The following is a 267,174-nucleotide window of genomic DNA, read 5'->3' on the forward strand; positions in this document are numbered from 1 at the left end:
GTTGTAAAGTATTTTCTATAACAGATTTATTATCATTAGTTGTAAATATTATGGTGTCATCAGCATATAAATGTACTTGACAAACAGAGCAAATGTTTGGAAGGTCATTAATAAAAATGGAGAAGAGGAGTGGTCCTAAGGATGAGCCTTGAGGTACTCCCTTCGAGACAATTGAATAGTCAGAGTGATTTCCATTAAAATTGACACACTGTCGTCTGTTATGAAGGTATGAGTTGAACCAAAATAAACACCAATGGAAGACAGTTTATCAAGAAGTAGATAATGGTCAACAATGTCAGAAGCCTTAGTTAAATCAAGAAATATTGCACCGGTAAGTTTGCCGTTTTCAGAGGCAGTAAATACATCATTGGTGAACTTTAACAGAGCTGTAGTTGTTGAGAAACTGGGTCTGAAACCAGATTGGCATGGAGATAAAATATTATGGTCCGTAATATAGTGTGATAATTGATTAAAAATGAATTTCTCAAAAATGTTAGCTATAGAATTGATGATAGAAATTGGACGGTAGTTATTGACATCATGTGGGTCTCCTCCCTTATGGAGTGGAGTAACAGTGGCACATTTCCAGGCAGAAGGGAGGGCAGATCAGAGGGGGTTGAGGGCAGATCAGAGGGGGTTGAGGGCAGATCAGAGGGGGTTGAGGGCAGATCAGAGGGGGTACATCAGAATATTTGCTGCTAGCTTGATAAATGTAATCTCAATGCCTTCTGGTCCAGGTCCACAGTCAACCTTTAGTTCATTAATTACACGTTGAACTTCAACAGGTGATATTTCATCAAAGGAAAAAGAACTATTACTGGAAGAGTTACTAGAGGGAACACATGTAATAGATGGGTCAAACACATGGGAGCTACCTACAGTTGTAAAGTGCTGGTTAAAAATGTTTGAAATAACTAATGGGTCCTGAATAATGTTATTATTGAAACGAAGCTGGGTACTGGTGCTTTGGTTTGACTTGTTGAGGATATTATTCATATTTTTCCAGAACTCTTTTGGTTTATGCATATTTTCAGATAATTGATTTTTATAGAAGTCTGATTTGGCATTACGTGTTTTTGTCTTACATAAATTCCGTAGTAATCTATATTTTTCCCAGTCAGCAGCATCCTTAGCTTCTCTGTAGCTCCTCCAGGCTTTGTTTAAAAAGGTTAATCAGATCAGAACTGATCCAGGGTAAATGTTGACCTTTGACCTTAATTTCTCTCCATGGGGCTTTTATTAAAAGTAATGCAAATGTGGACATCCAATGTTTTATTGATACTTATGCATGTGTTGTGTACATAATAATTTTCAGCATACTGGTATATAGACAAACAGCAGACAGATGTGAAGGACACCATGTGTTACCCGACTGCCTGGTATGTCCATTTATATTGAGGAGAGATCAGTTTTTGTACATTTAATGGAAACACTGCTATCATTAAGAGAGATTAATATGATCATTATAATAATAATAAAGCTGCAAATATCATTGATTTGATGAACACGTCTTTATTTTCATGAAACATTAAAATCAAAAAGCAAGAAACATCATTACTGCAACATTTAAAGATACAGAGGGAGAAAAAAGCAGAGTAGCAGAGATCAGAGTGAGAGCAGTAGCAGAGTAAAACCAGTAGCAGAGTCCCAGTGAGTCAGGTCAGGACTGAGAACACTGGTCTCTCCTCAGTGTCTCTGAGAGTGGAGTCTGGGAGCCCTGGGTGGCCTCACAGGTCACAGAGCCCACCTTCCCCCACTGGTCTGCAGTGAGCCTCAGGGTGCTGCTCCAGCTGTAGCGGCCATCCTCCTGCAGCACCCCGGGGCTCCTGCTCTGCTCCCAGCTGCTGCTGCTGCTGCTGCCGTCCACCTTCCAGGCCAGACTCCAGTCTGAGGGGAAGCCCTTGTTGGCCAGACATGTGAGCGTGGCCTTCCCTTGCTGCAGCTCCTGGCTGGAGGGGGGCAGCACCGTCAGGGTGGGACGGACATCACCTAGGAGACACCAATCACATTAGAGGACAGGGACCACACAGCTGTCAAACACCAACCACTTGGACACCTTTACTGTGTGAGAGTGGATTTTCCCCTTTAAGGAGTTTGTGTCAGATGGTTTTTCTGCTCCACCAGTCACTCACTCACACATTGTTTCACTTCCCTTTAAGAAACCTCTCATGCAGATCAGCACAGAAAGAATCATCGTACAGTTTGACCTGAAATATATCAAACTACACTGCAAATAAAACTACAAGATTTCATCACTTTCTCATCAAAATCATCACAAATGTTAACAAAGCATTACATTACAACACTCAGTGGAAACAACCAAACACAGAAGATGAACTGACCACCAGCTGATTTCAAACATCACTTAGCAAACTGTTCAAATGACTTCAAACTACATTTGAAACAATACAGAGATCAGAAATTTGGCACATTTTCAAACACCCATTGTTATCATCACTCTGCTTCATTTCATTTCAACAAATTATATTCCAATCAATGGTAAAAAACTGAATCTTAAAATGTAAAATGATTGTTAGAAAATCACTTTAAAATGCATCTAAATCTTCATCTTTTCTACATGTCAAGTTATTAAATGTCAGTATGACAGGAATGTGTAAAGGAAAGTTTAGTGAAGCTGCTCTGAGTTATCCTCCATGGTAAAGAAGGAGAAATACAACATCAATACTAAAAGTGGTCTTAATAAAAATGACATTTTTATCTACTGTAAGCATTCAAAAGCTTCATTCAAAACACTATTTTACAATATTGTATTTATCATTTGAGCAGAAACTTACTTCCAACATCCAGTCTGGTTCCTCCACCGAACGTGTACTACAGTGATACAAACTCATTGAGCCGTCGTACAAAAACCTCTCACTGTAGAGAGACACGGCTCTCTGACTTTGAACACTGAACTAAAACTACAAGCTCTAAAAATGTAACTTTACTGTTAAAGTTGTTAAATTAATGATTTATCGTCTAAATTAATGTTTTATTTTCTTTACAGCAAGTTTCTGAGTTTTAAATGTAAAAGTGGTCTTTGTCTCTAAGTGCAAATTATGTATAAAAAACAGTTTGACATGAAAGTGGACTCAAACAAACTGTCTAATATAAAGGAAAACAATAAAATAATCTGTTGAAATGATAAATATTTTAAATATTAGACTTACTTCCAACATCCAGTCTGGTTCCTCCACCGAACGTGTACCACAGTGATACAAACTCATTGAGCCATCGTACAAAAACCTCTCACTGTAGAGAGACACGGCTCTCTGACTTTGACACAAACAAACTCACTAAAATTAGACTCTTGTTTGGAACATTTTTAACGTAATTTCACAACTGACAACAACACAGTGATACGCATTTCATATATATGTCATTTTATTTAAAATATGTTCATTTTTATTGAATTCATATCAAGTGTTTGTGGTAATACATTTAAATAGAACAAATTACATTCTGCTGTCAATACACATGAATCCCAAACCACCTTAAAATGATCAGTGACACATTATGAATCAATACTGTGATAAGTTGATTGATCCATTGATTAAACAGCATCATCAGAGTAATCCAAGTCCCTGTTGGAGTCAGTCAGAGCATTTCCATAGAGAGCCACTTTGCATCAGCAGCACCATGCTCCAGTGCTCTGGGAGAGTTTATAGTCCTGAGAGTTGAACACTGGATGACTGACAGCTGTCCTTCATGACAACAGAAGCCACAGAAATCCTCCTCATCAAAAACATGACTTTGATCTCCGTCCTCATCTGGACTCTCCTCTGCTGCTGCTTCACAGGTAAAGTCCAGAGAATCAAACTCCTCTCCTCTATGAACATCCGTCCCTCTGAAATGAAGCCCACAAAACCATGATGCTGCTTTATGTTTTTGTCTCTGTATCTTCAGAGTCCAGAGGCCAGTGCACAGCAACTCAGCCTGTAGCAGTGAGAGTTGAACTGAGAGGATCTGCAACCATCAGCTGTAAGACCAGTCAGGATGTTTATGTTCATGACAGCAAGCAACGTTTAGCCTGGTACCAACAGAGAAATGGAGAAATTCCGAAACTCCTCATTTACGTTGCTACCACTCGAGTATCAGGGATTCCAGATCGTTTTTCAGGCAGTGGATCAAACTCTGACTTCACTCTGACCATCAGTGGAGTTCAGGCTGAAGATGCAGCAGTTTATTACTGTCAGAGTGAATTCCTTTTCAGTACTGGATGTTCATTCACACAGTGAAAAAGCGTCGTACAAAAACCTCCCTCAGTCAGACTGAACAGAAACTGAACTGACTGCTGCAGCTGGAAGCTACTGCAGAGACTGACACAGTTCACTGACCACACGCACACACACACACACACACACACACACACACACACACACACACAGATGATTTATGAATCTGAATGTGTTACTGAATGAGCTCCTGATAATTTCCAGTGTTTTATGGAGGGGATGGCTCGTATTGTCCTGGATCTTTTGAATTTTTTTTTAAATTCTGTCCTCAGTCACCTCCTCAAGAGTGCTTAGTTTCAGACCAACCACAGACTGGACCTTCTTTATTAGTTTGTTCAGCCTATTGGCATCTTTTTTCTTAATACCCGCCCCCCAGCACACCACAGCAAAGAAGAGAGTGCTAGCCACAAAAGTCTGATAAAACATGTTGAGCATCTTGCTGCAAACATTGAAGGACCGAAGCCTCCTCAGGAAATGCAGCCGGCTTAGGCCTCTGTGTTTGATGACCACTCTAGATTATGTTCAGTAGAACGCCCAGATACTTGTACTGTTCCACAATGTCTCCAGCGCTCCCATTGATGCAGACAGGAGAAGGTGGGGACTTGTTCCTCCTGTGGTTCACCACAATCTCCTTTGTTTTTTCCACATTCAGCTGCAGACAATTTACATAAAGTTTTGTTGGCAGATGATAATAATTTATTGTTATCACACAAGAACATACATGATCTGCAAAAGAATCTCAATGATGATGATCAAGGTGGATACATGGTTAAAATGCAATAAATTATCATTAATTATAAACAGGACAAATTTTATAATTTTTCGTTCAAACAGAAATCGAAGCAACCTTGAACTTATTGATATTAAAACAAAGGACAATCCTATTGAAAGAGTGAAGTCCACCAGTTTCCTGAGAGTTCATGTGGACAAGTTCATACATTTCAGGGGCCATATTGATGTATTTACTTAAAAACTATCAAAATATGTTGGATTATTTTTTAAACTGAGTCATTTTTCACCTGTTGAAGCTCTTGTAACGTTATACTGGTCACTATTTGAGCCTCATCTTAATTATTGTAATATTATTTGGTGCAATACATTTCCCAGTCACCTAGGGAAATTGATAATTCTGCAGAAGAAAATTATTCGTGCGATGTCTCGGGCTAAATTTGACGCTCCTTCTTGACCCTTTGTTTCATCGTTATGGCCTTCTGAAAATTACTGAACTTACTACTTTTCATAATGCTTGTATTATGTTTTGTGTTGTTAATAATATCTCTGTTATATAGATAAACTCTGTCTAGACTTCTCAATGCCTCTTTAGCACTAACACTCCCGTCCTTTGATGCTTCTCTTTGGGCATTAGCGAGCAACAATCCCATCTCCCTTTCTGCCTTCGACATGTAAGAAATTATGTACACAACACACGCATAAGTATCAGAAACAAACTGGACGTAAACATTTGCTTTCCAATTTTTTAATAGTGTCTTGCTGTATTGATTTAAACAAACTTCATTGACCTGAGATATTAGCTGTCAGATAGTATAGAAAAATGACTCAACACACAACACACACCTTTTAGAGCTGAGGAACAATCCCAGTTTAGTTCCGATAACTGATAAACATGGAAGACCAAACACTAGAGTGAGTGTAATGAGAACTTCACATTCAGGCTTTATGTTAATCTACATGAGGATGATGTAAATGTTGAGTTGTCCCAGCAGTGAGGAGGAAACAGCATGATATGTTGAGGACAGCTACAGTTGACTGACTCTGTGTGTTTGCATATCTGTCCTGCCTCTCTGCTCCCAGCCGTTAAGAGGCCAGTGTTGATCAGTGGCTGTCCAGACCTTTCAGAGCCACTGACACGCCGCCAGCACAATGATGATGTCACTGACTCTACTGCTGAGCACCCTGGGGCTCCTTGTTCAGGGTGAGACTCTCTGCTGAAAACTTGGCTTCAGGATGCAACCAGGTTCACCACCATGATGTTCTGCTGTGATGGAGAAACACTGAAACAAACAGCATTGACCTTCTTCCATCTATTCTCCATGTTAAAGAAATGATACTCTTCTGTTTTCATGTTGATCATCTTTCTCCAAGCTGGATTCGTCTCAATGAGCCTTCTCCTCTTTTTCATGTTTTCCAGGTTCATCAGGACAAACTCTGACTCAGTCTCCTGGATCTCAGTCTGTTGCTCCAGGACAGACTGTCACCATCAAATGTAAAGCCAGTTTAGATGTTTATAGTTATTATTTTAATGCCAGCATGCTCTACTGGTACCTTCAGAAACCTGGAGAAGCTCCTAAACTCCTGATTTATAATGCTACAAACCGTCAGTCTGGAGTTTCAGATCGTTTTTGTGGGAGTGGATCAAACACTGACTTCACTCTGACCATCAGTGGAGTTCAGGCTGAAGATGCAGCAGTTTATTTCTGTAAGAGTGTTCATTGGATCAATAGTCAGGATGTGTTCACACAGTGAAAAAGCGTCGTACAAAAACCTCCCTCAGTCAGACTGAACAGAAACTGAACTGACTGCTGCAGCTGGAAGCTACTGCAGAGACTGATACAGTTCACTGAACACACACACACACACACACACACACACACACACGTTAAGTTTATTTAATGAAGCAGCTTTCACATATCAAGGTGACAAAGTGCTTCACAGGTGTAAAACTGTTAAAGAAATCAGACCATGAAAATAGTAGAATATCAGATATAATGAAATAAACAACAATAAAACATAAGCAACAACATTCCTTAAAAACACACAAAATACAAACAGTAGACAGCACAAGGTGAGACAAAGGCCAGTTTGAATAAATGAGTCTTCAGCTGCTTTTTAAAGGCATCAACAGAGACCACAGATGGTTTGTCTATAGGAAGAGCATTTCACCACTTCAAAGACACCATCACCTTTGTTTTCAGTTGAGCGCCAGGGTCAACCAGTAAGCCCTGCTCAGAAGACCTAAGTGACATACTGCTGATATAAGGATGGAGCAGCTCACAGATGTACACAGGTGTCTGACCATGCAGGGCTCTATATGTGAAAACAACAACCTTCAAATGAATCCTAAACTTGATGGGAAGCCAATGTAAAGATGATAAGATGGATGTGATGTGAGTCGTAGAGAGGTACAACCAACAAATCCTGATCCTAACACCTCACTGCCCCCCCAGTGATAATGGTGTGTTTAAGCTCAGTGATAAAGGAGGGTGTCTGACCATGTAGAGCTCTAAAAGTCATCACATGTGTGTTTAACTGATTATGACATTAATTGAGGGTCTTTTAAAGAAACCAAGACAGGTGGGACATGAGAACTTTTGAAGGATCTGCTCAAAGGCCAGACAATGACACTGTGGACCACTTGTTAGTGATCCAGGGATGTGAAACACTAATGAAAATGAAGTTCTAACAGTTTACATGGAAGAAATAAATGTGTGAATGATCATCTTCATCTTAGCTTGAGGTACATGGGTCTAAGTTTAATAAGAAGTCTCAAATGGAAAGAAACAGAAGTGAATCAAACACTTGACATGTTGGTAAAGAGTAATGCCTGTTCAGAAGGGACACCTACATTTCTGATGGTAGATTTAAGAGATGATTCAATAGAAACATCTGAAAACTTTAATAAGAAGGAAGAAAATGCATCAGCACCTCAGACATCTGCTCAGACTGACACCTCCATAAAATTAGCTCCATGATATCTGATTATACATCAGTCAATCAATCAATCTTTATTTGTATAGCGCCAAATCACAACAAAGTCATCTCAAGCCTCTTTCCACAAAGAGCAGGTCTAAACCGAACTCTTCAGGATTAATTTAAAGAGACCCAACATTCCCACATGGTCCTGGCCTCTTGCGAGCTGGTCCTGGCCTCCCTTGGGCTGGTCCTGACTTTTCGCGAGCTGGTCCTGGCCTCTGGCGGGTTGGTGCTGGCATCTTGCGGGCTGGCTCTGGGGCTGGCTGCTGAAGGGCTGGTCCTGAGGGGGCAGAGGTGGGTCATCGAAAATGTTTTCTGATTCATTTCTGATTTCTGAATCTTAATTTGAAAAAAATATTATTTGGATAATTTTTATTAAGCTAAAAACTGAAAACGAGTCCCACAGACCTGAATACCTTATAAGGGTTAAGATATGATGAAGCCTGATCATTAAGAGCTTTGAAAGTGAGGAGAAGGATTTTAAATTATATTCTCGATTGAAGATTGTAAACCTTCACCCTCCCTTCTTTCAGTCCTTACTGTGATAAAGCAGCTTTAACATCGACACTCTCTCCTATCTTAAGTGTATAAAGTTAAAGTAAAATTAAGTTTTTACACAGTTTAAATGAAAATATATCCCTCTGATGAACTACATTTAAGGAAATCTGGAGAAACAAGGAATTCAATTTAAAAACCTTCATTCAATATAGATTTCCTAAAAGTGTTGCTGACATGCACATTTTGGGACATTTTTAAGAGCATATTACATTCATACTCCATTATGTCTCCAATGATTTAAACAGTCAAAGCTTTTGGGAGGAAACAGCATGATATGTTGAGGACAGCTACAGTTGACTGACTCTGTGTGTTTGCATATCTGTCCTGCCTCTCTGCTCCCAGCCGTTAAGAGGCCAGTGTTGATCAGTGGCTGTCCAGACCTTTCAGAGCCACTGACACGCCGCCAGCACAATGATGATGTCACTGACTCTACTGCTGGGCACCCTGGGGCTCCTTGTTCAGGGTGAGACTCTCTGCTGAAAACTTGGCTTCAGGATGCAACCAGGTTCACCACAATGATGTTCTGCTGTGATGGAGAAACACTGAAACAAGCAGCATTGACCTTCTTCCATCTATTCTCCATGTTAAAGAAATGATACTCTTCTGTTTTCATGTTGATCATCTTTCTCCAAGCTGGATTCGTCTCAATAAGCCTACTCCTCTTTTTCATGTTTTCCAGGTTCATCAGGACAAATTACCCTGACTCAGTCTCCCGGATCTCAGTCTGCTGCTCCAGGAGAGACTGTCACCATCAGATGTAAAACCAGTTCATATGTTTATACCAACCTCCACTGGTACCTTCAGAAATCTGGAGAAGCTCCTAAACTCCTGATTTATTCAGCTACAAACCGTCAGTCTGGAGTTTCAAATCGTTTTAGTGGAAGTGGGGGTTCGCCATGGACTGACTTCACTCTGACCATCAGTGGAGTTCAGGCTGAAGATTCAGGAGTTTACTACTGTCAGCAGAGTTACAACACACCGTTCACACAGTGATACAACGTCGTACAAAAACCTCCCTCAGCTGGAGAGGAACTGATCTGACTCAACAGCTGCACTCAGACCAAAACAACAGAGGTTTGACATAAAAGACATCACTTATTACAGCAATAACTCTATAATTATACTTTTAGTTATTTAAAGTAAGTATAATTTTGAAGGTTAATTAGTTGATACAGTGTCAGAACAGGATCACTGTGTTCTTGAGTCTTACTCAGAGTCAGAATCAAACACAGCTGAAGAATTTAATGTTTAATCTTCATGAAAAAGGTAGTGTAATAAAAGTTAATGATATATAAGACAGCATTTTCAGGTTTAATCAGCCATGTTTCGAAGACGGTAAAAACAGGATTGCACAAACTTTGTGGTGTGCTGCTCAAAGTTTAAATTGGTATCAAACCACACACCAAGATTTTCTGCAACAGTCTTGATGTTGTTTGAAAGGTCACCAGCAGATGGCAGGATTTGTTCTCTCACATGCTGGGACCCGATGACAATGATCTGTCTTATCTGAGTTCAGTTGTAGGAAATAGTTTGCCATCCAAATGTTTCAGGTGATTAAGGCAGTCAATAAGAGAAGTCAGAGTTCCAGGCTCTGTGGGTTTCACAGGTAGGTACAACTGTGTATCATCAGCATAACAATGAAAAGAAACACCATGCTTCTCAATGATCTGTCCAAGAGGGAGCATGTATAATGAGAATAACATTGTCATAATATTAATGTCACCATGTTGTAGTTTATGATGAATGAAAAGATTTAAAGCTCCAGGTTTAATGTGACATCTATAAAGTATAAGCATTGTAGAAATCATGAAGATGAAAAGAAACACACAGGACAAATTATTGTTTTCAACATGCAGAGGCCCCTCAAAGACTAATATCAGTAGACAAAGGTTAAGGCTGGCCCTGGTCAAATCAGAGACTCTTACTACACTTCTCCTGCTCTCTGTCAGGTTTTACATCCAGGCCCACCACACCTCAGCATCCTGTACATGTGTTCAAGTCCTCCAGGTTTGACAGTGAAACAGGGACATGTAAAGGGTGTCCTTTGTCACCAATTTAATGTGTGTTCAAGATTTGAGTCCCCTCTAAAAAAAGTATGCTGATGTGTCAATATTTCACAGGTCACAACCAAAGATCACATTCATTTTATGTGATTGTATGCTGATGATATTATGCTTTTTATTTCTAAAGCTGCAACAGTTTAACAAGTTCAGATATATTCAGAAGGTTTTACTTTTCTCACAATGTCAAAACAACAAATTAAATAAAAACATGTTAAAACTGATTTAGAATTAGAATATTTAGAAGAAGCAGATCACCCTCATGTCACTTTAGAAATCTGTAATATGAACTGAAACACGCTCAAGTCTGACAGATGTGTTTTATTGTTTAATGTTCAGCATACTGGTATATAGACAAAAAGCAGACAGATGTGAAGGACACCATGTGTTACCCGACTGCCTGGTATGTCCATTTATATTGAGGAGAGATCAGTTTTTGTACATTTAATGGAAACACTGCTATCATTAAGAGAGATTAATATGATCATTATAATAATAATAAAGCTACAAATATCATTGATTTGATGAACACGTCTTTATTTTGTTTAAAATATTGAAATCAAAAAGCAAGAAACATCATTACTGCAACATTTAAAGAGACAGAGGGAGAAAAAAGCAGAGTAGCAGAGATCAGAGTGAGAGCAGTAGCAGAGTAAAACCAGTAGCAGAGTCCCAGTGAGTCAGGTCAGGACTGGGAACACTGGTCTCTCCTCAGTGTCTCTGAGAGTGGAGTCTGGGAGCCCTGGGTGGCCTCACAGGTCACAGAGCCCACCTTCCCCCACTGGTCTGCAGTGAGCCTCAGGGTGCTGCTCCAGCTGTAGTGGCCGTCCGCCTGCAGCACCCCGGGGCTCCTGCTCTGCTCCCAGCTGCTGCTGCTGCTGCTGCTGCCGTCCACCTTCCAGGCCAGACTCCAGTCTGAGGGGAAGCCCTTGTTGGCCAGACACGTGAGCGTGGCCTTCCCCTGCTGCAGCTCCTGGCTGGAGGGGGGCAGCACCGTCAGGGTGGGGGCGACTCGACCCACTGGAGGAGGAGGCAGAGAGACAACATGAAGAAAGTTCATACAAAGAGAAAATAAACTCCACCCTGTTGGTTGCAGCAGAGGAGGCTGCTGGTTCTGTTGCTCTTTCTCACATTGGATCAAACTGGTCTTGGCTGTTTCACTTCCCTCTCTGAGCTCAGTAACCATGGCAACAGACAGGCATCACTGATGAACCATGGCAACAGACAGGTTTCAGTACTAAAGATAAAAAGTTTCAAACTGAAAACTCCTACTTTAGTTTCAGTAACACACTTAAACATCAGTGTTAAACCATTTCATGTTATGTATTACAGAAAGAATGAAACACTTTTACTTGAGCATGTGTGAGTTTGAAATGAGTTTTTTCTCCTCATTTACACATTTATCAATACTGAACCATCAACACAGACACACTGCACTACTGACTCATATTTGAAGTGCTGGAAAATGAATCCTTCTAAATAAGCATGTGTTTAAATGACCTCAAGAGATATTATGGTATTCATTGTCTATAGTGAGAATAATAATGATCATTAAATTCATGAATCTGAGAGGAAGACTGAGTAAAACACATGAAATGTTTCCAGATAATAAGGACACAATTATGAGTCAAGTTATTGTCTTCAATAAGCAGCTGTACTTTTAAAGAACAATATAAATAATAAGAATGTAGAAACTGTCTGAATTATCATTTCTGTGTAACTAAAGACTTTTTTCATCTGATGTATTTTTATCTGTATTACAGTGAAGCCTGTAGTGATCACTGCACAAATATTACATTTATAAAACTACAATCCAACATATTGAAGTAAAGCCTGAATTTATTGACTGAAAACACAATAAATGATGAATCTGAGATGATTTAGAAGTTAAATGTACTTACAGTTAACTTCCAGTCTGGTTCCTCCACCGAACGTGTACCACAGTGATACAAACTCATTGAGCCGTCGTACAAAAACCTCTCACTGTAGAGAGACACGGCTCTCTGACTTTGACACAAACAAACTCTACTAAAACAGTTCCTGCTTTAAAAAAACTATTCATTTTATATGATATCCAATTAAAAAGTGACACAACTTTTAACCGTTAATCACATGTTTACATATATATTGTTAAATTTGTCTGAAAGTAAAATTGATCCTTTAAATATTAAATTAAATCAGACAGAAGATGTACTGAAAGAAAATGTGTCTGCTGTCATCAAAGCAAATCTACATAAAATGATCAGTGACACATTATGAATCAATACTGTGATAAGTTGATTGATCCATTGATTAAACAGCATCATCAGAGTAATCCAAGTCCCTGTTGGAGTCAGTCAGAGCATTTCCATAGAGAGCCACTTTGCATCAGCAGCACCATGCTCCAGTGCTCTGGGAGAGTTTATAGTCCTGAGAGTTGAACACTGGATGACTGACAGCTGTCCTTCATGACAACAGAAGCCACAGAAATCCTCCTCATCAAAAACATGACTTTGATCTCCGTCCTCATCTGGACTCTCCTCTGCTGCTGCTTCACAGGTAAAGTCCAGAGAATCAAACTCCTCTCCTCTATGAACATCTGTCCCTCTGAAATGAAGCCCACAAAACCATGATGCTGCTTTATGTTTTTGTCTCTGTATCCTCAGAGTCCAGAGGCCAGATCACAGTGACTCAGCCTGCAGCAGTGAGAGCTGATCTGAGAGGATCTGCAACCATCAGCTGTAAGACCAGCCAGGATGTTCATAATGGGTTCTATTTAGCTTGGTACCAACAGAGAGGTGGAGAAGCTCCTAAACTTCTCATTTACTTTGCTGATGATAGAGCATCAGGGATTCCAGATCGTTTTTCAGGCAGTGGAAGAGACACTGACTTCACTCTGACCATCAGTGGAGTTCAGGCTGAAGATGCAGCAGTTTATTACTGTCAGAGTTATCATGTTATCAACAGTCAGAATGTGTTCACACAGTGAAAAAGCGTCGTACAAAAACCTCCCTCAGTCAGACTGAACAGAAACTGAACTGACTGCTGCATCTGGAAGCTACTGCAGAGACTGATACAGTTCACTGAACACACACACACACACACACACACACACACACGCACACACACACACACACACACACACACACACACACACACAGATGATAACATGATGAAATTATTTAATTACAGTAAACTGAATGAAAAACAGTGAAAACATATATTTCATCATTAATTATATTTCAATCATATAAAATGTGATGTGAAGTTTTATATTCATAACATCAGGTTCTTTAAATCTTGAATGAAACTTGTGCATCAAAGTGTCTCCACAGCTCAGCAGGTGATTAACAGTTCTGTGTAGACTCTACCTGTTAGCTGTTCTAGCTGTGTTCACTTTCTCTCATATTCACTTTGTTATACAGAGCAGTAACAACGCTGCTGAAGACAAAGTTTGGACTGGCAGTAGTGGATCTGTTAGAGGAGGATAATATCATTGTTGCAGCATTAATGAAAAGAAAAAGATCCAGTGGAAGAGCAGATATTCAGTGAGCCCACTGAACATGAGGAAGCAGCTGCACACTGATCAAAGCTCTTGTGGCGTCTCCAGTTTGTGAATCGCAGCTACATGAAGATTATTGTTTGAAAGAATTGCACATTAGCGACTTTATGATCCTCTGAGCTCCAACAGATGTAAATACAGACTCTCAGACACAGAGGTATAAATCAGCCTTTTATTATTCATCAACACATCAATACAGCATTACACCAGTCAATCCCACAATCTGTCTACTAGCTTCCTGTCTCTGCTCCTCCATCCACATACTGTAATACAGAACAATACAGTACAGAGCAGGACAGAGAGGACACATGTGAAGAGCACACACTCACTGCTTCTGTTCAAATGTTCTCACTTCATCTTTCACTTTAACTTTTCCATCTTTAAACATCATGAAAAAGTCCAGAGTGCCAAACATTTAACACATTTATTAACAAAATAACCAACAACTTCTAACAAAAACTGGACAAAAAGAAGGGAGGACACCCAGACCAGTCCACAAAGGGATGAAGGATCTGGGCTGTCCTCTAATCTACTCATAGAAACTAAATGGACTACCAGACCCACCAAACACACAGAAAACTAACAAAGATAAGTAGAAGAGAGTGTGAGCCAAATGTCTCTCCCTCTATATCGGTCCTCCCTCAATCAGACTGGATCAGGACCTGGGAGAAAACTTACAACATCATGAATGGACATTCATGCTATACAAATCCCATCCAGCAGGGGGCAGTATGTAATAGTGATATGAAATGATAAAATCCCTCTGAACTTCTCTACAGATAAATTCAGTGTGTGAAGACTCATTTAACACAGTAACATGTGACAGCAGATATTAATAAAACAATATGTTTGGACACATTATTTGATGAATATATCTTTATCGTTTACAGCAAGCAACAAAAATAACAGTTGAAAATGTGATGATTCTGTTAATCAGTCAGAGCATTTCCATAGAGAGCCACTTTGCATCAGCAGCACCATGCTCCAGTGCTCTGGGAGAGTTTATAGTCCTGAGAGTTGAACACTGGATGACTGACAGCTGTCCTTCATGACAACAGAAGCCACAGAAATCCTCCTCATCAAAAACATGACTTTGATCTCCGTCCTCATCTGGACTCTCCTCTGCTGCTGCTTCACAGGTAAAGTCCAGAGAATCAAACTCCTCTCCTCTATGAACATCCGTCCCTCTGAAAAGAAGCACACAAAACCATGATGCTGCTTTATGTTTTTGTGTCTGTATCCTCAGAGTCCAGAGGCCAGGTCACAGTGACTCAACCTGCAGCAGTGACAGCTGATCTGAGAGGATCTGCAACCATCAGCTGTAGGACCAGTCAGAGAGTTTATGGTGGGTACTATTTAGCCTGGTACCAACAGAGAGATGGAGAAGCTCCTAAACCTCTCATTTATGGTGCTACCTATCGAGCATCAGGGATTCCAGGTCGTTTTTCAGGCAGTGGATCAAACTCTGACTTCACTCTGACCATCAGTGGAGTTCAGGCTGAAGATGCAGCAGTTTATTACTGTCAGAGTTATCACAGTGGACCAGTGTTCACACAGTGAAAAAGCGTCGTACAAAAACCTCCCTCAGTCAGACTGAACAGAAACTGAACTGACTGCTGCAGCTGGAAGCTACTGCAGAGACTGATACAGTTCACTGAACACACACACACACACACACACACACATATGATAACATGATGAAATTATTTAGTTACATTGAATTAAATATGAAATCAGTGAAAACACGTATTTCATCATCAATCACATGTCAATCATATAAAATGTGACATAAAGTTTTATATTTTTAACATCAGGTTCTTTAAATCTTGAATGAAACTTGTGCATCAAAGCGTCTCCACAGCTCAGCAGGTGATTGACAGTTCTGTGTAGACTCTACCTGTTAGCTGTTCTAGCTGTGTTCACTTTCTCTCATATTCACTTTGTTATACAGAGCAGTAACAACGCTGCTGAAGACAAAGTTTGGACTGGCAGTAGTGGATCTGTTAGAGGAGGATAATATCATTGATGCAGCATTAATGAAAAGAAAAAGATCCAGTGGAAGAGCAGATATTCAGTGAGACCACTGAACATGAGGAAGCAGCTGCACACTGATCAAAGCTCTTGTGGCGTCTCCAGTTTGTGAATCGCAGCTACATGAAGATTATTGTTTGAAAGAATTGCACATTAGTGACTTTATGATCCTCTGAGCTCCAACAGGTGTAAGTACAGACTCTCAGACACAGAGGTATAAATCAGCCTTTTATTATTCATCAACACATCAATACAGCATTACACCAGTCAATCCCACAATCTGTCTACTAGCTTCCTGTCTCTGCTCCTCCATCCACATGCTGTAATACAGAACAATACAGTACAGAGCAGGACAGAGAGGACACATGTGAAGAACACACACTCACTGCTTCTGTTCAAATGTTCTCACTTCATCTTTCACTTTAACTTTTCCATCTTTAAACATCATGAAAAAGTCCAGAGTGCCAAACATTTAACACATTTATTAACAAAATAACCAACAGCTTCTAACAAAAACTGGACAAAAAGAAGGGAAGACACCCAGACCAGTCCACAAAGGGATGGAGGATCTGGGCTGTCCTCTAATCTACTCATAGAAACCAAATGGAGTACCAGACCCACCAAACACACAGAAAACTAACAAAGATAAGTAGAAGAGAATGTGAGCCAAATGTCTCTCCCTCTATATCGGTCCTCCCTCAATCAGACTGGATCAGGACCTGGGAGAAAACACAACATTATAAATGGAAATTCATGTTATACAAATCCCATCCAGCAGGGGGCAGTATGTAATAGTGATATGAAATGATAAAATCCCTCTGAACTTCTCTACAGATAAATTCAGTGTGTGAAGACTCATTTAACACAGTAACATGTGACAGCAGATATTAGTAAAACAATATGTTTGGACACATTATTTGATGAATAGATGTTTATCGTTTACAGCAAGCAACAAAAAATAACACTTGAAAATGTGATGATTCTGTTAATCAGTCAGAGCATTTCCATAGAGAGCCACTTTGCATCAGCAGCACCATGCTCCAGTGCTCTGGGAGAGTTTATAGTCCTGAGAGTTGAACACTGGATGACTGACGGCTGTCCTTCATGACAACAGAAGCCACAGAAATCCTCCTCATCAAAAACATGACTTTGATCTCCGTCCTCATCTGGACTCTCCTCTGCGTCACTCAGGGTGAGGGAAATCATTTTTCTGTCCTGTGAAAATCATTTGGTGTGTAGCTGAGTTTCACCTCATCATCTCATGTCCAATGTTTCTTCTCTCTCCTCAGGGTCTGTTGGACAAAATGTTGTTGTGACTCAGCCAGCAGCCAAATCAGTGCAGCTCGGTCAAACTGCCTCTATTGACTGTAAAGTTAATAGACAAGTTTATCAGTACTCTGGTCCACGATACTATCTGGCCTGGTACCAACAGAAAACTGGAGAAGCTCCTAAACTTCTGATCTACCAAACATCAGACAGATTTTCAGGAATCTCCTCCAAATTCACTGGAAGTGGAGCAGGGAATGGAGTTGGCTTCACTCTGACCATCAGTAGAGTTCAGGCTGAAGATACAGCAGTTTATTACTGTCAGAGTTATCACAGTGGAGGTGTGTTCACACAGTGAAAAAGCGTCGTACAAAAACCTCCCTCAGTCAGACTGAACAGAAACTGAACTGACTGCTGCAGCTGGAAGCTACTGCAGAGACTGATACAGTTCACTGAACACACACACACACACACACACACACACACACACAAAGTTCATTTAATAAAGAAGCTTTCACATATAAAGGTGACAAAGTGCTTCACAGGAGTAAAACTGTTAAAGAAATCAGACCATGAAAATAGTAGAATATCAGATATAATGAAATAAACAACAATAAAACATAAGCAACAACATTCCTTAAAAACACACAAAATACAAACAGTCGACAGCACAAGGTGAGACAAAGGCCAGTTTGAATAAATGAGTCTTCAGCTGCTTTTTAAAGGCATCAACAGAGACCACAGATGGTTTGTCTATAGGAAGAGCATTTCACCACTTCAAAGACACCATCACCTTTGTTTTCAGTTGAGTGCCAGGGTCAACCAGTAAGCCCTGCTCAGAAGACCTAAGTGAGCTACTGCTGATATAAGGATGGAGCAGCTCACAGATGTACACAGGTGTCTGACCATGCAGGACTCTATATGTGAAAACAACAACCTTCAAATGAATCCTAAACTTGATGGGAAGCCAATGTAAAGATGATAAGATGGGTGTGATGTGAGTCGTAGAGAGGTACAACCAACAAATCCTGATCCCAACACCTCACTGCCCCCCCCAGTGATAAAGATGTGTATAAGCTCAGTGATAAAGGAAGGCGTCTGACCTCGTAGAGCTCTAAAAGTGAATGATCATCTTCATCTTAGCTTGAGGTACATGGGTCTAAGTTTAATAAGAAGTCTCAAATGGAAAGAAACAGAAGTGAATCAAACACTTCACATGTTGGTAAAGAGTAATGCCTGTTCAGAAGGGACACCTACATTTCTGTCAGACACACCCACCTCATCAGTCTATTCTGTTCACCTGGGCACTCAGGCACTCCACATCAGCTATCAAGACATTATTTAAGCCTCTCCTGCTCACTCACTCATTGCCAGGTTGACTCTCCAGAAGTCTTTCTTGACCTATGTGTATTAAAAATGTCATTTCAGCTTTCAGTTGCATAGCAGATGTATCCCATATTGTAGTTGTAAACCTATTCCCATTCAAAATCCTACTTCTCACTTTCAAAGTCCTCCATAACTTGGCTCTCCTCTATCTTAGTGAACTCCTCACTCCCTACTCTCCCAATCAGTCTCTCAGGTCCTCCAACTGCAACCTCCTCACTGTCCCACGCACCAAACTGTCCCCCTTGGAAGGCCGGTCCTTCAGTGCCATGGCCCACAAGCTCTAGAAGTCTCTCCCTCAATCTCTCTGTGACTGCCCTCTACATTCACATCTGACTTCAAAACTGTCTTGACTCTGTTAAAGGTGCTGTATAAATAAAACATTATTATAATTATGAAGAAGGATTTCCCTGAATGATTCTCTCACAAATGTTTTATTGAGAGCACCTACGATGTCTTCATCAGGTAATACTCAGCATTTGACCAAGAAGCTCCGTATATAAACTCCACCTGATTCAACACAGGTGTGAGTCCCAAAACAAACCATCAATAACATCAGCATGTCTACATTATTTATAGTCATGTAAAAATCTGAGGTATCGGCTACAAATGACAGTGAGTTGTCCCAGCAGTGAGGAGGAAACAGCATGATATGTTGAGGACAGCTACAGTTGACTGACTCTGTGTGTTTGCATATCTGTCCTGCCTCTCTGCTCCCAGCCGTTAAGAGGCCAGTGTTGATCAGTGGCTGTCCAGACCTTTCAGAGCCACTGACACGCCGCCAGCACAATGATGATGTCACTGACTCTACTGCTGGGCACCCTGGGGCTCCTTGTTCAGGGTGAGACTCTCTGCTGAAAACTTGGCTTCAGGATGCAACCAGGTTCACCACAATGATGTTCTGCTGTGAAGGAGACACACTGAAACAAGCAGCATTGACCTTCTTCCATCTATTCTCCATGTTAAAGAAATGATACTCTTCTGTTTTCATGTTGATCATCTTTCTCCAAGCTGGATTTGTCTCAATAAGCCTTCTCCTCTTTTTCATGTTTTCCAGGTTCATCAGGACAAACCCTGACTCAATCTCCTGGATCTCAGTCTGTTGCTCCAGGACAAATTGTCAACATCAGATGTAAAGCCAGTTTAGATGTTTATAGTTATTATTTTAATGCCAGCATGCTCTACTGGTACCTTCAGAAACCTGGAGAAGCTCCTAAACTCCTGATTTATAATGCTACAAACCGGCAGTCTGGAGTTTCAGATCGTTTTTGTGGGAGTGGATCAAACACTGACTTCACTCTGACCATCAGTAGAGTTCAGGCTGAAGATGCAGCAGTTTATTTCTGTAAGAGTGTTCATTGGATCAATAGTCAGGATGTGTTCACACAGTGAAAAAGCGTCGTACAAAAACCTCCCTCAGTCAGACTGAACAGAAACTGAACTGACTGCTGCAGCTGGAAGCTACTGCAGAGACTGATACAGTTCACTGAACACACACACACACACACACACACGTTAAGTTTATTTAATGAAGCAGCTTTCACATATCAAGGTGACAAAGTGCTTCACAGGTGTAAAACTGTTAAAGAAATCAGACCATGAAAATAGTAGAATATCAGATATAATGAAATAAACAACAATAAAACATAAGCAACAACATTCCTTAAAAACACACAAAATACAAACAGTAGACAGCACAAGGTGAGACAAAGGCCAGTTTTAATAAATGAGTCTTCAGCTGCTTTTTAAAGGCATCAACAGAGACCACAGATGGTTTGTCTATAGGAAGAGCATTTCACCACTTCAAAGACACCATCACCTTTGTTTTCAGTTGAGCGCCAGGGTCAACCAGTAAGCCCTGCTCAGAAGACCTAAGTGACCTACTGCTGATATAAGGATGGAGCAGCTCACAGATGTACACAGGTGTGTGACCATGCAGGGCTCTATATGTGAAAACAACAACCTTCAAATGAATCCTAAACTTGATGGGAAGCCAATGTAAAGATGATAAGATGGGTGTGATGTGAGTCGTAGAGAGGTACAACCAACAAATCCTGATCCTAACACCTCACCGCCCCCCTTCCCCAGTGATAAAGGTGTGTATAAGCTCAGTGATAAAGGAGGGTGTCTGACCATGTAGAGCTCTAAAAGTCATCACATGTGTGTTTCACTGATTATGACATTAATTGAGGGTCTGTTAAAGAAACCAAGACAGGTGGGACATGAGAACTTTTGAAGGATCTGCTCAAAAGCCAGACAATGACACTGTGGACCACTTGTTAGTGATCCAGGGATGTGAAACACTAATGAAAATGAAGTTCTAACAGTTTACATGGAAGAAATAAATGTGTGAATGATCCTCTTCCTCTTAGCTTGAGGTAAATGGGTCTAAGTTTAATAAGAAGTCTCAAATGGAAAGAAACAGAAGTGAATCAAACACTTCACATGTTGGTAAAGAGTAATGCCTGTTCAGAAGGGACACCTACGTTTCTGATGGTAGATTTAAGAGACGATTCAATAGAAACATCTGAAAACTTTAATAAGAAGGAAGAAAATGCATCAGCACCTCAGACATCTGCTCAGACTGACACCTCCATGAAATTAGCTCCATGATATCTGATTATACATCAGTCAATCAATCAATCAATCAATCTTTATTTGTATAGCGCCAAATCACAACAGAGTCATGTGAAGGCTCTTTCCACATAGAGCAGGTCTAAACCGAACTCTTCAGGTTCCATTTAAAGAGACCCAACATTCCCACATGAGCAGAACTTGTGACAGTGGAGAGAAAAAAACTCCCTTTTAAGAGGAAGAACCCTCAGAACCAGAATCAGAGTGGGAGAACATCTGCCTGGACCGATTGGATTAGAGAGACAGAGGAAGGAGAGGAGAGAGAGGAAGGAGAGGAGAGAGAAGCACATTGAAGGTCCGGGACTGGAATCTGTCATCCGGACGTCTCCAGGCCCAGATTACCTGTGAGACCAGAAAGCACAGACAACTCCGGGGAAGAAGTTTAGCTTATTGAATGCATTAATAGAACATGAATGTTAATGGATATAGATGGATGGATAGAGAGAGAGAGGGAGGAGGAGAGAGGAGCCCAGTGCATCATGGGAGTCCCCCGGCAGTCTAAGCCTATAGCAGCATAAACTAGGAGCTGGAACCGGCCCAACTATAAGCTTTATTACAAAGGAACGTTTGAAGCCTACTCTTAAATGTAGAGAGGGTTCTGCCCCCCGGAACCAATCTAGGACATGGTTCCACAGGAGAGGAACCTGACAACTGAAGGCTCTGTCGCCCATTATGAAGCTAGCGAAAGTTCAGACAGGAAGTCCAACTTTTTGTTTGCTCACGTTTTATTTCTCATTCTTCAGTCATCCTGATCCTTCTCACAGCTCATACTGATTTCTGTGAAAGCTCATATCTTACTTCCTGTTAGTTCTGGAGCATTAATTGACACATCTCGCTGTTCACATCACGTGGTCAAGCCAAACCAATAGCACGGTGACACACCTTCATTGTCAGCCTGTCATAGTGCAGCTGTCTTTTTAAATGTTTTCCCTCTTTGCCCAGATGCTTTCTTGATGCTGTTTCATGCGACCCACCAGCTCCCCATCACCACCCAGTCTTCAGATTCCTCAATGCATCACTTCAACTTGATCAGCCCAAGCAGTTTCATTTTCAGCCTCAAGATGACTGTAGTGATTTGGACGGAGATTGATTGATTGATGTCACCAGCTGATGCTCAGGACTTATGTCCTATGATTAAAAAATTCTCCCTGCAGAGTCCAAGCGCCAAAGACTGACAATACCTAATCATTAATGTCATCTGCATAATAAACATTATTTTACTTCATTCTCTGGACTCTCCTGATTGAACTACTTTTAGAGATACCAGGAACCACAAGTAGGCCTGCATGCTGGGAGCGCAGTGTTCTAGTAGGTTCATAAGGTTCTTTAAGCTCTTTAAGATATGATGGAGCCTGATCATTAAGAGCTTTGAAAGTGAGGAGAAGGATTTTAAATTAAATTCTAGATTGAAGATACTAAACCTTCATCCTCCCTTCTTTCATTCCTTACTGTGATGAAGCAACTTTAACATCGACACTCTCTCCTATCTTATGTGTAGAAAGAAGTTAATTGAAGATTTTATGAAATTAAAGTAAAATCTGGAGAAACAGTCCTACAGTCTAAATAAACATTCTGATTAAATGTATTTACTGGTATGAACTCCTTTATCCCACTCTCTCTCTCTCAACAGGAATTCAATTGAAAAACCTTCATTCAATATAGATTTCCTAAAAGTGTTGCTGACATGCTCATTTTGGGACATTTTTAAGATCATATTTGATTCATACTCCATTATGTCTCCAATGATTTAAACAGTCATGCTTTTGGGAGGAAACAGCATGATATGTTGAGGACAGCTACAGTTGACTGACTCTGTGTGTTTGCATATCTGTCCTGCCTCTCTGCTCCCAGCCGTTAAGAGGCCAGTGTTGATCAGTGGCTGTCCAGACCTTTCAGAGCCACTGACACGCCGCCAGCACAATGATGATGTCACTGACTCTACTGCTGGGCACCCTGGGGCTCCTTGTTCAGGGTGAGACTCTCTGCTGAAAACTTCGCTTCAGGATGCAACCAGGTTCACCACAATGATGTTCTGCTGTGAAGGAGAAACACTGAAACAAGCAGCATTTACCTTCTTCCATCTATTCTCCATGTTAAAGAAATGATACTCTTCTGTTTTCATGTTGATCATCTTTCTCCAAGCTGGATTTGTCTCAATAAGCCTTCTCCTCTGTTTCATGTTTTCCAGGTTCATCAGGACAAATCAGCCTGACTCAGTCTCCTGAATCTCAGTCTGTTGCTCCAGGAGAGACTGTCACCATCAGATGTAAAACCAGTTCAGATGTTTATAACAACCTCCAGTGGTACCTTCAGAAATCTGGAGAAGCTCCTAAACTCCTGATTTATTCATCTACAAGCCGTCAGTATAGAGTTTCAGATCGTTTTACTGGAAGTGGATACAACTATGACTTCACTCTGACCATCAGTGGAGTTCAGGCTGAAGATTCAGGAGTTTACTACTGTCTGCAGGATTGGGAGACACCGTTCACACAGTGATACAACGTCGTACAAAAACCTCCCTCAGCTGGAGAGGAACTGATCTGACTCAACAGCTGCACTCAGACCAAAACAACAGAGGTTTGACATCAAAGACATCACTTATTACAGCAATAACTCTATAATTATACTTTTAATTATTTAAAGTAAGTATCATTTTAAGATTATTTTGTTAATTTCAAAATTTTATGAATGGATAACCACCATATCATACCATTATTATCCACAGTACATTAACAGTAATAATAATGTACTATGAATAATAACAATAATAACAATAATAATAATAATAATAATAATAATAATAATAATAATAATGATCATCATCACACATACATTATGCATAAATACATACAATAGCAATGTTAGTAATAGGGGTGGAGAGGACATTACCATTAAAAGCAATTGCATGATTTTTTTGAGAAAATAAAATAGTGAATTCTTGAAAATGCAAAATGAGTTGATAATTCGTATATTGTTGGGTAAAATGTTCCAGTCCGATGGAGCTTTAAATTTAAAAGCCTGTCTACTGAGTTCTTTATTTGTTTTAGGAACAAAGAAAAATGGTTGCTGGGTGTGTCTGAGAGGATATGGGGATGTGAATGGGATTAAATATTGGTTTAAATAATGGGGACAGTTGAAATGAATACATTTAAAGATAAATTGATGCCAATGGTAATGTCTTCTTGAGTTGAGTGGTAACCAGTTCAAAGATTCATACATGGAGCAGTGATGTGTTCGATATGGGCACCTTAAGATAAATCTGCAGAGACTATTGGAGGTAGAATTGAGGGGTTGAAGATGTGTTTCAAAAGTGTTCTGATCAACAATGTCAGCATAGTCCAGAATAGTTTAAAAGAAAGCAATGGGTCAATCCAGAGGCCAAGATATTTAAAGGAGGTAACTTGATCAAGTGGTGAGCCATCAATGAAAGAAATGATCAGATCTGAGACATCACTAAGCCCTGACCTGGTGCCAAACTACATGCTACATGATTTCTTTTTATTCAGGATTAGTTTATTTGATGAGAACCATTTCTGAACTGAGGCAAACTGGAGTTGTAAAGTATTTTCTATAACAGATTTATTATCACTAGTTGTAAATATTATGGTGTCGTCAGCATATAAATGTATTTGACAAACAGAGCACATTTTTGGAAGGTCATTAATAAAAATGGAGAAGAGGAGTGGTCCTAAGGATGAGCCTTGAGGTACTCCCTTCGAGACAATTGAATAGTCAGAGTGATTTCCATTAAAATTTACACACTGTCGTCTGTTATGAAGGTATGAGTTGAACCAAAATAAACACCAATGGAATACAGTTTATCAAGAAGTAGATAATGGTCAACAATGTCAAAAGCCTTAGTTAAATCAAGAAATATTGCACCGGTAAGTTTGCTGTTTTCAGAGGCAGTAAATACATCATTGGTGAACTTTAACAGAGCTGTAGTTGTTGAGAAACTGGGTGTGAAACCAGATTGGCATGGAGATAAAATATTAAGGTCCGTAATATAGTGTGATAATTGATTAAAGATTAATTTCTAGAAAATGTTAGCTATAGAATTGATGATAGAAATTGGACGGTAGTTATTGACATCATGTGGGTCTCCTCCCTTATGGAGTGGAGTAACAGTGGCACATTTCCATGCAGAAGGGAGGACAGATCAGAGGGGGTTGAGGGCAGATCAGAGGGGGTACGTGAGTATATTTGCTGCTAGCTTGATGAATGTAATCTCAATGCCTTCTGGTCCAGGTCCACAGTCAACCTTTAGTTCATTAATTACACGTTGAACTTCAACAGGTGATATTTCATGAAAGGAAAAATAACTATTACTGGAAGAGTTACTAGAGGGAACACATGTAATAGATGGGTCAAACACATGGGAGCTACCTACAGTTGTAAAGTGCTGGTTAAAAATGTTTGAAATAACTAATGGGTCCTGAATAATGTTGTTATTGAAACAAAGCTGGGTACTGGTGCTTTGGTTTGACTTGTTGAGGATGTTATTCATATTTTTCCAGAACTGTTTTGGTTTATGCATATTTTCAGATAATTGATTTTTATAGAAGTCTGATTTGGCATTACGTGTTTTTGTCTTACATACATTCCTTAATAATCTATATTTTTCCCAGTCAGCAGCATCCTTAGCTTCTCTGTAGCTCCTCCAGGCTTTATCCCTTTGTTTAAAAAGGTTAATCAGATCAGAACTGATCCAGGGTAAATGTTGACCTTTGACCTTAATTTCTCTCCATGGGGCATTTATTAAAGGTAATGCAAATGTGGACATCCAATGTTTAATTGATACTTATGCGTGTGTTGTGTACATAATAATTTTCAGCATACTGGTATATAGACAAACAGCAGACAGATGTGAAGGACACCATGTGTTACCCGACTGCCTGGTATGTCCATTTATATTGAGGAGAGATCAGTTTTTATACATTTAATGGAAACACTGCTATCATTAAGAGAGATTAATATGATCATTATAATAATAATAATAAAGCTGCAAATATCATTGATTTGATGAACACGTCTTTATTTTCTTGAAATATTAAAATCAAAAAGCAAGAAACATCATTACTGCAACATTTAAAGAGACAGAGGGAGAAAAAAGCAGAGTAGCAGAGATCAGAGTGAGAGCAGTAGCAGAGTAAAACCAGTAGTAGCGTCCCAGTGAGTCAGGTCAGGACTGGGAACACTGGTCTCTCCTCAGTGTCTCTGAGAGTGGAGTCTGGGAGCCCTGGGTGGCCTCACAGGTCACAGAGCCCACCTTCCCCCACTGGTCTGCAGTGAGCCTCAGGGTGCTGCTCCACCTGTAGTGGCCGTCCTCCTGCAGCACCCCGGGGCTCCTGCTCTGCTCCCAGCTGCTGCTGCTGCCGCCGTCCACCTTCCAGGCCAGACTCCAGTCTGAGGGGAAGCCCTTGTTGGCCAGACACGTGAGCGTGGCCTTCCCCTGCTGCAGCTCCTGGCTGGAGGGGGGCAGCACCGTCAGGGTGGGGGCGACTCGACCCACTAGAGGAGGAGACAGAGAGACAACATGAAGAAAGTTCATACAAAGAGAAAATAAACTCCACCCTGTTGGTTGCAGCAGAGGAGGCTGCTGGTTCTGTTGCTCTTTCTCACATTGGATCAAACTGGTCTTGGCTGTTTCACTTCCCTCTCTGAGCTCAGTAACCATGGCAACAGACAGGCATCACTGATGAACCATGGCAACAGACAGGTTTCAGTACTAAAGATAAAAAGTTTCAAACTGAAAACTCCTACTTTAGTTTCAGTAACACACTTAAACATCAGTGTTAAACCATTTCATGTTATGTATTACAGAAAGAATGAAACACTTTTTCTTGAGCATGTGTGAGTTTGAAATGAGTTTTTTCTCCTCATTTACACATTTATCAATACTGAACCATCAACACAGACAGACTGCACTACTGACTCATATTTGAAGTGCTGGAAAATGAATCCTTCTAAATAAGCATGTGTTTAAATGACCTCAAGAGATATTATGGTATTCATTGTCTATAGTGAGAATAATAATGATCATTAAATTCATGAATCTGAGAGGAAGACTGAGTAAAACACATGAAATGTTTCCAGATAATAAGGACACAATTATGAGTCAAGTTATTGTCTTCAATAAGCAGCTGTACTTTTAAAGAACAATATAAATAATAAGAATGTAGAAACTGTCTGAATTATCATTTCTGTGTAACTAAAGACTTTTTTCATCTGATGTATTTTTATCTGTATTACAGTGAAGCCTGTAGTGATCACTGCACAAATATTACATTTATAAAACTACAATCCAAAATATTGAAGTAAAGCCTGAATTTATTGACTGAAAACATAATAAATGATGAATCTGAGATGATTTAGAAGTTAAATGTACTTACAGTTAACTTCCAGTCTGGTTCCTCCACCGAACGTGTACCACAGTGATACAAACTCATTGAGCCGTCGTACAAAAACCTCTCACTGTAGAGAGACACGGCTCTCTGACTTTGACACAAACAAACTCTACTAAAACAGTTCCTGCTTTTAAAAAAACTATTTATTTTATATGATATCCAATTAAAATGTTTTAACAGGTAATCACATGTTTACATATATATTGTTAAATTTGTCAGAAAGTAAAATTGATTCTTTAAATATTAAATTAAATCAGACAGAAGATGTACTGAAAGAAAATGTGTCTGCTGTCATCAAAGCAAATCTACTTAAAATGATCAGTGACACATTATGAATCAATACTGTGATAAGTTGATTGATCCATTGATTAAACAGCATCATCAGAGTAATCCAAGTCCCTGTTGGAGTCAGTCAGAGCATTTCCATAGAGAGCCACTTTGCATCAGCAGCACCATGCTCCAGTGCTCTGGGAGAGTTTATAGTCCTGAGAGTTGAACATTGGATGACTGACAGCTGTCCTTCATGACAACAGAAGCCACAGAAATCCTCCTCATCAAAAACATGACTTTGATCTCCGTCCTCATCTGGACTCTCCTCTGCTGCTGCTTCAAAGGTAAAGTCCAGAGAATCAAACTCCTCTCCTCTATGAACATCCGCCCCTCTGAAATGAAGCCCACAAAACCATGATGCTGCTTTATGTTTTTGTCTCTGTATCCTCAGAGTCCAGAGGCCAGTACACAGTGACTCAGCCTGCAACAGTGACAGCTGATCTGAGAGGATCTGCAACCATCAGCTGTAAGACCAGTCAGAGAGTTCATGGTGGGGACGAATTAGCCTGGTACCAACAGAAAACTGGAGAAACTCCTAAACTTCTCATTTATCTTGCTGACCAGTTAGAATCAGGGATTCCAGGTCGTTTTTCAGGCAGTGGATCAAACTCTGACTTCACTCTGACCATCAGTGAAGTTCAGGCTGAAGATGCAGCAGTTTATTACTGTCAGAGTTTCCACTATCCAAACAGTCAGGATGTGTTCACACAGTGAAAAAGCGTCGTACAAAAACCTCCCTCAGTCAGACTGAACAGAAACTGAACTGACTGCTGCAGCTGGAAGCTACTGCAGAGACTGATACAGTTCACTGAACACACACACACACACACACACACACACACACACACACACACACACACACACACACACACACACACACACACACACACACACACTTAAAGATTATTTAATAAAGCAGCTTTCACATATCAAGGTGAAAAAGTGCTTCACAGGAGTAAAACTGTTAAAGAAATCAGACCATGAAAATAGTAGAATATCAGATATAATGAAATAAACAACAATAAAACATCAGCAACAACATTCCTTAAAAACACACAAAATACAAACAGTAGACAGCACAAGGTGAGACAAAGGCCAGTTTGAATAAATGAGTCTTCAGCTGCTTTTTAAAGGCATCACCAGAGACCACAGATGGTTTGTCTATAGGAAGAGCATTTCACCACTTCAAAGACACCATCACCTTTGTTTTCAGTTGAGCGCCAGGGTCAACCAGTAAGCCCTGCTCAGAAGACCTAAGTGACCTACTGCTGATATAAGGATGGAGCAGCTCACAGATGTACACAGGTGTCTGACCATGCAGGGCTCTATATGTGAAAACAACAACCTTCAAATGAATCCTAAACTTGATGGGAAGCCAATGTAAAGATGATAAGATGGGTGTGATGTGAGTCGTAGAGAGGTACAACCAACAAATCCTGATCCTAACACCTCACTGTCCAGACCTTTCAGAGCCACTGACACGCCGCCAGCACAATGATGATGTCACTGACTCTACTGCTGGGCACCCTGGGGCTCCTTGTTCAGGGTGAGACTCTCTGCTGAAAACTTGGCTTCAGGATGCAACCAGGTTCACCACAATGACGTTCTGCTGTGATGGAGAAACACTGAAACAAGCAGCATTGACCTTCTTCCATCTATTCTCCATGTTAAAGAAATGATACTCTTCTGTTTTCATGTTGATCATCTTTCTCCAAGCTGGATTTGTCTCAATAAGCCTTCTCCTCTTTTTCATGTTTTCCAGGTTCATCAGGACAAAACATCCTGACTCAGTCTCCTGGATCTCAGTCTGTTGCTCCAGGAGAGACTGTCACCATCAGATGTAAAACCAGTTCAGGTACTAGCAACCTCCACTGGTACCTTCAGAAATCTGGAGAAGCTCCTAAACTCCTGATTTATTTGGCTACAAACCGTCAGTCTGGAGTTCCAGATCGTTTTAGTGGAAGTGTGATTACACGTTGGACTGACTTCACTCTGACCATCAGTGGAGTTCAGGCTGAAGATTCAGGAGTTTACTACTGTCAGCAGCGTTACAGCTTCCCGTTCACACAGTGATACAACGTCGTACAAAAACCTCCCTCAGCTGGAGAGGAACTGATCTGACTCAACAGCTGCACTCAGACCAAAACAACAGAGGTTTGACATAAAAGACATCACTTATTACAGCAATAACTCTATAATTATACTTTTAGTTATTTAAAGTAAGTATAATTTTAAATATTATTTTGTTAATTTCAAATTTTTATTAATGGATAACCATCATATCATACCATTATTATCCACAGTAACAGTAATAATAATGTACTATGAATAATAATAATAATAATAATAATAATAATAATAATAATGATCATCATTACACATACATTATGCATAAAAACATACAATAGCAATGTTAGTAATAGGGGTGAAGAGGACATTACCATGAAAAGCAATTGCATGATTTTTTTAGAAAATAAAATAGTGAATTCTTGAAAATGCAAAATGAGTTGATAATTCGTATATTGTTGGGTAAAATGTTCCAGTCCGATGGAGCTTTAAATTTAAAAGCCCTTCTACTGAGTTCTTTATTTGTTTTAGGAACAAAGAAAAATGGTTGCTGGGTGTGTCTGAGAGGATATGGGGATGTGAATGGGATTAAATATTGTTTTAAATAAGGGGGGCAGTTGAAATGAATACATTTAAAGATAAATTGATGCCAATGGTAATGTCTTCTTGAGTTGAGTGGAAACCAGTTCAAAGATTCATACATGGAGCAGTGATGTGTTCGATATGGGCACCTTAAGATAAATCTGCAGAGACTATGGGAGATAGAATTGAGGGGTTGAAGATGTGTTTCAAAAGTGTTCTGATCAACAATGTCAGCATAGTCCAGAATAGTTTAAAAGAAAGCAATGGGTCAATCCAGAGGCCAAGATATTTAAAGGAGGTAACTTGATCAAGTGGTGAGCCATCAATGAAAGAAATGATCAGATCTGAGACATCACTAAGCCCTGATCTGGTGCCAAACAACATGCTACATGATTTCGTTTTATTCAGGATTAGTTTATTTGATGAGAACCATTTCTGAACTGAGGCAAGCTGGTGTTGTAAAGTATTTTCTATAACAGATTTATTATCACTGGTTGTAAATATCATGGTGTCATCAGCATATAAATGTACTTGACAAACAGAGCTAATTTTTGGAAGGTCATTAATAAAAATGGAGAAGAGGAGTGGTCCTAAGGATGAGCCTTGAGGTACTCCCTTCGAGACAATTGAATAGTCAGAGTGATTTCCATTCAAATTTACACACTGTCGTCTGTTATGAAGGTATGAGTTGAACCAAAATAAACACCAATGGAATACAGTTTATCAAGAAGTAGATAATGGTCAACAATGTCAAAAGCCTTAGTTAAATCAAGAAATATTGCATCGGTAAGTTTGCTGTTTTCAGAGGCAGTAAATACATCACTGGTGAACTTTAACAGAGCTGTAGTTGTTGAGAAACTGGGTCTGAAACCAGATTGGCATGGAGATAAAATATTATGGTCTGTAATATAGTGTGATAATTGATTAAAGTTTAATTTCTCGAAAATGTTAGCTATAGAATTGATGATAGAAATTGGATGGTAGTTATTGACATCATGTGGGTCTTCTCCCTTATGGAGTGGAGTAACAGTGGCACATTTCCAGGCAGAAGGGAGGGCAGATCAGAGGGGGTTGAGGGCAGATCAGAGGGGGTTGAGGGCAGATCAGAGGGGGTTGAGGGCAGATCAGAGTGGGTTGAGGGCAGATCAGAGGGGGTACATAAGAATATTTGCTGCTAGCTTGATAAATTTAATCTCAATGCCTTCTGGTCCAGGTCCACAGTCAACCTTTAGTTCATTAATTACACGCTGAACTTCAACAGGTGATATTTCATGAAAGGAAAAAGAACTATTACTGGAAGAGTTACTAGAGGGAACACATGTAATAGATGGGTCAAACACATGGGAGCTACCTACAGTTGTAAAGTGCTGGTTAAAAATGTTTGAAATAACTAATGGGTCCTGAATAATGTTATTATTGAAACGAAGCTGGGTACTGGTGCTTTGGTTTCACTTGTTGAGGATATTATTCATATTTTTCCAGAACTGTTTTGGTTTATGTATATTTTCAGATAATTGATTTTTATAGAAGTCTGATTTGGCATTACGTGTTTTTGTCTTACATAAATTCCTTAGTCATCTATATTTTTCCCAGTCAGCAGCATCCTGAGCTTCTCTGTAGCTCCTCCAGGCTTTATCCCTTTGTTTAAAAACGTTAATCAGATCAGAACTGATCCAGGGTAAATGTTGACCTTTGACCTTAATTTCTCTCCATGGGGCATTTATTAAAAGTAATGCAAATGTGGACATCCAATGTTTTATTGATACTTATGCGTGTGTTGTGTACATAATAATTTTCAGCATACTGGTATATAGACAAACAGCAGACAGATGTGAAGGATACCATGTGTTACCCGACTGCCTGGTATGTCCATTTATATTGAGGAGAGATCAGTTTTTGTACATTTAATGGAAACACTGCTATCATTAAGAGAGATTAATATGATCATTATAATAATAATAAAGCTGCAAATATCATTGATTTGATGAACACATCTTTATTTTCATGAAACATTAAAATCAAAAAGCAAGAAACATCATTACTGCAACATTTAAAGAGACAGAGGGAGAAAAAAGCAGAGTAGCAGAGATCAGAGTGAGAGCAGTAGCAGAGTAAAACCAGTAGCAGAGTCCCAATGAGTCAGGTCAGGACTGGGAACACTGGTCTCTCCTCAGTGTCTCTGAGAGTGGAGTCTGGGAGCCCTGGGTGGCCTCACAGGTCACAGAGCCCACCTTCCCCCACTGGTCTGCAGTGAGCCTCAGGGTGCTGATCCAGCTGTAGTGGCCGTCTGCCTGCAGCACCCCGGGGCTCCTGCTCTGCTCCCAGCTGCTGCTGCTGCTGCCGTCCACCTTCCAGGCCAGACTCCAGTCTGAGGGGAAGCCCTTGTTGGCCAGACACGTGAGCGTGGCCTTCCCCTGCTGCAGCTCCTGGCTGGAGGGGGGCAGCACCGTCAGGGTGGGACGGACATCACCTAGGAGACACCAATCACATTAGAGGACAGGGACCACACTGCTGTCAAACACCAGACACTTGGACACCTTTACTGTGTGAGAGTGGATTTTCCCCTTTAAGGAGTTTGTGTCAGATGGTTTTTCTGCTCCACCAGTCACTCACTCACACATTGTTTCACTTCCCTTTAAGAAACCTCTCATGCAGATCAGCAGAGAAAGAATCATCGTACAGTTTGACCTGAAATATATCAAACTACACTGCAAATAAAACAACAAGATTTCATAACTTTCTCATCAAAATCATCACAAATGTTAACAAAGCATTACATTACAACACTCAGTGGAAACATAACCAAACACAGAAGATGAACTGACCACCAGCTGATTTCAAACATCACTTAGCAAACTGTTCAAATGACTTCAAACTACATTTGAAACAATACAGAGATCAGAAATTTGGCACATTTTCAAACACCCATTGTTATCATCACTCTGCTTCATTTCATTTCAACAAATTATATTCCAATCAATGCTAAAAAACTGAATCTTAAAATGTAAAATGATTGTTAGAAAATCACTTTAAAATGCATCTAAATCTTCATCTTTTCTACATGTCAAGTTATTAAATGTCAGTATGACAGGAATGTGTAAAGCAAAGTTTAGTGAAGCTGCTCTGAGTTATCCTCCATGGTAAAGAAGGAGAAATACAACATCAATACTAAAAGTGCTCTTAATAAAAATGATATTTTTATCTACAGTAAGCATTCAAAAGCTTCATTCAAAACACTATTTTACAATATTGTATTTATCATTTGAGCAGAAACTTACTTCCAACATCCAGTCTGGTTCCTCCACCGAACGTGTACCACAGTGATACAAACTCATTGAGCCGTCGTACAAAAACCTCTCACTGTAGAGAGACACGGCTCTCTGACTTTGAACACTGAACTAAAACTACAAGCTCTAAAAATGTAACTTTACTGTTAAAGTTTTTAAATTAATGATTTATCGTCTAAATTAATGTTTTATTGTCTTTACAGCAAGTTTCTGAGTTTTAAATGTAAAAGTGGTCTTTGTCTCTAAGTGCAAATTATGTATAAAAAACAGTTTGACATGAAAGTGGACGCAAACAAACTGTCTAATATAAAGGAAAAAAATAAAATAATCTGTTGAAATGATAAATATTTTAAATATTAGACTTACTTCCAACATCCAGTCTGGTTCCTCCACCGAACGTGTACCACAGTGATACAAACTCATTGAGCCGTCGTACAAAAACCTCTCGCTGTAGAGAGACACGGCTCTCTGACTTTGACACAAATAAACTCACTAAAATTAGACTCTTGTTTGGAACATTTTTAACGTCATTTGACAACTGACAACAACACAGTGATACACATTTCATATATATGTCATTTTATTTAAAATATGTTCATTTTTATTGAATTCATATCAAGTGTTTGTGGTAATACATTTAAATAGAACAAATTACATTCTGCTGTCGATACACATGAATCCCAAACCACCTTAAAATGATCAGTGACACATTATGAATCAATACTGTGATAAGTTGATTGATCCATTGATTAAACAGCATCATCAGAGTAATCCAAGTCCCTGTTGGAGTCAGTCAGAGCATTTCCATAGAGAGCCACTTTGCATCAGCAGCACCATGCTCCAGTGCTCTGGGAGAGTTTATAGTCCTGAGAGTTGAACACTGGATGACTGACAGCTGTCCTTCATGACAACAGAAGCCACAGAAATCCTCCTCATCAAAAACATGACTTTGATCTCCGTCCTCATCTGGACTCTCCTCTGCTGCTGCTTCACAGGTAAAGTCCAGAGAATCAAACTCCTCTCCTCTATGAACATCCGTCCCTCTGAAATGAAGCCCACAAAAGCATGATGCTGATTTATGTTTTTGTCTCTGTATCCTCAGAGTCCAGAGGCCAGATCACAGTGACTCAGCCTGCAGCAGTGAGATCTGATCTGAGAGGATCTGCAACCATCAGCTGTAGCACTAGTCAGGATGTTTATTATGATAGCGGTGGCCACTATTTAGCCTGGTACCAACAGAGAGCTGGAGAAGCTCCTAAACTTCTCATTTACACTGCTACCAGTCGAGCATCAGGGATTCCAGATCGTTTTTCAGGCAGTGGATCAAACTCTGACTTCACTCTGACCATCAGTGGAGTTCAGGCTGAAGATGCAGCAGTTTATTACTGTCAGAGTCTCCACTATCCCAACAGTCAGTGGGTGTTCACACAGTGAAAAAGCGTCGTACAAAAACCTCCCTCAGTCAGACTGCACAGAAACTGAACTGACTGCTGCAGCTGGAAGCTACTGCAGAGACTGATACAGTTCACTGAACACACACACACACACACACACACAGATGATAACATGATGAAATTATTCAGTTACACTGAATTAATCATAAAATCAGTGAAAACATTTATTTCATTAATCATATTTCAATCATATGAAATGTGATATGAAGTTTTACATTTTTAACATCAGGTTCTTTAAATCTTGAATGAAACTTGTGTATCAAAGCGTCTCCACAGCTCAGCAGGTGATTGACAGTTCTGTGTAGACTCTACCTGTTAGCTGTTCTAGCTGTGTTCACTTTCTCTCATATTCACTTTGTTATACAGAGCAGTAACAACGCTGCTGAAGACAAAGTTTGGACTGGCAGTAGTGGATCTGTTAGAGGAGGATAATATCATTGTTGCAGCATTAATGAAAAGAAAAAGATCCAGTGGAAGAGCAGATATTCAGTGAGACCACTGAACATGAGGAAGCAGCTGCACACTGATCAAAGCTCTTGTGGCGTTTCCAGTTTGTGAATCGCAGCTACATGAAGATTATTGTTTGAAAGAATTGCACATTAGTGACTTTATGATCCTCTGAGCTCCAACAGATGTAAATACAGACTCTCAGACACAGAGGTATAAATCAACCTTTTATTATTCATCAACACATCAATACAGCATTACACCAGTCAATCCCACAATCTGTCTACTAGCTTCCTGTCTCTGCTCCTCCATCCACGTGCTGTAATACAGGACAATACAGTACAGAGCAGGACAGAGAGGACACATGTGAAGAGCACACACTCACTGCTTCTGTTCAAATGTTCTCACTTCATCTTTCACTTTAACTTTTCCATCTTTAAACATCATGAAAAAGTCCAGAGAGCCAAACATTTAACACATTTATTAACAAAATAACCAACAACTTCTAACAAAAACTGGACAAAAAGAAGGGAAGACACCCCAGACCAGTCCACAAAGGGATGAAGGATCTGAGCTGTCCTCTAATCTACTCATAGAAACTAAATGGACTACCAGACCCACCAAACACACAGAAAACTAACAAAGATAAGTAGAAGAGAGTGTGAGCCAAATGTCTCTCCCTCTATATCGGTCCTCCCTCAATCAGACTGGATCAGGACCTGGGAGAAAACACACAACATTATAAATGGAAATTCATGCTATACAAATCCCATCCAGCAGGGGGCAGTATGTAATAGTGATATGAAATGATAAAATTCATCTGAACTTCTCTACAGATAAATTCAGTGTGTGAAGACTCATTTAACACAGTAACATGTGACAGCAGATATTAGTAAAACAATATGTTTGGACACATTATTTGATGAATAGATCTTTATCGTTTACAGCAAGCAACAAAAAATAACACTTGAAAATGTGATGATTCTGTTAATCAGTCAGAGCATTTCCATAGAGAGCCACTTTGCATCAGCAGCACCATGCTCCAGTGATCTGGGAGAGTTTATAGTCCTGAGAGTTGAACACTGGATGACTGACAGCTGTCCTTCATGACAACAGAAGCCACAGAAATCCTCCTCATCAAAAACATGACTTTGATCTCCGTCCTCATCTGGACTCTCCTCTGCTGCTGCTTCACAGGTAAAGTCCAGAGAATCAAACTCCTCTCCTCTATGAACATCCGTCCCTCTGAAATGAAGCCCACAAAACCATGATGCTGCTTTATGTTTTTGTCTCTGTATCCTCAGAGTCCAGAGGCCAGTACACAGTGACTCAGCCTGCAGTAGTGAGATCTGATCTGAGAGGATCTGCAACCATCAGCTGTAAGACCAGTCAGGATGGAATTGATGATGGTTGTGGTTCCCCGAGTTACCCCTGTCTATTCTGGTACCAAAAAAGAAACAGCGAAGCTCCTAAACTACTCATTTATGGAATTAATCGTCGAGCATCAGGGATTCCAGGTCGTTTTTCAGGCAGTGGATCAAACTCTGACTTCACTCTGACCATCAGTGGAGTTCAGGCTGAAGATGCAGCAGTTTATTACTGTCAGAGTATCAAAACTCTTCAAAGTCAAATGTTCACACAGTGAAAAAGCGTCGTACAAAAACCTCCCTCAGTCAGACCGAACAGAAACTGAACTGACTGCTGCAGCTGGAAGCTACTGCAGAGACTGATACAGTTCACTGAACACACACACACACACACACACACACACACACACACACACACACACACACACACACACATATATCAGAATCAGCTCCACTGATGTCCACACATACACCTAACTCACTATATATGAAACATGAATGTCAGCATATGAACAGTATGTGAGGGTTAAATAACAGAGTAATGAGAGTCTACATACAGTTAGGTGTGAGTGCACATATTCCATGTGATATACTGGCAGATATTGTCAACCTTTCTTTTCATGGATTGAAACCTGAAGTCCTAATTCTATTCTTTTGACATTCCATAAAGTTGTGTTTCTACTGTATGTTTAAATATTACATCAGGTGCTCTAACATCAACGCTCTACGTCAGCTCACATTAACCCACAGATTTCCCTTCCTGTATGCTAACTGACCGTCTATCTGATTTAAAACGCTGGACGCACGAAAACTTCCTCAAACTAAACTATGACAAAACAGAAGTACTTCTCATTGGCTGCAATTCCTCACTTCCCAAACTCTCCACTCTAACCACTGACAGTGTATCACTCAGCCCTGCACCAGTAGTTAGGAATCTTGGCCTACCCTTTGACCCAGGTCTCACCTTTGATGCACATATTAAATCCCTCACCAAGACATCTTTCTTTCACCTCTGTAACATTGCACTCCTCCGCCAATTCCTATCCAACTCTGATGCTCAAACTCTGGTTCACACCTTCATCATGTCCCGTATTGATTATTGTAACTCCCTCTTCATTGTTCATCTTTAGCACTAACACTCCCGTCCTTTGATGCTTCTCTTTGGGCATTAGCGAGCAACAATCCCATCTCCCTTTCTGCCTTCGACATGTAAGAAATTATATAAACGATGCATGCATAAGCGCCAATAATGAACTGGATGTCCAAATTTGCATTCCATTATTTTTAATAGTGGCTTGACTGATTTAACCAAACTTGATTAACCTGCCTTTATAACACTATGGGCCTGATTCACTAAGATTCCAAATAAAGAGTATTAAATTGTGTTTGTAGTGTAACTGATTGCACATTTGGTTAGTGTGCATTTTGTAGGTGATCTACTAAGAATAAACGCACAAATGACAACAGGTGCAGACAGCAGTATTTAAATGAGGGTTTTGTGTCTTAATGGAGAGTTTGGATCAAAATGAAATTTGATTCCATGGAATTAGAGGTTCTAGTGGAGGTTAGCAGACATATTGAGTTACAGCAAAGAAACATTACCATAAAAATAAAAATGCTGTATGGAAGAATATTTGTGAAGTAAATGCTGTTAGCACAACCAAAAATATTAACATGGGTGGAAACATCTGTTCTCTATGTAGTCTGTCATTGTGCAACACCACTCATCTGTACGCAGCATGCAACCGGTTAATGCCTGTCCTTCAAACATATTATTTACTGACACAGTTACCATCACCAAAATGACCCTCGGGTGTGGTAAATCACAATGTGTGTTAAATTAACATATTTGCATTTTCTTCTCCATGTATTTTGCAGACGAGGGTAAAACACCCAAATTGCATATTCATTATGGCAAACTACTAAATGGACAGCATGTATTATCTTACTAATTTATCTTACTAATTATCTAGATAAGTCTAGTGACCCATCAGGTAAATATAATGATAATGAATGGACAGAATATCTCATCCCACTAGACAATTTTAAACTTTAAACCTCTAGTGTTGTTCCACAGAGGTGCTAGCACTGCTGCAGACTTAGTTTTGTTAATCGTTTATTGGATGATTAATTTCTTTATGAATTTTGGCTGCAATTATTGAGACAGAAGTTCAGATAAACAAGGAGAATATGTCACACTTGTCTCATGAAAGGTGATGTAAACCACTGAGCCATGTAACATATATTCACATCACTTCTCTTATCAACATAAAGTATGAAGTCTTCATCAGTAAGATCTGATAATTTAATATAATAACAACTGATTCTTTTAATAATATGCACAGAAACAACTGATTGGATGAAAAAACCTTTATTGTTTCAATAAACCGTGAATTTCAGCGTTTCACTGTAAGCAATAAGAATAAATGTATTCTTGAAACATTAAAATCAACAAGCAAGAAACATCATTACTGCAACATTTAAAGAGACAGAGGGAGAAAAAAGCAGAGTAGCAGAGATCAGAGTGAGAGCAGTAGCAGAGTAAAACCAGTAGCAGAGTCCCAGTGAGTCAGGTCAGGACTGGGAACACTGGTCTCTCCTCAGTGTCTCTGAGAGTGGAGTCTGGGAGCCCTGGGTGGCCTCACAGGTCACAGAGCCCACCTTCCCCCACTGGTCTGCAGTGAGCCTCAGGGTGCTGCTCCAGCTGTAGCGGCCATCCTCCTGCAGCACCCCGGGGCTCCTGCTCTGCTCCCAGCTGCTGCTGCTGCTGCTGCTGCTGCTGTCCACCTTCCAGGCCAGACTCCAGTCTGAGGGGAAGCCCTTGTTGGCCAGACACGTGAGCGTGGCCTTACCCTGCTGCAGCTCCTGGCTGGAGGGGGGCAGCACCGTCAGGGTGGGACGGACATCACCTAGGAGACACCAATCACATTAGAGGACAGGGACCACACAACTGTCAAACACCAGACACTTGGACACCTTTACTGTGTGAGAGAGGATTTTCCCCTTTAAGGAGTTTGTGTCAGATGGTTTTTCTGCTCCACCAGTCACTCACTCACACATTGTTTCACTTCCCTTTAAGAAACCTCTCATGCAGATCAGCACAGAAAGAATCATCGTACAGTTTGACCTGAAATATATCAAACTACACTGCAAATAAAACTACAAGATTTCATAACTTTCTCATTAAAATCATCACAAATGTTAACAAAGCATTACATTACAACACTCACTGGAAACATAACCAAACACAGAAGATGAACTGACCACCAGCTGATTTCAAACATCACTTAGCAAACTGTTCAAATGACTTCAAACTACATTTGAAACAATACAGAGATCAGAAATTTGGCACATTTTCAAACACCCATTGTTATCATCACTCTGCTTCATTTCATTTCAACAAATTATATTCCAATCAATGGTAAAAAACTGAATGTTAAAATGTAAAATGATTGTTAGAAAATTACTTTAAAATGCATCTAAATCTTCATCTTTTCTACATGTCAAGTTATTAAATGTCAGTATGACAGGAATGTGTAAAGAAAAGTTTAGTGAAGCTGCTCTGAGTTATCCTCCATGGTAAAGAAGGAGAAATACAACATCAATACTAAAAGTGCTCTTAATAAAAATGATATTTTTATCTACAGTAAGCATTCAAAAGCTTCATTCAAAACACTATTTTACAATATTGTATTTATCATTTGAGCAGAAACTTACTTCCAACATCCAGTCTGGTTCCTCCACCGAACGTGTACCACAGTGATACAAACTCATTGAGCCGTCGTACAAAAACCTCTCACTGTAGAGAGACACGGCTCTCTGACTTTGAACACTGAACTAAAACTACAAGCTCTAAAAATGTAACTTTACTGATAAAGTTGTTAAATTAATGATTTATCATCTAAATTAATGTTTTATTGTCTTTACAGCAAGTTTCTGAGTTTTAAATGTAAAAGTGGTCTTTGTCTCTACGTGCAAATTATGTATAAAAAACAGTTTGACATGAAAGTGGACGCAAACAAACTGTCTAATATAAAGAAAAATATAAAATAATCTGTTGAAATGATAAATATTATAAATATTAGACTTACTTCCAACATCCAGTCTGGTTCCTCCACCGAACGTGTACCACAGTGATACAAACTCATTGAGCCGTCGTACAAAAACCTCTCACTGTAGAGAGACACGGCTCTCTGACTTTGACACAAACAAACTCACTAAAATTAGACTCTTGTTTGGAACATTTTTAACGTCATTTCACAACTGACAACAACACAGTGATACGCATTTCATATATATGTCATTTTATTTAAAATATGTTCATTTATATTGAATTCATATCAAGTGTTGTGGTAATACATTTAAATAGAACAAATTACATTCTGCTGTCAATACACATGAATCCCAAACCACCTTAAAATGATCAGTGACACATTATGAATCAATACTGTGATAAGTTGATTGATCCATTGATTAAACAGCATCATCAGAGTAATCCAAGTCCCTGTTGGAGTCAGTCAGAGCATTTCCATAGAGAGCCACTTTGCATCAGCAGCACCATGCTCCAGTGCTCTGGGAGAGTTTATAGTCCTGAGAGTTGAACACTGGATGACTGACGGCTGTCCTTCATGACAACAGAAGCCACAGAAATCCTCCTCATCAAAAACATGACTTTGATCTCCGTCCTCATCTGGACTCTCCTCTGCTGCTGCTTCACAGGTAAAGTCCAGAGAATCAAACTCCTCTCCTCTATGAACATCCGTCCCTCTGAAATGAAGCCCACAAAACCATGATGCTGCTTTATGTTTTTGTCTCTGTATCCTCAGAGTCCAGAGGCCAGATCACAGTGACTCAGCCTGCAACAGTGAGATCTGAACTGAGAGGATCTGCAACCATCAGCTGTAAGACCAGTCAGAGAGTTTCTGCTGGGGTCGCCTTAGCTTGGTACCAACAGAAAACTGGAGAAGCTCCTAAACTTCTCATTAAGCTTGCTACCAATCGAGCATCAGGGATTCCAGACCGTTTTTCAGGCAGTGGAAGAACCTCTGACTTCACTCTGACCATCAGTGGAGTTCAGGCTGAAGATGCAGCAGTTTATTCCTGTCAGAGTTATCATAGTATTAACAGTCAGCATGTGTTCACACAGTGAAAAAGCGTCATACAAAAACCTCCCTCAGTCAGACTGAACAGAAACTGAACTGACTGCTGCAGCTAAAAGCTACTGCAGAGACTGATACAGTTCACTGAACACACACACACACACACATGGACATTAAATGTCTCAACCATAAAGGAACTGTTAAAGAAATCAGACGATGAAAATAGTAGAATATCAGATATAATGAAATAAACAACAATAAAACATAAGCAACAACATTCCTTAAAAACACACAAAATACAAACAGTAGACAGCACAAGGTGAGACAAAGGCCAGTTTGAATAAATGAGTCTTCAGCTGCTTTTTAAAGGCATCAACAGAGACCACAGATGGTTTGTCTATAGGAAGAGCATTTCACCACTTCAAAGACACCATCACCTTTGTTTTCAGTTGAGCGCCAGGGTCAACCAGTAAGCCCTGCTCAGAAGACCTCAGTGACCTACTGCTGATATAAGGATGGAGCAGCTCACAGATGTACACAGGTGTCTGACCATGCAGGGCTCTATATGTGAAAACAACAACCTTCAAATGAATCCTAAATTTGATGGGAAGCCAATGTAAAGATGATAAGATGGGTGTGATGTGAGTCGTAGAGAGGTACAACCAACAAATCCTGATCCTAACACCTCACTGCCCCCCCCCCAGTGATAAAGGTGTGTATAAGCTCAGTGATAAAGGAGGGTGTCTGACCACGTAGAGCTCTAAAAGTCATCACATGTGTGTTTAACTGATTATCACCTTAATTGAGGGTCTGTTAAAGAAACCAAGGCAGGTGGGACATGAGAACTTTTGAAGGATCTGCTCAAAGGCCAGACAATGACACTGTGGACCACTTGTTAGTGATCCAGGGATGTGAAACACTAATGAAAATGAAGTTATAACAGTTTACATGGAAGAAATAAATGTGTGAATGATCATCTTCATCTTAGCTTGAGGAACATGGGTCTAAGTTTAATAAGAAGTCTCAAATGGAAAGAAACAGAAGTGAATCAAACACTTCACATGTTGGTAAAGAGTAATGCCTGTTCAGAAGGGACACCTACATTTCTGATGGTAGATTTAAGAGATGATTCAATAGAAACATCTGAAAACTTTAATAAGAAGGAAGAAAATGCATCAGTACCTCAGACATCTGCTCAGACTGACACCTCCATAAAATTAGCTCCATGATATCTGATTATACATCAATCAATCAATCAATCAATCAATCAATCAATCAATCTTTTTTTTGTATAGCGCCAAATCACAACAAAGTCATCTCAAGGCTCTTTTCACATAGAGCAGGTCTAAACCGAACTCTTCAGGTTTAATTTAAAGAGACCCAACATTCCCACATGAGCAACAGTTGGTGACAGTGGAGAGAAAAAACTCCCTTTAACAGGAAGAACCCTTAGAACCAGACTCAGAGTGGGAGAACATCTGCATGGACCGGTCGGAGTAGAGAGGAGAGAGAGGAAGGAGAGGAGAGAGAGAGGCGAGAGGAAGGAGAGGAGAGAGAGAGAAAGGAGAGGAGAGAGGAGCTCAGTACATCATGGGAGTCCCCCGGCAATCTAAGCCTATGGCAGCATAACCCAACATCCATTTGCCTACAAAGCCAACAGATCCACAGACAATGCCATTGCACTAACACACCTGGAAAATCCTAATACCTATGTGAGGATGCTGTTCATTGACTTTAGCTCAGCCTTTAATTGCATCAGCCGTCACAAACTGCTTAACAAACTGCAAACGCTTGGCAAACGACCCTCTCTTTGTATGTGGATCCTGGACTTTTTGACCAACAGGCTCCAGCATGTCAGACTGGGCCATCACATCTCCTCCACTGTCACCCTCAGCACCGATGTCCCCCAGGGCTGCGTTCTCAGTCCAGTTCTTTACTCCCTCTTCAGTAGTGACTGCTCCTCCACCCACAACTCCAACCTAATGGTCAAGTTGGCAGACAACACAACCATTGTGGGTCTTATTAGCGACAACAACGAGGCAGCGTACAGGGAGGAGGTCCGGACATTGTCTGTCTGGTGTAAGGAAAATGACTTTAACCTCAATACAAAGTAAACCAAAGAAATAATCATAGACTTTAGGAAAAACAAGAACACACTTCATACTGAGCTGTGCATTGACGGGGAGAAAGTTGACAGGGTCTCCAGCTTCTCACTTGGAGCCTTAACACCTCACACCTGATCAAGAAGGCCCAGAAGCGTCTCTTCCACCTGAGGACGCTGAAGCGCAACAAACTTCCACAGAAGCTGCTCATTAACTTTTACAACTGTACCACTGAAAGTGTACTAACTTATGGGTGCACAGTCTGGTACTCCAGCTGTACCATCTTCAGCTAGTGGTTAAAACAGCTCAGTGGATTGTCGGCTCTCCACTCCCACAACTGAGCCACATCTACTCAAGCCACCTCCACAAGCGGGCCTCAAACATCCTTAAGGACCACTCACACCCGGGACACTTCCTGTTCAGCACCTTTCCATCAGGCAGGCTGAGAACCATCCGAGCCAGAACCAACAGACTCAAAAACATTTTCTTTCCAAGAGCTGTGGATTCTCTCCTCAAACATAAACACACACACACTACTCTCATAAACACACACATACACTCACCTGATGAACAGTACAAGTGCCAGAGTTACATAGACAAATGCAAATTACCTGAACATTATTATTATCCTTATTAGTTTTATTTTTATTATTTATTTATTATTGTGTTACTTATTTGTGCCTTATCTATTACCTTAACCTTTATTTATGCCCCCCTTTTATGCTGATTTTTTGGTGCTACAAATGAAATTTCATTGTGTTTTATATGCAATGACAATGAATAAATATTTAAATATCTAAATTCTACTTTTAGAGATACCAGGAACCACAAGTAGGCCTGCATACTGGGAGCGTAGTGTTCTAATAGGTTCATGAGGTTCTTTAAGCTCTTTAAGATATGATGGAGCCTGATCATTGAGAGATTTGAAAGTGAGGACAAGGATTTTAAATTCTATTCTAGATTGAATATTCTGAACCTTCATCCTACGTTCTTTCAGTCCTTACTGTGATGAAGCAACTTTACCATCGATACTCTCTCCTATCTTATGTGTAGAAGGAAGTAAAATGAAGATTTTATGAAATTAAAATAAAATCTGGAGAAACAGATTGTCCTACAGTCCAAATAAACATCCTGATTAAATGTATTTACTGGTATGAACTCCTTTATTCCACTCTCTCTCTCTCTCAACAGGAATTCAATTTAAAAACCTTCATTCAATATAGATTTCCTAAAAGTGTTGCTGACATGCTCATTTTGGGACGGTTTTAAGGTCATAGTTCATTCATACTCCATTATGTCTCCAATGATTTAAACAGTCAAAGCTTTTGGGAGGAAACAGCATGATATGTTGAGGACAGCTACAGTTGACTGACTCTGTGTGTTTGCATATCTGTCCTGCCTCTCTGCTCCCAGCCGTTAAGAGGCCAGTGTTGATCAGTGGCTGTCCAGACCTTTCAGAGCCACTGACACGCCGCCAGCACAATGATGATGTCACTGACTCTACTGCTGGGCACCCTGGGGCTCCTTGTTCAGGGTGCGACTCTCTACTGAAAACTTGGCTTCAGGATGCAACCAGGTTCACCACAATGATGTTCTGCTGTGATGGAGAAACACTGAAACAAGCAGCATTGACCTTCTTCCATCTATTCTCCATGTTAAAGAAATGATACTCTTCTGTTTTCATGTTGATCATCTTTCTCCAAGCTGTATTTGTCTCAATAAGCTTTCTCCTCTTTTTCATGTTTTCCAGGTTCATCAGGACAAATCATCCTGACTCAGTCTCCTGGATCTCAGTCTGCTGCTCCAGGACAGACTGTCACCATCAGATGTAAAGCCAGTTCAAGTGTTGGTAACAACCTCCACTGGTACCTTCAGAAATCTGGAGAAGCTCCTAAACTCCTGATTTATTATGTAACAAACCGCCAGTCTGAAGTTTCAAATCGTTTCAGTGGAAGTAGATCGAGCAATGACTTCACTCTGACCATCAGTAGAGTTCAGGCTGAAGATTCAGGAGTTTACTACTGTCAGCAGAGCGGCAGCTGGCCATTCACACAGTGATACAACGTCGTACAAAAACCTCCCTCAGCTGGAGAGGAACTGATCTGACTCAACAGCTGCACTCAGACCAAAACAACAGGGGTTTGACATTAAAGACATCACTTATTACAGCAATAACTCTATAATTATACTTTTAGTTATTTAAAGTAAGTATAATTTTGAAGATTAGTTAGTTGATACAGTGTCAGAACAGGATCACTGTGTTAGAGTGAGTCTTACTCAGAGTCAGAATCAAACACAGCTGAAGAATTTTATGTTTAAACTTCATGAAAAAGGAAGTGTAATAAAAGTTAAACCATGATTTGTGAGACAGCTTTTTCGGGTTTAATCAGCGATGTTTCTTAAATGGTAGAAACAGGATTGCACAAGCTTTGTGGTGTGCTGCTCAAAGTTTAAATTGGTATCAAACCACACACTAAGATTTTCTGCAACAGTCTTGATGTTGTTTGAAAGGTCACCAGCAGATGGCAGGATTTGTTCTCTCACATGCTGGGACCCGATGACAATGATCTCTGTCTTATCTGAGTTCAGTTTTAGGAAATAGTTTGCCATCCAAATGTTTCAGGTGATGAAGGCAGTCAATAAGAGAAGTCAGAGTTCCAGGCTCAGTGGGTTTCACAGGTAGGTACAACTGTGTATCATCAGCATAACAATGAAAAGAAACACCATGCTTCTCAATGATCTGTCCAAGAGGGAGCATGTATAATGAGAATAACATTGTCATAATAATAATGTCACCATGTTGTAGTTTATGATGAATGAAAAGCTTTAAAGCTCCAGGTTTAATGTGACATCTATAAAGTATCAGCATTGTAGAAACAACTAGAAAATTCCTGGGAAATGTTGAGAGCCACGGGGCTGCTGCCGGGATGAGTACACAATTTATTTCCAGTGTTCAAAAGTCACCCTGATCATATTCTGGTTTAGACTATTAAGTACATTTTACTAGTCAGTGTCATGTGTAATGAACTTTATTCTCAACTTAACATCCCTGAAAATATTAAGTAAATGTTAATCACATTTAAGAATGAATAATATTTATTTAAACTAATTAACCTCCTGTGACCCTGCGTCCTCATATGGGGACATTACATTTTGGGTTTGGGCTGGACCTTACACTTCATTCTGCTTAACTTTGACCTGTGGACCTCATTCTTAAACACTTTTTTGTGCCACCTAGTGGTAGCAAAAGCTCATTACAGTGTAAAAATCGGTTTAAAAAACGAGATGGCAGGCATCTTGGACGAGTCAATCAACAGCTGATCCCCAGATAAAAGTATTTATGGTTGAAACTTGTTAATTTATGCTTATATGAGGACTTTTTCCCCCCTTCAATAACCTGAACCTCCTGTTAAAAGACGATGTTTAGTTTTTGTACTTATCAGGTCCTAATCCCAAATATCAAGGAGAAATTCAAAATGCATACGAAACAAAAGCTCAGGTCTCAGGAGGTTAATTAAGTCTACTTAATTTTATCACAGACAGGAACATCACTGTTATGAAATTATTAATTAAATCTTATCATTAAGAGAGTAGATTTTATTATGCTTTTTTATTTTAAATGGCTTAGTTGTATGAAATTGTATTACTCGTTATAATTATGTACATTTTGTTCATCTTCTAATAATAAATGTTGAATCTTTTTATACACCACAAATCATACAACTACAATACAAAACAATAAAACTATTTATTTTGTCCTCAGTAAACATGAATTAATCTCCATTCAAATGAATTAGCTCAGTTAACTGGCAAATCAGACAGACAGGAATTAGTCAATCACAAAAAAGTAGGTCAGTTTCTGCCCAGCGACAGGTTGCTATGGCCCTACGGTTGCTAGGGCCCTACGGTTGCTAAGGGCAGCTAAGGCCCTGCAGTTGCTATGGCGATATGAGAATCTGCTTGGAAATTCTAAAAATGGCCCCAGAATTTGGCTTCTGACAAGGTCCTGAACAATTTCAAACTGTGAGAAAACCGTAATTCCTGTCCAAAAACCGAAAACACTGTGAGAGACACAGAAGCCGGCAGATTATGACAGTGTTTACTTTATTCAGATATTATTTAAAATCAGCGAGTAAGCTCAGTGTGAACACAGAGCGAGATTCTTTTGAAAAAAAAAAACCGATTACATTAAGGTCAATGGGGAGCAAGACAGGTATTGCTGCTGGTCTCGGCCCCCCCGTTTAAATTTTGTGCAGACCCCGCCTGTCAACGTCACATTTTATGAATCCCAACACCTATGTCTACATTTAGACAAAAAATGATTTGTCTCCTTTTTACGGTTTGGCCGTGAGCTCGAGTTAAAAATAAAAATGAAGGTTATTTTTTACTGCTTCTCACACTCTAGCTAACTGCCGCTTCCACTCTAACTTTGAAGAAAAAGTGATTTCCACTCCTCGTTTGACTGCTCATAGTTTGAAAAGTTCAGATATATTCAGAAGGTTTTACTTTTCTCACAATGTCAAAACAACAAATTAAATAAAAACGTGTTAAAACTGATTTAGAATTAGAATATGTAGAAGAAGCAGATCACCCTCATGTCACTTTAGAAATTTGTAATGTGAACTGAAACACGCTCAAGTCTGACAGATGTGTTTTATTGTTTAATTTTCAGCATACTGGTATATAGACAAACAGCAGACAGATGTGAAGGACACCATGTGTTACCCGACTGCCTGGTATGTCCATTTATATTGAGGAGAGATCAGTTTTTGTACATTTAATGGAAACACTGCTATCATTAAGAGAGATTAATATGATCATTATAATAATAATAATAAAGCTGCAAATATCATTGATTTGATGAACACGTCTTTATTTTGTTTGAAACATTAAAATCAAAAAGCAAGAAACATCATTACTGCAACATTTAAAGAGACAGAGGGAGAAAAAAGCAGAGTAGCAGAGATCAGAGTGAGAGCAGTAGCAGAGTAAAACCAGTAGCAGAGTCCCAGTGAGTCAGGTCAGGACTGGGAACACTGGTCTCTCCTCAGTGTCTCTGAGAGTGGAGTCTGGGAGCCCTGGGTGGCCTCACAGGTCACAGAGCCCACCTTCCCCCACTGGTCTGCAGTGAGCCTCAGGGTGCTGCTCCACCTGTAGTGGCCATCCGCCTGCAGCACCCCGGGGCTCCTGCTCTGCTCCCAGCTGCTGCTGCTGCCGTCCACCTTCCAGGCCAGACTCCAGTCTGAGGGGAAGCCCTTGTTGGCCAGACACGTGAGCGTGGCCTTCCCCAGCTGCAGCTCCTGGCTGGAGGGGGGCAGCACCGTCAGGGTGGGGGCGACTCGACCCACTGGAGGAGGAGACAGAGAGACAACATGAAGAAAGTTCATACAAAGAGAAAATAAACTCCACCCTGTTGGTTGCAGCAGAGGAGGCTGCTGGTTCTGTTGCTCTTTCTCACATTGGATCAAACTGGTCTTGGCTGTTTCACTTCCCTCTCTGAGCTCAGTAACCATGGCAACAGACAGGCATCACTGATGAACCATGGCAACAGACAGGTTTCAGTACTAAAGATAAAAAGTTTCAAACTGAAAACTCCTACTTTAGTTTCAGTAACACACTTAAACATCAGTGTTAAACCATTTCATGTTATGTATTACAGAAAGAATGAAACACCTTTACTTGAGCATGTGTGAGTTTGAAATGAGTTTTTTCTCCTCATTTACACATTTATCAATACTGAACCATCAACACAGACAGACTGCACTACTGACTCATATTTGAAGTGCTGGAAAATGAATCCTTCTAAATAAGCATGTGTTTAAATGACCTCAAGAGATATTATGGTATTCATTGTCTATAGTGAGAATAATAATGATCATTAAATTCATGAATCTGAGAGGAAGACTGAGTAAAACACATGAAATGTTTCCAGATAATAAGGACACAATTATGAGTCAAGTTATTGTCTTCAATAAGCAGCTGTACTTTTAAAGAACAATATAAATAATAAGAATGTAGAAACTGTCTGAATTATCATTTCTGTGTAACTAAAGACTTTTTTCATCTGATGTATTTTTATCTGTATTACAGTGAAGCCTGTAGTGATCACTGCACAAATATTACATTTATAAAACTACAATCCAAAATATTGAAGTAAAGCCTGAATTTATTGACTGAAAACATAATAAATGATGAATCTGAGATGATTTAGAAGTTAAATGTACTTACAGTTAACTTCCAGTCTGGTTCCTCCACCGAACGTGTACCACAGTGATACAAACTCATTGAGCCGTCGTACAAAAACCTCTCACTGTAGAGAGACACGGCTCTCTGACTTTGACACAAACAAACTCTACTAAAACAGTTCCTGCTTTAAAAAAACTATTTATCTTATATGATATCCAATTAAAAAGTGACACAACTTTTAACAGTTAATCACATGTTTACATATATATTGTTAAATTTGTCAGAAAGTAAAATTGATCCTTTAAATATTAAATTAAATCAGACAGAAGATGTACTGAAAGAAAATGTGTCTGCTGTCATCAAAGCACATCTACATAAAATGATCAGTGACACATTATGAATCAATACTGTGATAAGTTGATTGATCCATTGATTAAACAGCATCATCAGAGTAATCCAAGTCCCTGTTGGAGTCAGTCAGAGCATTTCCATAGAGAGCCACTTTGCATCAGCAGCACCATGCTCCAGTGCTCTGGGAGAGTTTATAGTCCTGAGAGTTGAACACTGGATGACTGACAGCTGTCCTTCATGACAACAGAAGCCACAGAAATCCTCCTCATCAAAAACATGACTTTGATCTCCGTCCTCATCTGGACTCTCCTCTGCTTCACTCAGGGTGAGGAAAATCATGTTTCTGTCCTGTGAAAATCATTTGGAGTGTAGCTGAGTTTCACCTCATCATCTCATGTCCAGTGTTTCTTCTCTCTCCTCAGGGTCTGTTGGACAAAATGTTGTTGTGACTCAGCCAGCAGCCAAATCAGTGCAGCTCGGTCAAACTGCCTCCATTGACTGTAAAGTTAATAGACAAGTTGCTCACTACACTGGTTCACGATACTTTCTGGCCTGGTACCAACAGAAAACTGGAGAAGCTCCTAAACTTCTGATCTACCTAACATCAGACAGATTTTCAGGAATCTCCTCCAAATTCACTGGAAGTGGAGCAGGGAATGGAGTTGGCTTCACTCTGACCATCAGTGGAGTTCAGGCTGAAGATGCAGCAGTTTATTACTGTCAGAGTCTTCACAGTGGACCAGTGTTCACACAGTGAAAAAGCGTCGTACAAAAACCTCCCTCAGTCAGACTGAACAGAAACTGAACTGACTGCTGCAGCTGGAAGCTACTGCAGAGACTGATACAGTTCACTGAACACACACACACACACACACACACACACACACACACACACACACACACACACACACACACACACACACACACCTATCAGAGTCAGCTCCACTGATGTCCACACACACAACTAACTCACTATATATGAAACATGAATGTCAGAATATGAACAGTATGTGAGGGTTAAATAACAGAGTAATGAGAGTCTACATACAGTTAGGTGTGAGTGCACATATTCCATGTGATACACTGGCACATATTGTAAACCTTTCTTTTCATAGATTGAAACCTGAAGTCCAAATTCTATTCTTTTGATATTCCATAAAGTTGTGTTTCTACTGTATGTTTAAATATTACATCAGGTGCTTTAACATCAAGTCTCTACGTCAGCTCACATTCCCCCACAGATTTCCCTTCCTGTATTCTAACTGGCTGTCTATCTGATTTAAAACGCTGGATGCACGAAAACTTCCTCAAACTAAACTCTGACAAAACAGAAGTACTTCTCATTGGCTGCAATTCCTCATTCCCAAACTCTCCACTCTAACCACTGACAGTGTATCACTCATCACTGCACCAGTAGTTAGGAATCTTGGCCTACTCTTTGACCCAGCACTCACCTTTGATGCACATATTAAATCCCTCACCAAGACATCTTTCTTTCAACTCTGTAACATCTCACTCCTCCGTCAATTCCAATCCAACTCTGATGCTCAAACTCTGGTTCACACCTTCATCATGTCTCGTATTGATTATTGTAACTCCCTCTTCAATGTTCATCTTTAGCACTAACACTCCCGTCCTTTGATGTTTCTCTTTGGGCATTAGCGAGCAACACTCCCATCTCCCTTTCTGCCTTCAACATGTAAGAAATTATATAAACGACGCATGCATAAGCGCCAATAACAAACTGGATGTCCAAATTTGCATTCCATCATTTTTAATAGTGGCTTGACTGATTTAACCAAACTTGATTAACCTGCCTTTATAACACTATGGGCCTGATTCACTAAGATCCCAAATAAAGAGTACTAAATTGTGTTTGTAGTGTAACTGATTGCACATTTGGTTAGTGTGCATTTTGTAGGTGATCTACTAAGAATAAACGCACAAATGACAACAGGTGCAGACAGCAGTACTTAAATGTAATTTTGTGTCTTATGGAGAGTTTGGATCAAAATGAAATTTGATTCCATGGAATTAGAGGTTCTAGTGGAGGTTAGCAGACATATTGAATTACAGCAAAGAAACATTACCATAAAAATAAAAATGCCGTATGGAAGAATATTTGTGAAGTAAATGCTGTTAGCACAACCAAAAACTTTAACATGGGTGGAAACATCTGTTCTCTGTGTAGTCTGTCATTGTGCAACACCAGTCATCTGTAAGCAGCATGCAACTGGTTAATGCCTGTCCTTCAAACATATTATTTACTGACACAGTTACCATCACCAAAATGACCCTCGGGTCTGGTAAATCACAATGCGTCTGCTAAATTAACATATTTGCATTTTCTTATACATGTATTTTACAGACGAGGGTAAAACACCCAAATTGCATATTCATTATGGCAAACTACTAAATGGACAGCATGTATTATCTTACTAGTTAATTATGTAGTTAAGTCTAGTGACCCATCATGTAAATATAATGATAATGAATGGACAGAATATCTCATCCCACTAGACAATTTTAAACTTTTAACCTCTAGTGTTGTTCCACAGATATGCTAGCACTGCTGCAGACTCTTAGTTTTGTTAATCGTTTATTGGATGATTCATTTCTTTCTACATTTTGGCTGCAATTATTGAGACAGAAGTTCAGATAAACAAGGAGAAGATGTCACACTTGTGTAATGAAAGGTGATGTAAACCACTGAGACATGTAACATATATTCACATCACTTCTCTTATCAACATGAAGTATAAAGGCTTCGTCAGTAAGATCTGATCATGTAATATAATAACAACTGATTCTTGAAATAATATGCACAGAAACAACTGATTGGATGAAAAAACCTTTATTGTTTCAATAAACCGTGAATTTCAGCATTTCACTGCAAGCAATAAAAATAAATGTATTCTTGAAACATTAAAATCAAAAAGCAAGAAACATCATTACTGCAACATTTAAAGAGACAGAGGGAGAAAAAAGCAGAGTAGCAGAGATCAGAGTGAGAGCAGTAGCAGAGTAAAACCAGTAGCAGAGTCCCAGTGAGTCAGGTCAGGACTGGGAACACTGGTCTCTCCTCAGTGTCTCTGAGAGTGGAGTCTGGGAGCCCTGGGTGGCCTCACAGGTCACAGAGCCCACCTTCCCCCACTGGTCTGCAGTGAGCCTCAGGGTGCTGCTCCAGCTGTAGTGGCCGTCCGCCTGCAGCACCCCGGGGCTCCTGCTCTGCTCCCAGCTGCTGCTGCTGCTGCTGCTGCCGTCCACCTTCCAGGTGAGACTCCAGTCTGAGGGGAAGCCCTTGTTGGCCAGACACGTGAGCGTGGCCTTCCCCTGCTGCAGCTCCTGGCTGGAGGGGGGCAGCACCGTCAGGGTGGGGGCGACTCGACCCACTGGAGGAGGAGACAGAGAGACAACATGAAGAAAGTTCATACAAAGAGAAAATAAACTCCACCCTGTTGGTTGCAGCAGAGGAGGCTGCTGGTTCTGTTGCTCTTTCTCACATTGGATCAAACTGGTCTTGGCTGTTTCACTTCCCTCTCTGAGCTCAGTAACCATGGCAACAGACAGGCATCACTGATGAACCATGGCAACAGACAGGTTTCAGTACTAAAGATAAAAAGTTTCAAACTGAAAACTCCTACTTTAGTTTCAGTAACACACTTAAACATCAGTGTTAAACCATTTCATGTTATGTATTACAGAAAGAATGAAACACTTTTACTTGAGCATGTGTGAGTTTGAAATGAGTTTTTTCTCCTCATTTACACATTTATCAATACTGAACCATCAACACAGACAGACTGCACTACTGACTCATATTTGAAGTGCTGGAAAATGAGTCCTTCTAAATAAGCATGTGTTTAAATGAGCTCAAGAGATATTATGGTATTCATTGTCTATAGTGAGAATAATAATGATCATTAAATTCATGAATCTGAGAGGAAGACTGAGTAAAACACATGAAATGTTTCCAGATAATAAGGACACAATTATGAGTCAAGTTATTGTCTTCAATAAGCAGCTGTACTTTTAAAGAACAATATAAATAATAAGAATGTAGAAACTGTCTGAATTATCATTTCTGTGTAACTAAAGACTTTTTTCATCTGATGTATTTTTATCTGTATTACAGTGAAGCCTGTAGTGATCACTGCACAAATATTACATTTATAAAACTACAATCCAAAATATTGAAGTAAAGCCTGAATTTATTGACTGAAAACATAATAAATGATGAATCTGAGATGATTTAGAAGTTAAATGTACTTACAGTTAACTTCCAGTCTGGTTCCTCCACCGAACGTGAGCCACAGTGATACAAACTCATTGAGCCGTCGTACAAAAACCTCTCACTGTAGAGAGACACGGCTCTCTGACTTTGACACAAACAAACTCTACTAAAACAGTTCCTGCTTTAAAAAAAACTATTTATTTTATATGATATCCAATTAAAAAGTGACACAACTTTTAACAGTTAATCACATGTTTACATATATATTGTTAAATTTGTCTGAAAGTAAAATTGATCCTTTAAATATTAAATTAATTCAGACAGAAGATGTACTGAAAGAAAATGTGTCTGCTGTCATCAAAGCAAATCTACATAAAATGATCAGTGACACATTATGAATCAATACTGTGATAAGTTGATTGATCCATTGATTAAACAGCATCATCAGAGTAATCCAAGTCCCTGTTGGAGTCAGTCAGAGCATTTCCATAGAGAGCCACTTTGCATCAGCAGCACCATGCTCCAGTGCTCTGGGAGAGTTTATAGTCCTGAGAGTTGAACACTGGATGACTGACAGCTGTCCTTCATGACAACAGAAGCCACAGAAATCCTCCTCATCAAAAACATGACTTTGATCTCCGTCCTCATCTGGACTCTCCTCTGCTGCTGCTTCACAGGTAAAGTCCAGAGAATCAAACTCCTCTCCTCTATGAACATCCGTCCCTCTGAAATGAAGCCCACAAAACCATGATGCTGCTTTATGTTTTTGTCTCTGTATCCTCAGAGTCCAGAGGCCAGATCACAGTGACTCAGCCTGCAGCAGTGAGAGCTGATCTGAGAGGATCTGCAACCATCAGCTGTAAGACCAGTCAGGATGTTTATAGTGTGTACGCCTTAGCCTGGTACCAACAGAGAGCTGGACAAGCTCCTAAGTTATTAATTAAGTTAGCTGACGAGCGACTGTCAGGGATTCCAGATCGTTTTTCAGGCAGTGGAAGAAACTCTGACTTCACTCTGACTATCAGTGGAGTTCAGGCTGAAGATGCAGCAGTTTATTACTGTCAGAGTGTTCATGAAATCAACAGTCAGTGGGTGTTCACACAGTGAAAAAGCGTCGTACAAAAACCTCCCTCAGTCAGACTGAACAGAAACTGAACTGACTGCTGCAGCTGGAAGCTACTGCAGAGACTGATACAGTTCACTGAACATACACACACACACACACACACACACACACACACACACACACACACACACACACACACAGATGATAACATGATGAAATTATTTAGTCACATTGAATTAATCATAAAAACAGTTTAAACATGTATTTCATCATCATTCATATTTCAATCATATGAAATGTGATATGAAGTTTTATATTTTTAACATCAGGTTCTTTAAATCTTGAATGAAACTTGTGCATCAAAGCATCTCCACAGCTCAGCAGGTGATTGACAGTTCTGTGTAGACTCTACCTGTTAGCTGTTCTAGCTGTGTTCACTTTCTCTCATATTCACTTTGTTATACAGAGCAGTAACAACGCTGCTGAAGACAAAGTTTGGACTGGCAGTAGTGGATCTGTTAGAGGAGGATAATATCATTGTTGCAGCATTAATGAAAAGAAAAAGATCCAGTGGAAGAGCAGATATTCAGTGAGACCACTGAACATGAGGAAGCAGCTGCACACTGATCAAAGCTCTTGTGGCGTCTCCAGTTTGTGAATCGCAGCTACATGAAGATTATTGTTTGAAAGAATTGCACATTAGTGACTTTATGATCCTCTGAGCTCCAACAGATGTAAATACAGACTCTCAGACACAGAGGTATAAATCAACCTTTTATTATTCATCAACACATCAATACAGCATTACACCAGTCAATCCCACAATCTGTCTACTAGCTTCCTGTCTCTGCTCCTCCATCCACATGCTGTAATACAGAACAATACAGTACAGAGCAGGACAGAGAGGACACATGTGAAGAGCACACACTCACTGCTTCTGTTCAAATGTCCTCACTTCATCTTTCACTTTAACTTTTCCATCTTTAAACATCATGAAAAAGTCCAGAGTGCCAAACATTTAACACATTTATTAACAAAATAACCAACAACTTCTAACAAAAACTGAACAAAAAGAAGGGAAGACACCCAGACCAGTCCACAAAGGGATGAAGGATCTGGGCTGTCCTCTAATCTACTCATAGAAACCAAATGGACTACCAGACCCACCAAAGACACAGAAAACTAACAACGATAAGTAGAAGAGAGTGTTAGCCAAATGTCTCTCCCTCTATATCGGTCCTCCCTCAATCAGACTGGATCAGGACCTGGGAGAAAACACACAACATTATAAATGGAAATTCATGTTATACAAATCCCATCCAGCAGGGGGCAGTATGTAATAGTGATATGAAATGATAAAATACCTTTGAACTTCTCTACAGATAAATTAAGTGTGTGAAGACTCATTTAACACAATAACATGTGACATCAGATATTAGTAAAACAACATGTTTGGACACATTATTTGATGAATAGACCTTTGTCGTTTACAGCAAGCAACAAAAATAACACTTGAAAATGTGATGATTCTGTTAATCAGTCAGAGCATTTCCATAGAGAGCCACTTTGCATCAGCAGCACCATGCTCCAGTGCTCTGGGAGAGTTTATAGTCCTGAGAGTTGAACCCTGGATGACTGACAGCTGTCCTTCATGACAACAGAAGCCACAGAAATCCTCCTCATCAAAAACATGACTTTGATCTCCGTCCTCATCTGGACTCTCCTCTGCTTCACTCAGGGTGAGGAAAATCATTTTTCTGTCCTGTGAAAATAATTTGGAGTGTAGCTGAGTTTCACCTCCTCACCATCTCATGTCCAGTGTTTCTTCTCTCTCCTCAGGGTCTGTTGGACAAAATGTTGTTGTGACTCAGCCAGCAGCCAAATCAGTGCAGCTCGGTCAAACTGCCTCCATTGACTGTAAAGTTAATAGACAAGTTGCTCGCTACTCTCGTTCACAATACTATCTGGCCTGGTACCAACAAAAAACTGGAGAAGCTCCTAAACTTCTGATCTACCTAACATCAGACAGATTTTCAGGAATCTCCTCCAAATTCACTGGAAGTGGAGCAGGGAATGGAGTTGGCTTCACTCTGACCATCAGTAGAGTTCAGGCTGAAGATGCAGCAGTTTATTACTGTCAGAGTCATCATAGCATCAACAGTCAGGCTGTGTTCACACAGTGAAAAAGCGTCGTACAAAAACCTCCCTCAGTCAGACTGAACAGAAACTGAACTGACTGCTGCAGCTGGAAGCTACTGCAGAGACTGATACAGTTCACTGAACACACACACACACACACACACACACACACACACACACACACACACACCTATCAGAGTCAGCTTCACTGATGTCCACACACACAACTAACTCACTATATATGAAACATGAATGTCAGAATATGAACAGTATGTGAGGGTTAAATAACAGAGTAATGAGAGTCTACATACAGTTAGGTGTGAGTGCACATATTCCATGTGATATACTGGCAGATATTGTCAACCTTTCTTTTCATGGATTGAACCCTGAAGTCCTAATTCTATTCTTTTGACATTCCATAAAGTTGTGTTTCTACTGTATGTTTAAATATTACATCAGGTGCTCTAACATCAACGCTCTACGTCAGCTCACATTCCCCCACAGATTTCCCCTCCTGTATGCTAACTGTCTATCTGATTTAAAACGCTGGATGCATGAAAACTTCCTCAAACTAAACTATGACAAAACAGAAGTACTTCTCATTGGCTGCAATTCCTCACTTGCCAAACTCTCCACTCTAACCACTGACAGTGTATCACTCAGCCTCGCACAGGTAGTTAGGAATCTTGGCCTACTCTTTGACCCAGCTCTCACCTTTGATGCACATATTAAATCCCTCACCAAGACATCTTTCTTTCACCTCTGTAACATTGCACTCCTCCGCCAATTCCTATCCAACTCTGATGCTCAAACTCTGGTAAACACCTTCATCATGTCTCGTATTGATTATTGTAACTCCCTCTTCATTGTTCATCTTTAACACGAACACTCCCGTCCTTTGATGCATCTCTTTGGGCATTAGCGAGCAACAATCCCATCTCCCTTTCTGCCTTCGACATGTAAGAAATTATATAAACGATGCATGCATAAGCGCCAATAACAAACTGGATATCCAAATTTGCATTCCATTATTTTTAATAGTGGCTTGACTGATTTAACCAAACTTGATTAACCTGCCTTTATAACACTATGGGCCTAATTTACTAAGATCCCAAATAAAGAGTACTAAATTGTGTGTGTAGTGTAACTGATTACACATTTGGTTAGTGTGCATTTTGGAGGTGATCTACTAAGAATAAACGCACAGATGACAACAGGTGCAGACAGCAGTACTTAAATGAGGGTTTTGTGTCTTAATGGAGAGTTTGGATCAAAATGTAATTTGATTCCATGGAATTAGAGGTTCTAGTGGAGGTTAGCAGACATATTGAATTACAGCAAAGAAACATTACCATAAAAATAAAAATGCTATATGGAAGAATATTAGTGACAAAGTAAATGCTGTTAGCACAACCAAAAACATTAACATGGGTGGAAACATCCTTTCTCTGTGTAGTCTGTCATTGTGCAACACCAGTCATCTGTACGCAGCATGCAACCGGTTAATGCCTGTCCTTCAAACATATTATTTACTGACACAGTTACCATCACCAAAATGACCCTCGGGTGTGGTAAATCACAATGTGTGTTAAATTAACATATTTGCATTTTCTTCTCCATGTATTTTGCAGACGAGGGTAAAACACCCAAATTGCATATTCATTATGGCAAACTACTAAATGGACAGCATGTATTATCTTACTAGTTAATTATGTAGTTAAGTCTAGTTACCCATCATGTAAATATAATGATAATGAATGGACAGAATATCTCATCCCACTAGACAATTTTAAACTTTAAACCTCTAGTGTTGTTCCACAGAGGTGCTAGCACTGCTGCAGACTTAGTTTTGTTAATCGTTTATTGGATGATTAATTTCTTTATGAATTTTGGCTGCAATTATTGAGACAGAAGTTCAGATAAACAAGGAGAATATGTCACACTTGTCTCATGAAAGGTGATGTAAACCACTGAGCCATGTAACATATATTCACATCACTTCTCTTATCAACATAAAGTATGAAGTCTTCATCAGTAAGATCTGATAATTTAATATAATAACAACTGATTCTTGTAATAATATGCACAGAAACAACTGACTGGATGAAAAAACCTTTATTGTTTCAATAAACCGTGAATTTCAGCGTTTCACTGTAAGCAATAAGAATAAATGTATTCTTGAAACATTAAAATCAACAAGCAAGAAACATTACTGCAACATTTAAAGAGACAGAGGGAAAAAAAAGTAGCAGAGTAGCAGAGATCAGAGTGAGAGCAGTAGCAGAGTAAAACCAGTAGCAGAGTCCCAGTGAGTCAGGTCAGGACTGGGAACACTGGTCTCTCCTCAGTGTCTCTGAGAGTGGAGTCTGGGAGCCCTGGGTGGCCTCACAGGTCACAGAGCCCACCTTCCCCCACTGGTCTGCAGTGAGCCTCAGGGTGCTGATCCACCTGTAGTGGCCGTCCTCCTGCAGCACCCCAGGGCTCCTGCTCTGCTCCCAGCTGCTGCTGCTGCTGCTGCCGTCCACCTTCCAGGCCAGACTCCAGTCTGAGGGGAAGCCCTTGTTGGCCAGACACGTGAGCGTGGCCTTCCCCTGCTGCAGCTCCTGGCTGGAGGGGGGCAGCACCGTCAGGGTGGGGGCGACTCGACCCACTGGAGGAGGAGACAGAGAGACAACATGAAGAAAGTTCATACAAAGAGAAAATAAACTCCACCCTGTTGGTTGCAGCAGAGGAGGCTGCTGGTTCTGTTGCTCTTTCTCACATTGGATCAAACTGGTCTTGGCTGTTTCACTTCCCTCTCTGAGCTCAGTAACCATGGCAACAGACAGGCATCACTGATGAACCATGGCAACAGACAGGTTTCAGTACTAAAGATAAAAAGTTTCAAACTGAAAACTCCTACTTTAGTTTCAGTAACACACTTAAACATCAGTGTTAAACCATTTCATGTTATGTATTACAGAAAGAATGAAACACTTTTACTTGAGCATGTGTGAGTTTGAAATGAGTTTTTTCTCCTCATTTACACATTTATCAATACTGAACCATCAACACAGACAGACTGCACTACTGACTCATATTTGAAGTGCTGGAAAATGAATCCTTCTAAATAAGCATGTGTTTAAATGACCTCAAGAGATATTATGGTATTCATTGTCTATAGTGAGAATAATAATGATCATTGAATTCATGAATCTGAGAGGAAGACTGAGTAAAACACATGAAATGTTTCCAGATAATAAGGACACAATTATGAGTCAAGTTATTGTCTTCAATAAGCAGCTGTACTTTTAAAGAACAATATAAATAATAAGAATGTAGAAACTGTCTGAATGATCATTTCTGTGTAACTAAAGACTTTTTTCATCTGATGTATTTTTATCTGTATTACAGTGAAGCCTGTAGTGATCACTGCACAAATATTACATTTATAAAACTACAATCCAAAATATTGAAGTAAAGCCTGAATTTATTGACTGAAAACATAATAAATGATGAATCTGAAATGATTTAGAAGTTAAATGTACTTACAGTTAACTTCCAGTCTGGTTCCTCCACCGAACGTGTACCACAGTGATACAAACTCATTGAGCCGTCGTACAAAAACCTCTCACTGTAGAGAGACACGGCTCTCTGACTTTGACACAAACAAACTCTACTAAAACAGTTCCTGCTTTAAAAAAAACTATTTATTTTATATGATATCCAATTAAAAAGTGACACAACTTTTAACAGTTAATCACATGTTTACATATATATTGTTAAATTTGTCAGAAAGTGAAATTGTTCCTTTAAATATTAAATTAAATCAGACAGAAGATGTACTGAAAGAAAATGTGTCTGCTGTCATCAAAGTAAATCTACATAAAATGATCAGTGACACATTATGAATCAATACTGTGATAAGTTGATTGATCCATTGATTAAACAGCATCATCAGAGTAATCCAAGTCCCTGTTGGAGTCAGTCAGAGCATTTCCATAGAGAGCCACTTTGCATCAGCAGCACCATGCTCCAGTGCTCTGGGAGAGTTTATAGTCCTGAGAGTTGAACACTGGATGACTGACAGCTGTCCTTCATGACAACAGAAGCCACAGAAATCCTCCTCATCAAAAACATGACTTTGATCTCCGTCCTCATCTGGACTCTCCTCTGCTGCTGCTTCACAGGTAAAGTCCAGAGAATCAAACTCCTCTCCTCTATGAACATCCGTCCCTCTGAAATGAAGCCCACAAAACCATGATGCTGCTTTATGTTTTTGTCTCTGTATCCTCAGAGTCCAGAGGCCAGATCACAGTGACTCAGCCTGCAGCAGTGAGATCTGATCTGGGAGGAACTGCAACCATCAGCTGTAAGACCAGAGTGTTTATAATGGGTTCCGCTTAGCTTGGTACCAACAGAGAGATGGAGAAGCTCCTAAACTTCTCATTTACTTTGCTGATGATCGAGAATCAGGGATTCCAGATCGTTTTTCAGGCAGTGGAAGAAACACTGACTTCACTCTGACCATCAGTGGAGTTCAGGCTGAAGATGCAGCAGTTTATTACTGTCAGAGTCATCATGAAATCAACAGTCAGGATGTGTTCACACAGTGAAAAAGCGTCGTACAAAAACCTCCCTCAGTCAGACTGAACAGAAACTGAATTGACTGCTGCAGCTGGAAGCTACTGCAGAGACTGATACAGTTCACTGAACACACACACACACACACACACACACACACACACACACACACACACACACACACACACACACACAGTTTACATCGAAGAAATAAATGTGTGAATGATCATCTTCGTCTTAGCTTGAGGTACATGGGTCTAAGTTTAATAAGAAGTCTCAAATGGAAAGAAACAGAAGTGAATCAAACACTTCACATGTTGGTAAAGAGTAATGCCTGTTCAGAAGGGACACCTACATTTCTGATGGTAGATTTAAGAGACGATTCAATAGAAACATCTGAAAACTTTAATAAGAAGGAAGAAAATGCATCAGCACCTCAGACATCTGCTCAGACTGACACCTCCTTAAAATAGCTCCATGATATCTGATTATACATCAGTCAATCAATCAATCTTTATTTGTATAGCACCAAATCACAACAAAGTCATCTCAAGGCTCTTTCCACATAGAGCAGGTCTAAACCGAACTCTTCACGTTTAATTTAAAGAGACCCAACATTCCCACATGAGCAGCACTTGGTGACAGTGGAGAGAAAAAACTCCCTTTAACAGGAAGAACCCTCAGAACCAGACTCAGAGTGGGAGAACATCTTTTAACAGGAAGAACCCTCAGAACCAGACTCAGAGTGGGAGAACATCTTTTAACAGGAAGAACCCTCAGAACCAGACTCAGAGTGGGAGAACATCTTTTAACAGGAAGAACCCTCAGAACCAGACTCAGAGTGGGAGAACATCTTTTAACAGGAAGAACCCTCAGAACCAGACTCAGAGTGGGAGAACATCTGCCTGGACCGGCTGGAGTAGAGAGGAGAGAGACGAAGAGGAGAGAGAGGAAGGAGAGGAGAGAGAAGCACATTGAAGGTCCAGAACTGGAATCTGTCATCCGGACGTCTACAGGCCCAGATTACCTGTGAGACCAGAAAGCACAGACAACTCCGGGGAAGAAGTTTAGCTTATTGAATGCATTAATAGAACATGAATGTTAATGGATATAGATGGATGGATAGAGAGAGAGAGGGAGGAGGAGAGAGGAGCCCAGTGCATCATGGGAGTCCCCCGGCAGACTAAGCCTATAGCAGCATAAACTAGAAGCTGGAACTGGCCCCAACTATAAGCTTTATTACAAAGGAACGTTTGAAGCCTACTCTTAAATGTAGAGAGGGTTCTGCCCCCCGGAACCAATCTAGGACATGGTTCCACAGGAGAGGAACCTGAGAACTGAAGGCTCTGCCGCCCATTATGAAGGTAGCGAAAGTTCAGACAGGAAGTCCAACTTTTTGTTTGCTCACGTTTTATTTCTCATTGTTCAGTCATCCTGAGCCTTTTCACAGCTCATACTGATTTCTGTGAAAGCTCATATCTTACTTCCTGTTAGTTCTGGAGCATTAACTGACACATCAGCTGTTCACATCACCTGGTCAAGCCAAACCAATAGCACGGTGACACACCTTCATTGTCAGCCTGTCATAGTGCAGCTGTCTTTTTAAATGTTTTCCCTCTTTGCCCAGATGCTTTCTTGATGCTGTTTCATGCGACCCACCAGCTCCCCATCACCACCCAGTCTTCAGATTCCTCAATGCATCACTTCAACTTGATCAGCCCAAGCAGTTTCAGTTTCAGCCTCAAGATGACCGTAGTGATTTGGACCGAGATTGATTGATTGATGTCACCAGCTGATGCTCAGGACTTATGTCCTTCGATTCAAAAATTCTCCCTGCAGAGTCCAAGCGCCAAAGACTGACAATACCTAATCATTAATGTCATCTGCATAATAAACATTATTTTACTTCATTCTCTGGACTCTCCTGATTGAACTACTTTTAGAGATACCAGGAACCACAAGTAGGCCTGCATGCTGGGAGCGCAGTGTTCTAGTAGATTCATAAGGTTCTTTAAGCTCTTTAAGATATGATGGAACCTGATCATTAAGAGCTTTGAAAGTGAGGAGAAGGATTTTAAATTAAATTCTAGATTGAAGATACTAAACCTTCATCCTCCCTTCTTTCATTCCTTACTGTGATGAAGCAATTTTAACATCGACACTCTCTCCCATCTTATGTGTAGAAAGAAGTTAATTGAAGATTTTATGAAATTAAAGTAAAATCTGGAGAAACAGTCCTACAGTCTAAATAAACATCCTGATTAAATGTATTTACTGGTATGAACTCCTTTATCCCACTCTCTCTCTCTCAACAGGAATTCAATTGAAAAACCTTCATTCAATATAGATTTCCTAAAAGTGTGCTGACATGCTCATTTTGGGACATTTTTAAGATCATATTTGATTCATACTCCATTATGTCTCCAATGATTTAAACAGTCATGCTTTTGGGAGGAAACAGCATGATATGTTGAGGACAGCTACAGTTGACTGACTCTGTGTGTTTGCATATCTGTCCTGCCTCTCTGCTCCCAGCCGTTAAGAGGCCAGTGTTGATCAGTGGCTGTCCAGACCTTTCAGAGCCACTGACACGCCGCCAGCACAATGATGATGTCACTGACTCTACTGCTGGGCACCCTGGGGCTCCTTGTTCAGGGTGAGACTCTCTGCTGAAAACTTGGCTTCAGGATGCAACCAGGTTCACCACAATGATGTTCTGCTGTGATGGAGAAACACTGAAACAAGCAGCATTTACCTTCTTCCATCTATTCTCCATGTTAAAGAAATGATACTCTTCTGATTTCATGTTGATCATCTTTCTCCAAGCTGGATTTGTCTCAATAAGCCTTCTCCTCTGTTTCATGTTTTCCAGGTTCATCAGGAGAAATCAGTGTGACTCAGTCTCCTGGATCTCAGTCTGTTGCTCCAGGAGAGACTGTCACCATCAAATGTAAAGCCAGTTCAGATGTTGATAACAACCTCCAGTGGTACCTTCAGAAATCTGGAGAAGCTCCTAAACTCCTGATTTATTCATCTACAAGCCGTCAGTATAGAGTTTCAGATCGTTTTACTGGAAGTGGATACAACTATGACTTCACTCTGACCATCAGTGGAGTTCAGGCTGAAGATTCAGGAGTTTACTACTGTCTGCAGGATTGGGAGACACCGTTCACACAGTGATACAACGTCGTACAAAAACCTCCCTCAGCTGGAGAGGAACTGATCTGACTCAACAGCTGCACTCAGACCAAAACAACAGAGGTTTGACATCAAAGACATCACTTATTACAGCAATAACTCTATAATTATACTTTTATTTAAAGTAAGTATCATTTTAAGATTATTTTGTTAGTTTCAAAATTTTATGAATGGATAACCACCATATCATGCCATTATTATCCACAGTACATTAACAGTAATAATAATGTACTATGAATAATAACAATAATAACAATAATAATAATAATAATAATAATAATAATGATCATCATCACACATACATTATGCATAAATACATACAATAGCAATGTTAGTAATATGGGTGGAGAGGACATTACCATTAAAAGCAATTGCATGTTTTTTTCAGAAAATGAAATAGTGAATTCTTGAAAATGCAAAATGAGTTGATAATTCGTATATTGTTGGGTAAAATGTTCCAGTCCGATGGAGCTTTAAATTTAAAAGCCCATCTACTGAGTTCTTTATTTGTTTTAGGAAAAAAGAAAAATGGTTGCTGGGTGTGTCTGAGAGGATATGGGGATGTGAATGGGATTAAATATTGTTTTAAATAGGGGGGACATTTGAAATGAATACATTTAAAGATAAATTGAAGCCAATGGTAATGTCTTCTTGAGTTGAGTGGTACCCAGTTCAAAGATTCATACATGGAGCAGTGATGTGTTCGATATGGGCACCTTAAGATAAATCTGCAGAGACTATTGTAGATAGAATTGAGGGGTTGAAGATGTGTTTCAAAAGTGTTCTGATAAACAATGTCAGCATAGTCCAGAATAGTTTAAAAGAAAGCAATGGGTCAATCCAGAGGTCAAGATATTTAAAGGAGGTAACTTGATCAAGTGGTGAGCCATCAATGAAAGAAATGATCAGATCTGAGTCATCACTAAGCCCTGACCTGGTGCCAAACAACATGCTACATGATTTCTTTTTATTCTGGATTAGTTTATTTGATGAGAAACATTTATGAACTGAGGCAAACTGGTGTTGTAAAGTATTTTCTATAACAGATTTATTATCACTAGTTGTAAATATCATGGTGTCATCAGCGTATAAATGTACTCGACAAACAGAGCAAATTTTTGGAAGGTCATTAATAAAAATGGAGAAGAGGAGTGGTCCTAAGGATGAGCCTTGAGGTACTCCCTTCGAGACAATTGAATAGTCAGAGTGATTTCCATTAAAATTTACACACTGTCGTCTGTTATGAAGGTATGAGTTGAACCAAAATAAACACCAATGGAATACAGTTTATCAAGAAGTAGATAATGGTCAACAATGTCAAAAGCCTTAGTTAAATCAAGAAATATTGCACCGGTAAGTTTGCCGTTTTCAGAGGCAGTAAATACATCATTGGTGAACTTTAACAGAGCTGTAGTTGTTGAGAAACTGGGTCTGAAACCAGATTGGCATGGAGATAAAATATTATGGTCTGTAATATAGTGTGATAATTGATTAAAGATTAATTTCTCGAAAATGTTAGCTATAGAATTGATGATAGAAATTGGATGGTAGTTATTGACATCATGAGGGTCTCCTCCCTTATGGAGTGGAGTAACAGTGGCACATTTCCAGGCAGAAGGGAGGGCTGATCAGAGGGGGTTGAGGGCGGATCAGAGTGGGTTGAGGGCAGATCAGAAGGGGGTTGAGGGCAGATCAGAAGGGGGTTGAGGGCAGATCAGAGGGGGTTGAGGGCAGATCAGAGGGGGTTGAGGGCAGATCAGAGGGGGTTGAGGGCTGATCAGAGGGGGTACATCAGAATATTTGCTGCTAGCTTGATAAATTTAATCTCAATGCCTTCTGGTCCAGGTCCACAGTCAACCTTTAGTTCATTAATTACACGTTGAACTTCAACAGGTGATATTTTACGAAAGTAAAAAGAACTATTACTGGAAGAGTTACTCGAGGGAACACATTTAATAGATGGGTCAAACACATGGGAGCTACCTACAGTTGTAAAGTGCTGGTTAAAAATGTTTGAAATAACTAATGGGTCCTGAATAATGTTATTATTGAAACGAAGCTGGGTACTGGCGCTTTGGTTTGACTTGTTGAGGATATTATTCATATTTTTCCAGAACTGTTTTGGTTTATGCATATTTTCAGATAATTGATTTTTATAGAAGTCTGATTTGGCATTACGTGTTTTTGTCTTACATAAATTCCTTAATAATCTATATTTTCCCCAGTCAGCAGCATCATTAGCTTCTCTGTAGCTCCTCCAGGCTTTATCCCTTTGTTTAAAAAGGTTAATCAGATCAGAACTGATCCAGGGTAAATGTTGACCTTTGACCTTAATTTCTCTCCATGGGGTGTTTATTAAAAGTAACGCAAATGTGGACATCCAATGTTTTATTGATACTTATGCGTGTGTTGTGTACATAATAATTTTCAGCATAGGGGTATATAGACAAACAGCAGACAGATGTGAAGGACACCATGTGTTACCCGACTGCCTGGTATGTCCATTTATATTGAGGAGAGATCAGTTTTTGTACATTTAATGGAAACACTGCTATCATTAAGAGAGATTAATATGATCATTATAATAATAATAATAATAAAGCTGCAAATATCATTGATTTGATGAACACGTCTTTATTTTCTTGAAATTTTAAAATCAACAAGCAAGAAACATCATTACTGCAACATTTAAAGAGACAGAGGGAGAAAAAAGCAGAGTAGCAGAGATCAGAGTGAGAGCAGTAGCAGAGTAAAACCAGTAGCAGAGTCCCAGTGAGTCAGGTCAGGACTGGGAACACTGGTCTCTCCTCAGTGTCTCTGAGAGTGGAGTCTGGGAGCCCTGGGTGGCCTCACAGGTCACAGAGCCCACCTTCCCCCACTGGTCTGCAGTGAGCCTCAGGGTGCTGCTCCACCTGTAGTGGCCGTCCTCCTGCAGCACCCCGGGGCTCCTGCTCTGCTCCCAGCTGCTGCTGCTGCCGCCGTCCACCTTCCAGGCCAGACTCCAGTCTGAGGGGAAGCCCTTGTTGGCCAGACACGTGAGCGTGGCCTTCCCCTGCTGCAGCTCCTGGCTGGAGGGGGGCAGCACCGTCAGGGTGGGGGCGACTCGACCCACTGGAGGAGGAGACAGAGAGACAACATGAAGAAAGTTCATACAAAGAGAAAATAAACTCCACCCTGTTGGTTGCAGCAGAGGAGGCTGCTGGTTCTGTTGCTCTTTCTCACATTGGATCAAACTGGTCTTGGCTGTTTCACTTCCCTCTCTGAGCTCAGTAACCATGGCAACAGACAGGCATCACTGATGAACCATGGCAACAGACAGGTTTCAGTACTAAAGATAAAACGTTTCAAACTGAAAACTCCTACTTTAGTTTCAGTAACACACTTAAACATCAGTGTTAAACCATTTCATGTTATGTATTACAGAAAGAATGAAACACTTTTACTTGAGCATGTGTGAGTTTGAAATGAGTTTTTTCTCCTCATTTACACATTTATCAATACTGAACCATCAACACAGACAGACTGCACTACTGACTCATATTTGAAGTGCTGGAAAATGAATCCTTCTAAATAAGCATGTGTTTAAATGACCTCAAGAGATATTATGGTATTCATTGTCTATAGTGAGAATAATAATGATCATTAAATTCATGAATCTGAGAGGAAGACTGAGTAAAACACATGAAATGTTTCCAGATAATAAGGACACAATTATGAGTCAAGTTATTGTCTTCAATAAGCAGCTGTACTTTTAAAGAACAATATAAATAATAAGAATGTAGAAACTGTCTGAATTATCATTTCTGTGTAACTAAAGACTTTTGTCATCTGATGTATTTTTATCTGTATTACAGTGAAGCCTGTAGTGATCACTGCACAAATATTACATTTATAAAACTACAATCCAAAATATTGAAGTAAAGCCTGAATTTATTGACTGAAAACATAATAAATGATGAATCTGAGATGTTTTAGAAGTTAAATGTACTTACAGTTAACTTCCAGTCTGGTTCCTCCACCGAACGTGTACCACAGTGATACAAACTCATTGAGCCGTCGTACAAAAACCTCTCACTGTAGAGAGACACGGCTCTCTGACTTTGACACAAACAAACTCTACTAAAACAGTTCCTGCTTTAAAAAAACTATTTATTTTATATGATATCCAATTAAAAAGTGACACAACCTTTAACAGTTAATCACATGTTTACATATATATTGTTAAATTTGTCAGAAAGTAAAATTGATCCTTTAAATATTAAATTAAATCAGACAGAAGATGTACTGAAAGAAAATGTGTCTGTTGTCATCAAAGCAAATCTACATAAAATGATCAGTGACACATTATGAATCAATACTGTGATAAGTTGATTGATCCATTGATTAAACAGCATCATCAGAGTAATCCAAGTCCCTGTTGGAGTCAGTCAGAGCATTTCCATAGAGAGCCACTTTGCATCAGCAGCACCATGCTCCAGTGCTCTGGGAGAGTTTATAGTCCTGAGAGTTGAACACTGGATGACTGACGGCTGTCCTTCATGACAACAGAAGCCACAGAAATCCTCCTCATCAAAAACATGACTTTGATCTCCGTCCTCATCTGGACTCTCCTCTGCTGCTGCTTCACAGGTAAAGTCCAGAGAATCAAACTCCTCTCCTCTATGAACATCCGTCCCTCTGAAATGAAGCCCACAAAACCATGATGCTGCTTTATGTTTTTGTCTCTGTATCCTCAGAGTCCAGAGGCCAGATCACAGTGACTCAGCCTGCAACAGTGAGATCTGAACTGAGAGGATCTGCAACCATCAGCTGTAAGACCAGTCAGAGAGTTTCTGCTGGGGTCGCCTTAGCTTGGTACCAACAGAAAACTGGAGAAGCTCCTAAACTTCTCATTAAGCTTGCTACCAATCGAGCATCAGGGATTCCAGACCGTTTTTCAGGCAGTGGAAGAACCTCTGACTTCACTCTGACCATCAGTGGAGTTCAGGCTGAAGATGCAGCAGTTTATTCCTGTCAGAGTTATCATAGTATTAACAGTCAGCATGTGTTCACACAGTGAAAAAGCGTCATACAAAAACCTCCCTCAGTCAGACTGAACAGAAACTGAACTGACTGCTGCAGCTAAAAGCTACTGCAGAGACTGATACAGTTCACTGAACACACACACACACACACATGGACATTAAATGTCTCAACCATAAAGGAACTGTTAAAGAAATCAGACGATGAAAATAGTAGAATATCAGATATAATGAAATAAACAACAATAAAACATAAGCAACAACATTCCTTAAAAACACACAAAATACAAACAGTAGACAGCACAAGGTGAGACAAAGGCCAGTTTGAATAAATGAGTCTTCAGCTGCTTTTTAAAGGCATCAACAGAGACCACAGATGGTTTGTCTATAGGAAGAGCATTTCACCACTTCAAAGACACCATCACCTTTGTTTTCAGTTGAGCGCCAGGGTCAACCAGTAAGCCCTGCTCAGAAGACCTCAGTGACCTACTGCTGATATAAGGATGGAGCAGCTCACAGATGTACACAGGTGTCTGACCATGCAGGGCTCTATATGTGAAAACAACAACCTTCAAATGAATCCTAAATTTGATGGGAAGCCAATGTAAAGATGATAAGATGGGTGTGATGTGAGTCGTAGAGAGGTACAACCAACAAATCCTGATCCTAACACCTCACTGCCCCCCCCCCAGTGATAAAGGTGTGTATAAGCTCAGTGATAAAGGAGGGTGTCTGACCACGTAGAGCTCTAAAAGTCATCACATGTGTGTTTAACTGATTATCACCTTAATTGAGGGTCTGTTAAAGAAACCAAGGCAGGTGGGACATGAGAACTTTTGAAGGATCTGCTCAAAGGCCAGACAATGACACTGTGGACCACTTGTTAGTGATCCAGGGATGTGAAACACTAATGAAAATGAAGTTATAACAGTTTACATGGAAGAAATAAATGTGTGAATGATCATCTTCATCTTAGCTTGAGGAACATGGGTCTAAGTTTAATAAGAAGTCTCAAATGGAAAGAAACAGAAGTGAATCAAACACTTCACATGTTGGTAAAGAGTAATGCCTGTTCAGAAGGGACACCTACATTTCTGATGGTAGATTTAAGAGATGATTCAATAGAAACATCTGAAAACTTTAATAAGAAGGAAGAAAATGCATCAGTACCTCAGACATCTGCTCAGACTGACACCTCCATAAAATTAGCTCCATGATATCTGATTATACATCAATCAATCAATCAATCAATCAATCAATCAATCAATCTTTTTTTTGTATAGCGCCAAATCACAACAAAGTCATCTCAAGGCTCTTTTCACATAGAGCAGGTCTAAACCGAACTCTTCAGGTTTAATTTAAAGAGACCCAACATTCCCACATGAGCAACAGTTGGTGACAGTGGAGAGAAAAAACTCCCTTTAACAGGAAGAACCCTTAGAACCAGACTCAGAGTGGGAGAACATCTGCATGGACCGGTCGGAGTAGAGAGGAGAGAGAGGAAGGAGAGGAGAGAGAGAGGCGAGAGGAAGGAGAGGAGAGAGAGAGAAAGGAGAGGAGAGAGGAGCTCAGTACATCATGGGAGTCCCCCGGCAATCTAAGCCTATGGCAGCATAACCCAACATCCATTTGCCTACAAAGCCAACAGATCCACAGACAATGCCATTGCACTAACACACCTGGAAAATCCTAATACCTATGTGAGGATGCTGTTCATTGACTTTAGCTCAGCCTTTAATTGCATCAGCCGTCACAAACTGCTTAACAAACTGCAAACGCTTGGCAAACGACCCTCTCTTTGTATGTGGATCCTGGACTTTTTGACCAACAGGCTCCAGCATGTCAGACTGGGCCATCACATCTCCTCCACTGTCACCCTCAGCACCGATGTCCCCCAGGGCTGCGTTCTCAGTCCAGTTCTTTACTCCCTCTTCAGTAGTGACTGCTCCTCCACCCACAACTCCAACCTAATGGTCAAGTTGGCAGACAACACAACCATTGTGGGTCTTATTAGCGACAACAACGAGGCAGCGTACAGGGAGGAGGTCCGGACATTGTCTGTCTGGTGTAAGGAAAATGACTTTAACCTCAATACAAAGTAAACCAAAGAAATAATCATAGACTTTAGGAAAAACAAGAACACACTTCATACTGAGCTGTGCATTGACGGGGAGAAAGTTGACAGGGTCTCCAGCTTCTCACTTGGAGCCTTAACACCTCACACCTGATCAAGAAGGCCCAGAAGCGTCTCTTCCACCTGAGGACGCTGAAGCGCAACAAACTTCCACAGAAGCTGCTCATTAACTTTTACAACTGTACCACTGAAAGTGTACTAACTTATGGGTGCACAGTCTGGTACTCCAGCTGTACCATCTTCAGCTAGTGGTTAAAACAGCTCAGTGGATTGTCGGCTCTCCACTCCCACAACTGAGCCACATCTACTCAAGCCACCTCCACAAGCGGGCCTCAAACATCCTTAAGGACCACTCACACCCGGGACACTTCCTGTTCAGCACCTTTCCATCAGGCAGGCTGAGAACCATCCGAGCCAGAACCAACAGACTCAAAAACATTTTCTTTCCAAGAGCTGTGGATTCTCTCCTCAAACATAAACACACACACACTACTCTCATAAACACACACATACACTCACCTGATGAACAGTACAAGTGCCAGAGTTACATAGACAAATGCAAATTACCTGAACATTATTATTATCCTTATTAGTTTTATTTTTATTATTTATTTATTATTGTGTTACTTATTTGTGCCTTATCTATTACCTTAACCTTTATTTATGCCCCCCTTTTATGCTGATTTTTTGGTGCTACAAATGAAATTTCATTGTGTTTTATATGCAATGACAATGAATAAATATTTAAATATCTAAATTCTACTTTTAGAGATACCAGGAACCACAAGTAGGCCTGCATACTGGGAGCGTAGTGTTCTAATAGGTTCATGAGGTTCTTTAAGCTCTTTAAGATATGATGGAGCCTGATCATTGAGAGATTTGAAAGTGAGGACAAGGATTTTAAATTCTATTCTAGATTGAATATTCTGAACCTTCATCCTACGTTCTTTCAGTCCTTACTGTGATGAAGCAACTTTACCATCGATACTCTCTCCTATCTTATGTGTAGAAGGAAGTAAAATGAAGATTTTATGAAATTAAAATAAAATCTGGAGAAACAGATTGTCCTACAGTCCAAATAAACATCCTGATTAAATGTATTTACTGGTATGAACTCCTTTATTCCACTCTCTCTCTCTCTCAACAGGAATTCAATTTAAAAACCTTCATTCAATATAGATTTCCTAAAAGTGTTGCTGACATGCTCATTTTGGGACGGTTTTAAGGTCATAGTTCATTCATACTCCATTATGTCTCCAATGATTTAAACAGTCAAAGCTTTTGGGAGGAAACAGCATGATATGTTGAGGACAGCTACAGTTGACTGACTCTGTGTGTTTGCATATCTGTCCTGCCTCTCTGCTCCCAGCCGTTAAGAGGCCAGTGTTGATCAGTGGCTGTCCAGACCTTTCAGAGCCACTGACACGCCGCCAGCACAATGATGATGTCACTGACTCTACTGCTGGGCACCCTGGGGCTCCTTGTTCAGGGTGCGACTCTCTACTGAAAACTTGGCTTCAGGATGCAACCAGGTTCACCACAATGATGTTCTGCTGTGATGGAGAAACACTGAAACAAGCAGCATTGACCTTCTTCCATCTATTCTCCATGTTAAAGAAATGATACTCTTCTGTTTTCATGTTGATCATCTTTCTCCAAGCTGTATTTGTCTCAATAAGCTTTCTCCTCTTTTTCATGTTTTCCAGGTTCATCAGGACAAATCATCCTGACTCAGTCTCCTGGATCTCAGTCTGCTGCTCCAGGACAGACTGTCACCATCAGATGTAAAGCCAGTTCAAGTGTTGGTAACAACCTCCACTGGTACCTTCAGAAATCTGGAGAAGCTCCTAAACTCCTGATTTATTATGTAACAAACCGCCAGTCTGGAGTTTCAAATCGTTTCAGTGGAAGTAGATCGAGCAATGACTTCACTCTGACCATCAGTAGAGTTCAGGCTGAAGATTCAGGAGTTTACTACTGTCAGCAGAGCGGCAGCTGGCCATTCACACAGTGATACAACGTCGTACAAAAACCTCCCTCAGCTGGAGAGGAACTGATCTGACTCAACAGCTGCACTCAGACCAAAACAACAGAGGTTTGACATTAAAGACATCACTTATTACAGCAATAACTCTATAATTATACTTTTAGTTATTTAAAGTAAGTATAATTTTGAAGATTAGTTAGTTGATACAGTGTCAGAACAGGATCACTGTGTTAGAGTGAGTCTTACTCAGAGTCAGAATCAAACACAGCTGAAGAATTTTATGTTTAAACTTCATGAAAAAGGAAGTGTAATAAAAGTTAAACCATGATTTGTGAGACAGCTTTTTCGGGTTTAATCAGCGATGTTTCTTAAATGGTAGAAACAGGATTGCACAAGCTTTGTGGTGTGCTGCTCAAAGTTTAAATTGGTATCAAACCACACACTAAGATTTTCTGCAACAGTCTTGATGTTGTTTGAAAGGTCACCAGCAGATGGCAGGATTTGTTCTCTCACATGCTGGGACCCGATGACAATGATCTCTGTCTTATCTGAGTTCAGTTTTAGGAAATAGTTTGCCATCCAAATGTTTCAGGTGATGAAGGCAGTCAATAAGAGAAGTCAGAGTTCCAGGCTCAGTGGGTTTCACAGGTAGGTACAACTGTGTATCATCAGCATAACAATGAAAAGAAACACCATGCTTCTCAATGATCTGTCCAAGAGGGAGCATGTATAATGAGAATAACATTGTCATAATAATAATGTCACCATGTTGTAGTTTATGATGAATGAAAAGCTTTAAAGCTCCAGGTTTAATGTGACATCTATAAAGTATCAGCATTGTAGAAACAACTAGAAAATTCCTGGGAAATGTTGAGAGCCACGGGGCTGCTGCCGGGATGAGTACACAATTTATTTCCAGTGTTCAAAAGTCACCCTGATCATATTCTGGTTTAGACTATTAAGTACATTTTACTAGTCAGTGTCATGTGTAATGAACTTTATTCTCAACTTAACATCCCTGAAAATATTAAGTAAATGTTAATCACATTTAAGAATGAATAATATTTATTTAAACTAATTAACCTCCTGTGACCCTGCGTCCTCATATGGGGACATTACATTTTGGGTTTGGGCTGGACCTTACACTTCATTCTGCTTAACTTTGACCTGTGGACCTCATTCTTAAACACTTTTTTGTGCCACCTAGTGGTAGCAAAAGCTCATTACAGTGTAAAAATCGGTTTAAAAAACGAGATGGCAGGCATCTTGGACGAGTCAATCAACAGCTGATCCCCAGATAAAAGTATTTATGGTTGAAACTTGTTAATTTATGCTTATATGAGGACTTTTTCCCCCCTTCAATAACCTGAACCTCCTGTTAAAAGACGATGTTTAGTTTTTGTACTTATCAGGTCCTAATCCCAAATATCAAGGAGAAATTCAAAATGCATACGAAACAAAAGCTCAGGTCTCAGGAGGTTAATTAAGTCTACTTAATTTTATCACAGACAGGAACATCACTGTTATGAAATTATTAATTAAATCTTATCATTAAGAGAGTAGATTTTATTATGCTTTTTTATTTTAAATGGCTTAGTTGTATGAAATTGTATTACTCGTTATAATTATGTACATTTTGTTCATCTTCTAATAATAAATGTTGAATCTTTTTATACACCACAAATCATACAACTACAATACAAAACAATAAAACTATTTATTTTGTCCTCAGTAAACATGAATTAATCTCCATTCAAATGAATTAGCTCAGTTAACTGGCAAATCAGACAGACAGGAATTAGTCAATCACAAAAAAGTAGGTCAGTTTCTGCCCAGCGACAGGTTGCTATGGCCCTACGGTTGCTAGGGCCCTACGGTTGCTAAGGGCAGCTAAGGCCCTGCAGTTGCTATGGCGATATGAGAATCTGCTTGGAAATTCTAAAAATGGCCCCAGAATTTGGCTTCTGACAAGGTCCTGAACAATTTCAAACTGTGAGAAAACCGTAATTCCTGTCCAAAAACCGAAAACACTGTGAGAGACACAGAAGCCGGCAGATTATGACAGTGTTTACTTTATTCAGATATTATTTAAAATCAGCGAGTAAGCTCAGTGTGAACACAGAGCGAGATTCTTTTGAAAAAAAAAAACCGATTACATTAAGGTCAATGGGGAGCAAGACAGGTATTGCTGCTGGTCTCGGCCCCCCCGTTTAAATTTTGTGCAGACCCCGCCTGTCAACGTCACATTTTATGAATCCCAACACCTATGTCTACATTTAGACAAAAAATGATTTGTCTCCTTTTTACGGTTTGGCCGTGAGCTCGAGTTAAAAATAAAAATGAAGGTTATTTTTTACTGCTTCTCACACTCTAGCTAACTGCCGCTTCCACTCTAACTTTGAAGAAAAAGTGATTTCCACTCCTCGTTTGACTGCTCATAGTTTGAAAAGTTCAGATATATTCAGAAGGTTTTACTTTTCTCACAATGTCAAAACAACAAATTAAATAAAAACGTGTTAAAACTGATTTAGAATTAGAATATGTAGAAGAAGCAGATCACCCTCATGTCACTTTAGAAATTTGTAATGTGAACTGAAACACGCTCAAGTCTGACAGATGTGTTTTATTGTTTAATTTTCAGCATACTGGTATATAGACAAACAGCAGACAGATGTGAAGGACACCATGTGTTACCCGACTGCCTGGTATGTCCATTTATATTGAGGAGAGATCAGTTTTTGTACATTTAATGGAAACACTGCTATCATTAAGAGAGATTAATATGATCATTATAATAATAATAATAAAGCTGCAAATATCATTGATTTGATGAACACGTCTTTATTTTGTTTGAAACATTAAAATCAAAAAGCAAGAAACATCATTACTGCAACATTTAAAGAGACAGAGGGAGAAAAAAGCAGAGTAGCAGAGATCAGAGTGAGAGCAGTAGCAGAGTAAAACCAGTAGCAGAGTCCCAGTGAGTCAGGTCAGGACTGGGAACACTGGTCTCTCCTCAGTGTCTCTGAGAGTGGAGTCTGGGAGCCCTGGGTGGCCTCACAGGTCACAGAGCCCACCTTCCCCCACTGGTCTGCAGTGAGCCTCAGGGTGCTGCTCCACCTGTAGTGGCCATCCGCCTGCAGCACCCCGGGGCTCCTGCTCTGCTCCCAGCTGCTGCTGCTGCCGTCCACCTTCCAGGCCAGACTCCAGTCTGAGGGGAAGCCCTTGTTGGCCAGACACGTGAGCGTGGCCTTCCCCAGCTGCAGCTCCTGGCTGGAGGGGGGCAGCACCGTCAGGGTGGGGGCGACTCGACCCACTGGAGGAGGAGACAGAGAGACAACATGAAGAAAGTTCATACAAAGAGAAAATAAACTCCACCCTGTTGGTTGCAGCAGAGGAGGCTGCTGGTTCTGTTGCTCTTTCTCACATTGGATCAAACTGGTCTTGGCTGTTTCACTTCCCTCTCTGAGCTCAGTAACCATGGCAACAGACAGGCATCACTGATGAACCATGGCAACAGACAGGTTTCAGTACTAAAGATAAAAAGTTTCAAACTGAAAACTCCTACTTTAGTTTCAGTAACACACTTAAACATCAGTGTTAAACCATTTCATGTTATGTATTACAGAAAGAATGAAACACCTTTACTTGAGCATGTGTGAGTTTGAAATGAGTTTTTTCTCCTCATTTACACATTTATCAATACTGAACCATCAACACAGACAGACTGCACTACTGACTCATATTTGAAGTGCTGGAAAATGAATCCTTCTAAATAAGCATGTGTTTAAATGACCTCAAGAGATATTATGGTATTCATTGTCTATAGTGAGAATAATAATGATCATTAAATTCATGAATCTGAGAGGAAGACTGAGTAAAACACATGAAATGTTTCCAGATAATAAGGACACAATTATGAGTCAAGTTATTGTCTTCAATAAGCAGCTGTACTTTTAAAGAACAATATAAATAATAAGAATGTAGAAACTGTCTGAATTATCATTTCTGTGTAACTAAAGACTTTTTTCATCTGATGTATTTTTATCTGTATTACAGTGAAGCCTGTAGTGATCACTGCACAAATATTACATTTATAAAACTACAATCCAAAATATTGAAGTAAAGCCTGAATTTATTGACTGAAAACATAATAAATGATGAATCTGAGATGATTTAGAAGTTAAATGTACTTACAGTTAACTTCCAGTCTGGTTCCTCCACCGAACGTGTACCACAGTGATACAAACTCATTGAGCCGTCGTACAAAAACCTCTCACTGTAGAGAGACACGGCTCTCTGACTTTGACACAAACAAACTCTACTAAAACAGTTCCTGCTTTAAAAAAACTATTTATCTTATATGATATCCAATTAAAAAGTGACACAACTTTTAACAGTTAATCACATGTTTACATATATATTGTTAAATTTGTCAGAAAGTAAAATTGATCCTTTAAATATTAAATTAAATCAGACAGAAGATGTACTGAAAGAAAATGTGTCTGCTGTCATCAAAGCACATCTACATAAAATGATCAGTGACACATTATGAATCAATACTGTGATAAGTTGATTGATCCATTGATTAAACAGCATCATCAGAGTAATCCAAGTCCCTGTTGGAGTCAGTCAGAGCATTTCCATAGAGAGCCACTTTGCATCAGCAGCACCATGCTCCAGTGCTCTGGGAGAGTTTATAGTCCTGAGAGTTGAACACTGGATGACTGACAGCTGTCCTTCATGACAACAGAAGCCACAGAAATCCTCCTCATCAAAAACATGACTTTGATCTCCGTCCTCATCTGGACTCTCCTCTGCTGCTGCTTCACAGGTAAAGTCCAGAGAATCAAACTCCTCTCCTCTATGAACATCCGTCCCTCTGAAATGAAGCCCACAAAACCATGATGCTGCTTTATGTTTTTGTCTCTGTATCCTCAGAGTCCAGAGGCCAGATCACAGTGACTCAGCCTGCAGCAGTGAGAGCTGATCTGAGAGGATCTGCAACCATCAGCTGTAGGACCAGTCAGAGAGTTGCTAATGGGTGGCGTTTAGCTTGGTACCAACACAAAGCTGGAGAAGCTCCTAAACTTCTCATTTACAATGCTGATGATCGAGCATCAGGGATTCCAGATCGTTTTTCAGGCAGTGGATCAAACTCTGACTTCACTCTGACCATCAGTGGAGTTCAGGCTGAAGATGCAGCAGTTTATTACTGTCAGAGTTTTCATGTTATCAACAGTCAGCTTGTGTTCACACAGTGAAAAAGCGTCGTACAAAAACCTCCCTCAGTCAGACTGAACAGAAACTGAACTGACTGCTGCAGCTGGAAGCTACTGCAGAGACTGATACAGTTCACTGAACACACACACACACACACACACACACACACACACACACACACACACACACACACACAGTCATCTATGGACATTAACATCTACATACTGAAGCAAAAAGAGTCATGAATCAGACGTCACCATGATCAGTCACAGGGAGAAACAAGGCAGATAAAACGTTTCTACTATAGTTGAAGATTTAATTTGTGGCCTGTTTATTTCACACCAACAAAGGAAATATTTGTGGTTTCCATCTGGCAGCATGTGTTAGAAAATAAAACACTTTGACAACATTTTAGAACAATTTCCCTCTAAAAGCAGCCTGGATATAATTGTTGACCTGTTAAAGTTTTAGTCAATGAGGAAGCTTCAGAATATAAACCTTATCATCTGCTCAAAGACAAACCTTTTATTTATCATCAGCTGAAACACACTGACATCTATTTAATTTATTTTATTACATATCACAGTTCAAAGTTTTCTGTGGCCAAAGACCTTCAACATTAAACCTGGTGTTGAAGGCAGAGGTGAAATCTAAGAACAGCAGCCTCACATAGGAGTTCTTCTTCTCCAGGTGTGTTACGGCAGCGATGGCATCAGCTGCAGAGCGGTTTGGCCTACTGGTGGGAGTCAGTTGTAATATTGATGGACTTTTTAATGCTTGCCATAACCAGCCTCTCATAACACTTCAGCTTTGCGGGGGTTAATGTTATTCAGCATCTTCCTTACCTCAGCTGATGTTATACTGTGAGGGGAGTCATTCAGGTGAGATTTTGAACCTGGTGATGGTGCTGGAGTTTGATGCCTCAAAACGGCCATAAAAGATGTTGAGAGCATCAAGTAGTGATAGGTCAGGAGGGCATTCTGGACTCTTCCTATTGTAGTCCGTGATGCTTTTAATGCCCCTCCAAATGCTGTGTGGGTCATTAGATGAGAAATGACCCTGTATTTTTGGAGCATAGGTTGACTTTGTTCTCTTGACTCCCACTGTAATGCTCCGTCGAGCGGCTCTGAGTACCTCTGCATCCCCTGCTTTAAATGCAGCATCCCTTACTTTCAGGAGATGGTGCACTTCAGCATTAAGCCATGGCTTCTGCTTAGGAGACATGGTGATGGTTTTGGTAGTAGTGACTTCCTCCACACACTTCGCAATGTAGGCCAGGACTGATTCTGTATATTCCTCCAAGTTTACTGCATGGCCCTCTGTAGCTGCCTCTTTAAACATCTGCCAGTCTGTGGTTCCAGAGCCGTCCTGGAGCATTTAGACAGCTTCAGCAGGCCACACAGTGATAGTTTACTGTGTGGCTGATTATACATCTCTAAGTGTTCCAATTAAAATATATCCCCTTGATGAAATAAATGAAAGGAAATCTGAAGAAACAGATTGTCCTACAGTCTAAATAAACATCCTGATTAAATGTATTTACTGGTATGAACTCCTTTATCCCACTCTCTCTCTCTCTCAACAGGAATTCAATTTAAAAACCTTGATTCAATATACACTTCCTAAAAATGTTGCTGACATGCTCATTTTGGGACATTTTTAAGATCATATTACATTCATACTCCATTATGTCTCCAATGATTTAAACAGTCAAAGTTTTTGGGAGGAAACAGCATGATATGTTGAGGACAGCTACAGTTGACTGACTCTGTGTGTTTGCATATCTGTCCTGCCTCTCTGCTCCCAGCCGTTAAGAGGCCAGTGTTGATCAGTGGCTGTCCAGACCTTTCAGAGCCACTGACACGCCGCCAGCACAATGATGATGTCACTGACTCTACTGCTGGGCACCCTGGGGCTCCTTGTTCAGGGTGAGACTCTCTGCTGAAAACTTGGCTTCAGGATGCAACCAGGTTCACCACAATGATGTTCTGCTGTGATGGAGAAACACTGAAACAAGCAGCATTGACCTTCTTCCATCTATTCTCCATGTTAAAGAAATGATACTCTTCTGTTTTCATGTTGATCATCTTTCTCCAAGCTGGATTTGTCTCAATAAGCCTTCTCCTCTTTTTCATGTTTTTCCAGGTTCATCAGGACAAACCATCCTGACTCAGTCTCCTGGATTTCAGTCTGTTGCTCCAGGAGAGACTGTCAACATCAGATGTAAAGCCAGTTCAGGTGTTGATTACAGCCTCCACTGGTACCTTCAGAAATCTGGAGAAGCTCCTAAACTCCTAATTTATAAAGCTACAAACCGTCAGTCTGGAGTTTCAGATCGTTTTAGTGGAAGTGGATCAGAAAATGACTTCACTCTGACCATCAGTGGAGTTCAGGCTGAAGATTTAGGAGTTTATTTCTGTCAGCAGGGTTACATACCGTTCACACAGTGATACAACGTCGTACAAAAACCTCCCTCAGCTGGAGAGGAACTGATCTGACTCAACAGCTGCACTCAGACCAAAACAACAGAGGTTTGACATAAAAGACATCACTTATTACAGCAATAACTCTACAATTATACTTTATTTAAAGTAAGTATAGTTTTGAAGATTATATAACACAGCTGAAGAATTTAATGTTTAATCTTCATGAAAAATAAAGTAATTTATACTCAAGTTAAAAGTAAAGTTATTTCTTCTGTACCTAATTAACATAGTAACATTTGTAATTGTTGTCAGTATATTTGTTTTATTTTGATTACTCTTATAGTTTTGAAAAGAAAAACTTAAATTATCAAAAGGTAGAATTCACTGAAGCTGAGATTTTTCATCATATATGTGGATTCTCTCCAAATAAGGGAGGCTGTCATTTCAAGTTAAAACAGGTTATTTCTTCTGGACTAAATTAACTTCTGCCCCCCACCCTCCCACACCCCACACTAATAATAAAAACAAAGTACACTGCTGAAGTGAGAGTTTGTACAGGCAGTAGACCTTATTAGATGAGGAAAAGAGAAGTTTTAAAAGCATTATTGACAACAAAAGAAAAAGCATATGAAGAGCAGATAGTCTGATACCAGTGAACATGTAGAAAGAGGACGAGGAGCAAAACAGCAGTGGAGATATACAGCATGAAACTGGAAGAAGACTGATCAGAAATCATTTTGTAGCTGTTAGTTGAAATGTAAATAGTTTTTATGCTTTCAGCTCTAAATCGAAACAGTTTCTTGGAGAGTTTTACCTCCATGTTTCTTGTATGTTACCTCATATTGTCACATCTAAATTTTACCGGTCTAGTCACTCTGCTACTTCGTACTTTTCCACTCATCCCACCTCTGCTTCCCTCTGCCAGTCAGACACACCCACCTCATCAGTCTACTCTGTTCACCTGGGCACTCAGACACTCCACATCAGCAATCAAGCCATTATTTAAGCCTCTCCTGCTCACTCACTCATTGCCAGATTGACTCTCCAGCACTCTCCCTTAGACTGATCTCCTGTTGCCGATCCTGCCAGCCTCTGCCCTTCCTGTCTCGTCGTTCTCCCCCTAAACGCCTCAGCCTTCTGTCCTCGACTATGAGTTCTGCCTCAGTACTTCCTGGTTTCTGTCTGCCTGTCCCCTGCTATGACTTCACAGTGCAAGTTTCCCGGTCTTCTCACATGTGGATTCCTGTGTGTTAGAGACTCTTACCTGGTTGACACCTCGTTCAACTAACCAACTGGTCGGTTCAGCTTCCTCAGTCCGGACCCTCTGACCCCTCCAAAGCTCACAGAGACTCTTTACCTGAACAATGAATTTTAATGTGTTGCTGCTCACCTGTTTCCCTCTGTACCTGCTGAAGCTGACATTCAAATAACCACCAACTATTCCTTTGATCTGGTGGACTGCATATGGGTCCAACACACACCTGTTACATCCATGAGAAATCAGAGCAGAGATGATGATGATGATGATGATGATGATAAGGGTTAGGGTTAATGTATTTTTACAACTTAAACAAATAGAATACACAGTGTCTGCTCTCTGACAGCTTCATTCAGGATTAATCAAACATACATCAATGAATAACGAGGGATTTATGAATGTGAACTGGTGTAGAGGAGTAGGAATATGAACAGTATGTGAGGGTTAAATAACAAAGCAATGACAAAACTTCCTCAAACTAAACTCTGACAAAACAGAAGTACTTCTCTTTAGCTCCAGTTCAGATTCATCTCAAGTGAAAAGCTCCAAGAGTGGTGAGCAAAGTCCTGAAACTAACAGTTCCACTTGTTCAAAGAGGATAACAGACGCTGGTCAGTAATAGTAACAGTGAGACTCGTGTCTGTTTACAGCAGCATGGAAGTAGTTAAGAAAAATCCATTTGTGGAAGTTTCATTTAGTTTTTATTGTTCATAATATAGAAATTGCATTTTGTGTAGCTTATACCTGCTGCTGAAAGAGCAGATCTGCTGCCTGGCAGTAGTTTTTCATATTGCACTATAACTCATTGTTGTTAATGTTGAGCATCCTTAATTGTGAGGCAGGTGTTATAAAAGTGTACCGTACTGTCACTTTGAGAAAGACAGAGAACACTTGTAGAGTTCTTAGAAACAAGACCCGTTTGTGAAAGGTAATGCAAATGTGGACATCCAATGTTTTATTGATACTTATGCGTGTGTTGTGTACATAATAATGTTCAGCATACTGGTATATAGACAAACAGCAGACAGATGTGAAGGACACCATGTGTTACCCGACTGCCTGGTATGTCCATTTATATTGAGGAGAGATCAGTTTTTATACATTTAATGGAAACACTGCTATCATTGAGAGAGATTAATATGGTCATTATAATAATAATAAAGCTGCAAATATCATTGATTTGATGAACACGTCTTTATTTTTTTTGAAACATTAAAATCAAAAAGCAAGAAACATCATTACTGCAACATTTAAAGAGACAGAGGGAGAAAAAAGCAGAGTAGCAGAGATCAGAGTGAGAGCAGTAGCAGAGTAAAACCAGTAGCAGAGTCCCAGTGAGTCAGGTCAGGACTGGGAACACTGGTCTCTCCTCAGTGTCTCTGAGAGTGGAGTCTGGGAGCCCTGGGTGGCCTCACAGGTCACAGAGCCCACCTTCCCCCACTGGTCTGCAGTGAGCCTCAGGGTGCTGCTCCAGCTGTAGCGGCCATCCTCCTGCAGCACCCCGGGGCTCCTGCTCTGCTCCCAGCTGCTGCTGCTGCTGCTGCCGTCCACCTTCCAGGCCAGACTCCAGTCTGAGGGGAAGCCCTTGTTGGCCAGACACGTGAGCGTGGCCTTCCCCTGCTGCAGCTCCTGGCTGGAGGGGGGCAGCACCGTCAGGGTGGGACGGACATCACCTAGGAGACACCAATCACATTAGAGGACAGGGACCACACAGCTGTCAAACACCAGACACTTGGACACCTTTACTGTGTGAGAGTGGATTTTCCCCTTTTAGGAGTTTGTGTCAGATGGTTTTTCTGCTCCACCAGTCACTCACTCACACATTGTTTCACTTCCCTTTAAGAAACCTCTCATGCAGATCAGCACAGAAAGAATCATCGTACAGTTTGACCTGAAATATATCAAACTACACTGCAAATAAAACTACAAGATTTCATCACTTTCTTATCAAAATAATCACAAATGTTAACAAAGCATTACATTACAACACTCACTGGAAACATAACCAAACACAGAAGATGAACTGACCACCAGCTGATTTCAAACATCACTTAGCAAACTGTTCAAATGACTTCAAACTACATTTGAAACAATACAGAGATCAGAAATTTGGCACATTTTCAAACACCCATTGTTATCATCACTCTGCTTCATTTCATTTCAACAAATTATATTCCAATCAATGGTAAAAAACTGAATGTTAAAATGTAAAATGATTGTTAGAAAATCACTTTAAAATGCATCTAAATCTTCATCTTTTCTACATGTCAAGTTATTAAATGTCAGTATGACAGGAATGTGTAAAGAAAAGTTTAGTGAAGCTGCTCTGAGTTATCCTCCATGGTAAAGAAGGAGAAATACAACATCAATACTAAAAGTGCTCTTAATAAAAATGATATTTTTATCTACTGTAAGCATTCAAAAGCTTCATTCAAAACACTATTTTACAATATTGTATTTATCATTTGAGCAGAAACTTACTTCCAACATCCAGTCTGGTTCCTCCACCGAACGTGTACCACAGTGATACAAACTCATTGAGCCGTCGTACAAAAACCTCTCACTGTAGAGAGACACGGCTCTCTGACTTTGACACAAACAAACTCACTAAACTAAACTCACTCACTTGTTTGGAACATTTTTAACATCATTTGACAACTGACAACAACACAGTGATACGCATTTCATATATATGTCATTTTATTTAAAATATGTTCATTTTTATTGAATTCATATCAAGTGTTTGTGGTAATACCTTTAAATAGAACAAATTACATTCTGCTGTCAATACACATGAATCCCAAACCACCTTAAAATGATCAGTGACACATTATGAATCAATACTGTGATAAGTTGATTGATCCATTGATTAAACAGCATCATCAGAGTAATCCAAGTCCCTGTTGGAGTCAGTCAGAGCATTTCCATAGAGAGCCACTTTGCATCAGCAGCACCATGCTCCAGTGCTCTGGGAGAGTTTATAGTCCTGAGAGTTGAACACTGGATGACTGACAGCTATCCTTCATGACAACAGAAGCCACAGAAATCCTCCTCATCAAAAACATGACTTTGATCTCCGTCCTCATCTGGACTCTCCTCTGCTGCTGCTTCACAGGTAAAGTCCAGAGAATCAAACTCCTCTCCTCTATGAACATCCGTCCCTCTGAAATGAAGCCCACAAAACCATGATGTTGCTTTATGTTTTTGTCTCTGTATCCTCAGAGTCCAGAGGCCAGATCACAGTGACTCAGCCTGCAGCAGTGAGATCTGATCTGAGAGGATCGGCAACCATCAGCTGTAGGACCAGTCAGAGAGTTGCTAATGGGTGGCGTTTAGCTTGGTACCAACACAAAGCTGGAGAAGCTCCTAAACTTCTCATTTACAATGCTGATGATCGAGCATCAGGGATTCCAGATCGTTTTTCAGGCAGTGGAAGAAACTCTGACTTCACTCTGACCATCAGTGGAGTTCAGGCTGAAGATGCAGCAGTTTATTACTGTCAGAGTTATCACAGTGGACCAGTGTTCACACAGTGAAAAAGCGTCGTACAAAAACCTCCCTCAGTCAGACTGAACAGAAACTGAACTGACTGCTGCAGCTGGAAGCTACTGCAGAGACTGATACAGTTCACTGAACACACACACACACACACACACACACACACACACACACACACGCACACAGTCATCTATGGACATTAACATCTACATACTGAAGCAAAAAGAGTCATGAATCAGACGTCACCATGATCAGTCACAGGGAGAAACAAGGCAGATAAAACGTTTCTACTATAGTAGATATAGTAGATCAGTCACACCAACAAAGGAAATATTTGTGGTTTCCATCTGGCAGCATGTGTTAGAAAATAAAACACTTTGACAACATTTTAGAACAATTTCCCTCTAAAAGCAGCCTGGATATAATTGTTGACCTGTTAAAGTTTTAGTCAATGAGGAAGCTTCCGAATATAAACCTGTATCATCTGCTCAAAGACAAACCTTTTATTTATCATCAGCTGAAACACACTGACATCTATTTAATTTATTTTATTACATATCACAGTACAAAGGTCTCTGTGGCCAAAGACCTTCAACATTAAACCTGGTGTTGAAGGCAGAGGTGAAATCTAAGAACAGCAGCCTCACATAGGAGTTCTTCTTCTCCAGGTGTGTTACGGCAGCGATGGCATCAGCTGCAGAGCGGTTTGGCCTACTGGTGGGAGTCAGTTGTAATATTGATGGACTTTTTAATGCTTGCCATAACCAGCCTCCCATAACACTTCAGCTTTGTGGGGGTTAATGTTATGCAGCATCTTCCTTACCTCAGCTGATGTTATACTGGGAGGGGAGTCATCAGGTGAGATTTTGAACCTGGGGATGGTGCTGCAGTTTGATGCCTCAAAACGGCCATAAAAGATGTTGAGAGCATCAGGTAGTGATAGGTCAGGAGGGCATTCTGGACTCTTCCTATTGTAGTCCGTGATGCTTTTAATGCCCCTCCACATGCTGTGTGGGTCATTAGATGAGAAATGACCCTGTATTTTTGGAGCATATGTTGACTTTGTTCTCTTGAGTCCCACTCCACTGCTAACCCTAACCCTCCCACTGTAATGCTCCGTCAAGCGGCTCTGAGTACCTCTGCATCCCCTGCTGTAAATGCAGCATCCCTTACTTTCAGGAGATAGTGCACTTTAGCATTAAGCCATGGCTTCTGCTTAGGAGACATGGTGATGGTTTTGGTAGTAGTGACTTCCTCCACACACTTCGCAATGTAGGCCAGGACTGATTCTGTATATTCCTCCAAGTTTACTTCATGGCCCTCTGTAGCTGCCTCTTTAAACATCTGCCAGTCTGTGGTTCCAAAGCAGTCCTGGAGCATTTAGACAGCTTCAGCAGGCCACACAGTGATAGTTTACTGTGTGGCTGATTATACATCTCTAAGTGTTCCAATTAAAATATATCCCCTTGATGGAATAAATGAAAGGAAATCTGGAGAAACAGATTGTCCTACAATCTAAATAAACATAAATAATCCTGATTAAATGTATTTACTGGTATGAACTCCTTTATCCCACTCTCTCTCTCTCTCAACAGGAATTCAATTTAAAAACTTTGATTCAATATAGATTTCCTAAAAGTGTTGCTGACATGCTGTCTCCAATGATTTAAACAGTCAAAGCTTTTGGGAGGAAACAGCATGATATGTTGAGGACAGCTACAGTTGACTGACTCTGTGTGTTTGCATATCTGTCCTGCCTCTCTGCTCCCAGCCGTTAAGAGGCCAGTGTTGATCAGTGGCTGTCCAGACCTTTCAGAGCCACTGACACGCCGCCAGCACAATGATGATGTCACTGACTCTACTGCTGGGCACTCTGGGGCTCCTTGTTCAGGGTGAGACTCTCTGCTGAAAACTTGGCTTCAGGATGCAACCAGGTTCACCACAATGATGTTCTGCTGTGATGGAGAAACACTGAAACAAGCAGCATTGACCTTCTTCCATCTCTTCTCCATGTTAAAGAAATGATACTCTTCTGTTTTCATGTTGATCATCTTTCTCCAAGCTGGATTTGTCTCAATAAGCCTTCTCCTCTTTTTCATGTTTTCCAGGTTCATCAGGACAAATCACGCTGAATCAGTCTCCTGGATCTCAGTCTGTTGCTCCAGGACAGACTGTCTCCATCAGATGTAAAGCAAGTTCAAGTGTTGCTAAAGCGCTCCACTGGTACCTTCAGAAATCTGGAGAACCTCCTAAACTCCTGATTTATAATGCTCAATCCCGTCAGTCTGGAGTTTCAGATCGTTTTAGTGGACGTGTGATTACAGAATACACTGACTACACTCTGACCATCAGTGGAGTTCAGGCTGAAGATTCAGGAGTTTACTACTGTCAGCAGACTCGCAGCATACCGTTCACACAGTGATACAACGTGGTACAAAAACCTCCCTCAGCTGGAGAGGAACTGATCTGACTCAACAGCTGCACTCAGACCAAAACAACAGAGGTTTGACATAAAAGACATCACTTATTACAGCAATAACTCCATAATTATACTTTTAGTTATTTAAAGTAAGTCTAATTTTCAAGATTATTTAGTTGATACAGTGTCAGAACATGATCACTGTGTTAGAGTGAGTCTTACTCAGAGTCAGAGACTAATATCAGTAGACAAAGTTTAAGGCTGGCCCTGGTCAAAACAGAGACTCTTACTACACTTCTACTCTCTGTCAGGTTTGACATCCAGGCCCACCACACCTCAGCTTCCTGTACATGTGTTCAAGTCCTCCAGGTTTTACAGTGAAACAGGGACATGTAAAGGGTGTCCTTTGTCACCAATTGAATGTGTATTAAACATTTGAGCCCCCTCTAAAAACAGTATGCTGATGTGTCAATATTTCACAGGCCACAACCAAAAATCACATTCATTGGAGGATAGCGTTTGCTACAGTAGATCATAAAGTGTTACTTAAACTTCAGAACAGGCGATCATGTGAATACAATCATATCTAACAAACAGGAAACAGTGTGTTGCTATTGAGGGGGTCAGGTCTTCCATTTTTACTTGGTCTGTGGGGGTCCCGCAAGGTTTGATCCTAGGGCCAGTACTTTTTTCACTGTGCTTGTGAGGAGTGGAGTATGAAAATATTGATAAAGGTAATAATTATTGACTGTTTACAGATTCTGAGATATCGGGTGAGAGCACACTGTTGGTGATGATTAAAAACAGAGCGGAAACAATGGATGCCAGTGCATACAGTAATTTATTTTTAGAGCTTGATCTTAAAATCAAAGTAAAATCAACTGATTAAAACCCTCTAAAATGGTTTCAACCAGGTTAAAAGCCAGCAGAGTCAATGTCCATTATAACGAGAAGTCTCTGTTTAAAAGGAAAGCAACCAGACCAGGATAGGTGACACACGAGGTTCTGAAGAGGATTCTTGTTGCAGCGTCGTAGCTTATTTCTGGTGGCTTGTCTCTCCCAACATGGAGGCCACCTGCAACACACAAAATCACTGCCAGTATCGTCGTTCAAACACCATCCACCCTCTCATGTGGATGTCCACACCAGAACGTTACTAACAGCCCAAAGGGATACTCACACACCAGCCAGAGCGTTGAGGCCCTGCTGCTGCGAGTGTGACGCGTCGTAACGTTCTGGATTTTCCGTCTCTCTCTGTCTCCGTCTTCCTCTCTGTCCAAGGTTCCTGGTCTCTCGCTGTCCTCTCTGGCTAAGCTCTGTCTCCTGCCACCGTGTCTGAACGGTCTTTTGTCCCACTTCTCTTTCCAGTCGGGACCCTCCTCCTCCGCTTTTGATTGGACCTGTGAGGGAGAACAGGAGAACCTCGCAGGTGCAGCGCATTCAATCATAAGGTGCATTCACTGGCAGTTGGGCAAACTAACACATGCAATAAAAACTAAAAACACACTAGTAAGAATAAAACACTAAAATAATACGACAAAAAAACAATAAAACCAGTCCCAACTGCCGTGTGACAGGCTTTAATGATTTTCCAACTGCTTGCAAAAACACATATACAAATGTATGCAGACGATGCAGTTATATCTACATCAGCAAACAACACTGAAGAGGCTGGTCGTATACTTACAACAGAAATGACTCACATCCACGAATGAAAGAAGTCATGTCTGCTATTGAATACACAAAAGACTGTATGTATGTACTTCTCAAAACAAACAACAAAGGACCTCACACACTCCAGCGTCTTTATGGGAGGAGAGGAGCTTGAACTTGTGGATGAGTTCAAGTATCTAGCGGTCACCCTAGATTCCTCCCTCACCTTCAAGAGCCACATTACAAAGATTAAGAAAACAATACATTTTAAATCTATTAGGCCATCCCTAGCAACAGTCACACATAGAGTATGGGTTTACTAACTGGTCACTTACTGCTGCACTCAGTCAGATTGAAGCACTTTACAAGAGTGAAAAAACATTCTCCATAAAAAAACTATCATTTCATCATTGCCACACACTACTGAAACATAGCCTTCTCAGCTTTGACAATTTCAGAAAGTTTAAGTATGCCTGCTCAATATATAAAATCTTGAAAGGCCTAGCACTGCCCCCACTGTCTGATTATGTCAAACAGAAAGACAAGAACTACACCAGTAGGGCCACTACAAGAGGGGCCTGTATAATCCCACTCAGGCGTACCGCATGTGGACAGTCAGTACTCTCCGTTGCAGGTATTCACATCTGGAACAGTTTACCCTTCATGATACGGGACTGTAACACGTATGACACATTCAAATTACATCTAAAGAAGTGGCTTAAAAATAACCAAATCTGTAATCACTGTTAACATGCAATGTCTGTTTTGCTCGTTTGTTTCTTTTTTAATCTTACTTATTTATTATTATTATTATTATTACTATTATTATTATTATTGCTCATTTTCTTCTTTTTCTGTTTGTTCTTCTTCTCCCATTTACTTATTCATGCCTTTCTGTCACTCGATCTTTTTCATTGTGTACTTTACTATGTCACTGACAGCACCTGGAAATCAGCACTATAGCAATTCAACACCTTAAATGTATTATTATATTTATGATAATAATAATAAAGCTGCAAATATCATTGATTTGATGAACACGTCTTTATTTTCTTGAAATATTAAAATCAACAAGCAAGAAACATCATTACTGCAACATTTAAAGAGACAGAGGGAGAAAAAAGCAGAGTAGCAGAGATCAGAGTGAGAGCAGTAGCAGAGTAAAACCAGTAGCAGAGTCCCAGTGAGTCAGGTCAGGACTGGGAACACTGGTCTCTCCTCAGTGTCTCTGAGAGTGGAGTCTGGGAGCCCTGGGTGGCCTCACAGGTCACAGAGCCCACCTTCCCCCACTGGTCTGCAGTGAGCCTCAGGGTGCTGCTCCACCTGTAGTGGCCGTCCTCCTGCAGCACCCCGGGGCTCCTGCTCTGCTCCCAGCTGCTGCTGCTGCTGCTGCTGCCGTCCACCTTCCAGGCCAGACTCCAGTCTGAGGGGTAGCCCTTGTTGGCCAGACACGTGAGCGTGGCCTTCCCCTGCTGCAGCTCCTGGCTGGAGGGGGGCAGCACCGTCAGGGTGGGGGCGACTCGACCCACTAGAGGATGAGACAGAGAGACAACATGAAGAAAGTTCATACAAGGAGAAAATAAACTCCACCCTGTTGGTTGCAGCAGAGGAGGCTGCTGGTTCTGTTGCTCTTTCTCACATTGGATCAAACTGGTCTTGGCTGTTTCACTTCCCTCTCTGAGCTCAGTAACCATGGCAACAGACAGGCATCACTGATGAACCATGGCAACAGACAGGTTTCAGTACTAAAGATAAAAAGTTTCAAACTGAAAACTCCTACTTTAGTTTCAGTAACACACTTAAACATCAGTGTTAAACCATTTCATGTTATGTATTACAGAAAGAATGAAACACTTTTACTTGAGCATGTGTGAGTTTGAAATGAGTTTTTTCTCCTCATTTACACATTTATCAATACTGAACCATCAACACAGACAGACTGCACTACTGACTCATATTTGAAGTGCTGGAAAATGAATCCTTCTAAATAAGCATGTGTTTAAATGACCTCAAGAGATATTATGGTATTCATTGTCTATAGTGAGAATAATAATGATCATTAAATTCATGAATCTGAGAGGAAGACTGAGTAAAACACATGAAATGTTTCCAGATAATAAGGACACAATTATGAGTCAAGTTATTGTCTTCAATAAGCAGCTGTACTTTTAAAGAACAATATAAATAATAAGAATGTAGAAACTGTCTGAATTATCATTTCTGTGTAACTAAAGACTTTTTTCATCTGATGTATTTTTATCTGTATTACAGTGAAGCCTGTAGTGATCACTGCACAAATATTACATTTATAAAACTACAATCCAAAATATTGAAGTAAAGCCTGAATTTATTGACTGAAAACATAATAAATGATGAATCTGAGATGATTTAGAAGTTAAATGTACTTACAGTTAACTTCCAGTCTGGTTCCTCCACCGAACGTCCACCACAGTGATACAAACTCATTGAGCCGTCGTACAAAAACCTCTCACTGTAGAGAGACACGGCTCTCTGACTTTGACACAAACAAACTCTACTAAAACAGTTCCTGCTTCAAAAAAACTATTTATTTTATATGATATCCAATTAAAAAGTGCCACATTTTTTCACAGTTAATCACATCTTTACATATATATTGTTAAATTTGTCAGAAAGTGAAATTGTTCCTTTAAATATTAAATTAAATCAGACAGAAGATGTACTGAAAGAAAATGTGTCTGCTGTCATCAAAGCAAATCTACATAAAATGATCAGTGACACATTATGAATCAATACTGTGATAAGTTGATTGATCCATTGATTAAACAGCATCATCAGAGTAATCCAAGTCCCTGTTGGAGTCAGTCAGAGCATTTCCATAGAGAGCCACTTTGCATCAGCAGCACCATGCTCCAGTGCTCTGGGAGAGTTTATAGTGCTGAGAGTTGAACACTGGATGACTGACGGCTGTCCTTCATGACAACAGAAGCCACAGAAATCCTCCTCATCAAAAACATGAATTTGATCTCCATCCTCATCTGGACTCTCCTCTGCTGCTGCTTCACAGGTAAAGTCCAGAGAATCAAACTCCTCTCCTCTATGAACATCCGTCCCTCTGAAATGAAGCCCACAAAACCATGATGCTGCTTTATGTTTTTGTCTCTGTATCCTCAGGGTCCAGAGGCCAGTACACAGTGACTCAGCCTGCAGCAGTGAGAGCTAATCTGAGAGGATCTGCAACCATCAACTGTAGGGTCAGTCAGAAAGTTGATAGCTGTAGCAGTGCTAACTGTTTAGCCTGGTACCAACAGAGAGATGGAGAAGCTCCAAAACTCCTCATTTACTATGCTACCACTCGAGTATCAGGGATTCCAGATCGTTTTTCAGGCAGTGGATCAAACTCTGACTTCACTCTGACCATCAGTGAAGTTCAGGCTGAAGATGCAGCAGTTTATTACTGTAAGAGTCGTCATTGGCCCGGCAGTGATCTTGTGTTCACACAGTGAAAAAGCGTCGTACAAAAACCTCCCTCAGTCAGACTGAACAGAAACTGAACTGACTGCTGCAGCTGGAAGCTACTGCAGAGACTGATACAGTTCACTGAACACACACACACACACACACACACATACACACATTAAAAGTCTCAACCATAAAGGGACGTAACAAAGTTTATTTAATAAAGCAGCTTTCACATATCAAGGTGACAAAGTGCTTCACAGGAGTAAAACTGTTCAAGAAATCAGACCATGAAATAGTAGAATATCAGATATTATGAAATAAACAACAATAAAACATAAGCAACAACATTCCTTAAAAACACACAAAATACAAACAGTAGACAGCACAAGGTGAGACAAAGGCCAGTTTGAATAAATGAGTCTTCAGCTGCTTTTTAAAGGCATCACCAGAGACCACAGATGGTTTGTCTATAGGAAGAGCTTTTCACCACTTCAAAGACACCATCACCTTTGTTTTCAGTTGAGCGCCAGGGTCAACCAGTAAGCCCTGCTCAGAAGACCTAAGTGATCTACTGCTGATATAAGGATGGAGCATAAGATGGGTGTGATGTGAGTCGTAGAGAGGTACAACCAACAAATCCTGATCCTAACACCTCACTGCCCCCCCAGTGATAAAGATGTGTATAAGCTCAGTGATAAAGGAGGGTGTCTGACTACGTAGAGCTCTAAAAGTCATCACTGTGTGTTTCACTGATTATGACATTAATTGAGGGTCCGTTAAAGAAACCAGGACAGGTGGGACATGAGAACTTTTGAAGGATCTGCTCAAAGGCCAGACAATGACACTGTGGACCAGGGATGTGAAACACTAATGAAAATGAAGTTCTAACAGTTTACATGGAAGAAATAAATGTGTGAATGATCATCTTCATCTTAGCTTGAGGTACATGGGTCTAAGTTTAATAAGAAGTCTCAAATGGAAAGAAACAGAAGTGAATCAAACACTTCACATGTTGGTAAAGAGTAATGCCTGTTCAGAAGGGACACCTACATTTCTGATGGTAGATTTAAGAGATGATTCAATAGAAACATCTGAAAACTTTAATAAGAAGGAAGAAAATGCATCAGTACCTCAGACATCTGCTCAGACTGACACCTCCATAAAACTAGCTCCATGATATCTGATTATACATCAGTCAATCAATCAATCTTTATTTGTATAGCGCCAAATCACAACAAAGTCATCTCAAGGCTCTTTCCACATAGAGCAGGTCTAAACCGAACTCTTCAGGTTCCATTTAAAGAGACGCAACATTCCCACATGAGCAACAGTTGGTGACAGTGGAGAGAAAAAACTCCCTTTAACAGGAAGAACCCTCAGAACCAGACTCAGAGTGGGAGAACATCTTTTAACAGGAAGAACCCTCAGAACCAGACTCAGAGTGGGAGAACATCTTTTAACAGGAAGAACCCTCAGAACCAGACTCAGAGTGGGAGAACATCTTTTAACAGGAAGAACCCTCAGAACCAGACTCAGAGTGGGAGAACATCTTTTAACAGGAAGAACCCTCAGAACCAGACTCAGAGTGGGAGAACATCTTTTAACAGGAAGAACCCTCAGAACCAGACTCAGAGTGGGAGAACATCTGCCTGGACCGGTTGGAGTAGAGAGGAGAGAGAGGAAGGAGAGGAGGAGAGTGGAAGGAGAGGAGAGAGAGGAAGGAGAGGAGAGAGAAGTACATTGAAGGTCCGGGACTGGAATCTGTTATCGGACGTCTCCAGGCCCAGATTACCTGTGAGACCAGAAAGCACAGACAACTCCGGGGAAGAAGTTTAGCTTATTGAATGCATTAATAGAACATGAATGTTAATGGATATAGATGGATGGATAGAGAGAGAGAGGGAGGAGGAGAGAGGAGCCCAGTGCATCATGGGAGTCCCACGGCAGTCTAAGCCTATAGCAGCATAAACTCTGCCTCCTGTCCTAGTTTTAGAGATACTAGGAACCACAAGTAGTCCTGCATGCTGGGAGTGCAGTGTGCTAGTAGGTACATAAGGTTCTATAAGCTATTTAATCCTTATATTGTCTTCTTTTTTTGTTACACAGGGAGTCCTGCTGGGTCTGGTGGACCCATTGCATTTTGAGGCTTTTAATTCAACGTAATCAAACCTTTTTTTGTTAAAATACTCAGCAGATATTTACTTCATCCCAATTACAAGTAATATAAAGAACACATATGTTAAATTTGTTCCCTTTACCTTTGTTCAATCACATTAATGAATAGAAATGTCACTTGTTTTTTGATTATGTTTTTAATTAAAATCAGCAAAACAAGAAAAAGTTGGTTGAAAATGTTTTCTGATTCATGTTCCTCAAAGAAAATGAGCAAAGGCCAATAAATCTTAATTTGAAAAAAATATTATTTGTGTCACTTTTCTTAAGCTAAAAACTGAAAAGGAGTCCCACAGACCTGAATACCTTATAAGGGTTAAGATATGATGGAGACTGATCATTAAGACCTTTGAAAGTGAGGAGAAGGATTTTAAATTAAATTCTAGATTGAAGATTCTGAACCTTCATCCTCCCTTCTTTCAGTCCTTACTGTGATGAAGCAACTTTAACATCGACATCGACTTTTGAGAGGAAACAGCATGATATGTTGAGGACAGCTACAGTTGACTGACTCTGTGTGTTTGCATATCTGTCCTGCCTCTCTGCTCCCAGCCGTTAAGAGGCCAGTGTTGATCAGTGGCTGTCCAGACCTTTCAGAGCCACTGACACGCCGCCAGCACAATGATGATGTCACTGACTCTACTGCTGGGCACCCTGGGGCTCCTTGTTCAGGGTGAGACTCTCTGCTGAAAACTTGGCTTCAGGATGCAACCAGGTTCACCACAATGATGTTCTGCTGTGATGGAGAAACACTGAAACAAGCAGCATTGACCTTCTTCCATCTATTCTCCATGTTAAAGAAATGATACTCTTCTGTTTTCATGTTGATCATCTTTCTCCAAGCTGGATTTGTCTCAATAAGCCTTCTCCTCTTTTTCATGTTTTCCAGGTTCATCAGGACAATACATCCTGACTCAGTCTCCTGGATCTCAGTCTGCTGCTCCAGGACAGACTGTCACCATCAGATGTAAAACCAGTTCAAGTGTTAGTAACTACCTCCACTGGTACCTTCAGAAATCTGGAGAAGCTCCTAAACTCCTGATTTATAGAGCTACAACCCGTCAGTCTGGAGTCTCAAATCGTTTTAGTGGAAGTGGATCAGGCACTGACTTCACTCTGACCATCAGAGGAGTTCAGGCTGAAGATTCAGGAGTTTACTACTGTCAGCAGAGTTGGAAGACACCGTTCACACAGTGATACAACGTCGTACAAAAACCTCCCTCAGCTGGAGAGGAACTGATCTGACTCAACAGCTGCACTCAGACCAAAACAACAGAGGTTTGACATAAAAGACATCACTTATTACAACAATAACTCTATAATTATACTTTTAGTTATTTAAAGTAAGTATCATTTTGAAGATTATTTTGTTAATTTCAAATTTCTATTAATGGATAACCATCATATCATACCATTATTATCCACAGTACAGTAACAGTAATAATAATGTACTATGAATAATAATAATAATAACGATGATCATCATTACACATACATTATGCATAAAAACATACAATAGCAATCTTAATAATAGGGGTGAAGAGGACATTACCATTAAAAGCAATTGCATGATTTTTTTGAGAAAATAAAATAGTGAATTCTTGAAAATGCAAAATGAGTTGATAATTCGTATAGTGTTGGGTAAAATGTTCCAGTCCGATGGAGCTTTAAATTTAAAAGCCTGTCTACTGAGTTCTTTATTTGTTTTAGGAAAAAAGAAAAATGGTTGCTGGGTGTGTCTGAGAGGATATGGGGATGTGAATGGGATTAAATATTGTTTTAAATAAGGGGGACAGTTGAAATGAATACATTTAAAGATGAATTGAAGCCAATGGTAATGTCTTCTTGAGTTGAGTGGTAACCAGTTCAAAGATTCATACATGGAGCAGTGATGTGTTTGATATGGGCACCTTAAGATAAATCTGCAGAGACTATTGGAGATAGAATTGAGGGGTTGAAGATGTGTTTCAAAAGTGTTCTGATAAACAATGTCAGCATAGTCCAGAAACGTTTAAAAGAAAGCAATGGGTCAATCCAGAGGCCAAGATATTTAAAGGAGGTAACTTGATCAAGTGGTGAGCCATCAATGAAAGAAATGATCAGATCTGAGACATCACTGAGCCCTGACCTGGTGCCAAACAACATGCTACATGATTTCTTTTTATTCAGGATTAGTTTATTTGATGAGAACCATTTCTGAACTGAGGCAAACTGGAGTTGTAAAGTATTTTCTATAACAGATTTATTATCACCAGTTGTATATATTATGGTGTCATCGGCATATAAATGTACTTGATAAACAGAGCACATTTTTGGAAGGTCATTAATAAAAATGGAGAAGAGGAGTGGTCCTAAGGATGAGCCTTGAGGTACTCCCTTCGAGACAATTGAATAGTCAGAGTGATTTTCATTAAAATTTACACACTGTCGTCTGTTATGAAGGTATGAGTTGAACCAAAATAAACACCAATGGAATACAGTTTATCAAGAAGTAGATAATGGTCAACAATGTCAAAAGCCTTAGTTAAATCAAGAAATATTGCACCGGTAAGTTTGCCGTTTTCAGAGGCAGTAAATACATCATTGGTGAACTTTAACAGAGCTGTAGTTGTTGAGGAACTGGGTCTGAAACCAGATTGGCATGGAGATAAAATATTATGGTCTGTAATATAGTGTGATAATTGATTAAAAATTAATTTCTCGAAAATGTGAGCTATAGAATTGATGATAGAAATTGGACGGTAGTTATTGACATCATGTAAGTCTCCTCCCTTATGGAGTGGAGTAACAGTGGCACATTTCCAGGCAGAAGGGAGGGCAGATCAGAGGGGGTTGAGGGCAGATCAGAGGGGGTTGAGGGCAGATCAGAGGGGGTTGAGGGTAGATCAGAGGGGGTTGAGGGCAGATCAGAGGTGGTTGAGGGCAGATCAGAGGGGGTATATCAGAATATTTGCTGCTAAATTGATAAATGTAATCTCAATGCCTTCTGGTCCAGGTCCACAGTCAACCTTTAGTTCATTAATTACACGTTGAACTTCAACAGGTGATATTTCATGAAAGGAAAAAGAACTATTACTGGAAGAGTTACTAGAGGGAACACATGTAATAGATGGGTCAAACACATGGGAGCTACCTACAGTTGTAAAGTGCTGGTTAAAAATGTTTGAAATAACTAATGGGTCCTGAATAATGTTATTATTGAAACGAAGCTGGGTACTGGTGCTTTGGTTTGACTTGTTGAGGATATTATTCATATTTTTCCAGAAATGTTTTGGTTTATGCATATTTTCAGATAATTGATTTTTATAGAAGTCTGATTTGGCATTACGTGTTTTTGTCTTACATGAATTCCTTAGTAATCTATATTTTTCCCAGTCAGCAGCATCCTTAGCTTCTCTGTAGCTCCTCCAGGCTTTATCCCTTTGTTTAAAAAGGTTAATCAGATCAGAACTGATCCAGTGTAAATGACCTTAATTTCTCTCCATGGGGCTTTTATTAAAAGTAATGCAAATGTGGACATCCACTGTTTTATTGATATTTATGCGTGTGTTGTGTACATAATAATTTTCAGCATACTGGTATATAGACAAACAGCAGACAGATGTGAAGGACACCATGCGTTACCCGACTGCCTGGTATGTCCATTTATATTGAGGAGAGATCAGTTTTTGTACATTTAATGGAAACACTGCTATCATTAAGAGAGATTAATATGATCATTATAATAATAATAAACCTGCAAATATCATTGATTTGATGAACACGTCTTTATTTTCTTTGAAACATTAAAATCAAAAAGCAAGAAACATCATTACTGCAACATTTAAAGACACAGAGGGAGAAAAAAGAAGAGTAGCAGAGATCAGAGTGAGAGCAGTAGCAGAGTAAAACCAGTAGCAGAGTCCCAGTGAGTCAGGTCAGGACTGGGAACACTGGTCTCTCCTCAGTGTCTCTGAGAGTGGAGTCTGGGAGCCCTGGGTGGCCTCACAGGTCACAGAGCCCACCTTCCCCCACTGGTCTGCAGTGAGCCTCAGGGTGCTGCTCCAGCTGTAGCGGCCGTCCTCCTGCAGCACCCCGGGGCTCCTGCTCTGCTCCCAGCTGCTGCTGCTGCCGTCCACCTTCCAGGCCAGACTCCAGTCTGAGGGGAAGCCCTTGTTGGCCAGACATGTGAGCGTGGCCTTCCCCTGCTGCAGCTCCTGGCTGGAGGGGGGCAGCACTGTCAGGGTGGGACGGACATCACCTAGGAGACACCAATCACATTAGAGGACAGGGACCACACAGCTGTCAAACACCAGACACTTGGACACCTTTACTGTGTGAGAGTGGATTTTCCCCTTTAAGGAGTTTGTGTCAGATGGTTTTTCTGCTCCACCAGTCACTCACTCACACATTGTTTCACTTCCCTTTAAGAAACCTCTCATGCAGATCAGCACAGAAAGAATCATCGTACAGTTTGACCTGAAATATATCAAACTGCACTGCAAATAAAACTACAAGATTTCATAACTTTCTCATCAAAATCATCACAAATGTTAACAAAGCATTACATTACAACACTCACTGGAAACATAACCAAACACAGAAGATGAACTGACCACCAGCTGATTTCAAACATCACTTAGCAAACTGTTCAAATGACTTCAAACTACATTTGAAACAATACAGAGATCAGAAATTTGGCACATTTTCAAACACCCATTGTTATCATCACTCTGCTTCATTTCATTTCAACAAGTTATATTCCAATCAATGGTAAAAAACTGAATCTTAAAATGTAAAATGATTGTTAGAAAATCACTTTAAAATGCATCTAAATCTTCATCTTTTCTACATGTCAAGTTGTTAAATGTCAGTATGACAGGAATGTGTAAAGAAAAGTTTAGTGAAGCTGCTCTGAGTTATCCTCCATGGTAAAGAAGGAGAAATACAACATCAATACTAAAAGTGCTCTTAATAAAAATGACATTTTTATCTACTGTAAGCATTCAAAAGCTTCATTCAAAACACTATTTTACAATATTGTATTTATCATTTGAGCAGAAACTTACTTCCAACATCCAGTCTGGTTCCTCCACCGAACGTGTACCACAGTGATACAAACTCATTGAGCCGTCGTACAAAAACCTCTCACTGTAGAGAGACACAGCTCTCTGACTTTGACACAAACAAACTCACTAAAATTAGACTCTTGTTTGGAACATTTTTAACGTCATTTGACAACTGACAACAACACAGTGATACGCATTTCATATATATGTCATTTTATTTAAAATATGTTCATTTTTATTGAATTCATATCAAGTGTTTGTGGTAATACATTTAAATAGAACAAATTACATTCTGCTGTCAATACACATGAATCCCAAACCACCTTAAAATGATCAGTGACACATTATGAATCAATACTGTGATAAGTTGATTGATCCATTGATTAAACAGCATCATCAGAGTAATCCAAGTCCCTGTTGGAGTCAGTCAGAGCATTTCCATAGAGAGCCACTTTGCATCAGCAGCACCATGCTCCAGTGCTCTGGGAGAGTTTATAGTCCTGAGAGTTGAACACTGGATGACTGACAGCTGTCTATCATGACAACAGAAGCCACAGAAATCCTCCTCATCAAAAACATGACTTTGATCTCCGTCCTCATCTGGACTCTCCTCTGCTGCTGCTTCACAGGTAAAGTCCAGAGAATCCAGACTCCTCTCCTCTATGAACATCTGTCCCTCTGAAATGAAGCCCACAAAACCATGATGCTGCTTTATGTTTTTGTCTCTGTATCCTCAGAGTCCAGAGGCCAGTACACAGTGACTCAGCCTGCAGCAGTGACAGCTGATCTGAGAGGATCTGCAACCATCAGCTGTAAGATCAGTCAGGATGTTTATGTTGCTGGCTTCTTCCACACTTTATCCTGGTACCAACACAGAGCTGGAGAAGCTCCTAAACTTCTCATTTACTGGGCTACCTATCGTGACACAGGGATTCCAGGTCGTTTTTCAGGCAGTGGATCAAACTCTGACTTCACTCTGACCATCAGTGGAGTTCAGGCTGAAGATGCAGCAGTTTATTACTGTCAGAGTCGTCATGTTATCAACAGTCAGGCTGTGTTCACACAGTGAAAAAGCGTCGTACAAAAACCTCCCTCAGTCAGACTGAACAGAAACTGAACTGACTGCTGCAGCTGGAAGCTACTGCAAAGACTGATACAGTTCACTGAACACACACACACACACACACACACACACACACACACACACACACACACACACACACACACATAAAGTTTATTTATTAAAGCAGCTTTCACATATCAAGGTGACAAAGTGCTTCACAGGTGTAAAACTGTTAAAGAAATCAGACCATGAAAATAGTAGAATATCAGATATAATGAAATAAACAACAATAAAACATAAGCAACAACATTCCTTAAAAACACACAAAATACAAACAGTAGACAGCACAAGGGGAGACAAAGGCCAGTTTGAATAAATGAGTCTTCAGCTGCTTTTTAAAGGCATCAACAGAGACCACAGATGGTTTGTCTATAGGAAGAGCATTTCACCACTTCAAAGACACCATCACCTTTGTTTTCAGTTGAGCGCCAGGGTCAACCAGTAAGCCCTGCTCAGAAGACCTAAGTGACCTACTGCTGATATAAGGATGGAGCAGCTCACAGATGTACACAGGTGTCTGACCATGCAGGGCTCTATATGTGAAAACAACAACCTTCAAATGAATCCTAAACTTGATGGGAAGCCAATGTAAAGATGATAAGATGGGTGTGATGTGAGTCGTAGAGAGGTACAGATGAAGCCATTTCAAAGTTCCCGTGTTTCGTAGAGCTCTAAAAGTGAATGATCTTCTTCATCTTAGCTTGAGGTACATGGGTCTAAGAAGAAGTCTCAAATGGAAAGAAACAGAAGTGAATCAAACACTTCACATGTAGGTAAAGAGTAATGCCTGTTCAGAAGGGACACCTACATTTCTGTCAGACACACCCACCTCATCAGTCTACTCTGTTCACCTGGGCACTCAGGCACTCCACATCAGCTATCAAGACATTATTTAAGCCTCTCCTGCTCACTCACTCATTGCCAGGTTCACTCTCCAGAAGTCTTTCTTGATCTATGTGTATTAAAAATGTCATTTCAGCTTTCAGTTGCATAGCAGTTGTATCCCATATTGTAGTTGTAAACCTATTCCCATTCAAAATCCTACTTCTCACTTTCAAAGTCCTCCATAACCTGGCTCCCCTCTATCTTAGTGAACTCCTCACTCCCTACTCTCCCAATCAGTCTCTCAGGTCCTCCAACTGCAACCTCCTCACTGTCCCACGCACCAAACTGTCCCCCTTGGAAGGCCGGTCCTTCAGTGCCATGGCCCACAAGCTCTAGAAGTCTCTCCCTCAATCTCTCTGTGACTGCCCTCTACATTCAAATCTGACTTCAAAACTGTCTTGACTCTGTGAAAGGTGCTGTATAAATGAAACATTATTATAATTATGAAGAAGAATTTCCCTGAATGATTCTCTCACAAATGTTTTATTGAGAGCACCTACGATGTCTTCATCAGGTAATACTCAGCATTTGACCAAGAAGCTCCGTATATAAACTCCACCTGATTCAACACAGGTGTGAGTCCCAAAACAAACCTTCAATAACATCAGCATGTCTACATTATTTATAGTCATGTAAAAATCTGAGGTATCTGCTACAAATGACAGTGAGTTGTCCCAGCAGTGAGGAGGAAACAGCATGATATGTTGAGGACAGCTACAGTTGACTGACTCTGTGTGTTTGCATATCTGTCCTGCCTCTCTGCTCCCAGCCGTTAAGAGGCCAGTGTTGATCAGTGGCTGTCCAGACCTTTCAGAGCCACTGACACACCGCCAGCACAATGATGATGTCACTGACTCTACTGCTGGGCACCCTGGGGCTCCTTGTTCAGGGTGAGACTCTCTGCTGAAAACTTGGCTTCAGGATGCAACCAGGTTCACCACAATGATGTTCTGCTGTGATGGAGAAACAGTGAAACAAGCAGCATTGACCTTCTTCCATCTATTCTCCATGTTTAAGAAATGATACTCTTCTGTTTTCATGTTGATCATCTTTCTCCAAGCTGGATTTGTCTCAATAAGCCTTCTCCTGTTTTTCATGTTTTCCAGGTTCATCAGGACAATACATCCTGACTCAGTCTCCTGGATCTCAGTCTGCTGCTCCAGGACAGACTGTCACCATCAGATGTAAAGCCAGCTCAGGTGTTGGTAGTAACCTCCACTGGTACCTTCAGAAATTTGGAGAAGCTCCTAAACTCCTGATTTATAATGCTCTATCTCGTCAGTCTGGATTTTCAAATCGTTTCAGTGGATTTAGATCGAGCAATGATTACACTCTGACCATCAGTGGAGTTCAGGCTGAAGATTCAGGAGTTTACTACTGTCAGCAGGGTTACAGCAGACCGTTCACACAGTGATACAACGTCGTACAAAAACCTCCCTCAGCTGGAGAGGAACTGATCTGACTCAACAGCTGCACTCAGACCAAAACAACAGAGGTTTGACATCAAAGACATCACTTATTACAGCAATCACTCTATAATTATACTTTTAGTTATTTAAAGTAAGTATAATTTTGAAGATTATTTTGTAAATTTCAAATTTTCATTAATGGATAACCACCATATCATTATTATCCACAGTACAGTACCAGTAATAATAATGTACTATGAATAATAAAAATAATAATAATAATCATCATTACACATACATTATGCATAAAAACATACAATAGCAATGTTAGTACTAGGGGTGAAGAGGACATTACCATTAAAAGCAATAGCATGATTTTTTGAGAAAATAAAATAGTGAATTCTAGAAAATGCAAAATGAGTTGATAATTAATATATTGTTGGGTAAAATGTTCCAGTCCGATGGAGCTTTAAATTTAAAAGCCTGTCTACTGAGTTCTTTATCTGTTTTAGGAAAAAAGAAAAATTGTTGCTGGGTGTGTCTGAGAGGATATGGGGATGTGAATGGGATTAAATATTGTTTTAAATAAGGGGGACAGTTGAAATGAATACATTTAAAGATAAATTGAAGCCAATGGTAATGTCTTCTTGAGTTGAGTGGTAACCAGTTCAAAGATTCATACATGGAGCAGTGATGTGTTCGATATGGGCACCTTAAGATAAATCTGCAGAGACTATTGGAGATAGAATTGAGGGGTTGAAGATGTGTTTCAAAAGTGTTCTGATAAACAATGTCAGCATAGTCCAGAATAGTTTAAAAGAAAGCAATGGGTCAATCCAGAGGCCAAGATATTTAAAGGAGGTAACTTGATCAAGTGGTGAGCCATCAATGAAAAAAATGATCAGATCTGAGACATCACTGAGCCCTGATCTGGTGCCAAACAACATGCTACATGATTTCTTTTTATTCAGGATTAGTTTATTTGATGAGAACCATTTCTGAACTGAGGCAAACTGGAGTTGTAAAGTATTTTCTATAACAGATTTATTATCACTAGTTGTACATATCATGGTGTCATCAGCATATAAATGTACTTGACAAACAGAGCAAATTTTTGGAAGGTCATTAATAAAAATGGAGAAGAGGAGTGGTCCTAAGGATGAGCCTTGAGGTACTCCCTTCAATTGAATAGTCAGAGTGATTTCCATTCAAATTTACACACTGTCTTCTGTTATGAAGGTATGAGTTGAACCAAAATAAACACCAATGGAATACAGTTTATCAAGAAGTAGATAATGGTCAACAATGTCAAAAGCCTTAGTTAAATCAAGAAATATTGCACCGGTAAGTTTGCCGTTTTCAGAGGCAGTAAATACATCACTGGTGAACTTTAACAGAGCTGTAGTTGTTGAGGAACTGGGTCTGAAAACAGATTGGCATGGAGATAAAATATTATGGTCCGCAATATAGTGTGATAATTGATTAAAGATTCATTTCTAGAAAATGTTAGCTATAGAATTGATGATAGAAATTGGACGTTAGTTATTGACATCATGAGGGTCTCCTCCCTTATGGAGTGGAGTAACAGTGGCACATTTCCAGGCAGAAGGGAGGGCAGATCAGAGGGGGTTGAGGGCAGATCAGAGGGGGTTAAGGGCAGATCAGAGTGGGTTGAGGGCAGATCAGAGGGGGTTGAGGGCAGATCAGAGGGGGTTCGAGGGTTAAACAGATCACAGAGTGGGTACATCAGAATATTTGCTGCTAGCTTGATAAAGTTAATCTCAATGCCTTCTGGTCCACGTCCACAGTCAACCTTTAGTTCATTAATTACACGTTGAACTTCAACAGGTGATATTTCATGAAAGGAAAAAGAACTAATACTGGAAGAGTTACTAGAGGGAACACATGTAATAGATGGGTCAAACACATGGGAGCTACCTACAGTTGTAAAGTGCTGGTTAAAAATGTTTGAAATAACTAATGGGTCCTGATTAATGTTATTATTGAAACGAAGCTGGGTACTGGTGCTTTGGTTTGACTTGTTGAGGATATTATTCATATTTTTCCAGAACTGTTTTGGTTTATGCATATTTTCAGATAATTGATTTTTATAGAAGTCTGATTTGGCATTACGTGTTTTTGTCTTACATAAATTCCTTAGTAATCTATATTTTTCCCAGTCAGCAGCATCCTTAGCTTCTCTGTAGCTCCTCCAGGCTTTATCCTGTTGTTTAAAAAGGTTAATCAGATCAGAACTGATCCAGGGTAAATGTTGACCTTTGACCTTAATTTCTCTCCATGGGGCATTTATTAAAAGTAATGCAAATGTGGACATCCAATGTTTTATTGATACTTATGCGTGTGTTGTGTATATAATAATGTTCAGCATACTGGTATATAGACAAACAGCAGACAGATGTGAAGGACACCATGTGTTACCCGTCTGCCTGGTATGTCCATTTATATTGAGGAGAGATCAGTTTTTGTATATTTAATGGAAACACTTCTATTATTAAGAGAGATTAATATGATCATTATAATAATAATAATAAAGCTGCAAATATCATTGATTTGATGAACACGTCTTTATTTTGTTTGAAACATTAAAATCAACAAGCAAGAAACATCATTACTGCAACATTTAAAGAGACAGAGGGAGAAAAAAGCAGAGTAGCAGAGATCAGAGTGAGAGCAGTAGCAGAGTAAAACCAGTAGCAGAGTCCCAGTGAGTCAGGTCAGGACTGGGAACACTGGTCTCTCCTCAGTGTCTCTGAGAGTGGAGTCTGGGAGCCCTGGGTGGCCTCACAGGTCACAGAGCCCACCTTCCCCCACTGGTCTGCAGTGAGCCTCAGGGTGCTGCTCCAGCTGTAGCGGCCGTCCTCCTGCAGCACCCCGGGGCTCCTGCTCTGCTCCCAGCTGCTGCTGCTGCCGTCCACCTTCCAGGCCAGACTCCAGTCTGAGGGGAAGCCCTTGTTGGCCAGACACGTGAGCGTGGCCTTCCCCTGCTGCAGCTCCTGGCTGGAGGGGGGCAGCACCGTCAGGGTGGGACGGGCATCACCTAGGAGACACCAATCACATTAGAGGACAGGGACCACACAGCTGTCAAACACCAGACACTTGGACACCTTTACTGTGTGAGAGTGGATTTTCCCCTTTAAGGAGTTTGTGTCAGATGTTTTTTCTGCTCCACCAGTCACTCACTCACACATTGTTTCACTTCCCTTTAAGAAACCTCTCATGCAGATCAGCACAGAAAGAATCATCGTACAGTTTGACCTGAAATATATCAAACTACACTGCAAATAAAACTACAAGATTTCATAACTTTCTCATCAAAATCATCACGAATGTTAACAAAGCATTACATTACAACACTCACTGGAAACATAACCAAACACAGAAGATGAACTGACCACCAGCTGATTTCAAACATCACTTAGCAAACTGTTCAAATGACTTCAAACTACATTTGAAACAATACAGAGATCAGAAATTTGGCACATTTTCAAACACCCATTGTTATCATCACTCTGCTTCATTTCATTTCAACAAATTATATTCCAATCAATGGTAAAAAACTGAATCTTAAAATGAAAAATGATTGTTAGAAAATCACTTTAAAATGCATCTAAATCTTCATCTTTTCTACATGTCAAGTTATTAAATGTCAGTATGACAGGAATGTGTAAAGAAACGTTTAGTGAAGCTGCTCTGAGTTATCCTCCATGGTAAAGAAGGAGAAATACAACATCAATACTAAAAGTGCTCTTAATAAAAATGATATTTTTATCTACTGTAAGCATTCAAAAGCTTCATTCAAAACACTATTTTACAATATTGTATTTATCATTTGAGCAGAAACTTACTTCCAACATCCAGTCTGGTTCCTCCACCGAACGTGTACCACAGTGATACAAACTCATTGAGCCGTCGTACAAAAACCTCTCACTGTAGAGAGACACGGCTCTCTGACTTTGACACAAACAAACTCACTAAAATTAGGCTTGTTTGGAACATTTTTAACGTCATTTCACAACTGACAACAACACAGTGATACGCATTTCATATATATGTCATTTTATTTAAAATATGTTCATTTTTATTGAATTCATATCAAGTGTTTGTGGTAATACATTTAAATAGAACAAATTACATTCTGCTGTCAATACACATGAATCCCAAACCACCTTAAAATGATCAGTGACACATTATGAATCAATACTGTGATAAGTTGATTGATCCATTGATTAAACAGCATCATCAGAGTAATCCAAGTCCCTGTTGGAGTCAGTCAGAGCATTTCCATAGAGAGCCACTTTGCATCAGCAGCACCATGCTCCAGTGCTCTGGGAGAGTTTATAGTCCTGAGAGTTGAACACTGGATGACTGACAGCTGTCCTTCATGACAACAGAAGCCACAGAAATCCTCCTCATCAAAAACATGACTTTGATCTCCGTCCTCATCTGGACTCTCCTCTGCTGCTGCTTCACAGGTAAAGTCCAGAGAATCAAACTCCTCTCCTCTATGAACATCCGTCCCTCTGAAATGAAGCCCACAAAACCATGATGCTGCTTTATGTTTTTGTCTCTGTATCCTCAGAGTCCAGAGGCCAGATCACAGTGACTCAGCCTGCAGCAGTGAGAGCTGATCTGAGAGGATCTGCAACCATCAGCTGTTGGACAAGTCAGGATGTTTATTATAGTTACCCCTACTACCGTTTAGCCTGGTACCAACAGAGAGGTGGAGAAGCTCCTAAACTCCTCATTTACTTTGCTACCAGTCGAGAATCAGGGATTCCAGGTCGTTTTTCAGGCAGTGGATCAAACTCTGACTTCACTCTGACCATCAGTGAAGTTCAGGCTGAAGATGCAGCAGTTTATTACTGTCAGAGTTATCATAACATCAACAGTCAGGCTGTGTTCACACAGTGAAAAAGCGTCGTACAAAAACCACCCTCAGTCAGACTGAACAGAAACTGAACTGACTGCTGCAGCTGGAAGCTACTGCAGAGACTGATACAGTTCACTGAACACACACACACACACACACACACACTCACACTCACACACACACAAACACACGATAACATGATGAAATTATTTAGTTACACTGAATTAATCATAAAAACAGTGAAAACATGTATTTCATTAATTATATTTCAATCATATGAAATGTGATATGAAGTTTTATATTTTTAACATCAGGTTCTTTAAATGTTGAATGAAACTTGTGTATCAAAGTGTCTCCACAGCTCAGCAGGTGATTGACAGTTCTGTGTAGACTCTATCTGTTAGCTGTTCTAGCTGTGTTCACTTTCTCTCATATTCACTTTGTTATACAGAGCAGTAACAACGCTGCTGAAGACAAAGTTTGGACTGGCAGTAGTGGATCTGTTAGAGGAGGATAATATCATTGTTGCAGCATTAATGAAAAGAAAAGGATCCAGTGGAAGAGCAGATATTCAGTGAGACCACTGAACATGAGGAAGCAGCTGATCAAAGCTCTTGTGGCGTCTCCAGTTTGTGAATCGCAGCTACATGAAGATTATTGTTTGAAAGAATTGCACATTAGTGACTTTATGATCCTCTGAACTCCAACAGATGTAAATACAGACTCTCAGACACAGAGGTATAAATCAGCCTTTTATTATTAATCAACACATCAATACAGCATTACACCAGTCAATCCCACAATCTGTCTACTAGCTTCCTGTCTCTGCTCCTCCATCCACATGCTGTAATACAGAACACTACAGTACAGAGCAGGACAGAGAGGACACATGTGAAGAGCACACACTCACTGCTTCTGTTCAAATGTTCTCACTTCATCTTTCACTTTAACTTTTCCATCTTTAAACATCATGAAAAAGTCCAGAGTGCCAAACATTTAACACATTTATTAACAAAATAACCAACTTCTAACAAAAACTGGACAAAAAGAAGGGAGGACACCCAGACCAATCCACAAAGGGATGAAGGATCTGGGCTGTCCTCTAATCTACTCATAGAAACTAAATGGACTACCAGACCCACCAAACACACAGAAAACTAACAAAGATAAGTAGAAGAGAGTGTGAGTCAAATGTCTCTCTCTCTATATCGGTCCTCCCTCAATCAGACTGGATCAGGACCTGGGAGAAAACACACAAACATTATAAATGGAAATTCATGCTATACAAATTCTATCCAGCAGGGGGCAGTATGTAATAGTGATATGTAATGATAAAATCCCTCTGAACTTCTCTACAGATAAATTCAGTGTGTGAAGACTCATTTAACACAGTAACATGTGACAGCAGATATTAGTAAAACAATATGTTTGGACACATTATTTGATGAATAGATCTTTATCGTTTACAGTAAGCAACAAAAATAACACTTGAAAATGTGATGATTCTGTTAATCAGTCAGAGCATTTCCATAGAGAGCCACTTTGCATCAGCAGCACCATGCTCCAGTGCTCTGGGAGAGTTTATAGTCCTGAGAGTTGAACACTGGATGACTGACAGCTGTCCTTCATGACAACAGAAGCCACAGAAATCCTCCTCATCAAAAAAACATGACTTTGATCTCCGTCCTCATCTGGACTCTCCTCTGCTGCTGCTTCACAGGTAAAGTCCAGAGAATCAAACTCCTCTCCTCTATGAACATCCGTTCCTCTGAAATGAAGTCCACAAAACCATGATGCTGCTTTATGTTTTTGTCTCTGTATCCTCAGAGTCCAGAGGCCAGATCACAGTGACTCAGCCTGCAGCAGTGAGAGCTGATCTGAGAGGATCTGCAACCATCAGCTGTAAGACCAGTCAGAATGTTGCTGGAGACTGTGACGGTTCCAGCCCTTGTTTAGCCTGGTACCAACAGATAGTTGGAGAAGCTCCTAAACTTCTCATTTACACTGCTGACCAGTTAGAATCAGGGATTCCAGATCGTTTTTCAGGCAGTGGATCAAACTCTGACTTCACTCTGACCATCAGTGGAGTTCAGGCTGAAGATGCAGCAGTTTATTACTGTCAGAGTATTCATGAAATCAACAGTCAGGATGTGTTCACACAGTGAAAAAGCGTCGTACAAAAACCTCCTTCAGTCAGACTGAACAGAAACTGAACTGACTGCTGCAGCTGGAAGCTACTGCAGAGACTGACACAGTTCACTGAACACACACACACACACACACACACACACACACACACACACTTAAAACACTATATATTATGTGATAACAAATATGAATCTATAATCAGAATAAATAAATAAATTGTATTACATATAATAATCACAATATTTTTGGTCTCACAGTGGAACAAACACAGTCACAACTTTGTTCTGATGACCTGAAAGAAACTGAAGGAAACTGTTTAGTTGCATTGAATTAATTTAAAAAGACTGACCTGAGTGAGTCATGAGTCGTATTTCTGTGGAGACCGACAAAAACCCCCAAAACATACAAACAAGAAAAGAAAGAAACACAACCTGATTGCTCATATGGAAAATCCAGCCATGATTGTGTCTCAGTCTCTTACAGATTATTTTGCACAATGTTTAATGTATGAAAGGTTTAAATATGACCACAGTATGTATTCATTGTTTCTTTCAGAGAATAGTTTTCTGTTCAGGATGAAAAACCTGTGAAGCAGCATTTTACATGAAGGAGGCTCCTCACAGTTTAACTTGCTCCTCTCAGCCTTCACAAGTGCATCAATATTAGGAGTCAAATCCTGAGCAGCTGCCACTTTCAGAAAGTCATTCAAGTGTTTGTTTTATATGAATCACAAGTCATTTATCTGATGTTGGACGTTCACAGGCAGATCACAAACCTTGACTGTGAAAATAAACGAGTACAGTTGTGTTTTATTGAAAAATTGGAAAAATTGAAAAATTATTCCTCTGCAATTTTCATACTTTGCAAAGTTATCCAGTGGGCTAATTTGGACTCCCTGTTTGACCCTCCTGCTCTTAAGAGTCTGTCTTTATGTTCCTTAGTAACTATTGTCCACCAGATGCCTTCAGACTTTATTTGTGAAGACTGGAACTGTGAGGGAGAAGCGAATGTGTACATCCAGTTTGTTTTTGATAGTTATGCGTGTGTTGTGTACATAATTTCCTACAAGTCGAAGGCAGAAAGGGAGATGGGATTGTTGCTCGCTAATGCCCAAAGAGAAGCATCAAAGGACGGGAGTGTTAGTGTTAAAGAGGCATTGAGAAGTCTGGACAGAGTTTATCTACATAACAGAGATGTGTGAGCTCAAATGCTTTTTTGTTTTACTTTTTTTTATTTTTAAGCAGAAAACATTTTCAGTCTCTCCCTAACAATTTCAAACAGAAGGACATGTTAACTGTTTTTATATTAAAAATACAGTCATATAAAAGTCAGGATTCATCAATCAATTTAACTTCTTTGAGGCCTTTTAGTTGAACTGTGTTAAAATGTATGATCCAAATGTTTTGTTTTGTAATTTTTTGTTGATTATTTATTAAATTGGAGGTTTACAGCAGTGAAAATGATCAAATCCATCAAATAACTTGATTTCACTGCCACCAAGACAGATTCATCTTGTAGCTGTTAGTTGAAATGTAAATATTTTTTTTTTTTTAGCTCTAAATTGAAACATTTATTTGGAGAGTTTTACCTCCATGTTTCTTGTATGTTACCTCATATTGTCACATCTAAATTTTGCCGGCCTAGTCACTCTGCTACTCCGTACTTTTCCACTCAGCCCACCTCTGCTTCCCTCTGCCAGTCAGACACACCCACCTCATCAGTCTACTCTGTTCACCTGGGCACTCAGACACTCCACATCAGCAATCAAGCCATTATTTAAGCCTCTCCTGCTCACTCACTCATTGTCAGGTTGACTCTCCAAAAGTCTTTCTTGATCTATGTGTATTAAAAATGTCATTTCAGCTTTCAGTTGCAAAGCAGTTGTATCCCATATTGTAGTTGTAGACCTATTCCCATTCAAAATCCTATTTCTCACTTTCAAAGTCCTCCATAACCTGGCCCCCCTCTATCTTAGTGAACTCCTCACCCCCTACTCTCCCAATCAGTCTCTCAGGTCCTCCAACTGCAACCTCCTCACTGTCCCACGCACCAAACTGTCCCCCTTGGGAGGCCGGTCCTTCAGTGCCATGGCCCACAAGCTCTAGAAGTCTCTCCCTCAATCTCTCTGTGACTGCCCTCTACATTCACATCTGACTTCAAAACTGTCCTTGAGTGTATGTCTATATAGTCTATATAAACTCCACCTGATTCAACACAGGTGTGAGTCCCAAAACAAACCTTCAATAACATCAGCATATCTACATTATTTATAGTCATGTAAAAATCTGAGATATCGGCTACAAATGACAGTGAGTTGTCCCAGCAGTGAGGAGGAAACAGCATGATATGTTGAGGACAGCTACAGTTGACTGACTCTGTGTGTTTGCATATCTGTCCTGCCTCTCTGCTCCCAGCCGTTAAGAGGCCAGTGTTGATCAGTGGCTGTCCAGACCTTTCAGAGCCACTGACACGCCGCCAGCACAATGATGATGTCACTGACTCTACTGCTGGGCACCCTGGGGCTCCTTGTTCAGGGTGAGACTCTCTGCTGAAAACTTGGCTTCAGGATGCAACCAGGTTCACCACCATGATGTTCTGCTGTGATGGAGAAACACTGAAACAAGCAGCATTGACCTTCTTCCATCTATTCTCCATGTTAAAGAAATGATACTCTTCTGTTTTCATGTTGATCATCTTTCTCCAAGCTGGATTTGTCTCAATAAGCCTTCTCCTCTTTTTCATGTTTTCAGGTTCATCAGGACAAATCATCCTGACTCAGTCTCCTGGATCTCAGACTGTTACTCCAGGACAGACTGTCACCATCAGATGTAAAACCAGTTCAAGTGTTTATGGCTATCTCCACTGGTACCTTCAGAAATCTGGAGAAGCTCCTAAACTCCTGATTTATAATGCCCAATCCCGTCAGTCTGGAGTTTCAGATCGTTTTAGTGGAAGTGGATCAAGCACTGACTACACTCTGACCATCAGAGGAGTTCAGGCTGAAGATTCAGGAGTTTACTACTGTCAGCATGGTTGGGAGACACCGTTCACACAGTGATACAACGTCGTACAAAAACCTCCCTCAGCTGGAGAGGAACTGATCTGACTCAACAGCTGCACTCAGACCAAAACAACAGAGGTTTGACATAAAAGACATCACTTATTACAGCAATAACTCTATCATTATACTTTTAGTTATTTAAAGTAAGTATCATTTTGAATATTATTTTGTTAATTTCAAATTTTTATGAATGGATAACCACCATATCACACCATTATTATCCACAGTACAGTAACAGTAATAATAATGTACTATTCATAATAATAATGATCATCATTACACATACATTATGCATAAAAACATACAATAGCAGTGTTAATAATAGGGGTGGAGAGGACATTACCATTAAAAGCATGATTTTTTAGAAAATAAAATAGTGAATTCTTGAAAATGCAAAATGAGTTGATAATTCGTATATTGTTGGGTAAAATGTTCCAGTCCGATGGAGCTTTAAATTTAAAAGCCCGTCTACTGAGTTCTTTATTTGTTTTAGGAACAAAGAAAAATGGTTGCTGGGTGTGTCTGAGAGGATATGGGAATGTGAATGGGATTAAATATTGTTTTAAATAAGGGGGACAGTTGAAATGAACACATTTAAAGATAGATTGAAGCCAATGGTAATGTCTGCTTGAGTTGAGTGGTAACCAGTTCAAAGATTCATACATGGAGCAGTGATGTGTTCGATATGGGCACCTTAAGATCTGCAGAGACTATTGGAGATAGAATTGAGGGGTTGAAGATGTGTTTCAAAAGTGTTCTGATAAACAATGTCAGCATAGTCCAGAATAGTTTAAAAGAAAGCAATGGGTCAATCCAGAGGCCAAGATATTTAAAGGAGGTAACTTGATCAAGTGGTGAGCCATCAATGAAAGAAATGATCAGATCTGAGACATCACTAAGCCCTGACCTGGTGCCAAACTACATGCGACATGATTTCTTTTTATTCAGGTTTAGTTTATTTGATGAGAACCATTTCTGAACTGAGGCAAACTGGTGTTGTAAAGTATTTTCTATAACAGATTTATTATCACTAGTTGTAAATATTATGGTGTCATCAGCATATAAATGTACTTGACAAACAGAGCAAATTTTTGGGAGGCCATGAATAAAAATGGAGAAGAGGAGTGGTCCTAAGGATGAGCCTTGAGGTACTCCCTTCAAGACAATTGAATAGTCAGAGTGATTTCCATTAAAATTTACACACTGTCGTCTGTTATGAAGGTATGAGTTGAACCAAAATAAACACCAATGGAAGACAGTTTATCAAGAAGTAGATGATGGTCAACAATGTCAGAAGCCTTAGTTAAATCAAGAAATATTGCACCGGTAAGTTTGCTGTTTTCAGAGGCAGTAAATACATCATTGGTGAACTTTAACAGAGCTGTAGTTGTTGAGAAACTGGGTCTGAAACCAGATTGGCATGGAGATAAAATATTATGGTCCGTAATATAGTGTGATAATTGATTAAAGTTTAATTTCTCGAAAATTTTAGCTATAGAATTGATGAATAGAATTGGATGGTAGTTATTGACATCATGTGGGTCTCCTCCCTTATGGAGTGGAGTAACAGTGGCACATTTCCAGGCAGAAGGGAGGGCAGATCAGAGTGGGTTGAGGGCAGATCAGAGGGGGTTGAGGGCAGATCAGAGGGGGTTGAGGGCAGATCAGAGGGGGTACATACGAATATTTGCTGCTAGCTTGATAAATTAATCTCAATGCCTTCTGGTCCAGGTCCACAGTCAACCTTCAGTTCATTAATTACACGTTGAACTTCAACAGGTGATATTTCATGAAAGGAAAAAGAACTATTCCTGGAAGAGTTACTAGAGGGAACACATGTAATAGATGGGTCAAACACATGGGAGCTACCTACAGTTGTAAAGTGCTGGTTAAAAATGTTTGAAATAACTAATGGGTCCTGAATAATGTTATTATTGAAACGAAGCTGGGTACTGGTGCTTTGGTTTGACTTGTTGAGGATATTATTCATATTTTTCCAGAACTGTTTTGGTTTATGCATATTTTCAGATAATTGATTTTTATAGAAGTCTGATTTGGCATTACGTGTTTTTGTCTTACATAAATTCCTTAATAATCTATATTTTTCCCAGTCAGCAGCATCCTTAGCTTCTCTGTAGCTCCTCCAGGCTCTATCCCTTTGTTTAAAAAGGTTAATCAGATCAGAACTGATCCAGGGTAAATGTTGACCTTTGACCTTAATTTCTCTCCATGGGGCATTTATTAAAGGTAATGCAAATGTGGACATCCAATGTTTTATTGATACTTATGCATGTGTTGTGTACATAATAATTTTCAGCATACTGGTATATAGACAAACAGCAGACAGATGTGAAGGACACCATGTGTTACCCGACTGCCTGGTATGTCCATTTATATTGAGGAGAGATCAGTTTTTGTACATTTAATGGAAACACTGCTATCATTAAGAGAGATTAATATGATCATTATAATAATAATAAAGCTGCAAATATCATTGATTTGATGAACACGTCTTTATTTTTTTTGAAACATTAAAATCAACAAGCAAGAAACATCATTACTGCAACATTTAAAGAGACAGAGGGAAAAAAAAGCAGAGTAGCAGAGATCAGAGTGAGAGCAGTAACATGTCCTTCTGTTTGAAATTGTTAGGGAGAGACTAAAAATGATTTCTGCTTAAAAGTGAAAAAAGTAAAACAAGTATTTGAGCTCACACATCTCTGTTATGTAGATAAACTCTGTCTAGACTTCTCAATGTCTCTTGAGCACTAACACTCCCGTCCTTTGATGCTTCTCTTTGGGCATTAGCGAGCAACAATCCCATTTCCCTTTCTGCCTTTGACATATAAGAAATTATATAAACGATGCATGCATAAGCGCCAATAACAAACTGGATGTCCAAATTTGTATTCCATTATTTCCATTTATTCCAATAGTGGCTTGACTGATTTAACCAAACTTGATTGACCTGCCTTTATAACACTATGGGCCTGATTTACTAAGATCCCAAATAAAGAGTACTAAATTGTGTTTGTAGTGTAACTGATTACACATTTGGTTAGTGTGCATTTTGCAGGTGATCTACTAAGAATAAACACACAAATGACAACAGGTGCAGACAGCAGTATTTAAATGAGGGTTTTGTGTCTTAATGGGGAGTTTGGATCAAAATGAAATTTGATTCCATGGAATTAGAGGTTCTAGTGGAGGTTAGCAGACATATTGAGTTACAGCAAAGAAACATTACCAAAAAAAATAAAAATGTTGTATGGAAGAATATTTGTGACAAAGTAAATGCTGTTAGCACAACCAAAAACTTTAACATGGGTGGAAACATCTGTTCTCTGTGTAGTCTGTCATTGTGCAACACCAGTCATCTGTACGCAGCATGCAACCGGTTCATGCCTGTCCTTCAAACATATTATTTACTGACACAGTTACCATCACCAAAATGACCCTCGGGTGTGGTAAATCACAATGCTTGTGCGAAATTAACATATTTGCATTTTCTCCCCCATGTATTTTGTAGATGAGGGAAACACCCAAATTGCATATTCATTATGGCAAACTACTAAATGGACAGCATGTATTATCTTACTAGTTAATAATAATTAAGTCTAGTTACCCATCATGTAAATATAATGATAATGAATGGACAGAATATCTCATCCCACTAGACAATTTTAAACTTTTAACCTCTAGTGTTGTTCCACAGAGGTACTAGCACTGCTGCAGACTCTTAGTTTTGTTAATCATTTATTGGATGATTAATTTCTTTATGAATTTTGGCTCCAATTATTGAGACAGAAGTTCAGATAAACAAGGAGAATATGTCACACTTGTCTCATGAAAGGTGATGTAAACCACTGAGCCATGTAACATATATTCACATCACTTCTCTTATCAATATGAAGTATGAAATCTTCATCAGTAAGATCTGATCATGTAATATAATAACAACTGATTCTTAAAATAATATGCACAGAAACAACTGATTGGATGAAAAAACCTTTATTGTTTCAATAAACCGTGAATTTCAGCATTTCACTGCAAGCAATAAAAATAAATGTGTTCTTGAAATATGAAAATCAAAAAGCAAGAAACATCATTACTGCAACATTTAAAGAGACAGAGGGAGAAAAAAGCAGAGTGGCAGAGATCAGAGTGAGAGCAGTAGCAGAGTAAAACCAGTAGCAGAGTCCCCGTGAGTCAGGTCAGGACTGGGAACACTGGTCTCTCCTCAGTGTCTCTGAGAGTGGAGTCTGGGAGCCCTGGGTGGCCTCACAGGTCACAGAGCCCACCTTCCCCCACTGGTCTGCAGTGAGCCTCAGGGTGCTGATCCACCTGTAGTGGCCGTCCTCCTGCAGCACCCCGGGGCTCCTGCTCTGCTCCCAGCTGCTGCTGCTGCTGCCGTCCACCTTCCAGGCCAGACTCCAGTCTGAGGGGTAGCCCTTGTTGGCCAGACACGTGAGCGTGGCCTTCCCCTGCTGCAGCTCCTGGCTGGAGGGGGGCAGCACCGTCAGGGTGGGGGCGACTCGACCCACTGGAGGAGGAGACAGAGAGACAACATGAAGAAAGTTCATACAAAGAGAAAATAAACTCCACCCTGTTGGTTGCAGCAGAGGAGGCTGCTGGTTCTGTTGCTCTTTCTCACATTGGATCAAACTGGTCTTGGCTGTTTCACTTCCCTCTCTGAGCTCAGTAACCATGGCAACAGACAGGCATCACTGATGAACCATGGCAACAGACAGGTTTCAGTACTAAAGATAAATAGTTTCAAACTGAAAACTCCTACTTTAGTTTCAGTAACACACTTAAACATCAGTGTTAAACCATTTCATGTTATGTATTACAGAAAGAATGAAACACTTTTACTTGAGCATGTGTGAGTTTGAAATGAGTTTTTTCTCCTCATTTCCACATTTATCAATACTGAACCATCAACACAGACAGACTGCACTACTGACTCATATTTGAAGTGCTGGAAAATGAATCCTTCTAAATAAGCATGTGTTTAAATGAGCTCAAGAGATATTATGGTATTCATTGTCTATAGTGAGAATAATAATGATCATTAAATTCATGAATCTGAGAGGAAGACTGAGTAAAACACATGAAATGTTTCCAGATAATAAGGACACAATTATGAGTCAAGTTATTGTCTTCAATAAGCAGCTGTACTTTTAAAGAACAATATAAATAATAAGAATGTAGAAACTGTCTGAATTATCATTTCTGTGTAACTAAAGACTTTTTTCATCTGATGTATTTTTATCTGTATTACAGTGAAGCCTGTAGTGATCACTGCACAAATATTACATTTATAAAACTACAATCCAAAATATTGAAGTAAAGCCTGAATTTATTGACTGAAAACATAATAAATGATGAATCTGAGATGATTTAGAAGTTAAATGTACTTACAGTTAACTTCCAGTCTGGTTCCTCCACCGAACGTGTACCACAGTGATACAAACTCATTGAGCCGTCGTACAAAAACCTCTCACTGTAGAGAGACACGGCTCTCTGACTTTGACACAAACAAACTCTACTAAAACAGTTCCTGCTTTAAAAAAACTATTTATTTTATATGATATCCAATTAAAAAGTGACACAACCTTTAACAGTTAATCACATGTTTACATATATATTGTTAAATTTGTCAGAAAGTAAAATTGATCCTTTAAATATTAAATTAAATCAGACAGAAGATGTACTGAAAGAAAATGTGTCTGCTGTCATCAAAGTAAATCTACATAAAATGATCAGTGACACATTATGAATCAATACTGTGATAAGTTGATTGATCCATTGATTAAACAGCATCATCAGAGTAATCCAAGTCCCTGTTGGAGTCAGTCAGAGCATTTCCATAGAGAGCCACTTTGCATCAGCAGCACCATGCTCCAGTGCTCTGGGAGAGTTTATAGTCCTGAGAGTTGAACACTGGATGACTGACGGCTGTCCTTCATGACAACAGAAGCCACAGAAATCCTCCTCATCAAAAACATGACTTTGATCTCCGTCCTCATCTGGACTCTCCTCTGCTGCTGCTTCACAGGTAAAGTCCAGAGAATCAAACTCCTCTCCTCTATGAACATCCGTCCCTCTGAAATGAAGCCCACAAAACCATGATGCTGCTTTATGTTTTTGTCTCTGTATCCTCAGAGTCCAGAGGCCAGATCACAGTGACTCAGACTGCAGCAGTGAGAGCTGATCTGAACGGATCTGCAACCATCAGCTGTAGGACCAGTCAGGATGCTTATTTTGCTGGCAGGACCCACTCTTTAGCCTGGTACCAACAGAAAGATGGAGAAACTCCTAAACTTCTCATTAAGTTTACTGACGAGCGACTATCAGGAATTTCAGATCGTTTTTCAGGCAATGGATCAAAATCTGACTTCACTCTGACCATCAGTGAAGTTAAGGCTGAAGATGCAGCAGTTTATTACTGTCAGAGTTATCATGAAATCAACAGTCAGACTGTGTTCACACAGTGAAAAAGCGTCGTACAAAAACATCCCTCAGTCAGACTGAACAGAAACTGAACTGACTGCTGCAGCTGGAAGCTACTGCAGAGACTGATACAGTTCACTGAACACACACACACACACACACACACACACACACACACACACACACACACACACACACACACGATAACATGATAGAAGTTGAATGAAATTTAGTTACATTGAATTAATCATAAAAACAGTGAAAACATGTATTTCATCATCAATTATATTTCAGTCATATGAAATGTGATGTGAAGTTTTACATTTTTAACATCAGGTTCTTTAAATCTTGAATGAAACTTGTGTATCAAAGTGTCTCCACAGCTCAGCAGGTGATTAACAGTTCTGTGTAGACTCTACCTGTTAGCTGTTCTAGCTGTGTTCACTTTCTCTCATATTCACTTTGTTATACAGAGCAGTAACAACGCTGCTGAAGACAAAGTTTGGACTGGCAGTAGTGGATCTGTTAGAGGAGGATAATATCATTGTTGCAGCATTAATGAAAAGTAAAAGATCCAGTGGAAGAGCAGATATTCAGTGAGACCACTGAACATGAGGAAGCAGCTGCACACTGATCAAAGCTCTTGTGGCGTCTCCAGTTTGTGAATCGCAGCTACATGAAGATTGTTGTTTGAAAGAATTGCACATTAGTGACTTTATGATCCTCTGAGCTCCAACAGGTGTAAATACAGACTCTCATACACAGAGGTATAAATCAGCCTTTTATTATTCATCAACACATCAATACAGCATTACACCAGTCAATCCCACAATCTGTCTTCTAGCTTCCTGTCTCTGCTCCTCCATCCACATGCTGTAATACAGAACAATACAGTACAGAGCAGGACAGAGAGGACACATGTGAAGAGCACACACTCACTGCTTCTGTTCAAATGTTCTCACTTCATCTTTCACTTTAACTTTTACATCTTTAAACATCATGAAAAAGTCCAGAGTGCCAAACATTTAACACATTTATTGACAAAATAACCAACAACTTCTAACAAAGACTGGACAAAAAGAAGGGAAGACACCCATACCAGTCCACAAAGGGATGGAGGATCTGGGCTGTCCTCTAATCTACTCATAGAAACTAAATGGACTACCAGACCCACCAAACACACAGAAAACTAACAAAGATAAGTAGAAGAGAGTGTGAGCCAAATGTCTCTCCCTCTATATCGGTCCTCCCTCAATCAGACTGGATCAGGACCTGGGAGAAAACACACAACATTATAAATGGAAATTCATGTTATACAAATCCCATCCAGCAGTGGGCAGTATGTAATAGTGACATGAAATTATAAAATCCCTCTGAACTTCTCTACGGATAAATTCAGTGTTTGAAGACTCATTTAACACAGTAACATGTGACAGCAGATATTAGTAAAACAATATGTTTGGACACATTATTTGATGAATAGATCTTTATCGTTTACAGCAAGCAACAAAAATAACACTTGAAAATGTGATGATTCTGTTAATCAGTCAGAGCATTTCCATAGAGAGCCACTTTGCATCAGCAGCACCATGCTCCAGTGCTCTGGGAGAGTTTATAGTCCTGAGAGTTGAACACTGGATGACTGACAGCTGTCCTTCATAACAACAGAAGCCACAGAAATCCTCCTCATCAAAAACATGACTTTGATCTCCGTCCTCATCTGGACTCTCCTCTGCTTCACTCAGGGTGAGGAAAATAATTTTTCTGTCCTGTGAAAATCATTTGGTGTGTAGCTGAGTTTCACCTCACCATCTTATGTCCCGTGTTTCTTCTCTCTCCTCAGGGTCTGTTGGACAAAATGTTGTTGTGACTCAGCCAGCAGCCAAATCAGTGCAGCTCGGTCAAACTGCCTCTATTGACTGTAAAGTTAATAGACAAGTTGCTCAGTACTCTGGTCCACAATACTATCTGGCCTGGTACCAACAGAAAACTGGAGAAGCTCCTAAACTTCTGATCTACCGAACATCAGACAGATTTTCAGGAATCTCCTCCAAATTCACTGGAAGTGGAGCAGGGAATGGAGTTGGCTTCACTCTGACCATCAGTAGAGTTCAGGCTGAAGATGCAGCAGTTTATTACTGTCAGAGTTATCACAGTGGCCCAGTGTTCACACAGTGAAAAAGCGTCGTACAAAAACCTCCCTCAGTCAGACTGAACAGAAACTGAACTGACTGCTGCAGCTGGAAGCTACTGCAGAGACTGATACAGTTCACTGAACACACACACACATCTATCAGAGTCAGCTCCACTGATGTCCACACACACAACTAACTCACTATATATGAAACATGAATGTCAGAATATGAACAGTATGTGAGGGTTAAATAACAGAGTAATGAGAGTCTACATACAGTTAGGTGTGAGTGCACATATTCCATGTGATATACTGGCAGATATTGTCAACCTTTCTTTTCATGGATTGAACCCTGAAGTCCTAATTCTATTCTTTTGATATTCCATAAAGTTGTGTTTCTACTGTATGTTTAAATATGACATCAGGTGCTTTAACATCAACGCTCTACGTCAGCTCACATTCCCCCACAGATTTCCCTTCCTGTATGCTAACTGGCTGTCTATCTGATTTAAAACGCTGGACGCACGAAAACTTCCTCAAACTAAACTATAACAAAACAGAAGTACTTCTCATTGGCTGCAATTCCTCACTTCCCAAACTCTCCACTCTAACCACTGACAGTGTATCACTGAGCCTCGCACCAGTAGTTAGGAATCTTGGCCTACTCTTTGACCCAGCTCTCACCTTTGATACACATATTAAATCCCTCACCAAGACATCTTTCTTTCACCTCTGTAACATTGCACTCCTCCGCCAATTCCTATCCAACTCTGATGCTCAAACTCTGGTTCACACCTTCATCATGTCCCGTATTGATTATTGTAACTCCCTCTTCATTGTTCATCTTTAGCACTAACACTCCCGTCCTTTGATGCTTCTCTTTGGGCATTAGCGAGCAACAATCCCATCTCCCTTTCTGCCTTCGACATGTAAGAAATTATATAAACGATGCATGCATAAGCGCCAATAACAAACTGGATATCCAAATTTGCATTCCATTATTTTTAATAGTGGCTTGACTGATTTAACCAAACTTGATTAACCTGCCTTTATAACACTATGGGCCTGATTTACTAAGATCCCAAATAAAGAGTACTAAATTGTGTTTGTAGTGTATCTGATTGCACATTTAGTTAGTGTGCATTTTGGAGGTGATCTACTAAGAATAAACGCACAAATGACAACAGGTGCAGACAGCAGTATTTAAATGTAATTTTGTGTCTTAATGGAGAGTTTGGATCAAAATGAAATTTGATTCCATGGAATTAGAGGTTCTAGTGGAGGTTAGCAGACATATTGAGTTACAGCAAAGAAACATTACCATAAAAATAAAAATGCTGTATGGAAGAATATTTGTGAAGTAAATGCTGTTAGCACAACCAAAAATATTAACATGGGTGGAAACATCTGTTCTCTGTGTAGTCTGTCATTGAGCAACACCAGTCATCTGTACGCAGCATGCAACCGGTTAATGCCTGTCCTTCAAACATATTATTTACTGACACAGATACCATCACCAAAATGACCCTCGGGTGTGGTAAATCACAATGCGTCTGCTAAATTAACATATTTGCATTTTCTTCTCCTTGTATTTTACAGGCGAGGGTAAAACAACCAAATTGCATATTCATTATGGCAAACTACTAAATGGACAGCATGTATTATCTTACTAGTTTATTATCTAGTTAAGTCTAGTGACCCATCAGGTAAATATAATGATAATGAATGGACAGAATATCTCATCCCACTAGACAATTTTAAACTTTTAACCTCTAGTGTTGTTCCACAGAGGTGCTAGCACTGCTGCAGACTCTTAGTTTTGTTAATCGTTTATTGGATGATTCATTTCTTTATACATTTTGGCTCCAATTATTGAGACAGAAGTTCAGATAAACAAGGAGAAGATGTCACACTTGTGTAATGAAAGGTGAAACCACTGAGCCATGTAACATATATTCACATCACTTCTCTTATCAACATAAATTACAAAGGCTTCGTCAGTAAGATCTGATAATTTAATATAATAACTGATTCTTGAAATAATATGCACAGAAACAACTGATTGGATGAAAAAACCTTTATTGTTTCAATAAACCGTGAATTTCAGCATTTCACTGCAAGCAATAAAAATAAATGTATTCTTGAAAAATCAAAAAGCAAGAAACATCATTACTGCAACATTTAAAGAGACAGAGGGAGAAAAAAGCAGAGTAGCAGAGATCAGAGTGAGAGCAGTAGCAGAGTAAAACCAGTAGCAGAGTCCCAGTGAGTCAGGTCAGGACTGGGAACACTGGTCTCTCCTCAGTGTCTCTGAGAGTGGAGTCTGGGAGCCCTGGGTGGCCTCACAGGTCACAGAGCCCACCTTCCCCCACTGGTCTGCAGTGAGCCTCAGGGTGCTGCTCCAGCTGTAGTGGCCATCCGCCTGCAGCACCCCGGGGCTCCTGCTCTGCTCCCAGCTGCTGCTGCTGCTGCTGCTGCCGTCCACCTTCCAGGCCAGACTCCAGTCTGAGGGGAAGCCCTTGTTGGCCAGACACGTGAGCGTGACCTTCCCCTGCTGCAGCTCCTGGCTGGAGGGGGGAAGCACCGTCAGGGTGGGGGCGACTCGACCCACTGGAGGAGGAGACAGAGAGACAACATGAAGAAAGTTCATACAAAGAGAAAATAAACTCCACCCTGTTGGTTGCAGCAGAGGAGGCTGCTGGTTCTGTTGCTCTTTCTCACATTGGATCAAACTGGTCTTGGCTGTTTCACTTCCCTCTCTGAGCTCAGTAACCATGGCAACAGACAGGCATCACTGATGAACCATGGCAACAGACAGGTTTCAGTACTAAAGATAAAAAGTTTCAAACTGAAAACTCCTACTTTAGTTTCAGTAACACACTTAAACATCAGTGTTAAACCATTTCATGTTATGTATTACAGAAAGAATGAAACACTTTTACTTGAGCATGTGTGAGTTTGAAATGAGTTTTTTCTCCTCATTTACACATTTATCAATACTGAACCATCAACACAGACAGACTGCACTACTGACTCATATTTGAAGTGCTGGAAAATTAATCCTTCTAAATAAGCATGTGTTTAAATGACCTCAAGAGATATTATGGTATTCATTGTCTATAGTGAGAATAATAATGATCATTAAATTCATGAATCTGAGAGGAAGACTGAGTAAAACACATGAAATGTTTCCAGATAATAAGGACACAATTATGAGTCAAGTTATTGTCTTCAATAAGCAGCTGTACTTTTAAAGAACAATATAAATAATAAGAATGTAGAAACTGTCTGAATTATCATTTCTGTGTAACTAAAGACTTTTTTCATCTGATGTATTTTTATCTGTATTACAGTGAAGCCTGTAGTGATCACTGCACAAATATTACATTTATAAAACTACAATCCAAAATATTGAAGTAACGCCTGAATTTATTGACTGAAAACATAATAAATGATGAATCTGAGATGATTTAGAAGTTAAATGTACTTACAGTTAACTTCCAGTCTGGTTCCTCCACCGAACGTGTACCACAGTGATACAAACTCATTGAGCCGTCGTACAAAAACCTCTCACTGTAGAGAGACACGGCTCTCTGACTTTGACACAAACAAACTCTACTAAAACAGTTCCTGCTTTAAAAAAACTATTTATTTTATATGATATCCAATTAAAAAGTGCCACAATTTTTTAACAATTAATCACATGTTTACATATATATTGTTAAATTTGTCAGAAAGTAAAATTGATCCTTTAAATATTAAATTAAATCAGACAGAAGATGTACTGAAAGAAAATGTGTCTGCTGTCATCAAAGCAAATCTACATAAAATGATCAGTGACACATTATGAATCAATACTGTGATAAGTTGATTGATCCATTGATTAAACAGCATCATCAGAGTAATCCAAGTCCCTGTTGGAGTCAGTCAGAGCATTTCCATAGAGAGCCACTTTGCATCAGCAGCACCATGCTCCAGTGCTCTGGGAGAGTTTATAGTCCTGAGAGTTGAACACTGGATGACTGACAGCTGTCCTTCATGACAACAGAAGCCACAGAAATCCTCCTCATCAAAAACATGACTTTGATCTCCGTCCTCATCTGGACTCTCCTCTGCTGCTGCTTCACAGGTAAAGTCCAGAGAATCAAACTCCTCTCCTCTATGAACATCCGTCCCTCTGAAATGAAGCCCACAAAACCATGATGCTGCTTTATGTTTTTGTCTCTGTATCCTCAGAGTCCAGAGGCCAGATCACAGTGACTCAGCCTGCAGCAGTGACAGCTGATCTGAGAGGATCTGCAACCATCAACTGTAAGACCAGTCAGGATGTTTATAATGGATATTGGTCTAATAACAATCCCAGTTTAGCCTGGTACCAACAGAGAGATGGAGAAGCTCCTAAACTTCTCATTTACTATGCTACCACTCGAGAATCAGGGATTCCAGATCGTTTTTCAGGCAGTGGATCAAACTCTGACTTCACTCTGACCATCAGTGGAGTTCAGGCTGAAGATGCAGCAGTTTATTACTGTCAGAGTTATCATTATATCAACAGTCAGCGTGTGTTCACACAGTGAAAAAGCGTCGTACAAAAACCTCCCTCAGTCAGACTGAACAGAAACTGAACTGACTGCTGCAGCTGAAAGCTACTGCAGAGACTGATACAGTTCACTGAACACACACACACACACACACACACACACACACACACACACACACACACACACACACACACACACACACAGTTTATTTAATGAAGCAGCTTTCACATATCAAGGTGACAAAGTGCTTCACAGGAGTAAAACTGTTAAAGAAATCAGACCATGAAAATAGTAGAATATCAGATATAATGAAATAAACAACAATAAAACATAAGCAACAACATTCCTTAAAAACACACAAAATACAAACAGTAGAAAGCACAAGGTGAGACAAAGGCCAGTTTGAATAAATGAGTCTTCAGCTGCTTTTTAAAGGCATCAACAGAGACCACAGATGGTTTGTCTATAGGAAGAGCATTTCATCACTTCAAAGAGAGAGGAGAGAGAGGAAGAGGAGGAGAGAGAGGAGGAGGAGTAGAGAGGAAGAGAGAGAGGAAGAGGAGAGAGAGGAAGGAGAGGAGAGAGAAGCACATTGAAGGTCCGGGACTGGAATCTGTCATCCGGACGTCTACAGGCCCAGATTACCTGTGAGACCAGAAAGCACAGACAACTCCGGGGAAGAAGTTTAGCTTATTGATGCATTAATAGAACATGAATGTTAATGGATATAGATGGATGGATAGAGAGAGAGAGAGGGAGGAGGAGAGAGGAGCCCAGTGCATTATGGGAGTCCCCCGGCAGTCTAAGCCTATAGCAGCATAAACTAGGAGCTGGAACCGGCCCCAACTATAAGCTTTATCACAAAGGAAAGTTTTAAGTCTACTCTTAAATGTAGAGAGGGTGTCTTCCCCCCTGGAACCAATCTAGGAGATGGTTGCACAGGAGAGGAACCTGATAGCTGAAGACTCTGCCTCCTGTTCTACTTTTAGAGATACTAGGAACAACAAGTAGGACTGCATGCTGGGAGCGCAGGTTCTATGAGATCTTTAACCCTTAAATGGTCTTCGTTTTTTTGTTACAAATGTCTGGTGGACCCATTGCATTTTGGGGCTTTTAATTCAACATAATCAAACCTGTTTTTGTTAAAATACTCAGCAGATCTTTTTTTTTTAAAGTATTTTTTTGGGGCTTTTTTGCCTTTAATGTACAGGACAGTGGAGATAGACAGGGAACAGGAGGCAGAGAGAGGGGGAATGACACGCAGGATAAGACCGCTCGGCTCGGGATTCGAACCTGGGTCACCTGCAACGAGGACTGTAGCCTGAACACATGGGGTGGGTGCGCTACCCGCTGAGCTATGCTCAACCCCAGCAGATCTTTACTTCATCCCAATTACAAGTAATATAAAGAACGCATATGTTAAATTTGTTCCCTTTACCTCTGGCAGGCTGGCTGCTCGTGGGCTGGTCCTGGCTTCTCGTGGGCTGGTCCTGGCCTCTTGCGGGCTGGCTCTGGGGCTGGCTGCTGAAGGGCTGGTCCTGAGGGGGGGTCATCAAAAATGTTTTCTGATTCATTTCTGATTTCTGAATCTTAATTTGAAAAAAAAATATTATTTGTATAATTTTTCTTAAGCTAAAAACTGAAAACGAGTCCCACAGACCTGAGTACCTTATAAGGGTTAAGATATGATGGAGCCTGATCATTAAGAGCTTTGAAAGTGAGGAGAAGGATTTTAAATTATATTCCAGATTGAAGATTTTGAACCTTCATCCTCCCTTCTTTCAGTCCTTACTATGATGAAGCAGCTTTAACATCGACACTCTCTCCTATCTTATGTGTGGAAAGAAGTTAATTGAAGATTTTATGAAATTAAAGTAAAATCTGGAGAAACAGATTGTCCTACAATCTAAATAAACAAATAATCCTGATTAAATGTATTTACTGGTATGAACTCCTTTATCCCACTTTCTCTCTCTCTCAACAGGAATTCAATTTAAAAACCTTCATTCAATATAGATTTCCTAAAAGTGTTGCTGACATGCTCATTTAGGGACATTTTTAAGATCATATATCATTCATACTCCATTATGTCTCCAATGATTTAAACAGTCAAAGCTTTTGGGAGGAAACAGCATGATATGTTGAGGACAGCTACAGTTGACTGACTCTGTGTGTTTGCATATCTGTCCTGCCTCTCTGCTCCCAGCCGTTAAGAGGCCAGTGTTGATCAGTGGCTGTCCAGACCTTTCAGAGCCACTGACACGCCGCCAGCACAATGATGATGTCACTGACTCTACTGCTGGGCACCCTGGGGCTCCTTGTTCAGGGTGAGACTCTCTGCTGAAAACTTGGCTTCAGGATGCAACCAGGTTCACCACCATGATGTTCTGCTGTGATGGAGAAACACTGAAACAAGCAGCATTGACCTTCTTCCATCTATTCTCCATGTTAACGAAATGATGCTCTTCTGTTTTCATGTTGATCATCTTTCTCCAAGCTGGATTTGTCTCAATAAGCCTTCTCCTCTTTTTCATGTTTTCCAGGTTCATCAGGACAAAAAATCCTGACTCAGTCTCCTGGATCTCAGTCTGCTGCTCCAGGAGAGACTGTCACCATCAGATGTAAAACCAGTTCAAGTGTTGGTAACAACCTCCACTGGTACCTTCAGAAAACTGGAGAAGCTCCTAAACTCCTGATTTATGTAGCTACATCCCGTCAGTCTGGAGTTTCAGATCGTTTTAGTGGAAGTGGATACAACTATGACTTCACTCTGACCATCAGTAGAGTTCAGGCTGAAGATTCAGGAGTTTACTACTGTCAGCAGGGTAACAGCTTCCCGTTCACACAGTGATACAACGTCGTACAAAAACCTCCCTCAGCTGGAGAGGAACTGATCTCACTCAACAGCTGCACTCAGACCAAAACAACAGAGGTTTGACATAAAAGACATCACTTATTACAGCAATAACTCTATAATTATACTTTTAGTTATTAAAGTAAGTATAATTTTAAGATTATTTTGTTAATTTCAAATTTGTATGAATGGATAACCACCATATCATACCATTATTATCCACAGTACAGTAACAGTAATAATAATGTACTATGAATAATAATAATAATAATAATGATCATCATTACACATACATTATGCATAAAAACATACAATAGCAATGTTAGTAATAGGGGTGAAGAGGACATTACCATTAAAAGCAATTGCATGATTTTTTGAGAAAATGAAATAGTGAATTCTTGAAAATGCAAAATGAGTTGATAATTCGTATATTGTTGGGTAAAATGTTCCAGTCCGATGGAGCTTTAAATTTAAAAGCCCATCTACTGAGTTCTTTATTTGTTTTAAGAACAAAGAAAAATGGTTGCTGGGTGTGTCTGAGAGGATATGGGGATGTGAATGAGATTAAATATTGGTTTAAATAAGGGGGACAGTTGAAATGAATACATTTAAAGATAAATTGAAGCCAATGGTAATGTCTTCTTGAGATGAGTGGTAACCAGTTCAAAGATTCATACATGGAGCAGTGATGTGTTCGATATGGGCACCTTAAGATAAATCTGCAGAGACTATTGGAGATAGAATTGAGGGGTTGAAGATGTGTTTCAAAAGTGTTCTGATAAACAATGTCAGCATAGTCCAGAATAGTTTAAAAGAAAGCAATGAGTCAATCCAGAGGCCAAGATATTTAAAGGAGGTAACTTGATCAAGTGGTGAGCCATCAATGAAAGAAATGATCAGATCTGAGACATCACTAAGCCCTGACCTGGTGCCAAACAACATGCTACATGATTTCTTTTTATTCAGGATTAGTTTATTTGATGAGAACCATTTCTGAACTGAGGCAAACTGGTGTTGTAAAGTATTTTCTGTAACAGATTTATTATCACTAGTTGTAAATATCATGGTGTCATCAGCTTATAAATGTACTTGACAAACAGAGCACATTTTTGGAAGGTCATTAATATAAATGGAGAAGAGGAGTGGTCCTAAGGATGAGCCTTGAGGTACTCCCTTCAATTGAATAGTCAGAGTGATTTCCATTCAAATTTACACACTGTCATCTGTTATGAAGGTATGAGTTGAACCAAAATAAACACCAATGGAATACAGTTTATCAAGAAGTAGATAATGGTCAACAATGTCAAAAGCCTTAGTTAAATCAAGAAATATTGCACCGGTAAGTTTGCTGTTTTCAGAGGCAGTAAATACATCATTGGTGAACTTTAGCTGTAGTTGTTGAGAAACTGGGTCTGAAACCAGATTGGCATGGAGATAAAATATTATGGTCCGTAATATAGTGTGATAATTGATTAAAGATTAATTTCTCGAAAATGTTAGCTATAGAATTGATGATAGAAATTGGATGGTAGTTATTGACATCATGTGGGTCTCCTCCCTTATGGAGTGGAGTAACAGTGGCACATTTCCAGGCAGAAGGGAGGGCAGATCAGGGGGGGTTGAGGGCAGATCAGAGGGGGTTGAGGGCAGATCAGAGTGGGTTGAGGGCAGATCAGAGGGGGTTGAGGGCAGATCAGTGGGGGTTGAGGGCAGATCAGAGGGGGTTGAGGGCAGATCAGAGGGGGTTGAGGGCAGATCAGAGTGGGTTGAGGGCAGATCAGAGGGGGTTGAGGGCAGATCAGAGTGGGTTGAGGGCAGATCAGAGTGGGTTGAGGGCAGATCAGAGGGGGTACATAAGAATAATTGCTGCTAGCTTGATAAATTTAATCTCAATGCCTTCTGGTCCAGGTCCACAGTCAACCTTTAGTTCATTAATTACACGTTGAACTTCAACAGGTGATATTTCACGAGAGGAAAAAGAACTATTACTGGAAGAGTTACTAGAGGGAACACATGTAATAGATGGGTCAAACACATGGGAGCTACCTACAGTTGTAAAGTGCTGGTTAAAAATGTTTGAAATAACTAATGGGTCCTGAATAATGTTATTATTGAAACGAAGCTGGGTACTGGTGCTTTGGTTTGACTTGTTGAGGATATCATTCATATTTTTCCAGAACTGTTTTGGTTTATGTATATTTTCAGATAATTGATTTTTATAGAAGTCTGATTTGGCATTACGTGTTTTTGTCTTACATAAATTCCTTAGTAATCTATATTTTTCCCAGTCAGCAGTATCCTTAGCTTCTCTGTAGCTCCTGCAGGCTTTATCCCGTTGTTTAAAAAAGTTAATCACATCAGAACTGATCCAGGGTAAATGTTGACCTTTGACCTTAATTTCTTTCCATGGGGCATTTATTAAAAGTAATGCAAATGTGGACATCCAATGTTTTATTGATACTTATGCGTGTGTTGTGTACATAATTATTTTCAGCATACTGGTATATAGACAAACAGCAGACAGATGTGAAGGACACCATGTGTTACCCGACTGCCTGGTATGTCCATTTATATTGAGGAGAGATCAGTTTTTGTACATTTAATGGAAACACTGCCATCATTAAGAGAGATTAATATGATCATTATAATAATAATAAAGCTGCAAATATCATTGATTTGATGAACACGTCTTTATTTTGTTTGAAACATTAAAATCAACAAGCAAGAAACATCATTACTGCAACATTTAAAGAGACAGAGGGAGAAAAAAGCAGAGTAGCAGAGATCAGAGTGAGAGCAGTAGCAGAGTAAAACCAGTAGCAGAGTCCCAGTGAGTCAGGTCAGGACTGGGAACACTGGTCTCTCCTCAGTGTCTCTGAGAGTGGAGTCTGGGAGCCCTGGGTGGCCTCACAGGTCACAGAGCCCACCTTCCCCCACTGGTCTGCAGTGAGCCTCAGGGTGCTGCTCCAGCTGTAGCGGCCGTCCTCCTGCAGCACCCCGGGGCTCCTGCTCTGCTCCCAGCTGCTGCTGCTGCTGCTGCCGTCCACCTTCCAGGCCAGACTCCAGTCTGAGGGGAAGCCCTTGTTGGCCAGACACGTGAGCGTGGCCTTCCCCTGCTGCAGCTCCTGGCTGGAGGGGGGCAGCACCGTCAGGGTGGGACGGACATCACCTAGGAGACACCAATCACATTAGAGGACAGGGACCACACAGCTGTCAAACACCAGACACTTGGACACCTTTACTGTGTGAGAGTGGATTTTCCCCTTTAAGGAGTTTGTGTCAGATGTTTTTTCTGCTCCACCAGTCACTCACTCACACATTGTTTCACTTCCCTTTAAGAAACCTCTCATGCAGATCAGCACAGAAAGAATCATCGTACAGTTTGACCTGAAATATATCAAACTACACTGCAAATAAAACAACAAGATTTCATAACTTTCTCATCAAAATCATCACAAATGTTAACAAAGCATTACATTACAACACTCACTGGAAACATAACCAAACACAGAAGATGAACTGACCACCAGCTGATTTCAAACATCACTTAGCAAACTGTTCAAATGACTTCAAACTACATTTGAAACAATACAGAGATCAGAAATTTGGCACATTTTCAAACACCCATTGTTATCATCACTCTGCTTCATTTCATTTCAACAAATTATATTCCAATCAATGGTAAAAAACTGAATGTTAAAATGTAAAATGATTGTTAGAAAATCACTTTAAAATGCATCTAAATCTTCATCTTTTCTACATGTCAAGTTATTAAATGTCAGTATGACAGGAATGTGTAAAGAAAAGTTTAGTGAAGCTGCTCTGAGTTATCCTCCATGGTAAAGAAGGAGAAATACAACATCAATACTAAAAGTGCCTTTAATAAAAATGATATTTTTATCTACTGTAAGCATTCAAAAGCTTCATTCAAAACACTATTTTACAATATTGTATTTATCATTTGAGCAGAAACTTACTTCCAACATCCAGTCTGGTTCCTCCACCGAACGTGTACCACAGTGATACAAACTCATTGAGCCGTCGTACAAAAACCTCTCACTGTAGAGAGACACGGCTCTCTGACTTTGAACACTGAACTAAAACTACAAGCTCTAAAAATGTAACTTTACTGTTAAAGTTGTTAAATTAATGATTTATCGTCTAAATTAATGTTTTATTGTCTTTACAGCAAGTTTCTGAGTTTTAAATGTAAAAGTGGTCTTTGTCTCTAAGTGCAAATTATGTATAAAAAACAGTTTGACATGAAAGTGGACGCAAACAAACTGTCTAATATAAAGGAAAAAATAAAATAATCTGTTGAAATGATGAATATTTTAAACATTAGACTTACTTCCAACATCCAGTCTGGTTCCTCCACCAAAAGTCCACCACAGTGATACAAACTCATTGAGTCGTCGTACAAAAACCTCTCACTGTAGAGAGACACGGCTCTCTGACTTTGACACAAACAAACTCACTAAAATTAGACTCTTGTTTGGAACATTTTTAACATCATTTGACAACTGACAACAACACAGTGATACGCATTTCATATATATGTCATTTTATTTAAAATATGTTCATTTATATTGAATTCATATCAAGTGTTTGTGGTAATACATTTAAATAGAACAAATTACATTCTGCTGTCAATACACATGAATCCCAAACCACCTTAAAATGATCAGTGACACATTATGAATCAATACTGTGATAAGTTGATTGATCCATTGATTAAACAGCATCATCAGAGTAATCCAAGTCCCTGTTGGAGTCAGTCAGAGCATTTCCATAGAGAGCCACTTTGCATCAGCAGCACCATGCTCCAGTGCTCTGGGAGAGTTTATAGTCCTGAGAGTTGAACACTGGATGACTGACAGCTGTCCTTCATGACAACAGAAGCCACAGAAATCCTCCTCATCAAAAACATGACTTTGATCTCCGTCCTCATCTGGACTCTCCTCTGCTGCTGCTTCACAGGTAAAGTCCAGAGAATCAAACTCCTCTCCTCTATGAACATCCGTCCCTCTGAAATGAAGCCCACAAAACCATGATGCTGCTTTATGTTTTTGTCTCTGTATCCTCAGAGTCCAGAGGCCAGATCACAGTGACTCAGCCTGCAGCAGTGAGAGCTGATCTGAGAGGATCTGCAACCATCAGCTGTAAGACCAGTCAGGATGTTTATGTACTTTTTGGCTCCCACTATTTAGCCTGGTACCAACAGATAGATGGTGAAGCTCCTAAACTTCTCATTTATCGTGCTAACCGTCGAGCATCAGGGATTCCAGATCGTTTTTCAGGCAGTGGATCAAACTCTGACTTCACTCTGACCATCAGTGGAGTTCAGGCTGAAGATGCAGCAGTTTATTACTGTCAGAGTCTCCACTATCCCAACAGTCAGGATGTGTTCACACAGTGAAAAAGCGTCGTACAAAAACCTCCCTCAGTTAGACTGAACAGAAACTGAACTGACTGCTGCAGCTGGGAGCTACTGCAGAGACTGATACAGTTCACTGAACACACACACACACACACACACACACACACACACACACACACACACACACACACACACACACACACACACACACACACACAGATGATAACATGATGCAATGATTTAGTTACATTGAATTAATCATAAAATCAGTGAAAACATGTATTTCATCATTAATTATATTTCAATCATATGAAATGTGATGTGAAGTTTTACATTTTTAACATCAGGTTCTTTAAATCCTGAATGAAACTTGTGCATCAAAGTGTCTCCACAGCTCAGCAGATGATTGACAGTTCTGTGTAGACTCTACCTGTTAGCTGTTCTAGCTGTGTTCACTTTCTCTCATATTCACTTTGTTATACAGAGCAGTAACAACGCTGCTGAAGACAAAGTTTGGACTGGCAGTAGTGGATCTGTTAAAGGAGGATAATATCATTGTTGCAGCATTAATGAAAAGAAAAAGATCCAGTGGAAGAGCAGATATTCAGTGAGACCACTGAACATGAGGAAGCAGCTGCACACTGATCAAAGCTCTTGTGGCGTCTCCAGTTTGTGAATCGCAGCTACATGAAGATTATTGTTTGAAAGAATTGCACATTAGTGACTTTATGATCCTCTGAGCTCCAACAGATGTAAATACAGACTCTCAGACACAGAGGTATAAATCAGCCTTTTATTATTCATCAACACATCAATACAGCATTACACCAGTCAATCCCACAATCTGTCTACTAGCTTCCTGTCTCTGCTCCTCCTTCCACATGCTGTAATACAGAACAATACAGTACAGAGCAGGACAGAGAGGACACATGTGAAGAGCACACACTCACTGCTTCTGTTCAAATGTTCTCACTTCATCTTTCACTTTAACTTTTCCATCTTTAAATATCATGAAAAAGTCCAGAGTGCCAAACATTTAACACATTTATTAACAAAATAACCAACAACTTCTAACAAAAACTGGACAAAAAGAAGGGAAGACACCCAGACCAGTCCACAAAGGGATGGAGGATCTGGGCTGTCCTCTAATCTACTCATAGAAACTAAATGGACTACCAGACCCACCAAACACACAGAAAACTAACAAAGATAAGTAGAAGAGAGTGTGAGCCAAATGTCTCTCCCTCTATATCGGTCCTCCCTCAATCAGACTGGATCAGGACCTGGGAGAAAACACACAACATTATAAATGGAAATTCATGTTATACAAATCCCATCCAGCAGTGGGCAGTATGTAATAGTGATATGAAATTATAAAATCCCTCTGAACTTCTCTACGGATAAATTCAGTGTGTGAAGACTCATTTAACACAGTAACATGTGACAGCAGATATTAGTAAAACAATATGTTTGGACACATTATTTGATGAATAGATCTTTATCGTTTACAGCAAGCAACAAAAATAACACTTGAAAATGTGATGATTCTGTTAATCAGTCAGAGCATTTCCATAGAGAGCCACTTTGCATCAGCAGCACCATGCTCCAGTGCTCTGGGAGAGTTTATAGTCCTGAGAGTTGAACACTGGATGACTGACAGCTGTCCTTCATGACAACAGAAGCCACAGAAATCCTCCTCATCAAAAACATGACTTTGATCTCCGTCCTCATCTGGACTCTCCTCTGCTTCACTCAGGGTGAGGAAAATCATGTTTCTGTTCTGTGAAAATAATTTGGTGTGTAGCTGAGTTTCACCTCACCATCTTATGTCCCGTGTTTCTTCTCTCTCCTCAGGGTCTGTTGGACAAAATGTTGTTGTGACTCAGCCAGCAGCCAAATCAGTGCAGCTCGGTCAAACTGCCTCTATTGACTGTAAAGTTAATAGACAAGTTGATACATGCTGTTTGCCCACAAAATATATTCTGGCCTGGTACCAACAGAGAGATGGAGAAGCTCCTAAACTTCTCATTTATCATGCTACCTATCGAGAATCAGGGATTCCAGGTCGTTTTTCAGGCAGTGGATCAAACTCTGACTTCACTCTGACCATCAGTGGAGTTCAGGCTGAAGATGCAGCAGTTTATTACTGTCAGAGTTATCATTGGATCAACAGTCAGGCTGTGTTCACACAGTGAAAAAGCGTCGTACAAAAACCTCCCTCAGTCAGACTGAACAGAAACTGAACTGACTGCTGCAGCTGGAAGCTACTGCAGAGACTGATACAGTTCACTGAACACACACACACATCTATCAGAGTCAGCTCCACTGATGTCCACACACACAACTAACTCACTATATATGAAACATGAATGTCAGAATATGAACAGTATGTGAGGGTTAAATAACAGAGTAATGAGAGTCTACATACAGTTAGGTGTGAGTGCACATATTCCATGTGATATACTGGCAGATATTGTCAACCTTTCTTTTCATAGATTGAAACCTGAAGTCCTAATTCTATTCTTTTGATATTCCATAAAGTTGTGTTTCTACTGTATGTTTAAATATGACATCAGGTGCTTTAACATCAACGCTCTACGTCAGCTCACATTCCCCCACAGATTTCCCTTCCTGTATGCTAACTGGCTGTCTATCTGATTTAAAACGCTGGACGCACGAAAACTTCCTCAAACTAAACTATAACAAAACAGAAGTACTTCTCATTGGCTGCAATTCCTCACTTCCCAAACTCTCCACTCTAACCACTGACAGTGTATCACTGAGCCTTGCACCAGTAGTTGGGAATCTTGGCCTACTCTTTGACCCAGCTCTCACCTTTGATACACGTATTAAATCCCTCACCAAGACATCTTTCTTTCACCTCTGTAACATCCACTCCTCCGCCAATTCCTATCCAACTCTGATGCTCAAACTCTGGTTCACACCTTCATCATGTCCCGTATTGATTATTGTAACTCCCTCTTCATTGTTCATCTTTAGCACTAACACTCCCGTCCTTTGATGCTTCTCTTTGGGCATTAGCAAGCAACAATCCCATCTCCCGTTCTGCCTTCGACGTGTAAGAAATTATATAAACGATGCATGCATAAGCGCCAATAACAAACTGAATGTCCAAATTTGCATTCCATTATTTTTAATAGTGGCTTGACTGATTTAACCAAACTTGATTAACCTGCCTTTATAACACTATGGGCCTGATTTACTAAGATCCCAAATAAAGAGTACTAAATTGTGTTTGTAGTGTATCTGATTGCACATTTAGTTAGTGTGCATTTTGGAGGTGATCTACTAAGAATAAACGCACAAATGACAACAGGTGCAGACAGCAGTATTTAAATGTAATTTTGTGTCTTAATGGAGAGTTTGGATCAAAATGAAATTTGATTCCATGGAATTAGAGGTTCTAGTGGAGGTTAGCAGACATATTGAGTTACAGCAAAGAAACATTACCATAAAAATAAAAATGCTATATGGAAGAATATTAGTGACAAAGTAAATGCTGTTAGCACAACCAAAAATATTAACATGGGTGGAAACATCCGTTCGCTGTGTAGTCTGTCATTGTGCAACACCAGTCATCTGTACGCAGCATGCAATCAGTTAATGCCTGTCCTTCAAACATATTATTTACTGACACAGTTACCATCACCAAAATGACCCTCGGGTGTGGTAAATCACAATGCGTCTGCTAAATTAACATATTTGCATTTTCTTCTCCATGTATTTTGCAGACGAGGGTAAAACACCCAAATTGCATATTCATTATGGCAAACTACTAAATGGACAATATGTATTATCTTACTAGTTAATTATCTAGATAAGTCTAGTTACCCATCAGGTAAATATAATGATAATGAATGGACAGAATATCTCATCCCACTAGACAGTTTTAAACTTTTAACCTCTAGTGTTGTTCCACAGAGGTGCTAGCACTGCTGCAGACTCTTAATTTTGTTAATCTTTTATTGGATGATTAATTTCTTTGTACATTTTGGCTCCAATTATTGAGACAGAAGTTCAGATAAACAAGGAGAAGATGTCACACTTGTCTCATGAAAGGTGATGTAAACCACTGAGCCATGTAACATATATTCACATCACTTCTCTTATCAACATAAAGTATGAAGTCTTCATCAGTAAGATCTGATAATTTAATATAATAACTGATTGTTGAAATAATATGTACAGAAACAACTGATTGGATGAAAAAACCTTTATTGTTTCAATAAACCGTGAATTTCAGCATTTCACTGCAAGCAATAAAAATAAATGTATTCTTGAAATATGAAAATCAACAAGCAAGAAACATCATTACTGCAACATTTAAAGAGACAGAGGGAGAAAAAAGCAGAGTAGCAGAGATCAGAGTGAGAGCAGTAGCAGAGTAAAACCAGTAGCAGAGTCCCCGTGAGTCAGGTCAGGACTGGGAACACTGGTCTCTCCTCAGTGTCTCTGAGAGTGGAGTCTGGGAGCCCTGGGTGGCCTCACAGGTCACAGAGCCCACCTTCCCCCACTGGTCTACAGTGAGCCTCAGGGTGCTGTTCCAGCTGTAGTGGCCGTCCGCCTGCAGCACCCCGGGGCTCCTGCTCTGCTCCCAGCTGCTGCTGCTGCTGCTGCTGCCGTCCACCTTCCAGGCCAGACTCCAGTCTGAGGGGAAGCCCTTGTTGGCCAGACACGTGAGCGTGGCCTTCCCCTGCTGCAGCTCCTGGCTGGAGGGGGGCAGCACCGTCAGGGTGGGGGCGACTCGACCCACTGGAGGAGGAGACAGAGAGACAACATGAAGAAAGTTCATACAAAGAGAAAATAAACTCCACCCTGTTGGTTGCAGCAGAGGAGGCTGCTGGTTCTGTTGCTCTTTCTCACATTGGATCAAACTGGTCTTGGCTGTTTCACTTCCCTCTCTGAGCTCAGTAACCATGGCAACAGACAGTCATCACTGATGAACCATGGCAACAGACAGGTTTCAGTACTAAAGATAAAACGTTTCAAACTGAAAACTCCTACTTTAGTTTCAGTAACACACTTAAACATCAGTGTTAAACCATTTCATGTTATGTATTACAGAAAGAATGAAACACTTTTACTTGAGCATGTGTGAGTTTGAAATGAGTTTTTTCTCCTCATTTACACATTTATCAATACTGAACCATCAACACACACAGACTGCACTACTGACTCATATTTGAAGTGCTGGAAAATGAATCCTTCTAAATAAGCATGTGGTTAAATGAGCTCAAGAGATATTATGGTATTCATTGTCTATAGTGAGAATAATAATGATCATTAAATTCATGAATCTGAGAGGAAGACTGAGTAAAACACATGAAATGTTTCCAGATAATAAGGACACAATTATGAGTCAAGTTATTGTCTTCAATAAGCAGCTGTACTTTTAAAGAACAATATAAATAATAAGAATGTAGAAACTGTCTGAATTATCATTTCTGTGTAACTAAAGACTTTTTTCATCTGATGTATTTTTATCTGTATTACAGTGAAGCCTGTAGTGATCACTGCACAAATATTACATTTATAAAACTACAATCCAACATATTGAAGTAAAGCCTGAATTTATTGACTGAAAACATAATAAATGATGAATCTGAGATGATTTAGAAGTTAAATGTACTTACAGTTAACTTCCAGTCTGGTTCCTCCACCGAACGTGTACCACAGTGATACAAACTCATTGAGCCGTCGTACAAAAACCTCTCACTGTAGAGAGACACGGCTCTCTGACTTTGACACAAACAAACTCTACTAAAACAGTTCCTGCTTTAAAAAAAACTATTTATTTTATATGATATCCAATTTAAAAGTGACACAACCTTTAACAGTTAATCACATGTTTACATATATATTGTTAAATTTGTCAGAAAGTAAAATTGATTCTTTAAATATTAAATTAAATCAGACAGAAGATGTACTGAAAGAAAATGTGTCTGCTGTCATCAAAGTAAATCTACATAAAATGATCAGTGACACATTATGAATCAATACTGTGATAAGTTGATTGATCCATTGATTAAACAGCATCATCAGAGTAATCCAAGTCCCTGTTGGAGTCAGTCAGAGCATTTCCATAGAGAGCCACTTTGCATCAGCAGCACCACGTTCCAGTGCTCTGGGAGAGTTTATAGTCCTGAGAGTTGAACACTGGATGACTGACGGCTGTCCTTCATGACAACAGAAGCCACAGAAATCCTCCTCATCAAAAACATGACTTTGATCTCCGTCCTCATCTGGACTCTCCTCTGCTGCTGCTTCACAGGTAAAGTCCAGAGAATCAAACTCCTCTCCTCTATGAACATCCGTCCCTCTGAAATGAAGCCCACAAAACCATGATGCTGCTTTATGTTTTTGTCTCTGTATCCTCAGAGTCCAGAGGCCAGATCACAGTGACTCAGCCTGCAGCAGTGAGAGTTGATCTGAACGGATCTGCAACCATCAGCTGTAAGACCAGTCAGAGAGTTCACGTTGAGAGTTTTGATTTTTTTATCAGCTTCCCCGGTTTAGCCTGGTACCAACAGAGAGATGGAGAAACTCCTAAACGTCTCATTTACTGGGCTCACACTCGAGACACAGGGATTCCAGATCGTTTTTCAGGCACTGGATCAGGCTCTGACTTCACTCTGACCATCAGTGAAGTTCAGGCTGAAGATGCAGCAGTTTATTACTGTCAGAGTCATCATAAGATCAACAGTCAGAGTGTGTTCACACAGTGAAAAAGTGTCGTACAAAAACCTCCCTCAGTCAGACTGAACAGAAACTGAACTGACTGCTGCAGCTGGAAGCTACTGCAGAGACTGATACAGTTCACTGAACACACACACACACACACACACACACACACACACACACACACACACACACACACACACACACACACACACAGTCATCTATGGACATTAACATCTACATATTGAAGCAAAAAGAGTCATGAATCAGACGTCACCATGGATGTTGACCTGTTAAAGTTTTAGTCAATGAGGAAGCTTCAGAATATAAACCTTATCATCTGCTCAAAGACAAACCTTTTATTTATCATCAGCTGAAACACTCTGACATCTATTTAATTTATTTTATTACATATCACAGTTCAAAGTTTTCTGTGGCCAAAGACCTTCAACATTAAACCTGGTGTTGAAGGCAGAGGTGAAATCTAAGAACAGCAGCCTCACATAGGAGTTCTTCTTCTCCAGGTTAGTTACGGCAGCGATGGCATCAGCTGCAGAGCGGTTTGGCCTACTGGTGGGAGTCAGTTGTAATATTGATGGACTTTTTAATGCTTGCCATAACCAGCCTCTCATAACACTTCAGCTTTGCGGGTGTTAATGTTATTCAGCATCTTCCTTACCTCAGCTGATGTTATACTGTGAGGGGAGTCATCAGGTGAGATTTTGAACCTGGGGATGGTGCTGGAGTTTGATGCCTCAAAACGGCCATAAAAGATGTTGAGAGCATCAGGTAGTGATAGGTCAGGAGGACATTCTGGACTCTTCCTATTGTAGTCCGTGATGCTTTTAATGCCCCTCCACATGCTGCGTGGGTCATTAGATGAGAAATGACCCTGTATTTTTGGAGCATATGTTGACTTTGTTCTCTTGACTCCCACTGTAATGCTCCGTCAAGCGGCTCTGAGTACCTCTGCATCCCCTGCTGTAAATGCAGCATCCCTTACTTTCAGGAGATAGTGCACTTTAGCATTAAGCCATGGCTTCTGCTTAGGAGACATGGTGATGGTTTTGGTAGTAGTGACTTCCTCCACACACTTCACAATGTAGGCCAGGACTGATTCTGTATATTCCTCCAAGTTTACTGCATGGCCCTCTGTAGCTGCATCTTTAAGCATCTGCCAGTCTGTGGTTCCAAAGCAGTCCTGGAGCATTTAGACAGCTTCAGCAGGCCACACAGTGATAGTTTACTGTGTGGCTGATTATACATCTCTAAGTGTTCCAATTAAAATATATCCCCTTGATGAAATAAATGAAAGGAAATCTGGAGAAACAGATTGTCCTACAGTCTAAATAAACATCCTGATTAAATGTATTTACTGGTATGAACTCCTTTATCCCACTCTCTCTCTCTCTCAACAGGAATTCAATTTAAAAACCTTGATTCAATATAGATTTCCTAAAAGTGTTGCTGACATGCTCATTTTGGGACATTTTTAAGATCATATTACATTCATACTCCATTATGTCTCCAATGATTTAAACAGTCAAAGCTTTTGGGAGGAAACAGCATGATATGTTGAGGACAGCTACAGTTGACTGACTCTGTGTGTTTGCATATTTGTCCTGCCTCTCTGCTCCCAGCCGTTAAGAGGCCAGTGTTGATCAGTGGCTGTCCAGACCTTCAGCGCCACTGACACGCCGCCAGCACAATGATGATGTCACTGACTCTACTGCTGGGCACCCTGGGGCTCCTTGTTCAGGGTGAGACTCTCTGCTGAAAACTTGGCTTCAGGATGCAACCAGATTCACCACAGTGATGTTCTGCTGTGATGGAGAAACACTGAAACAAGCAGCATTTACCTTCTTCCATCTATTCTCCATGTTAAAGAAATGATACTCTTCTGTTTTCATGTTGATCATCTTTCTCCAAGCTGGATTTGTCTCAATAAGCCTTCTCCTCTTTTTCATGTTTTCCAGGTTCATCAGGACAAATCATCTTGACTCAGTCTCCTGGACCTCAGTCTGCTGCTCCAGGACAGACCGTCACCATCACATGTAAATCCAGTTCAAGTACTAGCTACCTCCACTGGTACCTTCATAAATCTGGAGAAGCTCCTAAACTCCTGATTTATCAAGTTACAACCCGTCAGTCTGGAGTTTCAGATCGTTTTAGTGGAAGTGGATACAACTATGACTTCACTCTGACCATCAGTAGAGTTCAGGCTGAAGATTCAGGAGTTTACTACTGTCAGCAGGGTAACAGCTTCCCGTTCACACAGTGATACAACGTCGTACAAAAACCTCCCTCAGCTGGAGAGGAACTGATCTGACTCAACAGCTGCACTCAGACCAAAACAACAGAGGTTTGACATTAAAGACATCACTTATTACAGCAATAACTCTATAATTATACTTTTAGTTATTTAAAGTAAGTATAATTTTGAAGATTATTTTGTTAATTTCTAATTTTTATTAATGGATAACCACCATATCATACCATTATTATCCACAGTACAGTAACAGTAATAATAATGTACTATGAATAATAATAATAATAATAATAATAATAATAATAATAATAATGATCATCATTACACATATATTATGCATAAAAACATACAATAGCAATGTTAGTAATAGGGGTGGAGAGGACATTACCATTAAAAGCAATTGCATTTTTTGAGAAAATAAAATAGTGAATTCTTGAAAATGCAAAATGAGTTGATAATTCATATTATTGGGTAAAATGTTCCAGTCCGATGGAGCTTTAAATTTAAAAGCCCATCTACTGAGTTCTTTATTTGTTTTAGGAACAAAGAAAAATGGTTGCTGGGTGTGTCTGAGAGGATATGGGGATGTGAATGGGATTAAATATTGTTTTAAATAAGGGGGACAGTTGAAATGAATACATTTAAAGATATATAGAAGCCAATGGTAATGTCTTCTTGAGTTGAGTGGTAACCAGTTCAAAGATTCATACATGGAGCAGTGATGTGTTCGATATGGGCGTTCGATAAATCTGCAGAGACTATTGGAGATAGAATTGAGGGGTTGAAGAAGTGTTTCAAAAGAGTTCTGATAAACAATGTCAGCATAGTCCAGAATAGTTTAAAAGAAAGCAATGGGTCAATCCAGAGGCCAAGATATTTAAAGGAGGTAACTTGATCAAGTGGTGAGCCATCAATGAAAGAAATGATCAGATCTGAGTCATCACTAAGCCCTGACCTGGTTCCAAACAACATGCTACATGATTTATTTTTATTCTGGATTAGTTTATTTGATGAGAAACATTTATGAACTGAGGCAAACTGGTGTTGTAAAGTATTTTCTATAACAGATTTATTATCACTAGTTGTAAATATTATGGTGTCATCAGCGTATAAATGTACTCAACAAACAGAGCAAATTTTTGGAAGGTCATTAATAAAAATGGAGAAGAGGAGTGGTCCTAAGGATGAGCCTTGAGGTACTCCCTTCGAGACAATTGAATAGTCAGAGTGATTTCCATTCAAATTTACACACTGTCATCTGTTATGAAGGTATGAGTTGAACCAAAATAAACACCAATGGAAGACAGTTTATCAAGAAGTAGATAATGGTCAACAATGTGAAAAGCCTTAGTTAAATCAAGAAATATTGCACCGGTAAGTTTGCCGTTTTCAGAGGCAGTAAATACATCATTGGTGAACTTTAACAGAGCTGTAGTTGTTGAGAAACTGGGTCTGAAACCAGATTGGCATGGAGATAAAACATCGTAATCTGGTCCGTAATGTAGTGAGATACTTGATTAAAGATTAATGTCTCGAAAATGTTAGCTATAGAATTGATGATAGAAATTGGACGGTAGTTATTGACATCATGTGGGTCTCCTCCCTTATGGAGTGGAGTAACAGTGGCACATTTCCATGCAGAAGGGAGGACAGATCAGAGGAGGTTGAGGGCAGATCAGAGGGGGTACATCAGAATATTTGCTGCTAGCTTGATAAATGTAATCTCGATGCCTTCTGGTCCACGTCCACAGTCAACCTTTAGTTCATTAATTACACGTTGAACTTCAACAGGTGATATTTCATGAAAGGAAAAAGAACTATTACTGGAAGAGTTACTAGAGGGAACACATGTAATAGATGGGTCAAACACATGGGAGCTACCTACAGTTGTAAAGTGCTGGTTAAAAATGTTTGAAATAGCTAATGGGTCCTGAATAATGTTATTATTGAAACAAAGCTGGGTACTGGTGCTTTGGTTTGACTTGTTGAGGATATTATGCATATTTTTCCAGAACTGTTTTGGTTTATGCATATTTTCAGATAATTGATTTTTATAGAAGTCGGATTTGGCATTACGTGTTTTTGTCTTACATAAATTCCTTAATAATCTATATTTTTCCCAGTCAGCAGCATCCTTAGCTTCTCTGTAGCTCCTCCAGGCTTTATCCCTTTGTTTAAAAAGGTTAATCAGATCAGAACTGATCCAGGGTAAATGTTGACCTTTGACCTTAATTTCTCTCCATGGGGCATTTATTAAAAGTAATGCAAATGTGGACATCCAATGTTTTATTGATACTTATGCGTGTGTTGTGTACATAATCATTTTCAGCATACTGGTATATAGACAAGAAGCAGACAGATGTGAAGGACACCATGTGTTACCCGACTGCCTGGTATGTCCATTTATATTGAGGAGAGATCAGTTTTTATACATTTAATGGAAACACTGCTATCATTAAGAGACATTAATATGATCATTATAATAATAATAAAGCTGCAAATATCATTGATTTGATGAACACGTCTTTATTTTCTTGAAACATTAAAATCAAAAAGCAAGAAACATCATTACTGCAACATTTAAAGAGACAGAGGGAGAAAAAAGCAGAGTAGCAGAGATCAGAGTGAGAGCAGTAGCAGAGTAAAACCAGTAGCAGAGTCCCAGTGAGTCAGGTCAGGACTGGGAACACTGGTCTCTCCTCAGTGTCTCTGAGAGTGGAGTCTGGGAGCCCTGGGTGGCCTCACAGGTCACAGAGCCCACCTTCCCCCACTGGTCTGCAGTGAGCCTCAGGGTGCTGCTCCAGCTGTAGCGGCCGTCCTCCTGCAGCACCCCGGGGCTCCTGCTCTGCTCCCAGCTGCTGCTGCTGCTGCCGTCCACCTTCCAGGCCAGACTCCAGTCTGAGGGGAAGCCCTTGTTGGCCAGACACGTGAGCGTGGCCTTCCCCTGCTGCAGCTCCTGGCTGGAGGGGGGCAGCACCGTCAGGGTGGGACGGACATCACCTAGGAGACACCAATCACATTAGAGGACAGGGACCACACAGCTGTCAAACACCAGACACTTGGACACCTTTACTGTGTGAGAGTGGATTTTCCCCTTTAAGGAGTTTGTGTCAGATGGTTTTTCTGCTCCACCAGTCACTCACTCACACATTGTTTCACTTCCCTTTAAGAAACCTCTCATGCAGATCAGCACAGAAAGAATCATCGTACAGTTTGACCTGAAATATATCAAACTACACTGCAAATAAAACTACAAGATTTCATAACTTTCTCATCAAAATCATCACAAATGTTAACAAAGCATTACATTACAACACTCACTGGAAACATAACCAAACACAGAAGATGAACTGACCACCAGCTGATTTCAAACATCACTTAGCAAACTGTTCAAATGACTTCAAACTACATTTGAAACAATACAGAGATCCTAAATTTGGCACATTTTCAAACACCCATTGTTATCATCACTCTGCTTCATTTCATTTCAACAAATTATATTCCAATCAATGGTAAAAAACTGAATCTTAAAATGTAAAATGATTGTTAGAAAATCACTTTAAAATACATCTAAATCTTCATCTTTTCTACATGTCAAGTTATTAAATGTCAGTATGACAGGAATGTGTAAAGAAAAGTTTAGTGAAGCTGCTCTGAGTTATCCTCCATGGTAAAGAAGGAGAAATACAACATCAATACTAAAAGTGCTCTTAATAAAAATTATGTTGTTATCTACTGTAAGCATTCAAAAGCTTCATTCAAAACACTATTTTACAATATTGTATTTATCATTTGAGCAGAAACTTACTTCCAACATCCAGTCTGGTTCCTCCACCGAACGTGTACCACAGTGATACAAACTCATTGAGCCGTCGTACAAAAACCTCTCACTGTAGAGAGACACGGCTCTCTGACTTTGAACACTGAACTAAAACTACAAGCTCTACAAATGTAACTTTACTGTTAAAGTTGTTAAATTAATGATTTATCGTCTAAATTAATGTTTTATTGTCTTTACAGCAAGTTTCTGAGTTTTAAATGTAAAAGTGTTCTTTGTCTCTAAGTGCAAATTATGTATAAAAAACAGTTTGACATGAAAGTGGACGCAAACAAACTGTCTAATATAAAGGAAAACAATAAAATAATCTGTTGAAATGATAAATATTTTAAATATTAGACTTACTTCCAACATCCAGTCTGGTTCCTCCACCGAACGTGAGCCACAGTGATACAAACTCATTGAGCCGTCGTACAAAAACCTCTCACTGTAGAGAGACACGGCTCTCTGACTTTGACACAAACAAACTCACTAAAATTAGACTCTTGTTTGGAACATTTTTAACATCATTTGACAACTGACAACAACACAGTGATACGCATTTCATATATATGTCATTTTATTTAAAATATGTTCATTTTTATTGAATTCATATCAAGTGTTTGTGGTAATACATTTAAATAGAACAAATTACATTCTGCTGTCAATACACATGAATCCCAAACCACCTTAAAATGATCAGTGACACATTATGAATCAATACTGTGATAAGTTGATTGATCCATTGATTAAACAGCATCATCAGAGTAATCCAAGTCCCTGTTGGAGTCAGTCAGAGCATTTCCATAGAGAGCCACTTTGCATCAGCAGCACCATGCTCCAGTGCTCTGGGAGAGTTTATAGTCCTGAGAGTTGAACACTGGATGACTGACGGCTGTCCTTCATGACAACAGAAGCCACAGAAATCCTCCTCATCAAAAACATGACTTTGATCTCCGTCCTCATCTGGACTCTCCTCTGCTTCACTCAGGGTGAGGAAAATCATTTTTCTGTTCTGTGAAAATCATTTGGTGTGTATCTGAGTTTCATCTCACCATCTCACGTCCAGTGTTTCTTCTCTCTCCTCAGGGTGTGTTGGACAAAATGTTGTTGTGACTCAGCCAGCAGCCAAATCAGTGCAGCTCGGTCAAACTGCCTCTATTGATTGTAAAGTTAATAGACAAGTTACTCACTACACTGGTTCACAATACTTTCTGGCCTGGTACCAACAGAAAACTGGAGAAGCTCCTAAACTTCTGATCTATGTAACGTCAACCAGATTGTCAGGAATCTCCTCCAAATTCACTGGAAGTGGAGCAGGGAATGGAGTTGGCTTCACTCTGACCATCAGTGGAGTTCAGGCTGAAGATGCAGCAGTTTATTACTGTCAGAGTCATCATAATATCAACAGTCAGGGTGTGTTCACACAGTGAAAAAGCGTCGTACAAAAACCTCCCTCAGTCAGACTGAACAGAAACTGAATTGACTGCTGCAGCTGGAAGCTACTGCAGAGACTGATACAGTTCACTGAGCACACACACACACACACACATACACACTTAGAACACAATATACTATGTGATAACAAATATGAATCTATTATCAGAATAAATAAATAAATTGTATAACAGATAATAATCACAATATTTTGGTCTCACGGTGGAACAAACACAGTCACAACTTTGTTCTGATGATTTGAAAGAAACTGAAAGAAACTATTTAGTTGCATTGAATTAATTTAAAATGTCTGACCTGAGTGAGTCATGAGTCGTATTTCTGTGGAGACCGACAAAAAACCACAAAACATACAAACAAGAAAAGAAACACAACCAGATTGCTCATATGGAAAATCCAGCCATGATTGTGTCTCAGTCTCTTACAGATCATTTTGCACAATGTTTAATGTATGAAAGGTTTAAATATGACCACAGTATGTATTCATTGTTTCTTTCAGAGAATAGTTTTCTGTTCAGGATGAAAAACCTGTGAAGCAGCATTTTACATGAAGGAGGCTCCTCACAGTTTAACTTGCTCCTCTCAGCCTTCACAAGTGCATCAATATTAGGAGTCAAATCCTGAGCAGCTGCCACTTTCAGAAAGTCATTCAAGTCTTTGTTTTATATGAATCACAAGTCAGTTATCTGATGTTGGACGTTCACAGGCAGATCACAAACCTTGACTGTGAAAATAAACGAGTACAGTTGTGTTTTATTGAAAAATTATTCCTCAGCAGTTATCCAGTGGGCTGATTTGGACTCCCTGTTTGACCCTCCTGCTCTTAAGAGTCTGTCTTTATGTTCCTTAGTAACTATTGTCCACCAGATGCCTTCAGACTGTATTTGTGAAGACTGGACCTGTGAGGGAGAAGGCTTATTTTCTTTTGTTGAAAGACTGAATTATGACTTTGGTTGCCTTTTATTAGTTGGTCTGTTCTCTTTCGTCATGCTGTTTTATTCTCTGCCTTCCAGTCTGTCTTTGTGTTGTATGTGTGTCTGACTCTATTCAGCTTTTCCCTCCACACTTTCCCTGCACATCTGCCCTGCATCATGTTGGTCAGCCCTGCTCTGCTCCCAGTGTCTTTCCCAGCCAATCACTCCCAGCATGCACCTGTGTCTAGTCACCTGTTCCCCATTCCCCCATTATTTCACTCAGTATTTAAGTCTTGCTTTGAAGTTCAGTCTTTGTTGGATCATTTGTTCTGGGTCTGCTCTGTGTATTGTTTTGAAAATGAAGAGCTCACACACAGCTGGTGTAGATAACATTTGCAGTAAAATTCTTAAAGCTATTATAAGTGAAATTGTGGAGCCACTGGTCGACTCTATCAATCTCTCCCTACTTTGTGGAGTTGTGCCTGATGTGTCAAAAAATTGCAAGAATCGTATCAATGTTTAAGTCGGGGGATAAAAATGACTTACATAATTATAGACCTATATCTATTTTAACTGTTTTCTCCTGTTTTTAGTAGACTGAGTGACTTTTTAGAAAAAAAAATTAAATTCTATCTCCACAACAGTATGGCTCTAGGAAAGAGAGTTTCACCTGTGTGGCGATTTTGAATATCTTGGAAAAAATTTATGATTGTATAGATAAAGGCGAGTTAGGCATTGGAGTCTTCCTTGATTTGTCAAAGGCTTTTGACACAATTGATTTTGAAATTCTTTTAAATAAAGTTCAATATGATGGTGTCAGAGGTACTGCTCTAAGTTGGTTTGGTAGCTCCATGTATGGGAGGAAACAATATGTCGCTATATTAAATCATAAATCTGAATGTAGAACAGTAGAATATTGTGTCACCCAGGGATCTATCCTGGGACCGCTCCTCTTTATTTTATACTTAAATGATTTTAAACATTGTTCTCACATTCTACATAAAGTTTTGTTGGCAGATGATACTAATTTATTCTTATCACACAAGAACATACATGATCTGCAAAAGAATCTCAATGATGAATGATCAAGGTGGATACATGGTTAAAATGCAATAAATTATCATTAAATATAAACAAGACACAATTTTATAATTTTTCGTTCAAACAGAAATCGAAGCAACCTTGAACTTATTGATATTAAAATAAAGGACAATCCTATTGAAAGAGTGAAGTCCATCAGTTTCCTGGGAGTTCATGTGGACAAGATCATAAATTTCAGGGGTCATATTGATGTATTTACTAAAAAACTGTCAAAATATGTCGGATTATTTTTTAAACTGAGTCATTTTTTACCTGGTGAAGCACTTGTAACGTTATACTGGTCACTATATGAGCCTCATATTAATTATTGTAATATTAATTGGTGTAATACATTTCCCAGTCACCTAGGGAAATTGATAATTCTGCAGAAGAAAATTATTCGAGCTATGTCTTGGGCTAAATTTGAGGCTCCTTCTGACCCTTTGTTTCATCGTTATGGCCTTCTGAAAATTACTGAACTTACTACTTTTCATAATGCTTGTATTATGTTTTGTGTGGTTAATAATATCTCTGTTATGTAGATAAACTCTGTCTAGACTTCTCAATGCCTCTTTAGCACTAACACTCCCGTCCTTTGATGCTTCTCTTTGGGCATTAGCAAGCAACAATCCCATCTCCCTTTCTGCCTTCGATATGTAAGAAATTATGTACACAACACACGCATAAGTATCAAAAACAAACTGGATGTACACATTCGCTTTCCAATTTTTTTAATAGTGTCTTGCTGTACTGATTTAAACAAACTTCATTGACCTGAGATATTAGCTGTCAGATAGTATAGAAAAATGACTAAACACACAACACACTCCTTTTAGAGCTGAGGAACAATCCCAGTTTAGTTCTGATAACTGATAAACATGGAAGACCAAACACGAGAGTGAGTGTAATGAGAACTTCACATTCAGGCTTTATGTTAATCTACATGAGGATGATGTAAATGTTGAGTTGTCCCAGCAGTGAGGAGGAAACAGCATGATATGTTGAGGACAGCTACAGTTGACTGACTCTGTGTGTTTGCATATCTGTCCTGCCTCTCTGCTCCCAGCCGTTAAGAGGCCAGTGTTGATCAGTGGCTGTCCAGACCTTTCAGAGCCACTGACACGCCGCCAGCACAATGATGATGTCACTGACTCTACTGCTGGGCACCCTGGGGCTCCTTGTTCAGGGTGAGACTCTGCTGAAAACTTGGCTTCAGGACGCAACCAGGTTCACCACAGTGATGTTCTGCTGTGATGGAGAAACACTGAAACAAGCAGCATTGACCTTCTTCCATCTATTCTCCATGTTAAAGAAATGATACTCTTCTGTTTTCATGTTGATCATCTTTCTCCAAGCTGGATTTGTCTCAATAAGCCTTCTCCTCTTGTTCATGTTTTCCAGGTTCATCAGGACAAATCATCCTGACTCAGTCTCCTGGATCTCAGTCTGCTGCTCCAGGACAGACTGTAAACATCAGATGTAAAACCAGTTCAAGTACTAGCTACCTCAACTGGTACCTTCAGAAATCTGGAGAAGCTCCTAAACTCCTGATTTATCAAGTTACAAACCGCCAGTCTGGAGTTTCAAATCGTTTCAGTGGAAGTAGATCGAGCAACGATTACACTCTGACCATCAGTGGAGTTCAGGCTGTAGATTCAGGAGTTTACTACTGTCAGCAGAGGGGCAGCTTGCCATTCACACAGTGATACAACGTCGTACAAAAACCTCCCTCAGCTGGAGAGGAACTGATCTGACTCAACAGCTGCACTCAGACCAAAACAACAGAGGTTTGACATCAAAGACATCACTTATTACAGCAATAACTATAATTATACTTTTACTTATTTAAAGTAAGTATGATTTTGAAGATTATTTTGTAAATTTCAAATTTTCATTAATGGATAACCACCATATCATACCATTATTATCCACAGTACAGTAACAGTAATAATAATGTACTATGAATGATTATAACAATAATAATAATAACAACAATAATAATAATGATCATTACAAATACATTATGCATAAATACATACAATAGCAATGTTAATAATAGGGGTGAAGAGGACATTACCATTAAAAGCAATTGCATGTTTTTTTTGAGAAAATAAAATAGTGAATTATTGAAAATGCAAAATGAGTTGATAATTCGTATATTGTTGGGTAAAATGTTCCAGTCCGATGGAGCTTTAAATTTAAAAGCCCGTCTACTGAGTTCTTTATTTGTTTTAGGAACAAAGAAAAATGGTTGCTGGGTGTGTCTGAGAGGATATGGGGATGTGAATGGTTTTAAATAGTGTTTTAAATAAGGAGGACAGTTGAAATGAACACATTTAAAGATAAATTGAAGCCAATGGTAATGTCTTCTTGAGTTGAGTGGTAACCAGTTCAAAGATTCATACATGGAGCAGTGATGTGTTCGATATGGGCACATTAAGATAAATCTGCAGAGACTATTGGAGATAGAATTGAGGGGTTGAAGATGTGTTTCAAAAGTGTTCTGATCAACAATGTCAGCATAGTCCAGAATAGTTTAAAAGAAAGCAATGGGTCAATCCAGAGGCCAAGATATTTAAAGGAGGTAACTTGATCAAGTGGTGAGCCATCAATGAAAGAAATGATCAGATCTGAGACATCACTGAGCCCTGACCTGGTGCCAAACAACATGCTACATGATTTCTTTTTATTCAGGATTAGTTTATTTGATGAGAACCATTTCTGAACTGAGGCAAACTGGAGTTGTAAAGTATTTTCTATAACAGATTTATTATCACCAGTTGTAAATATTATGGTGTCGTCAGCATATAAATGTATTTGACAAACAGAGCAAATTTTTGGAAGGTCATTAATAAAAATGGAGAAGAGGAGTGGTCCTAAGGATGAGCCTTGAGGTACTCCCTTCGAGACAATTGAATAGTCAGAGTGATTTCCATTAAAATTGTCACACTGTCGTCTGTTATGAAGGTATGAGTTGAACCAAAATAAACACCAATGGAAGACAGTTTATCAAGAAGTAGATAATGGTCAACAATGTCAGAAGCCTTAGTTAAATCAAGAAATATTGCACCGGTAAGTTTGCCGTTTTCAGAGGCAGTAAATACATCATTGGTGAACTTTAACAGAGCTGTAGTTGTTGAGAAACTGGGTCTGAAACCAGATTGGCATGAAGATAAAATATTATGGTCTGTAATATAGTGTGATAATTGATTAAAGATTAATTTCTCGAAAATGTTAGCTATAGAATTGATGATAGAAATTGGACGGTAGTTATTGATATCATGTGGGTCTCCTCCCTTATGGAGTAGAGTAACAGTGGCACATTTCCAGGCAGAAGGGAGGGCAGATCAGAGGGGGTTGAGGGCAGATCAGAGGGGGTTGAGGGCAGATCAGAGGGGGTTGAGGGTTAAACAGATTACAGAGTGGGTACATCAGAATATTCGCTGCTAGCTTGATAAATGTAATCTCAATGCCTTCTGGTCCAGGTCCACAGTCAACCTTTAGTTCATTAATTACACGTTGAACTTCAACAGGTGATATTTCATGAAAGGAAACTATTACTGGAAGAGTTACTAGAGGGAACACATGTAATAGATGGGTCAAACACATGGGAGCTACCTACAGTTGTAAAGTGCTGGTTAAAAATGTTTGAAATAACTAATGGGTCCTGAATAATGTTATTATTGAAACGAAGCTGGGTACTGGTGCTTTGGTTTGACTTGTTGAGGATATTATTCATAGTTTTCCAGAACTGTTTTGGTTTATGCATATTTTCAGATAATTGATTTTTATAGAAGTCTGATTTGGCATTACGTGTTTTTGTCTCACATAAATTCCTTAGTAATCTATATTTTTCCCAGTCAGCAGCATCCTTAGCTTCTCTGTAGCTCCTCCAGGCTTTATCTCTTTGTTTAAAAAGGTTAATCAGATCAGAACTGATCCAGGGTAAATGTTGACCTTTGACCTTAATTTCTTTCCATGGGGCATTTATTAAAAGTAATGCAAATGTGGACATCCAATGTTTTAATGTTAAAACTGATTTAGAATTAGAATATTTAGAAGAAGCAGATCACCCTCATGTCACTTTAGAAATCTGTAATATGAACTGAAACACGCTCAAGTCTGACAGATGTGTTTTATTGTTTAATGTTCAGCATACTGGTATATAGACAAACAGCAGACAGATGTGAAGGACACCATGTGTTACCCGACTGCCTGGTATGTCCATTTATATTGAGGAGAGATCAGTTTTTGTACATTTAATGGAAACACTGCTATCATTAAGAGAGATTAATATGATCATTATAATAATAATAAAGCTGCAAATATCATTGATTTGATGAACACGTCTTTATTTTGTTGAAACATTAAAATCAAAAAGCAAGAAACATCATTACTGCAACATTTAAAGAGACAGAGGGAGAAAAAAGCAGAGTAGCAGAGATCAGAGTGAGAGCAGTAGCAGAGTAAAACCAGTAGTAGCGTCCCAGTGAGTCAGGTCAGGACTGGGAACACTGGTCTCTCCTCAGTGTCTCTGAGAGTGGAGTCTGGGAGCCCTGGGTGGCCTCACAGGTCACAGAGCCCACCTTCCCCCACTGGTCTGCAGTGAGCCTCAGGGTGCTGCTCCACCTGTAGTGGCCGTCCTCCTGCAGCACCCCGGGGCTCCTGCTCTGCTCCCAGCTGCTGCTGCTGCTGCTGCTGCCGTCCACCTTCCAGGCCAGACTCCAGTCTGAGGGGAAGCCCTTGTTGGCCAGACACGTGAGCGTGGCCTTCCCCTGCTGCAGCTCCTGGCTGGAGGGGGGCAGCACCGTCAGGGTGGGGGCGACTCGACCCACTAGAGGAGGAGACAGAGAGACAACATGAAGAAAGTTCATACAAAGAGAAAATAAACTCCACCCTGTTGGTTGCAGCAGAGGAGGCTGCTGGTTCTGTTGCTCTTTCTCACATTGGATCAAACTGGTCTTGGCTGTTTCACTTCCCTCTCTGAGCTCAGTAACCATGGCAACAGACAGGCATCACTGATGAACCATGGCAACAGACAGGTTTCAGTACTAAAGATAAAAAGTTTCAAACTGAAAACTCCTACTTTAGTTTCAGTAACACACTTAAACATCAGTGTTAAACCATTTCATGTTATGTATTACAGAAAGAATGAAACACTTTTTCTTGAGCATGTGTGAGTTTGAAATGAGTTTTTTCTCCTCATTTACACATTTATCAATACTGAACCATCAACACAGACAGACTGCACTACTGACTCATATTTGAAGTGCTGGAAAATGAATCCTTCTAAATAAGCATGTGTTTAAATGACCTCAAGAGATATTATGGTATTCATTGTCTATAGTGAGAATAATAATGATCATTAAATTCATGAATCTGAGAGGAAGACTGAGTAAAACACATGAAATGTTTCCAGATAATAAGAACACAATTATGAGTCAAGTTATTGTCTTCAATAAGCAGCTGTACTTTTAAAGAACAATATAAATAATAAGAATGTAGAAACTGTCTGAATTATCATTTCTGTGTAACTAAAGACTTTTTTCATCTGATGTATTTTTATCTGTATTACAGTGAAGCCTGTAGTGATCACTGCACAAATATTACATTTATAAAACTACAATCCAAAATATTGAAGTAAAGCCTGAATTTATTGACTGAAAACATAATAAATGATGAATCTGAGATGATTTAGAAGTTAAATGTACTTACAGTTAACTTCCAGTCTGGTTCCTCCACCGAACGTGTACCACAGTGATACAAACTCATTGAGCCGTCGTACAAAAACCTCTCACTGTAGAGAGACACGGCTCTCTGACTTTGACACAAACAAACTTACTAAAACAGTTCCTGCTTTAAAAAAACTATTTATTTTATATGATATCCAATTAAAAAGTGCCACATTTTTTAACATTTACATATATATTGTTAAATTTGTCAGAAAGTAAAATTGATCCTTTAAATATTAAATTAAATCAGACAGAAGATGTACTGAAAGAAAATGTGTCTGCTGTCATCAAAGCAAATCTACATAAAATGATCAGTGACACATTATGAATCAATACTGTGATAAGTTGATTGATCCATTGATTAAACAGCATCATCAGAGTAATCCAAGTCCCTGTTGGAGTCAGTCAGAGCATTTCCATAGAGAGCCACTTTGCATCAGCAGCACCATGCTCCAGTGCTCTGGGAGAGTTTATAGTCCTGAGAGTTGAACACTGGATGACTGACGGGTGTCCTTCATGACAACAGAAGCCACAGAAATCCTCCTCATCAAAAACATGACTTTGATCTCCGTCCTCATCTGGACTCTCCTCTGCTGCTGCTTCACAGGTAAAGTCCAGAGAATCAAACTCCTCTCCTCTATGAACATCCGTCTCTTTGAAATGAAGCCCACAAAACCATGATGCTGCTTTATGTTTTTGTCTCTGTATCCTCAGAGTCCAGAGGCCAGTGCACAGCAACTCAGCCTGCAGCAGTGAGAGTTGATCTGAGAGGATCTGCAACCATCAGCTGTAAGACCAGTCGGGATGTTGGTGGCTGTGGCAGTGCTAAGTGTTTACAGTGGTACCAACAGAGAAATGGAGAAATTCCTAAACTCCTCATTTACACTGCTACCAATCGAGCATCAGGGATTCCAGATCGTTTTTCAGGCAGTGGATCAAACTCTGACTTCACTCTGACCATCAGTGGAGTTCAGGCTGAAGATGCAGCAGTTTATTACTGTCAGAGTGAATTCCTTTTCAGTACTGGATGTTCATTCACACAGTGAAAAAGCGTCGTACAAAAACCTCCCTCAGTCAGACTGCACAGAAACTGAACTGACTGCTGCAGCTGGAAGCTACTGCAGAGACTGATACAGTTCACTGACCACACACACACACACACACACACAGATGATTTATGAATCTGAATGTGTTACTGAATGAGCTCCTGATAATTTCCAGTGTTTTATGGAGGGGATGGCTCGTATTGTCCTGGATCTTGAGAATTTTTTTTTAATTCTGTCCTTAGTCACCTCCTCAAGAGTGCTTAGTTTCAGACCAACCACAGACTGGACCTTCTTTATTAGTTTGTTCAGCCTATTGGCATCTTTTTTCTTAATACCTGCCCCCCAGCACACCACAGCAAAGAAGAGAGTGCTAGCCACAAAAGTCTGATAAAACATGTTGAGCATCTTGCTGCAAACATTGAAGGACCGAAGCCTCCTCAGGAAATACAGCCGGCTTAGGCCTCTGTGTTTGATGACCACTCCAGATTATGTTCAGTAGAACGCCCAGATACTTGTACTGTTCCACAATGTCTCCAGCGCTCCCATTGATGCAGACAGGAGAAGGTGGGGACTTGTTCCTCCTGTGGTTCACCACAATCTCCTTTGTTTTTTCCACATTCAGCTGCAGACAATTTACATAAAGTTTTGTTGGCAGATGATAATAATTTATTCTTATCACACAAGAACATACATGATCTGCAAAACAATCTCAATGATGATGATCAAGGTTGATACATGGTTAAAATGCAATAAATTATCATTAAATATAAACAGGACAAATTTTATAATTTTTCATTCAAACAGAAATCGAAGCAACCTTGAACTTATTGATATTAAAATAAATGACAGTCCTATTGAAAGAGTGAAGTCCACCAGTTTCCCGAGAGTTCATATGGACTAGTTGGTAAATTTCAGGGGCCATATTGATGTATTTACTAAAAAACTATCAAAATATGTTGGATTATTTTTTAAACTGAGTCATTTTTCACCTGGTGAAGCACTTGTAACATTATGCTGGTCACTATTTCGGCCTCATCTTAATTATTGTAATATTAATTGGTGTAATACATTTCCCAGTCACCTAGGGAAATGATAATTCTGCAGAAGAAAATTATTCGTGCTATGTCTCGGGCTAAATTTGACACTCCTTCTGACCCTTTGTTTCATCGTTATGGCCTTCTGAAAATTAATGAACTAATTACTTTTCATAATGCTTGTATTATGTTTTGTGTTGTTAATAATATCTCTGTTATGTAGATAAACTCTGTCTAGACTTCTCAATGCCTCTTTAGCACTAACACTCCCGTCCTTTGATGCTTCTCTTTGGGCATTAGCGAGCAACAATCCCATCTCCCTTTCTGCCTTCGACATTTAAGAAATTATGTACACAACACACGCATAAGTATCAAAAACAAACTGGATGTACACATTTGCTTTTCCAATGTTTAAATAGTGTCTTGCTGTACTGATTTAAACAAACGTCATTGACCTGAGATATTAGCTGTCAGACAGTTTAGAAGAATGACTCAACACACAACACACTCCTTTTAGAGCTGAGGAACAATCCCAGTTTAGTTCCGATAACTGATAAACATGGAAGACCAAACACAAGAGTGAGTGTAATGAGAACTTCACATTCAGGCTTTATGTTAATCTACATGAGGATGATGTAAATGTTGAGTTGTCCCAGCAGTGAGGAGGAAACAGCATGATATGTTGAGGACAGCTACAGTTGACTGACTCTGTGTGTTTGCATATCTGTCCTGCCTCTCTGCTCCCAGCCGTTAAGAGGCCAGTGTTGATCAGTGGCTGTCCAGACCTTTCAGAGCCACTGACACGCCGCCAGCACAATGATGATGTCACTGACTCTACTGCTGGGCACCCTGGGGCTCCTTGTTCAGGGTGAGACTCTCTGCTGAAAACTTGGCTTCAGGATGCAACCAGGTTCACCACAATGATGTTCTGCTGTGATGGAGAAACACTGAAACAAGCAGCATTGACCTTCTTCCATCTATTCTCCATGTTAAAGAAATGATACTCTTCTGTTTTCATGTTGATCATCTTTCTCCAAGCTGGATTTGTCTCAATAAGCCTTCTCTTCTTTTTCATGTTTTCCAGGTTCATCAGGACAAATCATCCTGACTCAGTCTCCTGGATCTCAGTCTGTTGCTCCAGGAGAGACTGTCACCATCGGATGTAAAGTCAGTCCAGGTACTAGTGGTAGCTGCTTCAGATGGTACCTTCAAAAACCTGGAGAACAACCTAAACCCCTGATAACTTGTGATTACCACCGTTACTCTGGGATATCAGATCGTTACATTGGTTCTCGCTCTGGCTCTGGTTTTACTGATTACACTCTGACCATCAGTGGCGCTCAGACTGAAGATGGAGGAGTTTATTACTGTCAGAGTGAACACACTATCAACAGCCAGAAAGTGTTCACACAGTGAAAAAGCGTCGTACAAAAACCTCCCTCAGTCAGACTGAACAGAAACTGAAGTGACTGCAGAGACTGATACAGTTCACTGAGCGCGCACACACACACACACACACACACACACACACACACACACACACACACACACACACACTCACTCCGTGACTTACAATAAACTGTCTTGTATCTCCACTACACCAACATCTCACTCATCTGTAACGTTACACAACCATAAAATCATCTTGTATGCTGATGATGTTCTATTATACATTACACCAACATCATCGTCCCTTTTTCACTCCATGTGTTCAGTCATTGAATCAAGATGACTCACCACTGTCAGCTAACTGAAATGAAACAGTCAAACTCAACTTTATCACTTCGCACACATAAATAAAAGAGAGTTTTCAGAGATTGATATCATTTATTTCTAAATCCAGGACCGAACAGCAGAACTGACTATATTAACACTGTGATAATAGTATGTAATAATATGGAGACGTGAGTTGATAAATGAGTATAATTATAATTTCGGCATTATTGCAATCAATAAAAATTTCATTTAAAAAAAGTGATGGTTCTAGAGACACAGCGCACTGTGACATTTAAATATGTGGTTAAAATGTATACCACTATCATATTCAACCACTTAATGTTAAAAATCAAAAACATTGTTTTGTTGTCTTTATTTTATAAACAGTGTTAGATTGATTCCAACATTTGGCATCACTTGTGGTCGCAGATTGAACCCTTACAACATGTCTCCTTATCAAAAGCAGACTTCACTGGTAAGGTAGTTAGATAATTGTTTCCACGGTCATAAAAGAAAAGAAATATGTGAAACACATTGCAAGAAATTACACCACAGTCACCTTTATAAAATAATGACGATAGGAACTGCTGATTTAATGAAATATTTATTCTTTTAAAATGTTGAAACCATCAACAACAGAACGTAAGTAAGAACATAATAATGATTGAAGCATGTAATGAGTCAGAGAGAGAAAGAGAGAGAAAGAGATAGATCAGAGTAAAACCAGCAGCAGAGTCCCAGTGAGTCAGGTCAGGACTGGGAACACTGGTCTCTCCTCAGTGTCTCTGAGAGTGGAGTCTGGGAGCCCTGGGTGGCCTCACAGGTCACAGAGCCCACCTTCCCCCACTGGTCTGCAGTGAGCCTCAGGGTGCTGCTCCAGCTGTAGCGGCCGTCCTCCTGCAGCACCCCGGGGCTCCTGCTCTGCTCCCAGCTGCTGCTGCTGCCGTCCACCTTCCAGGCCAGACTCCAGTCTGAGGGGAAGCCCTTGTTGGCCAGACACGTGAGCGTGGCCTTCCCCTGCTGCAGCTCCTGGCTGGAGGGGGGCAGCACCGTCAGGGTGGGACGGACATCACCTAGGAGACACCAATCACATTAGAGGACAGGGACCACACAGCTGTCAAACACCAGACACTTGGACACCTTTACTGTGTGAGAGAGGATTTTCCCCTTGAAGGAGTTTGTGTCAGATGGTTTTTCTGCTCCACCAGTCACTCACTCACACATTGTTTCACTTCCCTTTAAGAAACCTCTCATGCAGATCAGCACAGAAAGAATCATCGTACAGTTTGACCTGAAATATATCAAACTACACTGCAAATAAAACTACAAGATTTCATAACTTTCTCATCAAAATCATCACAAATGTTAACAAAGCATTACATTACAACACTCACTGGAAACATAACCAAACACAGAAGATGAACTGACCACCAGCTGATTTCAAACATCACTTAGCAAACTGTTCAAATGACTTCAAACTACATTTGAAACAATACAGAGATCAGAAATTTGGCACATTTTCAAACACCCATTGTTATCATCACTCTGCTTCATTTCATTTCAACAAATTATATTCCAATCAATGGTAAAAAACTGAATCTGAAAATGTAAAATGATTGTTAGAAAATCACTTTAAAATGCATCTAAATCTTCATCTTTTCTACATGTCAAGTTATTAAATGTCAGTATGACAGGAATGTGTAAAGAAAAGTTTAGTGAAGCTGCTCTGAGTTATCCTCCATGGTAAAGAAGGAGAAATACAACATCAATACTAAAAGTGCTCTTAATAAAAATGATATTTTTATCTACTGTAAGCATTCAAAAGCTTCATTCAAAACACTATTTTACAATATTGTATTTATCATTTGAGCAGAAACTTACTTCCAACATCCAGTCTGGTTCCTCCACCGAACGTGTACCACAGTGATACAAACTCATTGAGCCGTCGTACAAAAACCTCTCACTGTAGAGAGACACGGCTCTCTGACTTTGAACACTGAACTAAAACTACAAGCTCTAAAAATGTAACTTTACTGTTAAAGTTGTTAAATTAATGATTTATCGTCTAAATTAATGTTTTATTTTCTTTACAGCAAGTTTCTGAGCTTTAAATGTAAAAGTGGTCTTTGCCTCTTAGTGCAAATTATGTATAAAAAACAGTTTGACATGAAAGTGGACGCAAACAAACTGTCTAATATAAAGGAAAACAATAAAATAATCTGTTGAAATGATAAATATTTTAAATATTAGACTTACTTCCAACATCCAGTCTGGTTCCTCCACCGAACGTGTACCACAGTGATACAAACTCATTGAGCCGTCGTACAAAAACCTCTCACTGTAGAGAGACACGGCTCTCTGACTTTGACACAAACAAACTCACTAAAATTAGACTCTTGTTTGGAACATTTTTAACGTCATTTGACAACTGACAACAACACTGTGATACACATTTCATATATATGTCATTTTATTTAAAATATGTTCATTTTTATTGAATTCCTATCAAGTGTTTGTGGTAATACATTTAAATAGAACGAATTACATTCTGCTGTCAATACACATGAATCCCAAACCACCTTAAAATGATCAGTGACACATTATGAATCAATACTGTGATAAGTTGATTGATCCATTGATTAAACAGCATCATCAGAGTAATCCAAGTCCCTGTTGGAGTCAGTCAGAGCATTTCCATGGAGAGCCACTTTGCATCAGCAGCACCATGCTCCAGTGCTCTGGGAGAGTTTATAGTCCTGAGAGTTGAACACTGGATGACTGACAGCTGTCCTTCATGACAACAGAAGCCACAGAAATCCTCCTCATCAAAAACATGACTATGATCTCCGTCCTCATCTGGACTCTCCTCTGCTGCTGCTTCACAGGTAAAGTCCAGAGAATCAAACTCCTCTCCTCTATGAACATCCGTCCCTCTGAAATGAAGCCCACAAAACCATGATGCTGCTTTATGTTTTGTCTCTGTATCCTCAGAGTCCAGAGGCCAGATCACAGTGACTCAGCCTGCAGCAGTGAGAGCTGATCTGAGAGGATCTGCAACCATCAGCTGTAAGACCAGTCAGGATGCTTATTTTGCTGGCAGGACCCACTCTTTAGCCTGGTACCAACAGAAAGATGGAGAAACTCCTAAACTTCTCATTAAGTTTACTGACGAGCGACTATCAGGAATTTCAGATCGTTTTTCAGGCAGTGGATCAAAATCTGACTTCACTCTGACCATCAGTGAAGTTAAGGCTGAAGATGCAGCAGTTTATTACTGTCAGAGTTATCATGAAATCAACAGTCAGGATGTGTTCACACAGTGAAAAAGCGTCGTACAAAAACCTCCCTCAGTCAGACTGAACAGAAACTGAACTGACTGCTGCAGCTGGGAGCTACTGCAGAGACTGATACAGTTCACTGAACACACACACACACACACACACACACACACACACACACACACAGACAGACGATAACATGATGAAATTATTTAGTCACATTGAATTAATCTTAAAATCAGTGAAAACATGTATTTCATAATTAATTATATTTCAATCATATGAAATGTGATATGAAGTTTTACACTTTTTAACATCAGGTTCTTTAAATCTTGAATGAAACTTGTGAATCAAAGCGTCTCCACAGCTCAGCAGGTGATTGACAGTTCTGTGTAGACTCTACCTGTTAACTGTTCTAGCTGTGTTCACTTTCTCTCATATTCACTTTGTTATACAGAGCAGTAACAACGCTGCTGAAGACAAAGTTTGGACTGGCAGTAGTGGATCTGTTAGATGAGGATAATATCATTGTTGCAGCATTAATGAAAAGAAAAAGATCCAGTGCAAGAGCAGATATTCAGTGAGACCACTGAACATGAGGAAGCAGCTGCACACTGATCAAAGCTCTTGTGGCGTCTCCAGTTTGTGAATCGCAGCTACATGAAGATTATTGTTTGAAAGAATTGCACATTAGTGACTTTATGATCCTCTGAGCTCCAACAGATGTAAATACAGACTCTCAGACACAGAGGTATAAATCAGCCTTTTATTATTAATCAACACATCAATACAGCATTACACCAGTCAATCCCACAATCTGTCTACTAGCTTCCTGTCTCTGCTCCTCCATCCACATGCTGTAATACAGAACAATACAGTACAGAGCAGGACAGAGAGGACACATGTGAAGAGCACACACTCACTGCTTCTGTTCAAATGTTCTCACTTCATCTTTCACTTTAACTTTTCCATCTTTAAACATCATGAAAAAGTCCAGAGTGCCAAACATTTAACACATTTATTAACAAAATAACCAACAACTTCTAACAAAAACTGGACAAAAAGAAGGGAGGACACCCAGACCAGTCCACAAAGGGATGAAGGATCTGGGCTGTCCTTTTAATCTAATCATAGAAACCAAATGGACTACCAGACCCACCAAACACACAGAAAACTAACAAAGATAAAGAAATAAAACATGACAAAAACAACAAAAACTGCTGCTGATGCTGTGAAGTAGAAGACAGTGTGAGCCAAATGTCTCTCCCTCTATATCGGTCCTCCCTCAATCAGACTGGATCAGGACCTGGGAGAAAACACACAACATTATAAATGGAAATTCATGCTATACAAATCCTATCCAGCAGGGGGCAGTATGTAATAGTGATATGAAGTGATAAAATCCCTCTGAACTTCTCTACAGATAAATTCAGTGTGTGAAGACTCATTTAACACAGTAACATGTGACAGCAGATATTAGTAAAACAATATGTTTGGACACATTATTTGATGAAAAGATCTTTATTGTTTACAGCAAGCAACAAAAATAACAGTTGAAAATGTGATGATTCTGTTAATCAGTCAGAGCATTTCCATAGAGAGCCACTTTGCATCAGCAGCACCATGCTCCAGTGCTCTGGGAGAGTTTATAGTCCTGAGAGTTGAACACTGGATGACTGACGGCTGTCCTTCATGACAACAGAAGCCACAGAAATCCTCCTCATCAAAAACATGACTTTGCTCTCCGTCCTCATCTGGACTCTCCTCTGCTGCTGCTTCACAGGTAAAGTCCAGAGAATCAAACTCCTCTCCTCTATGAACATCCGTCCCTCTGAAATGAAGCCCACAAAACCATGATGCTGCTTTATGTTTTTGTCTCTGTATCCTCAGAGTCCAGAGGCCAGATCACAGTGACTCAGCCTGCAGCAGTGACAGCTGATCTGAGAGGATCTGCAACCATCAGCTGTAAGAGCAGTCATAAAGTTGATGGAGACTGTGGTGGTTCCAACCCTTGTTTATCCTGGTACCAACACAGAGATGGAGAAACTCCTAAACTTCTCATTAAGCTTGCTACCAGTCGAGTATCAGGGATTCCAGATCGTTTTTCAGGCAGTGGATCAAACTCTGACTTCACTCTGACCATCAGTGGAGTTCAGGCTGAAGATGCAGCAGTTTATTACTGTAAGGGAGGCACTACTATCAACAGTCAGTATGTGTTCACACAGTGAAAAAGCGTCGTACAAAAACCTCCCTCAGTCAGACTGAACAGAAACTGAACTGACTGCTGCAGCTGGAAGCTACTGCAGAGACTGATACAGTTCACTGAACACACACACAGACACACACAGACACACACAGATGATTTATAATGTTCATAGTGTCTCTATCAGTTTTCCTCCCACCTCAACAACCTGAACGTTCCCTCAGATAAAGAGAACAGTTCCAGTGAAGAATCCCAGTCAGACCATTAAAACCACAGCAACATCTATCAGAGTCAGCTCCACTGATGTCTACACACACAACAAACTCACTATATATGAAACATTAATGTTCACAGATTGAACTGAAATCTCAGGACACTGAAGCTTCATATCTGTAATGTTTTATGTCCATTCAAGATGTGATGAACAAACAGTTTTTGTGCAGAAGGTCATATTCAGGTTTGAACTCAAACTCAACAAGAAGTAAAGTTAGTGAAATGCTTTAATGATGAATGGATATGAACAGATAGAGAGTGGAGGAGGAGAGAGGAGCATCATGGGAAAAATAAAGGCAAAACAACAAGCAACAAAAATCCCTCAGAGACCAAGTACAAAGTTATACAATAAATACCTGCAGACTAGAGGTTGAGGGCAGGAAAAGCCTGTCTGTACAAATGTGCTTCAAGAAGAGACTTGGAGGTTGAAACTGAGCTGGTGCTCCTGAGTTCCTCTGCTGAGGCGTTTCAGAGTCGGGGGCCTTAACAGCAAAGTCTCAGTCAGCCCTAGTTACCAAAGTTGATCTGGGAAAGCCAAGAGGTCCTTACCAAAGGATCTCACATGGTGATTTGGTTCATAAGGGGTGAGCAGCTCAGACATGTATTCTGGAGTAAGACCCTGTTTAGCCTTGAATGTCATCTGCTAGTCTTAAATACTGTGCATATGAATTGGCTCCTGTTTTAACTGATATATACAACTGCTCTCTAACTCTGCAAAATGGTCCAACATGTTTTATATCTGCTGTGACTGTACCTGTGCCTAAGAAACCCAATCCAAGCTGTCTGAATGATTATAGACCTGTGGCTTTAACATTTGTCATAATGAAAATATTCCAACGCTTGGTTTGTAACCATCTGTCCAGTATTACTCTAGATCCACATCAGTTTGCATACCGAGCTAACAGGTCTGTTGATGATGCTGTTTCTCTGTGTATACATTGTATTCTGCAACATCTAGAGGGTCCTGGTAACTATGCAAGACTTCTTTTTATCGATTACAGTTCAGCTTCTAATACGATTCTGCCATCTAGACTGCCTGATAAGCTCCTTCATATGGGTGTTGATCAGTCATTGTGCCGGTGGATATTGGACTTTTTAACAGGGAGAGTGCAGGTGGTTAAGTGCAACAACAAAACATAAAAACCCCTGACTGTCAGCACTGGGGCCCCCAGGGGTGCGTTCTGTCCCCTCTCCTGTTCTCTGTACACTAAAAACTTTGGGCATTAGTGAGCAACAATTCCACCTCCCTTCCTGACTTGATGAACATGAAAGAAATTATGTACATAACACACGCATAAGTATCAAAAACAAACTGGATGTACACATTGGCTTCCCAATTTTAATAGTGTCTTACCGTACTGATTTAAACAAACTGAGATGTTAGCTGTCAGATAGTATAGAAAAATGACTCAACACACAACACACACCTTTTAGAGCTGAGGAACAATCCCAGTTTAGTTCTGATAACTGATAAACATGGAAGACCAAACACAAGAGTGAGTGTAATGAGAACTTCACATTCAGGCTTTATGTTAATCTACATGAGGATGATGTAAATATTGAGTTGTCCCAGCAGTGAGGAGGAAACAGCATGATATGTTGAGGACAGCTACAGTTGACTGACTCTGTGTGTTTGCATATCTGTCCTGCCTCTCTGCTCCCAGCCGTTAAGAGGCCAGTGTTGATCAGTGGCTGTCCAGACCTTTCAGAGCCACTGACACGCCGCCAGCACAATGATGATGTCACTGACTCTACTGCTGGGCACCCTGGGGCTCCTTGTTCAGGGTGAGACTCTCTGCTGAAAACTTGGCTTCAGGATGCAACCAGGTTCACCACCATGATGTTCTGCTGTGATGGAGAAACACTGAAACAAGCAGCATTTACCTTCTTCCATCTATTCTCCATGTTAAAGAAATGATACTCTTCTGTTTTCATGTTGATCATCTTTCTCCAAACTGGGTTTGTCTCAATAAGCCTTCTCCTCTTTTTCATGTTTTCCAGGTTCATCAGGACAAATCATCCTGGCTCAGTCTCCTGGATCTCAGTCTGTTGCTCCAGGACAGACTGTCACCATCAGATGTAAAACCAGTTCAAATGTTTATAACAATCTCCAGTGGTACCTTCAGAAATCTGGAGAAGCTCCTAAACTCCTGATTTATTCAGCTACATCCCGTCAGTCTGGAATTTCAGATCGTTTTAGTGGACGTGTGATTACAGAATACACTGATTACACTCTGACCATCAGTGGAGTTCAGGCTGAAGATTCAGGAGTTTACTACTGTCAGCAGGATTACAGCAGACCGTTCACACAGTGATACAACGTCGTACAAAAACCTCCCTCAGCTGGAGAGGAACTGATCTGACTCAACAGCTGCACTCAGACCAAAACAACAGAGGTTTGATGTAAGACATAAATTAAGTCAAGCAGCATTATTTATATAGCGCATTTCATACCCAATGGCAACTTAATGTGCTTTACATAAAACAAACATTTAACAGTAAGAATTGGAAAGGTTTTACTTTTCTGACAATGTCAAAACAACAAATTAAATAAAAACATGTTAAAACTGATTTAGAATTAGAATATTTAGAAGAAGCAGATCACCCTCATGTCACTTTAGAAATCTGTAATATGAACTGAAACACGCTCAAGTCTGACAGATGTGTTTTATTGTTTAATGTTCAGCATACTGGTAAATAGACAAACAGCAGACAGATGTGAAGGACACCATGTGTTACCTGACTGCCTGGTATGTCCATTTATATTGAGGAGAGATCAGTTTTTATACATTTAATGGAAACACTGCTATCATTAAGAGAGATTAATATGATCATTATAATAATAATAAAGCTGCAAATATCATTGATTTGATGAACACGTCTTTATTTTGTTTGAAACATTAAAATCAAAAAGCAAGAAACATCATTACTGCAACATTTAAAGAGACAGAGGGAGAAAAAAGCAGAGTAGCAGAGATCAGAGTGAGAGCAGTAGCAGAGTAAAACCAGTAGCAGAGTCCCCGTGAGTCAGGTCAGGACTGGGAACACTGGTCTCTCCTCAGTGTCTCTGAGAGTGGAGTCTGGGAGCCCTGGGTGGCCTCACAGGTCACAGAGCCCACCTTCCCCCACTGGTCTACAGTGAGCCTCAGGGTGCTGCTCCACCTGTAGTGGCCGTCCTCCTGCAGCACCCCGGGGCTCCTGCTCTGCTCCCAGCTGCTGCTGCTGCTGCTGCCGTCCACCTTCCAGGCCAGACTCCAGTCTGAGGGGAAGCCCTTGTTGGCCAGACACGTGAGCGTGGCCTTCCCCTGCTGCAGCTCCTGGCTGGAGGGGGGCAGCACCGTCAGGGTGGGGGCGACTCGACCCACTGGAGGAGGAGACAGAGAGACAACATGAAGAAAGTTCATACAAAGAGAAAATAAACTCCACCCTGTTGGTTGCAGCAGAGGAGGCTGCTGGTTCTGTTGCTCTTTCTCACATTGGATCAAACTGGTCTTGGCTGTTTCACTTCCCTCTCTGAGCTCAGTAACCATGGCAACAGACAGTCATCACTGATGAACCATGGCAACAGACAGGTTTCAGTACTAAAGATAAAACGTTTCAAACTGAAAACTCCTACTTTAGTTTCAGTAACACACTTAAACATCAGTGTTAAACCATTTCATGTTATGTATTACAGAAAGAATGAAACACTTTTACTTGAGCATGTGTGAGTTTGAAATGAGTTTTTTCTCCTCATTTACACATTTATCAATACTGAACCATCAACACAGACAGACTGCACTACTGACTCATATTTGAAGTGCTGGAAAATGAATCCTTCTAAATAAGCATGTGTTTAAATGACCTCAAGAGATATTATGGTATTCATTGTCTATAGTGAGAATAATAATGATCATTAAATTCATGAATCTGAGAGGAAGACTGAGTAAAACACATGAAATGTTTCCAGATAATAAGGACACAATTATGAGTCAAGTTATTGTCTTCAATAAGCAGCTGTACTTTTAAAGAACAATATAAATAATAAGAATGTAGAAACTGTCTGAATTATCATTTCTGTGTAACTAAAGACTTTTTTCATCTGATGTATTTTTATCTGTATTACAGTGAAGCCTGTAGTGATCACTGCACAAATATTACATTTATAAAACTACAATCCAAAATATTGAAGTAAAGCCTGAATTTATTGACTGAAAACATAATAAATGATGAATCTGAGATGATTTAGAAGTTAAATGTACTTACAGTTAACTTCCAGTCTGGTTCCTCCACCGAACGTGTACCACAGTGATACAAACTCATTGAGCCGTCGTACAAAAACCTCTCACTGTAGAGAGACACGGCTCTCTGACTTTGACACAAACAAGCTCTACTAAAACAGTTCCTGCTTTAAAAAAACTATTTATTTTATATGATATCCAATTAAAAAGTGACACAACCTTTAACAGTTAATCACATGTTTACATATATATTGTTAAATTTGTCAGAAAGTAAAATTGATCCTTTAAATATTAAATTAAATCAGACAGAAGATGTACTGAAAGAAAATGTGTCTGCTGTCATCAAAGTAAATCTACATAAAATGATCAGTGACACATTATGAATCAATACTGTGATAAGTTGATTGATCCATTGATTAAACAGCATCATCAGAGTAATCCAAGTCCCTGTTGGAGTCAGTCAGAGCATTTCCATAGAGAGCCACTTTGCATCAGCAGCACCATGCTCCAGTGCTCTGGGAGAGTTTATAGTCCTGAGAGTTGAACACTGGATGACTGACGGCTGTCCTTCATGACAACAGAAGCCACAGAAATCCTCCTCATCAAAAACATGACTTTGATCTCCGTCCTCATCTGGACTCTCCTCTGCTGCTGCTTCACAGGTAAAGTCCAGAGAATCAAACTCCTCTCCTCTATGAACATCCGTCCCTCTGAAATGAAGCCCACAAAACCATGATGCTGCTTTATGTTTTTGTCTCTGTATCCTCAGAGTCCAGAGGCCAGATCACAGTGACTCAGCCTGCAGCAGTGAGAGCTGATCTGAGAGGATCTGCAACCATCAGCTGTAAGACCAGTCAGGATGTTTATACTTTCAGCATCTTACACTATTTATCCTGGTACCAACAGAGAGATGGAGAAGCTCCTAAACTTCTCATTTATCGTGCTACCAGTCGAGCATCAGGGATTCCAGGTCGTTTTTCAGGCAGTGGATCAAACTCTGACTTCACTCTGACCATCAGTGGAGTTCAGGCTGAAGATGCAGCAGTTTATTACTGTCAGAGTGTTCATGAAATCAACAGTCAGCTTGTGTTCACACAGTGAAAAAGCGTCGTACAAAAACCTCCCTCAGTCAGACTGAACAGAAACTGAACTGACTGCTGCAGCTGGAAGCTACTGCAGAGACTGATACAGTTCACTGAACACACACACACACACACACACACACACACACACACACACACACACACACACACACACACACACAGACGATAACATGATGAAATTATTTAGTCACATTGAATTAATCATAAAATCAGTGAAAACATGTATTTCATCATTAATTATATTTCAATCATATGAAATGTGATATGAAGTTTTACATTTTTAACATCAGGTTCTTTAAATCTTGAATGAAACTTGTGTATCAAAGCGTCTCCACAGCTCAGCAGGTGATTGACAGTTCTGTGTAGACTCTACCTGTTAGCTGTTCTAGCTGTGTTCACTTTCTCTCATATTCACTTTGTTATACAGAGCAGTAACAACGCTGCTGAAGACAAAGTTTGGACTGGCAGTAGTGGATCTGTTAGAGGAGGATAATATCATTGCTGCAGCATTAATGAAAAGAAAAAGATCCAGTGCAAGAGCAGATATTCAGTGAGACCAGTGAACATGAGGAAGCAGCTGCACACTGATCAAAGCTCTTGTGGCGTCTCCAGTTTGTGAATCGCAGCTACATGAAGATTATCGTTTGAAAGAAATGCACATTAGTGACTTTATGATCCTCTGAGCTCCAACAGGTGTAAATACAGACTCTCAGACACAGAGGTATAAATCAGCCTTTTATTATTCATCAACACATCAGTACAGCATTACACCAGTCAATCCCACAATCTGTCTACTAGCTTCCTGTCTCTGCTCCTCCATCCACATGCTGTAATACAGAACAATACAGTACAGAGCAGGACAGAGAGGACACACATGAAGAGCACACACTCACTGCTTCTGTTCAAATGTTCTCACTTCATCTTTCACTTTAACTTTTCCATCTTTAAACATCATGAAAAAGTCCAGAGTGCCAAACATTCAACACATTTATTAATAAAATAACCAACAACTTCTAACAAAAACTGGACAAAAAGAAGGGAAGACACCCAGACCAGTCCACAAAGGGATGGAGGATCTGGGCTGTCCTTTAATCTACTCATAGAAACTAAATGGACTACCAGACCCACCAAACACACAGAAAACTAACAAAGATAAGTAGAAGGGAGTGTGAGCCAAATGTCTCTCCCTCTATATCGGTCCTCCCTCAATCAGACGGGATCAGGACCTGGGAGAAAACACACAACATCATGAATGGACATTCATGCTATACAAATCCCATCCAGCAGGGGGCAGTATGTAATAGTGATATGAAATGATAAAATCCCTCTGAACTTCTCTACAGATAAATTCAGTTTGTGAAGACTCATTTAACACAATAACATGTGACAGCAGATATTAACAAAACAATATGTTTGGACACATTATTTGATGAATAGATCTTTATCGTTTACAGCAAGCAACAAAAATAACACTTGAAAATGTGATGATTCTGTTAATCAGTCAGAGCATTTCCATAGAGAGCCACTTTGCATCAGCAGCACCATGCTCCAGTGCTCTGGGAGAGTTTATAGTCCTGAGAGTTGAACACTGGATGACTGACAGCTGTCCTTCATGACAACAGAAGCCACAGAAATCCTCCTCATCAAAAACATGACTTTGATCTCCGTCCTCATCTGGACTCTCCTCTGCTGCTGCTTCACAGGTAAAGTCCAGAGAATCAAACTCCTCTCCTCTATGAACATCCGTGCCTCTAAAAATGAAGCCCACAAAACCATGATGCTGCTTTATGTTTTTGTCTCTGTATCCTCAGAGTCCAGAGGCCAGTACACAGTGACTCAGCCTGCAGCAGTGAGATCTGATCTGAGAGGATCTGCAACCATCAGCTGTAGGACCAGTCAGGACGTTGCTATTGCAACATGGCATTCTAATAAACCCCCCTGTTTAGCCTGGTACCAACAGAGAGATGGAGAAGCTCCTAAACTTCTCATTTACTATGCTACCACTCGAGCATCAGGGATTCCAGGTCGTTTTACAGGCAGTGGATCAAACTCTGACTTCACTCTGACCATCAGTGGAGTTCAGGCTGAAGATGCAGCAGTTTATTACTGTCTGAGTGATCACTGGATCAACAGTCAGGAAGTGTTCACACAGTGAAAAAGCGTCGTACAAAAACCTCCCTCAGTCAGACTGAACAGAAACTGAACTGACTGCTGCAGCTGGAAGCTACTGCAGAGACTGATACAGTTCACTGAACACACACACGCACACACACACACACACACACACACACACCACACACCACACACACACACACACACACACACACACACACACAAACTTAGAACACTATATATATGTGATAACAATATGATTTATATCTTTAATCAGAATAAATAAATAAATTGTATTACAGATAATAGTAATAATATTTTTGGTCTCACAGTGGAACAAACACAGTCACAACTTTGTTCTGATGACCTGAAAGAAACTGAAGGAAACTATTTAGTTGCATTGTGTAGCGGACACAGCATCAGTACGGCTCAGAACATCATCTGATCAGTCACCTTTGACCCTCAGGTGAGTAAATTGGACCAGGTTTGATATAGAGACTGACAGGGTCTCTCTCTTGGACAAACAAAGATCCATTAACACTCCATGGAGCAACCAAGAGTGACAAGAACTACATAAAAGTAACGAAAGACAGATTTTGGTGTCTCCTTCGTACGTCATAACTCATCGGAGAGACTTCTTCCATCAGATTAGAGTCACACAGACTACGGTCATAAACTAAAAGACACATTCCTGACTTTACCCCCCCCCCCCTCTGTGTCTCCTGAAACCACACAGAGCATGAAAGTGAGAAAATTAGTGTTAAAAACTGTTAGTATGTATTTTCTCTTAACATACCCCACTCAGCAGGGCACCATAAAGTCTGAAGAAACATGTCAAAGAATGATTGATATAGTCCAGAATAATTTAAGGTGCCTCACAAAGGATATCACATTCTACTCAAACTGTCTACTGAAGATATTTGACCCACTCTGTGACTGTATAAGACTCCTGTGTTCTGGAGTGAATCTTTGTCAGTGTCTCAGGCATGCAGACAGGTTTCAGTACTAAAGATAAAAAGTTTCGAGCCAAAAACTCCTACTCAGTGTTATGCATTATGATCTTATTTGATTGAAAACTTTAAGCTCAAACTAATACAAACACACGAAAAGACATTATCTGTCAGATAACATACACAGTTCTTCCAACTGATAAACATGGAAGACCAAAGAGTGAGTTTAATGATAATTTCAGATTCAGACGGAAGACACCCAGACTAGTCCACAAAGGAATGAAGGATCTGAGCTGTCCTCTACTCATAGAAACTAAATGGACTACCAGACCCACCAAACACACGGACAACTAACAAAGATAAAGAAATAAAACAAGACAAAAACAACACAAACTGCTGCTGATGCTGTGAAGTAGAAGAGAGTGTGAGTCAAATGTCTCTCCCTCTATATCAGTCCTCCCTCAATCAGACTGGATCAGGACCTGGGAGAAAACACACAACATTATAAATGGAAATTCATGCTATACAAATCCTATCCAGCAGGGGGCAGTATGTAATAGTGATATGAAATGATAAAATCCCTCTGAACTTCTCTACAGATAAATTCCGTGTGTGAAGACTCATTTAACACAGTAACATGTGACAGCAGATATTAATAAAACAATATGTTTAGACACATTATTTGATGAAAGGATCTTTATTGTTTACAGCAAGAAACAAAAAATAACACTTGAAAATGTGATGATTCTGTTAATCAGTCAGAGCATTTCCATAGAGAGCCACTTTGCATCAGCAGCACCATGCTCCAGTGCTCTGGGAGAGTTTATAGTCCTGAGAGTTGAACACTGGATGACTGACAGCTGTCCTTCATGACAACAGAAGCCACAGAAATCCTCCTCATCAAAAACATGACTTTGATCTCCGTCCTCATCTGGACTCTCCTCTGCTTCACTCAGGGTGAGGAAAATCATGTTTCTGTTCTGTGTAAATCATTTGGTGTGTAGCTGAGTTTCACCTCACCATCTCATGCCCAGTGTTTCTTCTCTCTCCTCAGGGTCTGTTGGACAAAATGTTGTTGTGACTCAGCCTGCAGCCAAATCAGTGCAGCTCGGTCAAACTGCCTCTATTGACTGTAAAGTTAATAGACAAGTTACTCACTTATATGGTTCAAAATACTATCTGGCCTGGTACCAACAGAAAACTGGAGAAGCTCCTAAACTTCTCATTTACTATGCTACCACTCTAGAATCAGGGATTCCAGATCGTTTTTCAGGTAGTGGATCAAACTCTGACTTCACTCTGACCATCAGTGGAGTTCAGGCTGAAGATGCAGCAGTTTATTACTGTCAGAGTACACACAGTGGAGGTGTGTTCACACAGTGAAAAAGCGTCGTACAAAAACCTCCCTCAGTCAGACTGAACAGAAACTGAACTGACTGCTGCAGCTGGAAGCTACTGCAGAGACTGATACAGTTCACTGAACACACACACACACACACACACACACACACACACACACACACACACACACACACACACACACACTTAGAACACTATATACATGTGATAACAATATGATTTATATCTTTAATCAGAATAAATAAATAAATTGTATTACAGATAATAGTAATAATGTTTTTGGTCTCACAGTGGAACAAACACAGTCACAACTTTGTTCTGATGACCTGAAAGAAACTGAAGGAAACTATTTAGTTGCATTGTGTAGCGGACACAGCATCAGTACGGCTCAGAACATCATCTGGTCAGAGTCACCTTTGACCCTCAGATGAGTAAATTGGACCAGGTTTGATATAGAGACTGACAGGGTCTCTCTCTTGGACAAACAAAGATCCATTAACACTCCATGGAGCAACCAAGAGTGACAAGAACTACATAAAAGTAACGATAGACAGATTTTGGTGTTTCCTTTGGACGTCATAATTTATCGGAGAGACTTCTTCCATCAGATTAGAGTCACACAGACCACGATCATAAACTAAAAGACACATTCCTGACCCCCCCCCCCCCCTCCCCTCCTCTGTGTCTCCTGAAACCACACAGAGCATGAAAGTGAGAAAATTAGTGTTAAAACTTAAACAAGAACATCTTAGTAAATAGTATAGTATAAACACAATACCAATTACTTATATCAGTATCAATTACCTAAAGAAACCTCCACTGTAACAACTATTACAGCGATCACAGATAAATGTGTATGTGAAGAACTGTCATTATAATTTCTCCTTTCATAAACACAAATGTTGGTATGAGAAGGTTTACTTAATGTGAGAAAGTGTTACACTGATGTTATGCTTACATTATGGTGATAATCAATTATCTACCATGGAATAAATAGAATAACAATGTGTTATGTTTGATCATATTAAGTGTTAATAGGTTATAGTATGCTTTTTATAATCAGGATTAAATATTGAATGAATGATGATGATGAAAAGTTTCATGGTAAAAAGCTGGAAATGAGATCCTCAGAGTAGCTGTGATGAATCTGATTGGCTGACACACGAGCCCTCCCCAGGACAAAACCCAGATGCACCGAAACCGGCTTTGCTTTGCTTCAGGTTTGGCTCTACTCATCTTCTCTTTTCTTCACCCCACACATTCTTACTTTAGTCACCTCATCTTATTCTCTTAATAATTCACTCTGCTGATGAAATGGTTTGTGTTTTTCTGAGGTGATCAGCTGACTCCATCAACCTGATCGGGAGCAGCTGGGCCCGGTGTTCCAGCTGGATGAAGGTGCCAGTGGCCGCACCTCTTTGGTTTCTTTGGCGTTTCATTCATTTCTACTTGACAACACTCCACCATATATGTTACGACCCCGATTATGTCTAGGAGTGGGGAAGTAACAAGCAAAACAACTCAACCAAAAATATACTAATAAAACACCAGAGATCAAATCAAAACTCAATTTATTAACGGTCAAACTAAGAACGAGCTTCCAAAATAAGGGAAACCGGTTGATGAAGATGACGATGAGGCAGTCAAACCACGCCGCTGAACAGAAACACTAGACTCTGACACTGGACACACGCACACAGCTCCGATCAGCACACTGCCGGAAGGCCAACTGCCCCGGCACCAGCTTCCCAGGGGTTTTAACTGGCAGGCCTGATGTGCCACAGCTGTGCTAATCAGTGGGGGGAGGAGGGCGGTACCTAAAGAAAAGGAAAAGAAACAAGGAAACCACACGGCACGTAACAATATATGATCAATACACTCACACTGACATGACTGATACCACTGACATACACACCTCATACCCAGGTTACTTTAGTTTGTGTTACTTTATTTAAATAAATATATTTTTCTATCGGCCATGCACTGCGTCTCTCCTGTTATGTCATCTCCTTCGGGCCGGGTCATGACAATCTTTAGTTATTCTTTATCTAAGTTTTCTTAAGTTTTTGTAATCTTGTAACTTTCACCAGCAACGTACAGAGAAAAGACCCTTTAAGTAAACACGTCATTAAGTTTTGCATTCAGCCTGTTTTTAACATTTTTGATGATTTTGACGTGTGGCCAACGCTGAGATCTCTCCAGAAAGTTATTAAACAGTGAACTAGTTAAATTGGACTTTTCCTCCATCTTTCATCAACCTGAGAGAGATAAACGTCTGTCAACCCTACGACTCATCATAACCGACAGGAACAAAGTCTGCAGGCAGAAACCAGCGGACCAGGCAGTCTAACCCGGACCATCCTCACCCAGCCTGGACCTGCGACGCTCTCTGAGATCTTCCACTTGGTTGTTCGTAAGCGTGGTTCTGAAGGACGGACAGCTGAGACCCTCCATCGATGAAAGTAGGATCCAAATATTGCTTTAATCCAGGGTTGATGTCAGATCGAGTAATTCAAATTTTCTTTGAAGGTAAAACTTACAAGTTTCCTGAGTTTCCACATAATTACATATTCTTCATTTAAATTCATCATTCACCATCATCTTTCATTCATGTCACTATATCGAGTCACAATCTGTTGAATTCATGTTTATTCTTTGAAGTGATACAGAGGATCTATTGAACCGTAGAGCCATGAACTTAAGAAATCTGGCTGATTCAGAAATGTATTGATTTATTAATTGGTTAATCCATTTATATTGAGGAGAGATCAGTTTTTATACATTTAATGGAAACACTTCTATCATTAAGAGAGATTAATATGATCATTATAATAATAATAATAATAAAGCTGCAAATATCATTGATTTGATGAACACGTCTTTATTTTCTTTGAAACATTAAAATCAACAAGCAAGAAACATCATTACTGCAACATTTAAAGAGACAGAGGGAGAAAAAAGCAGAGTAGCAGAGATCAGAGTGAGAGCAGTAGCAGAGTCCCAGTGAGTCAGGTCAGGACTGGGAACACTGGTCTCTCCTCAGTGTCTCTGAGAGTGGAGTCTGGGAGCCCTGGGTGGCCTCACAGGTCACAGAGCCCACCTTCCCCCACTGGTCTGCAGTGAGCCTCAGAGTGCTGCTCCACGTGTAGTGGCCGTCCTCCTGCAGCACCCCGGGGCTCCTGCTCTGCTCCCAGCTGCTGCTGCTGCTGCTGCTGCTGCCGTCCACCTTCCAGGCCAGACTCCAGTCTGAGGGGAAGCCCTTGTTGGCCAGACACGTGAGCGTGGCCGTCCCCTGCTGCAGCTCCTGGCTGGAGGGGGGCAGCACCGTCAGGGTGGGGGCGACTCGACCCACTGGAGGAGGAGACAGAGAGACAGCATGCAGAAAGTTCATACAAAGAGAAAATAAACTCCACCCTGTTGGTTGCAGCAGAGGAGGCTGCTGGTTCTGTTGCTCTTTCTCACATTGGATCAAACTGGTCTTGGCTGTTTCACTTCCCTCTCTGAGCTCAGTAACCATGGCAACAGACAGGCATCACTGATGAACCATGGCAACAGACAGGTTTCAGTACTAAAGATAAAAAGTTTCAAACTGAAAACTCCTACTTTAGTTTCAGTAACACACTTAAACATCAGTGTTAAACCATTTCATGTTATGTATTACAGAAAGAATGAAACACTTTTACTTGAGCATGTGTGAGTTTGAAATGAGTTTTTTCTCCTCATTTACACATTTATCAATACTGAACCATCAACACAGACACACTGCACTACTGACTCATATTTGAAGTGCTGGAAAATGAATCCTTCTAAATAAGCATGTGTTTAAATGACCTCAAGAGATATTATGGTATTCATTGTCTATAGTGAGAATAATAATGATCATTAAATTCATGAATCTGAGAGGAAGACTGAGTAAAACACATGAAATGTTTCCAGATAATAAGGACACAATTATGAGTCAAGTTATTGTCTTCAATAAGCAGCTGTACTTTTAAAGAACAATATAAATAATAAGAATGTAGAAACTGTCTGAATTATCATTTCTGTGTAACTAAAGACTTTTTTCATCTGATGTATTTTTATCTGTATTACAGTGAAGCCTGTAGTGATCACTGCACAAATATTACATTTATAAAACTACAATCCAAAATATTGAAGTAAAGCCTGAATTTATTGACTGAAAACATAATAAATGATGAATCTGAGATGATTTAGAAGTTAAATGTACTTACAGTTAACTTCCAGTCTGGTTCCTCCACCGAACGTGTACCACAGTGATACAAACTCATTGAGCCGTCGTACAAAAACCTCTCACTGTAGAGAGACACGGCTCTCTGACTTTGACACAAACAAACTCTACTAAAACAGTTCCTGCTTTAAAAAACTATTCATTTTATATGATATCCAATTAAAAAGTGACACAACTTTTAACAGTTAATCACATGTTTACATATATATTGTTAAATTTGTCTGAAAGTAAAATTGATCCTTTAATATTAAATTAAATCAGACAGAAGATGTACTGAAAGAAAATGTGTCTGCTGTCATCAAAGCAAATCTACATAAAATGATCAGTGACACATTATGAATCAATACTGTGATAAGTTGATTGATCCATTGATTAAACAGCATCATCAGAGTAATCCAAGTCCCTGTTGGAGTCAGTCAGAGCATTTCCATAGAGAGCCACTTTGCATCAGCAGCACCACGTTCCAGTGCTCTGGGAGAGTTTATAGTCCTGAGAGTTGAACACTGGATGACTGACGGCTGTCCTTCATGACAACAGAAGCCACAGAAATCCTCCTCATCAAAAACATGACTTTGATCTCCGTCCTCATCTGGACTCTCCTCTGCTGCTGCTTCACAGGTAAAGTCCAGAGAATCAAACTCCTCTCCTATGAACATCCGTCCCTCTGAAATGAAGCCCACAAAACCATGATGCTGCTTTATGTTTTTGTCTCTGTATCCTCAGAGTCCAGAGGCCAGATCACAGTGACTCAGCCTGCAGCAGTGACAGCTGATCTGAACGGATCTGCAACCATCAGCTGTAAGACCAGTCAGGATGTTTATACTTTCAGCATCTTACACTATTTATCCTGGTACCAACAGAGAGATGGAGAAGCTCCTAAACTTCTCATTATTGCTGCTACCTATCAAGAATCAGGGATTCCAGATCGTTTTTCAGGCAGTGGATCATTCTCTGACTTCACTCTGACCATCAGTGGAGTTCAGGCTGAAGATGCAGCAGTTTATTACTGTCAGAGTTATCATGAAATCAACAGTCAGGATGTGTTCACACAGTGAAAAAGCGTCGTACAAAAACCTCCCTCAGTCAGACTGAACAGAAACTGAACTGACTGCTGCAGCTGGAAGCTACTGCAGAGACTGATACAGTTCACTGAACACACACACACACACACACACACACACACACACAGGTAGCGGACACAGCATCAGTACGGATCAGAACATCATCTGGTCAGAGTCACCTTTGACCCTCAGGTGAGTAAATTGGACCAGGTTTGATTGAGACTGACAGGGTCTCTCTCTTGGACAAACAAAGATCCATTAACATTCCATGGAGCAACCAAGAGTGACAAGAACTACATAAAAGTAACGAAAGACAGATTTTGGTGTCTCCTTTGGACGTCATAACTCATCGGAGATCCTTTCATGAACACAAATGTTGGTATGAGAAGGTTTACTTAATGTGAGAAAGTGTTACACTGATGTTATGCTTACATTATGGTGATAATCAATTATCTATCATGGAATGAGTAGAATAACAATGTGTTATGCTTGATCATATTAAGTGTTAATAGGTTATAGTATGCTTTTTATAATCAGGATCAAATACTGAATGAATGATGATGAAAAGTTTTGCAGTAAAAAGCTGGAAATGAGATCCTCAGAGTAGCTGTGATGAATCTGATTGGCTGACACACGAGCCCTCCCCAGGACAAAAACCAGATGTACTGAAACCGGCTTTGCTTTGCTTCAGGTTTGGCTCTACTCATCTTCTCTTTTCTTCACCCCACACATTCTTACTTTAGTCGCCTCATCTTATTCTCTTAATAATTCACTCTGCTGATGAAATGGTTTGTGTTTTTCTGAGGTGATCAGCTGACTCCATCAACCTGATCGGGAGCAGCTGGGCCCGGTGTTCCAGCTGGATGAAGGTGCCAGTGGCCGCACCTCTTTGGTTTCTTTGGCGTTTCATTCATTTCTACTTGACAACACTCCACCATATATGTTACGACCCCGATTATGTCTAGGAGTGGGGAAGTAACAAGCAAAACAACTCAACCAAAAATATACTAATAAAACACCAGAGATCAAATCAAAACTCAATTTGTTAACGGTCAAACTAAGAACGAGCTTCCAAAATAAGGGAAACCGGTTGATGAAGATGATGAGGCAGTCAAACCACGCCGCTGAACAGAAACACTAGACTCTGACACTGGACACACGCACACAGCTCCGATCAGCACACTGCCGGAAGGCCAACTGCCCCGGCACCAGCTTCCCAGGGGTTTTAACTGGCAGGCCTGATGTGCCACAGCTGTGCTAAACAGTGGGGGGAGGAGGGCGGTACCTAAAGAAAAGGAAAAGAAACAAGGAAACCACACGGCACGTAACAATATATGATCAATACACTCACACTGACATGACTGACACCACTGACATACACACCTCATACCCAGGTTACTTTAGTTTGTGTTACTTTATTTAAATAAATATATTTTTCTATCGGCCATGCACTGCGTCTCTCCTGTTATGTCATCTCCTTTGGGCCGGGTCATGACAATCTTTAGTTATTCTTTATCTAAGTTTTCTTAAGTTTTTGTAATCTTGTAACTTTCACCAGCAACGTACAGAGAAAAGACCCTTTAAGTAAACACGTCATTAAGTTTTGCATTCAGCCTGTTTTTAACATTTTTGAGGATTTTGACGTGTGGCCAACGCTGAGATCTCTCCAGAAAGTTATTAAACAGTGAACTAGTTAAATTGGACTTTTCCTCCATCTTTCATCAACCTGAGAGAACTTTTTGGGCAGATAAACGTCTGTCAACCCCACGACTCGTCATAACTGAGAGGAACAAAGTCTGCAGGCAGAAACCAGCGGACCAGGCAGTCTGACAGAAGGCCAGCCGACCCGAACCATCTTCACCCAGCCCGGACCTCCGACGCTCTCTGAGATCTTCCACTTGGTTGGTCGTATGCGTGGTTCTGAAGGACGGACAGCTGAGACCCTCCATCGATGAAAGTAGGATCCAAATATTGCTTTAATCCAGGGTTGATGTCAGATCGAGTAATTCAAATTTTCTTTGAAGGTAAAACTTACAAGTTTCCTGAGTTTCCACATAATTACATATCCTTCATTTAAATTCATCATTCACCATCATCTTTCATTCATGTCGCTATATCGAGTAACAATCTGTTGAATTCATGTTTATTCTTTGAAGTGATACAGAGGATCTATTGAACCGTAGAGCCATGAACTTAAGAAATCTGGCTGATTCAGAAATGTATTGATTTATTAATTGTTTAATCCATTTATATTGAGGAGAGATCAGTTTTTATACATTTAATGGAAACACTGCTATCATTAAGAGAGATTAATATGATCATTATAATAATAATAAAGCTGCAAATATCATTGATTTGATGAACACGTCTTTATTTTGTTTGAAACATTAAAATCAACAAGCAAGAAACATCATTACTGCAACATTTAAAGAGACAGAGGGAGAAAAAAGCAGAGTAGCAGAGATCAGAGTGAGAGCAGTAGCAGAGTCCCAGTGAGTCAGGTCAGGACTGGGAACACTGGTCTCTCCTCAGTGTCTCTGAGAGTGGAGTCTGGGAGCCCTGGGTGGCCTCACAGGTCACAGAGCCCACCTTCCCCCACTGGTCTGCAGTGAGCCTCAGGGTGCTGCTCCACCTGTAGTGGCCGTCCTTCTGCAGCACCCCGGGGCTCCTGCTCTGCTCCCAGCTGCTGCTGCTGCTGCTGCTGCTGCTGCCGTCCACCTTCCAGGCCAGACTCCAGTCTGAGGGGAAGCCCTTGTTGGCCAGACACGTGAGCGTGGCCTTCCCCTGCTGCAGCTCCTGGCTGGAGGGGGGCAGCACCGTCAGGGTGGGGGCGACTCGACCCACTGGAGGAGGAGACAGAGAGACAACATGAAGAAAGTTCATACAAAGAGAAAATAAACTCCACCCTGTTGGTTGCAGCAGAGGAGGCTGCTGGTTCTGTTGCTCTTTCTCACATTGGATCAAACTGGTCTTGGCTGTTTCACTTCCCTCTCTGAGCTCAGTAACCATGGCAACAGACAGGCATCACTGATGAACCATGGCAACAGACAGGTTTCAGTACTAAAGATAAAAAGTTTCACACTGAAAACTCCTACTTTAGTTTCAGTAACACACTTAAACATCAGTGTTAAACCATTTCATGTTATGTATTACAGAAAGAATGAAACACTTTTACTTGAGCATGTGTGAGTTTGAAATGAGTTTTTTCTCCTCATTTACACATTTATCAATACTGAACCATCAACACAGACAGACTGCACTACTGACTCATATTTGAAGTGCTGGAAAATGAATCCTTCTAAATAAGCATGTGTTTAAATGAGCTCAAGAGATATTATGGTATTCATTGTCTATAGTGAGAATAATAATGATCATTAAATTCATGAATCTGAGAGGAAGACTGAGTAAAACACATGAAATGTTTCCAGATAATAAGGACACCATTATGAGTCAAGTTATTGTCTTCAATAAGCAGCTGTACTTTTAAAGAACAATATAAATAATAAGAATGTAGAAACTGTCTGAATTATCATTTCTGTGTAACTAAAGACTTTTTTCATCTGATGTATTTTTATCTGTATTACAGTGAAGCCTGTAGTGATCACTGCACAAATATTACATTTATAAAACTACAATCCAACATATTGAAGTAAAGCCTGAATTTATTGACTGAAAACATAATAAATGATGAATCTGAGATGATTTAGAAGTTAAATGTACTTACAGTTAACTTCCAGTCTGGTTCCTCCACCGAACGTGTACCACAGTGATACAAACTCATTGAGCCGTCGTACAAAAACCTCTCACTGTAGAGAGACACGGCTCTCTGACTTTGACACAAACAAACTCTACTAAAACAGTTCCTGCTTTAAAAAAAACTATTTATTTTATATGACATCCAATTAAAAAGTGCCACCATTTATAACAGTTAATCACATGTTTACATATATATTGTTAAATTTGTCAGAAAGTAAAATTGATCCTTTAAATATTAAATTAAATCAGACAGAAGATGTACTGAAAGAAAATGTGTCTGCTGTCATCAAAGCAAATCTACATAAAATGATCAGTGACACATTATGAATCAATACTGTGATAAGTTGATTGATCCATTGATTAAACAGCATCATCAGAGTAATCCAAGTCCCTGTTGGAGTCAGTCAGAGCATTTCCATAGAGAGCCACTTTGCATCAGCAGCACCATGCTCCAGTGCTCTGGGAGAGTTTATAGTCCTGAGAGTTGAACACTGGATGACTGACAGCTGTCCTTCATGACAACAGAAGCCACAGAAATCCTCCTCATCAAAAACATGACTTTGATCTCCGTCCTCATCTGGACTCTCCTCTGCTGCTGCTTCACAGGTAAAGTCCAGAGAATCAAACTCCTCTCCTCTATGAACATCCGTCCCTCTGAAATGAAGCCCACAAAACCATGATGCTGCTTTATGTTTTTGTCTCTGTATCCTCAGAGTCCAGAGGCCAGGTCACAGTGACTCAGCCTGCAGCAGTGAGAGCTGATCTGAGAGGATCTGCAACCATCAGCTGTAGGGTCAGTCCAAAAGTGAGTGTTGAACGTAGCAGTGGTAAAGAAATGTTAAACTGGTACCATCAGAAAGACGGAGAAGCTCCTAAACTCCTCATTAGCTACGATAGTGGTCGTGCATCCGGGATTCCAGATCGTTTTTCAAGCAGTGGCTCACAAACTGACTTCACTCTGACCATCAGTAGAGTTCAGGTTGAAGATGCAGCAGTTTATTATTGTCAGAGTCGTCACAGTGGACCAGTGTTCACACAGTGAAAAAGCCTCGTACAAAAACCTCCCTCAGTCAGACTGAACAGAAACTGAACTGACTGCTGCAGCTGGAAGCTACTGCAGAGACTGATACAGTTCACTGAACACACACACACACACACACACACACACACACACACACACACACACACACACACACACAGATGATATATAATGTTCATAGTGTCTATCAGTTTTCCTCCCACCTCAACAACCTGAAAGTTTCCTCAGATAAAGAGAACAGTTCCAGTGTAGAATCCCAGTCAGACCATTAAAACCACAGCAACATCTATCAGAGTCAGCTCCACTGATGTCCACACACACAACTAACTCACTATATATGAAACATGAATGTCCACAGATTGAACTGAAATCTCAGGACACTGAAGATGTGATGAACAAACTGTTTTTGTGCAGAAGGACATATTCAGGTTTGAACTCAAACTCAACAAGAAGTAATGTTAGTGAAATGCTTTAATGATGAATGGATATGAACAGACAGAGAGTGGAGGAGGAGAGAGGAGCATCATGGGGAAAATAAAGGCAAAACAACAAGCAACAAAAAGCCCTCAGAGACCAAGTACAAAGTTATAAAATCAATACCTGCAGACTAGAGGTTGAGGGCAGGAAAAGCCTGTCTGTACAAATGTGCTTTAATAAGAGACTTGGATGTTGCAACTGAGCTGGTGCTCCTGAGTTCCTCTGCTGAGGCGTTTCAGAGTCGGGGGCCTTAACAGCAAGGTCTCAGTCAGCCCTAGTTACCAAACTTGATCTGGGAAAGCCAGGAGGTCCTTACCAGAGGATCTCACATGGTGATTTGGTTCATAAGGGGCGAGCAGTTCAGACATGTATTCTGGAGCAAGACCCTGTTTAGCCTTGAATGTCATCTGCTAGTCTTAAATAATGTGCATATGAATTGGCTCCTGTTTTAACTGATATTTACAACTGCTCTCTAACTCAGCAAAAGGTTCCAACATGTTTTATATCTGCTGTGATTGTACCTGTGCCTATGAAACCCAATCCAAGCTGTCTGAATGATTATAGACCTGTGGCTTTAACATCTGTCATAATGAAAATATTCCAACGCTTGGTTTGTAACCATCTGTCCAGTATTACTCTAGATCCACATCAGTTTGCATACCGAGCTAACAGGTCTGTTGATGATGCTGCTTCTCTGTGTTTACATTGTATTCTGCAACATCTAGAGGGTCCTGGTAACTATGCAAGACTTCTTTTTATCGATTACAGTTGAGCTTTTAATACGATTGTGACATCTAGACTGCATGATAAGCTCCTTCATATGGGTGTTGATCAGTCATTGTGCCGCTGGATATTGGACTTTTTAACAGGGAGAGTGCAGGTGGTTAAGTGCAACAACAAAACATAAAAACCCCTGACTGTCAGCACTGGGGCCCCCAGGGGTGTGTTCAGTCCCCTCTCCTGTTCTCTGTACACTAAAAACTTTGGGCATTAGTGAGCAACAATCCCATCTCCCTTCCTGACTTGATGAACATGAAAGAAATTATGTACATAACACACGCATAAGTATCAAAAACAAACTGGATGTACACATTGGCTTTCCAATTTTAATAGTGTCTTACCGTACTGATTTAAACAAACTGAGATATTAGCTGTCAGATAGTATAAATGACTCAACACACAACACACTCCTTTTAGAGCTGAGGAACAATCCCAGTTTAGTTCTGATAACTGATAAACATGGAAGACCGAACACAAGAGTGAGTGTAATGAGAATTTCACATTCAGGCTTTATGTTAATCTACATGAGGATGATGTAAATGTTGAGTTGTCCCAGCAGTGAGGAGGAAACAGCATGATATGTTGAGGACAGCTACAGTTGACTGACTCTGTGTGTTTGCATATCTGTCCTGCCTCTCTGCTCCCAGCCGTTAAGAGGCCAGTGTTGATCAGTGGCTGTCCAGACCTTTCAGAGCCACTGACACGCCGCCAGCACAATGATGATGTCACTGACTCTACTGCTGGGCACCCTGGGGCTCCTTGTTCAGGGTGAGACTCTCTGCTGAAAACTTGGCTTCAGGATGCAACCAGGTTCACCACAATGATGTTCTGCTGTGATGGAGAAACACTGAAACAAGCAGCATTTACCTTCTTCCATCTATTCTCCATGTTAAAGAAATGATACTCTTCTGTTTTCATGTTGATCATCTTTCTCCAAGCTGGATTTGTCTCAATAAGCCTTCTCCTCTTTTTCATGTTTTCCAGGTTCTTCAGGAGAAATCATTCTTACTCAGTCTCCTGGATCTCAGTCTTTTACTCCAGGAGAGACTGTCTCCATCAAATGCAAAACCAGTTCAAGTGTTCACAGGAATGATATCAGCTGGCTCCACTGGTACCTTCAGAAATCTGGAAAAGCTCCTAAACTCCTGATTTATAGAGCTACAGGCCGTCAGTCTGGAGTTTCAGATCGTTTTAGTGGAAGTAGATCAAACACTGACTTCACTCTGACCATCAGAGGAGTTCAGGCTGAAGATTCAGGAGTTTACTACTGTCAGCAGAGTCTTAACGCACCGCTCACACAGTGATACAACGTCGTACAAAAACCTCCCTCAGCTGGAGAGGAACTGATCTGACTCAACAGCTGCACTCAGACCAAAACAACAGAGGTTTGACCTAAAAGACATAAGTTAAGGCAAAGCAGCATTATTTATATATTGCATTTCATACCCAATGGCAACTCAATGTGCTTTACATAAAAACATTTAACAGTAAGAATTGGAAACAAAAAACTTAAAAAATATAATTTCAAAAATAAAAATAAATTACCCCCCCCCCCCCACATCATTAATAAAAATAAATAAATACAAAGTACAGTAAAATAGAAAGACTAGAAGAAAATACAGAATTAAATATAAGGTTGCAGATTAAAATAATGACTTGCTTTAAAATTATTAAAAGGACATAGAGTGCAAATGAAAGATTAAAATGTAAAGTGCTTTAAAAGAGCTCAATCATAAGCACAGGAGAAGAGAAGAGTTTTTAACCTGGATTTAAAAATGATTTCAGTTCTGCTGTTAGTTTGTTCCAGTTGTGTAAAAGCTGCTTCACCATGTTTAGTTTGAACTCTGGACTCAACTATCTGACCTGAGTCAGTAGATCTCAGAGCTCTACTGGGTTTATATTCTACTAACATGTCATTCATGTATTCTGGACCTAAACCATTCAGTGATTTGTAGACCAGTAGCAGAACTTTAAAATCTATTCTATAGTTGACTAGGAGCCAGTGTAAAGACTTTAGAACTGACTGGGAGCCAGTGTAAAGACTTTAGAGCTGACTGGGAGACAGTGTAAAGACTTTAGAACTGACTGGGAGCCAGTGTAAAGACTTTAGAACTGACTGGGAGCCAGTGTAAAGACTTTAGAGCTGACTGGGAGACAGTGTAAAGACTTTAGAACTGACTGGGAGCCAATGTAAAGACTTTAGAACTGACTGGGAGCCAGTGTAAAGACTTTAGAACTGACTGGGAGCCAGTGTAAAGACTTTAGAACTGACTGGGAGCCAGTGTAAAGACTTTAGAACTGACTGGGAGCCAGTGTAAAGACTTTAGAACTGACTGGGAGCCAGTGTAAAGACTTGAGAACTGACTGGGAGCCAGTGTAAAGACTTTAGAACTGGAGTAATGTGCTCTGATCTCTTTGTTCTGGTCAAAACTCGAGCTCCAGCGTTCTGAATGAGCTGCAGCTGTTTAATGCTTTTTTGTGGGAGTCCAGTCAGAAGACCGTTACAGTAGTCGAGTCTACTTGAGATGAAAGCATGAATCAACTTCTCCTGGTCTGTTTGAGACATAAAACCCTTCACTCTGGATATGTTAAGCTGATAGAAGGCTGTTTTGGTGATTGATTTGATGTGACTGCTGAAAGTCAGATCTGAGTCTATCGGCACGCCAAGGTTTCAGACTTGGTCCGTAGTTTTTAGAGAGAGTGACTCGAGATGTTTACTGACAGCAATCCTCTTCTCTTTATTGCCAAAAACAATGACCTCAGTTTTGTCCTGATTTAATTGAAGGAAATTTTGGTTCATCCAATTAGTGACTTGCTCTAAACAGTGACACAATGACTGTATTGGACTGTAGTCATCTGGGGACAGTGCTAGGTATATCTGTGTGTCATCTGCATAACTGTGATAGTCTACATTAGAGTTCTGCAGAATTAGACCGAAGGGCAGCATATATAGACTGAACAGAAGCGGTCTAAGAACTGAGTTAGGGTAGTGTAATAAAAGTTAAAACATGATTTATGAGACAGCATTTTCAGGTTTTATTAGTGATGTTTATTAAATGGTAAAAACAGGATTGCACAAGCTTTGTGGTGTGCTGCTCAAAGTTTAAATTGGTATCAAACCACACACCAAGATTTCCTGCAACAGTCTTGATGTTGTTTGAAAGGTCACCAGCAGATGGCAGGATTTGTTCTCTCACATGCTGGGACCCAATGACAATGATCTCAGTCTTATCCGAGTTCAGTTGTAGGAAATAGTTTGCCATCCAAATGTTTCAGGTGATGAAGGCAGTCAATAAGAGAAGTCAGAGTTCCAGGCTCAGTGGGTTTCACAGGTAGGTACAACTGTGTATCATCAGCATACCAATGAAAAGAAACACCATGCTTCTCAATGATCTGTCCAAGAGGGAGCATGTATAATGAGAATAACACTGTCATAATATTAATGTCACCATGTTGTAGTTTATGATGAATGAAAAGCTTTAAAGCTCCAGGTTTAATGTGACATCTATAAAGTATCAGCATTGTAGAAACAGCTAGAAAATTCCAGGGAAATGTTGAGAGCCACGGGGCTGCTGCCGGGACGAGTACACGATTTACTTCCAGTGTTCAAAATTCACCCTGATCATATTCTGGTTTAGACTGTTAAGTACATCTTACTAGTCAGTGTCAAGTGTAATGTACTTTATTCTCAACTTAACATCCCTGAAAACATTAAGTAAACATTAATCATATTTAAGCATAAATAATATTCAGTCAAACTAATTAAGTAAAATATACTTTATTTTTCACAGACAGGAACATCACTGTTATAAAATTATTAAGTAAATCTTATCATTGAGAGAGTAGATTTTATTATACTTTTTTATTTTAAATGGCTTAGTTGTATGAAATCATATTACTCATTATAATTATGTACATTTTGTTCATCTTCTATTGATAAATGTTGAATCTTTTTATACACCACAAATCATATAACTACAATACAAAACAATAACACTATGTATTGTGTCCTCAGTAAACATGAATTAATCTCCATTCAAATGAATTAGCTCAGTTAACTGGCAAAACAGACAGACAGGAATTAGCCAATCACAAACAAGTAGCTCAGTTTCTGCCCAGCGACAGGTTGCTAAGGCCCTATGGTTGCTAAGGGCAGCTAAGGTTCTACGGTTGCTACGGTGATGTGTGAGAATCTGCTTGGAAATTCTAAAAATGGCCCCAGAATTTGGCTTCTGACAAGGTCCCGAACAATTTCAAACTGTGAGAAAACCGTAAATCCTGTCCAAAAACTGAAAACACCGTGAGAGACACAGAAGCCGGCAGATTCTGACAGTGTTTATTTCATTCACATATTCCTTAAAATGAGCGAATAAGCTCAGTGTGAACACAGAGTGAGATTCTTTTGGGGAAAAAAGCTGATTACATTAGGGTCAATGGGGAGCGAGACAGGTATTGCTGCTGGTCTTGGCCCCCCCATTTAAATTTTGTGCAGACCCCGCCTGTCAACGTCACATTTTATGAATCCCAACACCTATGTCTACATTTAGGCGAAAAATGATTTGTCTCCTTTTTACGGTTTGGCCGTGAGCTCGAGTTAAAAATAAAAATGAAGGTTGTTTTTTACTGCTTCTCTCACTCTAGCTAACTGCCGCTTCCACTCTAACTTTGAAGAAAAAGTGATTTCCACTCCTCGTTTGACGGCTCATAGTTTGAAAAGTTCAGATATATTCAGGTTTTACTTTTCTCACAATGTCAAAACAACAAATTAAATAAAAACATGTTAAAACTGATATTAGAATATTTAGAAGAAGCAGATCACCCTCATGTCACTTTAGAAATCTGTAATATGAACTGAAACACGCTCAAGTCTGACAGATGTGTTTTATTGTTTAATGTTCAGCATACTGGTATATAGACAAACAGCAGACAGATGTGAAGGACACCATGTGTTACCCGACTGCCTGGTATGTTCATTTATATTGAGGAGAGATCAGTTTTTGTACATTTAATTGAAACACTTCTATCATTAAGAGAGATTAATATGATCATTATAATAATAATAAAGCTGCAAATATCATTGATTTGATGAACACGTCTTTATTTTCTTGAAACATTAAAATCAACAAGCAAGAAACATCATTACTGCAACATTTAAAGAGACAGAGGGAGAAAAAAGCAGAGTAGCAGAGATCAGAGTGAGAGCAGTAGCAGAGTAAAACCAGTAGCAGAGTCCCAGTGAGTCAGGTCAGGACTGGGAACACTGGTCTCTCCTCAGTGTCTCTGAGAGTGGAGTCTGGGAGCCCTGGGTGGCCTCACAGGTCACAGAGCCCACCTTCCCCCACTGGTCTGCAGTGAGCCTCAGGGTGCTGCTCCACCTGTAGTGGCCGTCCTCCTGCAGCACCCCGGGGCTCCTGCTCTGCTCCCAGCTGCTGCTGCTGCTGCCGTCCACCTTCCAGGCCAGACTCCAGTCTGAGGGGAAGCCCTTGTTGGCCAGACACGTGAGCGTGGCCTTCCCCTGCTGCAGCTCCTGGCTGGAGGGGGGCAGCACCGTCAGGGTGGGGGCGACTCGACCCACTGGAGGAGGAGACAGAGAGACAACATGAAGAAAGTTCATACAAAGAGAAAATAAACTCCACCCTGTTGGTTGCAGCAGAGGAGGCTGCTGGTTCTGTTGCTCTTTCTCACATTGGATCAAACTGGTCTTGGCTGTTTCACTTCCCTCTCTGAGCTCAGTAACCATGGCAACAGACAGGCATCACTGATGAACCATGGCAACAGACAGGTTTCAGTACTAAAGATAAAAAGTTTCAAACTGAAAAGTCCTACTTTAGTTTCAGTAACACACTTAAACATCAGTGTTAAACCATTTCATGTTATGTATTACAGAAAGAATGAAACACTTTTACTTGAGCATGTGTGAGTTTGAAATGAGTTTTTTCTCCTCATTTACACATTTATCAATACTGAACCATCAACACAGACAGACTGTACTACTGACTCATATTTGAAGTGCTGGAAAATGAATCCTTCTAAATAAGCATGTGTTTAAATGAGCTCAAGAGATATTATGGTATTCATTGTCTATAGTGAGAATAATAATGATCATTAAATTCATGAATCTGAGAGGAAGACTGAGTAAAACACATGAAATGTTTCCAGATAATAAGGACACAATTATGAGTCCAGTTATTGTCTTCAATAAGCAGCTGTACTTTTAAAGAACAATATAAATAATAAGAATGTAGAAACTGTCTGAATTATCATTTCTGTGTAACTAAAAACTTTTTTCATCTGATGTATTTTTATCTGTATTACAGTGAAGCCTGTAGTGATCACTGCACAAATATTACATTTATAAAACTACAATTCAATATATTGAAGTAAAGCCTGAATTTATTGACTGGAAACATAATAAATGATGAATCTGAGATGATTTAGAAGTTAAATGTACTTACAGTTAACTTCCAGTCTGGTTCCTCCACCGAACGTGTACCACAGTGATACAAACTCATTGAGCCGTCGTACAAAAACCTCTCACTGTAGAGAGACACGGCTCTCTGACTTTGACACAAACAAACTCTACTAAAACAGTTCCTGCTTTAAAAACACTATTTATTTTATATGATATCCAATTAAAAAGTGTCACAATTTTTAACAGTTAATCACATGTTTACATATATATTGTTAAATTTGTCAGAAAGTAAAATTGATCCTTTAAATATTAAATTAAATCAGACAGAAGATGTACTGAAAGAAAATGTGTCTGCTGTCATCAAAGCAAATCTACATAAAATGATCAGTGACACATTATGAATCAATACTGTGATAAGTTGATTGATCCATTGATTAAACAGCATCATCAGAGTAATCCAAGTCCCTGTTGGAGTCAGTCAGAGCATTTCCATAGAGAGCCACTTTGCATCAGCAGCACCATGCTCCAGTGCTCTGGGAGAGTTTATAGTCCTGAGAGTTGAACACTGGATGACTGACAGCTGTCCTTCATGACAACAGAAGCCACAGAAATCCTCCTCATCAAAAACATGACTTTGATCTCCGTCCTCATCTGGACTCTCCTCTGCTTCACTCAGGGTGAGGAAAATCATGTTTCTGTCTTGTGAAAATCATTTGGTGTGTAGCTGAGTTTCACCTCACGATCTCACGTCCAGTGTTTCTTCTCTCTCCTCAGGGTCTGTTGGACAAAATGTTGTTGTGACTCAGCCAGCAGCCAAATCAGTGCAGCTCGGTCAAACTGCCTCTATTGACTGTAAAGTTAATAGACAAGTTACTCACTTATATGGTTCAAAATACTATCTGTCCTGGTACCAACAGAGAGCTGGAGAAGCTCCTAAACTTCTCATTTATCTTGCTGACCAGTTAGAATCAGGGATTCCAGATCGTTTTTCAGGTAGTGGATCAAACTCTGACTTCACTCTGACCATCAGTGGAGTTCAGGCTGAAGATGCAGCAGTTTATTACTGTCAGAGTTATCATGAAATCAACAGTCAGTATGTGTTCACACAGTGAAAAAGCGTCGTACAAAAACCTCCCTCAGTCAGACTGAACAGAAACTGAACTGACTGCTGCAGCTGGAAGCTACTGCAGAGACTGATACAGTTCACTGAACACACACACACACACACACACACACACACACACACACACACACACACACACGTAGCGGACACAGCATCAGTACGGCTCAGAACATCATCTGGTCAGAGTCACCTTTGACCCTCAGATGAGTATATTGGACCAGGTTTGATATAGAGACTGACAGGGTCTCTCTCTTGGACAAACACAGATCCATTAACATTCCATGGAGCAACCAAGAGTGACAAGAACTACATAAAAGTAACGATAGACAGATTTTGGTGTTTCCTTCGGACGTCATAACTCTTCGGAGAGACTTCTTCCATCAGATTAGAGTCACACAGACCATGATCATAAACCAAAAGACACATTCCTGACTCCCCCCCCCCCCCTGTGTCTCCTGAAACCACACAGAGCATGAAAGTGAGAAAATTAGTGTTAAAAACTTAAACAAGAACATCTTAGTAAATAGTATAGTTTAAACAATACCAATTACTTATATCAGTATCAATTACCTAAAGAAACCTCCATTGTAACAGTTATTACAGCGATCACAGATAAATGTGTATGTGAAGAACTGTGATTATAATTTCTCCTTTCATAAACACAAATGTTGGTATGAGAAGGTTTACTTAATGTGAGAAAGTGTTACACTGATGTTATGCTTACATTATGGTGATAATCAATTATCTATCATGGAATAAGTAGAATAACAATGTGTTATGCTTGATCATATTAAGTGTTAATAGGTTGTGGTATGCATTTTATAATCAGGATTAAATATTGAATGAATGATGATGTTGAAAAGTTTTAAACACAAATCAAGACATTCACGGGCAGATTACAAACCTTGACTGTGAAAGTTGAGTGAAAATAAACGAGTACAGTTGTGTTTTATTGAAAAATTGGAATTATTCCTAACCTGGGAAGATATTAAATGTTTCATCTGCAGTAGTGTTGCTTGGGAATATTAAACATCTCCGTTAGATGCTGGACAAAAGGAGACAGTGACGACTTCACACTTCTCCTTCCTAGATGTTCAGTCATGTCATGCCAGACTCTGATACTGTCATATATAACAGGGTGATGCTTTACTGCTCAGTTCATCTTTTTTGTGTCATAAGTGATCAGACTCAATAGAGAGTGTGGCTTAAGCCCAGGAGTCAATACAAGTGTCTCTCTTAATAGCTGTGTAATCTTAGCCAGAAATGATGTGCATGACAAACTCAGTGATAGAATACCAAAATAGACAAAGTAAGACCACCTATATATCTGTATGTAAATGTAATGCTTTGAGTCTCTGTCTAGGTTTTTTAACATGCCAAATACATTTAGACAATGCTTTCCTATATCCTGGTTGATGTTCCTAGATAGGTGCAGAAGAAACATCTGCAAGGGACACAGAATATTCATCTTAATGAGACTAATTCAGACAAAGAGGGAGAGTAATAGTTCATTCAGTGCCAATGTTCTAAGTCTTTTTTCACTCAATCCTGACATTCATGTTTCATATATAGTGAGTTAGTTGTGTGTGTGGACATCAGTGGAGCTGACTCTGATAGATGATGCTGTGGTTTTAATGGTCTGACTGGGATTCTTCACTGGAACTGTTCTCTTTATCTGAGGAAACTTTCAGGTTGTTGAGGTGGGAGGAAAACTGATAGAGACACTATGAACATTATATATCATCTGTGTGTGTGTGTGTGTGTGTGTGTGTGTGTGTGTGTGTGTGTGTGTGTGTGTGTGTGTGTGTGTGTGTGTGTGTGTTCAGTGAACTGTATCAGTCTCTGCAGTAGCTTCCAGCTGCAGCAGTCAGTTCAGTTTCTGTTCAGTCTGACTGAGGAAGGTTTTTGTACGACGCTTTTTCACTGTGTGAACACTGGTCCACTGTGGCCACTCTGACAGTAATAAACTGCTGCATCTTCAGCCTGAACTCTACTGATGGTCAGAGTGAAGTCAGACTTTGATCCACTGCCTGAAAAACGATCTGGAATAACTGATGCTCGACTGTTAGCATACTTAATGAGAAGTTTAGGAGTTTCTCCATCTCTCTGTTGGTACCAGGCTAAATAGTGGCCATAGCTACTATAATAAAAAACATCCTGACTGGTCTTACAGCTGATGGTTGCAGATCCTCTCAGATCAGCTGTCACTGCTGCAGGCTGAGTCACTGTGTACTGGCCTCTGGACTCTGAGGATACAGAGACAAAAACATAAAGCAGCATCATGGTTTTGTGGGCTTCATTTCAGAGGGACGGATGTTCATAGAGGAGAGGAGTTTGATTCTCTGGACTTTACCTGTGAAGCAGCAGCAGAGGAGAGTCCAGATGAGGACGGAGATCAAAGTCATGTTTTTGATGAGGAGGATTTCTGTGGCTTCTGTTGTCATGAAGCACAGCTGTCAGTCATCCAGTGTTCAACTCTCAGGACTATAAACTCTCCCAGAGCACTGGAGCATGGTGCTGCTGATGCAAAGTGGCTCTCTATGGAAATGCTCTGACTGATTAACAGAATCATCACATTTTCAAGTGTTAATTTTTTTTTGCTTGCTGTAAACGATAAAGATCTATTCATCAAATAATGTGTCCAAACATATTGTTTTACTAATATCTGCTGTCACATGTTACTGTGTTAAATGAGTCTTCACACACTGAATTTATCTGTAGAGAAGTTCAGAGGGATTTTATCATTTCATATCACTATTACATACTGCCCCCTGCTGGACGGGATTTGTATAACATGAATTTCCATTTATAATGTTGTGTGTTTTCTCCCAGGTCCTGATCCAGTCTGATTGAGGGAGGACCGATATAGAGGGAGAGACATTTGGCTCACACTCTCTTCTACTTATCTTTGTTAGTTCTGTGTGTTTGGTGGGTCTGGTAGTCCATTTAGTTTCTATGAGTAGAGGACAGCCCAGATCCTTCATCCCTTTGTGGACTGGTCTGGGTGTCTTTCCTTCTTTTTGTCCAGTTTTTGTTAGAAGTTGTTGGTTATTTTGTTAATAAATGTGTTAAATGTTTGTTACTCTGGACTTTTTCATGATGTTTAAAGATGGAAAAGTTAAAGTGAAAGATGAAGTGAGAACATTTGAACAGAAGCAGTGAGTGTGTGCTCTTCACATGTGTCCTCTCTGTCCTGCTCTGTACTGTATTGTTCTGTATTACAGCACGTGGATGGAGGAGCAGAGACAGGAAGCTAGTAGACAGATTGTGGGATTGACTGGTGTAATGCTGTATTGATGTGTTGATGAATAATAAAAGGCTGATTTATACCTCTGTGTCTGAGAGTCTGTATTTACATCTGTTGGAGCTCAGAGGATCATAAAGTCACTAATGTGCAATTCTTTCAAACAATAATCTTCATGTAGCTGCGATTCACAAACTGGAGACGCCACAAGAGCTTTGATCAGTGTGCAGCTGCTTCCTCATGTTCAGTGGTCTCACTGAATATCTGCTCTTCCACTGGATCCTTTTCTTTTCATTAATGCTGCAACAATGATATTATCCTCCTCTAACAGATCCACTACTGCCAGTCCAAACTTTGTCTTCAGCAGCGTTGTTACTGCTCTGTATAACAAAGTGAATATGAGAGAAAGTGAACACAGCTAGAACAGCTAACAGGTAGAGTCTACACAGAACTGTCAATCACCTGCTGAGCTGTGGAGACGCTTTGATGCACAAGTTTCATTCAAGATTTAAAGAACCTGATGTTATAAATATAAAACTTCACATCACATTTCATATGATTGAAATATAATTAATGATGAAATACATGTTTTCACTGATTTTATGATTAATTCAATATGACTAAATAATTTCATCATGTTATCGTCTGTGTGTGTGTGTGTGTGTGTGTGTGTGTGTGTGTGTGTGTGTGTGTGTTCAGTGAACTGTATCAGTCTCTGCAGTAGCTTCCAGCTGCAGCAGTCAGTTCAGTTTCTGTTCAGTCTGACTGAGGGAGGTTTTTGTACGACGCTTTTTCACTGTGTGAACACAAACTGACTGTTGGGATAGTGAAAACTCTGACAGTAATAAACTGCTGCATCTTCAGCCTGAACTCCACTGATGGTCAGAGTGAAGTCAGAGTTTGATCCACTGCCTGAAAAACGATCTGGAATCCCTGATTGTCGATTGTTAGCAGCGTAAATGAGAAGTTTAGGAGTTTCTCCATCTCTCTGTTGATACCAGGCTAAAGCGTGGTAGCTGCTCCAAGTATAAACATCCTGACTGGTCTTACAGCTGATGGTTGCAGATCTTCTCAGATCAGCTCTCACTGCTGCAGGCTGAGTCACTGTGATCTGGCCTCTGGACTCTGAGGATACAGAGACAAAAACATAAAGCATCATCATGGTTTTGTGGGCTTCATTTCAGAGGGACGGATGTTCATAGAGGAGAGGAGTTTGATTCTCTGGACTTTACCTGTGAAGCAGCAGCAGAGGAGAGTCCAGATGAGGACGGAGATCAAAGTCATGTTTTTGATGAGGAGGATTTCTGTGGCTTCTGTTGTCATGAAGCACAGCTGTCAGTCATCCAGTGTTCAACTCTCAGGACTATAAACTCTCCCAGAGCACTGGAGCATGGTGCTGCTGATGCAAAGTGGCTCTCTATGGAAATGCTCTGACTGACTCCAACAGGGACTTGGATTACTCTGATGATGCTGTTTAATCAATGGATCAATCAACTTATCACAGTATTGATTCATAATGTGTCACTGATCATTTTAAGGTGGTTTGGGATTCATGTGTATTGACAGCAGAATGTAATTTGTTCTATTTAAATGTATTACCACAAACACTTGATATGAATTCAATAAAAATGAACATATTTTAAATAAAATGACATATATATGAAATGTGTATCACTGTGTTGTTGTCAGTTGTGAAATGACGTTAAAAATGTTCCAAACAAGAGTCTAATTTTAGTGAGTTTGTTTGTGTCAAAGTCAGAGAGCCGTGTCTCTCTACAGTGAGAGGTTTTTGTACGACGGCTCAATGAGTTTGTATCACTGTGGTACACGTTCGGTGGAGGAACCAGACTGGATGTTGGAAGTAAGTTTCTGCTCAAATGATAAATACAATATTGTAAAATAGTGTTTTGAATGAAGCTTTTGAATGCTTACAGTAGATAAAAACATCATTTTTATTAAGAGCACTTTCAGTATTGATGTTGTATTTCTCCTTCTTTACCATGGAGGATAACTCAGAGCAGCTTCACTAAACTTTGCTTTACACATTCCTGTCATACTGACATTTAATAACTTGACATGTAGAAAAGATGAAGATTTAGATGCATTTTAAAGTGATTTTCTAACAATCATTTTACATTTTAAGATTCAGTTTTTTACCATTGATTGGAATATAATTTGTTGAAATGAAATGAAGCAGAGTGATGATAACAATGGGTGTTTGAAAATGTGCCAAATTTCTGATCTCTGTATTGTTTCAAATGTAGTTTGAAGTCATTTGAACAGTTTGCTAAGTGATGTTTGAAATCAGCTGGTGGTCAGTTCATCTTCTGTGTTTGGTTATGTTTCCAGTGAGTGTTGTAATGTAATGCTTTGTTAACATTTGTGATGATTTTGATGAGAAAGTTATGAAATCTTGTAGTTTTATTTGCAGTGTAGTTTGATATATTTCAGGTCAAACTGTACGATGATTCTTTCTGTGCTGATCTGCATGAGAGGTTTCTTAAAGGGAAGTGAAACAATGTGTGAGTGAGTGACTGGTGGAGCAGAAAAACCATCTGACACAAACTCCTTAAAGGGGAAAATCCACTCTCACACAGTAAAGGTGTCCAAGTGTCTGGTGTTTGACAGCTGTGTGGTCCCTGTCCTCTAATGTGATTGGTGTCTCCTAGGTGATGTCCGTCCCACCCTGACGGTGCTGCCCCCCTCCAGCCAGGAGCTGCAGCAGGGGAAGGCCACGCTCACGTGTCTGGCCAACAAGGGCTTCCCCTCAGACTGGAGTCTGGCCTGGAAGGTGGACGGCAGCAGCAGCAGCAGCAGCGGCTGGGAGCAGAGCAGGAGCCCCGGGGTGCTGCAGGAGGACGGCCGCTACAGCTGGAGCAGCACCCTGAGGCTCACTGCAGACCAGTGGGGGAAGGTGGGCTCTGTGACCTGTGAGGCCACCCAGGGCTCCCAGACTCCACTCTCAGAGACACTGAGGAGAGACCAGTGTTCCCAGTCCTGACCTGACTCACTGGGACTCTGCTACTGGTTTTACTCTGCTACTGCTCTCACTCTGATCTCTGCTACTCTGCTTTTTTCTCCCTCTGTCTCTTTAAATGTTGCAGTAATGATGTTTCTTGCTTGTTGATTTTAATGTTTCAAACAAAATAAAGACGTGTTCATCAAATCAATGATATTTGCAGCTTTATTATTATTATAATGATCATATTAATCTCTCTTAATGATAGCAGTGTTTCCATTAAATGTATAAAAACTGATCTCTCCTCAATATAAATGGACATACTAGGCAGTCGGGTAACACATGGTGTCCTTCACATCTGTCTGCTGTTTGTCTATATACCAGTATGCTGAACATTAAACAATAAAACACATCTGTCAGACTTGAGCGTGTTTCAGTTCATATTACAGATTTCTAAAGTGACATGAGGGTGATCTGCTTCTTCTAAATATTCTAATTTCAGTTTTAACATGTTTTTATTTAATTTGTTGTTTTGACATTGTGAGAAAAGTAAAACCTTCTGAATATATCTGAACTTTTCAAACTATGAGCCGTCAAACGAGGAGTGGAAATCACTTTTTCTTCAAAGTTAGAGTGGAAGTGGCAGTTAGCTTGAGTGAGAGAAGTAGGAAAAAATAACCTTCATTTTTATGTTTAACTCGAGCTCACGGCCAAACCGTAAAACCGGCAGCAATACATGTCTCGATCCCCATTGACCCTAATGTGATCGTCTTTTTTTTTCAAAAGAATCTCACTCTGTGTTAACACTGAGCTTACTCGCTCATTTTAAAGAATATCTGAATAAACTCCCATGATGCGCTGGGCTCCTCTCTCCTCCTCCCTCTCTCTCTCAATCCATCCATCTATCCTCTCTCCTCCTCCCTCTCTCTCTCTATCCATCCATCTATATCCATTAACATTCATGTTCTATTAATGCATTCAATAAGCTAAACTTCTTCCCCGGAGTTGTCTGTGCTTTCTGGTCTCACAGGTAATCTGGGCCTGTAGACATCCGGATGACAGATTCCAGTCCTGGTCCCTCTGAAATGAAGCCCACAAAACCATGATGCTGCTTTATGTTTTTGTCTCTGTATCCTCAGAGTCCAGAGGCCAGTACACAGTGACTCAGCCTGCAGCAGTGAGAGCTGATCTGAGAGGATCTGCAACCATCAGCTGTAAGACCAGTCAGGATGTTTATGCTTGGAGCAGCTACGACGCTTTAGTCAGGCAGAGAATTGAAAGTAGGTACCGTTTAGCCTGGTACCAACAGAAAGATGGAAAAACTCCTAAATTGCTTACTTATTATGCTACCACTCGAGCATCAGGGATTCCAGATCGTTTTTCAGGCAGTGGATCAAACTCTGACTTCACTCTGACCATCAGTAGAGTTCAGGCTGAAGACGCAGCAGTTTATTACTTTCAGAGTTATCATGAAATCAACAGTCAGCATGTGATCACACAGTGAAAAAGCGTCGTACAAAAACCTCCCTCAGTCAGACTGAACAGAAACTGAACACACACACGTACACTCTCTCTCTCTCTCTCTCTCTCTCTCTCTCTCTCTCTCTCTCTCTCTCTCTCTCTCTCAGAAATAATTTCAGTTAAGCATTAAAACACCCAGATCACTAATCTAAACCCTCCATGATACTTGACCCTAAATAATTTTATTTAGCATGAATGAGAAGTATCATTATCGTATCATTTAATAAATTCTAGTTACGAACATACTGAAAGACATTTTAATTTCAATTGTTTATTCGTGTAAAGAAGTCATCAACAATTCTAACGTTTTATAGTATAACGTGTAATGTGTTTAACCATGTGTTAGTCATTATCTGTTCATACATTAGAGTTAAAGCAACCGACAAATACATTCATAAACACCTACATCTATTAATAGGTACATTTAGGAAATTTTGCATTCATAAAAACAAAATCAACCCAAAAATAATTATGTATTTTTTGTTTTTGTTATTCACGTCTTCATTAGATGATTCTGGGCGGGAAGAAATATAAACACCTGACTCATTCTTTAAAAAGTTGTTGCTGTAAACTCAGATTAAATTCAAAGCCAGTCTGAAGTCTTATAGATCACTGTCGACAAAGTGAGTTTTCTCTGAAGCAGTTCCTGGTTTTATACTCATGAGACTGATCTGCAGGTTTGATCTGTGTGAATGGGCTGCCCCCTAGTGGAAAAAACGGATTGGTGTCAATGGATTCACTGGTTACATCACAAGTCTGATTTGAATCATTTTGAATCATTTTGTGAACAGTAAACATCAATGAAAATTTGTATTTAATGTAAAAATGTGTTGCGCCAAGTCTACATTTTGGAGGGATCATCACAAAACAGGAAAAACAATTACAAACCCATTTAAATTCTTGCTTCAGAATTCTTCAACTGGGAACACAACCAGACAGTTCACTAACAACAAGCAGAAATAATATAGTCAATAAAGTATAACTGTACATGTGATTGGATACATATGTTGGTATTTGCCTGCAACCACAATCAATATTGAATCAGAAATGTGCTAAATCTATTAATACGTGCATGGGTAAATACTTAAAGTGAGTTGTAATGAGTATTACCAGAAGATTTATCTCAGGCCTTTGCAAACATTGAGGCTAAAGTAATGATTTGACTTTCTGAGCTGCAATCTGAAGAATTTCTACATTCTCTATCTTTGCTCTTTGTGCTCGAGCACTAGAGGCTTCTAAAGTTAGTGCCTCGTGGTTTTTTGATTTCTTTTCAAAATATTTGGGTATCTCCCATCAAACGATACCTGCAATCGACCCTTTTTGCACCCAGAGCTTGAAAATATGACTATTAGTGTTGAGTTGCTCACAACCAATCAACACAAGTGTTCTTTGATTTAATGAAACATGTGATTGGCCCACAAGCAGCTACAATGTGGAGGAGTGGTGGCATTTCTATATCTATCTATCTATCTATCTATCTATCTATCTATCTATCTACCCATCTATCTATCTATCTATCTATCTATCTATCTATCTATCTATCTATCTATCTATGCAATAACAACTTTTGTCTTTTATCACTTGTGTACTTACTTATTAGCCTATCTATTGTTATTAGTGTTGTTATTTATTCTTTCTATTGATGCTCTGTCTGTTTTTTACTGTCCACTTGCTGCTCCAATAATGAATTTCCCCACTGTGGAACTAATAAAGGAATATCTCTTAATCTTATCATAATGTCATGATGTTACCATTCAGATACAGCAGGTGGCGGTATGCACCTTTAACGCTGGTTTGTAGCCGGTCGGCAAAACGAAGAAGAAGAAGAAAAACAAGGAAGAGGAAGAAGAAGGTGTAAACACTACAGCTGTATCATATGAAGCAGGCAGCTCGTTATAACTGATTAGTTTTCTCTCTCTTTTCCTCCGCTGTGTGTGAGCTGTGTGGAACATGTGCAGCCTCCAGACTCTGAAGCTTTTCGTCCAGCAGCGGCTAACTGCGGCTGTGGAGGAGATATTTGGACATTTAGAGAAAACAATAACCGAGTATGAAGAGGAGATCCACCGCAGACACCGCAGGCTGCTGGACGAGGTCTCCAAACCTGCAGGTCAGTTTGTTTTAAAACGACTGAAACATTCATCTGTCAGATTCACATATAAGCAGCAGCTGGATCCAACTAAGAGTAAATTACATTTCCACTGCTCTATTACTCAATGTGAGAAATGCACTTTTTACTTCACTGATGAATCCGACAACTATAGTAACTGATGACTGTTCAGGTTAATGCTTTTTATGTAAAATCATCTCAGTCCATGCAGTGTTGTAGATTACACTATTCAATAAAATTAGTTGTTAATTTTAGTTAGTTGTACATTAATGTCTAAACGCCCAGTTACCCAATATTATTGAGTAAAAGACACGTTTGTTAAGGTCTGAGATGTTAGTGCTAAACTGCGACATCTAGTGGCTGAATGCAATTGCAATTGAAAGTAAGCGTGGTATTAACAGCTAATTAAGTATTAAATGTAAAAGTACTGGTTTTGCATAAAATTGGACACTGTGATGGACATAAATACACACCCTTTTAAACCGGCTTTTAAACTGTAAACTGTTTTTCTATCCTTTTTCCATTTTATGTCTTTTTAACCTTCTGTATTGGTTGTTCTTTTCATTTTATGTCTTTTTTTTTTTACTTGTAAGCGTCGTTGAGGACTTGTAAAAGCGCGTTATAAATAAAATGTATTATTATTATTATTATAAATCAGCTCAGTACAAGAAAGAAGAAAAAACAAAGTTTTCCCTGGAAAATTTGATAAATTTCTTAGATTTTAATTCTATTAGAACGTTTTACCTCTTTGGGCTTCAAACAGCTGAGAACAACTTAAACACAACTACACATAAGCCAAAAACTTTCATAACTAATGGTTTAATCTTTTGTATTTCCTATGTTTGTTACATATTATTTCATGTAAAACTTACTCTGAAAAGTAACTGCAGCTGTCAAATAAATGTATTGAAGTAGAAAGACTTCACGTTCTCCTAAAGTGACCCAGAATATATTAAAACATTTTTTTAAATTCTCAATTTTTGTGCAGTAGATTAACTTTCTACAAATATACAGCTTTCCATGTTAAATTTAACCAGTATTTATTCAAAGTTGTAAAAATCACCATTCAGAAATGTTGTTGCATTCTTCACATTCAGTAACATTCACTAAAAACCATTATGTCTGTCATGTTCTGCTGTTTTAAGAGACATAGGACCATAATATAGTGTGATTGTGAATGTTTTGGCTCCATAAACCAGTAGTGTAAAACCTAAAGACTACACTCTGTCTGTGCTCTGAAAGTTTATATATGTATTCATCACCCATTGTGACTGGTATCTTACATGAAAAAATAGATTTATGGTTCAGAAGTTTTGTCTGGTCATGTTTCCTCACTGTTAAGGGGCATTCGGTCAACATTAAGCAGCCTCATCAAGAACCAGGTCTAATTCTAAGTTTTGAGAAATATTGTAAGGAAGCTTGTCTCCTATTTAGCTTTCTCATAAATGTAAGATCATGTAACATTCTGACAAATCTAAAGATCCATGTAGGTCATACAAGTACAAAAATATGTCTCTGAATTTATTTGATTTGATGAATGAAATGCTCCTCTGTACATCACTGATCTTTACAATGAAATGTGGTAGCAGAGTTGAGTTAAAATAATAAATGAATGTTTGTCTGTATTGTAGTGTTTCCTGCAGACGTACAGCAGCTGTTTGAGAGTAGAGAAGACGTTCCCCCTGAGCAGCAGGACTGGAGCTCCAGTCTGGACCAGGAGGACTCAGAGCCCCCCCACATTAAAGAGGAACAGGAGGAACTCTGGACCAGTCAGGAGGGAGAGCAGCTTCAAGGACTGAAGGAGGCTGATATCACCAAGTTCATATTCACTCCTGTTCCTGTGAGGAGTAAAGACAATGAAGGGAAACCTCAGTCCTCTCAGCTTCATCAAAGGCAAACTCAGGAGAACAGAGAGGCAGAGCATCTGAATGCAGAAGCTGACAGAGAGGACTGTGGAGGATCTGAACTGCCCAGTAATATATGTCCAGAGAGACACTTACAACCAGATAGACATCTCAAGAACATTCATTTTTCGGAACCAGAGAACGAAGATAGGACTTACTGTTGGATGGAGATCACAGATCTTCAGCCAGATTTAAACACTCTCAACAATAATTTAACACCTATAAATGTTATGAGATGTAATACTGGTACAAAATCATACAGCTGCACAGACTGTGGTAAAAGATTTGGCCAGAAGGGGACTCTGCGGAGACACGTGAAAAAAATTCACAAGAGAGAGAAGCCGTTCGCCTGCTCGCTTTGTAATGCAAATTTTAGCCAGAAGATAGCATTAGAGCAACATGTGAGAATCCATTCTGGGGAGAAACCATTTAGTTGCTCTGTTTGCGATAAAAAATTCACACAAAAGAGAAACCTGAAATGCCACATGACGGTGCACACGGGGGAGAAACCGTTCAGCTGCTCCATCTGCGCCAAAAGATTCACACAAAAGAGAATTCTGAAAGGCCACATGATGGTCCACACAGGGGAGAAACCGTTCAGCTGCGGTGTGTGTGAGAAACGCTTCACCAGACGGTCGCGAGTCAAAAATCACAAGTGTGTTGTTGAGTGCAGCATCAGTCTGTAGCACAAGTTCTGATCTAAAGAACGCCATGAAAAGACACTGAAGAGGAACCTTGAAGTGTTATCAATTGAGTTCTTAATTTGATACCCATCATGTTAATAGTTTTGCAGCTGCTGTGGCGGTGGGCCAATCACATGTTGCATTTAATCCAAAAACGCTTGCATTGATTTGCTGTGAGCAAGTCCATACAAATAGTCATTGTAGTATCGAAGTAGCCTGGCTAACGTCAGACCCTACCACAATTGAGGTAGGGTCTAGCAAGGAGCCGTTCATTTCCTCGTATTGGAGGCGGGATCAACGAATGCCGATCAAATGCTTCTGTACGCTACTGGACAAACTTACAGCCAATCATATCAACGATACACAATGACGTATTCAGAGCCTGTAGAGAGCAGCGCAAACACTTCCTGCTTATGAAGGAAAAATGTATTTAGCACACAATCTACTGCTGCTTGGAACGGTTGCTGCACCTCCGTGGCCGTCATGCTGGATGTAAACAGAGTCGCTCTACGCTCGTCATCATCTTGAGCCCGCCTCCCTGTTCTGTGATTGGTTCCCTATCTCAGGAGAAAGTTTTGTCTTGGTGGCCATGCTAACTTTCTGAGCAAAGTGGAATGTCGCTGGAAAGAGAGCATGGGTTTACCCAGGCTAGTATGGAAGTATCATCATAGTGTGTGGAAAGTGCGCACTATGACATTTAGTAATAACATTGAAATACATGATTTCACAACTAGAAAAGACTGAATAGCCTTCGTTAAATGAGTACACGTCTGAACAATCAGAGCCATTAGCAGCCAGTAGTGGCTAAAGTTTAGGGCATCGACACCACACCACTATTGATTTATTTTGGTTGATAACTTAATGGTATTGAGTACTGACACCCAGCCCTAATTGTTGTTGTTATTGTTATTATTACATATCACATTTATAATAATCATTGTGTTGTTGAGAGAAGCAGGAAGTGGCAGAGCAGCCTGTTGAAACCCTGATGAGAAATACGGTACAGCTAGGCAGGAATCACAAGTTAACTCTTTGATCATTTATGCACACTACCCTCAAATTACAAATTACATTGTCCACAGGAACCTTTGACTCATCCTGTCAGATTTACAGAGTTTGTCTAATTAGTCATTTGTTCCCTAGAATCAGTTGATTTCTGTACTTGAAGTGTTGTGTCTCATTATCAACAAATACAGGTATACGATATATCAGACTTTGGATACACACACTATACCTGTTAGTAGATGAGTTCATTGTTGGTTTGGTTCATATAGAAAGTGTTTTCAGAACAGATAACTTCATTTTATTAACCCTCGTGTTGTCCTCCCGGGTCAAATTGACCCCGTCTGTTTTGACTATTCCTTCCTTCCCTCCTTCCTTCCTTCCTTCCTTCCTTCCCTCCTTCCTTCCTTCCTTCCTCCTTTCCTTCCTTCTTCCCTTCCACCTCCCTTCCTCCCTCCTTTCCATGATTCTTCCTCCATTCCTTCCTCCCTCCTTTCCTTCCTTCTTCCCTTCCACCTCCCTTCCTTCCTTCCTTCCTCCTTTCCATCATTCTTCCTCCATTCCTTACGCCCTCCTTTCCTTCCTTCTCCCTCCCTCCTTTCCATCATCCTTCCTCCCTCCTTTCCTTCCACCTCCCTTCCTCCCTCCTTTCCATCATTCTTCCTCCATTCCTTCCGCCCTTCTTCCCTTCCAACTCCCTTCCATCCTTCCTTCCTCCCTCCTTTCCTTCCTTCCTTCCTTCCTTCCTTCCTTCCTTCCTTCCATCCTCCCTCCTTTCCTTCCTCCTTCCTCCCTTCCTTCCTTGACTCAAGGACAACAGGAGGGTTAAATGTATCCATACATGCTGAATACACACAGTCTCCAGCAGGGTTTTTATGCTCTGAGTCTGTTTAGTGAAGCTAAATCTGAGATGGCAGCTGTTTAAACCACACAAGGATTCAGTTTTATGTGTTTAGAATTAATAAATATGGACACTGTCGATTTCTTCCCAAGCAGTTTGTGGTTCAGTAAATGTCTGCTGTCATTTAGCCTGGAGATGGTAGTTGAAGAACGGGAGATTCATCGCTCTGGTTTCTGCCATATTTAAGTTAGGTGAGTTTGACTTTTATGATCGTTTACAAAATAAATACATTTCTTGTATAGATGTTTACACAAAGAGAAAAAGTGATAGGATATATAAACAAAACAAACTTCATGCAAAACATCTTCTGGTTGCAGCTTCTTCAGTGTGAGGATTTGAAGCTTTTCTGTGTCATGCATGATAATAAACTTGAATGTCTTAGTTTTTGAACTGTTGATCAAATAAACCGATATTAAAAGATGAGATCACGAGTCGAGGCACTTTTGTACTGGCAAAATGATAAATCAAGAACATGCTAGCAGGTTAATCTGTAATAGTCTATTTGCAACCCTCAAAAGGTTTCTTTATTTTAATTTGACTCAGTGAGCTTAGAGTAACACCACACACCAATGGATAGACTATTTAATACCTAAATGCATTTACACAATGTTCTGCTGTCTGTAGAGAAAAGCAACACATGAATATTAAATATGAATATTGATAGATCTGCTGTTAACGGTTTGAATGTATGTCTATCAGTTTGTGCTCTACAGAACATGAGCAACAACAAAGAAGAAAAAGCCCTTTTTTCCCAGAATCTAACACTTTATTAATGACAGATATTTCTTGTATGTCTGGTTTATTTGAACAGGTTTACAGTACAGCTGTCATGTGATCACAGGCCAAGAAAAGAAATTCAATGAAGATTAAAACAAAAAAAGGCACAAATTTCAACACAGTAACGTCAATTTATTTCTGTCATGACCTTAAAAAGGTATCGAGTACCGATAACCAGCCCTAAAAATAACGTACACATTCTCTGATTCCAGTTTCTCAGGTGTGATTACTTCCTAGTTTCTTTAGTCCTCTATGATGTAAACTGGTTATTTTTGTGTTGTAGTAAAACAAGACATTTGAGGACGTTAGGGGTGTGTCCAAAAAAATCAATGCATCAATTAATATCAATTTTCTATTTAAAAATTAGATCTTTCAGAGAGAATAGATGGAAGCATGACATTTAAAATAATAATTATAATTTGAGAGTTTACACCTTTGTCTTGTATTTGAACTGACATGCTTATCCATCATCTCTATGGTTACACAATGACATCATCACTATGGTTACATGATGACATCATAATTCAAAATGACATGATTTAAAATGCCGCTGGTCTTAAGGGTAAATACACATAGATGCTATCATGCTAGATCCCAGTGTTGGATCAGACTCATCATTTCACTTTACTCTTGAACAATTTGGTGTCCACACATGATTGCGTGTTAAAAATATTGTCTGACTTACAAAACAGAAACTCTGGGAACATAAAATTGAATCGATATTGCATCGAATCGGGACCCTGTGAATCGGAATTGAATCGATTCAGGAAATCACTGACAATACCCAGCCCTAGAGGACGTCATCTTAGGCTTTAGGAAACATTATTGACATTTTTCACCATTTCATGGACTGAACAACTAATCAATTAATCAAGAAAATAATCAAAAGGTTGGTTGCAGCCCTATTAGAATAGGAAAGGATCAAAGGACACAGAATGCTGCACTGCTGATTAGTGACATTAAGTTATATAAATAAAAAGTCATTCTGAACTGAAACATTGAGGTAGTAAGAACCTCAACATGGGACGACCTTTTCATCTCAACTAAAACACCGAACTCACTCACAGCTTCACGTATCGCCGCTCTCAACAACACACTTGTGGTTTTTGACGCGGAACAGACGAGAGAACTGTCTGTTACAAACGGAGCAGCTGAAGGGTTTCTCCCCGGTGTGGGTCCTCATGTGTTTGGTCAGATCCTCTTTGCGATGGAAACCGTGAGCGCAGACCGAGCACACGTGCGGTCTCTCGCCCGTGTGGGTTCTCATGTGTCGCGTCAGGGTGCCGTGTTTGATGAAGCATTTCCCGCAGTCACTGCACATGAAAGGTTTCTCCCCCGTGTGGGTTCTCAGGTGTGCCACAAAGTCCGCTCTCCATCTGAACTGTTTCATACACACCGAGCAGCTGTACGGCTTCTCACCTGTGTGACACCTCATGTGTCTGTTCAGAGTCTCCCTGCGGTGGAAGCTTTTATCACACTGAGGACACGCATAGGACTTTGTGCCATCCGTACACTCCTCCTCACTTTCAAGGAGTCTATGAACTATATTATCATTAACAATATTATTATTCAGAGCCTTTAAACCTGACAGAGGGTCCCTGCTTTCCATCCACGCTTCCTCTTCGCTGACTGGTTGTAAATAACTATCCGGATCAAAGTTCCTGGCTGGTTCTGATCCTCCGCTGTCATCTTCATCATCTTCATCATCCGCTGTCTTCATCGGTTCCGTTGAGCTGCCGGCTGGAGGCTCCTCGGCCCTCTGAAGCTGCGAGGACTGAGGTTTCTCTTCATCGTCTTCACGTGGGACAGGAATGTATGTGAACCTGATGATATCGGCCTCCTCCGGCCCTTGAAGCTGCTCTCCCTCCTGACTGGTCCAGACTTCCTCCTCTTCCTCTTTGATGTGTGGAGGATCTGGTTCCAACAGCTGCTGGACGTCTGCAGGAAACAAAAAAACACATTATTTTTATCCTTCTTTCTTTCGTCCATCCTTCCTTTCCCTCCTTTCCTTCCTTCTTCCTCCCTTCCATCCTTCCTCCCTCCCTCCTTTCCTTCCTTCTTCCTCCCTTCCATCCTTCCTTTCCTTCCTCCTTTCCCTCCTCCTTCCTTCTTTCCTCCCTCCCTCCCTCCTACCTTTAATGTGTGGAGGATCTGGTTCCTCCTGGTCCAGACTGGAGCTCCACTCCTGCTGCTGATGAGGACTATCCTCTTCTTTTCCCTCCAACAGCTGCTGGACGTCTGCAGGAAACAAAAAAAACATTATTTTTATTTTAAAGTGTATTAACCTTCCTGTCGTCCTCCCGGGTCAAACTGACCCATCTGTTGTGACTGTTCCTTCTTTTGTCCTTCCTTCCTTCCCTCCTTCCTTCTTTCCTCCCTCCCTCCTACCTTCCTTCCTTCCTTTTGTCCGTCCTTCCTTCCTTCCATCCATCCTTCCTTCCTCCCTCCTTCTTTCTTCCTCCTTTCCATCCTTCCTCCCTCCTTTCCCTCCTTCTTTCTTCCTCCCTTCCATTCTTCCTCCGTCCTTCTTTCTTTCTCCCTTCCATCCTTCCTCCCTCCTCCTTCCCTCCTTTCCTTCCTTCTTCCTCCCTTCCTCCTTTCCATCCTTACTCCCTCCCTCCTTTCCTTCCTTCTCCTCCTTCTTCCTCCCTTCCATCCATCCTTCCTCCCTCCTTTCCTTCCTTGACTCGAGCACAACAGGAGGGTTAAAAGCTTATAAACTTGATACTAAAGCTGCAGCAGTTAGTCAATTACTCGACTAGTTGTCAACTATTAAGATTAATCTGCAGCTGTTTCCATATTCTCTGTTTCCAGGTTATAAATGGGAATATTTTCTGGTTTCTTTCCTTTTGACAGTAAACTGAATGTCTTTGTGTTGTGGACAAAACAAAACATTTGAGGATGTCATCTCCAGGAAGCTTCAGGAAACAGGTATCTACATTTTCACCATTTTAACCAAATAACTAATCAAATTAAATGAAATATTAAACAACAGATTAATCAATAATGAATATAATTGTTAGTTACAGTCCTAAATTTCTCATCCTGGTGCTTAAAAGTAAAGCGCCAAGGCGTCCAATCTGGCCCACTTTCCTTCCTACTCTCCTGTCATCTGTCCTTCCTTCCTTCCTTCCTTCCTTGTCTTCTTTCCTTCTTTGTTTCCTTCCCTCCGTCCTTCCTTCCATCTTTCCTTCATCTTCTTTTCCTTTCTTCCTCCGTCCTTCCTTCCATCTTTCCTTCATCTTCTTTTCCTTTCTTCCCTTCCTTCCTAATCCATTTTCCTTTCCTTCCTTCCTTCCTTCCTTCTTTGCTTCCTAATCCCTTTTCTTTCCTTCCCTCCTTCCATCATCTTCTTTTCCTTTCTTCCTTTCCTTCCTTCCTTCCTTCTTTGCTTCCTAATCCCTTTTCCTTCCTTTGTTCCTTCCCTCTGTCCTTCCTTCCTTCCATCTTTCCATCATCTTCTTTTCCTTCCTTCCTAATCCATTTTCCTTTCTTTCCTTCCTATCATTTTTCCCTTCTTTCCATCCTTGTTTCCTTCCTCCCTTCCATCTTTTTAATGATCCGGCCCACATGAGATCAAATTTGGCTTTACGTGGCCCTTGAACGAAAATGAGTTTGACACCTCTGCAGTAATAGATCATAAACCTTATCATCATCTGTATTATTCAGTATAAAATATAAAAAACTAACCTCGTGCTCTGGGCTCAGCTCCCTGCAGAAGCCTGCGGTGTCTGCGGTGGATCTCCTCTTCATACTCGGTTATTGTTTTCTCTAAATGTCCAAATATCTCCTCCACAGCCGCAGTTAGCCGCTGCTGGACGAAAAGCTTCAGAGTCTGGAGACTGCACATGTTACACACAGAAAACCAGAAAACCTTTTTATTCCAAAGGTTTGTTTTGTTTCTGCAGATGTAGCGTCTGCAGAATCACTTCCGCATTCTTCTTCTTCTCTTCGTTTAATTGGCGCGTCGCAAACAGCTTTCAGGTTCAACACCGCCATCTAGTGTCCAAGAGAGTGTATTGTTAGATTCAACTCTGGTAAATCAGATTGTAGCTTGAAGCCAGTTTTCTAACTTTCATTCAAGGGCCACATACAGACCAATTTGATCTCATGTGGGCCGGATCATTAAAAAGATGGATGGAAGGAAGGAAGGAAGGAAGGAAGGAGGAGAAGGAAGGAAGAAAGGGAGGAAGGACAGATAGATAGAAAGAAGGAAGGAAGGAAGGAAGGAAGGAAGGAAGAAAGGAAGGCAGGATGGAAGGAAGAAAGGGAGGAAGGACAGATAGAAGGAAGGAAGGATGGATGGAAGGAAGGATGGAAGGAGGAGAAGGAAGGAAGAAAGGGAGGAAGGACAGAAAGAAGGAAGGAAGGAATGAAGGAAGGAAGGAAGAAAGGAAGGCAGGATGGAAGGAAGAAAGGGAGGAAGGACAAATAGAAGGAAGGAAGGAAGGAAGGAAGAAAGGAAGGCAGGATGGAAGGAAGAAAGGGAGGAAGGACAGATAGAAGGAAGGAAGGATGGATGGAAGGAAGAAAGGAAGGCAGGATGGAAGGAAGAAAGGGAGGAAGGACAAATAGAAGGAAGGAAGAAAGGGAGGAAGGACAGAAAGAAGGAAGGAAGGAAGGAAGGAAGGAAGAAAGGAAGGCAGGATGGAAGGAAGAAAGGGAGGAAGGACAGATAGAAGGAAGGAAGGATGGATGGAAGGAAGGATGGAAGGAGGAGAAAGAAAGAAGAATGGGAGGAAGGACAGATAGAAGGAGGGAAGGAAGGAAGAAAGGAAGGCAGGATGGAAGGAAGAAAGGGAGGAAGGACAGATAGAAGGAAGGAAGGAAGAAAGGAAGGAAGGACAAATAGAAGGAAGGAAGGAAGGAAGGAAGGAAGGAAGGCAGAAAAGTATTTAGCTTTCATCACTCTGTTTAAGGGTGTTTTATTGTCCTTGCCACCAAGGTTATTATAGTTTTGAAATGTGCTTTAGTTTTTAGTTTTATTTAGTTTGGGTTAGTCCAACAAGTGATTTAGTAGTTTTAGTTTAGTTTTTATTTAGTTTTAGTAGTTTTAGTTTAGTTTTTATTTAGTTTTAGTCTTATGTGATATAGTTAAGTTCAGCGAATAACCTAGATATAAATTAAAGCAATACAGGGTTATTGAGTAAGAGTAACTTGATGTGGTTAAATTAGTCTTAATTAAGTTTAGTTTGTCCAATTAAAATTATGTTGAATAGAGCATTTCCAATACTATTATCGAAATAGAGGCAAGTAAACATATTTTACTGCTATTACTTCATAAAGCAATTAGTGTACTAGTATCGGTGAGTAGATGAGCTCATCTGAAGAGGATCTGATCACCTGTCCTGATCATGGATGTATTGATCCTCCAAACCAGCTGATGGCAGTAAAAACACTTCTGTTCTTCAAAGCCAAAGAAGAGCAAGATGGCGTTTGGTTTCTTTTCATGAGCTTAACATTTTAAACAGGAAGCACCTCTACACAGCTGTGTGACAAACGGACAGGGACGTAACCTTAGCAACAGGCTCCTCAGACTGTCTTATTGACTGTGAACATGTCTAAAGTCCACACACTGAGAGCTTTTATCAACCAGAGACTGACGGCTGCTGCTGAGGAGATTTTAACGCTGTTTGAAAGAACAATCTCAGAATATGAAGAGGAGATAAAGCTCCAGCACAGACTGCTGCAGCACATCCAGGACAACAAAGCAGGTGAGATAAAAAAACATCTGACTGAACAGCTGGGACTCAGGTAAAGTGTTTTTGCTCTCATCGCTGTTTCAGAAACCTTTCTTCTTAAATATACTGTATGTGCAGGAGGAAAAGGGGATTGAACCAACAACCCTGTGATGAGCTGCTTCCTTTTACATTTGACCACCTAATCAGCCCTGATGGGTTTTTATTGGCTCCTCCTGCACATTTCTTTTTTGTTAGTTATTGGGTTTTTTTTGTATTATGTATTTTCTTTTCTCTTTTATATGCAACTAAACTAAACTAAACATTTACATGATGTTCTGAGAGAAAACAGTGGAGCACACTGTTGTAGTAGTAGTTTAGTAGCTTTATAGTCATTATAGGCAAGGCAAGGCAGTTTTATTTATATAGCGCATTTCATACACAATGGCAACTCAATGTGCTTTACATAAAACAGAAAAACATGTAATTTGAGAAACATTAAAACATACAATTAACCCCCCCCCCCCCCCCACCCCCACCCCCTCCCCCATAATAAAAACAAAGTACAGAAAGGACATAGAGTGCAAATGAAAGATTAAAATGTAAAGTGCTTTAAAGGAGCTCAATCATAAGCACATGAGAAGAGAAGTGAAGAGAAAACTGTTCACAGTTGGGGCTGATTTCAGTTTATATTGAATAATTAAAAACAGTTTAAGACATAAATAAAACATGTAATAAAGTGTAATATGTGCAGCTTTATTTATTTAAGGCATTTCATACCTAGGGACAACTCAATGTGCTTTACTTTAAAAACAATCATTTAACAGTAAGAATTGTAAACAAAGAACATAAAAATATACAATTTTAAAAAATTAAAATAAAACCCAATAATAATACAAATAAAAACAAAGTACAGAAAAATAGAAAGAGAGAAAAATAAAATAAAAACTAGACTAAAAAAGAGCATAAAATATAAGGTTGCAGCATATAATAGTGACTTGTATTAAAGTCATTAAAAGGACATACAGTGCAAATTAAAAGAGTAGGCCATATGTAATCAATTTAAACTAATTTAAGGCACACAGGTTATATTATTACGATCTGTGGTCCTCAGTGAGCGGGAGGGGTGAGCGGATCTGATCAGCTTGTGGGAAGAAGTCGTTTTTCAGTCGTCCGCCCTGTCCTCCCTACCTTCCCTCCTTCTTTTTTTTCCTCCCTTCCTCCTTCCTGTCCTTCATTCCCTCCTTCCTTCCTCCCTCTTTTCCTTCCTTCTTCCTTCCTTTTTCCTTCCTTCTTCCTCCCTTCCATCCTTCCATCTTCCTTCCTTCCTTCTTTTCACCCTTCTCCCTTCCTTCCTTGACTCGAGGACAACAGGAGGGTTAAGTCCATTAGAGTTTCTAAATGTCGGTTTCGATTAATTGCCCAGCCCTAACTGATACCAACACCAAAGCAGTTCCAGTGCTGGTTCTGGGCCAGTGCTTAATTTGCAACCGGTTTTCCTGTTTCAAGAGACAAAAAAACGGCTCTCGGCCAGAAAAACTGGTTCCAGAGTGGCACCAGTTCTTTGCTGGGGGGTTATTGAGCCCAACCACAACAAGACTGTATAGTGGTGAATAGATCCCTTCAACATTTGACTGATGTTGAATGGAGATTGATTTGCATTCTTTAAAAGTGCAACCAGACTTACAATTGCACACTACTGTATTTACATAATATATTTGTGTATTTCAGTGTTTTCTGCAAATGTCAAGAAGATTACAGACCAGCAGGAGTGGAGCCCCAGTTCAGATCCAGATCCTCCACACATTAAAGAAGAACAGCAGGAAGTCTGGAGCAGTCAGGAGGCAGAGCAGCTTCAAAGACTGGAGGAGGCTGATATCACCAAGTTTACATCCACTCACATCTCTGTGAAGAGTGAAGATGATGAAGAGAAGCCTCAGTCCTCACAGCTTCATCAGAGACTAAGTGAGGAGAACAGAGAGGCAGATCCTTCAGCCAGCAGCTCAACTGAACACATGCAAACAGTCAGGAACCCAGATCCAGACAGACATTTACAACCAGCTAGTGATAAGACTTCAAACTTCTCTGAGACTGATGATAGTAATGTTTGGTGGAAGCAGTTCAGGGAACCTCAATCAGTTTTAAACGCTTTAAAAAACAGTCCAGTTCCTGTAAGTGATGTGGGATGTAATGCTGCCAAGAAGTCTTTCAGCTGCTCAGAGTGCGGGAAAAGATTCAGTAGCAAGGATCATCTCCAGATCCACATGACATGTCATACAGGAGAAAAAACATTTACTTGCCCATTTTGCGGTAAAAAATTCACAAAGCGCTCAAATCTGACAACACACTTAAGAGTTCACACAGGAGAGAAGCCGTTCACCTGCTCCGTTTGTAACACCAGTTTTAGTCTGCGGTGTACGCTGGTGAATCACATGAGAGTCCATACAGGAGAGAAACCGTTCAGCTGCTCCGTTTGTAGTAAAAGATTTTCAAAAAAGGCCAATTTAAAGACTCACATGGCCCTCCACACTGAGGAGAAACCGTTTCAATGTCGGGTTTGTGACAAAAGATTCACTTGGCACTCACAGGTCAAAAACCATAAGTGTGTTTAGAGCTGTAAGTCATTTTATATCTAGATAATAATACCACAATATAGCACATTATCTGTAAATGAATAAATAGTGTCTGGTCCATGTTCACGTCCATGCAGCAGAAGAAGCCCCTCTTTAACAAATCAAAATTCATCTTCTTTTTACTTGCACAGAATTTATTTCACCTACAGTAACGTAACGAGTTTAGCCGGCGTCGACGCGAGTCGGTCTGTCATGATAACTACTATTATTGAACGATATATTGTCTCAGAAATAATAAAATGATAAACGATATTATCAACAATTGAAGATCATTTTATACCAACCAGGAAGTAACTTAGAGCTGCATTCTATTAAAAGGCCACCAGGGGGCGACCGTCTCTATACAAGTCAATGGAGAATTCACCAACTTCTCACTTGATTTCTAACCTCAGTAAACGTTTTCAAAATGTGTTTATGGTCTCAATCGCTAGTTTAAAGCCTTCTTCAATGCAGTATGATGTTCATTTGGGACATTTTGGCCTCCCTGATTTTATATGTGACGATAAAGCAGGGTATGCATTAGGGGCGTGGCTACGTCCTGATTGACAGGTTGATTGACCAATGTCCTCGAGATCCAGCCCTCGTAACCATAGCAACCTCCCCGCTCCGCCCATGGCCATATAAGTAGAATCCGTGTTTTTATTTATCCCAGCATGCACCTGAAATTTTCAAGATGGCGCTGCCTAGATTAGAAACTATTGGCTTCCAAGCAGCAGTCCACAAACCAATGGGTGACGTCACGGATGTTACGTTCATTTCTTTTATACAGTCTATGGTTACTGTACGATAAGTCGATAATTATTGTGACAGGTTTATATGAAAGTGTTGTCTCATGGTTGCCATGGTGGAGAATTTATTGTATTATTGACATTTTAAGTCTCTTATCCAACAGCCATTCAATCATCACATTTCCAGAGCAGGAATGTTCTGGAGCGAAGTGATAAATCAGCTTATGCATCAGTGAGAACAGGATGTGGATTCAAACATGGCGACCCATTGATTCTTTCTTTAGCCGAGCCGGTTAAGCCTGTTGACTCCTCTCACGCATGAATCGGGATCAAATAATTCAATCACACAGCTCCTCTAGACCTTACGAATGTTACTCAACCAAACAGATTCAATCTATTTACAGTTTTACAGCCGCTTCTTTTCCAAAGGTCACGTATGAGGGATCTTTGCTTTCTGGGCCATCGTGTGTGTGTGTGTGTGTGTGTGTGTGTGTGTGTGTGTGTGTGTGTGTGTGTGTGTGTGTGCAAGATTTAAAATACCTCATTTGAAACAACAGAAATACAACAAACAGTATGATATGTATTTCTTTTATCATGTTTGGCTAAAAAAACATGTTGAATTTGACAGTTTTCCTTTAATTCATGAAGCAGAAAGCTCCTCTGTGCTGCCCCCTGCTGGTCAGCACTGAAATGCTTCACTGTTTTAATGAGCTGTGATTTGACTTCAATATTTTAACCCTCCTGTTGTGCTCCCGGGTCAAATTGATCCCATCATTTTTGACTGTTCCTTCTTTTCTTCCTTCTTCCCTCTTTCTTTTCTCCCTCCTCCTTCCTTCCTTCCTTCCTCCTTTCCTTCCTTCCTTCCTCCTTTCCTTCCTCCCTTCCTTCTCTCCTAAATTCCTTCCTCTTTTCGTCCTTACTCCTTTCCTTTCTTCCTTCCTCCTTTCCTCCCTCCCTCCGTCCTTCCTCCTTTCCTTCCTCCCTTCCTTCTCTCCTAAATTCCTTCCTGTTTTCATCCTTACTCCTTTCCTTCCTTCCTCCGTTCCTTCCTCCTTTCCTTCCTTCCTCCTTTCCTTCCTTCCCTCCTTCCTTCCTTTCTTCCTTACTCCTTTCCTCCCTCCCTCCGTCCTTACTCCTTTCCTTCCTCCCTTCCTTCTCCCCTTACATCCTTCCTCTTTTCCTCCTTCCTCCTGTTCTTCCTTCTGTCCATCCTTGACCTGAGCACAACAGGAGGGTTAATAAGGCATAATCCTTACATCAGTGGACATACATTAAAAATACATTTATCAGTGTTTATTATATTTCACTTTATTTTATGGCTTCATTTGTTTTATAATAAACATTTTAAATCTTTCATATTCCAGGAAAGTTTTTAATCTAAATGCAAATAAGCTTTTAATTGGTTTTTGGTCTAATTTACCAAATCTTCACAGCTCAGAAGCAACTGCTGCACATTTGGGACAAACAGAGGAAACTAGTCAACACTGTTATTACTGCTAGATATATTTTAACATCTCCATTAATAGTGCAGTGTTAGATATTAGCAGTTTTTAAGCCAAATGTATTTATTCATTTTTAACCATTTTATTGTTGTTTCTGCCGGCGGAACACATGAATAAACCTGAAGGTGTAAAATGTGATCAGTCTCATCAAAATCAATCATTAAAAAGTTGTTTTATTTTGACAATTTTATAAGAATATTCATTTTATTACAGAAATCAGTGTGTGGACAGTCTCAGCTTTTCTGCAACCAGCACAAAAAAGGTGAACCCGTCATTTCCATACACATAATTAAGCAAAACTACAGCATTAAGACTTACAGTTCTTGTGTATTCATTGCAGGTAATGTATATTAATTTGTAGATGACACAGTATACAGTAACATGACAATTCAACCATTCAAGACAACCCTCCATTCTTTCATTGAAATATGAAAATACTTCACACATGTTTTGTTTCTTTTAAAAATGATAATCTTTCTCTAATTTAAATCCATAAATCAGTTAAAGCAGTTCCTCAGACGTCCACCGGGTGGCAGCAGTGTCTCACTCACAGATTAGACAACATTAAACCATTCCCACCTTTGTTTCTGAAGATATTTCTGCAGGTTTTTGTTTCTTTTATCATATTTATGAACAATAAGAACATTTCTACAAATACATACAGCACTATAATCCCCTATAAAGGACCCTCATGTCTGGAATCAGGATTTTTTCTACAGTTACGATCCTAAATCTTGAATATGTAGAGGAAATATTCTGCATATTTGAAGCAGACGTACATTTAGATGATACTACATGTATTTAAACTTAATTAAGTGTTTGAGCACCTTCCTCAACTAATGTTTGGTCTGCCTTTCATTAATATGAAGATCAATATCATTATTTAAGCATCAGTGTTTCCTGTTTCTCTGTGGTGGAAGTATAGCAACAAAAAGACTTTGCTACTAAAAACACTGAAACACTGAAACATAGAAGATGAAGATTTGACTCATTCAGACTCTGAAGCTTCATATTAGCTTCACATCAACTTTAAATACATGTTTCCACAGAAGGAGGACTGTGGGTTTAGGTTGGGAACCACTGGACTAAACTAGCTAACTGTAAATACATCACTATAATACTGCAGTACTTTTACTGTAATACTGCATACTACATCACTATAATACTGCAGTACTTTTACTGTAATACTGCATACTACATCACTATAATACTGCAGTACTTTTACTGTAATACTGCATACTACATCACTATAATACTGCAGTACTTTACTGTAATACTGCATACTACATCACTATAATACTGCAGTACTTTTACTGTAATACTGCATACTACATCACTATAATACTGCAGTACTTTTACTGTAACACTGCATACTACATCACTATAATACTGCAGTACTTTTACTGTAATACTGCATACTACATCACTATAATACTGCAGTACTTTTACTGTAATACTGCATACTACATCACTATAATACTGCAGTACTTTTACTGTAATACTGCATACTACATCACTATAATACTGCAGTACTTTTACTGTAATACTGCATACTACATCACTATAATACTGCAGTACTTTTACTGTAATACTGCATACTACATCACTATAATATTGCAGTACTTTTACTGTAATACTGTATACTACATCACTATAATACTGCAGTACTTTTACTGTAATACTGTCAGTAAACTTATATGATGATGATACTTCTGTACACTTTTACTTGAGTTGTATTTGAAATGCAGGACTTACTTGTAATCTAGTCATTTCCATACACATAATTAAGCAAAACTACAGTATTCAGACTTACAGTTCTTAGCTGTGTATACATTGCAGGTAATGTATATTAATTTGTAGATGACACAGTATACAGTAACATGACAATTCAACCATTCAAAACAACTCTCCATTCTTTCATTGAAATATGAAAATACTTAACATATGTTTTTTTTCTTTTAAAAATTATAATCTTTCTCTAATTCAAAACCATAAATCAGTTAAAGCAGTTCCTCAGACGTCCACCGGGTGGCAGCAGTGTCTCACTCACAGATTAGACAATGTTAAACTATTCCCACCTTTGTTTCTGAAGATATTTCTGCAGGTTTTTGTCTCTTTTATCATATTTATGAACAATAAGAACATTTCTACAAATACATACGGCACCCATATAATCCCATATAAAAGGACCCTCGTGTCTGGAATCAGGATTTTTTCAACACTTACGATCCTAAATCTTGAATATGTAGAGGAAATATTCTGCATATTTGAAGTAGACGTACATTTAGATGATACTACATGTATTTTAACTTAATTAAGTGTTTGAGTACCTTCCTCAACTAACGTTTGGTCTGCCAAACATTAGTTAACATTTTAACATTTCATTAATATGAAGATCAATATCATTATTTAAGCATCAGTGTTTCCTGTTTCTCTGTGGTGGAAGTATAGTAACAAAAAGACTTTGCTACTAAAAACACTAACGTTGAAACATAGAAGATGAAGATTTGACTCATTCAGACACTGAAGCTTCATATTAGCTTCAGATCAACTTTTAAATCCATGTTTCCACAGAAGGAGGACTGTGGATTTAGTCCTCCATCACTTCCTCTAGTCTATCTGCTGACCCTTTGGAGGGCCCCCACCCCTAGGTTGGGAACCACTGGACTAAACTAGCTGTATATACATCACTATAATACTGCAGTACTTTTACTGTAATACTGCATACTACGTCACTCATAATACTGCAGTACTTTTACTGTAATACTGCATACTACATCACTATAATACTGCAGTACTTTTACTGTAATACTGCATACTACATCACTATAATACTGCAGTACTTTTACTGTAATACTGCATACTACATCACTATAATACTGCAGTACTTTTACTGTAATACTACATACTACATCACTATAATACTGCAGTACTTTTACTGTAATACTGCATACTACATCACTATAATACTGCAGTACTTTTACTGTAATACTGCATACTACATCACTATAATACTGCAGTACTTTTACTGTAATACTGCATACTACATCACTATAATACTGCAGTACTTTTACTGTAATACTGTCAGTAAACTTATATGATGATGATACTTCTGTATACTTTTACTTGAGTTGTATTTGAAATGCAGGACTTACTTGTAATCTTCTTCAGTTACTGTTCACAGTTTAAAGTTTTTATTTTGAACGAGTTGAACCAAAGTTGAACAGAAACTGCAGGAATGTGAGTCATTCAGTTAAGAAAAGAAAAAAACAGCTCACATCATCACGTCATACCAGTGCGTGTCTGTGTGTGTGTGTGTGTGTGTGTGTGTGTGTGTGTGTGTCCACCTTGCCTGGGTGTGTCCCTGTAAAAGCAGCAGGTAGAGTCTCAGTCTCGTCTGTGCCTCTGCTGGAAACACTTGAACCGCGCGTGATGGATCTGTTCGCTTTCAAATCGCTTCTGTTTCTCTCTTTAATCGGTAAGAAAACCAATCAATGACTTCATGTAACCTGATATTTATATTATATATTATGTTTTAATGATGCGTTTGTGCCTAAGTGTATTTGAATCCATGCTAAAATACTATCAAATGAGTTCTCTAAAATCCTTCATTACTGCAGCCTGTTTTTTATTATTATTTTCTACATTTCTTAAATTGATGACCTGATGAGATCCTTTACAAAGTTTAGTGGTCGCTGACTTTCCTCCCTGTTGCTCAGGATGCTGTGTGGCAGAGGATCTCCTGCCTGCGGGTCCGCTGGAAGCAGTGTTGGGGAAAAATATCACAATAAAGACCCTGATTAAAGACCCTTCGTACGCCTTCATTACCTGGTCTTTCAGTGACGGGAAAGAGGCGACTAACATCGCTACTGTGAGTCCAAAAACGCTGAAAGTGAACCCAGCTTATGAAGGAAGGGTGACTCTCAACTCAACCAATGGCGACCTGTTCCTAAAGAACCTGAAGTCAGAGGACAGCGGAGACTACAGCATCCAAATCATTACAAGTGATGCCACGACTAAAACTGCAGAGATCAATCTGCGAGTCCTGGGTGAGTCTTCTTTATAACTCATCAGCTCTTAAACCATCTAATAGATTTCCACACACAGAAGCATATAAAACTGTCTTGCTTTATATATAGGCTATATCTATACCGAGTCTTAAAACAGCCCAGAAATTACACGTATTTGTATATTTCCATGTTTGCAACGTCTCTATAAAGCAATTCCACTTTAAATCTCTCTGTTCTGAAGTGTTGGTCAGTGTATTGGTCCTCTCTTAAAGGGTTAGCCCACTCAATTCATGTAACCAATAAACCAATTATTGGCTTGCATTTAATGCCGAATTAATGCGCTGCCCCTGTATATCCAGAAACGAGCCTTTAATGTTGTGTTTTAGGGTTTAAAACGTCTCGCTGAGTCAGTTAAAAGTTGAATTGTTGTATTTTCCAGCGCGGTTTGGTGCAGCTCCAAGCTGTGCGCCACACCTGTGTGACGGGCGTGGCGCACGAGATCACTGCGCCGCGTGAAACTATGTGCTGTTCAGGTGTAGCTTAGCAACCACTGCGGAGGACTATATTCCTTGGCGGAGGGAACATGATACTGCCGTTTCCTTCCTATTTGTTGCATCTTTAATTGAATCATTTGGGTTTATGTTGTACATGGTCAGCTCTGTGTTACTGTGACACGTGACTGAGCTGTTCTAGTAGAAATCATGTTTGGATAAATTCCTGTTAGAGAAATTATTAAATTAAACTTTATAGTTTGATTTCAGCAGGAAAACAACATTAAATACATGACAGACAGTAAAGTGTTAGCTGCTGCTTCAGGGTGCGGCTCCTCATACTATACTTTGATGGTGTTTGTGTGTGTTTTTAGGTTCTGTGTGCGCGTGTGTGTGTGTGTGTGTGTGTGTGTGTGTGTGTGTGTGTGTGTGTGTGTGTGTGTGTGTGTGTGTGTTGTGACCTCACTCTTTTACAACCCTCATTTAGTGCTGCCTCCAAGCTTTAAAACACTTAGAACAGTAAATATTAGTGTTGGGTTTTTTGTTTACAGCTGCAAAGACAGAAACTGAGTTCAGAAAAGAAAAACAACCTCACTTCAGATCATGTGTGTGTGAAGGTTTTTATCTGAGCTGACCTCTGACCTCTGACAGACCAAAGAGCTGCAACAAGTTATAGTTATAAACTGATTATTGATTATTCTTTTAAGAGAGATTGTGACTATCTTCTGGTTTCTAACCCGTCCTCGATGAGTTGACATTTGAGGAGAACCTTGATGGACGTGTTTCACCGTTTTATTGACCAAACGAAGAATAATATCATGACGATGATCCACAGAGAGTTATTACTGTCTCTGCAGCTTCTAAATTTACCCTCCTGTTGTCCTCGAGTCAAGGAAAGGTGGGAGGGAGGAAGAAAGGAGGGATGAAGCAAGGGAGGAAAGGAAAGAAGGAAGGAAAGGTGGGAGGAAGAAAGGAGGGATGAAGTAAGGGAGGAAAGGAAGGAACAAAGGAAGGGAGGAAGGTAGGGGGAGGAAAGAGAGAGAAGGAGGGAGGGAGGGAGGAAAGAAGGAAAGGACAGATGGAAGGAAGGAAGGAAGGAAGGAAGGAAGGAAGGAACAGTCAAAACAGACGGGGTCAATTTGACCCGGGAGGACGACAGGAAGGTTAAGAAGCTAAAAAGTCAGATATTGGTGGATGATGATGATGATGGTGGTGATGATGATGACGATGATGGTGATGATGATGATGCTGCTCTGTGTTTGCTGAATGTGAAATGAAATGACAACAGTTTGCAAATCAGCTGTAACGACTAAAAAAAGATGCAAGCTCAGCTCTACATGTCTCCTCCGTCACCCCCACATGAACTCACTGACCGTCTTCCACAGAAGGAATGCGTCACACGTCTGACTTCCTGTTTCTGCTGAAGTCGTAATGAATGAGCGTCTCTCTCTCTCTTTAGTTCATCATCATCATCATCATCATCATCATCATCAGAGATCAAACTCCTTCATGCAGAAATCTGACTGACAGTTAAATCTCTGATCTGATCTGAGATGATATCAATCGCCTCAAGGCTTAAAAATCAGCTGTTTGACAGTTTATTTAATTGAAGAAGAAGAAGATGATGATGAAGATGATGATGATGATGATGATGATGATGATGAAGATGATGATGTTTGAGCACAGAAAGCTTTCAGGTCAGATTTCTGATATTTGACATTAACCCTCCTGTTGTGCTCAGGTCAAGGAAGGAAGGAAGGAAGGAAGGAAGGAAGGAACAAACAAAATGGAAGGGAGGAAAGAGGAAGGAAGGAAGGAAGGGAAGAAAGGAGGAAAGAAGGAAGGAAGGAAGGAAGGAAGGGAAAGAAGGAATGAGGAAGGAAGGAATGAAAGAAAGAAGGAAGGGAGAAAGAAGGAAGAAAGGAAAGGAAAGAAGGAAGGGAGGAAGAAGGAAGGAAAGGGGGAAGGAAAGAAGGAGGGAGGGAGGAAGTAAGGGAGGAAAGGAAAGAAGGAAGGAAGGAAAGGAGGAAGGAGGGAAGGAAGGAAAGGAAGGAGAGGAAAGAAGGAGAGGAAGGAAGAAAGAATGAAGGAAGGAAGGAAGGAAGGAAGGAAGGAGAGAAAGAAGGAAGGAACAGTCAAAAGAGATAGGGTAAATTAGACCCGGGAGCACAACAGGAGGGTTAATCTGACTCAGGTGTAAAGTTTTAAACAAGTGGAAATAAGACTTTTATTGGGGACTACTTTCAGCGGCGGATGAATCTACATGTGTGTTAAAATCAGACTGTAGAAACAAACACGATACTGGTTATTAGATCAGTTCATTGGTGGTTTGGAAACAGGAAGACAGAATCTAGAAGCTGTTCTGAGTCTCAGATTCACATATTTAACCTCACACAAGCCTTATTACAACCAGACACATGGTTGTTGTCGATTATGGCTCAGTTTCATTTATTAAAACATCACTTAAAACATACAAGGAATCAAAAAGTATAAAAAAAAAGATATTCAGACATGATTAAAAGTGTTAAATTGGAAATTAAATGAGTTTTATCTGTAAAATGTGAGAAAAAAGAGAAAAATTGCCAAATATATCAAGTTTATTACGGTTTATGTTGGAGACAGAGTGTTAATATGAACATTTAAAAACCTGAAAGCAGCAAATATTTAGTTTAAAGTGTTTATTTAGTATTAAAACAGCTGCAGATTGATTTCATTCATGATTATTCAGTTTATCTCAGTTTATATAAAAGTGTTCAGTCAGCTGCATCGTGTTAGTTTGAATCTTTATTTATCAAAGGATGTTTCCCAACAGCTGTGACTATCTCTCACATCGCTATGTTTAAAACTTCACATCTGGCAAAAACTCCAAAACCACAAAACCTCAAAACCTCAAAACCACAAAAACCCAGAGCAGCTTCTGTGTGTTTGTTTTTTCTCTTCATGTTTAATATCCTGAAGGAAAAAAAGACAATTATCCCCAAAATCTGTCTGATTTACACTCAATCAGTCAGAACTGGTTACCGCTCCCACACACACACACACACACACACACACACACACACACACACACACACTCACAGAACAGGTCCAGCAGGTCGAGCTGCTCTCGTCTGAATGCAAATGTTTTATTTTATTTGAAGAGTTCTCGGTTGTGATCAGCGTGAAGAGAGAAACCGCCTCGGGGCAAACTGGTGGTGAATTAACATTTTTACGCCCTGGTGTTTGAATAATGCTGCCAGTCATGTGACCTGTGAGCTCATCATGCTGCCAGTCATGTGACCTGTGAGCTCATCATGCTGCCAGTCATGTGACCTGTGAGCTCATCATGCTGCCAGTCATGTGACCTGTGAGCTCATCATGCTGCCAGTCATGTGACCTGTGAGCTCATCATGCTGCCAGTCATGTGACCTGTGAGCTCATCATGCTGCCAGTCATGTGACCTGTGAGCTCATCATGCTGCCAGTCATGTGACCTGTGACCTCGTCATGCTGCCAGTCATGTGACCTGTGAGCTCATCATGCTGCCAGTCATGTGACCTGTGAGCTCATCGACACACCTGCTGATTGGTTTCACTGCAGAGGAAACAAAAACTCACTTAGATGTGACCTAAAGGTTTTTAATTGTTGGTGTCTCCTAAACGCCAAACCTTAAATTTGAGGGTTTGTTGTTCTTTCTTTCTTTCTTTCCTTCTTCCTTCGTCCTGTCCTTCCTTCCTTCCCTCTTTCCTCCCTCCCTCCCTCCTTTCCTTCCCTCTTCCTCCCTCCCTTCCATCTTCCTCTCTCCTTTCCTTCCTTCTTCCTCCCTCCCTCCCTCCTTTCCTTCCATCTTCCATCTTCCTCCCTCCTGTCCTTCCTTCCTTACTTCCCTCTTTCCTCCCTCCCTCCCTCCCTCCCTCCCTCATTTTCTTCTTTCTTCCTTCCCTTCCTTCCTTCCTCCCTCCTTTCCCTCCTGTTCTTCCTTCCTTCCCTCCCCCCTCCTTCCTCCCTCCCTCCTTTCCTTCCTTCTTCCTCCCTTCCTTCCTTCCTCCCTCCTTTCCCTCCTGTTCTTCCTTCCTTCCCTCCCCCCTCCTTCCTCCCTCCCTCCTTTCCCTCCTGTTCTCCCTTCCTTCCTTCCTTCCTCCCTCATTGCTGTAAAAGTTGGTGTTCAAATACAATCACAGTCTGAAATGATAGATTGTCTGAGCTCAACCAGACAAATCAATAAATAAAAACTAGACTTCCTGTTCACTATAAAGTGCCACATTTTGATATATTGAGCTTTAAAATGTTCACATCCTATAAAAGAAAACAGACAGTTTCTACTTTTCTACATTAAAGCAGGATTTCAGACATTTATATTCTGTCTGAAGCATCTGATGAGCTGCAGGTGTGTTAGGGGAATTTCAAAATAAAGGTCCATCTTAAAGCCGATGATTGATGTTTTTCATTTTGCATCGATGCTACAGATGTGATGTCAAGGGTTGAGTGTCTCTGATAAAAATGGCAAAGTTGAACAAAATACAAAGTTAGAGCAGTTTAAGTAGTACAATGTGACTGTGATTGAATTAGTTCTGTAGAAATGGACGTTATGTTGATTTTTATTAAACATAAATGAAGGTTTTCAGTTGAAATCAGCAGGAAACAGCTTCAATAGCAAATGAAAACAGGTCAGAAACATGTTAGAATATAATCAGATATAGTTATAAATATAAAAATAATGATGAAAATGTCTAAAAAATGTAAATAAAGTACGATAAATAACATAAAATAATGATGAAAATGTTCCAGGAGTCTTTTATTTTGTTCCTCCTGTAAACGTCCCTGCGTTGTGTCTCCTCTCAGAGCCGGTATCTAAACCCACCATCACCTCCAACGTGCCCGAAGCCATCGAACACAACACCACGGTGACCCTCACCTGCACCGCCACCGGCTCCTTCCTGAAGTTCACCTGGCTGAACGGAGCCACGCCCATCACCGACGACGGGAAACGCATCACCATAGTCGAGGTCGGTGTGATGTCATCGGGTTTGATTAGCATGAAGCAGGTTTAGGTTTGACTTCCTGTGGCCCTTGCTGGAGCTTTTGCTTTAACTGATGATGTCATTTCCTCCTCAGAAAGAAGAGTCGAGCACGTTGACCTTCACAGGTGTTCTCAGGTCTGAGCTGATGGGTCCGATTTACTGCACAGCTGTTAACAAGCTGGAGACGGAGAAGAGCAATGCCTTCAACCAGACTGTCTACTGTGAGTACACACACAGACACACACACACACACAGACACACACACAGACACACACACACACACACACAGACACACACATATATATATATACACACACATACGCGTTTTTACTACCTTGTGGGGACTCCTGACAGGGTGATGTACCGTGGGGTCCAGCCTTTCTAAAGGGTCTAGAGACATAATTTTAACTCCTAAATTCATCATAATTCTGTTTGAACAAAAAAATGATTTGAAATATCAAAAACTCTCATAAATTTGAAAGCTGAATGTTGCCCCCCCCCCCCCTCGTTGGGACCCGTAATGCTAACGTCTATTAGCATACAATTGACATCACTGTTAGCCACAGTACAATTCATATTCAGTATTTGAACAAATGTTGGATTGAAACGCTAACCCGGGGGCTAATCGCTAATATGCTAATACGAACGAAGCTAACTAACTAATGCTAATATACACACTTACACACCAACCTTGTGGGTACCTCTTTTTTTTTTTTTTTTTTTTTTTAAACTGCACCAGGCCTATCAGGAGGCTGTTTGCTATTGATACCAATGCTCGTGCCCGTGGGGACCAGGAGTCGGTCCCCACAGGGTTGGTAATATGTCAGGTTTCGGTCCCCATCAGGATAGAAAAACGAACACACACACACACACACACACACACACACACACACACACACACACACACACACACACACAGTTTTAATGTAAACTATTAAAGTCAGACTTTTCTATCTGCCTTCACTCTGCTTTACCTCCCTCGCTTGCTGCCAGTCTGACAGTTAGGAGTGTGTGTGTGTGTGTGTGTGTGTGTGTGTGTGTGTGTGTGTGTGTGTGTGTGTGTGTGTGTGTGTGTGTGTGTGTGTGTGTGTGTGTTCCTTTGTTTGCTGTGTGTCTCAGAACGAGCTCCACACCTGCCCCCGCTCACACAGAAGGTCACCTATCAGTCAGAGGCTGCCATGTGTCACACCCAGCAGTCATTCATTACAGACCATCATGTCCTTTATTATACATACTTTATTTAATTAGAGAAGCTTTTATTCCCGTGATTCAGCCTCTGGTGACGATGATCCGAACCTTTACGATGATGATGTGACTCCTCAGTGTGAGCGGCCGTGTGACGGTTACTTTAGGTGTGTTTGCAGGTCGCTCCCTCTCTCTCTGTGTTTAAGCCTCGACTCCGTGACTCAAACCGCAGTGTTTACACAGCGGCCGGCACTTCCACCCCTCCCTCCTTCCTCCTTCCTCCTCCACTCCTCCACTCCTCCGTCCTCCCTCCTCCCTCCTCCACTCCTCCACTCCTCCCTCCTTCCTCCTCTACTCCTCCACTCCTCCACTCCTCCTTCCTCCACTCCTCCACTCCTCCACTCCTCCCTCCTTCCTCATGACTAACCCGAAAGCAGAGAAAGCACTGCGACCGCCGGCTAACCCTGTTATTAATTAATCCAAAGCTCAGCGGCTTCATTTACTCCCTCTGCATAAAAGCAGGTTTGATCCCAGGAGCATCAAATCAGTTTAAACATCTAAATATATAAATAGAATATGTGTTAAAATATAAAATATGGATGAAACACAAACTAGAGCCCTTAAAGGACCAGTTCACAGTTTGTAAGTGTGTGTTGGACCATCAGTCGGGTTTCCATGTGAACAATGAAGGAGGTTAAATACCAGACAGGTGACAAATTAACCCTTTACATGCTTCTCTTATTCTGACTCATAATTACTCTCCGCACCTTTTCACATTCATAAATCCTCCATCAGTTATTAACTCAAGGTCCAGGAGAACATGAAGAACACTACAACATGTTTAAATGATGATTATAAAGAATAATACAGATACAATCCAGCTGTTAACGTCCCATCATGCTTTGTGGCAGGTCCATCCCCTTTTCTCCCTTCCTGCTGTCTTTCCTTCCCTCCTTTCTTCCTTCCTTTCTTCCCTCCTTCTCTCTTTCGTTCCTCCCCCTCTAACTTCTTTCCTTCCCTCCTTCCTTCATTCCCTCCCTCCTACCTTATTTCCTTTCCTTTCCTCCCTTCCCTTCCTTCGTCCCTCCTATCCTTCCTTCTTCCTTCCTCCTTCCTTTCCTCCCTCCTACCTTCCTTCCTTTCTTCCTTCCTTCTCTCTTTCTTTCCTCCCCCCTAACTTCTTTCCTTCCCTCCTTCCTTCTTTCCTTTCTTCCCTCCTTCTCCCTTTCTTTCCTTCCTTCCTCCTTCCTTCTTTCCTTTCCTCTGTCCTTCCTTCCTCCCTTCCTTCTTCCTTCCTCCCTTCCTTCGTCCCTCCTATTCTTCCTTCTTCCTTCCTCCTTCCTTCCTTCCTTCCTTTCTTCCTCCTTTCCTCTCTTCCTTCCTTTCCTTTCCTCCCTTCCTTCATTTCCTTTCCTCCCTTCCTTCCTTCCTTCCCTCCTTTAGTCCTCCATCACTTCCGTAGTAAGTGTATTATGAAGGATCTTCTGATGCTCAGTATGAACAGGAGGAATCATTACAGACACATTAAAGAAACCAATCATGATGTCATTGATGTGGAACTAACTTCTCTCCACAGACGGACCAGACTCAGTCCTTCTCGCTTCTTCAAACCCGTCTGAAGTCATCAAAGCCGGCTCAAACTTCAACCTGTCCTGTTCAGCTGTGTCATCGCCCCCCGCCTCCTTCGTCTGGTACCGTAACAAGGTCCTGATCGAGAACGCGGGTCCCCTTCTGACTCTGGCCACGATTGAGAAGCTCAAACTGGGATCAGACAAGGCAGAGTACACGTGTGAAGCCAAAAACGCCAAAACCCTTCGCGCCATCACATCGACCGGGTTTAGCTTCGTCACTATGGGTGAGTGATCGGACCGAACCCTAACCCTAACCTTAACCTTAACCTTAAGAGAGGAGAGAGAGGAAGTGGAGGAAGGAGAGGAAGAAGAGGAGAGAGAGAGGAGAGAGGAAGGAGAGGAGAGAGGAAGGAGAGGAGAGAGAGGAAGAAGAGGAGGAGAGAGGAAGAGGAGGAGAGAGGAGGGAGAGAGAGGAAGAGGAGTAGAGAGAGGAAGAGGAGTAGAGAGGAAGGAGAGGAGAGAGAGGAGGAAGGAGAGAAGAGAGAGGAGAGAGAGAGGGTAGAGGAGAGAGAGAGGAAGAGGAGTAGAGAGAAGAGAGGAGAGAGAGGAAGGAGAGGAGAGAGAGGAGAGAGAGGAAGGAGAGGAAGGAGAGAGGAGAGAGGAAGGAGAGGAGAGAGGAAGGAGAGGAGAGAGAGGAAGAAGAGGAGGAGAGAGGAAGAGGAGGAGAGAGGAGGGGAGAGGAGAGAGAGGAGGAGAGAAGAGAGAGGTAGAGGAGAGAGAGAGGAAGAGGAGTAGAGAGGAAGGAGAGGAAGGAGAGGAGAGAGAGGAAGGAGAGGAGAGAGAGGGAAGAGGAGGAGGAGAGAGGAGGAGAGAGGAAGGACAGAGAGGGAGGAAGGAGAGAGAGGAAGGAGAGGAGAGAGGAAGAGGAGAGAGAGAGAGGAAGGAGAGGAGAGAGAGAGAGGAAGGAGAGGAGAGAGAGGAGAGAGAGAGAGGAAGGAGAGGAGAGAGAGGAAGGAGAGGAGAGAGGAAAGAGGAGAGAGAGAGAGGAAGGAGAGGAGAGAGAGAGAGGAAGGAGAGGAGAGAGAGGAGAGAGAGAGAGGAAGGAGAGGAGAGAGGAAGGAGAGGAGAGAGAGAGAGGAAGGACAGAGAGGAAGGAGAGGAGAGAGAAGCACATTGAAGGTCCAGGACTGGAATCTGTCATCTGGACGTCTCCAGGCCCAGATTACCTGTGAGACCAGAAAGCACAGACAACTCCGGGGAAGAAGTTTAGCTTATTGATGCATTAATAGAACATGAATGTTAATGGATATAGATGGATGGATAGAGAGAGAGAGGGAGGGAGGAGGAGAGAGGAGCCCAGTGCATCATGGGAGTCCCCCAGCAGTCTAAGCCTATAGCAGCATAAACAAGTTTTGGTGCCAACAGGATGAAATCTTCAGACAGTTTTTAAAACATACTAAAAAAATATCAAAAACAATACTGATAACTTGAGTTTGACAGTTTGTTCTTTGACCCTGAAAACAGCAGCTGATGAATAATCTCCTCTAAAGCTCAACTTGCTTTTTGACCGCTTGTTTGCTCAGTTGTTGAACATGTTGAACCTGACTGTTCATTGTTAACTTTGGAAACTGCAGTGAGTGTGTCATTAGGTTGGAAGCTCCAGAAAACCCTTGAGTTAAGATTCTTCTGTCATAAACTTTACTTTAACTTCTCCAAACAAGAAAAAAACTTCACTTTGCATCTTTTTCTAGTCACCAGAAAATCATTTATTAAAGATTATTATTCATACTTTTAAAGTATAGAAACGGGCATGGTCGGTTATCTTGACTCTGAACTCAATCAATCCATTTTTATTCATAAAGCTCTGAAACCCAACGAGTCAGTGCTGGTTTCCACTCAGAGCAGGTCTAGACTGAACTCTTTAACATTCCTCTATGAGCCACAGCAGTGAAGGAAAACTCTCTGTTTAAATTATAATCATTTAAAATCAATTGTTAAAGATGGAAAAACGAAGTGAACACATGAAATCACAGTTATGACCTAAAACATTCGTGATATCTCTCCACACTGTCAGACTGCTGCTGTGCTTTTAATAAAGTTAAAAAGAAGCTCTCATTAAAAGCAGTGGAAGACTCTCCTGCAGTCATTGTGTGTGTGTGTGTGTGTGTGTGTGTGTGTGTGTGTGTGTGTGTGTGTGTGTATGTGTGTGTGTGTGTGTGTAGCAGTAATCTGAGCTGTGTGAAGGCTCGTATCCGTCCACACATGTCTGAACTCGATGCTTCTCCTCTTCTCTGTCTGAGCTCTGACGTTCCCCCCCCCCCCCCCCCCCAAAAAACCTCTAAGGCTTCTGGAAACGATTGTCCGGTTAAAGGCCGCCAAAATACATACATATCAAATAAATAACAATATTAGATGTTTTTGTGTCTTTTCTAAACATATGAAGTGGCACAAACTGTTGAGACACTTCTGATCTGGACTTTTAGCGTGTTGACGAAGTTTTTAACGATTATCTGAAGTTGTATTAGTTTGATGTTTATGGGACGTTAAAGCAGTTTGGAGAGATAAAATAGACTGAAACCTGTTAGTGTTACAGCTGATGGACCGTTGAGGCATGAGACTCTTTAAATCAGACTCTATCTTCGTCTCACTATCTGCTGGTTGGTGACGTGACAGACGCAGAAACACTCGTCTGTTTCTACCTGCGAAGGCGTCGAAGCGTTTCACACACTCAAAAAGTTCACGTCCTGAAGTCTGTAATTACTGTTCAGGAATCCTTCCCTTCATTCCTGCTCCGAGGATGTTGTTTTCAGTTTCTGTGTGGGTGTGTGTGTGTGTGTGTGTGTGTGTGTGTGTGTGTGTGTGTGTGTGTGTGTGTGTGTGAAACCTGCTGGGTTGGTGGATGGTCTTACATTTTGCCCTGAAGACTTTCTTGTGTTTTCTGTCTGGATGATAGCAGAGGTTTCTGTGTGTGTGTGGGTGTGTGTGGGGGTGTGTGTGTGTGTGTGTGTGTGTGTGTGTGTGTGTGTGTGTGTGTGTGTGTGTGTGTGTGTGTGTGTGTGTGTGTGTGTGTGTGTGTGTGTGGGGTGTGTGTGTCTCTGTGTGTGTGTGTGTGTGTGTGTGTGTGTGGGTGTGTGTGTCTCTGTGTGTGTGTGTGTGTGTGTGTGTGTGTGTGTGTGTGTGTCTGTGTGTCTGTGTGTGTGGTGTGTGTGTGTGTGTGTGTGTGTGTGTGTGTGTGTGGGTGTCCTGGATGATAGGTTTCTGTGTGTGTGTGTGTGTGTGTGTGTGTGTGTGTGTGTGTGTGTGTGTCTCTGTGTCTGTGTGTGTCTGTGTGTGGGTGTGTGTTGTGGTGTGTGTCCTCTCTCTGTGTGTGTGTGTGTGTGTGTGTGTGTGTGTGTGTGTGTGTAGGGGGGGGGGGTTAGGTGGGGTTAGGTGTGTTTGAATGAAAAGGACTTTAATTCAATGAGTGGACTGGAGGCGTTTAGGAGTTTACTTTCAGTGTGGTGACGTCACATGATCAGCCCTGTTTACTGAACCGTTTAAACACTAAACCCAGTTAAACATGTTCACTCTCTTAAAGTCCACCGTCAACATCACAACAACTCACCTGCCGCTCAAACTTTAGTCATAAATCTTACAGTCGTAAGCTTTGAACTAACATGGAGAGTGTAAATGAAAGTCAGTGTTATTCTCAGTATTACACTATCTTTGCTAAACTCTGCACAATGATCCATAAAACCTCCACACCAAACCAAATGGCATCCACATGTGTAAAGAAATGAAAGTCAGTGTTATTCTCAGTATTACTGGGGATTTCCACCGGGTCCGTCAGCGGCGCGGAACAGCTGTGCTACGGTTTCGCTCCGTCCTCTGCCCGGCGTCAACTCACACCGGGAGCGTTACAGCAGCGGACCGGAGCATGCTCTGGTAGAGAAAGCTGCCTTTTAAAATGACGTTGCCACTGTTAATACAGTAATTACGGCAGCCCAATCAAACCCGAACGAGAGCCTTTAGTCTACCGTAATTACTGTAGTAGCTAGTCTACTGTAATTACTGTAGTAGCTAGTCTACCGTAATTACTGTAGTAGCTAGTCTACCGTAATTACTGTAGTAGCTAGTCTACCGTAATTACTGTAGTAGCTAGTCTACAGTAATTATTGTAGTAGCTAGTCTACCATCATTACTGTAGTAGCTAGTCTACCATCATTACTGTAGTAGCTAGTCTACTGTAATTACTGTAGTAGCTAGTCTACCGTAATTACTGTAGTAGCTAGTCTACTGTAATTACTGTAGTAGCTAGTCTACAGTAATTACTGTAGTAGCTAGTCTACCATCATTACTGTAGTAGCTAGTCTACCGTAATTACTGTAGTAGCTAGTCTACCGTAATTACTGTATGTAGCTAGTCTACCGTAATTACTGTAGTAGCTAGTCTACTGTAATTACTGTAGTAGCTAGTCTACTGTAATTACTGTAGTAGCTAGTCTACCGTAATTACTGTAGTAGCTTAGTCTACCGTAATTACTGTAGTAGCTAGTCTACCGTAATTACTGTAGTAGCAGCACAACTAAACGGACCCGACTTTGTTAACTTGCCTCAATTTTGGTTGATTTGGTAATTTTCTTTGATGTTTGTGCTGATGTCATGTGTCAGTAGCTACGTAGCTAGATGGAGTCTTTTATCTGACTGTTTTATTCCTGTTTGTTGCTGAAATACGATCGGGAGGCTGCACTGGGTTGTTTTATTTTGAAAAACGGAAGTTTTATTATGCTGATTCTGTGGTCTGACTTCCTGTCTGGTGCGATCTGCTCTGTTGAGCTTGTCGCGAGTTACAAACAGCTCCGTCAAAAATAGAAATGCTGCAGATTGATAGCTGCTGAGACGCTGCTGATGGAAACACTCTCATTGATTATAGTGTTACCGATCAGCTCCGGTGACCGCGGCGCAGCTGTAACGCGCCGCTGCCGGACTCAGTGGAAATTGGGCTTTACACTATCTTTGCTAAACTCTGCACAATGATCCATGAAACCTCCACACCAAACCAAATGGTATCCACATGTGTAAAGTATGGATTCGTATTTAAATAAATAGGTTTGGCTGTAAACTGTAACATAAACCAGGTTGACACTGATCCTGTCGTCCTCCCGGGTCAAATTGACCCCGTCTGTTTTGACTGTTCCTTCCTTCCTTCCTTTTTCTTTATTTTTTCCTTCGTTCTTCCCCTCCTTCCCTCTTTCTTTGCTCCCTTCTCCTTCCATCCTTCCTTCCTTTCTTCCTTCCTTTCCCCCTCCTTACTCCTTTCCTTCCTTCCTTCCTTCCTCCTTTCCTCCTTACTCCCTTCTTTCCTTCCTTCCATCCCTCCTTACTCCTTTCCTTCCATCCCTCCTCCTCCTTTCCTTCCTTCCTTTCTTTCTTCTTCCTTCCTTCCTTCCTTCCTTCCTTCCTTCCTTCCTTCCTTCCTTCCTTCCTCCTTTTCCTCCTTACTCCTTTCCTTCCTTCCTTCCTTCCTTCCATCCCTCCTTACTCCTTTTCTTCCATCCCTCCTTCCTCCTTTCCTTCCTTCCTTTGTTTCTTCCTTCCTTCCTTCCTTCCTTCCTCCTTTCCTCCTTACTCCCTTCCTTCCTTCCTTCCTTCCTTCCATCCCTCCTTACTCCTTTTCTTCCATCCCTCCTTCCTCCTTTCCTTCCTTCCTTTCTTTCTTCCTTCCTTCCTTCCTCCTTTTTCCTCCTTACTCCCTTCCTTCCTTCCTTCCATCCCTCCTTACTCCTTTTCTTCCATCCTTCCTTCCTTCCTTTCCTTCCTTCCTTCCTTCCTTCCTTCCTCCTTTCCTCCTTACTCCCTTCCTTCCTTCCTTCCATCCCTCCTTACTCCTTTTCTTCCATCCCTCCTTCCTCCTTTCCTTCCCTCCTTTCTTTCTTCCTTCCTTCCTTCCTTCCTTCCTCCTTTTCCTCCTTACTCCTTCCTTCCTTCCTTCCATCCCTCCTTACTCCTTTTCTTCCATCCCTCCTTCCTCCTTTCCTTTCTTTCTTTCTTCCTTCCTTCCTTCCTTCCTTCCTCCTTTTCCTCCTTACTCCTTTCCTTCCTTCCTTCCTTCCTTCATCCCTCCTTACTCCTTTTCTTCCATCCCTCCTTCCTCCTTTCCTTCCTTCCTTTCTTTCTTCCTTCCTTCCTCCTTTTCCTCCTTACTCCTTTCCTTCCTTCCTTCCTTCCATCCCTCCTTACTCCTTTTCTTCCATCCCTCCTTCCTCCGTTCCTTCCTTCCTTTCTTTCTTCCTTCCTTCCTTCCTTCCTCCTTTTCCTCCTTACTCCTTTCCTTCATTCCTTCCTTCCATCCATCCTTACTCCTTTTCTTCCATCCCTCCTTCCTCCTTTCCTTTCTTTCTTTCTTCCTTCCTTCCTTCCTCCTTTTCCTCCTTACTCCTTTCCTTCCTTCCTTCCTTCCTTCCTTCCATCCCTCCTTCCTCCTTTCCTTTCTTTCTTTCTTCCTTCCTTCCTCCTTTTCCTCCTTACTCCTTTCCTTCCTTCCTTCCTTCCATCCCTCCTTCCTCCTTTCTTTCTTTCTTCCTTCCTTCCTTCCTTCCTTCCTTCCTTCCTTCCTTTCCTTCCTTCCTTCCTTCCTTCCTCCTTTCCTCCTTACTCCTTTCCTTCCTTCCTTCCTTGACCTGAGGACAACACGAGGGTTAATCTTTATTTCATGTTGAATGACTTCTTACAAAGACACAAAGGTTTATTAAAAGATCTGAATACTATCCAACAAGTAATAATAGTTTTAGCTTCCATCATTAATGCCTCCACAATATTTAATTACTCTCTTTTCTTCTTAACGTGGGGTTAAAGTCAGAGACATGTGGTCAAATAAAATGTGTTAACCCTTAAACAGGCCTTACGAGTTATGTCATTTGCACCTCAAGTAAGGAAGGAAGGAAGGAAGGAAAGGAGGGAAGAAGGAAGGAAAGGAGGAAGGAAGGGAAGCAAGGGAGGAAGAAGGAAGGAAAGGAAGGAAGGAGGGAGGAAGCAAGGAAGGTAGGAAGGAAAAGAGGGAAGAAGGGAAGGAAGGGAGGAAGTAGGAAGGAAAGGAAGGAGGGAGGAAGAAGGAAGGAAGGAAAGGAGGGAGGAAGGGAAGGAAGGGAGGAAGTAGGAAGGAAAGGAAGGAGGGAGGAAGAAGGAAGGAAAAGGAGGGAGGAAGGAAGGAAGGGAGGGAGGGAGGGAGGGAGGGAGGAAGGAAGGAAGGAAGGGAGGAAGAAAGAAAGGAAGGACAGATGAAGGAAGGAAGGACAGATGAAGGAAGGAAGAAAGGACAGAAGGAGGGAACATTTACCCTAACAGCTGAACTTAGATCTGAGGAAGGAAGGAAGGAAGGACAGATGAAGGAAGGGTGGAAGGAAGGAAGACAGAGGAAGGACCCGGGAGGACAACAAGAAGGTTAAAGAGTCTGTATCTCCTGGTGCACGTCGTCTGTTTAAGGGTTAAATCAACAGTATTCAGGTGAAAGGTTCATTTTAGACTCACATGGGTTTTTCCCTTTGTTCTGCCTCCGAGGGTTTGGAGGGAAAAACAGTTATATAATCTTGTGGGAGTGGTCAAAGCATGCAGGTGGGGATTCAAACAAGTTCAACTATATTTGTAAAGCACTTTAAACACAACACACACAGTGGATCCAAGCTGGTTTTACACACAATAGAAGAAGAAACTACTGCTAATAACAATAAAAGACTAATCATAACAGTACACAGTCACATAGAGCAAAATGGTGACAACAGCTGAGTGATGCAGATAGAATCAAATATCATGATAGTTTTGATAGTTTTGATAGTTTTTAATATTTTTTGATACCTTGATATCACAACAGTACTGTAGGGATGACTATCAGTGCCTTCACAAAATATTTACACAATGAGATTTTTGACAAATAATCAAATAAGGACGAAAAGAGGAAGGAAATTAGGAGAGAAGGAAGGGAGGAAGGAAGGAAGGAAGGAAGAAAATGGAATAAGGATGAAAAGAGGAAGGAAATTAGGAGAGAAGGAAGGGAGGAAGGAAAGGAGAAAGGAGGGAGGGAGGGAGGAAAGGAGGAAGGAAGGAATGAAGGAAGGAAGGAAGGAAGGAGAGAAGGAAGGTAGGAAGGAATGAAGGAGGAAGGAAGGAGAGAAGGAAGGTAGGAAGGAATTAAGGAGGAAGGAAAGGAGTAGGGAGGAAAGGAGTAAGGAAGGGAGGGAGGAAAGGAGTAAGGAAGGGAGGAAGGAATGAAGGAAGGAAAGGAGTAGGGAGGAAGGAAGGAAGGAGGGAAGGAAAGGAAAGGAATGAGGACGAAAAGAGGAAGGAAATTAGGAGAGAAGGAAGGGAGGAAGGAAGGAAGGAAGAAAATGGAATAAGGATGAAAAGAGGAAGGAAATTAGGAGAGAAGGAAGGGAGGAAGGAAAGGAGAAAGGAGGGAGGGAGGGAGGGAGGAAAGGAGGAAGGAAGGAATGAAGGAAGGAAGGAAGGAAGGAGAGAAGGAATGAAGGAGGAAGGAAGGAGAGAAGGAAGGTAGGAAGGAATTAAGGAGGAAGGAAAGGAGTAGGGAGGAAAGGAGTAAGGAAGGGAGGAAGGAATGAAGGAAGGAAAGGAGTAGGGAGGAAGGAAGGAAGGAGGGAAGGAAAGGAAAGGAATGAGGACGAAAAGAGGAAGGAAATTAGGAGAGAAGGAAGGGAGGAAGGAAGGAAGGAAATGGAATAAGGATGAAAAGAGGAAGGAAATTAGGAGAGAAGGAAGGGAGGAAGGAAAGGAGGGAGGGAGGGAAGGAAGGAGGGAGGAATGAAGGAAGGAAGGAAGGAAGGAAGGAAGGAGAGAAGGAAGGTAGGAAGGAATGAAGGAGGAAGGAAGGAGAGAAGGAAGGTAGGAAGGAATTAAGGAGGAAGGAAAGGAGTAGGGAGGAAAGGAGTAAGGAAGGGAGGGAGGAAAGGAGTAAGGAAGGGAGGAAGGAATGAAGGAAGGAAAGGAGTAGGGAGGAAGGAGGGAAGGAAAGGAAAGGAATGAGGACGAAAAGAGGAAGGAAATTAGGAGAGAAGGAAGGGAGGAAGGAAGGAAGGAAATGGAATGAGGACGAAAAGAGGAAGGAAATTAGGAGAGAAGGAAGGGAGGAAGGAAAGGAGGGAGGGAGGGAAGGAAGGAGGGAGGAATGAAGGAAGGAAGGAAGGAAGGTAGGAAGGAATGAAGGAGGAAGGAAAGGAGGGAGGGAGGGAAGGAAAAAAGACACTTCTGCCATGTCACAACATCACAATATCCAAACTCTAAGACGATATCTAGTCTCATATCATGATATCTAACCTTAACCCTAACAGCACAAACCTATGAAGACTTCAGGGGAAACACCTGAGCTGGTTTTATTAACATATTCATGAAGAAACCCCCAGAATCTATGAGTCTATAAATGTTTAGATGTCTCGTCCTTCGCTGTAAAGTTCATTCTCTCTGTTCAAGTTTCCTCATCTCACTTACATAAGTCGGATACTGGACCACGATTGGCTCCAGACTAGCTGTGATGTCACGAATCCTTAAAGTCAGAATGTAAAATAAGAATAAATATGTGTTCTGAGTTTGACATACCACAGAAAAGTGTGTTGTTAACCACCCTGCCAAATTTGAACGATTAAAAAAATCTCCAAATATATGAAATTAGGCTTCAAAGTTGTGTAAAAATCAGCCTCTGAAGCCCCGCCCCCTACCAAGTGTCACCTGTCAATCAAAGTCACCACCTCTACCAGAAACATGGACGCTACGTCTGAGAGCTTTCTGCTGCTAGCTCGGCGGCTAACTAAGCTGCTAGCTCGGCGGCTAACTAAGCTGCTAGCTCGGCGGCTAACTAAGCTGCTAGCTCGGCGGCTAACTCAGCGGCTAACTGGCTAACTGTAGACTGTAGTAGTAGTAGTGTGTGCTGAATGTATTTCTACCTCTACAGCAGCAGGGGCGGGTTTATGCTAATCCTAGCTCCACAATTCAAATCTAAATGGTTGAAATGCTTTTTACACCTTTTTTTAGAAATACATTTATGACCTATTTAATGTGTTTAGAAGAAAATGTGTGAATCCTCTTTCAACAGATCAATGGAGACAAACTCTGCTTTAAAGTTTAAGTTGTATAACGTTGTATAACATGATTAAAGTGTCTCTCTGTCACCTCCGTGTTCACAGAGCCCGTCTCAGGCGTCAGCGTCACCGGTCCGGCTCCCACTGAGACGCTCATGGCCGGGAACAGCTCAGCCAACCTGAGCTGCCAGGCAACGGGCGGCACGGTGAAGACCAGGGAATGGCTGAAGGACGGGAAGCCTCTGGTCGCCAGCACCCGCGTCGTGTTCTCCGCCGACAAGACCTCGGTGAAGATCGAGCCGCTGCAGAAGGATGACAACGGAGAGTTCACGTGTCAGCTGTCCAATCCCATCAGCTCAGAGAAAGCCTCCTACAAGATGATGGTCAACTGTGAGTGTTTGTTTAGCTGAGAGACGTGAGCGTGTGTCTGGAAGCATTTATAACTCTGCAGTGTGAGGAGTGTTTGCTTCTCCTGGCATTGATTTAGTTTTATTGCTCTTTTATTACTACGACTCATTCACATGTCTACAAAACTGACTCTGAGTCCAGATTAACAGCAAAGAAGCTTCTTCGTAACCATGTAGTAAAAATGAACAGGTAAACAGACAAAGATGAATTCTCTCAGATGAGCCGGATCTCTCATTACTTTACATTTTATACGTAAATGTTTTGTACAAAAACAAAAGAGCTTAAACGTCGTGAACACAACACCAACACAATGGATAATATAACAAGCTTTTAAAATACAACACATTGTTAAAGATGAAACCAGTCAGCAGTGTGTAGTCGGCTCACATGTCAGATGTCTATGAGTTGTTAACAGCTCCACCAAATACTGATTCTTCCCTCTAAACTTCTCACATGCTTTCATTTCAATAAATGTTCAAATGATCCAATATTTCAGCAAAAATCAAAGATTAGAGAAAAAGTCCAAAAACTGAAAACACATTTGTGAATCAGAACTTTGTTTTTTCTTCTTTCCCATTAATCATCTCAGCAGCCCTCACATTTACCTGCTGACCCTTTGGAGGGGCCCCACCCCTAGGTTGGGAACCACTGGACTAAACTAGCTAACTGTATATAAAGTAGTATACACTAGCTAACTGTATATAAAGTAGTATAAACTAGCTAACCATATATAAAGTAGTATAAACTAGCTAACTGTATATAAAGTAGTGTAAACTAGCTAACTGTATATAAGGTAGTATAAACTAGCTAACTGTATATAAAGTAGTATAAACTAGCTAACTGTATATAAAGTAGTGTAAACTAGCTAACTATATATAAAGTAGTATAAACTAGCTAACTGTATATAAAGTAGTATAAACTAGCTAACCATATATAAAGTAGTATAAACTAGCTAACTGTATATAAAGTAGTATAAACTAGCTAACTGTATATAAAGTAGTATAAACTAGCTAACTGTATATAAAGTAGTATAAACTAGCTAACTGTATATAAAGTAGTGTAAACTAGCTAACTGTATATAAAGTAGTATAAACTAGCTAACTGTATATAAAGTAGTATAAACTAGCTAACTGTATATAAAGTAGTATAAACTAGCTAACTGTATATAAAGTAGTATAAACTAGCTAACTGTATATAAAGTAGTATAAACTAGCTAACTGTATATAAAGTAGTGTAAACTAGCTAACTGTATATAAAGTAGTATAAACTAGCTAACTGTATATAAAGTAGTATAAACTAGCTAACTGTATATAAAGTAGTATAAACTAGCTAACTGTATATAAAGTAGTATAAACTAGCTAACTGTATATAAAGTAGTATACTACATCACTATAATACTGCAGTACTTTTACTGTAATACTGCATACTACATCACTATAATACTGCAGTACTTTTACTGTAATACTGCATACTACATCACTATAATACTGCAGTCCTTTTACTGAAATACTGCATACTACATCACTATAATACTGCAGTACTTTTACTGTAATACTGCATACTACATCACTATAATACTGCAGTACTTTTACTGTAATACTGCATACTACATCACTATAATACTGCAGTACTTTAACTGTAATACTGCATACTACATCACTATAATACTGCAGTACTTTTACTGTAATACTGCATACTACATCACTATAATACTGCAGTACTTTTACTGTAGGAGGATTTGAGTGTTTTATGGCTGTACTTTATGTATAAATATGAAACCATAGCAACTGAAACACTTTTCTGTGTCTTTGGGGGGAAACAGGTTTGAGTGTTTCCACATTAATCTCTGAATGTGTTGCTGTTAGTTATTGATTAAATATCATTCTTCTTTCTTTTTGTCTCCAGACGGTCCTGCCTCCATCTTCATGGAAGGTCAATCTGAAGTCGAAGTGAAAGACCCCATTGAGATCAAGTGCTCCTCTGAGTCCGTCCCAGCCGCCACCTTCACCTGGAAGTTTAACGGCACAGCAACCGGAATCACAACGGCCAAGTATGTCATTGAGAAGGCCAGTTACAAGAACACTGGAACGTACACGTGTGAGGCGAAGAACGCCGTCACCGGCCAGTCCATGAGTAGGACCTTCACTGTGTCCGTCAAAGGTAAGAACCACGTCTGTAGTCTGTGTAAAAACATATGATCCAGACTATCAGCCTCAGGAATAAATGGACAAGATTTACTAAATTAAATGCATCGATCCATCAATCAGCTCAGAAACAGACTGACACTAAATACAGAGACCTATTTATGGCCTTTATTCCATTAGGATATTTATATTATACATAAGAGTTCCAAAAAATCTGATGACAATATATCAGATAAAACACAACATAAAACCAGAAAAATAACAAGCAAATCAGCAAAAAATGTCTTCAAAACATTTAATAATATGTTTCTAAATGACTGTGTGTTGCATTTCTTAAACTGAGCAGTCGATGTGAACACTAATAGTGATTTTCAGTTTGTGTGATTTTCTAATATTCAGCAATTTATTCATTTATTTAGACTCTTAAGGTTTGCTTTATTCGCCCATTACCTACAAGCATGAATGGCTGTAAATATTATACCCCCCCCCCCCCCCCCCCCCACCCCCCCCGCCCCGATCATTATATGTTGCACCATGTATTTTTTGATTCTGCTGCATCTTTAAAATGATGCATCATATAATGTGTAATGTGAGAGTGTACATTATCAGAGAGATCAGTTCAACGCTTCACTCACCAAACCAGCATCCATTATCAGATCAGGGCTTGTGTTCATTTCCTCATCTGTGGTAGAAATAAAGCTCTTACACATGGCAGCAGTTCAAACTAGCAGATGACTTAGCAGTAAAGAGTAAAGGATACAACCCACTTCACATTAAAGCTGCATCTCATACACTGGTTTTTGCAGTATTTGCGTTAACATCTATGAAATTACTGCTCTGATTTCTGCAGATGGGTCATGATGTCTCAGCTCAGATTCACACATTAAACCATGTTGTTTTTTTTACAGAGGAGGGAGCGCTGGATGTCGAACCCGAAGGTCTCTCAGACGGAGCCATCGCTGGAATCGTCATCGCCATCCTCGTGGCCTGGGAGCCGCCATCGGCTTAATCATTTACTGCAGACAGAAAGTACCGTAAGTACCTTTTTATTATATCTGTCCGCTGGATCGACCAGAACACAACGTCTGTTTTGGGGGTTTTTGGTGTTCAGGAGCTCGCTGACTGAGCCTGAATAATACAAATAATAATCTTCAGTGAGTCATACAAAGCAGCAGAATTAAAACATGCAAATCATAAAACAATTGCATTCATTCTGATGGAAATCACCAAAGAAATCTACAAAATCTGTAGAATCTGTAAAGACATGAGCAGAAACAAGTGTCCCCAACGAAAGGGCAATCAGTAAGATTCATTAAAAATCTCTAAAAGTCAGCGATCCAGGCTCTGTCATTAAAGTAAAGGTAATGAACTTCTTCGAGATTTCTCAGGACTTAATGTAGAGAAGCTGACGATACAAAAACAGGCCTCTGCACACTGTGTCGTACCCCTAACCCTCGTATTATTAGATGTATATAGTATTAGACAGAGTGCTCATATGTGTAGATTTCAGCCATTTGTGAATCTGACACCGTGCTCATTAATCTGCTGCTGTACCAGCCTTTACTTTCTGGTGTCTGGCTCATGTTTCAGGTTCTTTGACAGTATAATTTTGTGCTTTAGCGATAAGATTTCTCTTCTATAGACTCAACCCAGAAGAAAAGAGTGTCCACATACTTTTGGCCAGTGATTGTGTGAGTCGTAGCAGCTTTTTAGAGCTTTGTGTCGACTTTCTTTGCAGCTGTTTCCTCCATGATTTCATGCTGCAGAGTTTTAAGGTTATATGCGTACAGTAGAGATATCTGTGTGTTATCTGACCTTCTTTGTCTGAGTGTGTGTGTGTGTGTGTGTGTGTGTGTGTGTGTGTGTGTGTGTGTGTGTCTATCATATCTGTGATTGTCTCTGTTTGCATATCGAGGAAATTCTCCTCATTCCTCGTACGCCTCAGCGTCTTGCAACATGTTGAACACACCCTCCGACACTGTTGCAACTGACTATGAGACTGTTAGCACTGTTCACCTTTTGGAAGTGCTCTCACAGTTTCATGTGTCTACAAAGCATCTTTCTTTCAAAGTAGCAGCACTAAAAAAAACATGCCTCAGGCGAGTGTTAAATGTCTTCATCAACACTGCAAACTTGCACGAGAATCAAAGTGTTTCTTAAAATCAATAAAACTCAAAGCCAAGAAAAATCTGGCTCCTATCGAGTCGATTTTGACAGTTTTTTTAAAACTAATTTTAAGCTCTTAAACTTTTTCTTTTCTTCTCCGGAGTTGTCTGTGCTTTCTAGTCTCACAGGTAATCTGGGCCTGTAGATGTCCGGATCACAGATTCCAGTCCTGGACCTTCAATGTGCTTCTCTCTCCTCTCCTTCCTCTCTCTCCTCTCCTTCCTCTCTCTCCTCCTCTTCCTCTCCTTCCTCTCTCTCTCTCCTTCCTCTCTCCTCTCTCCTTCCTCTCTCTCCTCTCCTTCCTCTCTCTCCTCTCTCTCCTTCCTCTCTCTCCTCTCCTTCCTCTCTCTCCTTCCTCTCCTTCCTCTCTCTCCTCTCCTTCCTCTCTCTCCTCTCCTCTCCTTCCTTCCTCTCTCTCCTCTCTACTCCAACCGGTCCAGGCAGATGTTCTCCCACTCTGAGTCTGGTTCTGAGGGTTCTTCCTGTTAAAAGATGTTCTCCCACTCTGAGTTTGGTTCTGAGGGTTCTTCCTGTTAAAAGATGTTCTCCCACTCTGAGTCTGGTTCTGAGGGTTCTTCCTGTTAAAAGATGTTCTCCCACTCTGAGTCTGGTTCTGAGGGTTCTTCCTGTTAAAAGATGTTCTCCCACTCTGAGTCTGGTTCTGAGGGTTCTTCCTGTTAAAAGATGTTCTCCCACTCTGAGTCTGGTTCTGAGGGTTCTTCCTGTTAAAGGATGTTCTCCCACTCTGAGTCTGGTTCTGAGGGTTCTTCCTGTTAAAAGATGTTCTCCCACTCTGAGTCTGGTTCTGAGGGTTCTTCCTGTTAAAAGATGTTCTCCCACTCTGAGTCTGGTTCTGAGGGTTCTTCCTGTTAAAAGATGTTCTCCCACTCTGAGTCTGGTTCTGAGGGTTCTTCCTGTTAAAAGATGTTCTCCCACTCTGAGTCTGGTTCTGAGGGTTCTTCCTGTTAAAAGATGTTCTCCCACTCTGAGTCTGGTTCTGAGGGTTCTTCCTGTTAAAGGGAGTTTTTTCTCTCCACTGTCACCAAGTGCTGCTCATGTGGGAATGTTGGGTCTCTTTAAATGAAACCTGAAGAGTTCGGTTTAGACCTGCTCTATGTGGAAAGAGCCTTGAGATGACTTTGGTGTGATTTGGACCTATACAGATAAAGACTGATTGATTTTCTAGAATCTAAACAAAGTGTTTATAGTTCTTCTGAATGGCTTCACTCAAAGCCGTTGATGAAACATGACATTTTCTGACGGTGTTTTCCTGAAGGCACTGATTCACTTGTTCACATGATGTTTAAACCTACACTCACACCTGCATGAAGCAAACATGATTGTAGGTTTGTCTGTTTTGGAAAAATGCTTCAGACGACGTGATGAGCACTACTGAGCCTACTGAGGTGGTGAGCAGGTCGTCACACTAGAACCACACTCCTACAACTGTGTGTTTCATATAAAGGATCACAATCAATCCATCTTTCTAATTACAAGCCAAAGTGCCATGTGTTCGTTACCCAGCATGCAGATTGTGGTGTGTAGCATGTAGCTGTTAGCCATGAGCATAGATTAGGAGCTACACATGTCTGCTAACCGCACTGCTTTCTCATTTTCAATCTCTATAGTCCTCACAGCTCCCTCTGGAGACACAAAGGGCTTTAAACGTATTTTTTTACAACTGCAAAACCTGTAAACATACTTTAAAAAGTCTGTCACCTTACATTAAATAGAGTGTGACGAGCTGCATCAGATTACATCTTGCACGGGTGAGTGATGCATTTTCCCCAACGAGCAGCAGTGATGTAATCCCTGCACCACATCCTGTGAGATTTCAACACACTGCGGAGCTCAACAGGACACTGCCATCCTGAAACAAAGAACAAACAGATGAGTCAGTGACAGACTCTGACAGGTCACAACACTCCTCACTGCAGGAATCTGACACCATGAAGTTTGGTGTAGCCGCCCTCAAACACACTGAAATTCAAATCCACAGATGTTTACCTGTTAGAGGACGGGTTAAAACAGCATTCCTACTGTTCATACTGACTATTAAAAGATCTCATTCAAATATGCTTTCAATGGAAGTGATGGAGGACAAATCCACAGTAATTTAAAGGTCTCTGACACATTTACAGTCTTTTTAGCATCAGATTCCCTCTTAGTGTTTCCTGTTGAGCTGTGGTGGAAGTATAGTAACAAAAAGACTTTGCTACTAAAAACACTGTAACGTTGAAACATAGAAGATGAAGATTTGACTCATTTGGACGCTGAAGCTTCATATTAACTTTTAAAGTATATTTTTTGGGCTGTTTGCCTTTAATGTACAGGTTAGTAAAGAGAGACAGGAAACTGGAGGCAGAGATAGGACCGCTCGGCGCAGGATTCAAACCGGGGTCGCCTGCAGTGAGGACTGTAGCCTCAACAGATGGGGCGGGTGCTCTAGCCACTGAGCTAAACACCGCCCAGATCAACTTTTAAATCCATGTTTATACAGAAGGAGAACTGTGGATTTAGTCCTCCATCACTTCCATTGTAAACATTATGAAGGATCTAATGCTCAGTATGAACAGGAGGAATCATTACAGACATAAACACACTTAATGATCATTTGGAAATCTTGCTGTCTGTTTACTTTAAAGCTACCTGTGAGGGGAAAGTCGTCTTCACTTTCCTCTTTTCCTCAATCTCCTGTTGGGCAACGCCGTTTTATTCTTAGGATGAAGAAATGAGCTGAAACTCTGCAGCAATACAAACGTGCTATGTTTGCACAGCTCAGAGTCTGGACAGTCTGACCTTCTCACCAATATCTGACCCACATGTTGATCTAACTTAAAGCAGCTGCTGAGAGCAGACAGGTAGTTTGTTAAAAAAGCAGAAGCAGTGTTTGCTTCTTATTGTCTCAGCAGGTGTGAATGTTAACACCCCCCCAACCCCCCAACCCCCCAAACCCCCCACCCCTCCCGACGTCCTCTGTTCAAACTGCTGTCGGATGATTTCCGTGATGCGATGGGGGGTCATCGGGTGTCAGGGTAGATTAGGTGTTGAGGAGCCTCTCAGACCCCCGGGGGCCTCAGGTTGACTGGCTCGTACGTCTCTTCATCATTTTGTGTTCATCGTCGTCCTCGTCGCTGTTGACAGGGGCGACAGGAGGCCTTTGTTTAGGGTCGGTGTTGGGTTCATGTTGGTGTTGTTGGAGGTTTAGGAGGAGCAGACAGCCGAGCACTGACTCTATGTTGATTTAATGTTCCACCTCTTTGGTTCAGAGTGAAACATCTCTACAAATATTTAATAGATCTCTAAGAAATCTCCTCCAGATGTTCATGTTGAATCCTGCAGACTGTGATGATCTTCTGGCTCTTCCTATAGCGCCACCATGACAGTAATATGAGCAGTTCTGAGGGAAATATCTCAACAATTATTACAGACCTGTTTGATGATCTTCTCACTTTTCCTTTAGCGCCACCAGCAGGTCAAACTTTTCATTCCAGCAGATACTCCGTGGATCAGTATGTTTTTAATCCAACAGCTAATCTCATTTTCCATTTTAGTGTGAGGAACAATTAAGCAAAAATGACTCATATATGAAAATGTTTCCTTCTTTCCTCTGTGTTGCACTCAGCACATGATCAACTAGGTACAGCTGTCTCATTTTATAAGCCCACAATAACACAGCTGAAGTAGAAAAAGAAGAAAGTTAAAGACAACATAACAGAAAAGGAAAGAAAGAAAGAAAGAAAGACGAAAACAAACCAGGAGGAAAAACAGCTGGAGAGAAAAGTTCCAACTATAACATTCAGCTTCTATCTCCAGACATTAAGATGCTTCTGTGTGATAACCTGCACGCACACACACACACACACACACACAGACACACACACACACACACACACACACACACACACACAGATAAAAACTCTGCTGACAGACAGTCTCATGTTTTGCATTACATTACATGCTGTTAGGTTGTGAGTCTCATTTTATTGTGACTGCATGGATTTGATCTTTGTGGTCAGGATACTTTATAATATTTAAACAATAAAAAATAAAGACAGTAAAATATGACAGCGTCCATATCAAACCATCACTGCTCATAAAACCAACAATAGAACAAACCAAATCTATAAAGAGTGAGCCAGTAAGTCGCCTAATTGATCAACAGGAAGTTAATCTGCAACAATTCTGATGTTGATTAATCATCCACATTATTTTAAAAGCAAAATAAAAACATGTTCTTCTTTGATAACCAACAAAATAAATCATCAGATAATTATAAAATCAAGTATCAATACATTAGATTTAACTTGGTGTTGAACCATATTTAATATATAAACTCTACAGTTCATGTTAAAGCTGTTTTAAACTGATCCCACTAGATTATCTTGTTTACATCACAGCCGCTTGATATGAATCTCGCTCATTCCGGTTTTTCTGGGAGTGTCGTTTGTCAAACTGGGAATAAACTGGAATCCAGCAAGCAGTAAGATAAGCTGCAGTTAAACCAGCAGCCTTCACTCCTTAACCCTTTATAGGACACTCATTGAAAGGAAGGGAGGGAGGAAGGAAGGAAGGAAGGAAGGAAGGAAGGAAGGAAGGAAGGAAGGAAGGAAGGAAGGAAGGAAGGAAGGAGGGAGGAAGGAAAGGAAGGAAGGACGGAGGAAAGAAGGAAGGAAGGAAGGTAGGGGGGAGGAAAGAAAGAGAGAAGGAGGGAGGGAGGAAGGGAAGAAGGAAGGAAGGAAGAAGAAAGGGGGATGGAGGAAGGAAAGAAGGAAGGGAGGAGAGAAGGAGGGAGGGAGGAAGAAGAAAGGGAGATGGAGGAAGGAAAGAAGGAGGGAGGAAGGGAGGAGAGAAGGAGGGAGGGAGGAAGAACAGATGGAAGTAAGGAAAGGAAGGAAGGACGGAGGAAATAAGGAACGAGGGAGGCAGAAAGGAAAAGAGGAAAGGAAGAAAGAAGGCAGGGAGGAAGGAAAGGAAGGAAGGAAGGAAGGAAGGAAGGAAGGATATTTTGGGATATTTACAGAAGTTACCAAATATGATTATTTGCCCAATAAAGGGTTAAACACGGCTGCTAGAGAAAGAAATGAGCTCACTACACAACGATGTCCCGAAGGTCTGGAGCTCAAACCGGTTCTGTGTGAGGAACAAAACGACACACACACACCTGCTGCACGGCATCATGGGAGAGCGACGCAGACTGGTTTCACTAAACAAAATAAAGATACGGTCCTGTGATAAAATTAAACATGAGCCCGTATGAGCCGGAAAACCAGAAAACAGTGAATCAGTCAGCTCAGCGGCGGCTGCAGGTGCAGACAGGAAGTTCAGAGGAGAAGTCTGAGAGACGCTAACGCTAACCGTCACGTCAGGATTTAACCGATACAATCAGGAAACAGTCAAAACGTTATTCATCAAACGTCCGACATTTACATACAGTAAGTTCTTCATTAGCATGAGAGGACGACACAATGAAGTCAATTAACCCTCCTGTTGGGTTCCAGTAAAAGACTTTCCTTCCTTCCTTCCTTCTCTCCCTCCCTCCCTCCTACCTTCCTTCTTTCCTCCCTTCCTCCCTCCTTCATTCTTTCCTTCCTTTCCTTCCTCCCTCCTTCCTTCTTTCCTTCTCTCCTTCCTTCTTTCCTTTCCTTCCTCCCTTCCTCCCTTCCTCCCTCCCCCCTTCTCTCTTTCTTTCCTCACCCATCTTCCTCCTTTCCTCTCTCTTTTCTCCCTTCCTTCCTTCTTTCCTTCCTTCCTTCCTTCCTTCCCTCCGCCCTCCCTCCCTCCCTCCCTCCCTCCCTCCCTCCCTCTCTCCCTCCCTCCCTCCTACCTTCCTTCTTTCCTCCCTTCCTCCCTCCTTCATTCTTTCCTTCCTTTCCTTACTCCCTCCCTCCTTCTTTCCTTCTCTCCTTCCTTCCTTCCTTTCCTTCCTCCCCCCCTTCTCTCTTTCTTTCCTCCCCCCATCTTCCTCCCTTCCTCTCTCTTTTCTCCCTTACGTCCTTCTTTCCTTCCTTCCTCCCTTCCTTCCTTCCTCCCTCCCTCTCTCCCTCCCTCCCTCTCTCCCTCCCTCCCTCCTACCTTCCTTCTTTCCTCCCTTCCTCCCTCCTTCATTCTTTCCTTCCTTTCCTTCCTCCCTCCCTCCTTCTTTCCTTCTCTCCTTCCTTCCTTCCTTTCCTTCCTCCCTTCCTCCCTCCCCCCTTCTCTCTTTCTTTCCTCACCCCATCTTCCTCCCTTCCTCTCTCTTTTCTCCCTTACGTCCTTCTTTCCTTCCTTCCTCCCTTCCTTCCTTCCTTCCTCCCTCCTTCATTCTTTCCTTCCTTTCCTTCCTCCCTCCCTCCTTCTTTCCTTCTCTCCTTCCTTCCTTCCTTCCTTCCTTTCCTTCCTCCCTTCCTCCCTCCCCCCTTCTCTCTTTCTTTCCTCACCCATCTTCCTCCCTTCCTCTCTCTTTTCTCCCTTCCTTCCTTCTTTCCTTCCTTCCTCCCTTCCTTCCGTCCTCCCTTCCTTTCTCCCTCCGTCATACCTTCCTTCCTTCCTTCTTTCCTCCATCCTTCCTTCCTTCCTTCTTTCCTCCCTTCCTTCCTTGACTCGAGGACAACAGGAGGGTTAAACACAAACAGGTTTATGTAGAAAATGACTTCTGGCTTTATGTCTTCGGTTCTTGTTCTAGGTCAAGTTAACCATCCCACTGTCTACACACACACACACACACACACACACACACACACACACACACACACACCTTCCCCCCGTCTGTGTGGGTTTCGGTATTTTGAAAACACAGTCAGACCGCATTCCTGTACTCTCCGCTCACCGCTGCTGTCAATCACAGCCAGGGAGACTCCTCTGTAACAGGATGTGTGTGTGTGTGTGTGTGTGTGTGTGTGTGTGTGTGTGTGTGTGTGTGGTTGGGGGAGGGGTTCAGGTGTTCAGGTGTGCAGGAAGTGTGTGTGTGGCAGCATTCATTCATTCATTGAACATTTAAACAGACAGTTGATTCTCTCTTTGATCTGCAGCATGTTATAATTAAGCTGATTTAACAGAAGCAGCTGCAGCCTGAAAACGCTGATAAATCATCTTTAAATCAGCGCTTCCTGTTTCTGAGGGCTTTGTTTAGTCTGCATGAGATCAGATCAGATAGACTTCTTTATTGCCTCCTCTGGGAAACGCTTCTCCAGACTTATTTACATCCTTACAATCAGTTATACATTATAATATAATTTCATTTTAATTTTTTTATTGGTGCGATAAAACATAAAAAAGAGACAGGGAGATAAGACGAGGCAGTTCCTAAACCAACAATGAACAAGTATTGTGTTTGTATCAAAGTCTCATATCTCTTATTCCTATGTTGTTATTCTAAAACTATTAAAAATATGTCACAAACTCTTCAAAATAAAGGAACAACTCTTTAAAATAAAGGAACTAGCTCTTTAAAATAAAGGAACAAATTCTTCCAAATAAAATAACAAACTTTTCAAAATAAAGGAACAAGCTCTTTAAAATAAAACAAACCCTTCATGATAAAAGAACAAACCCTTCAAAATAAAGGAACAAACTCTTCCAAATAAGGGAACAAATTATTCCAAATAAAACAAACTTTTCAAAATAAAGGAGCTAATTCTTTAAAATAAAATAAACCCTTCAAAATAAAGGAACAAACTCTTCCAAATAAAGGAACAAATTATTCCAAATAAAACAAACCCTTCAAAATAAAGGAACTAATTCTTTAAAATAAAACAAACCCTTCAAAATAAAGGAACTAATTCTTTAAAATAAAATAAACCCTTCATGATAAAGGAACAAACCCTTCAAAATAAAGGAACTAATTCTTTAAAATAAAATAAACCCTTCATGATAAAGGAACAAACTCTTCAATACAAAGGAACATGTCACACGTTCCTTTATTTTGAAGAACAGAAACAGAGAACAGAAACAATGATCATGTTTTTGAGTCCGACGCTACTGAGCATGTGCAGTAACGCTGTTTACAGCTTCACCAGCTTGTTGAGCTTCGTATCAAAACCTCTTGACTTTGTCCTGAGAAGTTTGTAATGTAGCACAAAGTCAAGAGGTTTTGATTCGAAGCTCAACAAGCTGTTACCACGGTAACCGTACCACACAACAAAGATGGAGGAGCGAGTCGGAGATATTTGCTTGTTTGTATCTGTCTCACATTCTTTGAATTTAGTCTCAGAGCATAAAAACAAACCGGTTCTTCAGTCTGTAATTTAGCTGATGTTCATTCTGTGGTCGTTCTGTAATCCGATGAACAGACTTCGCAGATAAAAGCTTTATTTGTTTAAAGATAATTACACACACAGAGAGAGCTGCTGAATTTAACATGAGCACTGTGGGTTGAGTGTCATGTTGTACTTGTTTGTTTGAATCTTTCAAAAAGCAGCCGGATCAACAGAGGAAAGGTTCAGGCGTTGAGTTAAAAAACAAAAAATCCAGTTTAATTAAACATTGAAGAGAAAACCAGTCAGACTCCTCCTTCTTTGTCTGCTCCATGTTCAGAAAAACAAGCTGGGAAAACCCGCTCACGTCACACCCCTCTCTGATAATTACAAGTCAGATAATGAGGTTTCCACATCTCTCATCTTTATTATTAACTCCAGCAAACAGTCATCAAACGCACCACATGGACGCTTTTATCCATTCCCATCCGTCCAAACATTTCAGCTGCTTTAAACTTTAAGGTCCCTGAACGCAGCATCAAGTGTGAAGAATCAGGTGAGAATGTCTGAAGTTTGTCACCTGTCTCACACCTGAAAACGAACGTCTGACGGGAAGCGGAGCTGCAAGGAGGGCGAGGCTCGTTCCTCAGAGAATGAATGGCAGGAATGTCACCGTCATGTCCGCACTCGTCTTCCTCTCCAGCTCGCATTTTTGTGTCGCTCGCTGCTTCTTTTCGACCCTTCACTCTACATTTATTGTGAAGAAAGACTGCAGGGGCCACTTGACCTCCATGATGTCTTGCTGCTGCAGTGGCCGTTTGACGTCCATGATGTCTTGCTGCTGCAGTGGCCCTCTGACCTCCATGATGTCTTGCTGCTGCAGTGGCCGCTTGACCTCCATGATGTCTTGCTGCTGCAGTGGCCGTTGACACCCATGATGTCTTGCTGCTGCAGTGGCCTTCTGACCTCCATGATGTCTTGCTGATGCAGTGGCCGCTTGACCTCCATGATGTCTTGCTGCTGCAGTGGCCACTTGACCTCCATGATGTCTTGCTGCTGCAGTGGCCGTTGACCTCCATAATGTCTTGCTGCTGCAGTGGCCGTTGGACCTCCATGATGTCTTGCTGCTGCAGTGGCCTCCATGATGTCTTGCTGCTGCAGTGGCCGTGTGACCTCCATGATGTCTTGCTGCTGCAGTGGCGGTCTGACCTCCATTATGTCTTGCTGCTGCAGTGGCCGTGTGACCTCCATGATGTCTTGCTGCTGCAGTGGCCGTTGACCTCCATGATGTCTTGCTGCTGCAGTGGCCGTTGACCTCCATGATGTCTTGCTGCTGCAGACCTCCATGATGTCTTGCTGCTGCAGTGGCCGCTTGACCTCTATGATGTCTTGCTGCTGCAAAGGCCGTCTGACCCCCATGATGTCTTGCTGCTGCAAAGGCCGTCTGACCCCCATGATGTCTTGCTGCTGCAGTGGCCGTCTGACCTCCATGATGTCTTGCTGCTGCAGGGGCCGTTGACCTCCATGATGTCTTGCTGCTGCTGCAGTGGACGCTGACCTCCATGATGTCTTGCTGCTGCAGTGGCCGTCTGAACTCCATGATGTCTTGCTGCTGCAGTGGACGCTGACCTCCATGATGTCTTGCTGCTGCAGTGGCCGTTGACCTCCATGATGTCTTGCTGCTGCAGTGGCCGTTGACCTCCATGATGTCTTGCTGCTGCAGTGGCGGTCTGACCTCCATGATGTCTTGCCGCTGCAGTGGCCGTGTGACCTCCATGATGTCTTGCTGCTGCAGTGGCCGCTTGACCTCCATGATGTCTTGCTGCTGCAGTGGCCGTGTGACCTCCATGATGTCTTGCTGCTGCAGTGGCCGTCTGACCTCCATGATGTCTTGCTGCTGCAGTGGCCGCTTGACCTCCATGATGTCTTGCTGCTGCAGTGGCCGCTTGACGTCCATGATGTCTTGCTGCTGCAGTGGCCGTTGACGTCCTTGATGTCTTGCTGCTGCAGTGGCCGTTGACGTCCATGTTGTCTTGCTGCTGCAGACCTCCATGATGTCTTGCTGCTGCAGTGGCCGTTGACCTCCATGATGTCTTGCTGCTGCAGGGGCCGTTGGACCTCCATGATGTCTTGCTGCTGCAGTGGCCGTTGACGTCCATGATGTCTTGCTGCTGCAGTGGCCGTTGACCTCCATGATGTCCTGCTGCTGCAGTGGCGGTCTGACCTCCATGATGTCTTGCTGCTGCAGTGGCGGTCTGACCTCCATGATGTCTTGCTGCTGTAGTGGCGGTCTGACGTCCATGATGTCTTGCTGCTGCAGTGGCCGTTGACCTCCATGATGTCTTGCTGCTGCAGTGGCCGTTGGCGTCCATGATGTCTTGCTGCTGCAGTGGCGGTCTGACCTCCATGATGTCTTGCTGCTGCAGTGGCCCTTTGACCTCCATGATGTCTTGCTGCTGCAGTGGCCATTGACCTCCATGATGTCTTGCTGCTGCAGTGGCTGTTTGACCTCCATGATGTCTTGCTGCTGCAGTGGCCGTTGACGTCCATGTTGTCTTGCTGCTGCAGAGGCCGTTTGACCTCCATGATGTCTTACTGCTGCAGTGGCCGTTTGACCTCCATGATGTCTTGCTGCTGCAGTGGCCGTGTGACCTCCATGATGTCTTGCTGCTGCAGTGGCCGTCTGACCCCCATGATGTCTTGCTGCTGCAAGGGCCGCTTGACCTCCGTGATGTCTTGCTGCTGCAGTGGCCGTTGACCTCCGTGATGTCTTGCTGCTGCAGTGGCCGTTGACCTCCATGATGTCTTGCTGCTGTAGTGGCCGTTGACGTCCATGATGTCTTGCTGCTGCAGTGGCCTCCATGATGTCTTGCTGCTGCAGTGGCTATTGACCTCCATGATGTCTTGCTGCTGCAGTGGCCGTGTGACCTCCATGATGTCTTGCTGCTGTAGTGGCCGTTGACGTCCATGATGTCTTGCTGCTGCAGTGACCTCCATGATGTCTTGCTGCTGCAGTGACCTCCATGATGTCTTGCTGCTGCAGTTTGCAACCAAACAGTCGAAGATTGAAAAAAAGAAATGGAAAGAATTGCTCTAAACGGAAATAAAAGGAGAACAATGAAGAGATTGAAGAGATTTAAATGGTGCAGAATGATGAATAGAAGCTGATAGGTTGTGTCACCTTATCGGAACAGGAATTAGAGCGAGTGAGTCACTGAACAAACGGTGCATTCTTTTCTTTTAATAAATGGAAAGCTGATTTAATGAGTAATAAAAAACACGCCCAGCTCAACACAATGCAGCCAGCGGTTTGACTGGTGTAAGCTCGCTGGCTCTGGTGTGACAGGTAACCTAACAGTCATGCCTTTATGACCTTTACCTGCTTATGTTAGTGTCACCGTAACATTTGAAAATGATCCCATAATTACCAGCAGCTGCCATATTCTATTCAAGTCTATTGATATGGCGCCAAATTACAACAGAAGTGATCTCGAGGCCCTTTTCACGCAGAGCAGCTTTTAAAGATCGATAACTGTATATTTGCTCATAAAAGAAAATCCTGTTTATGAATTAAATTACAGCCCCAACTAATGATTGTATATATAAAAGGATGAAAGGGTTACATGAAGGTTTTTTTAACCCTTGTGTCGTCCTCCCGGGTTAAATTGACCCCATCTCTCTTTTTGGACTGTTCCTTCTTTCCTTCCTCCCTTCCTTCTTTCCTTCCTTCTTCCCTCTTTCTTTAATTTTTCCTTCCTTCTTCCCCTCCTCCCCTCTTTCTTTGCTCCCTCCTCCTTCCATCCTTCCTTGCTTCCTTCCTTCTTTCTTTCCTTCCTTCCTCCGTCCATCTCTCTGTCCTTCCTTCCTCCCTCCCTCCCTACCTTCTTTCCTTCCTTCCTTCCTTCTTTCCTTCCTCCCTCCTTCTCTCTGTCCTTCCTCCCCCCTACCTTCCTCCCTTCCTTCTTCTCAAACTGATTTTTCCTCATCTGTGTGTGTGTGTGTGTGTGTGTGTGTGTGTGTGTGTGTTTAGGTGTCTGTGTGTGTGTGTGTGTGTGTGTGTGTGTGTGTGGGATGAGGTCATGTGTGAAGTATGTGAAGGGAATCAAGCAGCTGTCAGATTCGGTGTGTCAGCTCTGAGTCTTTAACGTGATGATAAAACATTTGCAGCCAGGCTCCGTTTATCTTTTAATAATAATAAAAATATTTATTCTTGTTGGAACTCCGAGTTCGTTCCAGCTGAATGTCAGAACAGCTGATTGTGGAAATATCTTCTCCTCTAATCTCCTGTTTTCTCTTCTCTTCTCAGGGTCGAGTCTCCGTACTAAAAGAAGGAAGAAGTTCCTGTTTTTCTCTGCTGGTGAGTCTCCGATTTTATTTTATTTGCCTTTATTTAACCAGGTCGGCCCCGTTGAGATACAATGACCTCTTTTCCAAGGGGAGCCAAGAAGCCAAGACAGCAGCATACTGTAGGAAAGTTACACAATTAAGAATACACAGAAAACTCACACAACACAGAGACAATAAAATACATGCAGAAGAAAAGCAGCAGGGCTAAACCCTAAACCCCAGGATTTACATTGAGACAAGAACAGGTGCGATATGTGGCCGCTCCAATGGCTCTCACACGGAGGGTTGATGAGCTCCTTTAGCTTTAAAGTTTTCTGCAATGCATTCCAAGCAGCAGGTGCAGCGTACTTAACCCTCCTGTTGTCCTCGAGTCAAGGAAGGGAGGGAAGAAGGTAGGGAGGAGGAAGGAAGGATGGAAGGGAGGGAGAAGGAAGGAAAGGAGGAAGTTAAGGAGGAAGAAGGAAGAATGGACGGAGGGAGGAAGGAAGGAAGGAAAGAAGGAGGAAAGGAAAGAAGGAAGGAAGGAGGGAGGGAGGAAGGAAGGAAGGAAAGAAGGAGGGAGGGAAGGAAGGCAGGACGGAAGGAAGGAGGGAGGGAGGGAGGACGGAAGGAGGGAGGGAGGGAGGAAGGAAGGAAGGAAGGAAGGAGGAAGGACAGACAGAAGGAAGGAAAGAAGAAACAGATACACGGTGTCCAGAAAACACAGACAATCTGCAGGAGGGTTATGATGATGATGGTGGTGGTGGTTGTGGTGGTGGTGGTGATGATGAAGATGACGACTCTGCTCTTTAAATGTCATTTCTGTTTGTTTTGTGGAAACTTCAGAGCAATAAAATCCTCAGAAACTGCAGAGTCAGCAGTTTCAGTTAAAGTTCATACAAACAGCAAAGTCACCGTTACTGAGGGTTTCCACCGGCTCCGTCAGCGGCGCGGAACAGCAACGCTACGGTCTAGCTCCGTCCTCTGCCCGGCGTCAACTCACACCGGCAGCGTTACAGCAGCGGAGCTCTGGGAGAGAAATCTGCTTTTTAAAATAAAGTTGCTCTGTTAATACAGTAATTACGGCAGCCCAATCAAATCTGAACAAGTGCCTTTAGTCTACCGTAATTACTGTAGTAGCTAGTCTACCGTAATTACTGTAGTAGCTAGTGTACCGTAATTACTGTAGTAGCTAGTCTACCGTAATTACTGTAGTAGCTAGTCTACCGTAATTACTGTAGTAGCTAGTCCACTGTAATTACTGTAGTAGCTAGTCTACCGTAATTACTGTAGTATCTAGTCTACCGTAATTACTGTAGTAGCTAGTCTACTGTAATTACTGTAGTAGCTAGTCTACCGTAATTACTGTAGTAGCTATTCTACCGTAATTACTGTAGTAGCTAGTGTACCGTAATTACTGTAGTAGCTAGTGTACCGTAATTACTGTAGTAGCTAGTCTACTGTAATTACTGTAGTAGCAGCACAACTAAATGTTAACTTGCTCAATTTTGGTTGATTTGGTAATTTTCTTAGATGTTTGTGCTGATGTCATGTGTCAGTAGCTACGTAGCTAGATGGAGTCTTTATCTGGGTTATTCCTGTTTGTTGCTGAAATACGATCGGGAGGCTGCACGGGTTGTTTTATTTTGAAAGACGGAAGTTTTATTATGCCGATTCAGTGTCTGACTTCCTGTCTGGTGCAATCTGCTCTGTTGAGCTTGTTGCAAGTTACAAACGGCTCCGTCAAAAATAGAAATGCTGCGGATTGATAGCTGCTGAGACTGCTGATGGAAACACTCTCATTGGTTATAGTGGTACCGATCAGCTCCAGTAACCGCGGCGCAGCTGTAACAGGCCGCTGACGGACCCGGTGGAAATTGGGCTTTAGAGCTGCAACCATTCGTCAATTCATCAATTAATTAATTAGCTTTACGACTACATTAATTATCCATTAATCATTTTTAGTCTCTGAGTCCAGCTTCAATAAACTGGATATTTCTTAGCTTTAGAAACATTCAGAGACATTTTTACACATTTTCTGATATTTCATGAAGCATCCTTTGAGTGAGTGCTGCTCGCCGGATATGTGGAGGGGGGGGGGGGGGGGGTGTTTGATAAGACCGGGAGCCAGGGGAGTGGTGCTGAGTTCTGGTTCTCATGGTTGTGTTGAATGAATCATTAAGAGCTTTGAGTCCTCAGACTGTCAGATTAAATATTCAGCTGAGAGAGCGTTATGCCTCTTAACACACACTGACCATGTGTTTGAACCAGGGTTTGTTTTCCACCTGTGAGTGCCGTTGCTATGGTTACCTCCAGTTTACCCCCCCCAGCCCCCCCTCCCGTGGTCTGGACGTCCCTGAAGGAGGCGACTCGTCCTCGGTGACGGCTGTTATCTGTGTGTTTAGTCAAGCAGCAGCTACAAGGCCGTCTCTGAGCAAACTGTGTGTGTGTGTGTGTGTGTGTGTGTGTGTGTGTGTGTGTGTGTGTGTGTGAGTGTGTGTGTGTGTGTGTGTGTGTGTGTGTGTGTGAGAGAGATAACACTGTTGGTTTAAGTGCAGACACTCTGAGTCCGTGTGTCTGTAGAAAGAACGAGAATTTCTGGTGTTTCTTGGAAATGTGCGACACTCACACACACACACACACACACACACACACACACACACACACACTCTCACACACACACACACACACACACACACACACACACACTCTCACACACACACACACACAGACGAAACATCAGGAAGGCTAGAGAATGAATGTAGATGAGAAAGTGAAGAAGCAGCGTTTCTCTCACCAAATTGACCCTGTGTGTTCTGACTGTTCCTTCCTTCCTTATATCCTCCATCCTTCCTTCCTTCTTTCCTTCCTCCCTCCCTCCTCTCTTTCTTTCCTCCCCCCTACCTTGCTCCTTTCCTTCTTTCCTCTGTCCTTCTTTCCTTCCTTCGTCCCTTCATCTTTTCCTTTCTCCCTCCCTCCCACCTTCCTTCCCTCCTTCTTTCCTTCCTTCCTCCCCCTTCTCTCTTTCCTCCCTTCCTTCCTTTCTTCCTCCATCCCCCTTTCTTCCTTCCTTCTGTGCTTCCTTCCTCCCTCCCTCCTTCCTTCCGTCCTTCTTTCCTTCCTTCCTTCCTCCCTCTCTCTTTCATTCCTTCCTTCTTTCCTTCCTCCGTCCCCCTTTCTTCCTTCCTTCTGTCCTTCCTTCCTCCCTCCCTCCTTCTTTCCTTCCTTCCTTCTTTCCTTCCTCCCTCCCTCCTCTCTTTCTTTCCTCCCCCCTACCTTCCTCCCTTCCTTCTTTTCTCTGTCCTTCTTTCCTTCCTTCGTCCCTTCATCTTTTCCTTTCTCCCTCCCTCCCACCTTCCTTCCCTCCTTCTTTCCTTCCTTCCTCCCCCTTCTCTCTTTCCTCCCTTCCTTCCTTTCTTCCTCCATCCCCCTTTCTTCCTTCCTTCTGTGCTTCCTTCCTCCCTCCCTCCTTCCTTCCGTCCTTCTTTCCTTCCTTCCTTCCTCCCTCCCTCTCTCTTTCTTTCCTTCCTTCTTTCCTTCCTCCGTCCCCCTTTCTTCCTTCCTTCTGTCCTTCCTTCCTCCCTCCCTCCTTCTTTCCTTCCTTCCTCCCTTCCTTCCTTCCCTTTCTTCTTTCCTCCCTCCCTCCTTCTTTCTTTCTGTCCTCCCCCCTATCGTCCTCCCTTCCTTCTTTCCGTCCTTCCTCCCTTCCTCTTTTCCTTTCTGCCTCCCTCCAGCCTTCCTTCCTTCCTCCCTTCCTACCTTCCTTCCTCCTTTCCTTCCTTTCTCCCTTCCTTCCTTCCTTCCTTCCTTCCTTCCCTTTCTTCTTTCCTCCCTCCCTCCTTCTTTCTTTCTGTCCTCCCCCTATCGTCCTGCCTTCCTTCTTTCCGTCCTTCCTCCCTTCCACTTTTCCTTTCTGCCTCCCTCCCGCCGTCCTTCCTTCCTTATTTCCTCTGTCCTCCCTTCCTTCCTTCCTCCCTTCCTTCCTCCCTTCCTTCCTTCCTTGACTCGAGGACAACAGGAGGGTTAACTTTAATGAACATTCCTCACATTTAAAACTTGTTGAGCAGCAGAGTTCAGAGGTTTGTGCTGCTTCAGTGTGATGATCAGAAGTGTTTCAGACTCTCATCATCACTGTGTGTGTGTGTGTGTGTGTGTGTGTGTGTGTGTGTGTGTGTGTGTGTGTGTGTGTGTGTGTGTGTGTGTGTTATGTAATGTACAATAAACAATCTAATTACTTCTGCTTCCTTTAACCTTTTTTCTCTTTTTAATGACATCCTTTAAACTAAACGCTCCTCTCTCTTCTTCTCTTCTTCTCTCTCCAGGAGACGACGCCTCAAACATCCGACCATTTTTGTTTCCCATGATCCTCTCTGTTCAACCATGA

General features: G+C 40.6%; 5 protein-coding genes, 1 long non-coding RNA gene and 27 gene segments (V, D, J or C); 27 read left to right on the forward strand and 6 right to left on the reverse strand.

The window, feature by feature from the left end:
• Positions 1-1,660: 1,660 nt before the first annotated feature.
• LOC128374556 (Ig kappa-b4 chain C region-like) lies at positions 1,661-5,638 on the reverse strand. The segment is given in 4 exon segments: positions 1,661-1,989; positions 3,171-3,222; positions 4,768-4,887; positions 5,567-5,638. Coding segments are annotated over 4 exon segments (573 nt in total).
• A 478-nt stretch (positions 5,639-6,116) lies between these two features.
• Positions 6,117-6,719, forward strand: LOC128374557 (Ig kappa chain V region K-25-like). The segment is given in 2 exon segments: positions 6,117-6,168; positions 6,385-6,719. Coding segments are annotated over 2 exon segments (387 nt in total).
• A 2,196-nt stretch (positions 6,720-8,915) lies between these two features.
• Positions 8,916-13,532, forward strand: LOC128374558 (uncharacterized). Its single transcript, XM_053334815.1, has 6 exons — positions 8,916-8,967; positions 9,184-9,493; positions 10,454-10,511; positions 11,386-11,565; positions 13,021-13,102; positions 13,210-13,532. Exons 1-6 carry the CDS (start codon positions 8,916-8,918, stop codon positions 13,530-13,532), a joined length of 1,005 nt encoding a protein of 334 aa, XP_053190790.1.
• A 1,605-nt stretch (positions 13,533-15,137) lies between these two features.
• Positions 15,138-15,665, forward strand: LOC128374368 (immunoglobulin kappa variable 3-15-like). The segment is given in 2 exon segments: positions 15,138-15,244; positions 15,352-15,665. Coding segments are annotated over 2 exon segments (405 nt in total).
• Positions 15,666-17,279: 1,614 nt separating this feature from the next.
• On the forward strand, positions 17,280-17,760 carry LOC128374559 (immunoglobulin kappa variable 4-1-like). The segment is given in 2 exon segments: positions 17,280-17,328; positions 17,426-17,760. Coding segments are annotated over 2 exon segments (384 nt in total).
• Positions 17,761-19,574: 1,814 nt separating this feature from the next.
• Positions 19,575-23,915, forward strand: LOC128374560 (immunoglobulin kappa variable 2-28-like). The segment is given in 3 exon segments: positions 19,575-19,626; positions 19,843-20,130; positions 23,608-23,915. Coding segments are annotated over 3 exon segments (648 nt in total).
• Positions 23,916-26,601: 2,686 nt separating this feature from the next.
• LOC128374561 (Ig kappa-b4 chain C region-like) lies at positions 26,602-28,208 on the reverse strand. The segment is given in 3 exon segments: positions 26,602-26,930; positions 27,812-27,863; positions 28,170-28,208. Coding segments are annotated over 3 exon segments (420 nt in total).
• A 125-nt stretch (positions 28,209-28,333) lies between these two features.
• On the forward strand, positions 28,334-28,870 carry LOC128374370 (Ig kappa chain V-III region ABPC 22/PC 9245-like). The segment is given in 2 exon segments: positions 28,334-28,440; positions 28,548-28,870. Coding segments are annotated over 2 exon segments (414 nt in total).
• Positions 28,871-29,650: 780 nt separating this feature from the next.
• LOC128374382 (immunoglobulin kappa variable 2-28-like) lies at positions 29,651-30,304 on the forward strand. The segment is given in 2 exon segments: positions 29,651-29,702; positions 29,919-30,304. Coding segments are annotated over 2 exon segments (363 nt in total).
• A 2,645-nt stretch (positions 30,305-32,949) lies between these two features.
• LOC128374562 (Ig kappa-b4 chain C region-like) lies at positions 32,950-34,515 on the reverse strand. The segment is given in 3 exon segments: positions 32,950-33,275; positions 34,084-34,135; positions 34,459-34,515. Coding segments are annotated over 3 exon segments (435 nt in total).
• Positions 34,516-34,980: 465 nt separating this feature from the next.
• LOC128374361 (immunoglobulin lambda-1 light chain-like) lies at positions 34,981-203,862 on the forward strand. The gene is made up of 4 exons (XM_053334655.1): positions 34,981-35,087; positions 35,195-35,513; positions 202,685-202,722; positions 203,531-203,862. The coding sequence occupies exons 1-4, from the start codon at positions 34,997-34,999 to the stop codon at positions 203,860-203,862; spliced, it is 780 nt and encodes a 259-aa protein (XP_053190630.1). The 5' UTR covers positions 34,981-34,996.
• Positions 46,033-46,619, forward strand: LOC128374376 (immunoglobulin kappa variable 6D-21-like). The segment is given in 2 exon segments: positions 46,033-46,095; positions 46,312-46,619. Coding segments are annotated over 2 exon segments (360 nt in total).
• LOC128374372 (immunoglobulin kappa variable 3-20-like) lies at positions 51,320-56,439 on the forward strand. The segment is given in 2 exon segments: positions 51,320-51,423; positions 56,117-56,439. Coding segments are annotated over 2 exon segments (411 nt in total).
• LOC128374384 (Ig kappa chain V region 3368-like) lies at positions 65,705-66,355 on the forward strand. The segment is given in 2 exon segments: positions 65,705-65,756; positions 65,973-66,355. Coding segments are annotated over 2 exon segments (360 nt in total).
• LOC128374374 (immunoglobulin kappa variable 6D-21-like) lies at positions 74,881-75,467 on the forward strand. The segment is given in 2 exon segments: positions 74,881-74,943; positions 75,160-75,467. Coding segments are annotated over 2 exon segments (360 nt in total).
• Positions 82,540-83,188, forward strand: LOC128374391 (immunoglobulin kappa variable 6D-21-like). The segment is given in 2 exon segments: positions 82,540-82,591; positions 82,809-83,188. Coding segments are annotated over 2 exon segments (357 nt in total).
• Positions 89,686-90,267, forward strand: LOC128374381 (immunoglobulin kappa variable 2D-29-like). The segment is given in 2 exon segments: positions 89,686-89,737; positions 89,954-90,267. Coding segments are annotated over 2 exon segments (366 nt in total).
• Positions 92,962-95,236, reverse strand: LOC128374373 (Ig kappa-b4 chain C region-like). The segment is given in 3 exon segments: positions 92,962-93,445; positions 94,327-94,404; positions 95,230-95,236. Coding segments are annotated over 3 exon segments (420 nt in total).
• On the forward strand, positions 98,152-98,727 carry LOC128374385 (immunoglobulin kappa variable 1-39-like). The segment is given in 2 exon segments: positions 98,152-98,203; positions 98,420-98,727. Coding segments are annotated over 2 exon segments (360 nt in total).
• Positions 105,425-106,000, forward strand: LOC128374387 (immunoglobulin kappa variable 1-39-like). The segment is given in 2 exon segments: positions 105,425-105,476; positions 105,693-106,000. Coding segments are annotated over 2 exon segments (360 nt in total).
• Positions 115,505-116,092, forward strand: LOC128374375 (immunoglobulin kappa variable 2-28-like). The segment is given in 2 exon segments: positions 115,505-115,569; positions 115,785-116,092. Coding segments are annotated over 2 exon segments (360 nt in total).
• On the forward strand, positions 131,502-132,077 carry LOC128374388 (immunoglobulin kappa variable 6D-21-like). The segment is given in 2 exon segments: positions 131,502-131,553; positions 131,770-132,077. Coding segments are annotated over 2 exon segments (360 nt in total).
• Positions 136,967-137,499, forward strand: LOC128374369 (Ig kappa chain V region 3381-like). The segment is given in 2 exon segments: positions 136,967-137,060; positions 137,168-137,499. Coding segments are annotated over 2 exon segments (423 nt in total).
• LOC128374366 (immunoglobulin kappa variable 4-1-like) lies at positions 139,129-139,655 on the forward strand. The segment is given in 2 exon segments: positions 139,129-139,217; positions 139,315-139,655. Coding segments are annotated over 2 exon segments (429 nt in total).
• Positions 145,868-146,440, forward strand: LOC128374392 (immunoglobulin kappa variable 2-29-like). The segment is given in 2 exon segments: positions 145,868-145,919; positions 146,136-146,440. Coding segments are annotated over 2 exon segments (357 nt in total).
• On the forward strand, positions 154,830-155,400 carry LOC128374393 (immunoglobulin kappa variable 2D-29-like). The segment is given in 2 exon segments: positions 154,830-154,881; positions 155,096-155,400. Coding segments are annotated over 2 exon segments (357 nt in total).
• On the forward strand, positions 170,710-171,291 carry LOC128374380 (immunoglobulin kappa variable 2-28-like). The segment is given in 2 exon segments: positions 170,710-170,761; positions 170,978-171,291. Coding segments are annotated over 2 exon segments (366 nt in total).
• Positions 178,215-178,862, forward strand: LOC128374367 (immunoglobulin kappa variable 4-1-like). The segment is given in 2 exon segments: positions 178,215-178,318; positions 178,416-178,862. Coding segments are annotated over 2 exon segments (417 nt in total).
• LOC128374399 (immunoglobulin kappa light chain-like) lies at positions 186,533-202,185 on the reverse strand. Its single transcript, XM_053334665.1, has 4 exons — positions 202,094-202,185; positions 201,665-201,986; positions 196,538-196,572; positions 186,533-186,873 (listed from the first exon to the last, which is right to left on the reverse strand). The coding sequence occupies exons 1-4, from the start codon at positions 202,182-202,184 to the stop codon at positions 186,533-186,535; spliced, it is 789 nt and encodes a 262-aa protein (XP_053190640.1). The 5' UTR covers position 202,185.
• On the forward strand, positions 190,799-191,386 carry LOC128374377 (immunoglobulin kappa variable 2-28-like). The segment is given in 2 exon segments: positions 190,799-190,850; positions 191,067-191,386. Coding segments are annotated over 2 exon segments (372 nt in total).
• A 3,367-nt stretch (positions 203,863-207,229) lies between the features above and the next one.
• LOC128374563 (zinc finger and SCAN domain-containing protein 31-like) lies at positions 207,230-210,038 on the forward strand. The gene is made up of 2 exons (XM_053334817.1): positions 207,230-207,448; positions 209,080-210,038. The coding sequence occupies exons 1-2, from the start codon at positions 207,292-207,294 to the stop codon at positions 210,036-210,038; spliced, it is 1,116 nt and encodes a 371-aa protein (XP_053190792.1). The 5' UTR covers positions 207,230-207,291.
• A 3,605-nt stretch (positions 210,039-213,643) lies between these two features.
• On the reverse strand, positions 213,644-216,714 carry LOC128374564 (endothelial zinc finger protein induced by tumor necrosis factor alpha-like). Its single transcript, XM_053334818.1, has 4 exons — positions 216,691-216,714; positions 216,406-216,550; positions 214,849-214,953; positions 213,644-214,611 (listed from the first exon to the last, which is right to left on the reverse strand). Exons 1-4 carry the CDS (start codon positions 216,712-216,714, stop codon positions 213,785-213,787), a joined length of 1,101 nt encoding a protein of 366 aa, XP_053190793.1. The 3' UTR covers positions 213,644-213,784.
• Positions 216,715-248,104: 31,390 nt separating this feature from the next.
• On the forward strand, positions 248,105-267,174 carry LOC128374402 (uncharacterized). The gene is made up of 4 exons (XR_008322986.1): positions 248,105-248,140; positions 249,033-249,158; positions 262,771-262,821; positions 267,113-267,174. It is a non-coding gene; the product is annotated as an uncharacterized LOC128374402 (long non-coding RNA).

The sequence above is a fragment of the Scomber japonicus genome, chromosome 15 (assembly GCF_027409825.1).
Source record: "Scomber japonicus isolate fScoJap1 chromosome 15, fScoJap1.pri, whole genome shotgun sequence".
In the NCBI taxonomy this organism is placed as follows: Eukaryota; Metazoa; Chordata; class Actinopteri; order Scombriformes; family Scombridae; genus Scomber; species Scomber japonicus.

What these genes read in the sequence shown, in the direction of transcription:
- LOC128374564 (XM_053334818.1), bottom strand. Translation starts at nt 216,714, where the DNA reads ATGGCGGTGTTGAACCTGAAAGCT. An exon ending in CGGTGTTGAACCTGAAAGCT is followed by an intron (nt 216,551 to 216,690) that starts GTTTGCGACGCG and finishes TGCAGTCTCCAG; the next exon opens with ACTCTGAAGCTTTTCGTCCA. An exon ending in AGATCCTCCACACATTAAAG is followed by an intron (nt 214,612 to 214,848) that starts GTAGGAGGGAGG and finishes CACACATCAAAG; the next exon opens with AGGAAGAGGAGGAAGTCTGG.
- LOC128374399 (XM_053334665.1), bottom strand. Translation starts at nt 202,184, where the DNA reads ATGACAACAGAAGCCACAGAAATCCTCCTCATCAAAAACATGACTTTG. An exon ending in CCTCTGCTGCTGCTTCACAG is followed by an intron (nt 201,987 to 202,093) that starts GTAAAGTCCAGA and finishes CTGTATCCTCAG; the next exon opens with AGTCCAGAGGCCAGATCACA. An exon ending in CCCAACAGTCAGTTTGTGTT is followed by an intron (nt 196,573 to 201,664) that starts CACACAGTGAAA and finishes ATCACTGTGGTA; the next exon opens with CACGTTCGGTGGAGGAACCA.
- LOC128374563 (XM_053334817.1), top strand. Translation starts at nt 207,292, where the DNA reads ATGTGCAGCCTCCAGACTCTGAAGCTTTTCGTCCAGCAGCGGCTAACT. An exon ending in CGAGGTCTCCAAACCTGCAG is followed by an intron (nt 207,449 to 209,079) that starts GTCAGTTTGTTT and finishes TCTGTATTGTAG; the next exon opens with TGTTTCCTGCAGACGTACAG.
- LOC128374558 (XM_053334815.1), top strand. Translation starts at nt 8,916, where the DNA reads ATGATGATGTCACTGACTCTACTGCTGGGCACCCTGGGGCTCCTTGTT. An exon ending in TACAACACACCGTTCACACA is followed by an intron (nt 9,494 to 10,453) that starts GTGATACAACGT and finishes GCTCTCTGTCAG; the next exon opens with GTTTTACATCCAGGCCCACC. An exon ending in CATGTGTTCAAGTCCTCCAG is followed by an intron (nt 10,512 to 11,385) that starts GTTTGACAGTGA and finishes CTCCAGCTGTAG; the next exon opens with TGGCCGTCCGCCTGCAGCAC.
- LOC128374361 (XM_053334655.1), top strand. Translation starts at nt 34,997, where the DNA reads ATGACAACAGAAGCCACAGAAATCCTCCTCATCAAAAACATGACTTTG. An exon ending in TATCCCAACAGTCAGTGGGT is followed by an intron (nt 35,514 to 202,684) that starts GTTCACACAGTG and finishes TGTATCACTGTG; the next exon opens with GTACACGTTCGGTGGAGGAA. An exon ending in AACCAGACTGGATGTTGGAA is followed by an intron (nt 202,723 to 203,530) that starts GTAAGTTTCTGC and finishes GGTGTCTCCTAG; the next exon opens with GTGATGTCCGTCCCACCCTG.